At 41.3% G+C, this 212230-nt stretch overlaps 11 protein-coding genes across 33 annotated transcripts; 6 read left to right on the top strand and 5 right to left on the bottom strand.

Moving 5' to 3' along the window:
* The first annotated feature begins 8505 nt into the window (after positions 1–8505).
* LOC146499307 (SLIT-ROBO Rho GTPase-activating protein 1-like) lies at positions 8506–53631 on the top strand. Of its 5 annotated transcripts, XM_085138108.1 has the most exons (24): positions 8506–8733; positions 8977–9062; positions 24071–24266; positions 26637–26691; positions 28239–28346; positions 32395–32457; positions 34312–34509; positions 34802–34930; positions 35267–35488; positions 35623–35724; positions 37757–37954; positions 38469–38553; positions 38653–38680; positions 38787–38820; positions 39488–39548; positions 40781–40858; positions 40949–41083; positions 42213–42318; positions 44128–44352; positions 45783–45862; positions 46240–46441; positions 47999–48139; positions 48827–49160; positions 50686–53631. In XM_085138108.1, exons 2-24 carry the CDS (start codon positions 8996–8998, stop codon positions 51145–51147), a joined length of 3309 nt encoding a protein of 1102 aa, XP_084994234.1. In that variant the 5' UTR covers positions 8506–8733; positions 8977–8995; the 3' UTR covers positions 51148–53631. The 5 variants fall into 5 exon arrangements, with proteins under 5 accessions (XP_084994234.1, XP_084994238.1, XP_084994237.1 ...); XM_085138112.1 differs by having other exon boundaries at positions 8507–9062; positions 46240–46420; positions 47999–48130; XM_085138111.1 differs by having other exon boundaries at positions 8507–9062; positions 46240–46420.
* A 2983-nt stretch (positions 53632–56614) lies between these two features.
* Positions 56615–62732, bottom strand: kics2 (KICSTOR subunit 2). Its single transcript, XM_085138166.1, has 3 exons — positions 61396–62732; positions 60106–60400; positions 56615–59130 (listed from the first exon to the last, which is right to left on the bottom strand). The coding sequence occupies exons 1-3, from the start codon at positions 61622–61624 to the stop codon at positions 58311–58313; spliced, it is 1344 nt and encodes a 447-aa protein (XP_084994292.1). The 5' UTR covers positions 61625–62732; the 3' UTR covers positions 56615–58310.
* Positions 62733–65035: 2303 nt separating this feature from the next.
* On the top strand, positions 65036–77520 carry tmem19 (transmembrane protein 19). 2 transcript variants are annotated; one of them, XM_085138187.1, is made up of 8 exons: positions 65036–65144; positions 69963–70110; positions 71304–71417; positions 73629–73766; positions 75141–75217; positions 75300–75477; positions 75927–76136; positions 77240–77520. In XM_085138187.1, exons 2-8 carry the CDS (start codon positions 69981–69983, stop codon positions 77398–77400), a joined length of 1008 nt encoding a protein of 335 aa, XP_084994313.1. In that variant the 5' UTR covers positions 65036–65144; positions 69963–69980; the 3' UTR covers positions 77401–77520. The 2 variants fall into 2 exon arrangements, with proteins under 2 accessions (XP_084994313.1, XP_084994311.1); XM_085138185.1 differs by lacking the exon at positions 65036–65144 and adding an exon at positions 68955–69182.
* Positions 77521–78052: 532 nt separating this feature from the next.
* Positions 78053–94596, bottom strand: rab3ip (RAB3A interacting protein (rabin3)). 7 transcript variants are annotated; one of them, XM_085138167.1, is made up of 14 exons: positions 94477–94596; positions 87665–87785; positions 84961–85077; positions 84491–84657; positions 84250–84415; positions 83336–83431; positions 82586–82663; positions 82296–82511; positions 82074–82202; positions 81405–81517; positions 81269–81292; positions 80844–80943; positions 80105–80174; positions 78053–80025 (listed from the first exon to the last, which is right to left on the bottom strand). In XM_085138167.1, exons 3-14 carry the CDS (start codon positions 85048–85050, stop codon positions 79943–79945), a joined length of 1332 nt encoding a protein of 443 aa, XP_084994293.1. In that variant the 5' UTR covers positions 85051–85077; positions 87665–87785; positions 94477–94596; the 3' UTR covers positions 78053–79942. The 7 variants fall into 7 exon arrangements, with proteins under 7 accessions (XP_084994293.1, XP_084994295.1, XP_084994296.1 ...); XM_085138169.1 differs by having other exon boundaries at positions 78053–80022; XM_085138170.1 differs by lacking the exon at positions 81269–81292.
* proser2 (proline and serine rich 2) lies at positions 93575–108429 on the top strand. Of its 5 annotated transcripts, XM_085138144.1 has the most exons (5): positions 96362–96675; positions 98777–98890; positions 102300–102570; positions 102715–103128; positions 103345–108429. In XM_085138144.1, the coding sequence occupies exons 2-5, from the start codon at positions 98825–98827 to the stop codon at positions 104181–104183; spliced, it is 1590 nt and encodes a 529-aa protein (XP_084994270.1). In that variant the 5' UTR covers positions 96362–96675; positions 98777–98824; the 3' UTR covers positions 104184–108429. The 5 variants fall into 5 exon arrangements, with proteins under 5 accessions (XP_084994268.1, XP_084994269.1, XP_084994267.1 ...); XM_085138142.1 differs by lacking the exon at positions 96362–96675 and adding an exon at positions 93575–93706 and having other exon boundaries at positions 102715–108429; XM_085138143.1 differs by lacking the exon at positions 96362–96675 and adding an exon at positions 93802–93947 and having other exon boundaries at positions 102715–108429.
* A 454-nt stretch (positions 108430–108883) lies between these two features.
* Positions 108884–129473, bottom strand: upf2 (UPF2 regulator of nonsense mediated mRNA decay). Of its 3 annotated transcripts, none has more exons than XM_085138104.1 (21): positions 129350–129473; positions 126574–126942; positions 124715–125494; positions 124484–124644; positions 124204–124395; positions 123974–124123; positions 122887–122990; positions 122710–122795; positions 122492–122600; positions 122261–122374; positions 121843–121959; positions 121303–121692; positions 119673–119948; positions 119319–119502; positions 117313–117467; positions 116825–116929; positions 116623–116721; positions 115536–115700; positions 113441–113582; positions 112099–112219; positions 108884–109594 (listed from the first exon to the last, which is right to left on the bottom strand). In XM_085138104.1, exons 2-21 carry the CDS (start codon positions 126939–126941, stop codon positions 109585–109587), a joined length of 3828 nt encoding a protein of 1275 aa, XP_084994230.1. In that variant the 5' UTR covers position 126942; positions 129350–129473; the 3' UTR covers positions 108884–109584. The 3 variants fall into 3 exon arrangements, with proteins under 3 accessions (XP_084994230.1, XP_084994231.1, XP_084994229.1); XM_085138105.1 differs by having other exon boundaries at positions 108884–109591; XM_085138103.1 differs by lacking the exon at positions 108884–109594 and adding an exon at positions 111577–111989.
* A 3039-nt stretch (positions 129474–132512) lies between these two features.
* Positions 132513–140312, bottom strand: slc35e3 (solute carrier family 35 member E3). 3 transcript variants are annotated; one of them, XM_085138190.1, is made up of 8 exons: positions 139849–140309; positions 138126–138587; positions 137884–137994; positions 137743–137802; positions 135832–135930; positions 135418–135500; positions 134371–134455; positions 132513–134284 (listed from the first exon to the last, which is right to left on the bottom strand). In XM_085138190.1, the coding sequence occupies exons 2-8, from the start codon at positions 138516–138518 to the stop codon at positions 134183–134185; spliced, it is 933 nt and encodes a 310-aa protein (XP_084994316.1). In that variant the 5' UTR covers positions 138519–138587; positions 139849–140309; the 3' UTR covers positions 132513–134182. The 3 variants fall into 3 exon arrangements, with proteins under 3 accessions (XP_084994316.1, XP_084994315.1, XP_084994317.1); XM_085138189.1 differs by having other exon boundaries at positions 139863–140307; XM_085138191.1 differs by lacking the exons at positions 132513–134284; positions 134371–134455 and adding an exon at positions 134462–134658 and having other exon boundaries at positions 139863–140312.
* Positions 140313–140981: 669 nt separating this feature from the next.
* Positions 140982–153654, top strand: nup107 (nucleoporin 107). Its single transcript, XM_085138121.1, has 27 exons — positions 140982–141186; positions 142466–142548; positions 143266–143361; positions 143459–143553; positions 143961–144096; positions 144180–144283; positions 144365–144480; positions 144552–144600; positions 144734–144805; positions 145709–145797; positions 145882–145957; positions 146042–146155; positions 146735–146825; positions 147857–147936; positions 148041–148100; positions 148215–148360; positions 148440–148488; positions 148584–148653; positions 148740–148855; positions 149621–149810; positions 149888–149994; positions 151434–151536; positions 151638–151798; positions 151889–152014; positions 152124–152237; positions 152349–152516; positions 153440–153654. Exons 1-27 carry the CDS (start codon positions 141179–141181, stop codon positions 153545–153547), a joined length of 2727 nt encoding a protein of 908 aa, XP_084994247.1. The 5' UTR covers positions 140982–141178; the 3' UTR covers positions 153548–153654.
* Positions 153655–154224: 570 nt separating this feature from the next.
* On the top strand, positions 154225–167949 carry mdm2 (MDM2 proto-oncogene). Of its 3 annotated transcripts, XM_085138155.1 has the most exons (13): positions 154225–155432; positions 156046–157518; positions 160145–160215; positions 160305–160379; positions 162328–162461; positions 162560–162609; positions 162929–162987; positions 163879–163966; positions 164065–164258; positions 164338–164469; positions 164560–164631; positions 164717–164894; positions 165686–167949. In XM_085138155.1, exons 3-13 carry the CDS (start codon positions 160162–160164, stop codon positions 166225–166227), a joined length of 1578 nt encoding a protein of 525 aa, XP_084994281.1. In that variant the 5' UTR covers positions 154225–155432; positions 156046–157518; positions 160145–160161; the 3' UTR covers positions 166228–167949. The 3 variants fall into 3 exon arrangements, with proteins under 3 accessions (XP_084994281.1, XP_084994280.1, XP_084994282.1); XM_085138154.1 differs by lacking the exon at positions 156046–157518 and having other exon boundaries at positions 154226–154542; XM_085138156.1 differs by lacking the exons at positions 154225–155432; positions 156046–157518; positions 160145–160215; positions 160305–160379 and adding an exon at positions 160501–161084.
* A 2922-nt stretch (positions 167950–170871) lies between these two features.
* Positions 170872–182889, top strand: LOC146499298 (tetraspanin-8-like). 2 transcript variants are annotated; one of them, XM_085138200.1, is made up of 9 exons: positions 170872–171286; positions 171514–171585; positions 171671–171787; positions 171957–172031; positions 172214–172309; positions 172745–172855; positions 172937–172972; positions 173064–173147; positions 181406–182889. In XM_085138200.1, exons 1-9 carry the CDS (start codon positions 171227–171229, stop codon positions 181526–181528), a joined length of 774 nt encoding a protein of 257 aa, XP_084994326.1. In that variant the 5' UTR covers positions 170872–171226; the 3' UTR covers positions 181529–182889. The 2 variants fall into 2 exon arrangements, with proteins under 2 accessions (XP_084994326.1, XP_084994325.1); XM_085138199.1 differs by lacking the exon at positions 181406–182889 and adding an exon at positions 175796–179651 and having other exon boundaries at positions 170878–171286.
* Positions 182890–199617: 16728 nt separating this feature from the next.
* On the bottom strand, positions 199618–200414 carry LOC146499297 (histone H4). Its single transcript, XM_085138219.1, has one exon. The coding sequence runs from the start codon at positions 200358–200360 to the stop codon at positions 200049–200051; it is 312 nt and encodes a 103-aa protein (XP_084994345.1). The 5' UTR covers positions 200361–200414; the 3' UTR covers positions 199618–200048.
* Between the last annotated feature and the right edge of the window lie 11816 nt (positions 200415–212230).

Below are 212230 nucleotides of genomic sequence, written 5' to 3'. Positions count from 1 at the left end.
GTCTTTGTTGACTTTATGTCATGAGGTAAACGTGTGAAGGAGACTTCTTACATAGAGAAGTCGACTGCACTTGCATAGACTGTTTAATAATCAGATATTGTTCACATTGAAGGGGAACAACAAAAAGCTCCTCTTAGAAACTTTGTTTTCTGACTCTAACCCTACACAACACACACAAAAGCATAAATATCAAAAATATAACTTACGGGGCAGTGACTTATAAAGTAAAACAAAAATGCTCACCACACGGAGATGACTTGCGTGTCCTGTCCACTTATGTTTTCCTTTATTAAAGCTTTCCGTGACTGTGGTCAAATTAAATAATACTGATAATAATCCCAAACTAATAAACCAATGTAAACTCAGTCAAAGGAGCTTGCAAAGAAAAGCGTCTGGACTTTTTTAAGTTGCTTGAAGACGTCTTCAAACATCTTCAAGCAACTTAAAGAAGTCCAGACGCTTTTCTTTGCAAGCTCCTTTGACTACGATGACCTGGATGACTGAGAACCTTCACAGACAATGTAAACTCAGTTAGGGCCAACGTTAAATTCACTTTGATTGGTTTCATATAGCTTGCAGTGTTTATTTGTGGAGCTTTACATACGTATACAGTATAGATCTGTGTTCATAAGAGGGCGATTTGATTACAGCACTGTGACGTTCAGCAACAGGTTTAAAGTTCAGAACACATCAGCAGGTTGTGGCTTTTCATTTCCGCTCACACGATGAGTGTAGTGGTCTTTCATGTTAATTGTTGTGACCTCATTATCCACTCTCCTTTCATAAAGGATGCTTTAGTGTCTCCTCTGTTAAAGACTGTTATAAAGGAACCACCGAAGCATTTAGAGAACTGATGAGGTTGCTGCAAAGCAAAAATCTAACTAACTCACCACATGCCCTCCTTCATGTGATCACAGTTCAAGCATCACAATTACATGAGCTTGTATGTTTTTTTCTGGTGAATGTTTTACTGTTTATTTCAAAGGATAAGTGAAGATGAAGGGAGGAGTGAGGTTTAAGGAGGCCTATTGGACTTGGTTAGCCTGTGGGATTCCAGTACCAGCAGGCCCAGCAGGTATCGGAGTCATCATGAGCTCCAGGTAGGAACTGAAGGAATGAAGTTGTAGACACAGGCCGAAGAGTAGCTCCCCCCTCTCTTTGAGATAGGGTGAGGAGTTCAGTCATTTGGCAAGATCTCAGACATCCTCCTGAATGGCTGCTCCTCTACTTCAAAAACAAGCTGAGGTGGTTCAGACATCTGATTAGTATGACTACCAGGTGAAGAATTCTGTGTACATCCTACTAGGATTAGACCATAGAGCAGACCCAGGAGAGATAACATCTCTCGGCTGGCCTGGCAGGCATCGATGTTCTCTTGGATGAGGTGGAGGAGGTAGCTCAGGACAGGGAGATCTGAGCTTCTCTGCTTAGGCTGCTGCCCCCGTGACTCAGCCCCAGATAAGTGTAGAAAACTGACCCCTCTGTCTCAACTCATTCCACTGAAACTCTTTCTTCATTCAGATTTTCTCAATTTTCTGCAGGCCGTGACACAGTGAGCACGCAAGCTTTATGTTGTTTTTCTTCAGCCTTGTGTCCTGATGATAAATGACTAATTGTAGATGCCACCCACATCTTCACATCGACTGCTTGTCTTTGTGTGTGTTTGTCTGGCTCGGGATGCTCTCGCCGCCAGATGAATCCTTTCTGCCATGTTTGTTTGAGCAGAGCTGGAGCGATCTCTTAGGCTTGTTTGTGTGGGGAACACAGCAAAATTCAGATTTATATCACATACACTTGAAGAGAATTGCAGAAACTGTGAGTAACACTGAAAAGAAGTTATTTCTGCTGTGTGTGAGGGAAATAACTGCCCTCATGTTAATTTATATATTGTTTTTCCTCCAGTCACTGTGAAATTATTCAGGGTAATCCAGGTATCCCGGAGTTTTCATGTTTGCATGTAATATAGGTAGCAGGTCAGTCAGTCCATAGTGGCCTCGTAACTGTGTAATGAAGGTTGGACATCAGTGAGATGACTTAGGTCAGGGACAATTATCAGGCCTCTCGGTCATGTTATGCCCGAAACAAACCCTGTGATGAGCCTAGCTGTCTTTATGCTAAGCTAACCAGGAATCATTTTTCTCAACCTGTGAATCTTTATGATGATGACCGCCTCTGATTATTCTGTATCTGTTGGCACAGGGTGTGTAGCAGATGTAAACTGCAACGTTTCCCTGAGGCCATCGCTGTTTGATGATTGACTCTGTGCGACTGTAATAAAACACGGATCATGTCAGATCAGGTAATCTGGGCGTGCGAGTGAAGGAGTTAAAGGAATTTATTCTGATCTGTCACAGAAATCCCTGCAGCTTCTCCAAAGTGGACATTAAAGTCTTAACCAGTACCAGGGGGTTTGGACCGAGCGTGTGTGTGTGTGTGTGTCTGTGTGTGTGTGTGTGTGTGTATTTATCCACCTTAGCTGTAAACTGTCTCTGATAATGGACAAAATGAAGAACGCACAGAAAATTCAAACCACAGAAGAATAAAAATCTGATTTTTATTCCTGCATGAAAGAAGAAATTTAAGTTTTAAAAGACGAGCTGACTAGGAGGTGAGTCACAACCTTACTTAGCACAGCAGTCATCACAGCTTCACCATCACCATCAGCCCCTCTCCCTGAATAAGACCCTGAGGTACAGAAACTTCATAGAGTACCCGCCCATATGGCGCCCCAAGGAATGAATGTCCACAAAGAATGTGTAGACTAGTTGGGCAAAGACCCAAACACCCTTGAATATCCTCGAGAGGCTGCTCATAGAGGCTGAGGAGCATAATTCCCTTCCTGTACCCCCTTCTTCAACCCCCGCCTGCCACGGGGGCAGCACAGGACAGTGAAAGATTGGATACATGCTGAGAAAAAAGTTACTTAGTAACCTGAAGACATGAACATGATGCTGAGACTTGTAGAAGTAGAGATGGTGAGGGCGTCTTGACAGGAAGCAGCTTGTAAATAACATCCAGCAGCTTTAAAGCTCATTTAAGCCCATTAAGATTCTCTTTCTCTGTTACCTTCTGGTCAGCAATTTGTTTAAAAAGCAACAATTACAACCTGAAGAAAAAAGACTAAACATAATAAACAAATTCTGTATTATCCTAATTTATAGTCTTTAGATAATTTTCTAGTCTTGCTTTTACCAAACTTAATGATTTTTCTTCACGAATAATCTAAAGTAAAGGATTATAGTTCAGCGCTCTCACTGCAGAAACAGGATAATTGTGGCTGGAAAGCTTTTCTAAAGCGACTGGTGGGAGTGTGGTGTACTTGATGGCCGAGGGCGACTCAGTTTCTCAGTAACTCTCGCTCTCTCTGTCGTCTTTGGTGTCCTTGCTTCTGTTCTGAAATTAATTGTTCATTTTCCTCTTTGCACAGCTCACGTTAGGGCTTGTGTGTAGGTGGGAGTATTCATGGTAAAAAAAAAAAAAGAAGAAGAAAGGTTCAGATTTTTATCTTGTTTTCTGCACTGTCTGTAGAACACCAGAGGGAAGTGGTGTCAGCGAGTTTATCTCACAACAAAATACTTTAAAAGCTGATATGTAAGAGAAAGAACAATGAGTGGACCGAGTCAGTGAATTGTGTGTGCAGGAGTTAAGCAGCTTACAGTGGCAGGTCACATAAAACATCAGTGGCTTTGTGAAAAAGGAAATGAGCAGCCATCTCACCTGCATAAAAATGAGCTCCATTTACTCAATTCATTAACACACACACACACACACACACACACACACACACACACGCACGCACACACATACACATATATATTTCTTGATTTTCACAATGAAGGACAATTTATGAACCAGTATGATGACATATACATTTTAAGCAGCAAGGGGCAGTTGTGGATCAGGTAGTCTACCAATCAGAACCAAAGTTTGAGTGTGTGCACGAAAGTTAGACGAGGCATGTAGGTATAGAAGTGTGTGTGTGTGTGTGTGTGTGTGTGTGTGTGTGTGTGTGTGTGTGTGTGTGTGTGTGTGATTGGTTGTTAGCGTAGCAAAGCGTTATATAAGTGCCGAACCATTTACCCAGGGACCCGGTAACAGTCACAGACACATCTCAACCTCTCTAAGTGGAGTTTCTGTGCTCAGCCACAGAGACTCTGAGTCAAGCTGACATTGAAGGTTAAGGTCTTGAGATTTGATGAAATCTCAAGCATGTCTTTTCCGCAAGAATCTTTTAGGGTGACCAAAGTGAGGCAGGCGTTTCAATAACCTTTATTGCTCCACAATCAGCTTAATAATACATTTCAAATGAAACCAAAGGCAGTGAGGTCTTTGAGTGAGTGCAATTTTTTGTTGAATCTCAAGGTGAGAAAAGAAGGGAGAAAGTTTAGTTAACACTCTGTGTCCTTGTGTCCTTGTTGCATAAACATTTAGAGACCCTGAGCATCTATTTCAGGTCTGCAGACCCTGACTGGTGTTTTTCTGCCCAACACAGATAAGCTTGAGCAACAGGAAGCTATACAGCAAACACAACCATTAGGTCCCTGCTCTTAATGGATGCAAAGAGCATGCGATGCATATGTTGGTGCCACAGTGAGGCAGCTGATACAATCAACTGGGTTATTTAAAGCAGGAATCAAACAAAACGAGGAAACAGTTTAGAATCATTAAAGTAATAGTTCAAGGAAGGTATATTCTCAGGGGCATTATCAAGTCCCCCCCATGTGTGGTGTGTGTGTTTTTCTTCTTTTTTTGGTTTGATTGTTGATGTTTTTTCTGATTCAAGCGATCACAGAAAGGCAGGAACACACACCCACACAAACAAACACTACAAGATGCAAAACATCTGTCAGTAAGAGTGCAAAACAATAAAAAAAACAGACAAAATATCCACACAAAAACAAAGAAAAATGCAAAGGAAAAAAAGAGGGAAGATATGTTAAAAAACAAACAAAAAACATGTAAAAACAGTCGCAAAAGAAGCAAAAACTAAAGACGATGCACAAAATAAAAACAGAAAAGAAGAAAAACTCATGCAAAAAGATGCACAACAGCATCAACTAGAAAGGGCACAAAACAATCACAAACAGACAAAATTACCAGAGTTATGCAAAACAATGGCAAAAAGATGCTAAACTAGTAATAATGATGGAATGTCACAGCAAATAGATGGAAAACTACCAAAAAACAAAAGACACAAAATCAAAGAGAAGACATACAACAATATATTCATCTAAAAAATCCTCAAAAGAGTAGTTGTCAAACAGCTAATAGATCACCTGCAGAGGAGAGACTTCTTTGAAGAGTTTCAGTCAGGTTTCAGAGCTCATCACAGCACAGAAACAGCTTTAGTGAAGGTTACAAATGATCTTCTTATGGCCTCTGACAGTGGACTCATCTCTGTGCTTGCCCTGCTAGACCTTAGTACAGCGTTTGATACCATTGACCATAATATTCTATTAGATCGATTAGAGCACGCTATAGGTATTACAGGTACTGCGCTGCAGTGGTTTGTATCATATCTATCTAATAGACTCCAATCTGTGCATGCCAATGGTGAGTCCTCTTCACACACTAAGGTTAATTATGGAGTTCCACAGGGTTCAGTGTTAGGACCAATTCTGTTTACATTATACATGCTTCCCTTAGACAGTATCATGAGAAGGCATAGCATACATTTTCGCTGCTATGCTGATGACACCCAACTTTGTTTATCCATGAAGCCAGATAACACACACCAATTAGTTAAACTGCAGGAATGTCTTAACGACATAAAGACCTGGATAACCTCTAATTTTCTACTTCCTAACTGAGGTTATTGTACTCTGTCCTAAAAATCTAAGAAATATGCTATCTAATCAGATTCTTATTCTGGATGGCATTACCTTGGCCTCCACTAACACTGGGGAATCTTGGAGTCGTTTCTGACCAGGATGTTCTTCAATGTGCATATTAAACAAATATGTCAGACTGCTGTCTTCCATTTGCACAATATCTCTAAAATTAGAAACATTCTGTCTTAGAGTGATGATGAAAAACTAGTTCATTCACTTTTTACCTTCCTGACTTTTCTCTCCCTTCGTCTGTGTTTTGTTCTGTCTCCCTTTATTTTCTTCTCTTTCCCCTCACCCCTAACTGTTCACGGTGGATGGCTGGCCCATTCTGAGCCTGGTTATGTCAGGGGTTTCTTCCTTTTAAGGAGTTTTTCTTTCTCATCATCACAAAGTGCTTGCACATAGGGGGTCATCTGATTGTTGTGGTTTTCTCCACTAATTTAAGCTTTTTACCCTACCTTTGTAAGCATCTTGAGGTGACTCATGCTGGGATTTGGGGCTAAATAAACCTGAATTGAATTGAATAGCATAAAACGCGAACATGAAGATGAAAGAAAACAAAAGAAACACACAAAATAACAAGAGTAATGTGAAACAATAGCAAAACTACAAAAAAAAAAACAAAAACACATGTCAATCAACCACAGAGGTGTAAAAAAAAAGCCACAAAAGGAACAATAAATGAGGCATAACTACCACAGAAATTTAAAATGTTCACAAACAACCTTTAAATGGCTTTTAGTGATTAGGAGACGTAGAAGATGTAAGAACAAAACAATACTTGGAAAAACTCTTTGTTTCTTGTTTTGTTTTATGTTGTGGATCGTCCTGTGTCTCCATTTGGTCAAAAAACCCCACAGTTCTGAAATATTTCTGTTTTCACTTAAATTTTGTTTTCATTTGGAGGTTTATATCAGTTTTGTGAAAACGGTGCTGTTAGAGCTGAACCTAGAAAGAAAAAGTTTAGTTAACTGTGTTATGTGTTGCAATCTCTGCTGCTGGGGGCTGGTGTATCTGAGGCTGTCAGACCGGCTCGATTACAGCTGTTATTGTGCCAGATGTCTGACTTCTTGTTTCTTGTTCGACTGTGGAGCTGTTAGAGAGCAGATCTGAGACACTCTGCTGCCACCTAGTGCTATTTAAACAAGTATAAAAACAGCAAAACATGAAAAAGAGCCACTTTATTGTACTGTATTCAACTTTGTAGCATTTTCTATTTAATTTTGTTTCTTTCGCTTTTGTAAATTTTTCCTTATGGTGCAGTTTTATTTTGTGATTTTTTATTGTGTTTAATTGAGCTCTTTTGATTTATTTAAGCTATTTGTTGTGTTGAATAATAGAAAATTAAATATTAGTAAATCCATCATGCACATCAACATGATGAACATTAAATAAAATGAATAAGAAAACAGATGTGAAAAGGCCACGTCAATCCACACCAAACCTGATTTGTTATTCTAGTGTACCTGTACATTGTATAGAGTGTATATTCTTGCGTTTTTAATCAACGTTTATGTGGATTTCTCTCTCAAGTCAAAATGAAGGGACAACTGGCTGATTCTTGCAAGAATTATTTTTACCGTCGCTTTCTGTTGGTGCAGCTCATTATCAAATACAGCCAGCAGGTGGCGTCAAATAACCATAAACTCAGTTTTAAAAGGCTGTGCGGCTTCTGTCTGAGCTGATATCACGCTGCTCCATGCATACAGTCCAAATGCAGCAGAAAGAGTGTGAAGTCTTTTTTTTTTTTTTTACTTATGTGTAAAAACAGAAAATATAGCCCGTTGGCTACTTCCTCTGTGGATCTGCTGCAAAGAATCATACATTCATGTATTTGTCATCTTAGAAATTGTTTTGACGGTGACTGCAGACTGAACACAACCTAGATACGTAGTGTTTTAGACAGGTTTCTCTATCAATATACAACAAAGACCTCTCAGTGCCAGATGCACCTGTACAGACCGCAGAGGTCTCTTGTCTGTTCCAGGGGCCCAGTCGGAAGCTAAAGATCCTCCTGATTTTATTTGAGTTTTGACTTCCTTCAAACTGCTTTTTCTGTGTTTTTCTGTTACTTTGTCCACAGTTAACTGTCTTCCAGTGTTTGTTTTATCCTGCTGGTGAAGCTCTCTGCCGTTTACAGAGTGCTACAAGCTTATTATTATTGTTGTTGTTGTTGTTATATCAATTTAAATAGAAAGATTAAACACCCCCAAGAGGTCACGGCACATGCCTGCCCCTCCCTGAGCCTGGTTTTGCTGGAGGTTTCTTCCTGTTAAAAGGGAGTTTTTCCTTCCCTCTGTGGCCATGTGCTCGCTGATCTGATTGTTGAGGTTTTTTCTGTATTTTTGCGGGGGTTTTATCTTACAATATTAACCACCCAGAGGAAACTGCTGTTGTGATTTAGCACTACTGAATTGGAAAAATAAAACATGGAAAAATTGAATGTAATTTTCTTTAACAGATGCTTTAATTTCCTGGACACAAACTCTCTCTCTCTCTCTGGCCGCCGAAGCTGTCAATCATGCCTCCGGTTCCGCCTACCGCGCGGACACACCCATTTCCTCACCGGCATTTCATTTATTTATTTATTTATTTCCCCCCTTATTGGAATTATCTGCACGCGCGCAGGGCTGTTGCGTCTGCGCGTGCCGGGGTGAGGATAACATTTAAACAGGGACACTCGACCCTCTGTGCGCGCGCGCGTGTATGCGTGTGTGGTCTAGCGCACGTCTACCTAGTGGGCGTGTTCCCGCTCCTCCCTCCCTGCAGACCGGTGCATGCGTGTGCACGCGAGCGAGTGTGATTGCGCGCGGTGAAGTCGGGCTTCTTTTTTTTTTTTTTTCTTTTTTTCCAGGTTTAATCAGCTGGTTGTTCGTCCTCGCGGCGGCGTCTGCGGTCACGAGTGGGTAATTTCTTTCTGAGTGTGCGTGATTCCCCCCTCCTCCTCCTCCTCCTCCTGCTGCTCCTCAGCGTGGAGAGGTGCGGGGCCACTGCTGGCTGTGTTGTTGCGGCACTGGATGGATCCGAGCATGTTTGCGGGTGAAGCCTCGGGCGGTGCACGCGGAGGGAAATAATTTTCTTCTTGTTCTTCTTGTGTGTGTGTGTGGTTTTTTTTTCTTCTTCTTCCTGTCTACCTGCCGGTCAGTCACCTGCGCTGTGGCGACATGTCAAACTCAAACAAAAGCAAGAAGGACAAAGAAATCCTTGCTGAATACGAGAGCCATGTGAAAGGTAAGCTGATTTCTCGTCATGTGTGAACATCTCCACGCGCATCTGCACCTAAATCTCCCAGTCACACCCACCCTTTTTTCTCTCACCTTTGCATGCTCACGTTAAACTCTCTCTCACACACACACACACACCTGTGTGCCAGCACGTTCACCGCTCATGCATTGAGTCCCGTGCAGGGTGTGTTTGTAGGGGAGCTGACACCTCACCGTGAGACGTCAGGATTTCTGGGTTCATCCTGAGTGCTGCATGGTGCCTGAGGGGGAGAGGAGGAGGAGGAGGAGGAAGAAGAGGGGTGTATGTATTCTGCAGATCCTCTTGATCTTTTTCACCCACTGTGTGTGTGTGTGTGTGTGTGTGTGTGTGTGTGTGTGTGTGTGGTTTTACGCTCAGATCTGAGGCAAGTGGCTGTCTGGTATTTGTATTCCTCTGAGACTGTGACTGCAGCAGTGTGTGTGTGCACCTGATACCCCGGGGACACGCTCAGGTGATGATGATGATGATTGGGAAAAACTCTTAAATAGTGGTTGCCATGATTGTGGGACAACCCCCTCTCCTCCTCTTCCTCCTCTTCCTCCTTCCATCCCTGCTCCGATGGGGCGGGCGAGTCAAATGACCTTTTATGAAAAGCTCTTTACAAGCTGCTTCATTTTCATTTCATGAAGCAGGGTGGATGATGGGAGATCAGCCAAAATCCACCTGTGTCTACGTCTGTGTGTTTGTGTGTGTGTTCCTCTTTACCTCCAAATGTCTGACCTTTTAACAGCCTCATTCAAACGCCTGCAAAATGCCAGCAGCATCTCATTTTTGTGCAGCTCCACATGGCTCCTCACACTCAGGCTGCCATCTTCACTTGTCACCTACGCCCACGCTTCAAAAGGAGCCGCTCATGCTTTCTCACCTCAATCACATGCCGAATCTTTGGAAATGTTCAAAATCCAAGCACCTTCATTCAAGAATCCTGCCTCTGCCCTCTGTGTCTGTGTGTGTGTTTCATACCTTTTCCAATGAATCGACACAGACTTTGAGTGATTACATTTAATGGAGAGTGGCCATTACAGCCCCCAAGAGTGGAGTGTGTGTGACTGTGTGTGTTGTTTGTGGTTGCTTGTGTTTGTGTGCCCTCGCCTTGGCGCCTTGCCAGAACGCGCTCGGGGATGCCCTGCATCATAATGACCACTCGGATAAAGCCCCCTGCTGCTCCTCCTTCTCCGGACGGCCGACTATCTCGGCGCCCCTGTCGCCTCCTGCCGAGACCCAAACGTATAGATCCACCATTGTAACTATGTGCTTTCCAAGTCTGCCTCCCTGCTCTGCCTCCTGATTGGTGGATGCAGGAGGTGGTGTGTAATGTATACACAGGAGGTGGCTGCTGCCGCTGGGGAGGTGGGGTCTACTCACTGAGGTGAGTTGAGTCTGATGTAAAGGTAGTGGTGGAGATTATGCACAGTGCTGACAATACATATTTGGAACTGCACTGAGCACGCTCACGCCGTCACCTCATCTCCAGCGTGTCACGCTTCCTCTGGCTGAACGAGCGAGATGAGGAACGTTTTAATGAGAAAAAGGAGGGGGAAAGGGAAAAAAAGAGCTCTGCAGGAGGAGAGGAGAGGCAGATATAAAGTGTTTCCTGCTGCAACGGCTGCACGTTTGGGTTTTTTTTTTTTTGCCTGCGCCTGCACGCAGCTGATTAGTAACTTCATATCTGCATACCTGCAGGACAGACACACCAACATACAGACAGGCAGACAGGTGAATAATTACAGAAGAGGGAAGGAAGTGACTCTTCACTTTAAATGCTCGGAAGGGCCAAATGAGAGGCCCCGATCAGCGTGCACGTACGTTCATCTGTGTGTGTGTGTGTGTGTGTGTGTGTGTGTGTGTGAATTTCTTGATGATGATCAAGCACTACTCTGCCCCTGTGTCCTTGAACCTGGTTGTCGTGGTAACAACCACGGTGTGAGCTTCCTGTTCTTCTGACATCATGCTCACACATGCTGTATTTATAGGACGGCAAACGTGAGGATGGTTTGAAGGATAATGGCACAAAGTCACTTTTCAAGGTGCTCGGCAGGTCAGCACAGAGGGCTTGCAGCAGTTTTGTCTCTGCATTTTCAGGGCAGTGTGCGATAGAAGAGACGGTAGCAGAGGCAGAAAACTGTTCAGCATATTGTTAAAGAATTAGATTTCTTTGATCTGTGCAAAGATCTTAAACCTTTCAGTAAATACTCTGGCACCATCCACTTTCCTGTATCTACAGAGCTAAGTCTGGAATACAAAACTGCTGATATGAATGTATTAAAATGTCAACTTTAGCAACATGTTGTTTGCTTTATAGGGACAATATGTTGGTTAGAGATCCCCACCCAGATAGCAGTTTTAGTACAAATAGCTCCAGGGACAGGAACCATCCATTTTTCTTAACCTCTTATTCAGTTCAGGGTCCTTAAAGACCAGATCCTCTCCAATCTGTAATAAGACAAGAGGTAGGGTACACCTTGGGCCAAAGCATCTCCAGTGCTTCTGTGTTGTTTAGTTCAGGCCATGTTGGTAAAAGGCAAGAGTGGTATAGAAATAAGTTTGCCACGATCAACCATAAGTGGTGTTATTGCAATGCGAAAGTTTTTGGGAACCACAGCAGCTCAGCCAATGTTAGACCAGGTAACGTTACAGAGCGGAGTTGTGCTGACTCCATAACTACGCAGTTTTAAACCTTCTCTAACATTAACATCAGCAAAAAAAAAAAAACAAAAACGTGTGCCGGGAGCTTCATTGCATGGGTTTTCATGGCCGAGCAGTTCCTTTAAGTGTGACATGAAGGTGGCTCAACCTCACTGATACTGCACATCACAGGGTCAGATGGTGTCGTAAACCTCCTCCTGCCTCCTCCTCCCCTCTTTGAACTACACTTACTCTCTATAATCGGAAGAATATGCAGAATTTCTAGATGATACATGAAATTTCGTATTTGTAGCTGTTTGTCTTGATTTGCTTGAGCGAGATTTCAGTGCATGCAGGTAAGCTGTCCATGTGGTGACAAAAGATATCAAAAGCATTGCCAACTATCACATGAGGATTTAACCCTTTTAAAAATATTTTTCTGCATTCAGAGTTGAACTATTAACAGGCAGGAAGTTTAGGTCCAGACAGGCGATGTCCACGCTTGATGTTCCAAAAGAATAAAATTTCTACTTGTAGAGCTTACACCTTTGTGTTTTGGATCGCGATCTTTATGCCCTGGAAGTCCCGAAACACTGGCTATTAGTCCAAGATGCTCAGTAACCAGACTGAATCAATGGGTTCCCAGATTTCACCACAACAGTATAAAAGTGCAGAAGAATGTCGATGGTACTACTTCTCTTTCTAGCTCTTTTTTGTTTCTTACTGTTAGTGTCTGGATCTTTCACATGAAGAACTCACAACACTCAGCTTTTAGTCTGTTTGTGCCATTCCAGTCTTACTCCAAAGCTGTTCTTAAACAGTCCGTTTGAACATTAAACCATTTTTGACCTCCCAGCTCTCTTGCACAAAGTCCTTGTGATGTCCGGTTGCAGTAAAATAAGAATAGAGCAGGTATTTGACTGGAAAACAGCTTTGACTGGAAAACAGGAATGAAACTGCTCAGCATTTCCAGCATTGAGAACCAGCATGAAGTGAGCTCTGTCCTGTTTTGTGTACAACATTGGGCTTTATTGACCAGATTGTCCAGCCATTTTCCAGAGTTCATGTGTGAAAATGGCTCACGAGTGCCTGAAAAATCTGTAGTAGGACTCTTTGTAGCTGAAGGTAGTTCAGTTCTTTATGACTAGCTGGATGGTGAGGCTCATTATCATGCTGCAGAATGATGATCAATCAAATAGCTCCCTAAAGGCCATTTCAGGGTTTCAGTGTGCCTGTTAAAGCTGGCCTGATCTTCTCACTGCCAGGTCGCCATTACTGCACAGATGCATGAAACGAGTCTGAGTGCCTCCGATTTTAGAAGCACATAATGAAAGCTCATGCGAATGCAACTTTTGCACAGAAAAGGTTTCTCCATAAAAATTAACAAAGAAAGGGTCAAGATAGATAAAAGTCGCCATGATTAATAATTCTTGAAGAATAATTCATAAATCCTCATCAACCATCTGAAAAACGTCTTTGGCCATTTTAAGGAAGTACACAAGAAAGAGGAAGTCAGACAACTGGAAACAGAAAGAGGAGTAATTTGGTCTCTAAAATGTATAGAATGGTGAAATCGCATTGCAAATTCTCAGAGAGCAAAATAGTTCACATTTTATTGTGTTACAAAACAAATCTTCAGTGTTTGAGAAGCTGGTGGAGAGAAACCAGAAAATTAAGTCAAGACACATGCACCAATTTACTTTCACATCACTTCTCCAAAGCTTTCAGAGTAGGGTTTATTTGATTTACTTGTTAGCTTCTTTCTCCATTTTGAGCCTGGTGAGTTAAACACCCAGTTTGCCAAAGCTGAACACACTCTTCTGGATGAGAAAGGAAACCAACCGAGAAGGGCTGTTACTCTGAATAAAGCCCCTGGAGATCGTTTTAACGTACGTAAGCCATTCCCAACCTTCAGACTTCTGTGGCCCAGTTTTAAATATGAAGATCTTTTAAAGCCCCTTTTTCTAAAATTAGTCATTTTACTTGGCTGATTTATTTTTAAAATTATTATTATTGTTTATTGTACATGACCGTTTGCAGGCACATGCAGTACTTTTTCATTTTGTTCGATATAAAACTGTGACGACTGGTAGATTTAGATTTTTTCAGTGTTCAAACATAAACTTGAATTTTTAATAAAATATGTTGTATTCTGTTCTGTTTGTTGACAAAGACAGCCTTGTGGGTCAATGCAGGTCTGTTCTTTGACACAAAGTCCCAATTTTAAATAAACTAACTAAAAAGGCAGGTTTTTGTGCATAAACCTGTCTTTTTCTACTTTATTTGTTTTTCAATTCTCAGCTGTTTGGGATCTCGCCCATGCTCTAATCTCACAAACGCAGAGCAACAAAGGTGATTAAAAATTAATCTCACTTAACTTTATCCAGGACTCCATAACAGAGACGCAGGTAATCTAAATTTAGGATGACACTGATGGTGTGTAGATGCACAAACGTAAAGGTTTTCATGCGATTAAGAAGCATTTAAATTGACTTTTACTCTAATAAAGGTCGCTTTGAATATATGGATGTATCAATAATTATGCATTCACTTCATTCTTATTTTGTGGTTTTGTGCTCTGACCTCTGACTGTGCATGACCCGAGCACGCCATCCCCGGTGCAAAAGGAATAAAACGAGCTACAGGGAGCTTTCAGATTAAATCAGTCAACAGATTTGACAAGACAAATTCTTTACACTCTAGGTAACTCCTGCATGCTTTCCCCTTTGTCAGTGTTTTGCTACGTTATTCTGCGCTGACTGTAGCTCGTCTGATCAAAGAGGGTGAGTCTAGTTGTCGGGGTGCTACGAGGACACGCGAGGAGGTTTCTAAGAAGAGGCATTTCAGAGATCAAAAGGTACGCACGGCGGATATCCTCTTTCACTCTCAGTTGACTGTGATCCCAGCCAAGAAGTTTCATTTATATAATCTCGCCTCCTCGGTGGATCTGTTTGAATCCTCCTCCTCTTCTGCAAAAGCAAGCCTCATATTTTTGTATTCCTAGAAAGCAAACAGACAGAAAAACAGACATCTTCTTTAGGACATTTTTTTTAATTCATCGCGAAGTGTTTGGTTTTTAGATCTACTGATTATAGTCAAAAATGCAAATAATCCAAACAACACTTAGTTTCCTGTCATATTAGACAAAGTAAGGCTTTGTGTTCTTCTCTTTAGAATAAACCAGATTGTACCCTCCTTTTTAATCTTTGCTTGTAAAACAACTTTGTGTTCCATTGTTGAATAGACTCAGTGTTGCCTGATATAACCTGAGATGGGAATGTTTCCAATTATTATACCCCCTTCAAGCAACCTTCTTCTTTGGTATTGGCTGGTTTTAAAGATTTTTCTTTAGGGTTGTCTGGCTTTTTTAAAATTATTATTACCTTAAATTGTTCTCTGCAGTTTTTCAGAAACGTCCGTCATTTTTTTTTCCAAAATTTCCTACCATTGTCCGGCTGTTTTTGCAGCCTCACTGCCTCACAGTACTGATCAGTACCGTTCCACACAAACGTAAAAGGGGCCCACTTCCTGTTACTGCTACATATTAAAAGAAGTTGTTCTTAACTGATGTGGTTTAATGCAAAGGGTTAATGGAGTTGGTCTTATGTTGATTAATTTTGGAACAAATCTGGATTTGTTGATTTATTTATTTTTTTGCAATATCACCAAAATAATAGCCACACTTTTTTTGCTCATTGATTAACAGTGTTGGGTGTAATGCACTACAAGGTAATGCGTTACTGTAGTCATATTACATTTTCAGTAACATGGTAGTGTAACGGTACTGTTCTAAATTCAGTAATCACATTACAGTTACATTTATGCTGTTACTTATGCTGAAAAAAGAAAAGAAGGGGGGGGGGGGGGGGGTTAAAAGCAAAACGTCCTCTTTAGCCACTGTTTGAAATTTCCATGCTGTACTTTTTTATTTTTGGTGTTTATTTCCTGTGTCTCACATTCCTGGTGAACTCCACTGTCGCTCCTTTCCTTTTTCTTGTCCATTTGCCAACAACTCTACATTCATCCATGTTGAGCAATTTGCAGTTGGGATTCTGGAGGACTGGCACAGAGCGTGTTTGGGAACTTATCTCTGTTGGAAAAAACCTCCCCAGACTGAAACAACCACAGGACCATAAAATAAGCATAACAGAGGCAGTGATGAGCAGTCAGGCCTGCAGCCTCCATTTGTACCGGTCTCTGTTTCCACGGTAGAATCTCTGTGGCGATCGCTTTGAAGTGTCTTTGGGCTAGTTTTCAGCTTTGCTTTGTGTTCAAAGAAACGAAAGATCCTGTGTGTCCTCATTCGGATCCAGATTTACGTCGGTGTGTGGGAGTGTAGCTTTAGTTTAATATTCTTAACTGGTGATTATGTGACAGTGCATTTCAGGTCACATTACAGAGTACTGTGAAAGGAATATAATAAGTAGTGTAACAGATTAGTTAACAATATTCATTACTTACAAAACCAATGTTGAATTTAGATACTTTTTTAAAAAAAAATTCTGTTTGTAAGTGGCTCTTATACTCTGCGTGAGCACTTGATGCTCATTCACACACATTCATACAAGCACTTTTTTCTATGCTTGTGGACTAACAGGAATCAAACCAGCAACCTTCTGATTAGCAGATAATGTGCTCTGCCGCCATTTCAAACACATATCAGACATTTTTCAGTACAGTTATCGATTAGAAAATAAATCTTACATGGATATGATTGCAGGGTTGGAATCCTGGAATTTACTGTAAATTGCCTCAATGTTCGTTTGCAGTAGAAGAACTCTGTTAATAGATGTATAAAGCAAAAGGAGAGTTTGGAATTGAAAATGTGGAAAGTTGCCATGTTCTACATTGTAAGGTCTTCTTCCTTGAGACTGAGTGGCATTGAAGTTGCTCGTCACAGCAGGACGTCATATGACTGCAGGCAGGTGACTGGAGTAGAAAACAAGCAGAGCAGAAGTGTAACATAGAAGACTATGCAAAGATGCTAGCTGCTAAAGGTTGTGCACAGCTAAAATTTAACACCTTAGCTCCTCTTGTTTTAATTAATTCTTAACTGATCGAGTCACTTTGACATAATCTTGAAATATTCTGCAGGTGCCTCAGCTGTGCAGCAGAGGGCTTCTGTACACGTGTTGATCAAAACTGAATTTATCAAATTTGGCCGCGCCTCTAGCAAATCAGGTGACCATGAATAAATTTCATGTAAAAAGCTTGAGATGGACTGCAGAGGGGAATGTGGGATTTAGAGAAATATGAACATATAAAATTATGTATATGTTTAAAAATTATTCTTTAAATGAGCAATAAAATTCCAGGTTCGAAGTGTAGCTAAATTAGCAGGACTGTTTCTGATTCTGACTTTCAGACTCAACAAAAGGTACAACAGAAATAAAAATAATTGATAGTTCATCTTGAATGTGTCTTTATATTGTTTAATATTTGTATTAAACAATGAGGAGGACTTTAACTCAACAAAAGATCGTATCACTGCCTTTGATGCACGTTTGTGTAAAGACGCAGTCTCACATCATTTTGGAGGCAGAGTTAGCGTTTGCACTCTTTGATGTGGCATCAGAAATCCCAGTGGAAAGTGTGAAAGGGATTTTCAAGAAGAGCAAAGAAAGAGCCTCCTACAGTTTGTTTTATTCATGAAATAAAGAAAATTACTGCATCATGTTTCAGTGTTTGGTGTTGGAGTGTAGCGAGAAAGTGTGTGCATGGTTATAACATATGTGAGTGTATATAACTAAAGATAACATTTAAAAATAACAGAAAAGTTTTGATTTTTATTATTGATATTATATTTATATCTATATTATTTATGTTATAAACATTTCCTACTTTGTACTGTACCCGAACTAGTAAATAATGAAAGTTTAATATTGTTGGATAAATTGAATATTGCAGTATTTATCCAGAATCCAGTTGTTTTTCTTTCAGTCGCAATATGGTGGGATGTATGGAAGTGTAGCCCATCAAACACACTGGCGCTGTCTAGTTTCAAGTCTTACTGAACACAAAATGATGCTCCTTTTGTAAAGTGTGGTCCCATTTATAGAGTAAAGCGGTGTATGACTCATACGGTGTGACTCATATGGTAGTGACTTGTTAATCATATGGTGGGGCAGGCGTATGATTAACAAGTTGCTGCTGTGTGAACGTGCACTGGCGCTGGGTTTCTCCTTGTTTGTCACATCTGCTTTCAAAAGGATGATGAAGTTTGAGGCTTCAAAAATGGTAAATTTCAAACTGGTCAGTGTAATAGCATAATAAACAATAACTACTAACACTGCCCTTTTTTTTTCCGCATAGTTGTATATTTTCAAAGGTTTCATTTAACTGGAAATCCATTTAAAAGAATGAAAGAATATCCCTCTCATGATGTCTGTGAAAAGAAAATTTGGTCCCTGAAGCCAAGAGGTTTTTCTAAGCCTCAACCCAAGTTTCTCAGTCGCTTCCTTTGGCAGATTCAAATCTCAAACTCGAAACTCAATTGAAAGAGGACAAACTCGAAAATATCCTTCCATTAAGGTTTCAGGCTGGACAGTAGCCCAGTTACAACATGTCCTAAAAGAGAGAGGGGCAAACTTTCTCTTTCTCTGCCATCTGTCCATCATTTGCAAACTGGCACCGGGTTGCCAGTTTGTTGCTCCACTATCCCTCCTTTCCAGTAAACAGCAGCAAACTTTTCTTGGCACTGCGTTGTCAGTTTCTCTGCCATTGCTCCCTATTTTCTTGCTTTCTCACACAAATAAAAGCTGCGCTTCTTTTTTAGGAGATCCGGACTCCACAGTGCGCATTTTTCCTCAAGGCATACCTTCACTTCTCAAATGCTTTCACTAGCATCACTTAAACCCTCTCTCCTGGACACAGTCATTCAGGACAACTACTTCAAGACAAACACACTTCTTCACAAGCCGTTGGGTCATTACCTGGAGCATCAAAAATCCCAGCATGCGCCCAGCAGCAGAGTTTCTGTTAAGAGTTGAGTCGCATCGCTATTCCTCTATCAATGTCTGTCATCGTCCAGAATTTCTTCTGATCTCTTCTCCTGCAATTCCTTCCAAATTTTTCCAGCACATGCGCCACTCAATGGAATCCCTGACCACCCCATCAAGGTCACGGGTTGCTTATCATTGCAAACCTGCCTGCCAGTCATATTTTTTGGAACAGTCTTCAACCTTTGTAACATACAAGCATTACTGCTTCTAGTGCAGGGGTGTCCAACTCCAGTCCTCGAGAACTACTGTCAACAGAGCCGAGTCAAATGATTGGATCACCTCTTCAGCATGCCATCAAGTTTGGCAACAAGGCCTGGTAACAAGCCATTCATTTGATTCAGGTGTGTCGGAACAAAGATGCATTTAAAAGCTGCTGGACAGTAGCTCTCGAGGACTGGAGCTGGACACCCCTGTACTAGGGGATGCCCTCTCTGGGGATCTGTCTGGCCTGGGAGACACTGCCAGTCCCCTCTGAGGCCTCCCTCAAACCTTAGTCTCTATTCAAGCCATCTGCCATCACCTACTAGAAATGCTGTCAAACCTAAAATGAGAATGTGGTCCCAGCTAGTGAAATCTGGCCCGTGTTTAGAATTGCCACTTGTGAAAAAACGTGACATGATGGAACAAAATAGACATTATTTTTGAAACCAGGAACCAAAGATTAGCATAGATAATCTGATATGAGTCTTAGCATCATATGATCTTCCACATATCCAAAGTTACAATGGCAGCAGGCTTCCTAAAATATTCTCTTCAGCATAATCCACATCTGCTTCTTCCTGTTTCCAGTCCAGGATAGATGTGTAATCCCTCCAACACTTCCTGGGTCTCCCCTCATTGCCCAGAAATCCTGGAATTCCATTTGAAAAAACCTCCGTGAAAGTGAAATTCTGAAATCCAGTGCTGGATAAAATCATCTGGAAGCAGGAAATTGTGGCCCCCTTCTGCAGCCAGACATGAATCCACATAACAGACCAGAATCTAATATGTTGTTATTATTATGAAACCATTTATGGTTTTCAGTGGCAGCTTGTTTCCTCGTCGCCACACTTCCGATGTCTTAGACCCGGAATAGCACATTGGAGACCTTTCTTCTCCACTCGGCTGCTCATAATTAGCGTTTAAAGGATACATAGTGAACGTGGCATCGACACCAACTTCAAGAAGTAATTAAACCGCTGATCCGTCGGGCCAATCAGAACAGAGTGTTCTCCCCCCTGCCCGGGGTAAGATGTGAAGCAGCTTCGGAGCAGTGGAGCAGACATTCATTCATATGAAATTGTTGCGGCTCAACACAATGTGTGAGAGCAGCGTGAGATGGCAGCCATTTTAAATTAGTAAGCAAACAACATCAAACAATGCCAGATTCAATACACACACTCTCTCACACACACACACACACACTGCTTGCCGCACATGTTTTTATGGATTTCCACAGAAAACTGGTCAGTCTATAAAACTCTCCACCCCTGTGTGTGTGTGTGTGTCGATGCGGCAGATGCAAGCTCTTGTCTTCACCTTCCTCATCACATGGTTCACACACAGTGTGTGGTTGCCAAGACAACAGGTATTGGAGTGGATAGAGAGCCCTGGGATTGGTGTGTGTGTTTTGTGTGTGTGAGAGAGACAGGTGGAGTTACTGTGTATTCTGTGCTCGCTCTTCCTGCTGCTGCAGATTGATCGAGCTCTGAAATGGCACGAGCAGTGAAGCATGCAGCCAGGCTTTACCGCGCTGTAGGACTCAAAGTGTGTGTTTGTGTGTGTGTTTGTGTTTGTGTGTGCTTGCAATGTGGGTTTTTAGGTATAGTGATTTTAATGCGGTCACAGGATGTCGTCCAAGGTGACTCCTCAGAGGAAAAATGGTCATCATCTTCATCAGCAGTTGCATGAGGTAGAACAGACAAAGCGAGTGAAGATGAGGAAGAAGAGGAAAATTAAGCAATGTTAATTAAAAGTTAATCAATACTGCAGTTTAGCATGTTAAACCAGAACCAGACCTATCAATTAAACTCATTATCTTGACTGTAGAGGTCGCCTCGATTAGTTTAATGATTTGTTTTAAATACACTTGTGCACTAAGCGATAGACTTTGTTCTTTCACTGCAGGAGAAATCTGTATTCTCTTAATAACATTAATAACATATAAAAGGCGTTCCTCTGCAAATACAGGCCCACTTTGTGGCAAATAAACAATAAAGCAATAACGAGCTGCCTCTCCAGTGAGTCCCACTTTTAAAGAGAGCGTTCAGTAGACAGTGCTGAAAGAACTGTTGCAGAGGCAGCTGAATGATATTGAGGACAACCACAACTACAAGCAATGTCCTGGAAATCCAAGCTGAAATAAGCCAGGGATGCCTGGTTATCAGCGGCTGAGCTTACAAAAAAGGGCAAGTGCATTGTACACTTTTAAATCATTCTCTTGGATGAAAGGGATAAAAAAAATGAGTTGTCTCTCAGTGGTTGCCTCTCGGTTGACCAAATTAACTGATTAGCAGCTGCTACCCAGTGCCTGTCTATTTAAATCTGACCTGTTCACGTCTTGGTGTGCTCATGTCCTCCTGGGATCACGATTTTCTCTTTTGAAGTTGTGTTCAGACTGCTTGTATCTGTCCCAAGGTCAAAGTGGGCTCAGTAGTATATCACTTCTAGTTCAGTGACATATGTGGCTGGTAGACTGACAAATCTGTGATCAAATTTACCATCACTGAAACCATTTTAAAGCATTTACTACAGTAAGTATAGAATATAACCTGCATATTAAACTCTGAATCAGGAGTGACATGGTGCAAGATAAATTTATGTAAAATATATGATGGTTTCAGTGTGATACTCCTTTGTTTGAGTCTGCCCCATCCAGTGGCTTGAATCAGTGTGCAGAGCAGGTTAAGGCAGGTGATGCTACATGGAGGATGTGGTTGGAGCAGGATGATGCAATCTTTGATCTCACATCTAGGTCTCTGCAGACACTGCTCTGGAGTTCAGGCAATCTCCAGTTAATCGCTGCAACCCTTATTTTCAGTTTAGCTTAATTCCTGGACACTGCATGTGTTTATTATTTAAAATAAATGCTGCTTTATCTCAGCATCAACAGTTCTGGTCTTTGAATGTCTGATTATTTTAAATGTGAAGGATGTGAAGAGTCAGACCTTTGCTCACATATGTATTTATATTTATTATATTTTTATATATATAAAGTCAGTCAACAGAAACAACATGATGTAACAACTGCATCACATCAGCATCACTGATATGTTTTTAATTTTGAGAAAAAGAAGGTGGTCCTACAGATTTCTTTTTAATCTGTAAAACTCTGGAAGAGTCGCCAAGTCTCAAGCTCATTTTGGTGTGTATAGTAGGGGTGCAACGATACACAAAATTCACGGTTCGGTTCGGTTCGATACTTTGGTGTCACGGTTCTATATTTTATCGATACAAAAAAAATGTTCATGCCTTTTTATTAATTTGTCATTTATTAAATTTTCACGGCACATTCTGCACCACATCTCTGTGCGTTCATCATTTGTTTGAAGCCAGCTCACCTCCTGCAACCACTTTTCCGAGAATACGTGCTTCTTTTGTGGTTCGGACTCCTTCTGACATTTCTTTGGAGGTGGAGGAACATCACAGTAATTGCTTAAAGGAGCTTCTTCGACATCTTTAAGAGTTCTAAACAAATGTCTGTCCTCCTCCTGAAAATCTTATGTACGCAAACACGCGTTGCAACTTCTCATCTTGTGCGGGTTTTTATTTTGACAGCGAATGCGCACCTGCGGACCACTTATGTGCAGCCCTGGTTATTTAGCTCGTCATATTGCAGCCACAGAAATTCTTTTGTCCATGAAACCATAAAGCTGCACTTTCTTTTTGCCTTATAGTCTGATTTGTCATAACTTTTCCGTTTTGTCACTTCTTCACCCTGACCTGTCTTATTTGGCTCAGCAGAACTAAAATATATATCCTGCTGCTTTTACACACGCACTAACATGACGCTCAGCGATTCTCTGCGCGATCAACCTCTCACATGTTTAAGCTGCGGGAGATTTCACTTGTCATGTTTGCATAGTAAGCTAACGATTGATAAGACGATGTCAGAGGAATTGGTGCGCAAATTATCATCACTCACCAATCGGTACTGTCGCTCTCTATACACAGTTCACGCGATTGCAAAGTGAAAGCAAAAAACAAGCGCAAATTCAAACGCGATTTCAGTATGTCACATATTGACAGTGGCCGATGCCAATGACATAATTACCCAGCTACATTTCCGAAAGAATGCAAAAGCATTGACATATATTTTTCCTTCCTACGATAGGCCGACGGGCAGGGCAGAGATAGATTTTGGTAGCCCGACTGGAAAAAAGCCCCAGGACTTCGGGCTAGCGATTTTGCGAGCCCTGTATCTGATTGAGGAATCACTCATCTTTGGAAAAGAGAGTTTTTTATGGAGAAATGTCTCTTTCCAAAATAAAAGCTATACTATACGCTTCTTCTGGGCTATATTCTCAGCAGCATATTAAACATATCAGGTCCCCATAAGGAGAATCATGTGCTAACGGCTGTCTAAATGACTCGGGTAAAGCTTGTAGCATGCGTGCTTGTTTTTGTCTGCTTCCACTTGTCTTTGCACTAGGATGATGTTGGAGTAAATGTGCAGTCATATTGGTTGTGTTCCCACTAGTGCTGTCAGCGTTAATCTGAAATGACGTTAACATCACAACACGGCAAATCTCCGTTAACGAGCTACCGCGGATCGCCTCATGAGTGGGGCTGGAAGACGTCAACACATTAACGAGCTAACTGCGCTAACACACTAGTTCCCACCAATTGAGCATTGCTGGCACATCCAACATACTGTTTTACTTTTGTCCATGACACGCTTACCTTCAGGGTCATACGTCACATGAAAACCAAAATAGTTCCAAACGCCAGATCTGAATGAGGGTGGGGGAGGTTCAATTTGCCATGTTGCAACTAGCCTAGCTTCTGTCTCGCTAGCTTTGCCCTGTGCTCAGTGAATCTGTGTTCGACTACTCCGCCTAGGCTGCACTGTCGAGCGCAGATCCACTGAGCGCTCAACACAGACAGCATCGTCAGAAGGAAAGTTGATAAAATAAATTAAAAATGTTGTATTGTTCGATACATATGCGTACCGAACCGAAAGCACTGTATCGAACGGTTCGATATCGATACGAGTATCGTTGCACCCCTAGTGTATAGGTGTATGTAATATTAATATATATTTATGAATTTTCCACACAACTAGGTCTAACTTACCAGCGGACAGAAACAATTGCGAAAACAAATATTTGTTAAGTATCTTTGTTGTTTTTTTTAATTATCCATGTGCAGATGTGCGGACCCAGCTGGTGGAGCAGCAGCGCTGTCTGGAGCAGCAGACAGAGATGCGGGTCCAGCTGCTTCAGGACCTCCAGGATTTCTTCAGGAAGAAGGCCGAAATCGAAACAGAGTATTCGAGAAACCTGGAGAAGCTTGCCGAGAGGTTCATGGCCAAAACACGCAGCACGAAAGATCATCAGCAATACAAGTAGGCCTGCTGACCTGAGTACGCATGCATGTTTGCATGTTTATTTGCACATATTTGTGTATTAAATAGATTAAATTGATTCTGATTTAAAAGTGATATGTTTTTTATCTTTTAGTAAAAACAAAGATTAGATATGATTAAATTGCAGTTGCTGAAACACACAAAAATGTATTTACTGAAAGGGGACATATCAGGGATTTACTTTACCATAAATATTCATTTTTTATGACTTTTGGAGCTTTAAAACGGAGTTGGTTATCGCTAGCTGTTAGCCTAAGCTTAAGCTAATTTACTTACTTTCCCATGTTTCTTTGAACCAAAGATATTAGTCAAGTTTATTCATTTTCATTTTAATTCATTTTGATAATCCCTTATAGCACGTCACATCAATAAGAAACATTTAAAACTATGGAGAAAAGTGTTTTAAGTAGGCTTTTTAAAAAGCTTGATAGCCTCTATTAGCATTGTAGCTAAAGCTCTTGCCCCTCCAGAATAAGATTGACCACATAGTAAGTTATTATTTTGCAGATAAATTGCTTCAATATATATAAAACCTCCCAGTGATATATAAATAAGTAAAAAAATTAATGGCTACAATGATAAAATAATTGAATATACATGATTCTGAAAAGTTCCACTCAGCATAGTATGTTTACTTGAGCTACTTTAAATGTATTTTAATACAACAAATTTAATAAAACGTTTCCAATATTAAGATATTTAATATTTGTTGGTTATAGGTTTATAATTTTTTCTTTTCTTTGCCTATTTTCTTGATATTTGTTTATTTTTGGTCCTCACGTGCCCCCATTTAAAAAAGAAAAAGAAAAGGACCTTGGTATTTTTTTTAGTTACTGCTCTCTGTTCTTTAAAAAATGTTATATATCCTATAACATACATCGGCCCCTGGGTATTTGGACGTTATACATTTAGGTTGTGAATAAAGTAATGATGTAATGATATAAATAAAAATAAAATACGATTCTGAATTTTGCATTCAAATACAGGCTGAATGTTGATAGAAAATTACATAAAATGAAGCACAAAATATCTTTAAAAACTTTTATTTCACCTAAATTTTTAATTAAATTTTTATTTCACACCAGAAACAGATTGGTGTAAATAATGTAAATCATTATTTATTTAAAAGCTTTAAAAGCTTAAAGCATTTCTCAGTATTACCTAATACAGAGGTTCTCAAAGTGTGTAGGTCTCTGCGACAGAATTAGTTTCCCATGCGTCGGGACCAGCGCTGGGCTCTTCAAATCACAGACAAACAGTATCCCACATTCTTGATTTTTAGTTCACAAACACTTGTTGTAATAACAAACCACTCCTGACATTTTGGAGATGTTAGCTCTTTATACAGTAAAGTTACAGTGGGCTACAAATAATATCAGGCTGATCCTGCCACGATTTGTTTCCCTGGTTCAAATCACGGACAAACAGTATCCCACAGCTGTTTATGCTTTTGAACCCATTTTGCACAGAGAGGCATTTTTTGAGAAATGTATTGATAGCAATGTTGAATATTATTACACAGGAAAAATACATGTAAAATAATTACACTGTGACACCTCTGCCTTTGTAAATGGAGGGACAGTAACTGCGTGTGTATATGTAAGCGTGTAAAACCTGAAGATAGTCAGATTAACAGTATTTTGTCTCTATCTGCCATTGTAGAAATTCATGTAGTGTAAACAATAATGTGGCGCACAGCGTGACGTGAAAAAAGGCACATACCTTTGATGTTGCGTGATGAACTCTGTATTCCTCGTCCACACGTAAACGCAAAAAACGGCGTTTTAAAAAAAATCTCAGTTTTCAGTGATTCGAAACGCTGTTTACGTGTGGACGAAACAGCTGCGTTTTCAAAAATACCCGATTAAGTGTGGACGTAGCGTAAAAGAGTTTGGAGATTATTTTTATTACTACCTGTAATTTATTGCACTTTACTTGTATTTGCTTAATTGTTTACTAAATGTTTGAGGTGTGAAATAAACCGCAATGGAGTTTGAAAACAAAATATGGATGTGTGTGGTTGGAGGATGTGTTTGTGCGGGTGGTGGGGAGGTGCAAACATTTTTCTTGTAAAACAAAGGTGGGCCCAGCAAAAAAAGTTTGGGAACCACTGACCTAATATATGTGTTTACCAGGGAGTTTGTTCAAACCTTTACTATCTGTCAATGAAGGATAGGATAGCTACTTAAGGGAAAAGAAAAGGCCAACAGTGGATATTAAGGGCTTGAACTCAAATACATTTATCTTTTATCTAAATGATCATCTCCACACAGTTTTAATAATCCACATATAAGTTGTATAAATTAGTTTTTGCTATGTTTAAGGCATCTCTCACTTTCCCTCTTCCAGAAAGGACCAGAATCTGCTCTCACCAGTCAACTGTTGGTATTTGCTGTTAAATCAGGTTAGTTTATGGTTTTGTGAATCTCCTCAAAGTCTTTTTGAAATCTATGAGCTATGAATATACAATGAGGCATGTGCTGTTAAATGTAAGAAAAGCTGTTGCATTCGATCTTGTACTTAGCAAAGTGGCTGAAGCTTGTGCTCACCAACTATTAGAGGTTTTATTCAATCCTTTCAATCTTTCCTTGACACGTTCCCAATTCCTGTCCCAGAGAGACAAGCCATCAACAGTCTAAATGAGTACAGACCAATAGCACTTATATCAGTAGTCATGAAATGTCTGGAGAGACTTGTATCTCAATACATCAAAAACTGCCTCCCTCTTAACTTTGACCTGCACGAGTGAGCTCATACACCAAACAGCCCTCCAGATTTCATTGAGCCATTTTGAATACCCAGGAAATTATCCTGGAATGCTCTTCCACCTTCACCACAATCGTCTCGTATATACTGGTTGGTAAAATATGTGACCTAGACCCCTCGCCCCCATCTGTACTGGGATTAAAGACTTCCTTACCAACCATCCACAAACGGTGAATGCTGGCCACCATCACACTTAGCACTGGCTCTCCTCAGAGCTGTGTGCTGAGTCCTCTCCTGTACGCCTTGTACACATATTTAATTTAGTTCAATTATATTTTTATAACACCAAATCACAACAACAGTTGCCTCAAGAGACTATTGTAAAGAACTTAAATAATAGAGAGAAACCTCAACAATCAGGCAGTCCTGTTTGAGCAAGCACTTGGAAACAGTGGGGAGGAAAAACTCCTTTTTGTTTGATTCATATGTGGAGGTGAGTCAGCATACAGAGCTATCTGGGTGTTGCTAGCCCTCTTCTACGTCAGGAGGGTTTCCTCAAATTCATGGGAACCAACATCGTGGAGAATCAGCAGTAATCCCATCAGAGACCAGGTTTACTGAGAATGCTCTGAAGGAACTACACAGACGGAGAAACTGTTGGTGGCCTTCCAACGCTCCACTTTGAGAGTGTACTGCATCACAGTGTGGTAACAGCAGAGGTTTATCAGCACCACCCAGAGAAGCATCAGCTGCCCGCTGCCCTTTCTAGAGGACATCTCCAGCTCTCTGTATCTCAGCAGGGCAAAGAAAATAATGCAAAACCTTTCCCGCCCTGGACTGCACTTGTTCAACCTGCCTCCAGGAAGACCAGACAGTACAGACACATAAAGAGCCGGACCTAAAAACAGCTTCTTCCCCGCGGACCATCAGAACTCTGCTGTAAATAAAGGAGTGCAATAGCTGTTCTATAGGGAATGGCGTTCCGTTAAGTCCAGTCATGTCCTAAAGATGTGTGTCTGCCCTTAATGCTTTTATGCATTGTATAATTTTTAAAACCACATTCATTTATTTATTTTTAAATACACTTATTCTTTTTCAGTCTTTTTACCTACAGTTTTGCACTGAATAGTTCAGAATCTTGTATAATTCCCCAAGGATTATTATTATTAGTAAATTATTATTGCTACTGTTGTTATTAATTATTATTATTATCATTACTATTTCATACCAATCTCTGTTTTCCAGGTGAGGAGGGAGAGTAAGGACCATGCCACCCTCAGTGACCTCTACCTAAACAACGTCATCACCCGCCTCACACACATTAGCGAGGACTCGGCCCGCCTGCTGAAGAGGGTGAGCAAGATTATCATCACTATATACTTTGATATTTATGCAAACAAAATATCCTTCATGTGTTAGTCTATTAGTAAATGTTTCTCCACTTCTAAAAGAACAGAGGTCTTTATTTTTAATGCTTTGTATGTATTTGCTCAGGAGCATCTTTAGACTAATTTTGTTTACTTTGTCAAATAAATTAATGTAGCTGGTCTCATAATTATATTTCTGTTGATAATTCCTAAAAACCTTATTTATCTAAGAATAATGAAAATCAGTGCAGGAATATTTTTTACATACGACAGAATGAGGTTTGTTGCTGCACCAGAAAAGTCGATTTCCTGTCTTTATGACATAGCATTATTGTTACGCAACTTTTAAGTTTTCACTTGTATTCAGTATCCACAGTGGATTCTTCTAAGCTAAAGTTAAAGAAGTACCATTAGATCAATAAGCAGTTGGGTTTTTTTTGAGTTAGTATCAACAACAAAACAGAAAAGTCTACAAAAGTTAGTGTTGTGCTGACTTGTGTGGTTACATTATTCCGATGAAACCACTCAAATCTTCACATTTATTTTTGCATTCTCACTCCCATTGAAGATTTTAATGTCTTCATCATCTTCAGCCTCCTGTCTTTTTGTCAGTCCCATCGTCTTCAAACCCAACATCACAGCAGGTCTCACTGCCATCTTGTAAACCTTTCATTCTTGCTGCTTTTCCCTCTGTCGACACTTGTCTCCACCCACTCCACCCTGCCTGCACTCTCTCCTTCACCCGCCTTGTGCACTGTCAGTTACTTTGAACGTTTGACCCCGGTACTTTCACTATCTCCTTGCCTATCTACCTGTCTCCATCTCACTCAAACGTTGTCCAAAAAAAGAGGACTTTTCTGTCAAAATTTTAAGCAACTTTCAAACTGATGCACTCTAGTTGCCTTTAGGAACGTTTTTGAGACACTATCAGAATTAAAAATAGAAAACAGCAAACTCAGAGTCTGAGAGCAAAAAAACAAGCTGAAACTCAGCTCAGCTGTTCATTCTCATTAAGTTCATCACGTCAGCTCATACTTTATTGCCATCAGAATATTGATTAGCAGCTGCTTTAAGCAAAGGATCTGAGCGCCTCTCCCTCAACTGTGTGTGTGCCCCTGCACAGAAACAGTGGTTATCCATCAGGCAGGCTGAACAGCAGCAGATATATAAATGAATCTGACCACACACAAACAAATGAATTCATAAATGAGCCGCGCTCCGCTGCCTGCTCTCAGACTGGATTTCTGTCTCATGCATTAAACAGCCGAGCAGTTTGGGAAGGAGCTATGTGGCAGCATTAATATTACATTATGCTAAATGACTGAGGAATCCCAGGATGGATGAATCCCGTTCCCATAGCGCCCGCTGAGAAAAGATCAGTTGAGCTTGTCGCCATGGCCACAGGGCTGTCGGTGTTGTCATGGCCACTCAGCCGTCTGTCTCTTCCTCTTCAGAGGAGAGTTTCTGAGAGGACGCGGCGATGTGATGGAGGTCTTGCTGTTTATAGCTGCTGGCAGTAGCTGCACTTTAGTTAGCATGAATAAAAGACGAGCCGGAAGCGAGATTAATAATGAACACGGCGAGCTAAAGTTGGAGGCGGGTAAAAGTACACCAGTGTGTGTGTGTGTGTTTAATTTGCCAAACTCCAACAGAGCTCAGGGGAATACTGACTTTACTTTTCATTAAAATCAACTCTGCAACTTAAAGAAGCTGTATGAAAAAATAACAACCCCAGAGGTCTGCGCACACGGATGGTTTCCAGCACTGTAAAAATACATTAATGGTACTTTAGTGCTGTACTCGAGCACAGTACTGAGGTACTTGTGCTTAGAGCCACTTCTATAATCCGTAGTTTATATTAACAATTTATAAAATGACAATGTGATTGGGCAGCTGTTCTCTGAAAAACTATAAAAAGCAGCTGCATCACAGGAAAAGTGAATTTTTAAATGTTTTACCTTAAAAATTAAGTGATTTAAGCATTAATAATTACAGCAGTCAAAACTAGGCTATTTATAAAATATAATAATAAATTTATACAGTACTTTATTTAGCAAAATTATAAAGGAGTTCAGAGAAACTACTTATAAAATAAAACATAGATTCTGTTAAAAATTTTCCATTTTGGTGGCCTCAGGATCACCTCTCAGTTGTGACCTCCGCTTGTATTTGAGTGTGAAGTGGATGAAAGGAGAATTATCACCTCAAAGTCTGGAGGATTTGTTTTTTTCTGGGTGTAGGAGTTAAAATGCATTAAGTTTGTTTACTCTGGTCCAAATCGGTTGATGAGCTTTCTCCTTGTGGTTTGGTTTCTTTTCACACAGAGAAAAATCCAAACGACCTATAATGCGTCTGGCTTGGCACTTAGTACAGCAAAAGGGTCCCGGGTTCAAACGTAGGCAGGGCCCTTCTTATGCTTGTTAATGTTGTGATCATTCAGGTCAAAAAGATGTGAGTTGTTAGAGGATTGTTTCCTGTAAGTGTCATTGTATAAAGAGACAATTCTAAAATGGTGCATAAATCTGTCTGTGAAGGTTCTCAGTCATCCAGGTCATCGTAGTCAAAGGAGCTTGCAAAGAAAAGCGTCTGGACTTCTTTAAGTTACTTGAAGACGTTTCACCTCTCATCCGAGAGGCTTCTTCAGTTCTAAGGTCAAATGGTGGAGAGTCCCAGATATAACCCTAGTGGGAGTGTCCCCCCACAGAGGGACAAAAGGACCCCCTGATGATCCTCTAATCGCCTGAGCCAAGGTGTGGAACTGGGTGTGGGTCCCAATCAGCCAGAGTTTCGGGTGAGTTCATTGTGAAACCTGGCCCCACCTTATCATGCGAATTCCTGAGGTCAGATGGCCCAGGGTGTGAGTGGGCCTTAAGGCGTCTGGGAAGGGATCTCAAAACTGGATTATAGATGGCAGAGAGTTGGTGTCGTAAACCACCGCCTCTGTTCAAAGATGGTCGCTCACAGTGGACATAGATGGCTTCTTTCACTCCTCTTTCAAACCATCTGTCCTCTCTGTCCAAAATGTGAACATTGGCATCCTCGAAAAAGTGTCCTTTATCCTTAAGATGCAGATGGACAGCTGAATCTTGTCCTGTGGAGGTCGCTCTTCTGTGTTGTGCCATGCGCTTGTGAAGTGGCTGTTTGGTCTCTCCAATGTAGAGGTCTGGGCATTCCTCGCTGCACTGTACAGCATACACCACATTGTTAAGTCTGTGTTTTGGCGTTTTGTCTTTCGGGTGAACCAGTTTTTGTCTGAGTGTGTTGCTGGGTCTGAAGTACACCGGGATGTCATGCTTGGAGAAAACCCTCCTGAGTTTCTCTGATACACCGGCTACATAGGGGATGACAATGTTGTTGCGCAACAACATTGTCATCCCCTTTGTCATGGCACAACACAGAAGAGCGACCTCCACAGGACAAGATTCAGCTGTCCATCTGCATCTTAAGGATAAAGGACACTCTTTCGAGGATGCCAATGTTCACATTTTGGACAGAGAGGACAGATGGTTTGAAAGAGGAGTGAAAGAAGCCATCTATGTCCACTGTGAGCGACCATCTTTGAACAGAGGCGGTGGTTTACGACACCAACTCTCTGCCATCTATAATCCAGTTTTGAGATCCCTTCCCAGACGCCTTAAGGCCCACTCACACCCTGGGCCATCTGACCTCAGGAATTCGCATGATAAGGTGGGGCCAGGTTTCACAATGAAATCACCCGAAACTCTGACTGATTGGGACCCACACCCAGTTCCACACCTTGGCTCAGGCGATTAGAGGATCATCAGGGGGTCCTTTTGTCCCTCTGTGGGGGGACACTCCCACTAGGGTTATATCTGGGACTCTCCACCATTTGACCTTAGAACTGAAGAAGCCTCTCGGATGAGAGGTGAAACGTCTTCAAGTAACTTAAAGAAGTCCAGACGCTTTTCTTTGCAAGCTCCTTTGACCGGTGCATAAATCTGTTCACCCACTGTGAATGCCTTTATTTGAGAATATGCTGGTAACAGGTTTCTCTTCTCATTTGTGTGCTTTAGAGTAAGGAGATCCTCTTCCAGCTTCAGGAAGACCTCATGAAGCTTCTGAATGAGCTTTACACCGTAAGTGGAACAAAAGTTATTCTTCCAAGGCTTTAAGACACAAGTTTTTTAATGTGTTAGTGTTAAACACATTTTTATGTGGTCTACAAATGCAACAAGAAAATAATGCACTTCTAAACATTTCATTCATCTACAGTTAATCAGGTAATAAAGCAGTAAAAAACAAGACCAAAGAAGGTTTCTTGTAAAATTTCAAACAGGTTTTTAAAGCTGTTGTAGCTGGTGTTGGGGTCATTCCTCAATAATGGGTTGCACAATAATCATGCACAAAAATGGCACATTAAATACACTAACAGCAAGTGTCTGACAGTCATTTGTTGGCTCACTAACTGCCCCTCCCACCTCTGCATCTTCAGCACTGTGAAAAAGTATTTACCCCCTTCCTGATTTCCTAGTCACTCGAAATCATTTGCCATCACCCCCAACCAGTCACAGCAGATGGCTGCCCCTCTTTGAGCCTGGTTGCACTGAAGGCAACTGTTGTTGTGATTTTGCGCTATACAAATATAATTGAATTGAATTGGTTTGGTTTTTTTCCACATTTGTCACACATACATTTTCAGATGACATAAAATTAACTCAGCAAAAGAACATCGTACCAACAGTCAAACATGGCGATGGTGGTAGTATGATGGTCTGGGTTGCTTTGCTGCTTCAGGACGACTGATAGAACCATTAATTATGCTCACGGCCTCAAAATCCTGAGGCTATTATTTTGTGCACTGAAGCTCAAGAGCACTTGGGTCTTGCAGCTGGACGACCCGAAAGACAGCAGTAAGTTCACCTCTGGCTGCAAAAAAAAGCTCTTTTGAAGTGGCCTAGACATAGTCTGGAATCAGACTGAGATACTTTGGCATGACCTTAAACACGCAGTTTATGCTGGAGAACCCTCCCATGTGGCTGAATTAAAACAATTCTTTAAAGAGGAGTGGGCCACTTCAAAAGCCTCATTTGCAGTTATCAAAAATGATTCATTGCAGTTTTTCACACATTAGTAGACGCTACCTTTCAAATATTAGCCGGCATTACAGTTTTTCTACCTAAAGCTTTTTGTTTTCAATGCTTTAAACAGGTAAACAGGACCTGTTATGCTTTTGCTTTCCTGTCTTTTAAATGTTAATTTAAATCATGGCCAGAGTTTCAAATAATGAGGTCAGTGCATGTGCAGTTAATCACAGTGAGCAAAAGAATAGGTTTCAGCCAGGTTTTTTCTACTCTTGGGTTTGTGTGGTGTCATAGAGAGCAGATATTCCTAATGTGGTTGTCTCAGAAAGCCCCACCCACCTGCTGTTCCAACTGTTTTTTTAACAATGAGGAGCCAATCATGAGAAAGCTGGCTGAAAGGAGGAAAGAAGCCTATACGGCAGTTCCAGAGGATGAGGGGCTGCAGAGCAGTGATTCAGAGTTGATTCACCGCCCTGCAGAGCTATTCGAGTCCAAGAATTAAAATATGGTTCTGGAAATGAGCAGAATAGGTTCCTTTAATGGTAGTAACGGGGAACTGTCAAAGCAAAGTCAGTGGCTTCTTTTCATAGCTCAGAAAGCTTCCTTTATAAATGCAAAAATTGTCCTTTCTGCCTCACATTTCTCATCCATTCATTTTTTCTTCTGCTTTTTGTCTGACGTTATCCTTCTAGCCTGCTTTAAAGTAAAAAATCTGCCTCCTGTTGGCTGCCAATTATCAGGTTTTTCTTCAGGTCAGAGCGCTGGCCTTAAAAGCTCCTTGTCCAAACACTAGAAATCAGATTAGAGCAGCGCTTTAACCTTGGGGGATAAAAAAAGACAGTCGACCCCGGCTGCAGCGCACTGCTGTTTTCCTATTTGATTGGGCTATTATGGGCTGCTGTTGCCTAGGTGATGAAGACATATCATATGTACCACGCGGAGACGATCAGCGCAGAAACCAAGCTGCGGGAGGCGGAGCGGCAGGAGGGGCGCGTGAAGGGCGTGTCAGGGACTGGCGGAGGGGTGGAGCCTGTGTTTGGCCTGCGGATAGAAGAGCGCCACCAGAGACGCAACGCCGCCCGCAAGATGGAGAAAATGAGAGAGAAGGTAACAGTTTTATAGAGAAAGGAGACTGTGTTTCCTCTCAGGGGTCATCCAAAGCAACCAGATGGGTAACCTGTTCCTGCATGAGATATTTTAGAATGAGATACTTTCTTTATGTAATCCTAATACTTTCCACTTCTTCTTGATTTCAACATGACTTGAAAGCAGAAAGGACTAATTATGAAAGCTATTTTTTGCTTCTTGTTGATCGCATTTGCAGAACAAACGAGGGGAATCAGTACATGAGAACCAGAAACCAACCATTTAATCTTCTTTATGTCTGTTTCCTTACTAGAGGAAGGCAAAGTACTCAGAGAACAAACTGAAGACTGTGAAAGCCAGAAATGAGTATCTGCTCACTCTGGAGGCCACCAACGCCTCGGTGTTCAAATACTACATCCACGACCTGCCCGATATCATAGATGTGAGTAAATTACAGAGTGTATTTGTGGCACAAACCTTATATTCATCATTTAAAAAGGTTGTTAGGTTTGTAAGCCTAAATAGGAATTTGTATGTTTAAAGGCAGTTTTAAAATGTATGGAGAGAGCTTTTATGAGATTATTTTTAGGGCCTCTGGTAAAAGGAATAAAATTCCTTTAGATTTTTCCCATAGTGAATGTTACATCTATTACACTTGAAACTATTCTAGTACTTGAATTGCCTTGCAACTCTTATTCTCCTCATAAATGTTCACCAATTTCTACAAAATACGTGTGGTCTTTTCCCTCTCGGGAATAAATCTCCATCTTTGTTTCAGTGCTGTGACCTTGGGTACCACTCCACTTTGAGCCGGGCACTGAGGACCTACCTGTCAGCTGAACTGAGCCTTGAAGCCTCCAGGAGGGCGGGTCTGGAGGTCCTGGAGGGGGCTGTGGAGGGCCTGGACCCTGCCCGTGACAGGCAGCGTCTGCTTGATTTCTACCCCACTGCCTTCTGCCCCCCACAGAACTTCAGCTTCCAGGCCCACATGGGCGACACAGTCAGTTTGCCCCTCTTTATGTCCTTTCAAAATAAGAGTCTGACACATATTATTACATTTAAATGTTCACCACAGAGAATTTAGACCTCTGAACAGCCAGTTTCCAATTTTCTTCTTTTTTTGCTCCATATCAGGTGGCCCAGATCACCTCCCAGCCGCAGGTCCAGTCTGAGCTCAGCCTCCGCCTCACACAGCTTCAGACCCGCCTGGCGTCTCTGAAGATAGAAAATGAGGAGGTCAGACACACAAGTACACCTCATAAAACTCAGGAAAACCATTTTGACATTAACTCTATTTTGAGTTACTAACTAGGACTACACTAAGATGGTTTATAAGCCATGTTTTCTAAGCAACCTCAGTAGGCTGATCTAACGTTTAATCCCAGATGGAAGAATTTAATCTGGAATATTTTTGACCGTTATGGTGCAGTTAGAGCTGTAATGTGGCTCAAAAGTCATGATCTGTGCCTGATATGTGTTACTGCAAGTGTTAATGTTGGCTAAGATGACATAACTCACCTGAAATTTGGCCCATATAAGGTGGACCTGAGACTGAGTCAACACCATCATTCGTTGCTAAAAGAAAACTGCAGATTTGCCCAATAATACCTGGGGCACTTATTGGTATCTGGACTAAGACTTCACATTTTTGTGTTTATTTTTATGGTCTCATCTCATGTACAGGAAGTTACCTCTTTTTCTTATTTTTTTCCCCTAATCCTTCTTAAAGCGCTGATCAAGAAAGTGCCTACCAGTAAGTTCAACAACAGATTTCTTTGAGCTGCTAAAAAAATATCATCAATGTGCACACAAATTTACTTGATGTTTGCACTAATCTGTCCTGTTGTCCATCTGAGATATTTAGCTCCAGCTTTAGAAATTAAAACAACACAGAGACTCTGGTAAAAGTGGCCAAAACCCCTCATTAATTATTAATAACTTTCTAACAGTTAAAAACTTTGCACAAAGTTATGGTAATTTATACAGATTTAATGGGGTGATAATGTGGCATATGTAGCCTCTAAAAATAAAGTTGAACCATCTGATAGCTGTGTGGTGCTGCAGACTGCCGGTGTCCTCGCTGTTGTTGTGCACAGAGGGCAGCTGTTAACTCACCCCGAAGGGCATAAAAATGCTGAAGGAGTCTGGATTAATGAGCTGCATCTGCACATCTCAGCGGCTTACAACCCACACAAACACAAATTAAAAACACTCATAGACTCATTACTCTTGCTGTAAATATAAACACTCTTTGCATATGTAGCATATGTAAATACTGCACCTCCTTAGGCATTTTTGAAAACAAAGCCACGCCCATAAAAAAAATGACAATAATTCAGATGCATTGATCCATGGAGCTGTGCTGAGACTGAGTAATGTGTTCAGATCTTACAAAGTTCTTCTTCCATTTAATATCGGTAGAAAAACTCGAGTCCAGTAGACCAGCAGACAACACCAAATGCTGTGTTTGCTCCCTTGAGATGCTCTGCGTGACCTTTACTGCAGAATATCGCATTTCTTTATTTTTGCCATTTTCTTTGGTTCATTATCTCATCTGAGAAGCTCTGTCTGGTCAGTTTTGCAGCATTTAGCCAAAGCTGAGGAAAGAGTGCAGCTCTGTACACTTCACGTTTCATCCTGCTGCTTCTATCACTCTGGTTCCACTGGTAGCCATACAGGCTCATGCCATAACGATGCCGCCACCACGTCAGACAGATGATGTGGTATGCTTTGGATCACGAGCTGTTTCTCCCCTTTTCCATACTTTTCTGATACAAATTCTCCTTGGTTCAGTTTCTCCTTTTATTCCAGAATTGAGCGGGCTCTTTCAGATGTTTCCTTGAGTGTAACCAGTGGTTTGCACCTTGTCATAAATCATAAATCCTCTGTATTTATATTCATGAAGGTGTCTTTTGATTGTAGAGTTTGACAGTGATCTGCCTTCCACTTCAAAAGTGTTTTATGACTTTGTTAAATGTTGTGAAGTTTGTTTTGATTAACAATGAAAATCATTCTGTCATGATGCACTATAGTTGTCGTCTGTGGTCTTTCAGGAATTTTTTGTGATGCTGAGTTGACCAGTACATTAATTTGGTGGCTTCTAAAGTTTCACTGATAGGTTTATTCTGGGTTTTCAGCCAAATGATGGCCTCCCTTATCTTCACTGACATCTCTTTGGACCTCATATTGAGAGTAACATGTGGCCATGGATCAGTATCATGTAACGTGGATACTTACTATGCTTTTCCACTTTTCTGCCACCTTTCAGGTGAAAAAGACCTGGGGTGCAACTCTGAGCACCTTGCAGGACATGACGGTGCTGGACGACTTTGACGTCTCCCAGAGCTTCACCCACAGCCCATCTTCCGAGTCGGTGAAGTCCAGTGTGTCGGACGGCTACTTGAACAAACCCAGTCTGGCCAAGAGACGGGCGAACCAGCAGGAGACCGAGCTCTTCTACTTCTCTGTAAGCCCAGCAGATCAGAATTTTTTTTTTTTTGATTTGACACTGTTTTTCACCCCAAGTTACTTATATTAGATGAAGGTCGGTTTTGAAAGTAGCAAATATTAAATAAGTATAGAGTAAACGGTGGCATGACATCCAAAACAGACTACATTTAGTCAGATAAATCAGATTTCAAATAAGTTGTTACAGCTGCAGAATACAGTTATAATTTAGATTTCTATATTAGTGTTTTGTTAACTTAGTTTCCTTTATAACACCACAAAATGCTGTCCTGCTTTTTTTTTATTCATTTATGACATTTTTTAAATTTCAGATTCATCTATCTTCTGGTGGTGTCTCTACAAACGCTTACTAGATGTAGTGATTCAATGTGAAGTTCATTCTGCTTTTAGCTGCTTTACTTGCACTAATGTACAGTGTGTATTGTAATCACTGCATTCTGCATACTCATACTTTATTTTATTTGTATAATTTAGCCTTTGTGTTTGTCATTTATGTGATTTCCTATATTCAGAAATTCCGCGAGTACCTGGAGGGAAGTAATCTTATTTCCAAACTTCAGGCTAAACACGATATATTAAAGAAAGCGTTGGCAGAGGGTAAGAGTCTCTCTCAGTCTTCTTTAGTCTTGTACTTTGTCAGACAGACTCTGATCAGCATTTCTTCACTTTTAAATCTTCTCCCTTTTTCTCTTGCAGGATACAAAGCTGAACTGCTGACTACCAGGTAAGGTGCTTTCCTGTCACATCGATAATAAGTGTTGTATGTCTTTGCTGTGCTTTGGCTCTCTAAAAATCTTTTGCTTTCTTTCTCCTTTTTGTACGTGTTTCAGCCGTGGGCGGAAGAACTCCCACAGCAAGCACCAGGTAAAGAATTACCTCATCCAGGCTTTTGAGGATTTGGGGAGGTGGGGGGGAGGGGGGGGGGGTTGATGTTCTCCTCAACAGTAGTGAGTGCAAGATATCAGCAGCGCAATCTGCTAATTTGTCAAAGGCTACAATTTGGATTTGAAAGCCCAGAGGAGTGTAACCAATCAGCAGAAATATTAGCAATATAAATAAGGTTGTCATCTACAATGCAATGAAAGTGTATTAATGTTGCCCTCAGAACAGCAAGCTTAAGAAGCAATAATGACTCATTTTTATGATTCATTTACCCATAGTATTACCCGTCCCTGCACCTGCACCATGTCAGACATTACTCGGGGCAGAAAAGATAACTCCTTGAACTTTTATTGCATACTTTTTGATCAATTGTTGGCTTAAAAGATAGCAGGACATTGAAGCTGCACACACAATATTGATCATAAAACATTAGTAGTAATATCAGGGTATTAATGTAACTATGGTGAGCCATTAATCTCATAATCAAGGGATATACCATACAAATGTAATGTTTTTGCATGTCTGTTGATTGGTGCATGTCCACAACCTGTCTACACATAATACATTAATGTACATGAAAAAAATCTTCAAAAATCTTATAAATATAACAAAATTAAAAATACTCTGCACTCTAATTCCGTTTTTGTAGGATTCAACCAAAGCCATACCCTTGCTTGTGGAGAGCTGCATCCGCTACATCAACCTACATGGTGAGTGTCACTTGTCAGCTTTAAACAATGTGAAATAAATGCTGTAGTGGCTGATGCTGACAGATGAAGGGCTAAATTAGAGAAAGGGATGAAGCGTTTGCTAGTTACAGCAAAAAAAACGACTGGAAGGTATGAATTTAATGTACTGAAGTCCTTCTTCCTGCTTGCCATCAGCTATAATTTTGGTTCAGAAATGTTGTTGCGTGTATTTGTGGGCTGTCCAGAGGTGTTTTACACTTATAAACTAAAAGAGGGACATTGTGAACGGTGCTGCAGGAGGCAGTTAAATCCTTTTTTGTTGATCACATAAAGCCGCCTAAATCTTAACTGTCAAACTCTCGTGTTGGCATCCTTTCACTCTCTTCATTCTGCAAACAACAAAACTGCATCACAGCCAGACACTGACAGCTGAACAAGTACAAAACAGTGATTTCATTTTAATTCAATCATTCCCAAGCTGCAGCTGATAATCATTGTTTTATAATTATGCTATAAAACTGAATTTAGCCTCATACTCAACATCGTGTGTTCTACAATGTACTTTTGGTGGCATGTAAAATAAAATGTACTCAAATATTCATATCCTGATATATTTTACATTTTAAGTAATCAATAGCAAAATAACAGGTAGAGATCATGAATAAAAGCTCTTTTTGTCTGCATATGAAATGCACTAAACAGTCCAACCCAAGAGTTCCTAGACATTGTGATTGTGTTGTTTATTCGGCAGTGCTTTCTTGGCCGCCTACTGAATATGCAACTGACATAACTCATCATTAGATCCTTAGGCCTAGCACCTAGTAGCCCAAATTGGCAGCTACCACTTCTAGATTAAGAACTACAATCCTAACTAACACCATTTTTGGCAGAATGTTACTCTAGTCCCTATAGCAATCCAATACTATCAACTAGGCATTGCTTCCAAGGCATTGGTGTCACATGGCTAATAAATAGCTTTTGAAGCTAGCTACTAGCATCCCTCTGTTATCAACTACTTCTATTTCTATGTGGTCAGTGGTCAGTAGGCATATGAACTACAAGATTCATGGATTGATTAGTCCTTTATCTTGTTAAATCAGCATATAAATCAGTCTTTGGCACTTCGCCATAAAAAACTAGCAAGTGTTTATACTACAACTTATGTCAACATTTGTTTCTCAGCATTTGGGACAGATCTGCTAGGCTTAGACTGTGACTATGTGCAACCTCCATCCCTCTGCTGTTCCCAACAGGTCTTCAGCATCAAGGCATATTCCGGGTATCAGGATCACAAGTGGAGGTCAATGACATCAAGAACTCGTTTGAAAGAGGTGAGAGGTCAACAGGAAGGTAACTCGACTGTCATGTGATAAGTACGCAAACTTGTATTTGAGGATTTCTCTCTTCTGCCTCTCATGCAGGTAACGATCCGCTGATTGACGAGGAAAGCAACCATGACATTAATTCTGTGGCTGGAGTGTTGAAGCTCTACTTCAGGGGTTTGGAGAACCCTTTGTTTCCCAAGGACAGGTTCAATGACCTCATCTCCTGCGTCCGTAAGTACTGCATAGACATAGACTGAATCATTCATGATAAAAACAGAAAAATAATGTAAAAGAAACGGTTTGATCACAGAGCAACCAAAAATCCACCGAATATGTTAACGATTCAGAAAAGAATCACAAAGATCTGATATTGATATTAAGATGTTTATATTAAGTTAAGGATCAGGACTTTGTCATAGCAAATAATCCAAACCACTGACCTTGTCCTGTGGATGGGCTCATTTTGGATGTTCTCTTGACTGAACTTTGGTCAAATTTCAGTGTGTTTTTGCCACTTAATGGCGTTCAACTCTTGTCAAATATAGCTTAACCACATTATCATTCTCATTGATGAAGCAGGCAGTGTTTTTAGGAGAAAGCATGGGAAAATATAACCAACTATCACTCCTAACAGGAGGTTAATTAAAATGTAAAGGTTTAATTAAGCACTTTTTACCTATAAAAAGTGCTTAATTAAAGCACTTTTATTAAGCACTATTAAAGTGCTATTCACATGTCCCCCTTTTAGTTGAAAACCCCAAGGGAAGGAGCTTGGGATGGAATCATCAACCTTCATAACACTAGATGACACTAGATGACATGCACTAGTTGCTAGATGCTAGCAACTAGTGCATATACTTGTTGCACATAGTATAAGTATAAGTATAAGTATAACCTATACAAGCTACATAGTGGATGAAGTTATGCAGAGCTCCAACTAACTTGGGTGGTGTAGATGCAGTGAAATGTGAAAAGATCCAACAGTTGGTTATTTGTATCCCAGTGAAATGTTCAAATCAAGTGATTGTCTGTGAAGCTCGACTTTCATTGGCTTTAACACTTGAGTCTGAACCGTTTGTGCAGCTTCCATCTGCTGCGGTGAAGCTCAGTGTGAATCTCTGTCTATCTATTCAGCCCACACGCAGTCACTTTCCCTCTCGGTTTCCTCGTCTTTGTTTCTCGTTAGTGTCTCTTTGTCTCTTTGAAACCCATCCCCACCACAGCAGAGACATGGAGCCGCCCGCTTCCCTTTCTGCGGCGCCGACTGGCGTGTTTCAGGATGTGTCATCGTGTTACAGACACCTCGTGATGTCTCAGGGACTCATAATAACTTTAGATTATGTGCATTTTCCTGCTGCAGGGATAGAAAACCTGTACGAGAGAGCGCAGTGTATCCGTAAGATCCTGCTGGGTGTCCCAAGGGCGACGCTGGTGGTGATGCGCTACCTGTTCGCCTTCCTCAACCAGTGAGTATCCACTTATACAAAACCAGGCCCTCACATTTATGATAATTGCCCATTTTTGTGTTTTCCCAGCTGGGAAAACACAAAAATGGGGAGATGCCTCTCCTGTAGTGAAAAAGGTTCGAAGTGCACACTTGTATAGATGATAAAACACAGCTCATTTTGTTTCTGCAGCCTCTCAAATAAATATAGAATGAGAGAGCAGCATGGAGAGGCAGGAGGTGTGAACAGGAAGTGTGATGAGCTGGTGCGATGTACCAGGCGAGTGATGTACTGGTGTGTTTATTAGCAGGGCTCTGAAATGCATTCAGCTTCAGTGTTATTAAACCAGGAGCTTCACGGTCGAGCGCAGAGAAGATATTTCAATCACTATTTGAAATGAAAGCTGCAATAATGGAAAAATGCCAGAGTTTATTGAATACAGCCTTTTAGCTTTAGAAGTGTATTTGTATTGTATTAAGGCAAGCTTTTCTAAAATAATAAGACAAAGCAGAGCATCACATAAAGAGCTGTGGCATCGTAGTTTGCAGGAAATTTGCTGCATGGTTTCATAGCAGAAGAGAGAACGTTAAAAAACATGCAGAGAGTAACAATATTAGGGCCTTTTTGGTGATATTAGAATATTCTTTAATAAAATAATTCAGAAAATACAGGCTTTTTTTCCTTTTTTAATTAAAAATAATTATAAAAATTCATTGGATGTATTTATTTTATAGGTTTTCAAAGCTTAAAAAATTACAAAACTTTATAAATTAATGCAAAGAACATAGCAAGTAATAATAATAAAAATAAAGCACATGATCATAAATTACATATTTCTGAGGTTTTGGGGCTGCTGCTTCGAAGTTCAGAAACATTCATGTTTCATTTTAATTTATCATTTTATTATTTTTCATAAAACTTCATAGAACTGTGGTTACATCAATAACTAATCTTTAATTATTTAATTATTATTTAATCTTTTATGTAAGTAATCTACTAACTTCTTAACTCTTATGCTGTCTTCTCAAACCAGACTCCATTTAAAAAATAAATAAAAAGCATAGAGATTGTGTTCTCCATTACAGTCTTGTGTATGAATCAAAACCTAAAAATTGCTTTGTCACCTTTTGAAACCAGCAAACAACACAGAAGTGTAAAACTACAGACTTTTGCATAATTAATCTGGTGAGTCATAGTTAAGCATCAAAAATGCTTAAAATGCAATACCAAACAAAAACATTTGCGGTTTTTCTTTGTCTTATCTGAAGGTATATTCAGTATTTTAAGGTGTGAACTGTTATTCAGACAAAAAGAAGAAAACTTTTATTGATTAAAAAGTCAGAAAAAAAAGATTTTATGTTGCTATTAAGTATCAGAGAACCATGGTTATGTGAGAAACCTACTGTTGTGCCACTGTAGGTCTCAATTAGAGCGAAATGGTGATCAATCACTTAATCGACAGAAGTTTAATTGGCAATTATTTTAGTAACAGTCTCATTTTCAAACAGTTATTATTTAAGCAAGATTTGATATTTTATTTCAGGGAAAATTATAGTTCCCTTTACTTCTCAAACTAGACTCTATTAAAATAATGTCAGTTTAAGACAGATGAGGAAAATTGTTTACAGTCTTTTCTCACTTCGCTCACTTTTCTTTTTCCTCACTGCTCCTCTGAGCCATATTTCTAATATTTAGACACATATGTACAGTGAAACATTAAAAGAAGTCATACTTTTTAAATTTCTAAATTCAGTGTTTCTCTCAGTTTTGGTAATTAACAGTTTAATTGTAAACAAGTAAAGTTTGGCCACATTGCCCACGTTTCTGCAGCCTTTCCCAGTACAACGATGAGAACATGATGGATGCTGGAAACCTGGCCATTGTGTTCGGCCCCACCCTACTGCCGACACCGGAGACCCTGGACCAGGTGGCCTGCCAGGCGCACGTAAATGAGGTCATCAAAACGGTCATCCTGCACCATGACAACATCTTCCCGGACACCAAGGAGCTGCCCGGCCCAGTGTATGAGAAGTGTATGACTGGAGACCAGTACTGGTGAGCATCAGGACGTTATCCTTTATTACACTCTGTTGGAAATTAAATTAATTTATGTTATTAATAACAAAAGTAAATTACTTGATGTCCTGAACATAGAAAGAAATTTGTTTGAAATTGTTACACACATGTGCAGATGCAGATGCAGTAAAAGCCTCTGGGAAATATACCCTAAACCAAACAGGAAGTCTACCATTTGGTGTTAAATATCAAACTTTGATGCCATTTTTATAATTCCAAGGGTTACACTTAAACAAAAACCTACTAAAGATTTGACTGGACAACTTTATATTTGGTTTAGGAAAACAAAAACTTGCAACATAAGCTTTTGAGTTTTCACTGACGTGTTCTGTGACTCATTAGCACAACAGCTAATAAGAGTCCAGGATTTAAGACATCTATATGCCCATTTCTTCGCCAGCCTTGAATTTTGTTTTTATATTTTAATGTTTCCAGATTAACTGTTTCATTTCTGATATTTTGGTAAATTCTTACTTTGACAGCTTCGAGCACGTGTTCCCTGGTATTTCACCTTTAATTCAAAAATGCAGAAATAAATCACACATTGATATCACATTGATATATGCAGTATGACCTGCACATCATGGGGACATCAATAATTCTGATGTTCATCAAGAATAAACGCCACAAATCTGCTTAAAGGTACCTTCTGTAATGAACCTCTGCAGGATTTAACTAAAGCTTTCACCACAAGGGGGCAGATTTTTTTTTTCCACTGGGTGTGTAGAGATGTCTCCAGATGTGTGCAGTTGTTTAATTTCTAATATTTATTTTTACCTTTCCTTCATTTCCACAGGCTTTACCTTATGTCCCACTGCTGCTGGAAGTAAAAATGACACCAAAGTACAGTCTGGCTGTGGTTCAGCTTGCGTTGATAACTCTTATGCACAATACAATACAGGCTTTAAGCTATTTTAAACAGAGGAAAGTACCTCAGAGTTCCTTAAAAGGCCAAAGAAAGAAACACCCTGCAGAACCTGAACCAGAACATTTTTAGGTTTCCTTTACTGTCACAGTAACTCAGCAGTAGATCTATGTTTATCACTACGTGTACTGCAAAGAGGAAGTTCTTATAGGAAATTCTGCATTCTTTTAATGGTGTTTAATGTATATAAATAAAGGTTAACTGCAGGGTGGGGCCTTTGAATAAATTGAGCTGTTAGTTTGAGCAGACACCTGGCAGCCTGTCAGGAACACGAGGTGTTGGAGCAGACAGTAATCCTTCTGCTGTGGGAAACCTCCTACAGCTTCTCTTTTCCCACCATCTTCTGAATCTTGACATTCTACTGTAGCCGTAAACGTCCTCAGACTCCAATGAGCGGACTCGCCTCCTGCTGTGCGTGTTTCTCCCTTTGTTCCCACACTGAATGGACGGGTGTGTGTCAATCTGCTGCTTCTTCTTCCCACAGCGAGAGTCCGTTCAGCGAGCCGGGAGCGTTGGAGGAAGCCGAGCCCGACGCCGGCACCGAGACCCAGACCAGCGACGAGGGTACGCATGACCCCTGACCTTCACACAATCGCCCACACTCCCATACTCGTACTCCCTCGTGGTGGTGGTTGTGGTGGTGCTGGAGAGTGGTTGCTATGGCAACAGCAGCCATGGAGACACTACCACCACCACCACTCTCCTTCCCTCCTTTCATCCACACCCCACCCAGCCTCCCCTCCCTCCTCCCCATCTCTCAATCTGAATTAATAGAAAAGACTCTTTTTAAAGCTCTTTTCTGATTCGTGGAGGGGTGGGCGGAACAAAGCCTAAGGGACCGTTGATTGACAAGTTCAGGTTCACCTCCAGTTCGATGTCTGGCTCTTATCTTCACCTCCTCCTCCTCCTCCTCCTCTTTTCTCTCTCTGTCTCTTTGGCAGAGGGTGAAGCTGTGGAGGCGGTGGCGAGGTTCGACTACGTGGGCCGGTCAGGCCGCGAGCTCTCCTTCAAGAAGGGAGCCTCCCTACAGCTCTTCCAGCGCGCATCACATGACTGGTGGGAGGGCCGGCACAACGGCAACCACGGCCTGGTGCCTCATCAGTACATCGTGGTGAAGGACAGGCGAGTGCACAGCCCGAGATGGTTTGTACACATCAAAAACACAAAGTTAAAATAGCTGCAGCACAGTCTGAAAATACTCAAATCCATAAAATAATCGAAGTTCATCATTAAATGTGTTAAAATGTTTAGAAAACAATGATTTTCAGTTTGTGTTTTTTCACTTAAACAAATGTATTTGATTTTTTTTCCTGATTGCAGGCTTCTGAAATGATGCTTCTTTTTGGTTTGCGTCCTCATAAAACTGCTAAATATTGTTTATAAATTACAAAAACTGTTGTCTTTTATTGAGTTCATGCCATTATTCAGAACTGCATGTTTGTACTGTTTATCTACTTTTTAATGATTTTGCTAAATTACAGGATAATAATGCCAATGCATTCAGGGCTTTTTTGTGTGGCTACATCTTAAATGTGACCAGAATTGTTTTTATAAATAACACACGCAACTGTTCCACAGTTTGTTAATGCAGATGTCTAATCAGCCAATCACACAACAGCAGCTCAGTGCATTTAGCATGATTGTCTGTGAAGGTTCTCAGTCATCCAGGTCATCGTAGTCAAAGGAGCTTGCAAAGAAAAGCGTCTGGACTTCTTTAAGTTAAAGTTTAAGTTAAACTTAAAGAAGTCCAGACGCTTTTCTTTGCAAGCTCCTTTGACCATTTAGCATGTAGAGATTAGGCATGTAGACAGGATCAGAATGAGGAAGAAAGGGAAAGGGCATTTAATTTTTTAACACTTGATTCATTTTTGTTTCATTTTTTTATTCACATAAGAATTTATAATATTCTGATATAAAAACATTACATTGAGAATTTGGGGGTTTATATACAGCATGTACGTGAACAAGAGCATTTTAAATTCATTTGCATTTCTTTGTGCCGCATCGTCACAATGTAACATGTATATTATACCACATGAGATGATTGGAAAAAATTACAAAAAATAGTATAATTATTTTTATCTCCTACATAATTCCTAGACATAATTTAGCCTTCACTTCCGTTTCACATTTTATAAAATTACAGTGTAATGTTATCACAGCATAAACTATTTGCAAAGTTTAATTTTACTCAAGCATTTTTAAAAATATTTTTCAAAATATTTCAATTTGGTTCAAGCTTTATTTTAATGTAAGTATTTCTGTTTTCCATAGATATCAATTTATATGGACATATGTGTATAGATATACATAGACAGATGTTTAGTGTCTTATTTACATTTTTAATATTCGTATTTACCTAGTTTTTATCTTCAGTTTTCCAATACAAGAACAAGAACAAAAGGGATGCATTGTGTGTGTAAATGGTTTAGTGTAGTCGTAGTTTTGAGTTGAAATCTTTCTTTGTAGAAGTTCTTGTTAGCATAAGTGGCTCGATGGCCGCATTGAAGAGCTGCATTGATGGATTTGGGTGGATTGCTGCTCACTGGATTGTACACCTTGTTGATTAACAGACTGATTGGGCCGAGGCAGTCACTAACCACATGCTATTGATCAGTTAATTGATGATTGGTGCGCTGTGCTAGTTCAGTTCTCCAGTTTCCAGAGTGATTTGTCCTGATTGAGAGTCTGTGTCTTCAGGGCTGACGCCATGTCAGACACACTCAGTCAGAAAGCCGACAGCGACGGAGGAAGCAGCAGCACCGACGATAAGCGGTCTAGGAGCGAGCTGAGCTCCCCGACCGACATGAGACCTCCAGAGACCTACAACAGGTCTGTCATGTAAGACACCTTTCATTATCGTGAGGATTTTCTGCGGCGTGTTTTAAGCCCATTCTGTTCTCTCACCTTTAAAAATACCTGCGGATCTCATCACGCTGGTGTCACAGCTGTTCTCATGTGACCAGTTTCACCATCTGCAGACTCCAAACACCTTTTATTTTATTCGTAGTCATTCCTCACAACACGTCAAGGAAGGTGGCCCAAGTGTGGCTAAGCTAATCTGTGCAAGAGGCTTAAAAAGCATTCAGTACCAGTGTGATTATGTGGACATGCTTCTTAGAACTAAAGCTTTCTAACACTTTGCATAAAATTTTGTGGTTTTTATGTTGGAACCCCCCACGCCTAACGCCATCACCTGTCGGCTGCCAATGTTTATAATAAAAATGGGAGCATTTCCATGATTTCCTTGTTCATTCACAGTTACGTAAAGATTTATACAAACTGGACTTTTGTAAAACTCGAAAACTTGAAGCGTCACTTAAGTATTACATATAAGGAGCTGGATTTATAACATCCAAAAAGCTGTTTAATTATTTGAGTTTAAAAAAAACATGAGAGAAGCTTTGGTACAAGCAGAGACGAGCTTGCGGGTTCTCCAAAGGGAAGATAGCATGTAGTTCAGTAGTTGCTGAATATGATTTGTTTCATTCTACCTGAGCTAATGCTGTTTACACTTCCTGTTGACAGCCACAGGAGGAAGCGAACTGATGGTTTATTCCGCCGCCCTCTCTGCCGCTCTAACGACAACCACGGGAACGGAGGCGTGATGGAGCGCAGTTCTCCTCCGGTGACGGGTCACTTCAGCCCCAGGGAGCTGCTGCTAGGGCGGGGCCAGGGCTTGACCCCGCCCCTAGACAGCCCGGAGCGACGCCGCCGCTCTGCAGCCGTGACCATGACGGTGAGCCGACACGATTCTCTGCGGAGGCTGGAGGACACACCTATACGACGCTCCAACAGCGGGCAGCATGGCTTTGGAGACTCCCATCGATCCCGAGCTCTCGACCCCGACGCGCTGGCACAGGTACGCCTAGAAAACATGTAACGTGAGATGAATATTGAAAAAAATCTTTGTTTTCATTGCATGCAGGTGTCACCAGACTGGAGTGGGTTCTGAAAACAGACAGCAGAAATTCACCTACCTATCTCTGATTGAAATCCTAAATCCACGGCTGAGTAACACCTTTATATATCAGTGAGCAAGTGACACTGATGCTATCAGACTCTAAAAATTCTCAGCTACGACTCTGCCAAATCTGAACAGCAACAATGACACATCCATTTTAATCACAGTAGTACCACAACGCCTCTTGAGTGAGCTCCATGCTTCTCACAGTGTCGCCAGTGGGAGAAAATACAACCCAGTTCTGGACAGCAAAAAAATAAAAAAGCTTTAAGGGATTTTATATCGAATTGCTTCAAACTGGTCCTTCTTGTGACACGCTATAAATTCTTTAGTAGCTCTAAATATGTGGTTTCAGTTTTCTAGAAATTTTACTTGGATTTTTTTTACTCTTTCAAAAAGTTTGCTGTTTCTTAATTTCTCTAATATTTAGACAAAATTCAAATCATGAGGTCCTTGTATGCGAGGCAATCCTTGTGAATGAAACACTCTGGTTCAGGCAGTTTTTTTTTTACTCCTGCTCTGTATGACATCATTAGAGGCTGTTTTAATCTGGAGGCGAAAGTGAATGGGGGTCTTCTTTGAGGTCGAAATGCTTCCATGTTAAGTCAGAACACCGACAGGTTTCAGAAAGTGATAAATCATGCAGAAATAATATATTTGTGTTATTTTTAAAAAAGTAAAATCTTATCTGTTACGTTATTTGTCTCAAGATTCAGTCAGAGGTTTTCATGATTTACTACAGAAAGATACAGTTCGACTTAAGGCTCTACCTTCCAAATTGTGAGTGTGTGTTTGGCTTTTAATACAACACTCTCATTCAGAAAGTTTTGTCTACTCTCGGCTCTGTTTGTGAGGGGCAGCCGATAGTGAAAAAAGCACATTTAAAGGAGAGGAGGTAAAATGGTTTGTTTCAGAGAAAAAAGTCATTTTCTCTGGCCAATACTGAGATAATTACTTTTACCATGATTACTCACACTCTGGAAAAATGTGGATTTATTAAACTTTCAAATAAATTGTCTTTTTAATTAAGTTGATTTAAATGAACTGTGCTAAATTGAATGAATATGTTTTGTGGCAGATAAAGGAAACAAGAACATTACTGCAGAACAATAACAGCTGCATCTTGATTTTTCTCGTTTTAATAATCATAAGTTAAATTAGAATTAACTGATTTGTCAAAATTAAATTACTTTTACAAGCCCAAGAGAGGATAAGATAAGTAAGGATTATTTTAAGCTCTGAATATGGAAAAGCTACTTTGTAGGAATAATAGATGGAGCTGGAAAAGAACGCAATAGGTCCCCTAAAATATACATGTATTAATTTTTGAAGAATCATCCAAGGAACCAAAATCTAACTTGATGTGTGAATGGATTCATTTAAAACTGTTGACTTATTCTTCAATCATCCTCTCCTCCTGCAGGACATCGAGGAGACCGTGAGTGTGGCTTTGGGGGAGCTGAGGCAGTTGGAGCGACAGGGCTGCCGGCCGGCCCCCGACGTGGTTCTGGACACCCTGGAGCAGGTAAAGAACGGCCCCATCACCACCTGCTCCTCCGAGTCTCCCAGCCCGCACAGCACCCCAAGCACACCAGGCACACCAGGAACCCCCGGCACCCCCGGAACTCCCGGGACGCCCGGTACCCCAGGCACCCCAAGCCCCCTGAGTCCTCTGAGCCCCATCAGTCCACTCCCTGGACCTCCATCTGGACCCCCCAGACCTGCCAACCCATCCCCTGACGCTCTGGGTTCCTTCAAGCCGGTGGCAGCCGCTCGCATCGGGGCTCCGCTGCGACCACCTGCCCTGAGACCCAAACCTATGGTTCCACCTAAGAGCAGCACCCCGCCTCTACCCCCGCCACTGGACAAATCCTGCACCATGTGAGCCAAACCAGGCCAATAAGAGGCCGAATCAGGCCTACCCGGGCCAAAAATGGGCCAGAAGAGGAGATCAGGGTACTGCTTAATGTTTATAATCAACATGAGGGTAGAAATGGTAGGAAAGACGAAAAAGGCTTTTAATGTAGTAATAAAATATAATATATGACATGACTTATGATATGATATGCCATGATATTTATGTGTTGTCAGGTTGGTGTGTACTCTCTTGGTGTGTAGGGGTTTACTTTCTCCATGTATCGAAGCATTTATCAAAGGTTAGCTAAAAGAACTGCTGATGCGGAGATGCAAGTACGAGCGTGGGCGGGGCTTCCTGTGTGAGATCGTAATCAGAGAGAGAGAGAGAGAGAGAGAAGCGTGGGGGGTGTGGGGGGAGTTGGGGAGTGTAGTTCAGCTCCAGTAAAACTGTAGTTTAAGTGATGTGACTGTTGCCAGAAAAAAAAGAAAGAAAAAGAAACAAACACAATTGGCTGCTGTATCCAGGACGAGCGACTCGATTGGGAAGAGGACGCGGCAAACGATGGTTCAACAACGTCTGCGGGACTTTATAATTTATTTTTTTAATTTTTTCACTCGGTTCAGCTGCTAAGCTCACTTGCACCTCAAAACCACGAAAACGCCTCCTGAGGTCGTCAGTGAAAGAAAACTTGTTATTTAACCAACGTCCAGCTACTTAATGAATGTTTCCTGTATTTTAACGACTGTTCAGCCATCTATTGAATGTTCGGTGAGCCGCGGCGGCGGCTTGCTAAACTTTTTAACAGCCTTCTTGTGTTTTCAGACGGGGGAACCTCATGCCCAGACCGGAGCTTCATTCAAACAGGGTGGTGGAGTGAGTGGTGGAGTTTGGTTAGAGCTTTTTCTGGGACGGGTAGGGGGTGGGGTGGGTGTACGATTTTGTTGCTGTGTGTTTGTGAGTGGTTGTAAGTGTGTATCAAGGAGCATCAGTGCCAAGTTAAGAAAAAAAATTATATTTATTTTTTAAATTTTGCGAATAGAGTCGAAAGGTGATGAAGTGTTTGTGAGCTATAAGAGAAAAAACTTCAGAGTGACTGAAAATGCTTCGTAAGTGTGACGTAATCCACGTGAGGTGTTCTGTAGACCGACAGTTTTATTCTGATACTCAACTTTAAGGTTCTTAGTCAGGTCATCGTAGTCTAAGGAGCTTCTGTTTATTCTAAACAGTATTTCCCATTCATTATTTATAAACGTTTGAGTTTATTCTCAACATTTTATTCTCGATATTTCCACTTTACTCTGAAAATTAGTATTACCAGTTTATTCTCAGTTTATTTGATTATTGTGGGGTCCTTCCCTTACAATAGAAAGCTGAACTGAATTACATTAAATTTCAAACTTGAAATTTAAGCTTTATCCTGAAAATTTTAACTGAATGCTCAAAAGAGTACTTCAAATGTATTCTTGAAACATTAATTTCGTGCTGTCAGCATTAATCTCGTTAAAAAGACGTTAACGCCATAACCACATTAACACAGCAAATCTCCGTTAGCGAGTTAACGCGGATCGCTCCATGCGAGGGATTGCATGGCGTCAATGCGTTAGCACGTTTAGCTCATGCATCAACGCGTGGGGCGATCCGCGGTAACTCGCTAATGGAGATTTGTAGCGTTAATGTGAATATGTATGGGCTCAAATTGTGGCCATAAATATTTTGTACTTGTAAATCAAATGCTTATTTGTGAACTGAGTTTTGTAAACTTGTAAACCAAAATATTTGAAGATTTTATGTTTTTGCCTCTACAGATGAGAATTCGTGTGTTTGTAAAAAAAAGATTTGTTTGTAAAAAAATATTTACACGAGTTACAATTTTTTTTGTTAAGGTCTGGCTACAGATACAAAGCAAAAAGCTAGGTGTAAAACTCTGCGCTCAGGTTCCCTGGCTGTATGTGACTTTCAACTTACACATACAAATTTTGACCCAATTTTTCTTCCTTTCAGCTGATTGGTCAGTGTCATGTCAATCACACATTAGCAATCCAATCAGAGAACAGATGGGTTTGGCTGTCGGAGAGGTGCTTTACTGAGATTCAGGTCCTGGAAGGGTAATACAGTTTGAAGCTGGAGGATCTCTATATAAATATCCCATAAGGCTCATACAAGCTAGGTCCCATAACTTTCGGTAGCTGTTGAAAGGATAAAGTTTTGGTATATCAATGGTTAGAAATACCATTATTACTTTATAATTTGTTTCACAAAAATCAGGGCTAATCCGGGACCATTGCTGTGAGTTACAGTGTGCAGCATAAAGGCCCTTTCACAGCGGACGCAGCATGTGCTGCTAATGCTAACTGCTAACTAAGACCCAAGGATCCAGAATTTGTTGCGCTGGCTACTGAGCTCTCTAGGTTTTTGCCGCAGCTCTACGTGAACTAGATGCCCCTGCTCCTTGTCGTTTCTATCTCTGACTTTATGTCCTCTACAAGAGTTTGTGTTGTTTTATCTTCAAATGTTCAATAAAAACATGTATCGCTAATTCATAATGAAGAAGACTATCCCCACTAGTGAAGACTGTGTCATTTCCACAACACTGCTTTCCCCCGAGGTCTGGAGCGCTGCTGAAAGGGTTCTGGATGTCTGTATAAGCACGCAAACCTGTGAGACAAAAATCACCGAACTCTGACACGCACAGACTGTTTTTCCTTCATGGAGATGAAGGAAAACGCTGGGCTGGCATGTAAAAGAACATTTAATCTTCCAGGACCTGAATTCCGTAAAGCACCCCTCCAACAGCCAAATCCATCTGTTCTCTGACTGGGTTGTTAAATTTGTGATTGACATGACATTGACCAATCAGCTGAAAGGAAGAAAAATCGGGTCAAAATTCGTACTGGTAAGTTGAAAGCCACACGCAGCCAGGGAACCTGAACGCAGAGTTTTACATGTAGTTTTTTGCTTTGTATCTGTAACCAGACCTTAACAAAAAAATATTTACAAGTACAAAATATTTATGACCACAATTTGAGCCCATAGTTATAGTGTTAACGTCATTTTAACAAATTTAATGCTCACAGCACTAATATATTTTAGTCCCAAATTTGACTCTCACATTTTGTCTGAAAATTTATTCTCAGAATAGCATTTCAACTTTCTTCTAGAATAACCATTTCTAGTTTATTCTCAACATTTCTGGCTTGAAATTTTAACGTTACTCTGAGAACAGTGTTGCAACTCTTTATTTTCCATTAAAATTTCTTCTCAAATCTTAGTTCTGAAAATTGTGTTTATTCTCAGAATTTCAACATTATTCTCAGAACAATAACTTTATTCTGAAAGATTTTGACTATTTTCAAAATCTCAAATTCCTTCTCAGAACAGTATTTCAAATGTATTTTGGAAATAGTACGCTTACATTTTGACTTCTATAAAAAATCTATTCTCAGAATAGTGTTTCAGCTTTAATATGGACGCTTTATTTTGAGTTTGTTCTCAAAATGTAATTCTCAGAATATTGATTTTATTCTGAAATTTCTGACTTGTCCTCAAAACAGCTTTTTCAGCTTTAATTTTCAGGTTTACTCTTAAATCTTGACTTTTTCAAAATTTTGACTTTCTCAGCATAACATCTCAACTTTAGTAAGGATATTTTATTTTGAATTTATTCTCAAAATAATGTTTCAGATTTGTGCCATATCAAACGTGCAGAGCTACTCACTGTGGCGATTAAAGGAACAGCTGAAAGTAGCTTCCGTTTCAATTTTGTTCCAGAAATAGTGCTTTAGGTTTGTTCGCAAAATGTTGAGTTTATTCCCTTTTTTTTTTTTGAAAATATTTTTATTGAAAAAAGAAAACAACAGTACTTGCAGTTACCGAAATACAATCAACCTTTCTTCATTTTTCTAAGTAAATAAACTTATATATATATATGTGTGTGTGTATATATATATATATATATATATATATATATATATATATATATATGAAAAACAACAACGCATTCTAAAAGAAAGACCCCTCCCCCCCCCGTCCCACACAGATCAACACAACCATCAAACATATTAGAGGAATATAACAGTAACAGAAGTACATTTAAACAGGCAATACCTCTAGACTAGCAAAATAAGAGATAAAGGGTTGCCACTTGTGAAAGAATTTGGCTGTGCAACCTCTCAACGTATATTTAATTTTTTCAAGTTTTAAAAAAAACATGACATCTTTAAGCCACCGGGTAATAGTAGGATACTTAACAGACTTCCAGTGCAACAATATTAGACGTCTGGCTAATAGGGATGTGAAGGCTATAATATCCTTTTGTGTGGAATCAAGTGTAAGTGAGCGAACAGGAATCCCAAATACAGCAATCAGAGGACAAGGACGAAGAGTTATCCCAAGAACAGTTGACATAATAGCAAAATACCCTGTCCAGAAACCTTGTAGCTCAGGACATAGAAAAAACATGTGGCTAAGGTGACAAGGAGAACCATGGCATTTATCACATTTATTTTCCACTTCTGGATACAATTCAGAAAGTCTAGACTTAGAGAAATGCACCCTGTGTATGACCTTAAATTGAATAAGTCCAAGACGAGCACAGGAGGTGGAAGATCGTACCCTCGCTATAGCCTGTTCCCAAGACTCCTCATGTATTTGAATTCCTAGTTCTCCTTCCCACGTACACTTAAGCTTAACATTAGAGTGGTTACTAAAAGACAGAATAGCATCATAGAGTTTCGAAATGGTTCCTCTGTGATGAGGAATAAATGATAACGTAGTTTCCCACTGCTGTTCTGGAGGTAAAGAGGGGAAGTTTGGGAAACACTTGGCAATGTTGAGTTTATTCTTGACAGTATTTTTAGTTTTTAGTTTTAAAATGGGATTTTGAACCCTGTTCCCGTAATCCTTAACTTCTAACCGCACAGTTTTGATAATTTCCAGCATTTAGCAAAACTGACTAGATTTTTCCTACACAAGTAGTTTTTGATCCTTAAATTATTTCAACTCTGTTCTGATGTTACAGCTTCAATCCTCAAGTTTTGACTTTGTTCTGCAAAATTAAAAAGGAATTTCTTGTAATATTTTTTTTTCCTCAGTGTGACCCTGATACTCCTTGTAAAGTGTGTGTGTGTGTGTGTGTGTGTATGTGTGTTCTGCTCGCCTGCCCCTGTTCTGCTCCCTTGTAAGTGCAGAAGTACTAGAATAGCATTAGATAATAGATAATTCATGCCTGCCAGGAGTGCCAGAACACGCGAGTGGAAGTTGGGGAAAACTAGTGCAAAAAGCATGCCACTATCTGTGTTTGTCAGAATACTGGTTTACCTGCTCGTTACACTGAAGTCACTAGTTAACCTTAAACTCACAATAAGCTAACAGGGTGGGGCTTTGTGTGTAAACGCCCAAAAACACTTGAACAGCACACTGAATGTGGCCTCCAACTGGGCTGTGAGTGTGGTGATTAAAATGAAACATGACGTGCTGAGATAGGCTGTGGATGCACATATATGTGTGTGTGTGTCTGTGTGTGTGTATGTGAAAGTGCCTTTTTTTAAAATCCTTTTTTGGAAGTTGTGAATCCACTCACGCATGTCCTGAGCAAAGAGCAGCAGCACTCCGAATGAAATAATCATAAAGTGTTTAGTAGATTTCTGAATTATGAATTCTAGCATTAACCCATTGTGAACATTGCACTTTGATGTATAGGATTGTGTACTTGGCATGTAGCATCATAACATGTTGGTGCATTTTAACTCAAAGGGAGGTTTCTTTGAATGTGTTTGATAATAAAGGAAATGGTTTTTGTCTGTTAGTGTTGCTGTATTTGAAAACTGAGCTTCCTAAAGATGAGCTCATATAGCCAAATGGATTGTATCAATGTGTTGTATTTATATTATAAATAAACCTAAACTAGCATTCAAGCCTCTCATCAATTTGATCCTTTCCTTCGCTGTTTTCTCCCACTCAATAAACTTCCTGATGTGTTCAGTAAATTGCTGCCATTTAACCCTTTCATAGTTCTTTTTCCACTATTTCTCCAAATATCGTTAACACCAAATTGTGCGCTCACCATCTGAAAGTTGCAGCAGAAATTTAGTTTTTGGAGAGTCTGTGGCCTCAGTTTCCTCTTCTTAGTTGACGGGAGTGGTACCCGGTTTCCCCTTTAGCTGCAAGGTTCAACCGGTTTTGCTTTCAGAGAATCTCTTCTGCATACTTTGGTTGCAGTGAGTGGTTATTTCAGATACTGTTGCCTTCCATTTTCCTCTGACATCACCAAGACATTTTTGGCCAGAAACTGCCGCTCACTGGACATTTTTTAAAGACGGTTGTGCAGGAGAGCAGATGGGCAGTTTTAGGCTATGTTCAAAGTCCATTAAATCACATTTCTCCCCTATTCTGATGTTTAGCTTGAGCTTCAGGAGGATCGTTTTGACTGTGTTTGAATGCTTAAATGCACTGGGCTAATAAAAGGGCCAGTGGGTGTATGTGCATTAGCAAATGAACACTCTTTAATTTTTAATCTCAGACGATACTCACAAAAAATTTATTTTATTGTCCTTTAAAATATTTAGCTTTCTGTTCCAGTGATGGATATTCCTGTTAAACATAGCCAAAGTTTCACATAATGAGATCACTTTATGTGCAGTGAGCCAAAAGCTTCACAGGTTAAACTGTCTGGTCTTGAAATGATGTCACATATCCTTATTGTAGTGATGTCAGCACATAGCTGAGCACTGCAGTACCGTCCTGTGAGAGGCAACCAATCAGAACAAAGTTGGTTCAAACAGGGGGAGGAGCCAAAGCAGCTGCAGCAAAGCAGAGTTTAAAACAAATCAGGATATTAAAAATAAATAAATAACTAATACAAAAAAATATGTAAAAAGTAAATATTGAAACTTTACTGTTTTACATTTCAAATCTTTATTTAAACTGTATTAAGCACAACAAATGTAATGTATAACGAATTAAAACATAAACCTGATAAAACCGCATGATGCCAAATAATTAAAAGGCTCTGAGCACGAGCAGTGCTGTGGTGGTCATCCTGTCACGGTCAGGTCAAATAAATTCAGAGCACCTCGAATCTCTTTGGTCTGGAACATTTTTGGCAAACTGAGAATCAAAGCAGCAAAAAGCACCAGCTGGACCACAGAAAACGCAGGACCATGTAAAAATTTAGCATCTTGTCGATGTGCAGTTCAGCCCTTCGACCCGGGTTTGAGGGTGCTGAAAGGCTTGGAGTTCCGAAGCGAGCCCGAAATCTCCTGCAAGAAGCCAGTGAGGTGCAGGTCCTTCTCAGACTTCCTTCCGTCAAAGATGACGACAAGCGTGAAGTGCGGCTCCGGCCGCGTCAGGTAGTATGTGCTCTGGACCTTGTCATCATAGAAGTGCACCACTTTGTCCAGAGTGTTGAGTTCAGCTGCGCGGTCTCCCATCATCATGATGACGTTGGGCCAGTGTGTGAGCGGGCGCTCTCCCGATGGCAGTGACACCACAGCGGGGAACTGCTCCACGCCCTTCGGTGCTTCCCGGTACGAGTGTGGGTGGTGGTAGCCATGACCCTGGAAGCTCTCCGAGCCGCGGTTGTCAAACACAAGCGACACATTGCTGGCATCGTGTTTGCGTATGAAGGTGGAGATCTTGCCGTAGTAGTCTGGGGTGGTGCGGGCCGTCTGCGCCCTCATGTCAGCCGGTACCGTCTGCTTGCTCAGAACTTCGTGAAAGTAGAAGCTGAACTTGGCGAGCAGTGCCGCTTGGAAGCGCTGCAACCACACATACAGGTGCGGAGGCTGCACTGCCTTCTGGGACTGACCTCCGAACAGGTGCTTGCGAGTCTCCTTCTGCCGCTGGAACAGCTGACCCCAGGTGATGAGCTTGGAGTTGGCACCATGCAGGCTGAGCAGGGCGGGCAGGAAGTGCCACTCGGACAACTGGGCTTGGCAGCGCAGCAGCTGTGTCACTACGTCCACCTCCATCTGGAAGCCCTCCTCCACCCGGCCCACAATGGGATGGTGAAACCTGGAAGAGCAAAAAAGAAAGAGGAGGTGAGGAAGTAAAGAAGGAACCAATCCATCAATCAGTCATTATTCCTCTAGTTATTCCTCCATCTTTTCCAGGCCTGAAACAAACACACACTGAGGCTCCAGTGAAACAATCACTTCTGAACAGTGCTGACAGACCTGCAAAGGCAAAATGTGAAGAAGTTTTGAGGGTGCCAAAATAAAATCTCTCTGAGGAGATAGAATCCTTTATTTTCTCTTCTGGCCTAATTTGCAGAAACCTCAAAGCAGCTGAGACAAACGTCTCCCCCAGATCTGCTGACGAGGGAGAGAGAGAGCAAGCATGTTACAGTCTCTCGCTGGTTCATGGCTGGCTGACCCGTTGACGTGTGGCGTGTCACGCCGCATTCCGCTGCAGCTCCGTCAACAGCTCACTCGCTTTCTGTTCCTGCTGTGGCTGCAGCACGCCACTTTGCTGACACGTCTCTGGGGAAAACACCAGATTCCTGAGCTCAAAGTTTCCCTTCAACAACCTCAATATGTCACTCTCTCTCTTTCTCTCTCGCTCTTTGTTTTTTACACTTGGGTCCAGAAGCTTTTGAATAATGACACATATTTTGCCTCTGTGCACCACCACAGCAGGTTTTAAATTAAACTATGAAGAAATGATTTAAGTGCTGACTTCCAGCTTTAATTCTAGGACTTTAATTTAAATACTGCATTACCTGTTTAGGAATTACAGACATTTCTATGCACAGTCACCTGGTTTGTGTCAAAATTGTGTCGTTGTCCAAATACTTAACCGTACATGTTTGGGGTTTTTTTAATCTCGCTTTTTTATAATCAACATCAAAGGACCACACTACCTGGGTCTGGAAGTCTTAGTTAGTACAACTATGTTAGTTGTAGTAGTTTCGAACTGTTCCGTTTAACTCTTACATTGCAAAATTAAAATATTTTCTTCAGTAAAAGTAATCTGTAATCAGATACACACTTGGAGCTGTATTTCTGGAGGACGACCTCGAGCACTGTGACCAGCTCCTCAGAGTTGACGTTCTTCTGGCTGCCCAGTGAGTGCATTTTCTCGTACAGGTCAGCCATCTCCATGCGGGCCTGGATGAAGTGGCAGAGCTGCTCTGAAAGGTGCGATAACAGGTCCTCCAGGTAGGAGGCGGAGGAGGAGTTCAACTGGCCGTGGCGCCCCATCATCACCACCTTCCTGAGCTCGTTGTACAGCGAGGTGTAGATGGTGCGGATGGAGTCCTTCCGGCTGAAGAAGGACTGGCCACCTGCAGAGAGAGGGGTGTGTGTCAAGCTACAGAAACACTCAGGTGCTGCAGCGCCACCTGGTGGTGGAAGTTAAATTTATATCTGGAGTTTTAAATGTTTAATTGAGTACAAATAATAGACAATAAGAAATCATTGCTTACTTATAATGAAGATGAAAACATAATAAGTTTCAGCTCAGACTGGATTAAAATTCTGACTGAAGCAGCGATAAAAAAAAGTTGGAGCTGTTGTGAACATAAAAGTTCTGCAAGGTGTGATGCAGGACATCCATCGAGGACATAAAACAAATTATAAAACCTAAAACTCTGCATGCACAGCACTACATTTAAAAGCTGTTTATTAGGAGCAAAAAAGATAAATACTTAGAAATGTTTATGCTCACAGCAGGAAAAAGGAGTAAAAACCCTGAAATTACCGTTATGGACTGAACCCAGATTTCCCAAAACATTCCCATATTTGACGTTTTAAAGAAGGTGTCATTCTGAAGGAGACCACTCGCATGAAATATTTCACCACAGGTTAAAGGTGAATGCTCAGAACAGACTTGTAGTGATTGCAGTGACCCTTTTCTCTAAGGGGAACCACACAATTCCAGCATTACTTCCACAGCATGAGCGCCACAGGCCATTTTATTATCATGAACTGGCATTCATATTTGCAATTGTTCTCCTAAGTTTGCTATAATTTCTTACAAATAGATTTTTTCTCCTAGACTTTCGTTTACTTATAAACATGCTCCATTCTCCTAATTTTTTTCTTACAAATATGCCATTTTCACCTGAAACTGAAACTTTTTCCCTCATAGATTTGCGCGTTTTTTTTTTAAATTCATTTTAATTTCATTTAATATGTCAATGAAATCACATCGACGAATTATTCTACCTTTGTACATGCATAGACCCCATATATACTCCATTTTATCTGCTTTAATCCACCACACCCTCCGTGTTATGGTGGTAGTTATACAGCGGACCACAGCAGCAGAGAAAGCTACCTATTTTCTGTCCCAGGAACGTCATGTTGTGGTACACCTTCTCTGCCGCGGCCAGGTGAGCCAGAGCGGCCAGCAGCGCGCTCCAGATGCTCCCGCTGCTCCTGCTGCCGTCCTTCTCCCGCTCCACGTAGTCCTTTGCTCGGTCGAAGGAAAACATGCCGAGCTGGGCGAAGAAGCTCTCCAGGATGGCCCGCTCCCGGGGAACGGGCCGCAGCTCCTCCACCTCCATGGTTCGCAGATAGCCCCGAGAGTGGAGAAGGGGCGAGCTAACTGTTAGCCGGCCGTGTTAGCAACGGGAAGTGTGTGTAAGAAAAAACACCAACTGATAAATAGTGTGGTTAAAAAGCTAATTTTACATACTGATCCCAAGAAACCCATTAAATATAAACGTGAAACAAAGAAATTAAAACACGTCTATTTAAAGCTAACAGGCCAAGTGCAAGACGCCATATTGGCTACGCCGGATGTAAACACTACGGAAAGTTGCGGACGTCAATTCATGAAGAACCTGCCGCGAAATTGAAAGAAGAACCTCCTAAATTGGGGGCGATAGAGGAGGGGGTCTTTTATTCAGGGGCGGATCTAGAGAAATTTTCTTAGGGTGGCATGAGGGTGGCAAAGAAATCAAATGGGGTGGCAAAATCAAAGCTTTTTTTTTTCAAACACATATGTAGGTGGTTACATATGGTTAAAATGATTCAAATGCAGTAAGTATACACGTTTTTCATATAAATATAGTCTATAACTTAATTATTATCTGTAGCCCACATAATTACACACTTTAGTTACATAAAACATGTGAGTTTTGATGTTATGTACTGTATAGCCTGTATAATAAATAAATATGTAGCCCAATAAGTATAAAATCCAGAAAGCTACACAACATTGGGTGGTTCATTTACAAACACAAGTCTAACATATGTTTCACACTGTTTTTTGTTAGAAAACAATTACATTGTTACAGCTTAAATTACACAAAATGTCAGAAATCTGCACTGTCATGAACAAAAATTTAAACCTAATTTTTCATGATTTGTTGGATTAACCCACTGAGGTCTAAAATACAACTGCCCATTTTTGACTCCTTTTGAGTTTACGTTTGTATTTCACCCTCAGATTGTTTCATTTTATTTTTTTCCCCTTGCCTTGTTTGGTATCTTTTCAGCTAAACTGAATTTAGTTGTTTTTCACTGACATACTGCATTAGTACTACTATTACTATTAATAGTACTATTACTGATCTGAAATCACACAAAGAACTTAAAGTCCTAGTAGTATTTTTTACTGTAAAAACCCCCCACAGACATGTTGAGTAAATTTTTATAACTTGAAATGAAAATATAATATAATTGTACATTTTGTAAACATATACAACTATTTATCTAAAAATGCAGCCAATACACCTGCCGTTTTTTTTTTCATTTTCTACAACCGTTTAAAAATATTACTAAAACCAAAATGAGAGAACAATCAGGTGTCGCAATAAGATGCCCCACAAATGATGTATGCCAGTAAAAAATAAAGTTTGTCCACCAAAAGACAGAACAGCACAGGGATAAACCTGCAAGCCTGACTACAGGAGGTGTATCACTCCGCTGGTTTTCTACTTAGTGACAGTGTTTACATTGCAAATGTGCCTTTGTGACATTCATTAGTGCCCTCACTGACACACAAAATAAAACGACTACACAACAGAACAACTACACAACACAACACAACACAACACACTAAGAATCCACTCCACACTAAACTTCACAAATCTCCCACATCTAAGCTCTCTCTCTCACTCCCAAAACTTTTCCCTCTTCCTAAACAACCAAATCCCACATGTTGACCTTTTTTTTAATTGGTCGACATGGTGCATTTTTCCACCGATAGAAAAGAGGTGGCTTTTTTTCCCTTTCTTTACTGTTTTCACGCTGTCCTTAGAAAACGCTTATAACACACATACACACAAACGTGACGACAGTATTTAGAAAAAAGTGTGGCTTATATATATTATCACAACTCTGGATTTACTGGCCTGTAATTAAAATTTAAAAACTTTAAAGTCTGAACTTTCAATGTGGGCTGAAATAGAGACTCAGCGTGGCTGCAGCTTGTTGCTATGTCAGCTTAAATGTGATTTGGAGGTGCAGCGTGTTGGTGGACCACAGAGGGTTAATAACACTCATCTTCCTTCCATTTCCAGAGTGTAATATCCACCCACCTGTGTAAAATCCGAAATTCCCATGGTGTTGTTCAAAATGTGCTCTGGCACAATCATAAGCATCGCTTGCTACTGAAAACAAGAAAAAAGCCAGTCCTGCTATGGGCTGAACCATTTGTTAATGGTGGAGGGGGGGAACACTATCCAATATATTCAGTTTTAGCATTTATGTTCACTGTTGACTGTAACTACGCTCAAACTGTTAATGCTATCTTATTTGAATAAACAACACTGTCATATGCAAAACTGGGGTAGCACTTGGGGTGGCAAGGGATCATTTTAGGGTGGCACTTGCCACCCCATGCCACCCTTCTAGATCCACCCCTGCTTTTATTATTGTTTAATTTATTTTCACTGTGTTTAATTTGTTATAAAAATCCAGATTTTTTAAACTCAAATTTCCAAGAAAAAAAGGTCAAATTTACAAAAGTAAACTGACAAATTATTATGAGTTATTAATCCCAGGAGTTCAAATATATAAATTAATATGTAAATTAAATACAACATAACTTTAAGAAGTGAAGTTATATTGTTCTTTGACTTAAAAAAATATTTTCGCCAATATTGTTCCCAGTTTTCCTACACGTTACTATTTTTCATCATGTATCCACTCTAAGTAACAATAGGAATGAACCAAATCCCAGGTTTAGACTTATTTTTCACTTTTATTGTTGAAAGCATATTAAAGTTATCTTTTGTGGGGCTGAAACTGTGGAAAACCTCCCAATACTTTATCTACAGTTAATGTTTTTAACACAGTTATTTAACAGAACTGTTTTGTGCTTTTTTGTACTAAATAACACTCTGAATATGTTTTATATTACTTGGTTTTTGTTTTTGTTTCATATATATTGCTGTTATATGTCCTCATTCTTGTTGGCTTTTAACCGGGCCCTGAAATATGTTGCAAGGACTAAAAATAAATGTAAAATTGATGTTGCTGTCAGGGGTGTTGGTGAAGATATATAACCTTAATATCACTTAAGCCAGGGGTGTCCAACTCCAGGCCTCAAGGGCAGATGTCCTGCAGGTTTTAGGTGTGTTCTTGATCCAGCACATCACTTCCGGTACCAAAAAAGCGGCATGGCAGTGACTAATCCCATCTTTTATATACAGTCTATGGTTTAAAGTTTGGCTTGCCCATTGATTTCCCTCGGGATTCATTTGCTCCAAGAGTCTTTGGGGATTCATATGTGCTCAAATTGTGGTCATAAATATTTTGTACTTGTAAATCAAATGCATATTTGTGTACTGAGTTTTGTAACCTTGTAAACCAAAATATTTGAAAAATGTTATGTTTGAGCCCATAGGATTCACTAAACTCCAACATCATGTTATGGTGTTGAAGTCCCTTTCAACAACTACACTTCCAATGAGTCTTGGAAATACAGAATGTTATAAGGTCTTTCTCTCTAATTCTCTCTTAAGGCTCTCTCTCTCTCTCCAGGGGTGGATCTAGGCCCCCTCTTAAAAAGTTACTGCTGCTTCAGTTTCGCACAAACCACATCTCCTCTGACCCTCCTCCGCTCATCGCTGCTTGGTAGGTGGCATAATCTCTCTTTCCTTCAACAGCTCTCCCCTAGGGTGTGTGTGTTCATAGTTTGATCTCAGTTAATGTTTTTGACTGATAGACATTTATGGTGTGTATCCAAAATAAACTACTGATCTCAAATAACCACTATGACTGTGTATGGGTTTAATATTGGAGCATAAGACCAGGCTACAAGAAATTTGAGCTGTAAATTATCCGCAGGTTTGTGCACCTATGTGAATCAGTGGGAGGAAGATATAATTAAACAAATTCTTGTTTTGAGTATTTAGTCTATTGTAATTTGTTGAAAACATTAAATTATTTTGCTTTATACTTTTGGATATACACTCTACAGCCACTTTATTAGGTAGACCTTTTCAACTCCTTGGTAACAAAAACACAAACATTTATTCAGCCAATCCTGTGGCAGTAACTCGATGCATTTAGACGTGGTCAAGATGACCTGCAGACATTCAGGCTGAATATCAGAGTGAGAAAAAACATTATTTTAACTGGGTTGAACGTGGCGTGGTTGTTGGTACCAGATGGGCTGGTCTGAGTATTTCACAAACTGCTAATCTGGTGGGATTTTCTAACACAACCATGTCTGGGATTTACAGACATGAAGAGGAAAATATGAAGTAAACTGCAGCTCTGTGGGAGAAAATGCCTTGTTGATACTGACAGGAAAGCAACAGTAACTCAAATAACCACTTGTTACAACTAAGGTATGCAGAAGAGCATTGCAAACTCAAACTTTGCACACAGGCTAAAGCAGCAAGAAGACCACATTGGGTGCCACTCTTGCCATCTAAAAAAAGAAAAGAAAACAAAGGCTACAATTCACACAGCCTCACCAAAACTACGCAATACGAGACTAAAAAATGTTTTGTGGTCTGATGAGTCTCAGGCTACGTCCACACGTACACGGGTATTTTTGAAAACTGAGATTTTCCGTTTTCGTTTTAAAAAATAATCCCGTCCACACGTAAACGCAGAAATGAAGGAAAACGCTGCTAGGAACATGCCAAAGCAACAGGTGGCAATATATTCATAACCGTGTAGAAATGTTGGCCAATCAGAAGTCTAGAAGCCTCGGTGGGAAATAGTAAACAAAGATGGCGCAGAGAAGCAGAACCGAGTCGTATGTGTGGAGGGACAGTAACTGTGTGTGTATATGTAAGCATTTAAATGCTGCAGAGAGTACAATTAACAGTAACAGTATTGTAGAAATTCATTTGACTGAAACAATAACGTGGCGTGGCGCACAGTGTGACGTCAAAAAATGCGCACAGCTTTGACGCTGCGTTTTCTGCGTTTTCCTCGTCCACACGTAAATGCAAAAACTGAGTTTTCAAAAATATCCACCCTGGCCGGAGTTTTTAAAAATCTCAGTTTTCAGTGACCGAAAACGCCGTTTACGTGTGGAGGAAAGGTGCAAACGCATAGAAAAATCTGCGTTTTCAAAAATACCCGGGTACGTGTGGACGTAACCTCAATTTCTGCTGCTGGCTGAAACTTAAGTAATTATAACAACAACAAATAAAACAAAACAAAAAGAGAGTAATTATAATATACTTTTTTAAAATCCCAAGATTGGTATTTTTTGATACAGAACTTTAACATTATTTAAACGCATTTAAACACACAGGGGGAAAAAAAGCTTAAATAAGTAAAAAGATATGAAATTATGTCATATATACTGTTTGATAACAATATTGTAATTAAGTAAAATCAAAATAAATAGAATACAGTAAAAAGGCACACATTTAAATGAAAATATTAAGTAACAAAATCACACGTAATCAAGTAAAAGCAGAAACTTTTTTTTTAAAAAGTTTTTAATGCTGGAAAGAAAAAAAACTAGTTACTAGTAAAAAGAAGATGGAACAGTTATTCTACATCACTGCTGTGGTGATGCTGTCCCTCTCAGAAATGAGCATAATTGGCACATCTTTTGGTTCTTTCCAGAAAAACCAGGCTGCATCTTTTACTTAGAAAGCATACATGGATTCATAAATGGTTCATGGGGTGTTATAAAAATCGAGATGTTTTCATGATGAGACACAATCTGTTCTAACCCTGGTATTAAAAGTGTGTAATGTGTACAAACTGCTCCACATTCATTACACAGAAAAGCTTTTAAAATGCTGGCAGATACAGAATCACTTTTATTAGTCTGTACAAATGCAGTGGAACAGAAATACATCTAATCTCAACAGTGTGGTAGTTAAAGCTGAGCTGAGCTTCACAGTCAACTATCTGAATGGATTCCTATAACATTTTCAGATGAATTTTATAATTAGACTTTAATTTATGTGCAAATACCTGTGACACAGTGAATATCCCCTGAGCCTCAAACTGTCTTTCCATTTGTAGTGGTAAATAGTAAATCACCCCCACATAAACCAAAATAAGGACAGGAGAGTTGAAGGTAAACTGACCTTTCTTATCAGCTGTACCTCAGCACACTGTACACCGTGATATCTGGAAAATCATTCCATCATCGTCCATCATCTGAAAACCATGATCAAGAATGTGGAAAGATTTAGGCCTTTCAGTCAGTTTGAGTTGGGAAGATTTCAGAGAATATTAAGGGCATGTCAGAGGATTACCAGAGTGGGTAGGATTCATCCTCTGGCAACCACGAATCGTCACACAATAAAATGATAATTCACACAGTAACTACAGAGGTATTTGAAGGGAAAATGATCAAACCGGTGGATAGATATTTCTTGTTATTTGAAGCTTCTGAAATCTCCAACTGTATTCTCAATAGGACATAATTGATTTGTGTGTCAATCTTTGATTTTTCATCAGACACCCGATAAAAAAAAATTCTGCTGTGATGCAAGACAAGAATAGAGGTCTCTCTGTGCTCTGCTGTCAGGAAGAGAAGTAGGCCTATTTCCCATGGGAACATAGATTAAAGGCTGCATTTTGAGCAGAGCTTTAAAGCTCTTGAAGATCATTGGAAGCTCAGAAATTCCAAGAAGAATGGCAAGACTCATTATAGATATTATTCTGTTTCCTCAAACGGTAGGACATCGCTTTCCATGTAGTCTGTCTGTAAGGGTTATTTACCTGTTGCCTTGTGTTTTACTTGAGTCCAGCTTCTTAAAGAGTAAGATGCAAATCCAAACAAGCAACACTACAAAAACTCGATTACACCAATTTTTGCAGGGTTGCTCCACATGTTTCAAAATCGGTTTCAAGATTTTTCAAACATTCAAAAGACGAACGTCAATGTAATTTTAAGTTCCACGTATGTGTGCACAGTAAAATGCCTTTACATGCCAGGAAAATGTATGAACCTCATTGGTCAAATTCCAGAAATATTGCCAAATTATTGTAAGGAGGATCATGAGCATCTCAGCAAGATCTTTAAAAATAACGTTGTGGGTGTTTAATTATCCAAAGTCTTACTAGTCTGAACTGAGATGGATGACTCTAATGGGGTGCAGCGTTGGTATTTTCTTTTCTTTTTTAATTTTTATACGGGACTCAACTGCCTTAATTTGATTTTTTTTAAGTTTAAAACACAATGAAACCTTTGGAACGTCTTCTGAGTAGACACCAAATTATAAAAGTTTTTAAACCAGAAATATCTTCATAACAAATACAGCTATCAATTAAACACAGTTATTAATTGATGAAATATTCCGATTTCGCCTGTGCTTTTTCGTGTTTCCACCTATGCCAACCTATCTAAAAAAAAACAAAACAAAACAAAAAACAAAAACAAAACCCTAAAACAAACAAAAAACAAAAAAGAGCTGTAATTTGGGTTACTGTCCCTTTAAGAACTCAGTGGCTGGCTGCCGGAAGTGGGTCCGTCGTGTTTTCTCCCTCCGGCAGGTGTTTTAGCCTGGAAGCTTCAGCTGAGCTTCTGATTTCTGTTTGGTTTCACTGCTAAAATCTTTTTCTCTTTAATTATATTTGTAAGAAACACTACTGTTAGTTGTTCCACTTCAAAAATAGAAAGCTAACTTTATCGTTAAAGTAGAGCGTGTAACCGACAAGTCGTGATGGCTAAGGAGATAAACGGTGAGTTTATATATGTTTGTTTTTTTTTGTTTTTTTAAGTACCGCTTAAATATATTCCCATGTACCAAACTGACACTTCAGCCCGGTGTTTTATATTATTTTAGAGTGTTATTCTGCTTTGTTTAATTCGAGAACACTTAGTTCTCACATTTAGGTGTATAATTTCAATGTAAGGGAGGTCTGATGGCGCTTTGTTTTGGTTCCGCTCTCCTCATGACTCTCTTCATGGCAAATTAAGAGAGTGGTTCTCAGGCAGTTCACTTAAACAGAGCTGAGAGCAGAGGGAGGATGAGTACAGGTCAGCCAGTGCCAGGGGAGAGTCAGGAGGTTTGAAATGAGGCGGCACAAGGGGTGTTACCTGAGAGGTGTACCAAGCTGGGTCTCTGCTTCAGGCTCCAGGAGGCGAGTTTTACATGTCATGTGACTCTTTCTGCACAACATGATTCCTATAAGTGCCACCTATTCCAAGGAATGGTATTTAACTAGCATATTTTATTATATGTAACTTCAAGGTGCTTAATACAGAAAATAACAAACCTAAATGCTGTGTAGTTTTACAATGCAAGCAAAATAAAGTTAAAAAGAAGTTTAGGCTGTATTAGGTTGTATTTTCTGCTCTGAGGCACTGTTACGAAGGAGAAATGAAAGTGTAGGCAAAATGAGAGCTTTTACTTTGTTATTAAACATGTTCTGACCAACTTGAAGTTGCAGTATCGTTTTCTTACAGCAGCAGAAACTATCTAACAAACACTGACGTGACTCTGTCCTCCTGTCCTGCAGCACGGGCCGTCCCTCAGCATGGACTCTGAAAATGACATCTTGATGAAGGAGTCCATCAACATGATGATTGACATGATCGTGCTGTGTGCCACTTTGGCACTCTCTCTCTTCTTCTGGATCCTCTCCCTCACGATGAGCACGTTCTACGGTGAGCTGTCCGCCTGGGAATGTTTTCACTTTAAGGGTTTTCTTTTCCTTAAAACTGCCTTTAAACGGGAAGTTAATCCATTAAATCACGTGCCCCTCCATGTGCCCTGAATAGCTTTCACACTAACTTTGATTTTTTTTTTTCTCCTAAAGTGGGTTAAAAGCTGAACAGACCTCAGTACCATTTTTCACAGTCGTACATGGACAGAGAGAGTGTGGTAATGAGGACACGAGGCGTATGTTGAAAGACAAACTTGACAGCTGACAGGAAGAAACTCAGTTCCTTGTATGTGTGCACGTACTTGGTGAATAAAAATGAGTCAGGGTCTCTGGTCTTTCTTTTAAGCAACATGATAAGTAAAGTTTGGGTTTCGTGCTGTTACTCAAAGGTTTGAGATTGAGCATTTGTTTGTGCTTCAAACTTTAGATTTTCACAAATGACGAGACATGTTACAGCATTTCCACCAAGATTTTCCTCCCTTCTTCTGCCTTCTTCTTCTCCTTCTTATACTACTTCCTCCTCCATCTTCATCATCCTTTGTCCAATATCCTTCATCACTCCTAAGCTGTCTGTCAGATCATTTCTAATCTTCTCCTCCTGCTCACTCCCAGTGAAAATCTGAAGACCCCCACCTTGGCCTCCAGTCTTTCTCTCAGTACCACCGTCCCCACACAAAAAATGGGTCTTACTACCATCTTGTAAATCTTCTGCACTTGTCTCCACCCTGCCACATTTAAATTATTTCAACAGCTTACATTATCGAAGTACATCAGCTCATTTCTCATCTCTCCGGTTTTATTTTGAAATCATCATCATCAGATAGATTTCCCTTCTACAGCTGTCCCCACTGAAATCAGTCCCTGCATGGTTTTAAATTAAGACACAGTTACTGGATTGTTACACTTTGAGTGACCTGACACTGTTATTGGAGTTGATCACCTCTAAAGCCCACAATGAGCCAGAAAAAGCCAGAATAATACGCAGCAGCTGTAGTTTAATCAGTTATATTTAAAAAAAAAAAAAAAGTGCATCTCATTTCTTTTTAATATTTAAAATAAAATCTTTTCCACTCTGTGATCAATTTAAAAATAAAAACGGATCTTAACATGCTTCAGTAAATCCTTCAAACGATCAGTCGGGTGGAGAGGTGCTGATGGTAGTCTTGGTGTGTGTGTGTGTGTGTTTGTTTTCAGGCACGCTGCAGCCTGTGTCGCCGTGGCGTTGGTTGTTCTCCATCTTGGTACCCCTCACGGTGACGATGCGAGCGCTGAAGAGACACAGTCTGGACCGATTGGGAGCGCTGGCCGGTGAGTATTTGTCATCACCTTTACCCACCTGTGTGATGTCAGAGGAAGTCGTTTGGGCTTCCTGGCTCGCTGCTTAGCCGTTATGAAGTCATTTCGAGTGAACATTTGAAGAGTTGTGATGTTTGGTGTGTGTCTACACTGCGTTAAGTTGCTGCATTGTGATTGGTTAATAAAGTGGTGGGTGAGCGTGTTTTGGTTTGGTTCTTTTAAAGGGGGATATTCTATGACCTTTTAAAATAAAGAGGTTTCTCCAATACTTACATTTTTCCAAGAAGAGGCACATTTTAAAAAATCCAAACCATTTTTCAGTTTCAGATAACACGCCAAGCTCTTCAGGCTGCTGCTTTTGCCTGTTTTCTTGGTATTATATGACGTAAGCGATGCATTTAAAACCAAGGACTGTAACGCATTTCCAGCACTCGCACCAGAAAACAACTAGACCTCTTACTACGAGTCTGCAGATGACGCACAAATCTTGTCATGTGACCCATTAAACTGAAGTTATGTTGGTCACAGAACACCCGTTCTCATATGTTTGAATTAAAGAGCAGAAAACAGGATTTCTGGCCGCAGTCATGGACTTTTAAAGATCTAAAACTCATAATCCACATTAATGCTGTCACAAAATCGCCCCCTGAACAGACTCAATTCTCACATTAGACACCTTTTAATTCCTCAGTCGGTACTTTAAAAATGTAAACCAGAGCCTGAATTCGATAAAGTTGTGAAAATATGTGTAACAGACAAGCAGAGGGAATTTTTCCACACGTCTCATGTTGCTGTCTTTAGTTTGAAATATTCAGCTTACTGCTGATATCTTCCATTTGATGTTTATTTTGTGGAATTTGTTTACAGTTCTGTGAAAAAGCATTTGCTCCTGTCATTCATTCAGTATTTTCTGGTATAGAGCATGGCTCTATACCAGAAAATCTCTTTCATGGCTCCATTAAGTCATCCTAAAGCAACCTCAAACCATCACACCACAACCACTACGTTTGACTGTTGGTATGATATTATTTTGATGAAATCTTGCATTAGTGTCAGTCCGTCTACAGAATGCTTTCAACAAACTCTCGGGTATCATCCAGATTTTTTTTTTGCAAATATGAGCCGAGCCTTTGTGTTCTTTTAACTCAGCACTGCTTTTCTCCTCGAACTCTCCTACCTTTGCCATTTTTTGCCCAATCTCTTTCTTATTGTTGAATCACAAACTGTGACCTTGCAGTTCTTTAGATGTTGCTCTGGGTTCTTTGATGGGTCGTTGATGACCTCTTGGAGTAATTTTGGTTAGCCAATCTCTCCTGGGAAGAATCACAGAGGTTCACTAGAGTCCCAAAGCCTTAGAAATGTCTTTGTAACCCTTTCCAGACTGATTGAAATCAATGACTTTGTTTCTCAGCTGTTTCTTTAGATTCTGGCATGATGTGTTGGTTCTAAGTGAGATATTTCTTCATTCAGCAGGTCAGGCAGTGAAATTGAACTCGGTAGTTAATTACAAATAATTCATGAGTTACTTTTTGACATGGGCCAGGTACGTTTGGTTGACTGTTTCCCTTAATAAATGAAATCATAATTTAAAAAGTAGATATTGAACTTGTTCAGGTTATCTTTCTCTGATATTAAAATTTGTTTGATCCGAAACATTTAAATATAACTAATGTGCCAAAAAACTAAGAAATCAGGAAGGGGACAGTTACTTTTTCACAGCACTGTAAGTTTTCACGTGTGAAGTGACAGTCATTAAATTCTTGAAGTTTTCCTTGAGAGCTTTGCTTTTTGCTTTTTATGGATTTGACATCCACAAAAGAGTCTTCAAGCAACTTAAAGAAGTCCAGACACTTTTCTTTGCATGCTCCTTTATTCCACAAAAGACCTCACAATTCTGAAAACTGAGTCACGAGGCTGCTGACTGAAGTCGAGTCAATTATGAAAAGAACTGATACTGATCTGATTTATTACACTGCTGAATGATGCCTCTGTGACGGTCAGGCGATCTACAGTATATGAAGAAGGGATGGGATTTTTCTGCCTTCCAGGAAACGCTAAATGAAACTATCTTTATGGGGTGTTTTTTTTCTTTTTTCTTTTTTTCTTCTTTTTTTAAAGCTTGACATCTTCAGCTGGGTTTGTTCTTTTTAAACATTTGGCAACAGAACGGCATGCTCTGAATGACTGGTGAGCTTGCGCTAACATGCGTTTCTGTGCCCTCAGCCCTCCTGGTGGGGTTTGTGTTGACGATGGCAAACTATAGCTTCTTCTCCACTCTGCTGGCCTTCTTTATCACCTCCTCCAGACTGACCCGCTGGGGAGGAGCGCAGAAGAAGAAGATCGACGCTGAGTACAAAGAAGGTGAGAGACGTAAAGGCCTCACAGGTGCTGCAGAGTCTGGTGGAAGCTCTGTGACACAGTGAGGAGGCGGAGCCACAGAGAGAATGAGAGATGAAAACACTTTTGATGTCTTACTCAAACTAGCGGCACAAAGCATCCGACCATTAGCTTGTGGGTGAAGTAAAGCGTCCATCAGCAGCTCCACTGACTGAAACGGAGCTGAAGCTGTGCATGCACTTGTGTTTGTAAGAAACCTGACAAATTTAAAGCTGATAACAAACTTTGCTGCCATCCTCAACAATTCTAACAGACACACCTGTAACATGCACAGGTGTGTCTAAGCGAGGGAACAGCATTTTGTTGTTGTTTTTTTTAGTTGGTTTTTTTTTTTTTAGTTTATTTAACAAAAAATGAATATGTGCGTAATTACTGTGTTTAAAAAAAATAAAAAATAAAAAATTATAACTAAATGATGCATTCTCATAAACTTGCGTTTGATGATAAAAGCTCTGCGTTTTATCATCTGAGAAGGGATCCCCTTTCCCAAACTGAAACAAAGAGGTAACAGACATCACAGTCATCTTAATAAAATATCATCTTCTTCCTCCTCACCTTAAGCCTCGTCTCCTGAACTGAAGTCAGGGCTCTAACACACGAAAACATACGTAAAATAGCTAATTTATGTCCGATATTGTCACAATTACTTATCGTCAACAGATTAGACATGAGATGGATAAACAACAACAACAGCAGCTAGTTATAAGCTAACATAAGTTTTCCAGCCTCTCCCAGAGTAAATAAAGGCGGACGCTTCTTACCCGCTGAGGTAAACAGTGAACTGACGTATTTCACTGTCGGGGGGGGAAGGGTCACTTTGCTATCAGAGTACACTGACAGCAAATCAGGAAGTGTGTTCACAAACAACAGTAGAAACGTGCACTCCAGTCACAGCTTTTATGGAGTACAGTCTAACTTTAATACCCGGATCTCTTGTAGCTGGACAAAATGCGTTTGTCCAGCAGCCACCATAGCTAGGATCTCTATTTAATTGGGAGGGGTTAGGAAATAGACTTCTGTTGACCATAATCTGTAATCTGCTGGCATCTAGTGGTGAAAATGTAACTTTAAATTTAATTATTTTGCATATTAAGTTTATTCATATGAAATTTAAATAAACTAATAACATATTTTACATTATTATACTAAATATGTTTATTTATTGCTTTTTTTTTAATGGGCCAATGTGATGAGTTTGTTTTTTAAATGATCTGTGGCTGAGAGAAAAAAAACTAAGCATCTGATTAGTGACTCCCCTTGACCCAAAGCCTTTTACCTGGGCTGCTTAAACAGTTGTCCTGGAACAGTTTGGATTAAATGTAAATTACTTGTTTTTAGGAGGTCAGAGGAATTGGGTTCAGGTTTTCTGCAATGGAGGTGTTCCCACTGAGCTGGCACTGCTCTACATGATCGAGGTAAACTGAGAAGCACAGGAAATAAGCTGCTCTCTGTGAGTGTAATGTTAGTAAAGTTGTTCATTTCATGCTCGTGCTTCAGGTGGGTCCAGGTGAGATCCCCATCGATTTCAATAAGCAGTACTCTGCCTCCTGGATGTGCCTCTCCCTACTGGGCGCGCTCGCATGCAGCACCGGGGACACCTGGGCATCTGAGGTGGGGCCAGTCCTCAGCCTATCAAAGCCAAGACTCATAACCACTTGGAAGGAAGTCCCCACAGGTGAGGAGCCGGTAAGAGGGTGGGGTAATGATGTGAATGTTCCACTTTGTGTTAAAGAGGGGGAAAAGTCCCACAGCACAGTTCAGATCAGACTGGGGTTTTTTTTAAGTTGTGATGCTCAGGACTCCTGAGAATTGACTCTTTTCCATGAAGCCAAAAACACAGATTAGATTTTCACAACCGTTCATCAGGACGAGGAGGCGTGATTGTGAGCTTCATTAATAATGTGACTTGTCACATTGATTTATCTGAAGAGAGTCCACAGATGAACACTTCTTTTCATGCTATGTGGCATCTTATTAAATGGCTGTAGGTACAGAAGATCAGCAGTAAAAAAAAAAAAAAAAAAAATCCTTTTTTTAGATTTCAGTTGACCTAATCACGTGTCCTTTTGCACTGAAAGTCATTTTTAGATAAATTTTTTTTTTCTTTTTTTTTTTCCCCTGCAGGAACAAACGGAGGCGTTACTGCCATAGGATTGGTTGCCAGCTTCCTCGGTGGGGCAGCAGTGGGTGTGGCTTACTTTGTGACGCAGTTGCTAACAGTCAGCGACCTCCACCTGGCCGACCCCCAGTGGCCGATCGTCGTGTACGGCGGCGTGGCCGGCCTGCTCGGGTCCATGCTGGACTCTTTCCTGGGGGCGCACATGCAGTACTCAGGTGGGTTTGAGCCAGATCTCATGTGAATGTCGTTAAGTGTTTGCATACGTATAGAAACTTCCTGATCTGCCACACAGCCTCTATGATTCTGTCTCGCAAACCCAGATGTGTCAGACAGATTCAGATGTTGCGTTCAGACTTTGAACCTTTAAAATGTTGTTTGACATCATTTACTGACTGAATCTCAATATGAAATGTAATCAGATTACAACCAGCCTCTTTTAAAAATGCCCTTAAAATCCATTTATTTCCGTTTCAGTCTTAAAGTCATTTCAGCCTCATCTTCACTCAATTGTTCCAATAATCTCCAAGATCCAGCTGCAACAGATGTTTTTCATCAATGTGATCAGTTACAACATGATCAATGATTGATCAGTGTCTGAAGCTTTACACAGATCAGTTTGATTTAAACACCAATCCTCAGCAACGTACAGCAAATGTTTGCAGTCTGACTGCTGAGTTACAGAGATGAGATTAAAGTTTAGTTTGAGCTGATTATAAATCAGATGTAATGGATGTAAAGAGTTTTTCCTTTCCGCTGTTGCCAAAGTGCCTGCTCATATGGTGTCGTCTGATTGTTGGGTTTTTACCTTACAATGTGAAGCTCCTCGAGATGATTTGCTGCTGTAAAAAATAAGATTGAACTGAATCTGATGCTGAAGTTTGATGTTCATACAGAGATCAGAGGAAGCAGGAGAACAGTGAGTGGCTTCCTTTTAGAGTATTAAACATGCCCAGTTAGAGTGAAGTTCTGCAGTTTCTTTCCATATAATAGTGAAGTTGAACCATTGAACTCAGCAGCCCTCAGAGATCAAGCAGCTTTAACTCCAGTGAATGTCGTTGGTTTCAGGAGAAAATCCCAGCTCATGGAGTTCAAACTTATTTCACTAAAAATTAAACAGAATTAAAACATAGCTTCAGAGGGGCTCTCCTAAACCTCAGTCCCTGTTTAGCTTGACTGAAACAAGTATCTGCATCTGCAGACTAATAAAAAATTTTTTTTAAAAAGAGTTTAACTTTTTGGTAACGTTTTCTGCAGCTGGGATTTCCTTTCGTGCAATGACATGTAGAGATTTTCTGACTTTTCTCCTGTGTCCCCTCAGGCTTTGACGCAAGCATCGGGAAGGTGGTGAGCTACAGCTCCGCCACCACCCGGTGGATCTGCGGGAAACCCATCTTAGACAACAACGCAGTCAACCTGTTCTCCTCTGTCCTCATCGCGCTCATCCTGCCAGGGCTGGCCTGGGGTGCGTGGCCTCAATAGACTGACACTAAAAAGCACAGTTCACAGTTGTCTGCCTGTTTTATGACCTGCTGGCTGCCTGAATTAGCGTTACTCAAACATTGACTAAACATCTGAGACCAACGTCTTTTTTTTCTTCTTTTTTTTTTTTAAACAAAACAAAACAAAGACAGGTTTTAATAACTGAGCCACACCTGCACCATCAGCTCCACCTGCACCATCAGCTCCACCCACACCATCAGCTCAAAGCCACTGTGTTTTTAAACATGACATGTTCAGGAGGCCATAGATGTATTAAACTTCACTGCCAACCCCTCAGTCTGGATTTGACTGATTTGTTTTAGATGAGATGACGTTTCTGCCATTTAGTGAAAAGAAAAAAAAAAAGAAAAAAATCAGGAAATGAAACTGGTGTAATTTTGGTCTAAACAAAGAAAACTAGCAGCAAGGTGGAAGGTTGGTGACTGTGTCTGCACAGCTGTGATTAGATGAATATGAACACAGCAGCAGAGGGAATTTGGAGCATTAAGGTTAAACTGCTCTCAAAAGTTCAGGTTGAGGATCCGCGGTGGGCGGAGACATGAGGGTACATCTGAGGAGGCAAAGTCAGTCATTAATATGCAGCCGTGTAAAAGTTCAGTCGAAGAAGAGAAAATGTGGAGGAGTCCATGGATCATTTTCAGAGGTATTACTGTTTTTATTTCAGTGTCTGAGAGAGAAGGCACTAAACCAAACCGGGAGAGTGACATTGACTATGAACAGGCGAGAGAGAGAGACGTCAGGATTAAATTAATATATATAAAGTTTACAGAACAGCAGGTGCGCATGCACGCACACACACACACACACACAGCTTATTATCTACACGAGTCCTGATTGGTCACACGGAGCTCGCTGCAGAGCGCCCTGTTTCACAGCAGGATATGTTAATGTCCAGCAACAAAACAAAAACCCTCAGAAACTCAAAGAGCCGACATCAAGTCCTTCCTCCTGCAGATACATGTTCAATTATTTCTGCAGCTTTTTTCTGTAAGTAAAAAACAAAAACACTGTATCCCACTCTGCCATCATCGAGACCTCTAAATTAACTCAAAATACAAGCTTATTCAAAGTTTACTAAACAATAACAACTTGACCTTTTTTCCCCTCTGAAAATATATGACAGACTTGCCAACAGTGGAGGAAAGTGTATTGTAGCAAAGCTGTAATTACTTTAACTCAAAATTTGACATTTCTCAGACTTTTCAGACCCCAAAAACCCCAAGAAGCCCCAAATTTTGATGATTAAAGAGCTCAATAATTTGATGTAAAGTCTGGAAAACAGTTTTAAGTTGTTTGAAAATAAAATGAAATAATGAGAAAAGTAAAACATTCTGAGAGCACAATTTCAATGGAGAAAAATCAAAGTGAGTCAACTTAGTGTTTCACATGAGGAAAAAAACTCAGTATTTTTTGATATATGAATAATGAAAGATTGACAAGAATAAGTAAAAATACTCAAATTCATGTTAATTTAACATTAATTATTACATTGTCAAAATTTGGAGGTTGAAAAAATTGTTCATTTTAATTTGACTAGTAAAGCTGAAGTTGCAGGAACGTAAATACATAATTTAAAGGAGTATAATTAAGAATAAGTCATGAATTTATTTTAAATTCAACATTTACAGAAAAAAAATTCAAAATTTAGGTTGTAAAAATGAAGAATTGTAATTCTGAATTCTTCAGCTGAGACGTTGTCACATCAGCTGTCACTTGTTCCCTGCCATGAGTTTTATCATAAATATATATACCCAAATATTCTAAATTGTTTACATTTTAAACAGCTGCAGTTTTACTAAAGCTTTACTGCTGAAATAATATTTTCATGTAGTATTTAAGGTGAAAGTGAAGTCTGCTTTGAAAGCCACCACACATAAATCCATAATGACGGTTTCTGTTATGAATGGCGGTTTATTTTGAAAAATCATCCTAAATAAAAAGGAAGATGTGTCCCGTTAACTAGCAGGAAAATGAAGCGAACCTGGAAGCGCAGCACGACCTGCAGTTCCTCGAACGTCCACTTTAGGTGCCACAGACGTCTCCACAGCAGAAAACAAAAGGGGTTATTTTTCCTCAGTTTCTGTGATTCTGTTTACGACGTTCTTCCTCTTAAAACAATGACTTTATTCTACGGTTCAACTTCACCCTTGAAATATGACTTATCAGATATTTTCTCATATTTCTAACACCTATTTTTGATATTTTTCTCGCTTTGAGACTTCAAAACCCACATGCATCTCTCCAGAGATCACATGTAACTGATGACCAAACAGTCTGTAGTGTTATTTTTTAGAAACATGTCAGTTTTCTGACACACTGGATGTTTCAGAACCCAAAGAAGTCCAGATCAGTAATGACAACCGGCACCAAAATCACAGTCTTCAGTCTTTTTTTGTGATGATTGAAAACAGTTTTTCTCTCTCACACAAAAAACACTCACACAAAAGAAGGGGGAGGGGCAAGAGCCAGGGTGGGGCGGGGCTTCAGCTCAGACTCTGCTGTGATTGGAGGACGGCCCCGGTCACAGCTGGTCTTTGTAGTAGCCAAGCTTGGCGAGGGACATTTCCCTGCGGAGCTGCATCACCTCCCAGAACATCTGTTCTGCTGCAAACACAGAGGGAGGCAGGAAGTTGAATCACACTGATATCGAGCCACCACAAGAATCCACTGGCGCGTTTCTTACCGTCCTGCTGTTTGACCAGCCCTTGGTGGATGTAGCGGATATAGGTGAAGAAGTTGCACACCGCTGTGATCTGAAGGAGAGAGGACACTGCTGAAAACACCAGTCAACAGTTTCTGAGCTTCAGGTGAAGTCATGCAAAGCTACTCTGCAAAGAGTTAAGGAATAAATACGTTAAGTCCATATATTTAACGTCAGGACAGGATTACATACTGAACTATAAGCTTAGTGATTTTGCTAAAACTTAGGTTTCTGTTCATTTGGACAATTTAAAGTATTCAGATTTATGTTCTAATTTCTCATTTACATTAAAAAAAATCACAGAGGGAGGTTTCTAACTACAGCTCCTGTGACATTCACTTGAGGCTTCAAGTTAAAACTTTGAAGAATAAATAAACACATTTAGAGAAAGCAGTTTGTGTCTCTGTGGATAGTTTCATCCTTCATAACAAGTGTAAGACTTAAAGTGAGAGGCATGGCTGCTTTAATCAGTCATTCTGAAAGCTCTTTATTCTTATCCTCATGCAGAGGGACTGCTCATGTAGAAGTGCAGTAAAGTGCACTGAATCACCTCCAGAGTTGTTTTCTTACTTTTACAGCGATGGTGGAAGAAGCTGGCAGGATTGTTTTAGTGCTCACTGAGCTTTGGAGTAATTTAGAAAATGTTCTGGCTCAGGAAAGATGGACCGGACATAAAGGGGAGGTACTCAGGTGTGAGTGGGTGGCTGGGTGTTACACTCACTCTGTATCTACAGTAGGGAGACACGTAGTAATAGCTGGACGAATCTCCAAACTTGATTCTGTGCTTGCAGGTTTTGGTCTGACCGCTCAGGGCACATTTTCTACCAAATGGACATAAACAAGAACAAACAAACAAAAAAAACATGAGTTAGCTGTTATTTTAACAGGAAGAAACAAAAAAAAAACTCCTACAAAGCAGAAACTACACAGGAGCAAAACTAACACGGCTTGAGGCAGCGAAGGAGGAGAAGAGGACGACAGGATGAAGGTTTGCATCGTCAGGATGGCTTTGACATCCTGAACAGAAGTTTAGAAGGAGGGAATAAGTTAGCAGGAGGGTTTGGAAGAGCCGGATGGAGGTGGGGAGCAACTGAGGAGAGGCTAAAGAAGGGGAAAAAAGCTAATGGGGGAGAGAGTCAGACTTACGTGACGAGCTCAGACCTGCGCCCACTAGAGGAGGAAATCGGAAGATGGAGATGTGATGATGATGAAGGAGTGACAGCTCAATGCAGGGGAGAAAGTGTGTGCGTGTGTTTGAGTTCAAGTGTGTGCAAGTGCTCACTTTGGTCCTCCGCACTCCACCGCCGATGCTTTGACCACAGGCAGCGGCTGGAAGCCGACCGGCTCCACACTCAGAGTGTTCTGCTCCACGGCCTCCAAGATGGCCGAACCCAGCTGGAAGAGAGGAGAGGAGAGGAGGGCGTTAATGGACGCAGGAGGTATCAGAATCTTTCTGATTCATGTCAACATGCGTCTCCAGGGGACTCAGAGCGGCCCCGGCTTTTCCCTGGGATTTTCTAAACCCTGCACATTTGTCAACTGGACTTTTTTAAAGAATCAAACCAAACGCGTACCGAGACAAACTGGGTGAAGCCTTTTCCAGCTGGCAGAGGGCGAGCACGGGGCACGCCTTGCCAGGTCGCCACCCACTCGCGCTCAAATCTTCTTACTGTGAGGCGACAGTGTCCCCAAGAAGGCAGATGCACGCACCTTTAACAAACATTTTGCAGCTTTGTCTACAGAAACCTAACATCTTTTAATCATCTGAGCTAAACAGTGACTGAGTTTGTGAGATCAGATCAGAAGTTTTAAACCTTCTAAACATTTTGATCTTCACAACAAAAAAAAATTAAATGATAATATCAGTGCTGAAATCCCAGATGGGTGCATGTTTGCATGTCTTTCTACTCCTAATAAAGCGCTTTTAAGAGTTCGGGAGGTCGTCATGTACCTCGCTCTTGTTGAAGGTCAAGCAGGGGTAGATGTCCTCACGGTAAATTCTCTCCAGAAAGTTGCAGCTTCGGTCGAGCGTCGGCTCCTCCTTCCATGCCTTGAACTCGCTGAACAGCTGACCATCCACCTGCAAGTCAGAAACTACGTGCAGTCTCATCATCGGCTGTTAAAGAAAAAGCTCTGGGAGCGTGAGCACTCCTCCTCCTGCTGCACCTCTTACCTCCCGACACTCGCGTACAATGGGCTGCGTGGCCGACGGGTCGGGCTGCGTCCCCAGCATGGCGGAGGAGGTGCTCTTGTTCCTGCTGTGGCCCTTCCTGAAGGGAGTCTTCACGCCTCCTCCCGCTCCCACAGAGGGAAGCTCACCCACCGGGGAGGTCGGGGAGGAGAGCACGAGAGTCTTCAGAGCCTGAACCTCCGCCTGGAGGACGTCAATCTGAAGAAAGAAACAGAAATCCTCAGAGTAAGCTGGTAAACAGTCTGGTCTGGTGTGGAGTGGTGAGTGCTCACCTTGCCCAGAGCTTCTTTCAGCTGTTTTTCAGCATTTGCCTGTTTGACGTTTGCTTCTCTCACCATTTTGTGAGCCTCCTGGAAAACACACAGACGGTGAATCAGCAGCTAAACAAGCTCAGTGCAACTGAAATATCATAAATAAACTCAAAAACACAGAACAGGAACATAAAGGTAATCTGCATTTACAGACACACACAAGCACACAGAGTCCCAACACCTCCTGCAAGAGAAAGCCAAGAATGAACGAGAGCAAAGAGGAAGAGGAGTTGGAGCAGCACGTTTTCAGGGCTCGCCGGACAGATTCATTCAGCACAGACACATCGGAGGACGCCAGCTCTGGACCTCACATGTCACAGGAGACACTCGTGGAAACATTAGGTTTTTAGCATTGTGCCCTGATCTGTGGTCGAGTTTGAGCTTTTCAGCAGGGCTATCTGTTGTTAGGCAAAAAGGCTGCACTTCATTTTTAACATAATACAACACAAAAGCTAGACTGAACAAAAATAATAATTTAACTTTTTTCTCATCAAATTCAATTATCTGCCCATATTTAGAGGAAACTTGCGATGCCTGATGGGTGACAAAACTAAATGTTTAGAGTTCACCTAAAAGCTTTGTTAAACCCGTCACACCTCTTTCACACTGCCTGTGTCAATCACTCATATTCTTTCGGTCCAGTGCCTCAGGAGGAAGAGGAGGAAAGGAAACAGGAAGTAGAGGACACAGACGTAGAGTAGGTGGACCGACCTGGAAGAGACTGGCGGTGAGCTCCTCCAGCTCCTGGCCGAGCTGATCTCTGACTTTAGACAACCTCTCACACTCCTCATCCTTCAACAGCAGCTCCTTCCACACACACACGCACAGTAACACAATAGAAAGACAACCAAATGAACATGTGGAAATGAAAGCATGTCGACAAACGAACAAAGAGATGAAGAAATTAAAATAAGTGAAACATGTTTAACGCAAAAAATCATTTAAAACATGCTTTTAAATAAAACTCTGAAAATTACACAATATCGCTCTAAAGTAATGAACGCTGTGGCGAGATGTAGTGAATACACACACACAAATACACACACACACACACAAACATAAAGGAACGCAGTAACATTCGTCTTGTTGCGTGGCAGTAACGTCCCTCAGTTACTCAGAAAAACCTCAAACCTTCCTCCAGGAACTATTTTCTTTTTTATTTCCAGTCTGAAGAAGCACACAGTAAATTACAGCTCAGCTGAAGCAAGACGTGATCGTTGTTTACATCCTTTCGTCATAGTAAACGGGCACTGCCTCCTACACTGTGGCTAAGATCTGGTAGAAATAAAATAAATCCTAATGAAAGTGCCAAAGCAGACGTCTGTGGATTTTATTTTATTTTTTGAATTACGGTTTCATAATTTCTGAAGACTGCCCATCTTTAAATTATTTCTTTCATCTTTTTTCTGTGCTGTCTCATGTCTCTGCTCTTGATCTTATTTCTTTTGTCTCTCCTGACAAAAGCATCCCTGACTTTGGGGTGAACTTTCCCTTTAAAGCTTAAACACGAGAACTTGAGTTAAAGTCATGATTAGGTCACTTTCAGGTCCGATTAGTCTGGGGGAAGCTGACGTTGCAATGTCTTCTGCGTGATGAAGACATAAACCTAAGTGAGCGCACCCTACCCTCTGAGCCTTGGCGAGCTCCTCCTTCAGCCTCTCATATCCTTTCTCTCGGACCTCCATCACCGACGGGCTGCGCAGCCGTGACAGGCTGTCGCTCAGAGCACCACACTCCTCCCCATCCTCTCCGGACATGAACTCGGCCGACTCTGCCTCCAGGCCCGGCACGCTGTGCGGGGAACAGCACGGGTGAGTTACGGATTACGGTTGATCGATTGGGTGCAGGCGTCTGTGTTTTTGTTACCTTCCATTGTGGCTGTGCCGTGGTGTCGAGTACACCGGCTGAGTGGGCAGCTGATCTGCTCGCAGTGAGGTGGGGAGGCCCGGAGGAGGCGCTCCCAGAGAGTGGGTGCGATATAGAGAAGTGGGTGGGGTGGTGTGACGGACAGCCGGGCGCTGATCCGATTGGTTCTGCAGGGCAAACACAAGCAGTCAGGGTGACACAAATTCCAGAACAGTGGGTTTATGATATTTCATCTTCACGCACAAACACACAATGAACTTTTTCACACAGGACACAAAAAAATCCTCAACAGCGAAGGGTTGTTTTTTTTTTTTTTAATCATGCACAAGAGAAGACTCGGAGGCTGCGCAGATTTCTAAAAACAAACACGTTTTTATACCCCAAATTCAAGCGATGAGCTACGAGAGTGGACCTCCTGAAACGTGAAGCATGCAGGGAGCTAACGGGAACGGCTGGAGCTCCGACCTTACCTGAAGGTCAGGTGTGGTGGGCGAGGCCAGATTCACCTCGTGGAACCCCTCCAGAGTCTCTGCATTGTTCTGACCGCTGCTGCAGGCCATAGCAACTGCTCTCAGACATCATACACTCTGAACACACACACACACACACACACACAGAGCCGTGAGTCGTGTGAAAGCTGCAGCAGTCCCGCTTCAGTCCAGACTGCAGATGGAGAATTGGTGACTAACAGCGGGGGGGACCCAAAAACAGGCTTCAAAAGATGTTTGTTGGTGAATTAGCAGCCGTCAGCGCTCTACTCGCTGCAAGTTTGCAATTAAAAAGTTTCTCGTTAATGCAGACAAATACAAAAGTCTTTCAAATGGATCCTTTATGTCCAGTTTATGCGAAGCTTGTAAGAGGCAGTGGTGGTCTGAAATTCAGCTGATTCTGTATGCGCTCCTGCAAACAGGTTCACAACTACACCCCCACAAAATAAAATACCATCTACCCGCAAAAAAAAAGAAAGAAAAAAGATTAACAGTCTGGCACTCTGTTTGCTGCCCCAGCTGGACATAGAGAGTACTGCGACATGCATAATGCAAATCACCACCTCAGAATTAAAGAAAACATCAGTGTGTTTTAATCTTGTGATTATTTTTCATGTGAAGCCCTGAAACTGTCAAACTCTTGCAGGTGAGTTCAGGTGTTCAATTCAGAGGTGTTAAACTTAAGGTGAGCACAGAAAAGCCTTTTCAGCAGATTAATGAGGAAACAAAATCTGCATGGTGCTCACAGCAGAAACAGCCCTGGACCTTATTAACGGCTGTTTGATGACCCAAGGCTCGCAAAATTTCAAAATCTCTGGTAGCCCTTCGGGCAGGCATTCTTCAGTTTTTGGTAGCCCAAAATAAATTTAAGTAGCCCGAATAAAAAAAGATATTTTTTTTTACGTTTTGTTTCCTTTACAATATTATACATTAAAGTATAATATTGTAACGGAAACAAAAAATTTTTTTTAAAAATTGTTAAAATACAAATCACAACAACTGTATAAAAATTAAAACCATCAACTCAAATACTTGGTTCTAATTGAACAGAAATTTCTATGAACTTGTAAGAACTGTGTAGAACATGAATCAGTCTGTGTCAGATCCTGAATCTGAAATTTTCACTGAAGTCACGGGTAAGAAGTAAGTGGAACCAAGATCTAGGCCATTTGCTTTTTGAAGTTTGCAAAGACTGCTAAATTCTGCCAATGGTAGTTCACTCTTTGCAATATAGCACGCTGTTCTAAACAGCTTTTTCAGGAGTTCTTGTTGTGCTTGGTTTATTTGTAGTATGTTTTTTTGCAATTGGTGTTTGTTCTGGGAAAGATACTGCAGACTGGGCAATAATGCATTTCTTGGATTTCTCATGGGTTCTGATGGGGTCTTTCTTAAAATGACTGGTCCCAGTAACAAAGGCGCTTGTCGACTCAGAAATCAAATGAAACTCACAACACACCTGGCAGAACATCATGATATTTAGCTCGTCATATTCCAGCCACAGAAATTCTTTTGTCCATGAAACCAAAAAAGCTGCGCTTTCTTTTTGCCTCATAGTCTGATTTGTCCAACACGTTCTCACTCCCAAAGCGTAACATTTTAGGCTAGGTGACAAATCGTCAACATATTACGTTTTCGGCTACCCACCACATTCCTAAATGACGACCTCGGAAAAATGAGGAAATGTGAGAACCGTATGGACTCAATCTACACATGTTCGCTCTTTTCCTTCAAATAGCTTAGAAACACGTTATTTAACATCATTTAAGTCCTGTTTAAGGTGAGGAAAAAGGTTATGGTTAGGGGTAGGGATAAGGTTAGGTTTAGGGCTGGAATACAGGGCTGGAACTTGATTACCGCGGGAGCGTCATTGCACTGGATTTCAGCCATAACCCGCCGCGTACCATAAGAACGCAGGGCTCGCAAAATCGCTAGCCGAAAGTCTCCTTTCGCGTTCCTAAGGAACGCCGCGGGACGTGACAAAACGTCGCCATGTTACGCCTCGGGAGTGAGAACAGGCTCGATTTGTCATATCTTTTCCGTTTTGTTATCGGCTTTTCTTTGGCTGCCCCTTCTTCACCCTGACCTGTCTTATTTGGCTCTGCAGAACTAAAATACCAGCGTAAATCCTGCTGCTTTTACACACGTACTTACATAATGATCAGCGATTCTTTGCGCACTCAACCTCTGACATCTTTAAGCTTGCTGTGAGAGATTTCACTTGTCGCGTTTGAATAGTAAGCTAATGAGTGATAAGACGATGTCAGAGGAATTGGTGCGCAATTAATCGTCACTCACCAATCAGTGCTGCCGCTCTCTATACACCGTTCGCGCGATCGCAAAATGAAAATGAAAGCAAAGAGCAAGCGCAAATTCAAACGCGATTTCAATATGTCACATATTGACAGTGGCTCATCGATGCCAATGACATAATTACTCAGCTATATTGGCGAAAGAATGCAAAAGCACTGACATATATTTTCCTATGATAGCCCGACGGGCAGGGCTGAGTTAGATTTTGGTAGCCCAACTGGAAAAATCGCTAGCCCCGGGATGTCGGGCTAGCGATTTTGCGAGCCCTGTGACCTGAACAAATAATGAAATAAAAAAATTATTTGGGTTTTTCTAAACAGGCTAACAAGCTCAGTGAAAGTGTCTGAGATCTCAAATTGTTTTCTGTTCACTGTACCATGGTGCAGCTGTTGATGGAGAAATCTGGAGGTTCAGTGGCGGCCCAAGGACAGGCAGTCAGTAAAACTCAGGTGAAGGAGTGACTCAGCACACGCCAACAGGAAAAGACTGTCCTGTACCTGAAAAACAGGGAAAGAGGCACAGAGACAAGTTAGTTTTACTTTTCTGCTGTGAGTTTAAAATATTTGTCTTGGTAACCAATCCTAAAGGTCTTTTAATCCAATAAACGCCTTTATTTTTAATGGTATTTTTAAAATCCTTAAATGAACCCCCACTACTCCTCAAAGAAAAAAAAAACTGGAGGTAGCAAGAGCTCAGGCCCTTTTTGCAGTCCAAGACCTGACTGAGCCAGCAGCAGCTCCAGGTGAGCTAACATTAGCTGGTTTATGGATGCTGACTCGTAACATTAAGAGAGAATGAGGCAATCCCTGCTTTTACCGTTTTACTGTCCGGATTCCAAACCTTAAATGAGAGCCGAGCTGAGTGGGCGGAAATTTCAACAGTAATTAATCTCACAGGCGGAAACAGGAGATGTCTTTGCCTCAGACTTCGCCTGTCATGCTGCTGCTGCTGATTTCAAGGAGGGTTTGTGTGTTTTTCAGTTTCTTAAGAAACATTATCATCGTTGTTTTATTGATTCCAGCACAGTTTTCATTAAACTCCAGGTCTGAACACAGTGTACAGACATCGCTCATGGTTTCAGCATGACAGCACAGGAACTCAGTGGGACACTCTCTTGGATTTCGAAGCCAGTTTTTCCATCCCTAATTGAGACGTATCCACAGAATAACTCACAATAACGCCTTTTAATTTAAACTGAAGCTTTTTAAAAACTATTTCCCTTTCTCCACTGAGCATTAGTTGCAGGTTTCACACCAATAAACACACCAAGCTCACTGCGCTGGTAGAAAATAAAGCCAAACTGCCAAAAATACTGATGGCTGCCAGGGAGACATTAGGCTGAAGTACACCTGTGAAGCAAACATAATTTACTTATCCTTAATGTCTGACTGCTCTCTCAGTCCCTGCACTGTCATGACCAGACACATGACCCCACGTCACGGACTGTTATTCCTCAAACGTCTATTTAAATACAGCAATGTGTGTTCACAAGATTTTCAGTAAACTTAATCTCTGACCTTGAGGTCAATGTCCATGAGATTCAGCTCGCCTAAGATTTCTAGTAGACGCTCCTACACCAATCTTGAGTCATTGCTGCCCGCCCGGGTGATGACAGGACACCATCAGCCTTCAGGCTTAGGAGTTAAAAACTGCAGTTCCTCTGACATCCACTTGAGGCCGCCTCCAATGCTGCGTCAGTTCCCATAGACTCCGATGTTAAAGCAGGTGGTACAAATGTGCTACCACAGGCTGAAGGCTGTCTAACTGACAGTCCCTGAACTCGACCTCTGGACTGTTTGTGCTGTTGGCACTTTTCAGACTGAATTATCTGACTAGTAATGTGGCGTCCTGCATTTTGGTGAGTGAAATTTTAGTCTTCCTCATCACGAAGCATTACAATTACTTGACTGTATGTGTCAATCCTGCACCTCGTCCCTCTGAGTCTGGTCTGATGGCAGTAGCACTGCTGCTTCACTGCTATAAACAGGACATTTTAACCTTGGAGGCTATCTGCAGGCAACCTCAAGTGGCCGTTAGAGGAACTGCAGTTTTTGGCACCAACACATTGGTCTAAGAAGAGAAGTCCAAACAGGAAACTCATATTTTAAAGCTTGCTAATCTTTAAATCTCTGAGCTAGAAATGGTAGCAAGGACCAACAAGACTTCACATGCCAAGCTCAACAAGCCAAAACACCATCACCAAAGAAAAACAGCTCTGTATTTCTAGAGGTGGGAATCACCATACATCCCACGATACCATATTATCACAATACTTAATGCACGATACGATATTATTGCAATTTTTAAAAATATTTTGCGATATTCAGATTCTGTACATAAAGGTAAACTTTATCAATATTCATTTTATCTAATAACAAAGTCTCACACTCAGTCTTTCTCTCATTTCAGTCAATTTTATTGTTGACAAACTGAATGGTTTGTATTACAGTCTAGTCCAACTTAACTGAATGCATCCATCTGGTACAATTATAGCTATTCTAAACTATGCAATTTGTGAAAACTATGCAGCCCCTTCAGCAACTGAAGAATTTGAAAGTAAATTAAAACAAAATATAATTTTACATTAAATGAAAAAGTTTTAAACTTAATTACAATAAAACATGTCTTAAATTAAAATAAGTAAACTGTCATGTTTATTGCTGCCATAAAAAAAGTTAAACACATTTGGACAGTGAAGGAATGTCAGGATTCTTGCTCAGAAAAAGGAGCTGATCAACATGCTCTGAAGTCAGAGCATGTTCCAGTCCACAAAAACTTTTTTTGTAACAAAATATCGATTTCTGCTGTCCCTGTATCGATACATTATTAGCAAACAAAATATCACGATACTACACAGTATCGATTTTTCCCCCACCCCTATGTATTTCAAACATCTTCCGGTTAGACATTAACTCGTCTTCCATCTGCCAGCACTATGATACAAAGTCTTGGTGTTTTCAAGTAGGGAGCGGGCACGAGGTGGGCCTCTTGCAAGTTTAACCCATGCAGCTCCCTTACCTTCCAGTAATGTGGAGTTATGACTGCATTTCCTCCACAAACTGCCCAAAGTTAATGTGCAGCTCATGAATAGGGATGGGTACCAGTATAATGGCACCGGTTCTGACATAAACTGTAGTAACCAGACCGAAAAGCAGCGCACATTTTGGTGCTTTATTTCGGTGCTTTATTTTTTTCCCTGAGATGTCATACACTTTGGATTCTAGCCAATCATTTTACCTTTGCAAGCGTAGTAGGCGGGCCCAGGTACGTACGTGCTTTTAGAGCAGAGCTACAGATTAAAAATGCCCAAGGTGAAGCGGTCAAAAGTCTGGCTGTACTTCACAGGAAAAGATGCAAACTCAGCAGCCAGCAACAAGTGCTTTAAGGTGATACTGTGCAAAGGAGGCAACATCTCGAATCTGATGAAACACCTGGTGACGTATGGCATTTTGTTAAAAGCCGAGAAATGCACCGTATTTGTTAGCTTGCTGTGAGACCTCACACCGAGCACATCTACTGCGGGTGTGGTGCCTGTTATCGGACCCGGAGTTAGCAACATTCCCCAAGAACCCGAAGACGAGAGTCCTGGCCCCTAGCCCTGCCAGTGTAGCAGAAATGATGACGGATGATGATGGCAGCAGCAGCCGTTCTTCTCTGCGTGAGTAGCTTAATGTTGTTCGTGTGTAATTTACGTTGAGTAGGCTAACCACGTTATTACATTAATGCACGTAAGGTGAACTAGCAAACATCGTCGTAGTTACATGCGGCTGTCTTCTTGTTTGATGGCAGATACTCCCTTCACCCTGGCCAAAAAGGCTAAAATGACCAAAGAAAACGTGGGAAACAGCTAAACATGAGAGGTATTTAGACAAAATTGGTGTTTTTTCCATTGTTTAAGCACTGCTTCCAGCCAAGAGTGATACCATATATGCCCTATAGCTGCAGAAAAGGCTAACATTGTTACCTTTTTACAAAAAAAACAGCTAAACATAAGAGGTTTTCGGACAAAGTTTGTGTTCTTCATTCTTTAAGCACCGGTTCAAGCACCGTTTAAGCACCGGCACCGTTTCAAAAGTACCGGTTTGGTACTGGTATCGGATAAAACCTAAACGATACCCATCCCTACTCATGAAGGCTGGAGTCAAAGTTCAGCAGGCAGGCAAGAAGTTCCCTCTGAAGCTTTATACCCGAGTTACTATATCATTAACCAGCATCACCGTGATGTGCTCTCAAAGTAATTAATTACTTCTTTGTATCTCTCCTTTCCTTTGCATACCTCAGCAGAGTGGCTGAACAGCACACCGGTCACACCTGCTCCACCTGGTGTGTGTGTGTGTGTGTGTGTCCTCCTCTGATGAATGTAAACACAAAGAGAGACTTAAGGACAAATAAAGCTGCTGTCACTCCCTCGCTGTATTTTAAAAGCATGCTGAGTGAGTGCTTTGTTTCTCCGTCAGTATCATCATGTCATCTCTTCTTCTGCGCCCGTCATTAGACCTGATTAGGGGCTTTGTTCCCGCCGCAGTGAGGCATGCTGGGAAACGATCCTCAGCTGTGACGCCGTGTCTCGGACTCTGTTAACGTTGAGTTGTGTCATTGTTTGGTCCGAGTTTCACTGATGCTGGAATGCAGCTGACAGCAGGCATTAATGTTGCATTCAAGGCCAATCAGACATCAGACTACAAAAAACTGCTGATGATACCTGATATGAATGAATCTCCTGTTTCCTCTTGTGTGGTTTGTTGAGGAGGTTTGTGGTTTCAAACTAGGGGCATGGAAATCAGCAAGTAATGTCAGATTATGATATATCTGTCTGAGGTTAAAGAGCCAAATTCCACAAACCAATCACAACTTCCGACCAACAAAGAGAGTTAAAACAACCAAATACTGTGAAAGATGCTGATTTTAGATCATTTAAGGTATTTCGGTTTAATCCTTTATCCCATAAAATATTAATATAAAAGAAAGAAAGACAGCTCATGTCTGACAGTGTGCCGCTAGAAAAACACATCGGCAAAAACTCATCCAGGATGTATGACACATGGTGATGGACATGAACACACACAGGTGAAACCCCACCTTCATTAAAAACAACCTGACTCCTCTTCCCTGCCTGCCTGTCGCCATAGAGACCAGTCCTAGAGAGCTTGGCGTGGTAACCCGACACGTCGCGCAAGGATCTGGTTACTCGGGCCGGCCGATGAAGGCTCATCCTGTGTCTCAGCAGGCAGCGTTTACACGAATCCCAAACAGCTCGACTGACCACAACAATGAAAAGCTCACCATCAACGGTTTATGGTGACAAATGGGTCAAAATAAAGGTGTCGGGGCTCCGTGGCACTGACCAGCATTTATCATTTAACACAAAGAAGAACAGGTGACCGCTGTCCTTTAATACATCTCCAAAAAATAACAGCGTGACACAGACAGCCTTTGGAGGAATACCTGCTTCACCAAACATACGACAACCAGGCCTGACAGAAACTTCTGTGTGCTTACAGATGTGTACAGGAAATGGTTGTTCCCATAATCAGATGTATCAACTGAATTATCAGGATTTAAAGACCGAGCAGAACAAGCCAGACGTTAAAATCCTTTTGGGGTCTGTTCAATAATAGAATTAAGCCTGGAGATTTCTTATACTTACCCCTCGATATATAAAGTGCAAAGGGAGGTCAGTTTGCATTGATTTACTGGTAATTATTCACACTTTTCTACATTTTAATTTTTTAAAAATTATTTAGTAATTTAAAAAATAAATCATTTCCAGCTTTTCTTCAAGAATTTGCCTTTTTTCCTAAAATTGGAAATGTGATATTTTTATTTTCATAAATTGAACTTTTTTCTAGTGAATTTGCAGGGTTTCGCTTATAAATTTAATTAAGCTGCAAATTTAGATTTTTTTAAATAAAAAAAATCATTTCACTTTCTCTGTGTGAATCTGGCAGCTTTTCTTCATAGATTTTTTTTTTTATTGCAGATATACTTATTTGGGGGTTTTTTTGGCCAGTTTGTCTCACTTTTTTCACTTGGAAATTTGCCAGTTTATTCTCATAAAATTTCCTCCTAGATGTACCATTTTTTCTTTGAAAATTTGCCAGCTTTTCCTGATAAATTTCCTCATCTCTTGCCATAAATGTGGCAGGTGTTTTCTTCTTTATTTGTACTGTTTTTTTCTCATTAATCTGCCAGGTTTTTATTTTTTCTGAGCCCTGGGGTTTCCTCTTCTTACCTTCAGTGGTCCTGACACACTGTAGTACTTCAGAGAAACCTGATACCAAGCTCAGTGATATTTGTGCATGTGCACAAATATCACCTGAGTTTACACCTGCAACAGCCTCTGCTCATTTACCCGACCTCCAGCTCTCCCTGCACCCCGCTTACAGCGTCACCTGTACGCTGGAGGTCACTCTTCCAGGTAAGATACTCCTGCTCTCAGGTGGTGTCGTGTGGACAACTAGCACTGGATTAGCCGCGGATAGCACGTTACGTGATGTTGCCTATTATGTTAGAGAGCTAAGGGCTGTCACCTGACGCCGTCTGAAAGATGCATGACAGCGGCGTCTTTGCGCGGAGCTTCGGGATTCGCTGCTACATCGGGCTAAGGATTAGCTGAGCAGCTAACGTTAGCTGGCCAATTACTTGACATTAGTAAGAAGGTGAGTGTGGGCACCGGTGTGTTAAAAACACGGAAATAAAGCACATGACAAGAAGAGAACTACTAAAAAAACAAAACCCCAAACACATCCGTCTTTCTCATTCAGTAAACATCAGGGAATCGCTTGCAGAGGGAAACCCTGCTTCCATTATCGGCCACTGCTCTAAGCCTGCCCACGGCTGGCTAATTTCATTAATTACATAAAACAGATGAATGCACGGATTTATGAAACTGCGGATTCGCTTTAAAACACGGAAAACTGAGTGAGTGACGGAGTGATGCTGAGGGAGAAGAGAAACGCTGTCCGATAATGGGCGCATCGATGCTTTTTGTATATAGCACGTAAGCTAGCGGTGCTGAGCAAGTTCGCTTAACTCAGCGACTCACGGATTAAAATAAAAACTGTAACGAGTCCTTAAAGGTGGACTCACCGGACCCCCGCGTGCATAGCAGCCCAGTCGGTCAGTCTGCCTCACGGTAACGTGCCGAAACAGCCCGAAAAACAGACAAACAAACGGAGAGACACTCACCGGAGCGGCTGTTGACGCAGAGCGGAGCTCCAACTGACGGGAGGTACGTTCACAGTCCGCTGGGAAATCACAGAGCCACCAAGCAGTTCGTCACAGAGCAGTCCGTGCAGAGAGCAAGAATTCATTACTCGGCATTAGGCCCATGAACAAATAAAATTACATTACATTTAATTTAATTGTAAAAGAAAAGAAAGGAGAAAAGAGAGAGAGCTCGTGAAAGAGGAAACAAATAAAGACTAAGGAAAATTCATTCAAATTAATATGTAGCTCAAAAAGTCTGGACTTATGAACTAAAAGTTGTAAAATAAAATAATTATAATAATAATTAAATAAATAAAATATTGTGCTTGGACAGAGAGATAATATTCTGAGAGAATAAAAATTCAGATTTATGCAACTAAAGGTACAATATATGAAATATCTCATAAAATAAAAATATAGCTCAGTGAGGGGAATAATGCTTTACGATAGTTAAATTGTTGTTGAATTTACGATGTTAAAGTTGTGAAAACACAAAATGAATAATTAAATAAAATAAACACACACAGTAATTATTATTTTAATTAATTTAAAAATGTAGTAGGAGCGAGATAATATTCAGAGACAAAAATCCAAGTTTATAAAGTTTAAGTTGTAATAAACAAAATTGAACGTTTACTACTACTACTACTACTACTACTAATAATAATAATAATAATAATAATATGTTTGTAGCTGGGAATGGGAATAGTATTGCCTGATGGTCCCTGAGTATGAGATTAAATTTGTAAAATGAACAAATAGGTGGTATATTCCTTGAGATTAAGGTCTCCATTGGTTTTAATCTTTAAATGTTCAATTCATTCCAGTCTGAGAGGCTGTGTGTGAAGATGAAGATAGACAGTGAAGTGAACACGTGAACAGTGATAAACAGTGAAGAAGAATTAAAAGCCACCAGGGGGCAAACAAGCCCCATTTTTCCAAGTTTAAAGAAACGCTATGTTTTGTTGTGCGTGCGCACTTCCAGCACACGGAGACGCGAAGACTCTGGAGCTGTTCTCTATTAGATCCTGTTTCCTCGAGACTGCACATGTTCGCCCTCTTCTCAAACATATTGGTCCAGCTTTGTGGAAAATAACTGGTGGCACAAAGTCTGGCTTTTACCACAAAAACTCTTTCTGACCAATAAAGAACGTTTCTTTTAAAATGCTTCATAGGTTCTATCCAACTAACCACTGCCATCAGAGACTTGAAGGTGATATAAATTTAAATTGTTCTTTTTGTGAACCGATAGGAAACAGTGCTTCATAAATTCAAGTTCTCCGTTTACTTTTGTATATAAAGCAAAATATTTACTCAATAATGGACAATAAGAATTAAAAAGCCTCACCTTTTTAAACATTTTAATATACTTGTATAATTGAGTGTGTTAGAACGATTTTAAAGCTCTGGCATTTTGTGTTTGAGTTGATTTTTTTTTTTTCGTTTATTTTCTTAGTGCTCCTTTCTGTGTTGGTATCAACCAGTCTATATAAAGTTGGGGGGAAAAATCAGGGTACTCAAAACCTGAGTAATCTGCAAGTTACAGTTACTCAGTGAGCAGCACAGCGAGTCCCGTCGGTGACGTCATATTACGTTTTATGACTGTGGAGCTAAATTTAAGTATTTTACACACAATTTGGATTCTTTAGTGTAAAACGGCGGCACATTCTCCGGAGGATTCAGTTAATATGTCACTCTGTAACTGTGTAATATGGAGATATGATATAGATATATAAAGATGCAGATTCAGGGAGCTGGCTGATCTATATTTGATGTAAACTGTTTCTATTGTTCTTCTATTGTCCCAAAAGAATGACAGGAATGTGATGCGTTCAGTTACATGTCAAAACGAAACGAAACGAAACAAAGCGCACATGTCCTACTGCTTCTGAACCCATCCCTATGATACTCTGAGGTGTGTGTGTGTGTGTGTAATATATTTCCACTGTGTCACACACACCTGAATAAACGACACACACACCCTTCTGGGGGTGGAGTTTCCCCCGTGTTTTTAAGTAATGCGTAACGAGCCGAATGGTGTCATTACGCACACGGAGCTCGGACTATCGTTTCCAGCCAGATTAGAGGCTGATGTTGCTGCCTTCTTTGTGAAGGAGGAAAGTCATCTGTCCAGTTTCTGGTTTGAACTTAAGGATGATTAGTGCGAGGATTTTATGGGTAAGTTTCACTTTCCTGCATTTCACCGCATTTTTTTTGTTTTTGGGTTTTTTTGTTTTGTTTTTTGTCCAGGTGTAAAATGGAAAAGAACGTTTTCCACGGCAAATTTATTTTTCAGTGATGGTCTGATAGATGTTTAAGGTTAAAATGCAATACACTGAAAACATTTCAGAATATATGGACAGACTTTCCTATAAGAATGAGAGACACATGTAAAGCCTGATTTATCAGTTTGTGATGATCTCGTGAGAACTGAAAGGATTGACTGTTAATAATCATTTCCATGAGCAGGGATGTGTGCATAAAAGTATGTATTATTCATTATCCTTTAAAGGAGAAGTTAAGTTCATGAGTAATTAAAAATGTGCTGTATTTCAAATGTTGAAAGCAAAGATCATTTACAGCATGTCAGTGTAAAAAAACCCATTAAAAATAGAGTTGTTTACATCAATTTATCAATAATCATGAAGAAATGTAAATAAACCAAAGAAAATCTAAAGATTCTTAAATATAATGGACTCAGGAGAAATATTAATATTGATAACAGAGGAATGAGTGTGCGTAACTGCCTGGGCTTGGTTTCATTCATAACTGTGCAGTAACACTCCTCTGTTTCATCATCGACTCAGCATTTAACACCTACAGGTCCTGAGCCAGAGCAACCCAGCTGCTCCCTAACTGTGACCGTGAAATTATTCTAGATTAGAAGGAATTAGAAGGATACATATTTTATCTAATCAAAAAAAGAAGAAAATTTTATATATCTTTTATAAAATAACAATAATAGCTTAACAGTGGTGGAAAGAGAACAGTCTGGATTCAAGTAGTCAAGACTTAAACAGAAGTACCATTGCAGTGTTCAGTTTTTAATTTTTTATCTAAGGTTTTTGGCAGTTAACCCAACAATGATATTCAGAATGAGCCTGTGCCTCAAGATTGAACACTTTCAATCTGAGTTATGTTGATTTGGGGGTTTTCTTTACACAACTTGCAGATAAATTGGTTCATAATTGATCTCCACACCTGCAGATCCGGTTTAGCTGTGCGACAGGTAACAAAGTGTTGTGCTTGTTGCACTAAACCTATTGCCCTGCTGAGCTGTGACTGAGGACCCACGTGAACCTGGGCTGGTTTCAGACCCAGATTCATTCACTGTGACCGCCTCATCTATACTTAGATTTTTCTTGGCCCTCTGGCCACTTCCTCATTTCTGTCTTTTCAAACTCATCAAGCAGCATTTCTCTTTGTTCTTGTTATGAGCGCGGCATCAAGCAGGAATGTGTTGGCCGAGAAGCTCGTTGGTTTCGGCTCTGTGATCCTGTTCTGCAGCTTCCTGCTCTCGGTTAACTGGTCCATCAGGTGCTGTGGACTAAATTTACCCTTGTGCTCCGTTACGTTCCTGAAGGAAACACTGTACATTTATCCGACAGGTTTTTAACGTTGTTGAAGATTAATCCAGCTCTTTATGACCTTACAACAACAAAACTGCTGCTTTCTGCAACTGCTGCCAACTATTTGAAACATCTGTAACCTGTAAACTGAAGGCTTTACAACTAAATTTACAAACGCAAGCATAATTTATTCATCTTAATATAGTTTTGTCTCGCAGTCTGTAAATCTTACATTTTATTGCTTTTTTATTGGGCCAAATGTAAATCTACTACAAACTTGATGTAGAAATCTTGCAAATAAAGCATGTAATAACAAAACCAGGTGGCTGAAAGATATTTTTATTGATTATACAGCAGCAGTAGCACCTAAGAAGTTGCTAGTAATTTTAAAACCTCCTTTCTTGGTTTGAGGCCAAAATATGTAAACATGTCCAATATTTCACAAAAAAATCCAAACATCTACCCCCCCCCCCCCCCCAAAAAAAAGTACAACCCTTGAGATGTATCTATGTCAAGCCAACTGCACTATCAATACTCTTTCATTCTAGAGCAGCTGTTTTAGCTCCTCCCCTTTAAGCCAACTTCATTCTGATTGGCTGCAGCTCATACTCCTGATATCACATGGAGCCAGGGGCAGAAAAAACAGCTTGACACTGAGCCTTCAGTGCAGTATAAAGCCTGAGCTGACATGCTCTCCTCTGTGTCTGCAGACTCTCGTTCAGATGCAGATTAGATGATTCTACAGAGCAGAACCAGACATGGACTTCCGTCTGCAGGAAAAATCTCACCTCTACTACAAGGTCAACGGGAGCTCCAGACCAGGCGTGAGTACTCAAAAACCACTCTGGTTTACTCACAGCTGAGTTTTTTGTTGCTTCTCTGTAATTTAGCACACATTCTTATGAGTAAACCCACACAGGAAACAGGCTGAAACTAAACAGATTTGTTTTTGTTTTTTTTGTTTTTTTTTAATTAAAGCAATTGTAATAACTTTGTTACCACAAGAGAAGTCAGGGAGGAGGGGAAGTCCCTTTAGAGTTTTTAATCTGTCAAATCCACTAAAACCTGGTGACATGAAACAACAGTTTTTCTATCTTAAAGAAGAATCGGTCCATTGAGTAGTTCAGTTGTGTCCATGGGGCAATAGTCCCCTGTGCCAGCCTTCAGCATAAGGGTAACCTGCTCGACCAGAAGAGGTCTTACTGTCTGTTTTTGTTTTTGTTTTGTTTTTTAGTATTTTGCTCCTGAACAACTAACAGAGGAACAAAAGAGCATGGCTTTGCAGCCAAGTTGAATTGAAATAAAATTGGAGGTCACTCTGATCTTGGCTGTTATTTCTGCACAGGGACAGATGTAGATGTCTGATGTTCTCTTAGGGAATCAGCAATATCAGTCTTTCTGTTGGTAAAACAGTCATTTTGGAGCTATTTTTCAACTACAAAAGACCACCAGCCTTTAGAAAAAGCTGCTAATTGGCTCCTGCACGAGTATTCCCCTGTGTGGTCAATAGCGGGTCACATCATGGCAGAGAAAAAAGCAGTCCTGTTCTTTTTGTCCTATTAACCACAGCAAACAGACTCTGCGTATCAGGTGAACACCCGATTGTTCAATTTGCATTTTCACACTGGATAAGGCCTCGACGCCGTGTTTACACAACGCAGCCAGTCATCTCAGAAGCTAGGAAACTACACCTGCCTAACAACATAATCCCTTCACATGCCTCAGGGATGAGATTCATTATCAGCACATGACACAGCCGAACCGGTTAAGCTGCAGTTTTTTAGGTCCTGAGCTGCTTTGCTACAATGGACGACTTTCACGGCAGCTGAAACCGGCAGATCTGCGTCTTTGTCTCTGATTAGTTTCACGAGGGTGTTGCTGCAGGTGTCTTTGTCTTTGCAGGTGTCTCGGTAATCTGGTCGTGGCACTTTTCATTTCAGCAGCAACACCATATTGACATTTCAACTGCAGCCTGAAGGTCATTACCTTCACAGAGAACAAATATGGTGTAAAAGTCCTGCTTTCCACTTTTCAGAGCAGTGGTACTCATGTGTAAGTCCTGGGTCATGAATCCCAGTTCAGTAATTAAGATGTCTCAATTCAGATTTTTTTGTGTTTGAGTTTTCTTTGCGAAGTCAAGTTTGTAGAAACACTGAACATTTGAACCAGCGAAAGTCACAGGTGACACGCGCAAAAATCAGTTTTATTGAAGAACTTTGAAAGAAAATAGAGTTTAGACTCTTTCATAGAGTTGCCCCGGCCAGCTGTAATTTAAAATGATAACAAACCACTTTGTTCACATAACAAGGCTGTTTTCTTCTTCGTGGCCAACTCTATTTATTTTTAAGTCCATTACACATTGTGTCAGGGGATCCCCTAAAGCCATGTGGTTTCAGGACCACAGAAAGGCCTCAGCAAAATCAGCGGCCACTGAGTGCTGTCACTGGATACCCTGCTGTGGTGGTTCTGAGTATGTGGAGGTGAAGAGGAAGAGGTGTGGGAGCCATCCAGCAGGAGAGAGGGAGGGAGAAGGAGAGAGAGAGAGGGAGGGCCAGCTGAGCCAGAAACAGGGTGGGAAAAGAAGTCTGGAGGAACAAACAAGTCTGTGTTCCCTCTACACATGCCTACTGTGAGAGAGTCATACGTGGAACGTTCGCACCCATATATGTGGAGCTCAGTGATGAGGAGACATAAGCAGCACCACAGCAGGCCTTTTTTGTCTTGTTTTGCATTAAGAACAACAATCAGTCTTTTTTTCAGTATGTTTCAGTCATAAACAGGAAAATGGGCAGATGTAGCGACTGTGAGGTCACAGGCAGGTTTGAGAAATTCTGCGAAACCCTCAAGTCAAGCCTTTTTGCCATTGTTGCACACCTGGGAGCATATTTGGATAATCCACCTTTCTGACTCTTCTGATTCTTGGAAACTAGAGCGGAGTACATATAAAAGTCAGCCTGCTGGTTGCAGGAAAGAACTCAGCTTGAAGACCCTTTTTAAAAAAAAAATTGTATTTTTAGAGACACATTCAACTTTGATATCTTCAAAACTGAACACATGCCTAGATTTAAACTTACCGTAAATGGAAAAAGAGCTGCTGTGCTAGTGCCAAACTAAACAAAGTGGAGGTATTTTCTGCAGAGAAGAGGAATTAAAGCAATACTGAATATGTGTGTGTGCATGAGCGGCAGGCAGAAAGAACAAGGTGGATAAATTTAAATACCCGAGGGTCAACCATCCGCAGCAACGGACAGTGCACAGGAGAGGTGAAGAAGAGAGTGCAGGCCGAGTGGATTGGTGAAGACAAGTGTGACAGAATTATTAGCGAGAGTGAACAGGAAGGTTTAACACGTGGTAGTGAGACCTGTAATGTTTGGTTTGGAGACAGTGCACTAACAAAATGACAGGTGGTGTCTGGCAATCCCGCCTCCTCAATTTCTGCCATGAAGCCAAGATGACTGCTGAAAAAAAATCAGCAAATCTATTCTTTTCATTGGTCAGCAGGGGGCGACTTCTCTGGCAGTACAAATGTTCCAGTGTTATAGCAGTCAGTGGGAAAATGACTCTCAGCTCTCTTGCCCTTTGACAGTAAAATGATATCCTGATAGCTTTACTAGCTCAGTCACTAGTTTGAGGTAATATTAAATAAATCCTGAAATCCAGTTAGTAAATTATTATCATTATTAGAGTAACACTTCATAAATAGATCTGCAGTGAATCTATGTAAAGGCTACGGTGTAGGTCATGCACGTGGCCAACACCATTACCTGCATTTATCTATGTGTAGTCGCTTGGAAGCACATGGGGTGCAGATACATTTTTACAAAAGCACAGGTCAGGTGACGGTGAATCAGTAACATTTATCACTGAATCATGAAGAATAAAAAAGGATGATTCAGCAAATACTCGCTTGTTCTATTTCAAAATGTTTCAAAATGTCAAAATCTTTGTTCGTACTTTGTATGTACTTTCACATACAGGAAGTACACAAATATTTTTGCACACTAAAACAAACAAGAACAATAAAAATGGTGTTTAAAGTGTTTAAATCAGAAACCCAGAGTGCCTCCCTCTTAAGCGGCAACCCTCGAATCTTCCTCTCCCTTTGTAAATAGTGGAGAAACTTCTCTCTGCGTGTGCTACAATGATTCACAGTAACCTGACTCTTTAACCTTTGAGGCAAAAATGTTAAGGAACAAAGAAGACATAGCAGAAATGTTTTATATCTCTTCACAGGATGATCAAGACCTGAGTCAGGAGGAGCAGGACTGCATCCAGTTCTTTGAGAAAACCATCGATTCGCTGGAGGCGAGTTTAGAGGAGGACGACTGGAGGCTTGTGCGAGCAAGACCCTTTGAAAGCGCCACTCAAGAGGTCACTAGACCTGTGGCTATGAGCACCAACCCCTACACTACCAACCCCAAAGATCACGATATTATTGACTTGGTCCACAAGGAAGCAGATTCGGTGCACTCTAAAGAGCCGATCTTCAGTCCCAACCATCGAGGTAGCGTACAGCAGTTGGCGTTTGTGTTCGGGGTAGTCAGTTACAATATTTAAAATTGTTTATGTAGATGAAGCAGATTATTAAATTACATCTCTAAACTACTAAATCATGGTGACTGAAACTTCTTCAATTTGTTTCTACCAGGCTTTCAGACTATGGTGCCACCCCCTGAAAGCCACTTTGAGACAAAGCCAAGGCACAATCCGATGGACAGCTTGCCTTCAGAGTACAACCCTCCCCTCCCGAGTGGCATGTCCGGGCAGACGGACACCTCCTACCACCCGGCAGGCAGTGTCCCCACCCCTGTGCTGATTGCCAAGAAGATAGCTGAGAACCAGTCCGGAGGAACAGCTAACTTCCTTCCTTCACTCCACCACCTCAGCATGGATGAAAAGCCAAGCACAGATCATCCAGTGAAGCAGGGTCCTCCTACATCTGCCAAGCCTACGCACTACCCTGACAACATCAACATGATCGTTGGCAACAAGGACCGTCAAAACCAGCCACCACCTAATGTGAGCATCCAGGAGAGACAGGCGCATATGCTGGCAAACCTAGGTACGAATCAACCTCTGCTGCAGGACGATTCTCTACACATTGTAGGGAAGAAGCCTCGAAATGTTCCTACTCGCAGCATTTCCTTCAGTGACCCCACACCAGACAAATCTAGAATGGAGGCCCTGTCTAAGCTAGGGCTAACCAGAAATCGAGCTATGTCTGGGGGTATGCCTCTCCAAATCACCCCTAACATTACCCCGCTGGTTCCTCTTACAGGTGGCGGCAGCAGTCCCACACCACTGGAGGCTCATCATCCAACAACAACTGAGACTGGGCCCAAATCCCCCGAAGCCCATGTCACTACCCCACCTCAGAGCCTGATTCATGCTGACAGGAAACCCGAGGTTCGGAGGACATCTTCCTCTAGGAGCAATGACGACAGAAACCCCCAACCAAGCCTGTCGCCTCCAGCTGTTGCACAGAGCAGCTCCTATCCACCTCTTGTGGAAAACAAAGTGTCCATCCCCCAGCAGCCATCTGAGGTGACCTCGTTGGCACTTAACAGCTACGGAGGAAAATCCATCATGGTCCACCCTTCTGTTGGCTCCAAGAGTGAACCTGCACCCTCAACAACAAGCCATGAACCCAGAACCCACGCTTCTGCACTCTCCAACCCCAGTGATCCCAACACCTACGGGGGAAAGAGCAAAGTCATGACCCCTGGTTCCCTATCTGGCTCCAGGACTGAGCTTCCCGACATCCTTAGCTCACACATGGACAGGGGTCAAACCTTGCCCTACAAATCAGAGCTGCTGCAGCCCGAGCACAACAGCTACGGAGGAAAGAGCCGAAGCTTCAACCCGGTCACCAGCTTAAATCGCACTTCAGAAAACCAAGCAAGGGGTTCCAAACCTCCAGCCCCAACACCGGCCCCAAGACCTCCTCGGCACATTGTTCCCCAGAAACCTGCGACGTCTTTGTCCACAGACAACAGGCGAAGATCCAACTCGATGTTCCGTCCCCAAGGCATCACGGTGCAGTTTTCTGGTCGAGGGGAGATGAACGAATCACGCAGAGAGGCACTGAGGAAACTGGGGTTGCTGAAAAAGTCTTGATGAACTCTTGTTTGTTTTCTGGATTTATCCTCAGTTTTTACCTGCTGGTGGAGGTTGTTTTGTTATAGCTCCCTCTATTGAGTGGAGGGATAAAGACAGACTTTTACAGATTTACAGATAGACAGGGCAGCTGAGCTAAACTGCTTTAAATCTCTCCAAAAAGTTTGGAAAAAAACATTTATTGAGCTTCCTGTCTCAGCTTTGTTTGTGACACGAGTCCGATTGTGAATGAGTTTTTTAAGCCTTTTTACCAAAAGCATTAGTTTAATCTGGAGGCTCTCAAGCCTCTTTGGATTTAAGGTTGGATAGATTTTCACTGGGATTTTTTTTTCTGTTTAAATCTTGGATTCTCAGACTGTGAAGTCTTTATCACCTCTGTTACACGGGAGCCTTTCTTCTTGTTTTCACTGGTTTTCTTTACTGACTGGACATTTTTTCTAGTCAGTGGTATGTTAGTGTGTATTTGTTTTTCCAGTTAAAAGCACTTTTTCTTTTTTAAAAAAAAACTTCTAATATAATCAACACTAAAGAGCAAAAAGGGATCTTATGTATGGGACTAACAAAGGAAAGACGCTGTTTCCTTGAAGATGAGGAGCCGAGCCGAGCAGGGGGATATTTTTACTCCAATGAACAAACCTCCCACACCAAACCACAGACTGGTGGTCTGGGTTTGAGGGCAGGACTTTCACTTTTTTACTACACAGAGGGAATACTTTAAAAACTGCTCTTTAGGGATGGGTGTGCACATAGCATTGGACAAAACACAAGCACTAAAACCACACAGTCTAGAAATACATCCTCGATATGTTGTTTCTGACATTTGAAAATGTGTTATTTAACTCTGTGTGTGTATGTGTGTGTGTGTGTGTGTGTGAGTGTGTGTGTGTGTGTGCGTGCGCATGTGTTTATCAAGACTCCGGCCTCTGTAGTTTACCTACAGTAACTTTTGAAGTATATATTTTATAAACTTATGTTTACAGACTCCGGTTCTCTGTAGTTCAGCTACAGTCATGTTGAAGTATCTAATGGTGCATACCTGCAGTATGGAGCTACTTTATGAGGATATGTTCCTGTGAAGTAGTCACGTCTGCACAGATTAGGGATAAAAAGTGCCTCTTGTGTGGTTAAAGGGAAGCTGAGCGGCCGTGTGAAAGTTGTTGCTATAACTGAACAGCCTGGTGTTCTTTCTTATTGTTGAAATATCCACATTATAAACTGTACATAGTCCATCTGCTCGAATATTTGCACCCATTAAACTGAACAATCTTACATCTGTCTACATGTTTTGTCTGTTTTGTCCTGATTAACTGGGGAATGACTGGGTAGTGTCAGTTGAGAGGAGATTTGAGGGTTGTACTTTTTTTTTCTTTTTCTTTTTTTTTTATAATTTTACCCATCAAAGCTGCACAGCCTCTTTGAAACCATAGAACAAGACTCAAAGGTGCCTCATTTGCACTTGTAGCCAACATGGAAGCTATATTGGTACAGCATGTCTACTAGAGCAGGAAATCTTGAAAATTTTCCAGCTTTTAAGTTGTTAACATGAGCTTAACTCCTCGTTTTCTTTCCTTAGATGTTAATTTGCAGGACTGTGCAGCATCCATGATTCAGAGCCTTCTTTAGCAGCAATTGAAGTAAATGTGTGACTGTATGTATGACTTTATCAGCCTCTCACATGGCTGTGGAGGAATATTTGCCCTTTCTTCTTTATAGCATTGCTTCAGGTCATTGAGGTTTGCAACATTTGTTTATGCACATCTCTGAAGGTCACACCACAGCATTTAATCAGGTTCAGCTCTGGACTGACCATTGTAGCACTGTGAATCTTTTTTTCTCTCTTCTGTAGATTTCCTGCTGTTTTGGAAGTTTTTATGATGTCACAGAGATGGATATCCCTAATGTGGTCATCTTAGACACACAGGCCCCACCTCTCTGTAGTTTTAAAACTTTCTATTGTGAGGGTCAGCCAATCAGAGAGCTGGTGATGTATTACATCTAAAAACTTTGGATTGCTCCTTTTTATAGTGCAGTGCAGCAGCCCCTCCCTGTTCATGTTTTATTGTGGAAGGACTTTCTGACCCATTTTCCACGTTTCACACTGGGCTGCTTGTGTTTTAAACAGCAGCAACACTAAAGAAGCTGTCTGGACTGCGGACTCTTACATAAGCCTTTGACACAGAGGCTTTCATTCCTGAGGTGTGTGTGTGTGTGTGTGAGTGAGTGAGAGAGAGAGAGAGGGGGGGTATCTGCAGCATCAGTGGCAGCGCCCAGGATGACTGATGTTCTGCCTTTATTGCCATTGTTTCTCTTAATGAGCATGCTCGCCCATCTCTGTGGGCGCTGTGTTCATATTTAACTTTAACAGATTTATTACATTGGTGCTCACATTGTGCACGTTCTCCAGTCAGGTTGAGCTGAATGAACATTAACAAACGTGACATTTATGCCCGCCCCAGATGTGACCTCGGCACCGCATCACATAGGAAAACAACCCTAAACAACCGGTGTTTGTTCCCTCTGCAAACACCGGACCGCTGGAAGCACCGAAGAAACAGATGATCAGACTTTTTAAAAAATGGACACTTGTGTAACTGAAAAAAGTAACTAAGCCTTTAAGATGAATACTCCCCTCTTGATTCCCCCTGCTTGCAGAAGAAATCTGACAAATTTAAAGATACAGTTGTTTAATTTAATGTGAAAACTGTGAGAAAGAAAACAGTCTGCTCACTGGAAATGCCATCACCAGGTTTTCTGTTGGCCCTGGGTTAGCCAAATAGTCATACTGATTCCTGTCTGCCTCCAAACATCACATTTTCATCTCCACTCTGGAAACAGAATCAGACTGAATCCCAGTTGTGATAATCAAAATGAGGCTTTCTATGATCCATCTGTTTTCTAGTTTTATTGCACACACACCTGAAAATAAACCTGAGACAAATACAAATCACTGACAGCTAAGTGGAAAAATGTGGACCACCGTATGTCACCACATGTTTGACTCGTATCAGTTACAGAGTGGTGACCTGTTCAGAGCGTATCCTGGAATAGCTGGCTGTGGTCTCCTATTATACTCACAGAAAGCACCAAAGGTGTTACCTGGCCTCCAAACTCCAACTCACCTGACCCCCAGAGGTATAGGTTGGTGGATTACCCCATGGCCCTTTAACCGGTTAATCCGGCCATGGTTTCCAGCACTCCACATATGTAATGTTTAGAGGAGGGCGTGGGCGGGAAAAGAGGAAATACCCACTCTCGCTGCCTTGTAATTAGACCTCAACAAACAGGCGCACCCTCGCATGCCTCAAACACACGACTGACCTCATTCAGAGAGACAACTTTGTGCTTTTATTGTGGTAAATTTTATTTGTCATGAGCTGAGACAAAGCTTTAGCAGGCAGCTGTTTCTTGCTTTTTCCTTGCTGTAAAAGAATATCAGCTTGGACAGGGACAAACTTGAGTTATGGGTAATCTTTACTATAGCAAAGACACAGAGCTGCTGCAGAAAATGTTCATGTAGCAGCATACAGAGGATATATTTATATATCTAGAGGCTTAACAAGTTATATTTATCTATTATAGTCACGTCATCACTAAGGAAGACTCTCAGGCACACGGTTATCCTGGAAAAACTTTTGTCACGTTACACAAGTCACAAATCAAAGCAAGCTGGATGTTAGCAAACTTTAAAAAAACATCATCTTCAAACTGGGTAGAAGTGGAAGAACTGCTGAATATGTACACTCAGGTGTCCACCACTGAGCAGGTCACTCAATCCTGACAAGTCTGAACGCAGCAGAGATCAAAAAGTGTCCGACGGTGCGAGAGCTGGAGATTTCTCAGCAGAGCAGCAAAAGCACTGACCTGACACCGCTGTCACGTCTGCAGGGGGGGCATGAGTAAGCTGAGCATGAAGAGGACACGGGTGTCTGCCTCTACATAAATATAACTTTAAATTGTCTGTGCCCATTTCTGAGCATTAATCTTCAATTTTTGTTAGTTTCACCAAACTAGGCTGAGAGATTTTTTAAAGATTCCCACATCCCTAAAAACCCACTTTCTTCTGATTGGTTAACATCTGGAAGAAAATACTTTAACATCATGAATTCAAAATGTGGTCATTCTTCAGATGGACACTTTCTGTGATATACTCACTGAATAACTGCTCACTGAAGCATGCAGTGGATACAATGGTATCCTCTGTTAACTGTCCACACTGTCAATAAATAGCACATTTTTGAAAAAAAAATGAAGACAGTTGTGTTAAGGTATTTTGTTTAGGAATAGAGACCTTTGTAACGTCTTCTTATCCTCCATCTTAAATCTCCGGTCAAAATGTCTGGTGTTCACATTAAACTAGACAAAAAAATTCTAATAATGAGGTCAGTGTTTTGAGCCAAAAGCACAGGCTCCATCCACCGGCTTAGGAGGGGCAGCCAATCAGAAGACAGCTGGCTTAACTGTGAATCATGCAAAGCTACTCTGAGAGGATCCAAGAATAATTACATGAAGCAGGAAATGAGACTAATAGGTCGCCTTTAAAGGTCTTGCTATAATCTGTAGAGTGTATAGGAGAGTATGTACCTAATCAATAACAATTATGTGATGATTAGAAATGAACTGTAATGAACTCTAGAAAATAACTGTGACATACGTCTTTTAAAAATGTAACTGTTGATCAAAAAATACCTGTGAGACATATCCACGGTTTCATTTTTATTTAAGTAAAACTAAGAAGCGACACAAAGCTATAAATCAGCTCGTTGCACACCCTCGGTCGCTGTTTGATTAGCGCGTCTTTCTCTGCATCACTGGTCAGTTTACGAACACCCAACTCATTCGTCTTTTGCTGCTTCGCACAGAATTGGACCGAGCTGTTCATGGAGTCAAAAATCAATCAATCAAACAAACAAACAAAAAAAATCCCTTGCTAGTCTCGTGTAAAAGTTGTGCACTCGCAGATTTCAACTCCTAAAGACGAGTCACTTTTTCCTCTGCCTGGTGCAGTGGTGGCAGCAGGTGAGCCGATCTCGCCTCTCCCCGCCTGTCTTGCCATCAGTCTGCAGGTCAGCTGTTTCTAATTCGTTCTCTGGTTCAGACAGTTGTGTTTTTTTGTCATCTCAGGTAACAGACAAAAAAGAAAGAGAGCCACCTGTCTGACCCCCTGACCTCTGACCCAATTCCCTGCCCCTGTCATTTTTTCTTCTCCTTCTCCTGTGTGTGTTCATGTCAGGGGTTTGGTCTGTCCCCAGCTTCAGGGGGTGTCTGGAGAACTCGTTCCCTTGTTTTCGACCGGTTTCCCTTCCGATCTTCTCGTTTTCCTCTTGCGCTCTCTCTCTCTCTCTCTCTTTTGCTGGTTCATTCTCTCTCTGCCTCGCTCGCTCAGCCTGGGCCCAGACTCCCATCAGCGTCTCCTGGAGGACAGAGCAGGACATTTACTGCAGAGGTGCTGAAAGTAAAGCTAAAGCCTGACCCCTTCAAAATAAAACTACTGTAAAAAAACATTTCTGTTAAATAAAATTAAAATAAAAACCAACCAATTCAGACAATTTTTTGAACTTGGAAAACCTAAGACAAAATAACAGAAGAAGTTTTTGTATTTACTTGTTATTACAAATCTGAACGTTGAGGTTTCGATTATCGAGGTTTCCGATGATTTTTTTTTTTTTTTGTAACGGTATGGTGGTGGATTGGCCAGATGCTGGCCGATGTGTAAAAATAACTCAGTTGTTTGGTGGTGGCTATGGCGGCGCTTCCACAGAGGCCAGCAGGTGGATGAGGGAAGGGGGGGCAGGAGGAGGAGAGACGCGAGGCGGCCGCCGGTCCGAGTGTCAGGTGAACTGAACTTCAGGTAAGAAGTTATGACCTGCAGTCTGTCTGGGTCAGATATAAACCAAGTTTAGGTGTATTGTTGTGAGGAGACCATAAACAGCATTTGCATTTTCTGTTGTACAGTTCATTTGCTGTTATGGAGTTCTTGTTACGGACAAAAAGTGTCTTTTTTTGTTTCAAAATAGCTGATAACTATTTGCTGATAGCTGCCAACATCTGCAAACAAATATAATTCTATAAAGTTGTTCTATATAGTGTGTAACTGTTCATATAGAGTCTTATTAAATTTATTGCTAATGCAATCATATGGCACATTGACTTCTGAGGAAATTTTAGATGGCACTCATCAGAAAGGTTGCCGACCCATGATCTACAAGACTGAGCGTCAGCTACTTTCAAAAAGTTTATTTTCTATACTGATTTTACTAAAACCATCTACTAAATCTATCACTGAAAACAAAAAAACAAAAAAACGTAAACATTCACAACTAAACTGAAATGACCAAACCTGCTCCTTAAATATATGAAAAACGCTTTTCCTGCTCAAGTTTCTTTTTTAATGTCTGGATTCCTCTCTTGACTTTGGGGTTTTTCATACATCAGTTAAATGATTGAGGTAGTGGACAGACTATTTGTGTGTTATATAAAGTAAAAGTGCTGTTTTTGTACATAGAGTCTGGTGTGTCTACTGTTTGCTCTTAGCATCGGGACAGAAATATTAGAACAGGATGTATTTGTTTTTCAGACACCGAAAAAAAAATTTTTTCATTATGCTCTAAGTCCAAGATTTCTTTGTTTTTTGTTCTCCATCACCTAAAAGCTCCACCAACCGGCAGCAGCTAACCTCTAACTGTGGACTACAGAGGCTGTTTAGAGCTTTTAATGTGAAAACAGCTTCCTGCTGCAGATGGAAATTCAGTCTTGAAGTCTGACGTCATTAGCAGTTTTCAGTTCCAAACTCTGCTTCAGGTCCCAAAGTAGTCAAACAAACACTGCCACATCACTGAGTTAGAAGTTAGCAAGGAGTTAGCTCGCTAGTTTCCACCTTAACATGATATACCATTTTCTGACTGAGGAATTTCTGAAAAAAAAAACAAAAAAAAAAAACATAAAGCTCTGCTATCACTTCTGACATAAATGAAGACAGGAAACTAAACAGCAGTGACGTTTGTATGGATACTCAAGTTGGGCTAGCTGGTATATAATGATGTGGTATGTGGTGGCTAGCTACAGAGCTATGGTTAGCATAACATAAACACAGTAAAGCTGGAGGATGAACGCTAACTTTTTTCCACTGGAAAAAAAGTTCACACGAGGGTTCCTGATGGTTAGGGACAAATGCAATCGCATGGCAGGATGCTGTAAACAGACCAAACTTCAGTCAGGAGAACAACTGTTAAAATTCATTCATAATACGAGGTTAGTCATTAACATACTGCTGCATTGGCTGGTTTTAAAAGCTAAGCTTTAAAATGAACAGTGGTAATAAAAACTGAGAGAGGCCAACAATAATCAATGACTATTTGCAAAATAGAGCAAAGTTAAAGAGGAGTAGAATATAATAGTTTTTGTTTTTTAAAAGCCACTCAGATATACCGTCATAATAATAACGTCTCGTGTTGTGCTTTGGTTTTAGAGATACAACAAAGATGCAGGAAGCGGTGTTGATGTCAAAATGTAACCAGGAAGTGATCTTTATTTGCAGACTTCAATTTTTAAAGGGGAAAAAAAATAACTAAATAAGCTTACTTGAACTCTCTGCTCTAAAAAAAAAAAGAGATTCAGTGAAAATAGGAACAAGATGTCCTCGATACTGAGGTTTTTTGCTTGCTAAAGCCTCGCCTCTGGACTGCTGCAGCTCTGGCTCTTTTAGCCTACTCCAACTCATATCTTTGGTTTCTCTCCTGCTTCTCCTGCCTGTCTCGCCTCTCCTGCCTGTCTCGCTTCTCCTGACTTTCATTTCTTGCTCTTTTCTCTCTGTTCAAAGAGACACCAACGAGGCACTTTCAGTGCACAGTGAACTTAACACACACAAAACTGACACAACCTGTAGCCAGACTGTCGCCGATTGGGGACCGAGCCTCACCTTCCTCCGGTCTTGAAGATGAGGTCGGCGTTGGGAGCGCCTTTCGGGTGCTGGTAGCGGGGACGGCGCTCCCGGTTGGTGTTGGCTGGAGCCGGACGCTGGGCCAAAGACTGCATCATCTCTGTGACATGGAGAGGAAAAGGAAAGTTCAGTCAGAAAACTGATATGAAAAATATTTCACATTTCAACAGTTTATGACAAGGAGGAGACAAAAACCAAAAACAAGCAGACACAAACTGGTGACTAATAAAAAACTACGAGCATGGATGACTGATCTTGTCCTCTGTGTTAGCAGTTATTATGGCTTTTATCAGGCCGCTGCTGAATACATGTGTGTGAATGGGTGGATGACTGGATGTATAAAGCGCTTTGGGGTCCTTAGGGACTAGTAAAGCGCTATACAAATACAGGCCATTTACCATTTACATGAACAGGAAGCACGTCCAGTGGCCTTACGCTTAATTTAAGCTTCTGTGTTGAGCCTACCTGCAACCTGCGAGGGGCATTTGTTTTTGGGGTTTTTTTTGTTGCCCTGCAGCTTCACCAACAGAACACTGTCATTCAAGTTGATTTAAAACGATGTGACTACGGTGAAGATTTAACATGTATAAACTGCACCTTAGTGGAATAAAATCAGCAACGTCCAGGACTGAACTACGTGGAACCAACAACTAGCAAAACCTGCAGTTCCACTGATGGCCACTAGCCAAACCCACAGACTTTCACATTTAAATGACAAATTTACTGCATAAATAAAAAGCCTAGTTTGGTCTCCATAGCTTCTTTAGTCCTTGTTGACTTTAAATCACTACAAATGGATTTGTTGTCATTTCCCTTAGAGGTTTCACTCAGAGCCAAATTATATTTAACCACAGACTTGTTGCCTCTACTGAAAACATCCCCCTGCAAAGGCCCAGTCTGAACCCATAAACCTCCTACTACTAAAGCTCCTCTGAGGTAAGTAGAGGTAAGCAGAAAGTGAAGGTTTATCAGGACTCTTACATTTCTAGAGTAATTATTAGAAGCCAATAAAAACCTAATACCTTGAAAAAAATGAATCAAACTCATGCACTCACCTTTTAACCACACCCGCCGACAATACACAACTATAATAATCTGTGCAGATTTAAGGTGGAAATGAACCAGCTTTTTCTTGTCAGTGTGACCTTGCACAGAGAAAGAACTTCAAAGGACTCACTGGGTAAGTGAAACAACACACCCTGATTTCAGGTCAAAGGTCACCGTTTGCTTTCACAGATCAGATATGAAACAGAAGCCGATCCACTCGTGTAACCTGGGCAAATGCGGTAACAAACAATAAACAAACAGTTTCCATGGTTACCCTGGTAGTCCTCCTGCTCCTGCCGCTCATTGATGTCCAGAGTGAGCTTTTTCATTCTCATGCGCTCCTCCTGCTCGGCCTGCTGCTGGTTGAAGTGATTCGCCGCCAGGTGGGAGGAGAGCGGCACGTTCAGGATCTTATACTGTTCAGGAGAATGAAAGACAGTTTAGCTGGACAAAGGCATTTTTTTATAAGTTTACATTCCGATAATTCAACAGCATTGTTTAAAGTTATCATTTTGTTTCAAATCGTAGATTAATTATTTATGCTCGGATCAGCTCGTAAGTTGCAGAGTGCCCTCTGGTGGATAAACTACGCAACATCAACACTAATAACCTGGCTGAAGGGTGTTTCTCTGGTCTCATCTGTGCTTTTTAAATAGTATTCATCCATCAGATACCGATAGATGTCTCTCCATGTCTATCCGGTATCTGATAGAAGTTGATAGTGACATATCAGCTCAGTCTTTTTGTGTAGGCGTCGCTGCTCAGCCCCCCTCGGCTCTGTCGATGTACTGTTGGCAACTTGCAATTTATTGTCCCCAAAGAGAAAGTTTGTTTCAGGACTCAAAGTATAAAGCATAGTAGTATTTCAGTCAGGTTCTAGTAATTACAGCATAGCATTTTTAAAAACGAGGAGAGACCGGTCGACTGAAGCAGAGCTTCACCTTCAGACAGATGGAAAACGGTAGAGGGCTCGAAGAAGCGTGCAGAAAGGAAGCTTCTGACAGTCTTTCTGTAGGGTGTACTCTGCGGCTTTCTTTAGGCCAGAAAGTGATTCATCTTGTGAAGTTACAATAGTGTTTGACTGACAGCAGAATTTCTCACTCCCTGAAAACTGATATCAGCCCCTCAACTGGCTGAGCCTGAGATTTCTAGAGCTACAGATCTCTCAGACACGCCGACAAAGACGCCCTATGTGTGTTGGCGTTTCTGGCAGCTGTTTTTCAAGCAGGCTGAAGGCTGTATGAAACCTCTGTGCACAGGCGGAGTGCTGGACACACCCAGCAGCACAACAACCAGCCTCTGCCCTCAAACCACACATTCCACCACGCAGCGGCTGGCCTCAACACACACACACACACACACACACACACACACACACACACACACACACAAGGACACACACACACACAAGGACACACACACACACACAAGGATACACACACACACAAGGACACAGGTGTGTTTCTGTATGTGTGTTAGGACGCCTGCTGACATACACACAGTTTTTTCCATCTATAGTGCTGAAACTGTTTCTCTCAGGAAGCCTTACATACATAATGGGCACAGTTAGAGAACACAGAGGGGCATTTAGCAGGAAATTTTCCTCAGAGGGACATGAAGACCAGAAACGGAGCAAAAAGAGACTCATTAGTGTACCAACATCCACCTCAGGGGTGCAAACATGACACTGAATGATAAAGCTGCTGAATCAACTTCAGACAGAAGCAACATCAACGGTCCTGCAGAAATGCCCTCCCTAGAATAGATAGACACTGAAACTGGCTCAGATAAAGTACACACACACACACGCACGCACACACGCACACACCCAGAGTCAACATTATTAAGCATTCGTTTATGCACACCACCTCCTTAAAGAACAACCAGGATGAACTTTAAAATTGTTCATCCTGCAGAGAACAAATTAGCAGAGCTAGCAAACACATAGGCTGCTTTTGTGAACTACAGGAACTACAGTCCTGCACTCTGTGAGTGGCGGCTAAAGGAGATCGTTACTGTAACCTGCACCAGAACCTGCAGTTGCAGGAGCGAGAGCTGGTTCATGGTGCAGACAGTTTTCACACCTGATCGCTTCATCGCCATTACGTGTAAATTGTTAATGTGGAATATTTTAGAAACCTTAAGTGCAGGACTCAGTGTACCCTGCAGGATCATTCCACAGAAGATTGGCCAAATAACTGTAGCATACTAATCGAGTTACAAACCCATAGAAGATTATTTTGGCCGAGAAGGGTAGAAGATGAACCCGGTATCAAAATGTGGTTAAAAAAAAACAACAACAACAAACTGCTGTGACCAGCCTGATTTTTAAAGAACTGCAATAGCTTGGCACATAGATGCCACCTTACCTGCTGCTTATTGCCTTTGCGAGTCAGCATGACAAACTGCATGGTATCAGAGATGTCCGAGTCTCCCTCGCTAATGCATGGCTGTCCCTTCTTCAGCTGACTCTTCAGCTGCAGAGGAATGGCAACATCCAGCTGGTGCACCTTCACCGCCTCGCCGCTACGCTGCTGCAGGGACACAACACACAGTGAAGAGTCAGTCTGCGAGGTCTGGATCAAAGCTGAGGAGACCTGTACTACTCTATGTTTTCTTATGTTTGTAAAGTGCTTCTTTTCACTGAGCAAATTCATCATGTCCACAATATCCCATCATTATCTGGCTTACATCAGCAAGATGGCTACCAATGCCATAAGGCTACCTGGGTTTCAATCTAGCTATGAGCATGTTTACATAAAAGAGACAAAGAAAAACAGTGTAATAAAGGCCAAAAGCTACAAATCTGCTGTTAAAAGAAAAACGCTGCATGAGGCTATGAAACTGTGCACGCGTTTTTAGTCGTTATTATGAGAGACAGGACAAGTAATGAAAACACTTCAAATAATAATGTTAAGCAGATTCATCCAGACAAAGAACTTAAACTTTCATATATCTGCACAGCCAGGCTCAAGGAATCTTCCTGAATGGTGACGCTCGTTTCCAGTGAACTGATTGCGCAGAAAGCAGTGATTTTGTGCACATCCATCTCTTATCCGGGAGACAACCTGTTCTGAAGCAGGTTAGGCGAGCACTTAAGTTACCATGGTGATGTACCACAGTAATAATGAATCCTGAAAATCCAGGGTTACCCCTGCTTCATGCTACAGGCTTCACCTCTCCCTCTGTTTATAAATTTCAAGTTAATGGGAGAAAGCATACCTAATCTTTTGACACTCTTGTAAGTTAATGGAGTGGACATAAGTCTGAGCCTGTGATACACCAGCTTCTGTCTGAGGGACATCATAAAGATTCTTATCTCCTGATTACACTCATCTCTTTGATGTTTTTAGAATTCAATCAAAAATTCAGAGTGCATGCGCGCGTGTGTAAGTCAGTAAAGCCTTTTGTAGCATAAAAGTACTTCATGGCCAGTGTGGCGGCAGGACGCTATACCTGCAGGTTTTCCAGCATCATCTTGTCCAGAGCCTGAATGAAGTCCTCGTCCTCAGCGCATGCCACGTGCTTCAGCCCGCCGCCACGGATAGTCACCTCCTACACACACAGGCAGCAAATCAACATCAGCAAAAGCACAAATCTTTAAACCAACAAAATGTATTAAATCTGGATTTATACACAGACATTTCCCATTGCTTACATTGTTCTCCTCGTCAGTCTCGTTCTCCTTGTTGGAGTCGGTCAGGTAGTCCGTGTTCTCTTCTTCCTCTTCCTCCCTCTCCTCCTCTTCATTCTCTGACCCTTCCTGTTGGAGAAAAAAAAACCCAAAACAAAACAAAAAAAAACTGTCATAGCTATATTTCTGTTTTTGCTGGCCATGCAGCTCTCAGGCTTTTTGATCTGCAGCCGGGTGTGCATGAGTGTGCGGCCGTGTTGGATGTGGGGGTATTATCCGAGTTCACCTGATGTCCAGGAGAATACTGCGGTGGGTACCTGACCACCATCTTGGAGTTTTGAAACCAGATGTTTCACTTCTGGGCACTGGGCTCCACCGCCCTATGCTAGACGCCACTGTTAACTTTAGACTTTAGACTAGGGTTGAATATTTAGCATTTCCTGTAAGTTTGTTCTGTTGCAAGATGGATTTTGTTTGAGGAAGAACGCCAGAATGGGGGCGTCAACACTCACATCCTCTTCCTGTTCGTTCATTTCGCTTTCATTGCCTGACTGCTCTTCGGTCTCGGCGCCTCCCTCTTCATCATCGTCCCCGTCATCATCTTCCTCGTCAAGACCCTCCCCTTCGCTCATGGCACTGGAGCGGCCGTCCTTCTCCATGGCCAGACCTGCACAAGAAAACGTGGAAAGATTCCTCTTTAGGACACGTAAGACTAAAACAATCAGGAGAAATTATATCATAAATGCCTCCGAGCCCAGCCCAGCCTGGGAGAGCAGCTTTACTCAAACAAAACCCTCAGTTATATATAGAACAAATATTCCAGACGAAAATTGTTGTTTCTATGCAGCTCGTCACAGAGCATAATTATGCAAGAAAAGGTAACGGCGAAGAAATGAAGTCTGGCAGTGGCGTGGAGTGGAAGATCAGGTCTTGTGTGACTCAAGGACTGAGGAATGTCCGATCCTGGTTGAAGTATGAAAGGTAACAATAGCTCCACTGTTTAGCTTCAGGGGCCTTCATCAATCACTCTCCTCTCCTACATTCCCACACACAAACACGCGCTTACTGCTTATCTACCTGCATAAAGGTTTACACACATAAACACAACAGTGATGGAAAGCTGCTGATTACATGTACTTTTATACAGTTTTGAGGTATTTCTGGCTTGTGCTGCTAATCACACCGATGGGGATGTATTAGCAAAGCAGCTGTTAACCTTATCTCTCTCCCATTAATGCCTCTTTGGAGGAATCCAACTCCACGGAACTACTCCCCCCCCCCCCCCCACTTTTACTCTAAATAACTGAGTACTTTACAGCTCATGTATCTGTACTTTTACTTGAGTACAGGATCTGCGAGGGTGTCCTGCTCTCAGAGGGCGCAGCTGTGGTTTACATTTTTTCTCAGCACATTCCAGGTCAACACCTTGAAACTGTTAAACAAAGCTCACGTTGCTGCGCTGTTATCAGGCCGCAGAATCAGATACACCTGCTGCGCAAACACTTCCTTCTTCCTCCTCTCCAGATATCATCGTCCTGATTGTGTTTTGGTTTTTACATACCTGAATATTCATATTGTCTCTGAGCTCAGATTCTGTGTCGTAAAGATTGTAGTTTCGGGGTTCGAGAAAGAGGTGTTAGGGGTTGCAGCTTATTTACACCTCAGTGGTGAATCTTAACCTCCTAAGACCCGAACTCTTTCATGGCATACATTTTTAATTTCTCTTTGCTATTTGGGCTGATTGGGACCTGATGAATGTAAAAACAAAGAATTACCTGATTTTTTTTAACCTGATTTTTGTTTCTGAGAAAAATGAGATCCACATATGAGGACATCCGTTTTAAATTTTGATAGAACAGTGGCGTATAATGTCCTCGTAAGTGGATATCAGGCTGTTTTTAATTATTTTCAGTGGGCAGATTTATAAAAAGATGTTCATCATTATTAAAAAGAGTGCTAGAAGAGGTGTACAGACAGCACTTGAAAGAAAATCTCTAAATCGTCACATTTCAGACACTCAACAGACAAAATGAACAAAACATTATTTTTCTGTCTGATTAACTGCTTTTTTGAAGTAGTGCAAGATTATTTAGACTCCTGTCGGTTGAATAGGTTTAGTCAGCAAAACAAATGAGTGCATGTCACATGTTTTATCACCAGCACACAAATGCATCTTTGGTGAGATCAGATCTCTCGAGGTTATCAGGCTAGATTAAACTGAGGTCCAGAGGAAGTCTGAAACAGTCGTCATTGATTTTAAAAGATCCTTCCTGAAGTCTCTGTAATGAGTGGGAGTGCATGTATTCGGCATTTTAAACAATGAGTTCAAACCTGTTCGACAGACAAAGCAGAGGGAGAGAGAGGAGTGACACAGCATGCTCGCTTGCCCTCCCACACACTGGGGAATGCTGCTCTGCCAGGACAACGGAGAGGAACCAAACTGGCAACACCAGCTGCTACACCAACGGCGTCATGCTTCACGCACATTAAAGATGATTACTTAGCGTCACCCTCCTACCTAGTTTGACGAGCACTTCTCTCTCCAGGTCGCTGACTTGCTTGATGGCCTCCTCCAGGGAACTGCTGAGCCTCATCTTAGGCCTGAGCAGCTCCAGCGTGTCGCTGATCATGTAGTCGATGTCGATGGGGAACGGGTGGTCCTTGGTCCACACGTCCAGGCTCTTTTTCCACCATATGTACCGCTGCAGACACACAACAACATCACACTTTACCCCTGACCAGAATGCCTCCTGGGCAGACCTCACAGGTCTGCCAAACTCAAAACAGTGACAAGGTGATTATACCCAGTAGATTTACAGAAAATATCAGGGTTCCCAAACATAAAGTATAGGCACTTTAGGAGGTTACGTGCCTGGAAGTAGATGAGGAAACAGTCTAGCTTCCTCTTGCTGGAGCCTCGATCGAAGTATTGGCCGCAGGTATCAAGCAGGGTGCAGACCAGGCGGATGCGGAACAAATGCTCTGGGGGGTCCAGAGGGCTGGGACTGCCGTCCTGATTCACGCCGAAGGAGATGAAGGAGAAGAGGGTGCGGAAAATGACGGCCGACTCCACCATGCGGTAGTTGTAGAGCTCGCCCAGGAACTTGGCGCTGCTGATCCGCCGCTGGTTGAACTTGGGCTGGTTGACCTAGGAAGGAAACAGCGAGGGAAGAAGAGGAGATCCTAAATTGAGATGTCCAACAATATAATATAGGATGCTGCAGGGGAGAAGAAAAAGAAAATGGAGGAAAATTCTTAAAGCTTTTTGCTGCAGGGCTCAAGACCGCCAACGTCCTGGTTGCTAGGAAAAATGCTTGAATTTCGACTGGCTGGACTGTTTTGAGGTCAGATGGAGGCCAGATCAGGGTCAAAGGGTAAGCATGGCTTCTAAAATATGCAAGTAAGCATTTGCAGCTGTGACACAGGCACAACTGTTTGTGTTCAATTATTTTTTTGTAAAATCACAACCTCAGCTGAGCAAATGGAGTCCGACAACATTCCAACGTGTCCTGCAACACGTAGCAGACACAAATGACACAGCAACACAGGTGTCCGCTTCAATCAGCTGCCAGTCAAGCAGATAGCATCGGGGTTTCTTGATCGTCCTGTCCATTCAATGCTCCTGATCTCACCTCTCCTGCACTAAACGTCCCAAATATGTGACACACGAAGCATCTGCAGCTTCAAGTTACAGCGAGTTTAAAGACGTCCAGAACAGTTATTACAACTTAAAAAAAAAACAAAACAAAAAAAACCTCCTCAGGTTTTCATTTTTAATTTCCGCTTTTTAGTTTTGCAAGTAAAAACAACATCTTTAATTTAGTTTTTAGTATTTCTTTTTAAGATAACTGCAATTAGTTTGTAGCCTTACATGAACATGAATAATTTCTATCACTCGACTGGAGATCCTTTTTATTTTTTGTGTGTAAGCAAACATCAGGCCCAACTGAAACAGTTTTCCCAACATGTAAAAAAAAGAAAAAAAAGAAAAGAAAATGTAGGAAATAAATACATTCAAGAATATAAAGAACACCCACTCTTTGGCACTTATTAGTGAAGCATGAATAAAAAAAAAGGACTAGATTTCTCAGGAGAAAGCTGAAGAGAAATAATATCAACAGCAAGAAGGAGCAACGTCCTTCTAGCTTCTTCGATATGATCTCTGACTGAATGTGACCGGAGTGAAAGTAAACTAGCGAGCTCGAGAGAGAAAAAGAAAGCAAGCTTCGCCATGGTCTGATCTTTCCACAGTCTGCAGTTAAATAAAACCTTTTGCACACATTCAGTCTGCTCATTGTCATGGATACCAGAACGAACATTTTGGGTCAGCATCAGACTGATAATACATTCCAAATATTGGGCCAGTGCATCCCTAATGGCAATAAATATAGAAATTACTGATCAGAGAATCAAATTACGGTCCTATAAACTACTAAGGGCTCAGTTAAGGATGAAACACAAAAGCATATCTTGTTTTCAGACTTGATTTTGCTTCTCCTTACCTCCATTCCAAGCCGGATGTCCTCCAGGACACCATCCACCACGTGGATCCCCACGTCCTCCTGGTAGGCCACCAGGCCAGCCAGCAGGTTGGCCACACAGTGGATGCTGTTGTACTTCACGTTCCAGATGTTGACCATGCAGCAGATCAGGTAGCTCTTCACCTCGGGGTCCTGCCATGGCAGCTTGCGCATCTGCCTCAACACCTTCTCTGTGGTGACCTTGGATAGGTCCTTGTAGAGCAGTTTGCAGATGTACTCCTGCAGCGGCGGCCTCTTCTTCTTCACCGTCTTCTCCATGGGCGGTGGGTTGCAGTAGTAGTAGGCGTTCTCCACCATGGTCACGTAGCGGGCATCAAGGTGCTGGGCCTGCTTTTTGCGCATCATTTGTTCCTGGAGCACACATGGGACAAAAGTCAGGCTAAAAACCACTCATTTATCTTTATATTCAAATATTTTCTCTGTTTTTGTCCTTTTCTATATCACATTCTAGTTATCTGCTTCAAAATGAACAGAAGCCCAGCGAAGAGGACCAGTACTGACCAGCAGGACACTGGTGCGCAGGTGAGAGTCGGGGGATCTGAAGAGGAAGCGGCCGCAGGTCTCCAGCAGTGTGCAGGCCATCTCTATGTGATGGTGCGTAAAATCAGACAGCAGCATCTGGAGGAGAAGGAGACATGGACAGAAATCTATAACAGCTAAGCTGGAGGTCGTCTCGCCGGCTGTGTTGTTATTCTGATGCATGCACACATGCACAGAGCCCTGGAAGCATTTCCTGCTTATTATCACAGTGAGGATGAAGGTAAGTAAGTTTAGTTTTTCACATCTTCATCTTAATGTGGCATTTTGTTTGTGATCTGATTGGATGAGCAGAGATGTTGCTAAAAGTGTTTGTTTTTTTGTACAGGGATTTAAAGACAAACAGCCTGATGTGACTCAGACAGTGGCTTCTTTCACCCACCTTGAGACACTGAAGTGTGTCTGTCTTCGAGAACATCTTGAACTTGGCCAACTCGCCGATAAATCTGACGGTTTTATTCTTGGTCTCGATGTTGATCTGATCCTTCTTCCGAATCTAGAAACACAGATTCGATTCATAATGTTGGCAAGTGTTTTTAATGCAAACATGATGGAAAAAAGCAAAGTATGACAAATCTATTTAAAACCTGATGTAAGTGAGCAGAGGACCTACATGAAACCTGAAGTCTCCCTTCAGCATGGAGCACAGGTCCTCCGCCACGTCTGACATGCATGGATGCAGCGTCGCCACCAGACGAGAGTAGAAGGGCAGGAGATCCAACCTGCAAGAGGAGAATGACTCAGTGCACCTCTCATAATCACACAATCAGTCATGATGATAGCACCCCCTTGTGGTGATTAAAGGTAAATGCTAAAACAGATGAAACCTACCTCTGTCTGGGGACAGTGAAGAGAGCACGGACAAGCTTCCTCCTGTTAGACTTGGTGTTCATGTTCATGCAGAAGTCCATGGCAGCCTGTAGGAATCACCAGAGCTCATAAACCTTTACAAACTATCCAACATCTGGAAGCTCATTGTTTTCCTTTGATCAGTGTGTCTGTCCTCACCTTGTCTATGAGGTCTCTGTTGACACAGTTGGGAAGCTGCTGGATGAAAGCATCCACGATTAGCTTCAGGTGAGACCCCGTGTTAGCTTCCTCGTCCTCTTGTTCTGCACAGACACAAACAAATGTTCACTTTGTATGCAGTTCAAATTAAACCAATGCAATGTGTATGTTCCACTTATTGTTCATAGTTTTGTCTATACAAGGATTTCTGCACCATTTTAAAAACTCAAAGTATTAGGCCACATCTCTTAATCTCTGAATTCAGGTATTTTTAGTCCTATATCCAGGCAGTCTTCCTTTTTGTAAAACAAAAAAAGAGGATGCCACTACTGCAACTAGTCAGTTCATAAGATTTCTTACCTCCTAGATATTACAAAATCAACTGTGAGCACTGCTTCTGTGAATCAACTGCCCCCATCTCATCCTGTTCCCGTCATCCTCCTCTGTCACACCAACCCTTGTACGTCCTCCTTCACTACATCCATCCTTCCTCTCTAATTTTCTTTTCCTTCTGCAGCTTCTTTTCCTTATTGTCCTCTGCAGCTCCATCTTCATCATCCTTTATCTGCTATATCCACCAACCCTCCTCTGCACATGTCCAAACCACCTTTCTGTCCACTGTTACACTTCTGACCCAAGCATTAGGTAAATTCATAAATTCCAAGCTGTAGAACCTACTCGCAGAAGACCCAGTAAATCTCACAGACTGCCTAAAAGATGGAGTAGGTGCCATCTAGTGGTCTACAAAAAAACAAAGCCAATACTTGAGTGACTTAAGCCTGCATTTCTTCTAAAGGCCAGCAGAGAGTGCTTCTGCGAGCTGTTAAAGAAGCTGTATAGACGTTTATGATGAAGCAGCCTTTGGCTCCTCTGATCTTTGACCTCAGTAATCATTTTCCTGATGAGTTTATGGGCTAGTTTTAAGTCCTATTGTTTATTTAGTAAATTATAGTCTAATCAGATTAAAGGACAAACTGGTGTATTTTCATTGGCTAACTTGTGATTAAACACTGTCAGCCAATGAGCATGAAGTAACACATCATCATAGAAGTAGTGCAGTAGCTGTTTTCTGAAAAATCCTGTTTACCTTGCTCATCGAGCAGTTTTTTGGCCAGCTCTTCATTTTCCACCTCGTCTGGTCCCTCTAGTTCAAGAGGTTCATCTGTGATGTCCAGAGCCTCGAGCTCCAGCTCCAGCTCCTCTGTTGTGCTGCCCGCATCCTTCCCCTCTCTGCCATCTGAACCCAACAGCAGTACGGTCAAAACAAAGTACACAAATCTCTTCCTTTTTTGTAAGCATGGGTGTTTTATAACATACCTTTGGCATCCTCTTTCTCTTTGCCCTGACTGCTCTTCTCATTGTCCTTAAAGAGGATGGCGGGCACAAATGCCTTCAGGTCCACCAAGTTCTCATAGAAGTTACGAGCGTCTTCGTCTTCCCAGATTCCTCCCTCCAGGTCGTACTCTCCAGGCTTCCCGGGGGTGAAGATGTCGATCCCGGGGCCGTGCTCTGTGACAGCAGAGCCGTGATAATATCAGATATTAACAAAAAATTGACAGGGTATAATATGAAGAAAAAAAAATGTGAGGCCACACACCCTCCTGCACAGTCTTGTCCTGAGGCAGCTCGGGCATGTTTTCGTCCAGCAGATCAGCCAGAGACTGAGTGTTGGCCAGCAGCTTCTGGTAGGAAGTGGCAAATTCCTCGTACTGCTTGTGTCGGTCCTCGCTCAACTCTCCTTTGGAATGCAGGATCCGCCTGAAGAGGACAAAAAGTTAGGTACGCTCAAACAATCACGCAGTGGTTTCCCATAACAGCTGAACCTCACCTGTTCTGTCTCTCAATGTTCTGCAGCTCCCGGTGGTCCTTCTTCAGGTGTTTGGTGAGAGATGTAAAGTATTCCCGCAGAAGATTCTGGAAGGGCTGCTGCTTCTCACTGCTGATGATCTCACTGGGAGGGAAAGCCAAGCCAAACTTCTCGGCCGCCAGTTTCACCTTGCGGGGCACCAGCCCAGCAATGTCGTCCCCGCAGTGCTTACAGAAGCTGATCACAACGGAAACATGGGTGTGCGTCTCGCGGTCAGCCCCAATTATGTTTTTTAGCTGCTCGTAAATGAGCGAGAGACCCTCTTTGTCCGTGAAGAGACCGACAATGGTGAGCTCGGCGATGAAGCGGAGGTCTGTGCGCAGCTTGCTTACGTTGGGTGCCTTTTCCTCCTTCCTGGCTTCAAAGTGCTTCTTCCAGGCCTGCAAGAGCAACGGGGCAAACTCGGCGTACCTCTGGTGGAAGAGCGAGCACAGATGGACCGCGCAGCCGACATCTGAGATCTTCAGCTTTGCTTCCACAACGGAGCTCACGGCCTCACCAATGTACTTGCTGAGGTTGAGTGAGGCAAAGTCGTTGGAGAGTGAGTCTCGCTGCTGCTCGGTCAGCGTGCGCAGCTTCTTCACGAAGGCGGTGTTCTTTTTAAGGCTCGAGTCCAGGCGGCTAAAGAAGGCCTCTTCAGGACGACCCTCCTGGGCATTCTGGTTCTTGCTGCGCAGTTCCTTCCTACACTGATGGCGCTCCCATGCCTCCTGGTACAGCTGATGCCCCTCCTCCTTCTCCCTGCAGAGATGGGGTGACCCGCAGAAAGAGATGTGATTAAAGCAAGATAGTGAAACCAGCGCAGTTGTTTCGGGTGCTACGGTGGCCCTAAGACTAACATCAGGGGTTGAGATGGATGGTGGTGATCAACTCACCAAAGGTCAAGTCAAACATATACACGCTTGACCAGCAGACACATCACTTCCTCTTATGTTTATTTCTTAAATGAAGGTCATGCTGATATCAACATGCTTTTAAAACATAAAAAAACATGTTCTTGTATCAGATTTTTAAAAGTAGGAGACACAAAAGAAAACTTTCATCTGCACACAGTGTATGACAAACTTTTAACTTAAGGTTTAAGTGGCTGAGCTTTATCACTACATTTTTTTACATGTTACTGTATTAAGTATTTTACACAAAGGCCACATGGAGATATTCAAATAAACTCACCTGATCAGCTTGCATTTGAACTGAACTACGGCCATTTTAAGGAATCTAGACATTTTGTGTAGTTCATTTATTACATGCAAATTTACAGCTTTTAAACTGTGCACAAGCAGATGAAGCACTGATGTGGAGAGGTTTTGTATTTCTAGTACATTAGGACCCCATTAAAGATCATCTTTGAATTCAAAATGTTCTTAATTGACATTTATCTTCAAATTTATTAATGCTAAATTAGAAAAACTACAGAGATTCATCTTGGGATAAAGATGTAGGTCAAATCGCCATTTTATCAGCTCTTATGTAGCCAAATCTCCATTTTATTGTGAATTTTAGTGCAGTGTATTATTCTACAGACTTTAAAACAAGTCTTTGTATGCCTTCCACACTCTTATTATGCTTATATACTAATGAGCCTCAGTATAACCACTGACCAAAATTTGTGCTGGATTTTGACGATAATGTTGTTCTTCTATATGATGTGGAGCAAGATCACAGCCCTGCGCTTGGCAGATTTGTTAACATTGGTGTGTCCACACCTTCCTCCAATAAGTGTGGCTAAGATTAAGTAAGCGGTAGCATTGATCTAAATGGCATTTTAAACATTGCTAAAATCGCCATTAACTCAGAATTTAACAATCAAGATGACTTACTTGAGGAGGGCAGCCTCCTCCTCACGTTGTCTTTTGGCTTCCTCCTCTTTAAGCTTCCTCTCCTGCTCCTCCTGCTGCCTTTTCTCCTCCTCTTCCTTCTTCTTCTGTTCCTCTTCTGCCTTCAGTTTTTCCTCCTCTTTCTTCTTCCGCTCCTTCTCCTCCTTCTTTTTCTTTTCTTCCTCCAGCCGCTTCCTCTTCTCCTCCTTGCCGCCGTCTTTTTTGCCGCTCATTTTGGCCTCGTCTTTGGCCTTGTCCCGAGCAGATGCCGGCCTCCTCTCAGCCTCCCTGTCCTTCTCCTTTTCCTTGTTGCTGAAGGTGCAAACATCTTTCTCATCCATGTTTACTGAGCGCTTGCGTTCAGCAGGCATACTGAGGAAGGACAACGAGAAAAGCTTAATGGCAATAGATGCTGCTGTATAAGTTAAAGAATCATACAACCATCTGTACTTTTTTGAAAATATTTCCATCAGCCTCTTATTAAAATTGAAATATTAATTATCAGCTTTATTATTAAATATTCTGATTTCCTTTGATTCTATTCAACCATCCAATTTAAGAAAAAACCCTCAGGAGGGTACGGAACTTGTTGTCCAGAATCCTCAAATCAACAAACCAACCATTTACGATCAAACAAACTCAGCTTATATGGGTCCAAGTTACATTTACACCGAATAACACAGTCAAGTATAAAAACATTTATACTTTTAATTTATTTTTTTACATGCACATTCCACTGACAATGTGACATACAGTGCTGTACTTTGCAGCTGAGTTTCATTCCTGATGTTACTGAGCTAAGCTGCACATATAACATCTATCTGCAGATAATAGTGCACTTACAACATACTGTAAATAAGAGAATACATGAAAATATGGCACTTGCATTTTAAATTGAAACTCTGATAATAACCTGCTCCCAACACAGTGATGTGTTCAGCATCAGTTACCATGGTGATTTAGCCAGCTAAAAAGAGAGACACTGAAACCTCTGATTTGAATCTCAAGACAGCTCACTAAACCATTCATCTCACTTCAGAGTACACCCCTCTGGACTCCCACTGTGGGTGGGGCTGCAGGTACACTCAGTAGCAGTGAACTAAGTGAGGAAACGATGTACAGTATCTCACAAGTACACCCCTCACATTTTTGTAAAGATTTTATTATATTTTTTCATGGGACAACATGAAAAGTCATGTCTGTTCTGTTTGTAAAAACTTAAAAGTTAAATTTATTTTTTTAAATAAAATAAATAAATAATAATCAAGTGGACCACTTGGAAAAATAAATCCTTTGGGCATTTCTCTTGGCCTTCAGACAATAATTCTGATTGTTACAGTGCTCAACGGAACATTAAAAATAAATAAATAAATCAATTGGGCCATTTTCATTTAGGCATTTACTCACTTTTGTTGGCAGCGGTTTAGGCAATAATGGGTGTGGGTTGAGTTATTTAGAGATGACAGCAAATTTACACTGTTGTACAAGCTGTACACTCACTACTTTACATTGTATCAAAGTGTCATTTCTTCAACGTTGGCCCATGAAAAGACATAACAACATATTTACAAAAATTTAAGGGGCAGACAGATCTATATCAATTCATTTTGAAGATGATTTGACTATCGTTAACACAGACTATCGTTGTACTGCTGTGTGTGAACCGCACAGATAAGCCCAACGATTTCCTGTTTACCTGACACATTAAAACAAATTCAGGATTGATATAAACTAAAAGTCACGTCTAAAAGTCACGTGGGTTACAAGACAAACTGCCAAAGAGTTGGCAGTTTGTCTTGTAACCGGAAGGTTGCCGGTTCGAGCCCCGCCTCGGACAGTCTCGGTCGTTGTGTCCTTGGGCAAGACACTTCACCTACCACCTACTGGTGTTGGCCGGAGGGGCCGATGGCGCGATATGGCAGCCTCGCTTCTGTCAGTCTGCCCCAGGGCAGCTATGGCTACAACTGTAGCTTGCCTCCACCAGTGTGTGAATGTGAGAGTGAATGAATAGTGGAATTGTAAAGCGCTTTGAGGGCCCCGAAAAGCGCTATATAAATGCAATCCATCATTATTATTATTATTATAAAGTCTCCAGACACAAAATGGAGGAAGGGTCATCGTGATGAGATGTCATAAGGGCCTAAAATTAAAAATAATTCAGTTTAATCAAACATTCAGACAGAAACTCCACGTAAACACGGCTGAACGGGCCCTGCAGGTGAGCAGGTAAATCAGGCGAGAAGCTCCTTAAAGCTGACACCTGTCCGCGCGTGTAAACGCCGTTTGGTTCGTGCACGTTTTTAAAAAGAAGAGATTAACGTTAAACGTGTAACGTTGTTCCACTGTAAACGCTACGTTCAACAGAATCAACCTTTTGGGGTTGAACTTGTAATGTTAAAGTCAGCGTGACAGCCGCCCACGCAGACTCCGCCTGTTATCCGCCAAACCTCCGCTACACCTGCGTCAGCCTCCTCCGTGTGAACAGCTTAGCAGAAGCTTCACTTTAAAAGACAAGGAGAAAGCCGCGTTCACAGCGCCCAGCAGACGCTGCGACGTTTTTAAACGAACAAACAAATTTATAACAAAAAAGAGCTAGCGTTAGCACGGCTAGCGAGTTTAGCTCAAATGGACTTAGCGAAAACAGCCACAAACAAACGCTTAGACAGCGCAAAACTGACAGACAGTAATTACAACGCAACTTTACAAACATACAGCAAGCACTCCCTGTTTAGAGAAGCCCAGTTTCTTCTAAATAATATGTAAAGATGAGCGGGGTTACCTGTTAGCCGTAGCAAAACAAACATCGGTTCATCCGTGCTGGTTTCCGGGTGAACAGCATCAGGACCCTCTCATTTTGGAGTTCCAAATTATGCCTGATTAAAAATATATAAGTTACCTTACATTTTCTCCGATACATGAGAGCATTTTTATTCTGGGCCTTCTAAACGATTACCTTAACAATTTAATCTTCACATATATATGTATGTATGTATGTATGTATGTATGTATATATATATATATATATATATATATATATATATATATATATATATGTATGTATGTGTATATATATATATGTATGTATATATATATATATATATATATATATATATATGTATGTATGTGTATATATATATATGTATGTATATATATATATATATATATATATATATATATATATATATATATATATATATATATATATATATATATATATAAACCTTGCCAGGTTTATATACTGACAGATACTGTGAAGGACAAAAGAGTCCTACTGAGGAAAAATTATATTCTGTCTGCAATTTTAACTGTTATTTCTATTTATAATTTTTCACCACTAGTTAACAGGAGCTTTAGGTTACCTGTGGGTGATTATTCCTCAGTCTTCTTTTAGTTAATCACTAATCAGCACACATCTGGGCTGTGAGCAGGTATTAGTTATATCTGTTAAAAGGTTACAGTTGATAATGGCTGTTTAATGCCCTGATATGACTCAACATGGGTACTGCAGGTTTTCAACAAGCAAGTAGAGGTGTTATTATGGACTTTCTTCTTTACCGGTGTCAGTTATTTGCCTTTCAGTTACTTCTTAAATCTCTTAAATGGTTTTTTACTTCATGCCTTTGTTCTTTTCCCTATATTCGGTCTATCCAGGTTTAGCTGTTCACATCTGTGTCTTCTTTACCAATCGGCTCTCTGCATATATTTTGACCTACTACCTCCTTTTCCTAATCAGTTTATCTTGATCGTAATGGAAGAAATTATGAATTCAAGGAAAGATGCAAAGGGAAATTCATAAGGACTTCAGAGGACCCACTTCCACCTTCAGAGGAGCTCCACTTACAAAAGTGGGGCGACCGTGGCTCAGGGGGTTGGGAAGCGTATCTGTAACCGGAAGGTCGTCGGTTTGATCCCTGGGCTCTCTGTCCTGGTCGTTGTGTCCTTGGGCAAGACACTTCACCTACCGCCTACTGGTGTTGGCCGGAGGGGCCGATGGCGCGATATGGCAGCCTCGCTTCTGTCAGTCTGCCCCAGGGCAGCTGTGGCTACAACTGTAGCTTACCTTCACCAGTGTATGAATGTGAGAGTGAATGAATAGTGGCATTGTAAAGCGCTTTGGGTGCCTTGAAAAGCGCTATATAAATCCAATCCATCATCATTATTATTATTATTATTAAAAGCCTCCTTATTAATGTGACATTGCATGTTGTTGATGCAGGTGTGTAGACAGACTACCAAAACATGAAGGTGTGTGTGTGTGCATGTGTGTGAATGAGAGGAAGACAGGTGGAAAGGGGAACATGCAAGAAGTAGAGGCAGCGAAGGTGGATGAGTTTAAATACTTGAGGTCAACCATCCAAAGCAACCGACAGTGCACGAAAGTGGGAAGAAGACAGGGTGGAGTGGTTAGCACTGAGACAGACTGACTCCCGTCCTATGGTAGCAACCCTCAACTGGATAAGCAGAAGAGAATGGATGTATGGTTTAGAAGACGGTGGCAGATACAACAAGACAGAAAGGCTAGTAATAGAGCTGAAGATGTTGAGATTTTCATTTGGAGTGACCAGTGGGGACATTTCAGGTTGACTGGTTGACAGCAGACAAAGGCTGAGATTGTTTGGATATGTGCTGAGGTGGGAAGTAGATTAAGAAGATGGAGAATAAGCAGCCTAAAGTTTAGAGATTAAAAACATATCACTGGGTTTTGGCATGAAAAACTCAATATTTCTGGATATTTGTAGATTCTATCACCTGTCAGTTATGCTGATTGTCTTTAATGACATTTGAATGGTGGTTTGCTGTGAATTGTGGGACCACATGATCTCCTTTGTTTTTAGAAAATATTAAACGAGGTCGTAAAGGAAGCACTGAAGTACTTTTCCCAAGTATTCACAGAATTCAGACAGCTCTTATTGTGGCTGCGCTTCAGGGACACTTCACTCAGTTAGAAACTTTCCCAAGAGAAATGAACTATTCAGCTGTGGCTCTAATTCTGTCTTTCCCTCTTTTCCACTTTCTCTCATTGTGCTTTTCACAAGTCTCTGATTCCTCTTGTGATTTTAGCACTATGTATTTCATCAGCTTTTAAAGCTAACTTTTCCTTTTATTTTTATTCAGCCTCCCAGAGCCTGCATTTTAGTCCTCTCTCCCCCAAAATAACACTTCTGAATGCCATCTATACATACTCACAGTGGTAGCAGCAGGATGCCCGCAGTATGCAGTTTAATAACAGCTCTCGGGTTTTGCTCCTCAGAGAGTAGAGATTTATTTAAACAAACTGTTTCCACTTGTTCATTCATCTGAAATTCCCTCCTGGCACAGCCTTGTGTGTGTGTGTGTATGTTACAATTGCAGCTTTATTGGCACGGTATGAATGAGGCACACATGCATGTAAGGGGAAACCCAGGGACGCTCCACAGCGAGGCCATTCACTGGAGAACTCCACTTAGGTGTGGTTATATTATAACATGCTTATTACAGATGACAACAGTGTGCTTTTTTTATGATGTCATGTCTGGACGATTAATGATGAAAATGCTGCCCTTCCTAAAGAGGGTGTTTAAACCATTCTGCTAACTTCCAACTCCATATTTTACAGTCATGCAAAGCTACTGCTGTAAAGCTCAAACTCAGTTCATCCGCACCCTTTAAACCAACTCTCTTCTCATTGGCTGCCTCCAATACACAGGTTTGAACAGCAGGTGCGTAGAGCTTCTGTGCACAAGATGTCAGTTTTTGCAACATTCCTTCTTGCTTAATACAAAGTGAAGAGTAGATAAGACTGCATGTCAGAAATTTTGGACTTTGGCCACGTTTAATAAAAGAAGTCATTTTAATAGCATATTTATGATAGCAAGTAAACAAGATCATAAAGTCTAACGGATGGTGTTTTTTTTTCAGGAGCACCACATCTAGATACTTGTGTACCCTCAAACAATGCAAACTGCCACTAAATTTGTTTTTATTCAGCAGGCTGAATTTGCTAAATATAATGAAATATAAACAAGAAAGCTCTACTGAGCATGCTCAGCACGAGGATGTCAGATTGAGGACTACATGTTCAGAAGCTGCTGTACATCACAAAGTGTCATGAAGAAGAAATCACTGTAGATGCAGAAGATTAAAGTTTTATTTCAACAGTTCTTTGAGCAACTGAATATTTCTCCAGATATGTAATCCACAATAGCAGATCGTCATGCTTCGCTGAGCCACGTCCCCAAAATCCCACCTGTACCATCAACAGGGTCAAGACAAAGGATCAGGAAAAAACAAACAAACAATGCAATGTCTCTAAACAACAGCTACACAAGCTAAGAAAATTTTATCAAAAAAAAAAAAATACTAATTTTAAAAAGTTACATCAGCAATGAATGTGGCTAAATCTGAAATAAAACTAGACCTATCGCAGACTCTAAACAACAACAAAACCCCCCAACAGATTAATCAATCATTCAGGGCAGTGTCTGATTTGAAGGGCCAAACAAATAACGTTTGCAAAATCCACAAAAATGTTACACAGCAAACTCAGTCCTGCAGAACTGCATCGAGTCACTTTTCAGCTCAGTAATAGGAGCCAGAGACTCAGAAATGGAAGAAACCATCATTTTATAAACCAGTTCACTTTGACCCATTTCTGCCTGATAATAAAGTCTTCCACAAATTTTAGAACAGTTTATGGATAAGTTATTTAGTAACTGATTATTGAATATTGAACCTCATTTATCACTTCATACCACCTGAAAGTTACTGGTATTTGACTGGCAATCAAATTAATTTTCATCAGTCTATGGAAATCACTTATACAGAGAGGCTGATAACAGAAAAGCTTCTGCCACTTACTTCTTCTTTGGAAAACTGCTGTAGCCCCAACAGTGTCTGAGTTTCTGTGTTCATGATCTGTAAGTCACTGAGATGATTTAATAAGTAAAATCCTTCAAATTTCACTTCAAAGCAAATTGGTTTCTTCCAGTGGTTGATGGATAACAGGTGGGACCTGACAGAAGTCTTCACTATGTAAACTTGTTTAAACATGTCCATGCAGATTGCTGATGGATTCCCGTCAATGTCTTCTGCCTTCATGTCTGGACTATCATAAATGTCAAAGTCCTTCAACTCTACAGCTGATGTGAGTACCAAAAATCAGAAAAACAGCAGATGATGATGCAATTTTTCTAATATTACTGTAATTGCAATTTTTTTTTCAGCCTCCAGCAGCAGATGAAGGTTTGGTGTCCTGAAGGATCTTTCACAGAGCTCAACTGCAGCCTTCTTTTGATTGGTTGGTTGGTTGGTTTAAACCACACCTCCATCCATCTGTGTTAAAGCTGCGTGATGAGAGGGATTTAACACTTGAGGAGCTGCCTTTGTGATGAGTTTCAGGTTTCTTTAAGACTTTGGATCAGTGCTGCTGAAGCTCAGTGGAAGTAGTACAAACAGCAGTGTTAACATGCCATATACGTTTAAATCTGACACGATCCACGATGAAATCCCTTCTCTTCTAAAAAAATACCTGTAATAAAAATGGTAAAAATATCTAAAGAGGTATCTCCAGCCGGTCTTACTGTGGATGGCCAATAGCAGGAGTCTGTGCAGCAGACCAAAATGTAAAGATGGCCTAGGGTCTTTGAGCCAGCCGGCTCTTCCCTTCTTCCTGCTCCATCAGCTTGAAGTGAGTGTAGGACAGGATACCTGCCAGAGTACAGAGGATCCCCAACGCCTGAGTGAGAGACGGGAAGAGAGTAGAAGGTTTGGAAACTGGAAACTGCCTGGTTTGATTCATCAGAGCAGCACAGGAAGACTCACCTGGTTGAGTGACAGTGGGTCATGGAAGAGCAGGTATCCACCAACCAGTGTGATGCAAAATTTAAAATGACCAAACATGTTATAGCTGTGAACTAGAATCAGGATAACAACATTTATGAATGTCATCTGAAATATTTGTACCAGGAAGACCTTGAGGCAAACCCCTCAGCACTATTCTGAAAAGACCACAACTCTTCCAGAAGTCTCTGAAGACCTCTTCAAGATGTTTAATTGCATTTTTGTAAGATTACAGATTCATCCATCCACCATTTTTTTTTTACCACTTATCTGGGTCAGAGGCATAAGGAAAGCAATCAAGGGAGAAATGTACAGGCCTTTCTCTCTTTTGTGACTTTCTGGAAGGATAACATGTTCAACATGCCTTAAAAACACTAGTTAGATGCCTTAACTACATCAACTGGCTACGTTTGATTTAGATGAGCATTAGGTTAGACAGCTCCTCACAAAATACCAATAAAACCAGAAACCTAAACCCGCCTTAAAAAATTCTTAAAAAAAAAAAAAAGTTCCAAAAACCTGGGTGAGTCCTCAAAACTTTCTAAGAAAACCAGCGAAATGATCAAGACATGAAACCTTTAATAAAAGTTCTCAACCCTTAAAGAGCTGTTTTATTTGGAGTTCTTGAATCCCTAAAAAGCTCCTCACAAAGACTTCAAGACGCTGAAACACAAAAACTGACTCAAGGAGGTTTTAAATCTTTCCAAGACATAAACAGGTTCACTGTAAAGAACTTCTTAAACACCCTTTTAAGAAGTTCTGCAACCCTTTCAACAAGACTAGAAAGTTTGACACATATGTAGCTCCCAAAGCTGCCAGAGAAAACCAATGACTCCCCTGAAGGAGATCAGGAACACAAGAAGTCCAAAGAAAGCCTCATATTTGCACAAATTACTTCAGTTTACTTGTTAAAGTAAACTGAAGAGCAGGTATCTACTTGTTAAAGTAAACTCCAACAAGATCCACGACAAACTGAAGCTAACACTGACACTGCAAGACCTCTTCTGGCCCACAAGTGTTTGAGGATACGTAACAGGTGAGGTGTTTCCAATGATCCAGTAGATGGATAGGTTGACAAGGAAAGCCACCACGCCTGAGAACAGCACAGTCATCTAGAAGGAAGAAGAAAGCAGCCAGAAGAAAAGGAAAACACTGTTACCAGCTGCTCCAAATCTCAAACTAAGACTTGGAACATGAGTCAAAATGTATTAAATTAAACACTTCTATCTATTAATACATATAGCAGTATTTAATAACCAACTGACCAATGTGACTATCAGCAGAACAGACAGGCAGAATAAATGCCCCGCTTTTAATGTCTTTGATCAAATGTGGCAGACTATTACTTGGAAAGTCCCAGACATTAGATCCAATTGCAGATCATGCAGCTGCAGTTGTGTGCGTCTTTTTGTGTGTGTGTGTGTGTGTCATGTTGAGTCTGACCAGAGCAGGCAAAGACCAGGGTCCAAATATTCCTCCGGATCCAGTCAGCGGCTCAAACAGTGGAACGATGCAGAGCAGGAAGGCTGACGATAGAGGAGCCTAAAAGGACAGTCTGTGCAGTAAAAATCTACAGCCATTGACTTATATCAAGTATAAAATATAAATAACATCCTACTATTACTCCAAAGCTCTCAGCTAATCTGTCTCTGACCTGTAATGTGTCTTTAAGACACATTGCTTAATAGACACTGAAGATGATTAACATTTGATTTTACTGCTCTAGTCTACACTGTGTTGGTGAGGTGACAATCGTCAATCATTTTTAATTAATACATTTTAAATAATTAATTTTAAAGTTTTTTTTTTAACAAAAACCTTGAAAACTATGTTAAATACGTGGTACTAAAGATCTAGTGGACAAAGTACTTTTTAATTGCAAGTCCAAGTCCAATTCCAATACCATCATTTGGAACGATCGCAACTCTTGAGCGATCGTGGCTCAAGAGTTGGGAGTTCGCCTTGTAATTGGAAGGTTGCCAGTTCGAGCCCCGGCTTGGACAGTCTCGGTCGTTGTGTCCTTGGGCAAGACACTTCACCTGTTGCCTACTAGTGGTGGTCAGAGGGCCCGGTGGCGCCAGTGTCCGGCAGCCTCGCCTCTGTCAGTGCGCCCCAGGGTGGCTGTGGTTACATTGTAGCTTACCATCACCAGTGTGTGAATGTGTGTGTGAATGGGTGGATGACTGGATATGTAAAGCGCTTTGGGGTCCTTAGGGACTAGTAAAGCGCTATATAAAATACAGGCCAACTGAATGGTACAAACAAGCTCCAAACCAAAAATCAGCAGATCTCAAGGCAATTTGCAAGTCATTATGAAGAAGCCCTACATGACGGTAACAGGTCCTGAATAATTTATATCAGCAAGTTACAGGACAAGCCATAGGCCAACGTCAACAAGCCCCAAATCATCTGAAAGTATCAAAAAGTACCAACATAACTCTAGATGACAACTCGTAACAAGTCCCACATAATTCTGTACCAGCGGGTCCAAGAAAACATTACGAATCCAAATCAAAACACAATTCAGCAACCTGCAAATCAAAAATGAAAATTTTAAGTCGCTAAGAATCCCAAGACAAGAATAACAAGTCCCCATTCCAGTTTTAATGTAAGGCCAAACATTCCTAGAAATATACTTATTAGTCCTAGGAAATAATCCAAATGAAATGAATAATAGTACAAAAATTAAGCCCAGGGTCTAAAGTCACTATCCAGTTTGCTGTCCAAAATCAAAAGCCCAGTTGTTCATCAACAAGTCCAGTTGTTCATCAACAAGTCCTGTAATAAATCATTAGCATTACAAGTTTCAAGCAAAGGGAAACAAGTCCAAAATAAAATATTAGCAAATAAACAAATATTAAAAGGCTAATTTCCAACTCCAGTTCCAAAAAAAATGCAAAGAAGTCCTGGGACTAGATCTGAAAGTCTTAGGCCAAATCCCAAATGAAAGGGAACAAAGTCCAAAGCCTTGCATCCTCAGTCTGGTTCCAAGTCGAGACAAGCCAGCGAGTCTCCAATTATGTCCCTAAACTAAAGCTCCAAACCTCAGGCCCCAATAAAAGGAAATAAATCCAAAATCAAGTCTCTGGTCAAAATAAATAAATAAAATCAACAAGTACAAAAGTCTTGTTGCAAATTCCAAAATAGAGTTCATAATAAATTCTAACATCTTATAAAATCCACAGACAAAATAATAATAAATAATGACCAACAACTCAAGGTAAGCAAAGTAAGCAGTCCAGTTCTAAACCCATCGCATAATAAGCAGCATTACATAGGAAAACTGATTAGATTATCTAACTCTAGATACTGAGTATTCAGTGATCTTCTACTTGGTTTGTTGCTGGGTCTCACCTGATAGTATAAAAGCTGCATGGAGTTCACCTGGAGCTCATGTTGCTTTGCCCCCACCCACTGAGAGAGAAATGTGGAGAACAGTTAATTACTTTACTTCAGTCTCTGTGGAGTGTTTTGTCAGCATATACATTTACTCACCACTTGGTAAAGTGACGTCACCAGAACTCCAAGAGACGCGAACACAATCCCCAGCAAGTTGAACCGCACATCATAGTACGAGTTCAGTATCACTCCTAATGTTATGGGTACCTGAGGAGAGGGGAACAGATTGTGCTGACATTGTCTCTCACTTACCCCAAAATGACCCAAACCCCAGTATCCTGTATCATTCAGATTGGCATGTTTCTACAGCTCTAACAAGCAGATGGGACTTTGCTAACCAGTGTAAGTTTAATCTTGGTGGAGAAGGTCTTCTTGTAGTAGGTGGTCTGGATGAGGATGATGACGGGAGTGGTCATTGCTTTAGCCAACTGGTACGTTCCTATCGAGTTGTTCTGTAGGGAAAGGTTGGTAAAGACCACGAACCCGCAGAAGCTCAGAGCCAGCCACACAATCCTGCGAATCGGAAGGCTTTTTGGAGCAAAAACATCCATTTTCTGGCAGAAGTAGAGTCCCAGCCAGGTGACCACAAAGTGAACGAGGGTCAGGGTCATGTTGGGGAAGCCATAGTGTACGTAGATCCATTTGTTGATGAAGACGATACAGATGGAGGAGAACAGGTTGACCAGCAGGCCAGCAACAATGCGCTTGTTGGCTAAAAAGCTGGCAGCCATGATCTGGGAGGCCTCAGAGTTAATAGTTACTCAGACGGAGCTTTGTTGAACTTAGCTGAGCTGCTCACACTGGCCAAAGAGAGATACGAGTGTTAGAAAGTCTAAAACTAAAAAAAAGTCAAGACACTCATGGTACAATACAAGCTACAAGCAAGATAAGTGTTTTTCTATTTTGAGAATCCAACAACTACAATAAAAAAAAATCATTAAAAGGTTTAACAAAAGCAATGAGTTAACTATATGAAGGTAAGTATATTATCATATTTATACATAGACCTCACTTTTTGAGTCTCAGACGTAATTGGGCAAACTAATTTAAATATAGGGATTATTTTTGGTACTTGGATGAAAGTCAGTGATCACCAAATGCTGCTCTACTACTTTGAGATGCTCTGCCATGCCTTTACTTCAGCTCCTGTCAGCTGCTGCTTGTTTTATTCTTCAATCACAGAAAGGCTGTTTTATTGGTTTGAGATCAGGTGACTGACTTGTCCAATGAAGAATATCACATTATTATTATTTTAGTTTACTTTTGCAGCCATTATGAATTTTCACTTTGAAGCTATCTGATCGGTTTTGTGCCATTTGTCTGATTGTGAGCAGCGAGTACAACCCTTTACACTTTGCAATCCATCCTCATGTTTCTGTCAGCAATCACTTCAATAATAAGCATTAATAGTAACCAGTATTTGCACCTTGTTGTAAATCATCTCCATTTCCACTCATGAAGTCATCCCTTAGTTATAGACTTTGACTGTGATACACTTGCCCAAGTCTTTTACTTGGTTAGATGTCATAAAGTTGTTTTCATTATCCACTTTTATTGTCTGTAGTGGCCTTTTGGTGCTGCTGGGCTGAGCAGTGTGTTTACTTGGTGACTTATGAAGTTTCTGCTCTCTATCATAGATTTCTTTGTGTTTTTAGGGTAATAATGGCTAAGCCACGTTAGGCGTCCCAGTGAACAAATAGTTATGGACCTAACTGAATATTAGAGATTAATATTGGTGTTTTTACTCCAATACACTGAAAGCACACAAAAGAAAGTTCCTTAAATTGTAATCCAGTGTCGTAAATAGCATAATAATCGTTAAGTCCTCTCCAAGCTTTCAGACTACCGGAGGGAACAGTTTGCCGTTTGTAATGGTTAACGGTTAAAATAACGGAGTTCTGCCTGATGCTCGGTCTTACTTTATGTCTTACTTAAACCGGTAGAGCTACTCAAGTTCACAGCTCCACTCACATCTAAAACGATATATATATATATATATATATATATATATATATATAAAAATAAAAGACTTATCCGCTTCTCTGTCTGTCTGCCACGCACTGAATAAAGTTTACCTCGGGTCATCTTTCCATTTGCCTCCCTGCTTCTCCTCCGTCTCGCCTCGCTGCCGCCAAACAAACCCCGGAGAAGTACCGGTCTTCCCCGGCGTTCGAAGCTCCTCTCCCGGCCTCTGCAGTGCCCAAACCCCCGCTGCTGTGCCGGAGGAATGTCTTCCCTGCTCTTCCGCAGATCGTAACACGGCCGTGACTTCCAGCAGGAGGAGAAGGAAAGAAACACCCAGTGAGTGAATGTGTTCCTGCTTCCTCCCAGTTTAACACCGTTTACCGTTTGTGTCTATCAAGCAACAGCGGCTGCTAACGGACCGGAGGGAAGAGGAGCGCAGAGGTGGTCTATGTGGCAGATGTCTTCCTCCGTAGAGAAACTAAGCCGGGTGCAGAATTGCAGAATTGCTGAAGGGTTTTCCAGCCTGTTTAAGTCCGTGCCAAAGCATCTCAGTCTGATTTAAGTCCAAACTGACTGGGCCACACAAAGAACCTAAAGGGCAGCAGCCCCAGACATTCACACTACCACCATGTTTGACTGTTAGTATGATGGTCTTTTTATGAAATGTGGTGTTAGTTTTATGTGAGGTGTAACAGGACTTAAACTTTCCAAAAGTATATTTTTTCCCAGAATATTCTGTGGACTTTGGGATCATCAAGATGTTTTTTTTTTTTTGGCTAATATGAGACTAGCCTTTGGCCTGTCTTTGGTCAGTGGTTTTCTCCTTGGAACTCGCCATTTTTGCCCAGCTGTTTTCTTATTGTTGAATCATAAACTCTCACCTTAACTGGGGAAGGTGAGGCCTGCAGTTCTTTAGATGTTGTTCAGGGGCTTTTGTGACATCCTGGATGAGTCATTGATGGGCTCTTTTGTCTGGCAACTCCTGGGAATTTTCACTACTGTTGCAAGTTCTGTGGATAATAGATGTCACCGTGGTTACCTGGAGTCCCAAAGACTTGGAAATATCTTTGTAACCCCTTCTACAGTGATAGATGTCAGTGACTTTGGTTCTTATTCATTTCTTTATATCGTGGCGTTATGTGTTGCTTTGAGATCTTTTAGCTTACATCAGACAGGTTCTCTTTTAGTGATTCAATAGATCTGGACGTAATCAAATTTTGATTTTTTCTATGATTAATAAAATACTTAAGTTTACAAAAAAACAAACAAACAAACAGTGGAAACATTAACAAGGCTGGATGCAATCTAATTACAACTCGTGGGGGCAGCAGTGTGAATTAAGAGACGCAGTCTGCTGAGAATTGAAAAGAAGTAGAAGAAGCAGCCCTGTTAAACCTCGTGAAGCGGGAACTGACAACTCACCGCTATGGACTGGTAAAAACATTATTTTTAAGCGTTATTCAGCAGTTATACACATTTTACTCTTATGTATGGTTAGTTGGGCATATGTCTGGTGATTACAGACCGTTGGCCTTTTATTTAGTCCGCGAGTGTGCTAAATTAAGGGACTTCAACTTTGCTAGCTAACGTTAACAATGCTAACAGCGCTAATGCTGCCGTTCACAGTGAGTGGCGATGCTAACCGGCTAAATGCTCTGGTTTGGGTACAGTTGACAGTCGGTAACAAGAGCTGCTTTCTAGGGTGAATAAAATAAGAACTAGTGGTTTAGTAGAGCTGTTAGCAGCCAGTATTTTGGAAGAACTACCGCAATTAGGGAAGTATTACGTAAAGTTAGATTTACGAGGTTATAACTGAACTACGTTAAGTGTTATAAAGATTGCAGTATGTTGTTGTTTTATGAGTACTAACTTTTGATATGCTCTCAGCTATATATATCGTGGCAAAATTGTTTGCTGTAGTTGTTTTATTTACAATGCATGGGTTCACACAGAACTGTGACGCTTCTTGTTAGTTTAGGCACAGTTAAAGCCAGTGACTAAAATTGTTTTTTAAAGAGAACCGTCGGGAAGTGCCACGGCTTTTTGTGTTGAACCTAACTGTAACCTTTGACAAGTGATTAGAAAATGAAATTGTCTTTTGTCTTCTTTTGACTTCTTCTAGTAATTTAAAGATTTACATATAATCGAATGTGTCAAGAACAAGGTTGATGTCCAGAGCTGTGGCAGCTACAGAGAGATAAAGATGATGAGCCATACCATAAAGCTCTGGGGAAAGAGATGCTGAAGCTAAGGAGTGAGGTGATTAAAAAGCAAGAAGCAATATGGCTTCACGAAAGGGCGGGTTTACAGGATCTTAGTGAGACCTGCCAAAATGTATGGTTTGGAGATGGTGGCAATGAAAAAATAGGTTGTCAAGCTGAACTGACCAGGATGGACAGGATTAGATACAAGGACAGCTCGGGCTGAGATGGTTTGAACATGTGCAGAGGAGGGATGGTGCATATATTCGACAAAGGATGTTGAAGATGGTCTCTGGAGATTCACGGATGGTGTAAAGGTGGACTTGGAGAGGAGAATTTTTGGGAAAGGATGACGGGTAGGGAGATGATCTAATGTCGCAACCCCTAAAGAGAGCAGAGAAAGAAAAGAAGATGTAAATTCAGTGGTGTAAAAGCCTCTGAACTGCACATACATTAATATGTTTATAATTCTCTAGGTAAAGTGCTTTCTTGTGCTTCATCTTGTCCTTCAGGGCTCAGAGCGAGCTGCCGTCTCCGGTGGTTCGAGACGACGAGGTAACGGTTGCTGCCCGCAGGAGGAGGAAGAAAGTGGCCTGTATCCTGCTGCAGAAAGACTTTAACTTGATTCCTGTTCAGCCCCTACACCAACCCACTCAACCCAGCAGCTGCTGATGGGTCTCTTAATAAAGGGGAAAGGTGGAAATGTAGCTGCAAGCTTTATGGTACATTCACCTTTCTAAAATGGGAACAGGAACCTGTAACCCTACGGTTTAAACTGTGATTTGTCCCCTCTTGTCCATTTTAGATGGTGGAGTCTCAGAATTGGAGGGCTTTATAACCTAGTTCAATTAATGTTGGTTGGTTTGGAGTGCTTCATTTGGTGGAGCTTCCACACAAATGCATAAACACAGTCCAGGTGGGACATGGTGTATGGGTTGGATTATAAATGAGCTCCCGTTGGTGTGTTATTGTATGGTGCAGAAATTGCTGTGATTATTGAGTCATGGTTAAGTTCTGTAGTATGAAGCAAGTGCAACAAATCCTAAAATCCCAGCAAGAGATTCTGGGTATCATGATGATGATTATCAGCAATCTTTCTTGATCGTTTTTCTTATTTAAAAAAAAGTGGATTTTTTATTTCACTTTTCTAATGCAATAAACTGACTGATTGCCGCCTGCGTCTGTGTTTAGTATGGTGGCATAAGTAGACTGGAAGTGCTTAATTTATCTGGGGTTTTGTTGTGTGGAGCTGTTTGCTACAGTGTTCATTGATAAAGTAGAAGCTGCTTGTTTTCCTGACTGTTGCTGTCAGTCCCATCACCCGGTAGCGGCAGCCCTGTCATTTCCACAGTGACACCAGCCCGGCCCCCGCTCAGGAACACACCTGCTTCACTCTTCAGACAGACGGGTAAGACACACACACACACACACACACACTACAGGTATCAGAGGCATTTATATTTGACTAAATCTCCACTCTCTTCTCATTCATCTGTTTGTCTCAGTTACTCCCAGAGTTCCAGATGTTTCATCCATTTTGGCCCCAGGAGGCCGAACGCCTCGATACACTCACACGCCCAGAAACGCACTCAGCAGTCTGGTAAGATACACACACTTTTCTATTGATGTGTATATATATTTTGTTAAATAAATGAAAACGTGAGTTCTGTGCACTTCCACTGTTTTCCATGACACAAAGAATGGTGTCTTTGTGTCAGTGATGTCGCAAACTTTCTTTAATGTGAAAATACAGACAGCAGAAAAAAACACATTGATTAGTGTGGGTTTTGTTTAGGTAGTTGAGTTGTGATTGGTGGAAATGCTGTCACTAACCCAAACAGGCCAGCTGCTGACCAGTTAGCTTGCTCAGATACTCCAGACCTTCAGTGTATCAGTTTTGTCAAACCCTGCTTGAACTTATTTATGTTGAACTCATTGCCAACTCCATAATGATGCTCTGTGTGTGTGTGTGTGTGTGTGTGTGTGTGTGTGTGTGTGTGTGTGTAGAATCTGGACGACAGTGATTGGACTAACGGCATGTACACGTCGCCTGTTTCGGGTCTGGAGAACACAAGTTTCTTCAGAGAAGATATCGGGAACCTCAGCTCAGCTCTCCTAAAGGAGGATGACCCAGGAGAGGCTGGTGAGCAAATCACCTGAGCATGCCCAGTTACTCTGCAGGTGTCTTGTTGTTCCCGCTAACGCTCCGGTTTTTGTTCCTTTAAGCCGCTGCCAGTCTTTTCCCAGAGTTCCTTGGGGCTTTTCTGAAACACTCTTCCTCGGCCGTGTTTGAGCTACTGGATGATTATCAGGCGCTCTGCCAGGATAAGGTGGGCGAGTTTGCTTGATGTGGTGTGAAAGCTGTGCTGTGCTCATTTTAAATGCTCTTGTCCTCTGTCACATGCCTTAAGGTGGATGTGCTGCAGTCTGTGGTGCTCAGAGCGGGTCAGAATAGTAAAACAGCTGGCGTCCGTTGGCTGCTGCAGCAGGAGAACTGCACCTGGAGGCTCATTACCTCGCTCTACAGGTACCTAATTCACTGATTCACTTTCTGTAACTAATTAGCTGTCTGCTCAACTTTCAAATGTGTTCATGTAGAGATCGGGTCCAGTTGGCGCTGGAGGATGACCTCATGACAGACATGGTTGTGAGTAACGTATACTGGATTGTTTTTGTCCTCTTTTAAAACGACTCAGAGCTCTAGCTTCAGTAAACAACACAATCACAGCAGGAATCTGAGTCTTCTGGAAGCTGTAATGATTACCTGTTTGTGTTTGTAGGTGCCCAGCGAGAGCGAGAAGGTTGTAGTGGAGCAGCTTTTCCAGAGAGATGCCGTCATACGACAGAGCCAGGTAGCTAACACTCACACAAAAGAAAGAGTTACAGTGATGAGGGTTTGCAGGTTGTCTAGAATTGAGTAATCCTTTAATTGTCCCACAAGGGGAAATTTGGGTGTAACAGCAGCAAGAAAGACACATATACAAACAAGACACAGAACAAAAACATACACAATTTATACAAATTTACATCAAGGACAATGGTTACCAAAAACAGAGTACTGTACCGTTATTAAATTAAATAACATTAAATGAAGTTAAGAGGCAAACCCTGGTCATAGTGTGAATCGGTTGATAAAATAGTGCAAGTTACAGCGCTGATGTAAACCTCTATGTTTGTTGGGAGCAGTTTTGATGGTACAGTCTGACAGCTGTAGGGAGGAAGGACCTGCGGAAACGCTCCTACGTGCATTGAGCATGCAGCAGTCTGTCACTGAAGGAGCTCTGCAGCTCAGCAACATTTACATGCATGGGGTGGGAGACTCTGTCCATCAGAGAAGTTATTTTGGCCAGAGTCCTTCTGTCTCCCACCACCTGCACTGGGTCCAGGGTGCATCCCAGAACAGAGCTGGCCTTCTTAATACGTTTATCCAACCTCTTCCTCTCAGCTGCTGATAAACTGCTGCTCCAATATACAACACTGTAAAAAATGACAGATGCCACCACAGAGTGATAGGTCTTTAAAAGCACTCCCTGGACTCCAACTGACCTCAGCCGACTCAGCAGGTAGAGTCTGCTCTGACCCTTCATGTAAAGAGCATCAGTGTTGTGGCTCCAGTCTAGTTTATTATTCAAATGAACACCCAGGTACATATACGAGTCCACTATCTCAATGTCCACTCCCTGGATGTTCACCGGTGTTAGTGTGGTGGGTCGATTGTAAGGCTAATTGTTTCCCTGGTGGTTGCTGTGTTGCAGCTGGTCGTTGATTGGCTGGAGAGCATTGCCAAGGACCAGATTGGAGATTTCTCTGATAACATCGAATACTACGCCAAAAATGTGTGCTGGTGAGCCCCTTTGTTTATTTATGTAAGCATAAAGCCCACATTGTTATGTGCATTAAAGTCATTGGTGGGGTATTTGTGTTTTAGGGAGAATACTCTCCACGCACTGAAGATGAGGAGGAAGAGCGGCACCACCTTCACAGTCCCTCTGGTCACTGAGCTGGTGAGGCCTGTTACTGCAAACATAATCACATAATTTCTTTGTCCCCTATGTTTCTGAATGTGTCCATAATGTTTGTGTGTTTAGGACCCAGATGCCCCCCTCCGGCAGCAGCGCCCTCTGGCTGACCTGGACAGAGAGGACGACGCCCGGCTGCTGAAGAACCTGTTCACACTGATTAGAGCGGGGATGACCGAGGAGGTGAAGAGACATTGAGACGCACAGCAGGGGATAGAGGGGCATCAATAAACTAATGTTTTTATTAAAGTTCACCTTCCAGACAAATTCAACTTAGTGCTATATAAGACTGAAACCAGTCTTGAAACTCATTGCTACCCGGAGTGGGAACCATAGTCTCAGGTTCACGCTCTAATTCTCATCCCAGCCTCTTCAGTCAGGGTAACAAAAAATCCAAAAACACTCAGTGTTTTGTTTAAAAACTGAAACAAGTCAAGCTTTTAGTTGTTTCTCTCTGCTGTGATCCAGAAAATGTATAAGCTCTGAAGGATTTCCACCAGGAAAGCTGTAAAGCCCGGTGGCTTCAGGATAATCAGAGGCAGATAATTTAATAGTGCACTTTATTGGTGTCGTGCTGGTGCTTAGGGTGATATTACCTGAGACATCATGGAGGATCTTCCAATCTCTTAGGTGCATCATAAGGACAGGAAAGCTGAGAGGAGCTTGGAGCACATAATGAAAAGTTTTGATGGTCTCTGGTGGATGCTGTGAAGTTTCATTTCCTGTTCATGTCTTCAGCGGTTTGTCTTTGTGTTTTTTCAGGCTCAGCGGTTGTGCAAACGCTGTGGTCAGGCCTGGAGAGCAGCAACTCTGGAAGGCTGGAAACTCTACCATGACCCCAACATGACCTCAGGTACTGTCTGACCCCAAAGTAACGAGCACAAGGAGTGATGTTACTTAAGTTTAAATATCTGTGCTCAGCCATCCAAGGCAACGACAGAAATTCTGTAAGAAATCTGAGCCTTTCTGTTTTTCAACATAATGACACAGAAATGCTGCTGTATGAAAGAGTGGAATCTGTCAGCATGACAGAGATTAATTGGGAATAATCTGTAAGGAAAAACAATGTAAAATTACTATTTGAAGTTCAGGAAGCTTATTCCCCAGACTGACCTGTATTCATAAAGCAGAAATTCACAGAAATAGCTATTCACAGAAATAGCCCTTTTTGCCCTTCGGCTCTGAAAGGCTGATGGGGTGGTGACATCACCCCGCCGAGTGAGTGCAACAACTCGAGAACGAAGTGATATAGAGCTCAAATTAATAGGGGCTTCTACCAAAAATCTCAGACTGGTTTGAATCTCAGTGACCTTGACCTCAAGGTCAAAGGTCCAGTTTTTTAAAAATCTTCTAAATGCGATAACTGAGGAACAAGTGACCTAGGAGTTTAAAATTGATGATAACAGGGGTGTCTACTAGGAGGCTGACAGGTACTACTGGGGTGTGTGTGTGTGAGTTGTTAAAAAAACAAACAAAAAAAACCCCCCAATATCTGTGGTAGATGGTGAAATAACATCTTTCTGTCTTTATGCCATTTAATTATTTACCTGTTGCTTAATAACTTTGGTGTAGTGTGAATGGCCATTGGGGAGGTCTGAAGAAACTTAAATTTGACACACCTGCTTTAATTGGAGAAAGGAAGAGGAACCATCATGATAATTACAATTTCTGAAGCCTGGGCTTGCTGCTCACAGTGATCATTAACTGTATCCATGTTTAATATGTACATCCACCATTGTAACAGCATTTATGACAAGAAATAAGGAAACGCAACAGGACCCTAAGTAAAGGAATTTCTGGGACTTTTCCCACCTTTTTATATACAAAGTATACCTGTACGATCCTCCTCTGCATGACTGTCTATCTGTCCTCTTCTCTCTGCAGGTGGTATCGAGTTGCAGCCAGTTGAAGGAAACCCACAAAGAGGCATATGGAAGGCCTGCTGCTGGAGAATGGCCGAGGAGGTACGTCATGCATTACCAAATGTGTGAGAAATAAGAAGACTGAGCTTGTGTTCAGTCAAGCTTGAAAATGAGAAGAATAAAGCAAAATAAAATGTGTGTTTTAGGAGCAGTTAAACAGATATGAGAGGGCGATCTACGCCAGCCTGAGTGGGAACCTCAAACCGGTAATATAAACAGTTTCTGTGTTAATCAGAAATCAGCAGCTCAGAGTCACCTCTGTGTTTACAGTCAGTCGAATCCTAGATAATGGCAGACCTGACTCTGTGTTTGTGTGTTAGCTGCTGGCAGTGTGCGAATCGTGGGAGGACTGCGTGTGGGCGTATTTCCGAGTGATGGTAGACTCACTGGTTGAGAAGGATCTCATGTCTTCGGGTATGGCTCATCATGAGGTGGAGACGTTACCACGGGAGTACCTGGAGGCCAAGTACGACACACACAGAATAAAGTAAATAAATTAAAAAAACAAAACTGCTTCGTCTCTGATCTACTGCCTCCTCTTGCAGCTGGACCATGGAGAAAGTGTTTGAGGAGCTTCAAGCATCTGAGTCGAAGGTAAAACCGGTTCTAACTGAATGTGATTGGTGGGACATATTGAAGTTGCACAGCACAGTAAACCGGTGTTTGTTTGTTTATTTGTCTGTGCGCAGAGGGTGCTGGAGGAGACGAGAGAGCATTATCATGTCATCCAGAAGTTTGTCATCCTGGGGGACCTGGATGGTAAGACCAGCTCTGACCCGACGGGTCGCATCAAACATGTAAGCTCCAGTTTCTCATGAACCCCTTTATGTTTGTGTCTCACTCAGGCCTGTTGGAGGAGTTTTCCGATTGGCTAACTGCATCTAAACCCCTCCCCTCGCACCTGCTGCGCTTCATGACTCACCTTGTGCTGTTCTTCCGCTCCCTGGGTTTGGCACTAAAGGTAAAATTCAGGTTAAAGGTTCTTACAGGTCATTTTATGAGAAATTTTTGCTTTAGCCTGTATTTAATTTATAGATACTGAGAGCTGATTAGATCTGATGTAATGTAACTTTCACCTCACTTTTAAATGTATCTTTCAGCTTCTTCCCTAAAGTAAAGAAGACAGGACTGAAAAACTCTCAAAGAATAAATAATTAATGAACAAAACTGCAAACAGTGAATCACTTTTTCATTTTTGGTCATGTTTCCAGCCTTTTTTTTTTTTTTTTTTCTTTCCCCATACAAATTTTGAGTGTAAAGAATTGAGCTGGTTAGGTGTGAGATATAGATATATAGATATATATATATATATATATATATATATATATATATATATATATATATATAAAATAACCCCCCCCCCCCCCCCCCCCAAAGTTCCCCAAATCCTAAAAAAATCTGGAGACACAGCAGAACTTCAATACCAGCTCATCAGACGGAAGGCACAAACACTATTATGTAGCTATCATAACAACAATGCGCTTTATATTGTAAGGTAAAGACCCCACAGTATTCAGTCAGAAAACCCTCTATGAGCAAGCACTGGGCAACAAATAGAAGGGAAAAACTCCCTTTTAACAGGAAGAAACCTCAGCAGAACCAGGCTCTGAGAGGAATTTAAGTGGCTCAGTTATATTTTCAGTGAATGAGGCGTTCACATCGAGGATAATCAGTTTGTTTATGGGTTCACATTTTTAAATGTCGTGTTCCCTCCTCTCGCCTCTAGGAGGAAGTGTGCATTGATGTGGTGAAGGCGTACGTCTCCCTTCTGATCCAAGATCAGCAGACAGACCTTGTGGCAAGCTACGTCGGCCAGCTTCCCGCCGACCTTGCAATCTCTCAATATGCTGCGTTCCTGGAGACCGTCACCCAGCCGGAACTCCGCCCCCGCTGCCTGCAGCTCGCCACTGAAGCTGGTGAGACTGTTACACGCTGAGGTCAGTAAGAGCAGACCCTTTATCACTGAAAGAAAACTGACCATGTGTGTGCATAGGTCTGGATGTTTCTGCCATAACCAAGCTGGTGGTGGAGACTGTGAGAGAGACAGACGACACAGAGTTCACGCACCACAGCCAGACGCTGGAGACGGGAACTACAAAGGTAACGACCAAAGTGTTCACTTTGGATTTAGTTTCTCTTATGAGGTCATTCAAGTAATTTGTCTAAATTATAACAAATGTAACTTTGCACACGTGTGGGAATATATTAGGGCAGTGTTTCCTAAAGTAGGGGGAGCGCAGAGCCATTGCGGGGGGAGGGGGCAGTATAAATTTAAAAAAAAAAAGAATGCTTGGACACTGCTAGCATAATGGAGAGGGTTTTGATGGGGCTTCCACACAAATGCAAAGCAGAAGATGAACGAACCTTCGCCACATATGTTTCCAAACCAACTTCCTTTCAAGCCAAAGACTAGAAAATATGGTGATGCATATCTTGGCTTTGGCTTCACCTGCACCTGCATTTGTTTCCCCTGCTTTGGGAGCATGCGCTGGGCTGTCCAAATCACGGACAAACAGTATCCCACATTCTGGATTTTTAGTTCACAAACACTTCTTACAATGAAATTTTGGTGATGTTACCTCTTTATACAGGAAAGTTACAGTGGGATACAAATAATATCATGCTGCCACAATTTGTTCTCCCAGTTAAAATAACAAACAGTATCCCACAGCTGTTTGTTTTTAAACCCATTTTGCACAGAGACATTTTTTGAAAAATGTATTGATAGTAGTGTTGAATAGTATTACACAGTAATATTACACAGGGGCTAGCAAAAAGTTTGAGAACCACCGTATTAGGCCATGTGTCACACCTTTGGTTTAAACCTTTAAAAATTCTACATAAAAAACTGCCTTATTTAGCAGAGGTATGCAGAGTGTTCCAGTGTTGGTGAACTGTGTGGAAACCGGAAAAGATATTTAAGGCCACTTGCACAGTTAAATTCAGCAGCCATCACGCACAATGTCTGGAGAGTGTGTGGTTTGAGTGCTATGAGAGCTTCACACTCTTGCAGGTAATTCTGCTCTTGGATCTGAATCCTTCCCGCTCGACTCGACTGACTTTTCACAGGACGTTACCTGCGAGAGAGTGACTCTGCAATGAATACCTGCACCCTTGAAATTAATTAATTTGCTAAGGATTTATTTTTCTTGCACCGAACTTCTGACATAAATATTATTCCATATACGCAAGTCTGCTGAGTCATTGATGCGCCGTATCTCCACTTTTCAGAATTAGAATACTTACATAATCCCTAAGGGAATTATGTATTTTATGGCAGTTTGTTTGGAGCTGGCCTATATCAAACACAAGCAGAAACAATAGTATGAAGTTCAGAGAGATAACAGATAATTCACACAGCTCCAACAACGTCTGTTTCCGTTTGACGAGTCTGAATGATGTTTTCTGTTCAAGCACGTCTTGATCAGACCAGCTAATTTAGGGTCCATATGAACAGTGATCTTCTAATCCAAGTGTTCATCAGGCTGAAGATATTTTGTTCATGTAAACATGGCTACAGTGATGTTGTGCTCTGATAGGAGGACCAAAGGAAGATTGATGTCATTGATTGGCTCCTGTATGACCCTGCCCACCGAGCGGAGTCCCTGAAGCAGTCAAATGCCATCATGAGGAATTTTTTGGGTACTTTTTTCTTTTAGCTGTTTATTTATTGATGGTTTTGTTTGTTCCAATTAAATTGCGATTTAGTGGTCAGCTGACTTCCTTCATCTGTCGTGCCTTAGCTCTGCAGAAACATGACGCAGCCAAGGTGGTGTTCTCTAAAGTCCCGGAAGACTCGATGAGGGAGATCTGCTCCCAGTGGTCAGGAATCAGTCAGACCACGCCGCTTCCTGCTGAGGACGAGAATGCCATCAGAGAACACCTGTGCATCAGAGCCTACCTGGTCTGTTAGCAACACCTCTCTTCATGTTGTTTTTATAACCCAGTTCACTGAGATGTATTGGACTGAACGTGTGCTTTGATGGTCCTGCAGGAGGCCCACGAGGCGTTCACTGACTGGTTCACACACAGCAGTTCAGCCCCACAGAAGCCAGCACCGGCACCCGAGGCCAAATTCACTGAGAGGGTAGCCAATGAGATGAGGGAAAAGGAGTACCAGGTATTTTTTTTTTAATTTATTTATTTTTTATTTAGTTAAGGCATCAGTATTTAAAAATAAAAACTTTACCACTGCAGATGTTCCACATGTGCATTGTCTGGTTTTTCAGGCCTCGCTGTCCGCCTGGTCCTGCCGTTTGGATGCTTTGACGGAAGATGTGAAAGAGAGGATCTACAATGTTCTGCTGTTCGTGGATGGAGGCTGGATGGTCGACAACAGACAGGTTACTGCTTAAATCACAACACACAAACTCTAAAAGATTAATTGAGGAGCATCAGCTACATTCATAACGTGACCATGTGGTAATTTAATATTTGGTTGGTTGGGTTTTCAGGATTCGGAGCCAGACTCAGAGCGCAGCCACCAAATGGCAGCTTTGCGCTCTCTGTGTCTTCCACGCCTTAGCTTCCTGCTGCTCAGCGTGCTGCAGAGCTCGTCGAGACACCAGGAGGCGCTGCGGCTCGCTGACATCATCTCGTCTGACCAGCACCGCCTCTACCAGGTAACCGAAGCCTGCATGAACTTCCGGCTGTCAACTTATGTTTTCTTTGTCAGGGTATTACTCCCGGAAGCAGGTTTAGCTATCAACTGAGTTTGTTAATCCTGAGTTGAAGGGAAACTTTTTTTTGTTCCAGAAAGAGAGTTGACTTCAACTCTGAGTCTATTACCATGAGAGCAGACAGGTTTTCTTCAGCAGGCTCTTTTTCTCTGACTCCACCCCTCCTGCTACACCTGAACCGCCTGACTGACACTCAGTTTTATTTTCTCATTCATGAAGTCGCTGTCCAAGCTCAGAGCAAGGCCATCAGATGATTTTACAAGCACTGGAATCCCAGTGAGATGTGTTTAACATGCACACTTTTATAATCATTCATCAGTTTATGTGGACAGAGACATTATTGGACAGTGATGCCGCTTTCAGATTGTCTGTGCCTCTGAAACATTTACATTACTGAGAAACAAACAGATCTGTGCAAAGCTACAGGCACAGATCACACTGATCAGTGATCTCAATGATCAGTCATTGATCGTGTTGTACTTAGTCACTGATGGAAAAAATGTCTCACAGCTGACTAAGTGGAAAACGAGGCAATGTGGGATTTACAAATTTATGCCTAAGGTGCATTTACCTGAATCTGCCAGTATTCTTACTTTTATTTATTTAGTTTTGTCCCTCTCAGGTTACAGCTGATTATTTACATTTAAAGTCAAATATAAAATTAGGATTCCATCTTCAGCTGATGGAAATTAAAGTGGGGTAAATACTTTCCCTACTTAAGGACAGACTTAACTTGGGGTGAACATACTCTGAGTTGATAGATCATATTCACATCAGCTGTACTGGAACGTGAAACTCAAGTTTGTAGAAATTCCTGGTTTCTGTTTCTTTGTTTTAACTCTTTGTTCCTCTTCGCTTGCTCTCAGGTGTTCTCTAAGGAGGAGCTGAGGAGGTTTCTGCAGAAACTGAGGGAGTCGTCTCTCGCTCTGTTGGACCGAGGAGTCGACCCGCTGGGCTACGAACTGCAGCCATGAACAAAGAAACACACACACATAGCAGTGTTTGAAGCGCTGCTGATTTTTGTTTTGTTTTTCGATTGTCTGTTTTTTGCAAAATAAAAAAATAAAAGCCTGTTTCCTGTGGTGCCTTGTGTATTTTAATTAGAAGCAGGTCCCAGTACACAAGCTGCAACAGGTGCCAGTTTGGGTTTTAAAATTAATATATGTACATATAAACAAATTATTTATTTAAAAACTATACAGTTATTTATGTTAGAAATATTTCCAAACCATGTGCTACTGGGGTAAAATATACATCAACCTCAAAAATATGACTTGATTGTAACATGAATACTTTTACAGCCTCCACTTCACCCCACACTTCCCACAGCTCTGGGTCATGTCAAAGAAATTTCTTTAAAAATGGAAAGCATGATCATATGTATAATTTTGAGGTAAAATAATTTCATATGAACAAATTAGCAATTTACTGATCATATTTTAACATGTCCTGCTAATGTCGACTGGCCTTTATTTCGAAATTAATAATTTTTTCTTGTATTTTTTTTAATATTTTAACAGAAACCGGAATTTTTATGGCCCAAACTGCTCAGATTGGATGTGTTTAATGGTTTTATTGTCGTATCATTGTGTTTGGGGATTTGAATTGAGAAAGTGTCGGCTTCCTAGCCACTAGGGGCGCCATCTGACTAAGTCACAGCCTTTAAGTGGCGAGCGTTGTAAACACTAAGTAGAAGTGACTCAACTGTCCGGGAAACTGTTGGATTAACGTCGTTGTTGGATATTATTTCATCACAAGTGAATTAGAAATGTGCGTAAATAACAGCTAAACTTTTCTGCGCCAGATTTTAGCGCTCTAACTGCAGCAGAAGTTCGCGTTAGCAAGTTGTTAGCATATTGTAGCTAGCAGGCCGCGGAGCCTCGGGGTTTCCTGATCAAGTTGACACGCGTTGAGAAGTAGCGCCGTGGACGCTGGTTTCTAGCAACTCAAGTCCGTCTGCTCAATCCTGGTAAGATAAAAAGATCACTCTAAAATGACCCTTTGTGCTTTAACACTAATGCTTTTGGTGGGTTTCTAGTCTCTGCGTTTTTTTTTTTTTAATTACTGTTTAAAGGATATGTAAAAAGTATATTTAAAGCTTCAGCGTTAGCCGTCAATACCGCAGGGAAAATTTGATTTAACTGTTCAGATAAAGACGCTTTTACATCTGATTTATGGTAATGTATTACTAAATTTTGTTTTTGCTTCATGCATAAAGTTTTAAGTAGATGTGTGTTTATATCCACTGTTAACAGCCAGCAACTGAGCTCTTTAGTACCTCGTTCTGCAGACAAAACAATCGGCCTTTAATTTTAGCTCCTGAAGTCTGCGGTCAGTTTGAAGTATCTGCTCATTAATTTTCCTCCGATGAGTGTGAGATAATACAGTTAGAGGTGATGAAAGGCTCCGGCCGGGCTCTCTCAGATCTGTGTAAGACACAAACTCAGACAGAGGAGAGTGAGCGGGACATGTCCGGGCAAACCTTCCTGCCTTTCTGAGTTGTCACGGTTTAGCAGCTGACTCACACAGCCGGTCAGCTGTTAGCGGGGAAAAATTACACACTCGAGGGCAAAAGCAAAGCCAAACAAGTACAAAGTGTACTGGCTTCACCTTGGCAGCTCTTTTAGGATCCTTAAAAAACAAGAAGTTTATTTGTATGCAATATCAGTTTTGGAAACTAGTGATGTGCTCATAAAAACAGAAGACATGGGGAAGTGGTGCACACAGCAATAAGATTACTCAGGCTGAAGTAGTAAAAGTAGCACTGTAAGATAATTAGTTTAAGCATTTTGTGTATGTTCACAGTTCAATGCAGATAAAGTTAATAATAATAATCCTTCATAATATAAGGTTAAACATGTTTATTTGCCTCACATTGTTGCATTAATTAGATTATCATAGTTGTGTTAACAATTTGTTAACTTGTGGGGATAGGTTAATTGGATAATCCAAATTGTCACTAGGTGTGAATGTGCGAATGAATGTGAGTGCGAATGGTTGTCTGTCCCTGTGTGTTGGCCCTGCGACAGACTGGCGACCTGTCCAGGGTGTACCCCGCCTCTCGCCCTATGACAGCTGGGATAGGCTCCAGTGCCCCCCGCGACCCTGAAAAGGATAAGCAGAAGCGGATGGATGGATGGATGGTGTTAACAATTTGTGTTAAATTTTATTACATGCAGTTTAATTTCTGGGTCTGAAACGGCAAGCAAAGCTTTCTTCATAATGTGGTTTTATTCCAGGTGGAAGACTGTGAGGTACAGAGGTTACAGCCACAGCAATGTGTAGACAATGTGAAACAAAATCAATAGATTAGTAATTTAATAGGGAAACGGTGACCACATGCTGTTAGTAAAACAAAAACACCTCAGAAGTTAAATCATTACAAGAAATAAGAGGGTTAATAAAAGCTACATAGTTCAGTAAAAAAGCATAAAACAGCATCTTTATTTATCTCTGGATTTATTCAACTTAGAAAAAAAGAAAAAACCTGAACAACCAAAGCTAAAAACAATACAATTGTTTTCATTTTTCATCTGATGGATTTTGTGTTTTTAATGAAATTATGTTGATTTGCTTTAAGATGGCTGAGAATACCTCGTGTTCTCAGCAGTTTCTGGTCTGTTTGCTGCTTTAAATCAGAATATACTCTAAGCTGCAGAGAAGCAAAACAAAAGCAACAAAGTTGTTTTTTTTACTATTAAAATATATGTTATAATCTGTTGTTTATTTTTAATAGTTGTCAGTGTTTTCTGAAGTTAAACATCAGTGAGGGTTTTTCCAACACAGAGGAAACACTGTTTTTTGTTGAGCGTGACTTTGAGTGCTGGTGTCATGTCAGGCGACCCCGGTGTACTGTGGTCAGGTTGGTCTTCTCCATCTCTGAGCTGCTGCCATTTGTAGTTTACACCTCTGAATTGTGTGGGTGCACTTTAAAATACAGTCCTCCACCTCTGTGGAAACAGGGCTGTCTGTTTTTGCTTTGTTTTTTTATTTTTACAGTTTCCAGCAAAGTCTCACAGGCGGTGCTTTCCAGTGTTGTTGGGAAATTTAAAATCCAATCAATAAGTGTCTTTTTACAGTAACCGAAAGAAAGACATCATAGTTAACCAGATTTAAACTAAAAAGTGTGAAACCACATTTTTGTTAATCAAAATAAAAACTAGACTTTACAGTGTTTGATTTAAAAGAAAATCTGAATGGGCCTTTAAGCCAACCTGTCTATGTTACATTATTTAAAAGTATGTGCATTTCAAGCTACATTTAGTAAAAAACAGAAGTGTGAAACTAACACTGAAACAAAGAAAAAATATTTTAAAAATATATTTTTTAATGTATAATAAAAAAATAAACAAGGCAAAAAATAACTGAAAACAGAAAATTAAACAAAAAAAGAAATAGAATAGAAGAACTCTTATTTATGACTTATTTTAATATATGGTCTTTTAGGTCTAATTTTGTGTTTTTGACTTGAGAACAGAAAGAAAAGGTATATGTAAAAACACTTTTGGTTGGAATAAATAATAAATTGGAGAATTAAGTATTGAGCTGATCTTCCCGGTTTCCTGTGCTCAGATCAAGCAGGTGTTGTGCCCCTGATTTGGCCCTGGTTATCTAGCTAAGACTAGTCCTGGTTAGTGAGATAACCAGCACTCTGATTAGTGTGGTTATGTAACTTTGATAGGATGAGTCAATGCAGACTAGCCCTGGCTTGTCTACAGAAGCTCTATGATTGAATCAGCTGTTCCAGTCCTAGAGTGCAGCTGAGTCAGGGATGATAGGCCCCAGTCAGACTAGGCCAGGCCTTTAAACTGGTCTAGTCCTGACATGTCTGAGCAGGTTTATAAGAGGCTGCAGCTCTGCCCTGCTCCACTCTCTCTGCACTTTATCTGCCTTTATTTGCACAAGATGAGCTGCTAAAACGGATTTATTTCCCCTGCATATACTGGTAAGGACTTAATTTTGTTCCTTGAATACTGGGAAACATTTTAGACTTTTAACAGCTGATTAATTAAGCATTAACCTGGTGCTAATGCAAGAAGACCGGATGGTAATTGAGTTGATCTGTCTGTCAGGTGTCGTAACAGTAACTTTTTAAGCAAAACTGACACAAAAAGTTAGTACAAGTTTCTTTGAATGTTTTCTGTAAATATGTGTTTTATATCTGTAAGTAACTTCTGTTAAAGTCTGACAGTGTGATGGTTTTTACATTTTCTTGCTTTATTTGCCTGTTGAAAAATGTTGAAAAGTGACATTCTGCTCTGAATGAAAATTTGTGATGCACCGGTTATGAAATCCTGGCTCGGTAGCAGTGTGGCTGGGAGCCTGTGCACATATTTGTGGTTATTTATATTCCGGTTGTACATCACAGAAACAAAGAGATCTTCCAGAAGTTTGATTTTAGAGATTTTCATCTTAACACCATGTCAGGTCACAACTGATCAGATACTTTAAATATGAGCCACAGTAAAGCCTCAGTAAATGTCCTGTTTATTACAGTCACAGGTAATATCTGCACTGATACCTGTGCTCCTGAGTTTACAGTTGAACTCAGTATTTAGATCAGTTTATTGCTCAAAAAGGTTTCTGCCCTCCACAAAAATAAAAATCACCAGGCTTTAGGGCTATTCAATATAACGATATGAAAACATCTATCGTTTCATGGGGTTAGGGTTAGGAACGATTATTTTGATAGTCGACTAGTCACCGATTATTTTTGCGATTAGTCGACTAATCAGATCATGCATCCGTTGGACGTACAGCGTACAGCTTATTGCACCAGCATGCATCTGCTCTTATATAACTATCATTAGCTTACAGCTTTAAGTGTTTAAGGTATGTGCTAACTAAAAATAGAGACAAGATGATAGTTTATTAAAATTTTAATGAAATTTGCAGATTGTTTCAGTGAAGTTTAATAAACTCCTTGCTATCTAAAATATAACGGGACAGCGGAGTATATTCTCGAGCATCTCACACTTCTGATAATCAGTTGTCTGCTTGACGTTTATTCAGCTGTGTAAAAACTATAACTTTAATCTCAGCCAAACCGATTTACTCAGGAAAAAATAAAACACTAAAAATAAGCCAAACAATAACATTTTTAAGTTATCTAAGTGACTTATATATGTTTAACCTGAGTAGCGAAAGACGGCGGTGGGTTTGAAAATGATTTGCCGGGAGTCCGGTGTTCTCACGGGCTCTAGAGAGCCTTGAACCCCGGCTAGCTATCGCGCTAGTGGGTAACAGACGTCTCCGAAAACGTCGGAGCGCTTTTGAAAATATGTGGTTTCTTGATAAACTGAGCAGATATTTGAGGTTTACACAGCTACATTCTCGCCTGAAAATATGTTAAACGTTTATTTTGTGACCCAGAAAGAATAATAACAGTAATATTAAAACTAACTAGCTGCCGCCATTGTTGTAAGCTGAGCTGGGCTGCGCTATGAATTCTGGGACAGAGCTACCTCTTCTTCGGGGTTTAACGGCAGCTGGCATTTTTTGTTTATCAAATAGGGAAATACACAAACTTTGGTCAGGTAGGGTGCCTCAGACTTTCAGGTGAAGATGCACTGATCCATTCCTAGTGTACAAGTACCTTGACTGCAGGTGTTTTCAGTACAGAATGCAAATCCCGTACCAGTCTTGAATGAATAAGCTGAATTTTGTAAATGCACAAATGATTATTTTTTGCTTTGCTGCATCACAGAGTAATAAATCTAATAATCAGAGAGGACAGATTTCAATAGATTGGCCACATTGATCTGCTTTTTTCATTACCGATATCTGATTCAAGTATCAGCTTGACACGTGAGTGGTTTCTTCAGTTAAATGATCCACAGTTGGAGGCTCAGCAGCCCTCATCCAGGGCCAGATGTGTTTTTGTGTAAGCAAAATAAAAACACAGAAAAGGAACCGGCTGCTCTCAGTCAACACCAGGCGGTTGGCATGCTCTGTATATTTTATTTTATTTTATTGTTTACTCTATTTAATTTGTAAAAAATGTATACACACACACACACGTAGACATACATATTTAGTATACACATTCAATAATATGCATACACTCTTATATTGTACAGATATTTATTCATATAATTCTCAGATTTAGCCATTCTTGTATTTTGCTTGTTCTTATGTTATTGTACTTTTGCACACCTCTGTTGCTTGTGAAGCTCGCACACAAGAATTTCACTCACATGTACTGTACCAGTGTACTTGCACATGTGATGTGACAATAAAAGTGATTTGATTTGCTATAAATAAACCTGCATCATCTTAAAAGGTTAAATTAACATTTTAAACCAGGCAGATTAAACGCAGACGAAGAAGATGATAATATTTACACAGTAAACCCGGGATTATACTTTCTGTATCCGGGTTTATATTGCAGTGCCGCAGATGGAGGGGGAGGACTTCGAAGAAATATAACTAATGCTAATGATGAATGCCTAATCTGTCTTATGCTGTGAAAAAGATTAACTTTAGGAGCGCTTTTTCCAAATCTATCCTGTTTTAAAAATCCTGTACTGGTTTATGTAATCTGTTATAATCTGCTGTGTGTTGGCGTGCAGGGACAATCAGCTTCACCATGTCAGCCGACAGTGATACCAACACCTGGACCACAGAGGACGACAACAAACTGGTGAGGGCGGCAAGTTCCTGACTTCTCCATGTGCTCGTAACTCTTCACTGACTGTGTGACTTAACGTTTTCCTCCCTGTGTGCGTTCAGGTGAGACCAAAGGTAGAGTTCTGCTCTTTGCTGCAGCAAGCTGGAGCCACTAAAGATGTTTTCACCATGAAGGAGGTACACCATTTCCATTTACTGCTCCACTTTCTGTCGGCTTTGATGTGTGAGGGGTGTCGTCAGGTGGTGTTAGGACTGTTACCGGACCCAGAACTTCCTTTACTACCACTGCCCCCTCCTGCCTAAAACACCTGCCTCATACTGCATTTGCACACTTTATGATGAAACATTGCCACCTTGTGGTGAAGTTTGTAGTCATACGTTGCAGATACTGATGCAGTGCATGATTAAATATGCTTTTTCTGTCCAAAAATCTGCTATCACAGCAGCCAAAACATTAGAAACAGCTGTAATAAAATCGACTGAATAAAGTAGAATGTAGGATGAGCTCAGCAAAGTAAAAATGATAAAATGTGATATATATTGTCTCTGGTGGTGTTACGATTACATATTTAAAAATCGTTATCAGAAACGCGCATATCATCTCTATTCGGCCACGTTTTTGCACACTTAAAAGATATTTGAGTCCAGTTCACTTTGCTCTTTGGCATGCAAAAAAAGAAAAATGTTTTTAAAAAAAAAGGCAGGATGTAACAAAAGACAGAATAAAAAAGCAAGTTGCAGAAAGTCTTAAGAAACTTTACAAACTATAAGTGCAAAACTATTTTAAGTGTTTGATTGTTCTTTTTGCTTTCGTACAGCTAAACAGGAAGCAATTTGCTCATCGCGCGTCAATAGCGGATGTTCCAGGCTCTGGTTGCCTAGGTAACCCCTTTATTGTATTTACTACACTGAACTGCGCTCTTATTCGCTTCAGTTGCTTCTCTGAAAGTTTAGAAAAGTCCGAAGGCTAGCGTGGGACCCGCCCACCCCGAGTTGCCGGAGGTGATTTCGCACGCTGTCGTTGCTGTCATTGACATTTGTGGTACTCGGTTGACACGTCACTGCTGGTTGCCCCTGAAAGTTTCAGACTCTCTGCCGTTATTGCTGATATCGTGATTGTGACCAAGCTGCTCTTTTCCATGGGTACACTGGTGTGATCGAGCTGCGTGGTAATTACTGGTCACTGCGAGGATCTATTACCAATGCAGAAAAATGGTGTTTTGGCCTTTTAATGAAGACGGCGTGAAAAAAGGAGAACTTTGAGACTCACCTCAGCTCTCCTTTAGTTCATCCTCATGATTTTTCCAGGATTCCCTATTCGACTCCTTCTCCCCCTCAGTCTCATGTCTGCAGTGTTTCCCACATATAGACACTTTTTAATTTCTGGACAGTCCCCCTGACCGTGGTCTTTTATTTTGAAGGTTAAATTCTTGTCATTTGCATCTCACTCTTATGCCAGTCTTCAGTGTCATTTTGACTTTCTCTTTTGCAGTTCACAAACCTTAGCTCCAACATCGTGGAATCCAAATGGGGGCAGTGGTCTTTGTTGTGTTAAGCTCTATAAACAGACCCTGCGGTTGTATTATTTGTTTGCACCGTTATTTATTTATACATTGTTTTGTTTTCTTTGTGAGCTCATCATCTGTGACTTGGATTTCTTTTTTCTCATTTGTTGCTGCAGCTTAGATGTTGAGAAGAAAACGCCCACTAACAAAAGCTACAAGCAGCCCATATTATTAGGATTTTTCCTGCATATTAACGATTTTTGGTGCGTTTAAAAAGGAAATAAAATTTGTTTTGGAAAATACTTTACTAATAAATTCCATGTTTGCTCATCAAAACCCCCAAAACTAACAGGAACATGCAGAGTTTCCAGTTTTGAGGCAAGATAAATGCTGTAATTATATGTGTGATCAACAAAGAACACCTGAACAGTGTTTTCTGGATGTAGAGAAAAGAGAAGAAACTCAGCTTATCCTTTTTCAGAGTGCATAACTTCAGTTAATCTGACTGCAGTCTTGTAATGGTGGTAAAATTGCTGATGTTTAAAAACCACAATAACAAAAGTAATAATTAGCCTGTGCATCCTACAATCATCCCACGATGTATCTCTATGTTTTTGCAGGTAATGTTCTACCTGGGTCAGTACATCATCCAGAAGCAGCTGTACGACCAGAAGCAGCAACACATCGTCCACTGCGCCCAGGATGCTCTGGGCCGTGTGCTGGGAGTCGACAGCTTCTCCGTGAAAGAGCCGCGGTGAGTGAGTGGTAGAGGATGAAGCTTTTGGTCCTTCAGACTCTCTAAAAGGAAAAAAAACCCCTCTAAATAAAATATGTGATGTTTTCCTGTTTCAGGGTTCTGTTTGCAATGATCACCAAGAACCTGGTGGCTGTCAGGAGTCCAGGTAGGAATCACATTTTGCACACGAGGCACATTATTAAATACAGCTACACCTTTGTGGTCCGAAAATATCCAGTCTTACATCCCCTGAAGTACCCACGGATGGAAAGCCAAGGGCTAAAATTGAGCTGTTTTGGTTCTGTATAAACACCAATTGACTCCAAATGAACTTGTTTTTCTGACTTTTGGGGAAGAAATGTCAGACCTCCACCTGCTTTTTCCTTCTGGAGGATAAAGGCATACTTTCTAAATATTGAGGGTGTGTGTGTTTGTGTATATAGATGATATCCTGCTGGTCTGACTCTGACAAACACTCTGTTTAGAATCAACAACAAGTCTGAGTGAGCCGCACAGCAGCAGCCAGACAGACAGAAGGACGGAGGTAAGACGCACACCATGTTTGGATTCTCCACATCTATTGTGTTTTTGCCAGATAAACCTTCGATATTTCTAGCCCGGGTTTGTTCCTTCACATTTACGTACCTTCAGCTTCCTTTCCCTCGCTGCTGATCGCTTTTTAAGTGCTGACCATTTTACAAGCTCCAACCTCTGAACCATTCCAGCTTACGAGAGAATTACTTCCAGGTGCACTCAACTCCAGTTATGAGTCCACCTAAGAAGCAAAAACACTGCTGCAGTCTTCACTGAGGAATATATTTACCGACACTTTCACTGACTTCCTTCTGAATTACAGACAGAAACATTCTACTCTTACTGAGCACTCAAACCGCTATTATAGCGAATTCCTTATTGAGTTGGAAACTCAGATTTCTCAGCAAAGCAGTCCCAGTAACCCCAGCTTAACAATCCAAGATGGCGGCGGTGAACGTAAAGAGCAGGCAAACTGTAAAACTTTGAATTTGTGCTGCTGCTGTTTGTGGCTAAATAATCCAAACGTACACTTTAACCACGAACGAGCTGCAGCCGAATTTTTAAAGACAAAAAAACACCAAAAACCAACAAACAAAGTGTTTTGCTGTATTCCTAGTTAACTCAATTGTGGCATTAGAACACAAGCCACATTATCCTATTAACACACATACTCAGACACATCTGGCTGCACACCAGGAGGCTCCAGTCTTTCCTTCTTGCCTTTGTGTGACTTTTTTGTTTTGTGTTTGGGAGAAATTGAACCTTTTGGGGATGATGATCATAAACAAATCTAATGTGTATGATCTAATTTAAAAGTCACATGGAGTTTGGTGATAAATCTGTGGCCCAACAAGAGTTTAAAAGTTTGAAAATCAGCTCAAAAACGTGTTTGTGCTTTCAGGCAGCAGAAACAGAAGGTCGCTCTTCATCGCCTGACAGGAGGAGGAGAAGGAGGAGGAGAAGGTGGAGCTGCAGGAGCAATGAGCCAGGTGAGTTTCTCCTCAAGATGTACCAGCACTAACTCCACCACCATTTCATTCAAGGTGTTTAACTGTTTAACCAAACTCCGCCCACTTTTTGTCTGCAGGTCCCTCACACAGTGTAGACGACGGGGATGTTGAAGAAGACTCAGAGGAGGAGGAGGAAGAGGGAGGCACGAAAAGGAGACGGTCTGACAGCTACTCGCTGACGTTCGACGACAGCCTGTCCTGGTGTGTGATTGGAGGACTTGGGAGTGGGCGAGAAAGACACAGCAGCCAATCATCTGACTCGCACAGCACAGTGAGCATGACGCACAATCAGTGGTTTATTGAGCCTGTGTTGATGTATCATGTGTAATGTGGACTCTGTGCGTGTTTAGTCTGGGAGGTCAGAGGTCACGGACGCAGCGTCAGACTCTGACAGCGACAACTTCAGTGTTGAATTTGAAGTCGAGTCGATAGATTCAGATGATTACAATGAAGATGATGCTTCTCTCTCTGCTGATGATCAGGTAAGAACCACTTAATAGACCGAGCTGGCCATTAAGCATCTACCTTAGCTCGACACTGTTACTAATAGCCATCTTGTCTGTGTGCTGCAGGTATATGAGGTCACAATCTTCGAAGCAGATGACGACGACTCCTTTGATGAAGACACAGAGATTACTGAAGCTGTGAGTTGCTGCACAAACACACAGATGACACAAAGCCACACACTTACGCAAGTTGTTCAGGTGTAATGGAGTGTTTTCCTCTCAGGATTACTGGCGCTGTGCGAAATGCGATGAGTTGAACCCTCCTCTGCCCAGAAACTGCCTCCGCTGCTGGGATCTGCGCCAGGATTGGCTACCTGATGTGTCCGTCAACTGTGCCTCCTCCAGCCCTAAAGCCCTGCCCACAAAGCCGACCAACCTATCAGCTGCCAAAGAACCTCCAGGTAAATCTTATCATGACTACAGAGACCAAAGTAGTTTGTTTTCAGGGTAATGCTGTCAAAGAGGTGCAAACGAAAGAAGGGGGACACAGACGTTTCAAAAGTCAATCAAGTTTGGACTTCTTCATTTAATATACTCCCCCAAAAAAACAAAAACAAAAAAAAGCACAGAGCCGGTGTTTTCAAATAACAAAGGGAAATCTCCAGTGAATCAAAGACGAGTGTAAAGGTTAGAAAACCCTCAGAATATCTTCAGTCTATAAAACCAGGTCAGATGTCCCTGTGTGCCAATGTCAACACACCTGTGCAGAATTACACATCACTCAGATTATTTCATATTAGTCAGACACAGCCTACCTAAAACCACTGGTGATGATTGTCTACATCAGAATACCGAAGCGACAATTTAGAAAACCAATCATTAGGCAGAGAGGAAAAAGAGACAAGCTGCTGCTGTACACCTCATCTCAGATCTATGTAGCTGATACTCGATTTTTGGTGCACATCCCTATCTGCAGACACTTTCTAATGATTAGCCAGTCACAAAATGAATGTAGAAATCATTTTCAAGTCTCTTATTATTATTATTACAATTAGTAGTAGTAATATTAGTAATCGAATAATTTAATTAAAAACGCTCCAGTAGAGCACAGAGATGTTCAGTTCAGGTGAGAATCTGCAGGTGCTGACCGGCTCACTTTTTCCTCAAGTGGCCACTTAAGGAACTGCAGCTTGCTGTCAGTTTTATCTTCGGTGACAGATAATCTGCTAATCTATTGATTTGTGTCCTGCAGGTTCTGACATGGAGGAGAACGGAGTCGACGTTCCAGATGGGAAAAGATTAAAAACTCCTCCTCCTCTGCACTCGCAGTGTGTGTCTGACTCCACCTGCTCCTCCGCCGCTGCTGACTCCGCCTCCTCCGCACCAAACTCCCAGGATATCCTCTCATGCTCCCAGCCTTCCTCCTCCTCCTATTCACAGGAGAAGCTCTGGACTCCCGAATCCCAGCCCCCCTCTTCCTCACACTCATCCTGCATTGATTCTCAGGAGCTTCTCCCACCTTCCCCAGCTCCAGCTGCAGCTCCAGCTGCTCCTCCTACCATGCAAGTCCCCGATATGGAGCGCAGCGTTTCGGCAGAGTGGCGTCTGCCGGACTCGTGCCTGGACCCCTGCCTCATCTGTCAGTCGCGACCAAAGAATGGCTGCATCGTGCACGGACGGACCGGACACCTTATGTCCTGCTACGTCTGCGCCAGGAAGCTGAAGAAGAGGAACAAACTGTGCCCAGTCTGCAGGCTGCCCATCCAGTCTGTCATCCTCACCTACCTCAGCTGAGACCACGCCCTTGCCCCCCACACACTGCCCATTCATGTGAGCATTCACAGCTGGTGTTCTCACATGTGGACTTCCACAAACTTCAGAATAACTTCACATTTACTTACTTTGACTAAATCCCAAATAAAATAAACTTTCAGTTCTCGGGCACATGTGGGCACTTTCTTCAAAACTGAGAAGATTTTCTTGAAAAAGTTAATAATTCTGCTATTTGAACTGTTTCTCTGTCCTTGAACTTTTGGAATGTGCCCGTCACGGGTCTGTCGGGTAACGCCAAGCTTCCCATTGCCTCGTGTTTCTTTTTTCTTTTCTTCTTCTTTCTTTTTAAATGGTTGGTGTTGTTTCTTCTGTTTTGCTTTCTGTATTTTGGTGCAGCTTAACATAAACACTCATCTTCACTGGCCAATCTCAGGTCCACGCCCTCTAAAGCTCCACCATCATTATGAAAGTCCTACAAGCAGAAGCCCCCAGAATTTCATATGAAGAGCAGTGGAAAAAGACCAGAATATTAGATCTGAGATTTTTCTTTTTCCTGCTGCATTTTAAAGACTTTTTATTTAAAAATATTTTAGAACCTCACAAAATTAACTAAATCTATAAATATCGGTGAATATTAAGACACACAGCTATGACTTTATTCTCAAAACACCTGTGTGTGGTGTTAAAGAGATACCACCTTAAACCAAGGCTGAGTTCTACCTTAATGTAATACCATTTCGCACCACAAGATGGTGCATGAGTAAATGTAAACTTTATTGGCAGCATATATTGAAAAATGGAAGTAATGCTAAAATGAACGAAGAAACTGCTGGTGGTGAAAACTAAATTCAGCTGAGGCTATTTCTGAAAAGTTTTAGAAATTTTCTTCACTAAATCATTAATCAGAAAACAGATGGAGGTGGAGCTCAAATGTGAGAAGTTGTAACTTGTTGAATGTTTTTGTGTCACCTTGAAATTTGATGGAAACATCTCCACAGCTAGCTTTCAGACATTTTGTAGATCTTTGAGGTTTTTTAAGCCGACATTTTAAAAAACGGGAGATTTTTGTTATCAGTTATTTTGAGGCTTAAACCACATTTAGTGTTCTGGTGGGGACAGGTGTGGCGCTCTGTGGCAAAGAGAGATATTTTTAGAATGTGTTAATTATATTTTGTATGATGCAAACTTTAGAAGCATCGGCCACGTCTTGTAAACGGCACTCGACCCTGAATCATTTCTGCGCCAGCTCTCCGTTGCCTCCGCCAAGCTCGCTTGCTCCTGGATCGCCTTGTTCTGCATCTCAGCTTCTCCCTTGAGATGAGTTCACCTTAACCAGATTAAAAACCAAAAGGGCTCTGACGCTGCATGGTGCACAATGCTGCCGACACCTGAAAGTGTCCGGGGGTGCTAACATCGAGCAGTGCTTTATTTTAGCGGCATTTAATTTCTGACCCTTTTTTGGGAAGTGTCATTGAAAGGAACCCAAATTCATTTTCATGCATATATGTAACTACTGGAAATTTCTTTGACATGTTTTCAGGTTTTTCTGGAAATTTCTTTGAAAGTTGTTTAATTATTGAGAAATTATTGCCGTTAAAATGGATGGAGTGTTGAACATCTTTGATATTTATTTATTTAAAATACTCAAGTTTATTTAAGAAATGTTTCTGAAAGCTTTTTTTGGATAATAAGATAAATTTAATGTTTCCTGTGAAACTAAATAAAGTTTAACTTCTCTAACCACAGGTCTGTCATTTATTTTAAGTTTGGAAATACAATTCCCATAATGCTTCTGGAAACAATCTTCACACCTTTTGTATCGGGTGAGAAATATAACAGTGTCCTAAGTATTGGTAATTACCACAAGGTAAAGCACGTGAATTTTTGTTATTAAAGCTACGTCCACCCTAATGCTTTTTCGTTTGAAAACGCATTGTTTCTCTCCGTTTTGGCCTACCGTCCACACTGTAGTGATGTGTCGGTCGCGAACGAAACGGCTCTTAGAACCGGGTGTTTGACGTGAACGATGCAAGCCGGCTCCTCATCGCGAGCCGTGGTTTTGGGTTTTTTTTTCTTTCTCTCACCCTCTTTCTCGCACTTTTTTTCCCGCTTCACTCCGCATGCGAGCCTTGTGCTTTGTGCTGGGATGAGGGGAAAGGGGCAGTAGTTACACTGGCAGTAGCACAGGAACAGAGCAGGAGGGAGAGAGAGAGAAAGAGAGTCAGGGACAACAACGTCACATTAGAAAGGTATAGTAATCATCCACAACTATTTTCAGTTGCGGATGATGAAGGATTCAGAAAGTTTATTCGTGCAGGTCCATATGACAGAGAATGTGCATCTTCTTTTTGTTTTCATATTTTAATTTATATTTAATTGTATTGTGGTTTGCAGTGTTTTGTGTTGTTTCACGTTAAAATTGTTTAAAAGGAAAAAAGCTGAAAATTTAAATAGTTAAAAGTTGAAATGGGTTTGAATGAAATAGGTTTTTGTATTATATGATTTATTTATTACATTTTATGTGGAGTGAATAAATAAATGTCTATTTATGGTGGCCCCTAGAGACAAAGCACATAAAAACTCCAAAACACGTACAAAAGACAACAGAAGTGCTCCAGGATGCTAGGCGCAGTTTTGAGCTTTTGTTACCTAGTGGCTACAGAAGCCAGCAAGTACCAACGACCGGATTTGGTGTGTGGTAGTAACAGGTAAATGAACATTTTTTTAAAATTATTTGAATATATATGAGTGCTTGTGTATAAATACACAAACAATACACATATGCTTTCAATTGTGTAATTTAAGTGATTTAGGTATCTCTGTTTTGGAAGTTCAGTTCATGCTAGAAATGAGTTTTGGAGTTTGTACATGCTTTGTCTCAAGCGGCCACCGCATATATTTATATATAAATATATAAATAAACCACTTTTTATTACATTAGTAATTCCTTTTGTGCATAATTTTATATTATTGTTAATAATAAATTAATTAAAGCAACAAAACAATCTGAAGAGCCGGTTCGGACCCGAAAGAGCTCTTTTTAATGAGTCGAGCCGAAAGAGCCGGTTCTCTAAAAAGAGCCGGAAATCCCATCAATACCACACCGGGACGGCATTTTCAAAACGCTCTCTAAAGCGCATACATATGAAGACTTAAGCGCAGTGTGGGCAGCGAAAACAGACTTTTGAAAACGATGATGCATGTTAGTCATGTGATGCAGTCATGTGACCAATTAAACAAAGAGAACGGAGGGCATTATACAGCAGTTGTTTTTTTTGCTCTTAATTTTGACAGCCCTATTAAAAGTTAATATCAGTCTGTACATGCTCCAGATAGCTTTTCTTCAAATTCTTTAATTCTCACTCGCTTTGCTAACTTTGTAGTTTTGTGTTACAGCAACAACTCCACTTCACTGTTAGTCCATTTAAAACACTCAGTGATTTTCCTCGACATTTTGCTGCAACGTTTCAAAGAGCCGCAAAGTAAATAAACGGCATACAGAAATGAGGCAGGCCGAATCATCTTGCGTTTCACGCATGCGCAGTACTGGAACGTAAGAGTTTTCGGTCGTTTCAACGTGGACGCACAACTCTGTGAAAACGACTGAAAACGCCAGTGTGGACGCGGAGCATTTTCAGACGAAAAATCTATCAGGGCTAGTGTGGACGTAGCAGTTTACAGTTATTTTCTAACGTCTTTACAGTTACACAACTGCGTGTTGTACGAATTCTCCCCCATCTTCTCTTCATAATATTTCATGTCGCAAATGCTGTGTATTTGCCTTACCTCAGACTATTTGTTGTTTTCTTGTTGAATATCATTGTCTGTGTGTTACTGACTGTCACTGTAAAGAATGAGGAGAAGGACAGCACGTCCACTGTCCCACCGAAGTTGGGACCTCTTAAACAGAATGCAACGAAGCTACTTTAGTCTGTATCAACCTGTATCCACGCTTCAGGAAGCAGACGGAAGGATGAATATGTAGAAGAAGCGTCAGACCTCCAGACATTAGAAGGTGAGGTGGAAGAAGGCCAAAGCTTCATACTAGCTTTTGATGAGCCTGAGCAGGGACAGTGTGATCTGCTGTCACACCATCCCTGCTCAGAGGATAAACCTCTGGAACGTGAGACCACACAGGCTAGCAGATCCCTAGCTGATCCATAATGATATTTGGGTGTTGCCACTTTAACTCTGCTCAGGGTCCTCATCTATGTCCTCCTTTGAGCTTCCATGTTCTTGCTTCCAATATCTGACCTTCTTCCACCTCATCCCCTGACAGCAGAGTATGACTCCATTTCCAAATGCTGTAAAATGCTATCTGCCTCACTCAGCCCTCTGTCTTGTTAGTGCCACGGATGACCCAGGTTTAGGTGAGTGTCAGGTGTTGCGAAAAGCTCGACTGTGAGATGTTAAAAATTATGATTTAATGTTCAGACGTGTCTTTGTTTCATTCCGTTGTTTCAGGTTGTGAAACTCCTGAAGTTAAAAGACATTTGAACCAGAAAATAGTGTAATAAAAGCCCTGATGTCTGTTTTTTAATCATTATACTAACCTAAAAAAATTCAATCCCAAAACATTTTTATTTTGGGATTACAGGAGAATGTACTTACAACCTATGAAACGTACATTTCTTATAACCCCCCCCCCCCCCCCCCCCCCGAAAAAAAACAGAATACATTTTGTTCAGGTGCTGTGTCAATAAGCTGGCTTACAGTAAGCAGCCTCTCCTGTTGAATGACTAATTTTTCCACCGCCCTTTATTCCGAACCCAGTGATCTACACTAGGTTTCCTGGAAAAACAAAGAGGAAGTTCTTAAATATGATTCCTTTATTCTCTATCCATTCCTTGGAAGTTTCCGTATCCAACATATCCATGACGCCTCTCTGTGTGAGGCGCCCTGAAACCCTTAAAAGCAGCTCACTCTGCTGCTCTCCTCTCACTTCACTTTGTTGCATTCGGAGCTCGTCTGGACTTTGGGAACAGTACTGTTATTCTGACTGCATTTTTCAGCTGCAAAAATGGCTCAGATCAACATCTGCCTCAAACGCATCTTCACCATCTTCAACATATTCTTCATGGTGAGTAAAACAGAAATAACCACATTTGCCTCCTTTTTTTTTTTTTACATGTAAATGAAACCGAAGCTTAGAAGAGTAAAATAAACCGACATAAACTCAACATGTTTGTTCTTACTTTCAAAGTTTGTTGTTGTGCTCGTGCACATGTGTGGCTGTGCAGTCATTTCATGTCCTTGTTGTGTTTAAAGGATCCAGCAGCTCTAACCAGACTGTTTCTTTTTGTTCAGGTTGTTGGTGGAGTGGCCATCGTCCTCGCTCTGTGGTGCCAGTTCTTCATGAACATTCGAGGAGGATACAACGTGAGGACACATTCAAACATAAATGCAACACGTGGGGACAAACAAACAAAGCCCACTAACCTTTTCGTGACACTTCTGTCCACAGCTGGAGGGTCGTGCCACCAAACTCTTCATCCTCTTCATCGTGGGCTGCATCACCATAATGATCACCATGCTGGGAGCCTATGCAGCCCACAAGGAGAACAAAGTGGCCCTGATCACGGTGATTACATTTTCCACTCATTAAATTAAAGAAAAGAAATGATTCAATAAATCTTATGAAGCCATTTAGTTCAGAATGCTGTAAAAGTTATAATTCCATCACTCTGATTTCTACTAAGCCCCACAGATTAAAGATATTAGATTAAAAGTATCCCTGCATGTCTCTACAGTCCCTGGTGTACACCGTCATTGGATGTTGGCTGATGTTAATAACTGGAATCCAAGCTGCCGTCACACGTCCTCAGGTAAAGGCCAGGATGTGCTGCTGTGGAGTCGAATCATTTGACATGAAGACAGACTTATAAACATGCCTTTTTTACTCTTTTTTTTTTTCTTTTTTTTTACCATTACCTGAACCCTTAAGATGCTTTTTACAAGTTTTACTATGTAAATCTAATCGATGTAAACATAATGTCTATGTTTGCAGCTCAGAGGCATCGGAGTGGAGACATTCAGCGAGTTTGTGCCTCTGGACAAATCCTCGACATACGTGAGGAACATGACCGAGGACATTCAGAAACAGGTAAGATATTGCCACCTGTTTTATTTTCCTGCATTTACATTTAATGTTTAACCAAAAGCTACAGTCATGGAAAAATAAAGTATCCACTGTTTAAGAAATGCAATGTGGTCCTTGGCGGGTTTTATAATCACTTAAAAATAACCTCAGATGAGATGTCAAACGAGACATATTACACCGTATGGTGCCTTTATTTATATAAAAAGAACTAAGTTAAATTGTATAAAAGTAAACTTACTTAGTCCTTATTGTTTCAAATGCACTTGATTAGGTAATCATTAATAAGTGTGAGCACCTCTATAAAAGCAGAAGCTTTGGCAGTTTGTTGGTTAGGTGTGAGTTAACACAATACCACAGTCACTGAGTGGACCATGATCTCCTCTGTCTTATCCTCCTGAAGATGAGTAACCCTCCTCTTTCTTCTCCTGCTGTTTGTAGTTTCACTGCTGTGGTCTGTTCAGCTACAAAGACTGGGAGAACATCCCCGACTCCTGTGTGTGCAGCCAGGAGGAGGAGAAGGAGGGCAAGTGTCAGACTGTTGAAAACAACGTGAGTATCGATGCACCCGCTCGCTTCACTGGTCACGGTGTGTCAAAGTTTCTAACGTCTTTATTTCTGTGACTTTTCCAGACTTTCATGCTGCAGAGAAAGTCCGTCTACACTAAGGTGAGCGACCCAGCCCCACTTTGTAAAAGCTTAAATCATTTCTCAGTTTATATCAGAACCTGACATTTTTCATTTTTCCTTCTATTTTCAGACCTGCTTTCCCACCATCATGGACCACATCCAGTTTCATTACAACATCATACTTGTGGTCAGCTTCACTCTAGCTATTCTAGCTGTGAGTATTAATCAAGGATTCAATAGTGTAAATGTCCACTCCATAATTTACAATCTGCATTCTCTGCCAGGGCAGGTAGCAGCATCTGCTGCCAATCAAATGCAGGGCTGATCATCAGAAAGTGTGAGCACCTCTATAAAAGCAGTTTATTGTTTTGGGACAATCAGGTGTGTTTAAACACAAGGAAACGATTTTACTAGGAGTGGATGGAAGTTAAAAAATCCCACAAACTACAGTCAAATTCTACAGACGCCTGTTAACAACTTAAATAATAAAGTTCATGACTTTACAATTTGAGAAAGACGATACTTTGGGACTAAAATGGAAATTTCTGGTCATAATGGAAAGCGTCACATTGGAAAAAAACCCACCTTATATTAACCATCAGCATGGTGGTGAAGGGGGTGGTGATTCAGGCACCTAACATTCAAAAAGTCCATATATAGTTCAGTTAAAAGGACTAGATGTTACAGTCCCTAATAATGCATTGCTTTAGATGGAGAGACTCTTGAGAGATGGCTGTTATGAGGAAAGGCAGCCCAGAAACTTTGCCAGCAGCACACGTCGTTGTGTGCCTCAACTTTCGGTCTTTTACCGAGGCTAATCTGCCATTTTCCTTCCTTGGTTAGGTTTAGGGGTTAGAGATTGATCTAGATTATCATTTTAAATTTGGGACACATCATCAGTAGTGGACCTTGCATTCATCAGGTGTTTCGGCCATTATCACTAGACACCCTCATCCAAGGAGGCCCTGCCAGGGTTGATCAGGCCCTGGAGTGTGTCACTGGTTTATGTTAAATTGTTTTTTCTCTTCTTCTTTCTTCTGTTTAGTTTCCTACATTTTCTTTTTATCAATTCACTGCAACTGAGAAACAATACTTACCTCTTCAGCATTTATGGAGCCTAACTTCTTCAAAGGGATAGAAAAGGTGATAGAGAGAAGTAAGACAAAAGGGACAAGATAGGAGAGAGCAGAGAGAAGAGCCGGAAGGGAGGTGCCCAATCTGGCTTCCCACACCTCCCTGCCGGATCGGGCTGTACGCTCTACCTCCCCACTGCCTCCCAGAAAAGGGAAGAAGAGCAGAGAGGAGAAGAGCAGAATATTTCTTTTCTCTCCTGGTTAGCTGACTGCCATAGCTGCCCAAGTGATGTCAGCCCTTTTTAAACATAGCCAGTGACTGGTCCTCTCAGCAGTGTTAGCTAGATCTCTTATAGCCTGCCATTGCGCCTGTCCTCTGATCCCAGTTTCTCTAAGCAGTTTTGCTGTTGTACTGGTAACAAAGCCCCTGCACCTCACTTCCACCAGGCGCACCTGGATCTTCCAGCCTCTGTGCTCTGCCTCAGGTGCCAAGTTGGCATAGCACAGCTTCTTACGGTCAAATGCTTCCTCAATTGTTTCCTCCCATCGTACCGTCAGCTCAATGACATACGCAAGTTTTCGGGAGTTAGACCAAAGGACGAGGTCTGGTCGCAAAGTAGTTGTTACGATCTCTGTGGGAAAAATTAGCCTCTGATCCAAGTCCACTTGCATCTGCCAATCCCTGGCGGCCTTCAGCGGGCCCAGGTCTGAGTTTGAGGGGCTTGACCTTGGCTTGTCTCCTTCCCGGACAAATGTTGATGAAAACTGACGCTCCTCTTGGTTCGTGAAAGGTTAAGCGTTAATGGATTTTCTTTTGCACTCAACTTTCTCGGCTAGACACCTGAGAACCTGGTTGTGTCTCCATGTGCATCTGCCCTGAGTAAGGCTAGTCCTACAACCAACCAAGATGTGCTTTAGTGTGGCTAGGACTATACACAGGGGGCAGGATGGGTCCTTTCCAAACCACAGCTGCAGATTTATTGGGGAAGGTAGCACATCGTATGCCGCTCGGATGATGAAACTTAGTCTATTAGACTCCATGCCTCAGATTTCACTCCATGAGAGTTTCCTCTTTTCCACACTCTCCCAATTCATCCAGCGACCCTGTTTGGCCAGTGCCACGGCTCTGGCATGTCTGGCTGTTTCCTCCTGTCGTCGCACCTCCTCCACTACCATTTTCCGACGTTCGGTTACAGATGCCTGTTCCCACCGAGGTGTTACTGTGCCAAGACCAAATCCTCCTCTACCCTGTTGGACATGACCCACCACGTCACGATGCTGAAGAGCGGATTTTGCCTGTAGCACAGATGTGGCTGGGGTCCACTTACTCCCAGTTGTTAGGGTGGGAGCACTGCCTCTCACTATGGGGTCCCGGGAGTCCATCAGTGACATCTAGGCTAAGGATAGGCAATGACAGTATCCTGTCGCTGTAGAGTCCAATGCTGCTGAGGCACTTGGGAAGTCCGAGCCACTTCTTAAAGTAGGATCTCACTAGCCTCTAGTCGATTGGCATGATTGAGTGAGACCTCGTACATTGTCAACGGCCACAGTAGTCTGGGTAATAACCAAAACTGGAAGCACCAGAGCTTCAGTTTTCCTGGGAGTGCAGTGTTGTTAATCTGCTGGAGAAAATTAAAAATTAAATTATTACTCAAATCTCCTTCAGTCAAAAAAAAAAAAATCTTCTGGGTAAACATGTAGCAGCTTAGTCACTAATATTGGTTCACTTTAAAAACAAAAACTTGAAGACAACCAGATGTTTAACTAAACTTCCTGTGTTCCCCTACAGCTACTTGGCATGATTCTGTCCTCCATTATGATCCACCAGCTGTATTACCCCAACAGACCCACCATCATGATCTCCATGATGCCACCAAAATACAAGGAGCTGCAAAATGCCCCAGCATGTTAGTCAAAATACAATGGACTTCTTTTCTTTAGCTACCTTGGTGCACTGCATGTTGTTAGCCCTCAGTCATAAAAGGCTGATCGGGTATTATCCTAATGCTGCTGGGCGGACAGACGGTGTGGACACTCAAGTTTGTGAATGCCATAACTCGAGAACGATAGTGGCGCAGGAATTTCTAAGTGATACCACAGGTGTATCTACCAAAAGTCCGTAAAATTATTCAAAAAGCAACTCCAAAAGTGACAGTGATGACATCACTACAATGTGATTGGTTACTTGGAATGTTAAACCAGGACTCAAATTAGTATTGCTGATCCAGGAACAATGTCAACATGACAATATCAGACCGTGCATTAATGTAACTGATTCTGTTGTCATGGTAACACTGGATAAAAGAACAGCCACATTCCCTTGTTACGTCACGTGGCGCTTGCTAGTAGCTCAGAGAATTTGAGGATTGTAGTTTGAAAACTGAGGTCTGTGCTAATTAGAGATGGACCGATCCGATATTACGTATCGGTATCGGTCTGATACTGACCCAAATTACTGGATCGGATATCGGCGAGAAATAAAAAATGTAATCCGATCCATTAAATATCAAAAAAGCACCTCACAAAACTTGCTACACAGCGTAACTCGTCTCATAACCGTAGCACGTTGCAGCAGTGTGCATCACGTGATAGAGCGGCTGTGTTTATTTGTAGCCTAGCTAGCAAACCAGCATTTCATCTCTGAGGAAGTTTTCCCAGAGAGAAGTAAAGCAAGTGTGTAAGTTCATCTCTGAATGTTTGTAAAGCTTATGGAGCGAATAATTTATTTCTGGGCATTTTCCTCCTGCATCAAATTAAATTTGATTACATCGATTAAGCATCATGAGGTGGAGGGTGGTTCCCTTTTTTTTTTTTTGCTGGGAGTTTGCAACCCTATTAGTTAGGTTGCTTAATATTTCTGCTAAGTACTCTTTAAAATACCAGAATAGGGAGGATGGAGCAGGTTTAAGGTTATTAGTTTGATCAGTATTGCTGAACTATGAAAGATTTTGGGCGCAGTGTATTTTTTACATACAGGTATAACAGAATGGCTTTAGTGTTGTTATTTATTTAAACTTGAGTATGAACTTATACAAAATGCAGCAAGATATTAAAAAAAATGTTTTATTGATTAAAAAACACACTATATCGGATTCATATCGGTATCGGCAGATATCCAAATTTATGATATCGGTATCGGTATAGGACATAAAAAAGTGGTATCGTGCCATCTCTAGTGCTAATGCAGCTGCTTGTAAAAATGTTTATAAAGGAAAATATTTCTGTATTTTTTTTAAATTATTTTTGGAGTCTTCTTTGTGTCATATTTAATCCTTATGGTGTAAACTGTAAATGTAAATGTCTTACAGGATTAAAAGATAAGAAAAGAAAATCTGTGTTGGATTAAAATCTTGTTCTGTTTCACTGACGTTTGTTTAAAAAAGGAAGTTATTGTATTCTTAGTAATTGGTTAGTAGAGAAAGGTCACGGGCCACAGCAGCACTCAGTGAGAGAGAGGCATCCTCAATCTGTCTTGTTTTAATGGAAAAATTGGAGTGTAACAATCTAAACCACTAACCATGTAAAAATGCTAACTTGTCTTGTGTGCAGCTCTCCTGGCAACTTTTGTGTTTACGGGGCACAAAGTGCTGGTCAGGGCATCCTAGTTGTGTGTATAGATAGTGCAGGTGGGCGGAAGTAATAACAGAAATTCAGTGTGAAATTACAAGTATGTATAGTAATTTATCTATATAAAATACAAATAAATATTTACTCACTTTATATCAAAGCTAAATTAAAACTGGTAAAAGACGTGATATTACTCTGACCTAAATTTACTACTCTTCTATAGAAGTTTGGGTTCCCATGACAGGTGGTTGGCACACGCCTTAAAACTTTGCATGTGACTGCTAGGATTATGGGTTTATGCCCTGCCCCTGCATAAACACAAACCTCACCTACTTTTTTAAAACGGTTTTATTACATAACAGTTTTTGATGCACAGTATAAAGTGTTTGTCTTGATAGGCAAAAATAAATTAGGCTACCTCCAGATATACTCTGAATGTCTTGATGTGATTTAGACTCTATCACATCTCCTCTCTGTCTTCTCTGCGTGTTTATATTTTACACTACACAAATTATTTAAATGGCCCAAGTCTGAAGAATATTTTCTACCTGTTCCCAAAGTCACGGTGTCTTCATACTTATCGGGGTCAGCACTGTCAGATGAAGGTACCTTCTGCTCTAATGCTACAGTTATTCCAGCTATCCATATTACACAGAGCATACAGGATCCTTAAAATTATGTTTATTATCCTCTTAAAATGGTAGATATCTGTGATTCATCGGGCACCTACTGCACAAAATAAACTATGCTAATGTTATGTATGGCCCCAAATGGCTGCTGTACAAGAAGGTGTTAAGCTCCAATAATGACCAGTAAGAAACCACCACACTCACACTGCAATGGTGTACACAAGATTTATTCCCCCCCCCCCCGAGTCAAACTACAGGCTGAAGACACAACTCTGGTCTGGCCCAAAGCCACTGTGGTCAGGGTTGTCAGCCTGGTTACAGACAGGGAAAAGGTGGTCACTCGGAAGAACAAGCAGCTAAAAACATATCTGGGGAAGATCCTTTGCTTTAAAATGTGCACTCTTCATCCTGGAGTCTCCAAGGCTTCCCTACTGCAACAGTATATTACTAACAAAACAACAACCCTTATAGAGAAGGGCTCCAATCCTACCCAGTCAGCTGCTCCCTGTACTCAACTCCAAATAGCTGGCAGCTGGACTAGAGTAGAATATGGGAGTGGAGACACAGAAAGACACACAAAACACCAAAGCATGCAATTAATACTACAAAGAAACAAAACAAAAAACAAATCAAAAGTAATGCCAACCCAAAAGTTTAGTGGAGGATTCTCTCCATTATTTTCCATCATGCTATACTCTGCAACACTAATATCCTCAGTTAGATGAATTGGTTTTACATCAAACATTGTGCTAGTCTGAGAGCAGGGATGTGAAACATAAGACCGAGGGCCAAAATTGGGTCAGGTTACCAACTGTGTCGTATGTACACAGGAACGTTAGTTTGCAAAACTGCTCAGATGAAATGGTCTTTGATTAGACAATTGTCAAGGATGGTTGAAGGAGGACCCAAATGCATAACTTTTTGAATGGAAAAAGTGTGTTTATTTACAATGAAAAGAAACTATGAAACAGTGCCAACAATCCGCAGTGCATGTGTTCCCAGTCCACATGCCGTGATTCTTCTCCTTGATACGTGGTGATGTTTTGTCCTCCTCGATGCATGTGTACAACAGTGTGCTGCTCCCTCCACATGTTTCCGCAATTCACCTGGAAACAAGAGATGCCACAGTGAGTACAGCCCCATCCACCGGCCAACAAAAACACTTTAAGCATTCCAACAAGAAACAACTGTGAACTAACTAACTGTGTTAGTGTAATGATCCCACGCCAACTACCTCTCCACTGTTCTCTTAAGTAGGATTATCCTCAGGTGTGTCTGACTCAGAGGTGGGACTCGCGGGAGACTCTCCAGGCCTGGTGTGGCAGCAAAACTCTCTCTCTCTCTCTCTCTCTCTCTCACACACACACACACACAAACACACGTGTACACACGTGTACACAGGGAGATGCGGGACCAATAGCAGATCACACCAACAAACAGCCACAAGCGATCCAGAAAGACCAGTAAATTAATAATTTTCCTTAAACCCAAAAATGACGCATGAGCTCTGGGTCCTCAGATCCAGGACCCTGAAGATAATCTACTAATAATTACATTTTTTGTGGCACAACTTGTTATATTTGTTCAATCCAACATAACTGAAAACAGTATTTTCTTTATTTTTGTGAAAGAGAATTTCATGTTAAAAAGTACTCTATATGTTCTTTTAACATAGTGAAATTCAGCTCTACATCATTCAGAAATTATCACTAGTTGTCTTGTGCAATGTAAAATTTTGCATTTGTACGAGTTTAAACACGGGACATTACAAGAACACTTGAATTTTTTTCCATGGTTTAACGAGGCAATAATGACACATTTTTTCATGTATTTTTCCCAAATTACAGATTTCTGCAAAACAGTGACGTGGGACTCATTGGAGGGTAGTGTTTGCATTGCTTTGCTCTGTTTGACAGTTCATTCACACTCGGAGGATTAAAAGTGCTCTGTGGACGCTCAAAGTCCTTGTGGGTCGAATTATTCCACAATGAAAAATGATTAGGATTCATAAAATAATCAAGTGTGATATGCACAAAAAACTACAGACACAAAAAAGTATGAAACTTACTTCAAACAAAAAATAAATAAAACAAAAAGTATTATTTAATAAGATGCAACTATAAAAGTAATAAGGGGGGAAGTTAAAGACGATGTAATCTGTATTTGAGTGCAGTACTCATACTGCTTTACATTTTAAATCACTGCAGAAATGTGATGATATAACATACAAACGATGTAACATCGCTGTGTGTTAGTGTAATACTCCTATAAATATATCTCACTATTTAAAAAACTCTGAGTGCATTGTGTGCAGATGCAGTAAAATCTACTTTAAACTGTAGAGCAATAAACTGACTTTCAGTAAGTCGGCTCCTCCTGCTGATGACAGATTCTCATGAAACTAAAAGGAATCATGTCTCCACATCTGGATTGTTTTAAACGGGGCATAACACCGCCCTCTCCTCCACTCCAGCCAGCCTGAGAACAGCTTCCCTCCCTGTTCACAGCAACAACTCTTTCCACTGGATTTAACTGGAAGGAAGAAGACCCTGCGTTCAACCTCCCCTTCCTATTCAAGCATTCCACAGAAATTCCCACCTCTAACATACCAGACGTCCCACCCAGCAAAGCCCTAAAACCCTTAAAAGCAGCTCACTCAGCTGCTCTCTGCTCACTTCACTTCACTTCACTGCAGTCGGAGCTCGTCTGGACTTTGGGAACAGTACTGTTATTTTGACTCCATTTTCCAGCTGCAAACATGGCTCAGATCAACTACTGAATCCTTATTTAAGGATTCAGCAGCATAAATGCCTGATCTATAACTTAAAATCTGCATTCTCTCCTTTTAGTCACTGTTAGTCACTATTTATTATTCACATCTAAAATTAGGGTTATAACTTTTTGTTGACTGTGAGGTCCTTAGATCCTGTGCCACAGTGGGGAGAAATTCAGCTTTTTTACCATCAGGCAGATATGTTTTTGTGGTCAGATATTGGGAGTCAAATCTGTTGTAAAATTGTTTTCAGCAAAGTTTGATACCCCCACCTTTGACATGCTGAAAAATTACAGCATCTGTTTCTGAACAAAAAGGAAACAAGTACAAAATCTAATTCCAAAAATTAAAAAAAGAATTTAATAACATTAAAATGTGTTAACTTGCAGAAAACCTGATGCCTAACTCATCTTCCTGTGTTCCCCAATAGCTCCTTGGTGTGATTCTTTCCTCCATCATGGTGTGCCACCTGTATCGCTCCAACAGCCACACCATGATGATCCTCACAAGACCACCAAAATACAACGAGATGTGCAAACCTCCACCATACTAGTCAAAGTATGATAGAGTTTTTTTTCTTTTGCTAGCTTGGTGCACAGATTTCTGGAGCCCTGTCGAGTCTGTTTTCTTGAATTTGAAAATGACATACTTGGTTGAGGTTCTTATCATTGTGCCTTATGTCTTCATGATGAAGTTGTCTAAATTGAGATCATCAGTTTCAAGTGACTTGAAAAACGATACTTAATAATCTTAAATTGAAATGTAAATGTCTAAAATTTGACTGGACTCTTTTATTTCAACCTTTATCGGAAATCCTTATTTTCATCACATTAACAATGAGAAAATGTCTATAAAGGAAAAATAACTGAATCTAGCGATTTCCAAAGCTGAACAGAGGTGATGGCTTACAATACCAGCTATTAGCCACTGTCTTGAGACCATTCCCAGCCAAATTATTGCTCACTGACACCTTTGACTCATGTGACCTGTTATGTTTCTAGAATGCAATGTTACTGTTACTAATTCTGTTTGCCATGGTAACATTTAATGAAATTAAAAGCCACATTCCTTTGCTACCTCATGTGAAGTTTCTTAGTAATACAAAGACAGTTAAGTTATATTTTGAAAACTGAGAACTGTGTTGATGCAGCTACTTGTAAAAATGTTTATAAAGGGAAATTTATTTATTTATTTTTTTTGTATTTTAGTGTCTTCTTTGTGTCATGTTTGAGTCTTCTGATGCAAACTGTAAATCTAAAGGTTTTACAGGATTAAATGGTGACAAAAGAAAGTCTGTCTGTGTGAAATCTTCTTCTGTTGCACAAAAAAGGAACTTATTCTCAATGCATTTTTGTTGACTGTTACTAGACAAAGGTTATAGTAGAACTTAATGAGCTGAGAAGCCTGCAGTCTGAGAGGCTTCTCAGACTGCAGAAGCTAACTGCTTTGTTAGCTCTGTTAGCATAATATGTTATGTGAAGTCTTTAAGATATGATCCTTCTCATATTTGCGTATAAACTTTGAATTTAATTGAACCATTGGAGAGACGCAAATATGAGAGAAATAATAAAAAACAAACAAGTCTATGAACTCATTCTTCAACATCACCCCGAGACACGATGCTTCAAATTTTAGCAATATTATGCAAATTAATGTGTTTAATAAGTGCGCTGAACAACATATGCTAGCAAACAAGAGATCTACAATTTCTCACAGTGTTATTGGACCCATCTAATTGCCATCTAAAGTAAATATCTGGTTAGAGATCCTGTTTCCAAGATTTTTATTACTGAGTGCAATAAACCTCAATTTATGTCTGAATTTAAAAGTAGGCAATTAAAAGTGAACCAGGTTTTTTGTGATAAGCTTTTAGTTTAATCTGCAGAATTCTATATTTGGCTTCATAGATAAATACAGCACGGTGTCATCTGCATAGCAATCAAAATTTATGCAGTTTTTTTCTAATTATATTGCAAAAGTGATGCACGTATGCTATAAAATGTATTGATCCTAGCACCGAACGCTGTGGAACTTGTAACAACCCTTTTGGGTTATAGCACCACTAGGGGGGGTTGCCCAACTATTGTAGTAGCTATGGGGGTCTCCTAGTGGGTGTGTGTTGTTAGCGGCAGCCATTCCATGCTGCTCATGTTCCATTCTCCAAGAAAACACCTTACTGTTGTAACAAGCTGCCGCTGGTGATACCAATCCCCGCGCATGTAGGCTCGGACGAGTACAGCCAAGGAGACCTGGCTTATAAAGTGTAATGTTGCTGACGGCGAATAAAGGTCTGTTATTGGATTTAACCGACTGGCTTCGGGTTATTCAGCTAACCCCCACACCACACGCTCGCTGGACCTGCTAGCCGCTCCTTCCTTGCCAGACTGCTGTTACAAACTCCAATACTGAGTTGATGAGCCTGCTGTCAGAGGCCATAAGAACATTAATATTAACCTTCACTAATAATGTTTCTGTGGTGTGAGGAACTCTGTAAGTAAAAGTAAACTTAGAAATTGGTCTATAATTAGCTAAGATAACAAGGTCAATTAATGAATTAATTACGGCACTTTAAAGCTTGTGATGCGTAGCCTGTTCCTAAAGAGAGATTAATCAGATTTTAAATTGAAGTCTTGTGGCAAAATTTATTTGAACAGTCCTGTAGGAATGTGGTCTAAAAGGCACATTGATGGTTTAAAGGAAGAAATGAGCGAAGGTAACGTAGAAAGATTTATAGAGGTGAAAAAGGGATGCTTCTGATGCTTCTGATGAGGAATACTTGACTCAGAACAGATCTCCTCAGCCTCCCTAAAAAGAAACCTGGGGTTCTTCCTTTTTTCCTCAAACAGTGACAAATAATAAGATGTAGAGTAGCAAATTATTTTTCCAGACCAAACAAAGATCTAAATGAGTACAATCCCATAATCCTCTAAAGATACAACCCACTAGCAACGCTAGTTAGGTTCAGTGAGCCGTGACTCCCGCAGCTGTAGCTGTCCTCTTGTGATTCTTCCTCTTGATAAAATTGTTAGGTTTTATGGGGGACTAAAAGAGCCACGTGCATTTTAAATGTTGGAAATAAATCTTTATTGTTTGAATCCATTTACTTATTTTTCTTTTTTCTATTTTAAAAAAGATTTAATTTTGAATTTGAAATGTGACTCAACACATTGAGAAATCATTTCATATGTAATTTATTATTCATTTAATTGATAATGAAAACTGTATTTATAAATCGATATTTCAAAATGTATTATTAATCCATGAATACATACTGTTGAGTTGAAAATGAATTTTTGAAAATGAAAAGAAAAAGTATTCAACTTTCAATAAAAACCTTATTTTTAAAAAAGAAAACAAAAACAAACAAAAAAAACCCTCCTCTTTTTTCTCCTGCTGCTGTTTGTAGTTTCACTGCTGTGGTCTGTTCAGCTACAAAGACTGGGAGAACATCCCCGACTCCTGTGTGTGCAGCCAGGAGGAGGAGAAGGAGGGCAAGTGTCAGACTGTCAGAAACAACGTAGAAACCACTATCTAAAAAATATTTTGTTGGCTCAACTTAAAAAATTGAGGCAACAGTTTCCACTTAGCTTTTTAAGTTACAAATTTTGCATATTATTAAGTAAATCCAGCAAGTAATTTTTAGGTTTGGCTAACTCAACTGGTTTAACACACCAACATGATTTACTTTGACCTCCAAAAGCATAATTAAGTTTATGCGACCTAATACTAATTTCAAATTTCTGGTAATATTAAGTTGAGAAATTACATTAGTTGAGTTACACTAACTAACGTTTTTACATATATCCTACTCACAATTATCCATGCCAATTAGTTTAGGTTTCTATAGTAACTTTTCTTTAAAAAAAAGAAAAAAATCACACATAGCCATTTCACTTATTCCAATTGATTATTCTATTACAAAACATTTACAAAGTAATACACTTCTGTGTCAATACAACATAAATGAAACATTACAGCAACCCTTTAATTATAAATGACTGGGCAAAAAAAATGTACTTCATGTACATTAACATTAACTTAAATTGGTATCAATTTGGTCAACTTGTCGCAGAATCAAGGAAATGACAAATGATTTTGATGTTCAACAACGGAACAGTCCAAAGCTAAGGTTATATGGATTACGAACCTCTCTCAAAACTACACTCATCTAGGACTGCATACAAAAACATAAGAGACACATCAGAATACTACAGTCCAATTCACATTTATTTCACGACAGAAGTGTGCACTTAAGAGACATTACCCGTGGACTGGCTTTAAGCCGATCAAGTTCCAGAAATACCTCTGGAATACCTCTAGAGCAGGGGTGGGCAATCTCAGTCCACGAGGGCCGGTGTCCCTGCAGGTTTTAGATGTGTCCTCGAACCAACACAGCTGATTTAAATGGCTAAATTAGCTCCTCAACATGTCCTGAAGTTCTCCAGAGGCCTAGTAACGAACTAATCATGTGATTCAGGTGTGTTGACCCAAGGTGAGATCTAAAACTTGCAGGGACACCGGCCCTCGTGGACTGAGATTGCCTGATTGAGTAGCTCAGATTGAGAGCGTATATAAGCCCCATCATTAAGGCACACGCTCTGGGCACATCACATCAAGGTCTTCCAGGCTGCTGCACGTCTTGTGACTACAATCTTTACCACTTCTTCTGGGAACTGTTCTTCACCATCCTGGCAAGTAGGTTAAATGGAAACATGTCAGTATTTTATGTGCCATTTAAAAATATAACACAAAAGAATGTGAGATTCACCTACCAACTGTTCTCTGAAGAGATCCTCTTCTTTTTCTTTCAGATACACCATCAGGCAACGGATTGCGACCTCTCTTCTTGTTTTCACCAAACTCTGGAGAATAAAAAAAGCAAAACAAAACTTAAACTTACAGTTTATTAGGTGAATAGTCAAAACAACTTGTGTTGTGCCAAATACTGATTTTAAATATGTTTTTAAAAGAATTAAAGATTTAATCTTTGTAACTTCAATTTAAACTGTTACATACTAGCCTGCTTTAAATGCACCCTTTGCTAGCAGTAGGATATCCACCCTGTTGTAGGTCTGCCTATGCCACAGGCAGGCTCTGCTGTGTACTTCGCACCCAGCTTTCCTAGCTATGACCAAAGAGGAATTTCCATGAAAGCCATCTTCAATCTAACTCCTAATTCGATGGCTCCATAGCCACCTTTCTATCTCCCTTTATATAATGCAACTATTGTAGTAAGTGCTATGCATAAGATGGAGTTGTACAGGGAATGATTTCCTGTGGTGTTAAGAGGTGAATTTTGGTAATCTCAGTCTCTCACTAAACCCACTCCTGTGACTGGTCAGCACATGATGAAGTGGGTCAGAGGTATTGTTCAGCATTTTACTTATCTTGGACAAAAATTTGTGGTTACATATTTTTCAGTAGGTGGAAGAATAACAGAATCCTCCAGAAAGAGGAGCAGAGACATACTGGGCATAATTAAAAATACTATATTAGATTAAACTGGGGTCGCTATCCAGGACACGAGATAAGCTTTATTAGTCCCAGAGCTGGGAAATTCACCGACATGGGCAGAGCAGGATAAAATAAATAACAATAATAACAACATTACTATGATTAAATAAATAAAATAGACACAATGATAAAATATGTTTGACTAGTAGTGACAAAAAGAAGGTTTAACAGTGAGATTCTGAGGTCTCAAGGTTGGCAAGTATGGCCACAACACCTTACTTTTTTGCCACATGTATCGCAAACCACGTCTCAGCTGTTTGTGGAGGTAAAATACGTCCGCACATGACTCCAACTACGCTCAGCCATTGTTGTGAGTGCGCGCTAGCGGCTGCGAGACATTTATACAGCCGTATTTCGCACATGACTATGAAAGGCGGAAGAGGAAGTAGTTCCTTTGAATGTAGACAATCCGAATGATAGTTTCTTTCCACTGTGTTCCTATGAATGATAAACTACAAATTTACCCTAAATTACTAAAATATCAATATTTTAATGTGAGAATTGATTCTAGAACATAAGTGATTGGTATCGGAGGAATCAATATTTCAGGATCGATCCGCACATCACTAGTGGCCGCTTCCAGGGAGCGCAGCGGCATGTCCGCAGCCGCTCTCAAGAAGGCTCTGGCTGCCGGAGGCTACGATGTGGACAAAAACAAGGCCCGCGTCAAGACCGTCATCAAGAGCCTGGTGGCGAAGGGCACTCTGGTGCAGACCAATGGCACCGGGGCCTCCGGATCCTTCAAGATGAACAAGAAGGCTACTGAGAGCAAAGCCAAGAAGCCTGTAAAGAAAACCGCTCCCAAAGCCAAGAAGCCCGCCAAAGCCAAGAAACCGGCAGCAGCTGCCAAAAAGCCCAAGAAGGCAGTAGCAGCCAAGAACGCGCCCAAAAGCCCCAAGAAGGTGCTCAAGAAGGCTCCCGCTCAAAGAAGTCCCCCGCCAAGAAGGCCGCCAAGCCCAAAGTCAAGAAAGCGGTCACAGCAGCCAAGAAGAAGTGAGCTGCCACCACTCTCACACTCAACAACGCTCTTCTCAGAGCCACCACAGCAACACACAAGAGCCCCTTCCTTACACTCAATCACCACTCTATCATTCAGAATAATGTCCTTATTATTAAAGCACACGCCACCCATTTTTCTCATTACATTTACAATTTGTATTAGTATCATGGTGCACATTAGTTCTGTCTTCACAAGTCTACAACTCCAGAAAAAGACAACAACACAAATATTAACTCAATATTTACAATCATACCTTCATAGTACAAGACATCACACCACTTCTTGTTTTACTATGTGACCCTATCATACAAGAAATACACCTTTAAAAGTTATCACCTACATTTTAAATAATTATCTGTTAAAAAAACAACAAATGTGATGGAAAATATTACATTTATAGATGCATGTTATTATCTATATATGAGATATGTTTCACTTATATATATATATTTTTTGAAAGCCTACACTGGCTGTTTTAGTGGAAGTACAATGTAACCTTACCTGACTAAATCTAGGCCAGCTGAATTGATATTCGGTGATTTTAAGGACACACATTTTACTCCAAGCTGAACCCACACAGCGATTTATTTTACCATGTATTTATTTCATTACTAATTTCATAACCAATTTGATTCATGCACATTTGAACAAATTGAGTTCTGTAGGGTTAAGGATGCAGGGAAATCCATTATTTCAAAATACAGTGTTGAGGTTTACTTCTTCTTGACCTCACCGATCCTTTTAATATGCCAGCTGAAGAAGATTCCGGGGCTGCCCTGTGTCCCCCTCCTCAGTAGTTTTCCACTAATTCTATTGTTCAGTCTGGGAGGGGGGGGGGGGCTGTCCTCTCCCCAGGCTAGTAACTGTAACTCTCATTTTATGACAGGCAGACCCCCACTGTCAATAAATTCACGCCAAAGTTTATAGATAAACTCACTGATTTGGCACGTTAGAGGTCAGGGTTCAGCAACTTAATGCCATTCTTGAGAGCTTTAAGGTCGCATGAAATGCTTTGAGCACACAAATCCACTCTTGTCCTTAAAACAGAGGTTGACAAAGTCATCAAAGTTGACAAAGTCATTCTAACAAAACCAACACTTACGATTTGAGTTCCCTCCCCAGACGCCGTAACGTCCACTCACATCCTGGGCCATCTGACCTCAGGAATTCTCATGATAAGGTGGGGCCAGGTTTCACAAAGAGCTCACCCGAAACCCTGGCTGATTGGGACCCACGCCCAGTTTCACACCTTGGCTCAGGCGATTAGAGGATCATCAGGGGGTCCTTTTGTCCCTCTGTGGGGGGATACTCCCATTAGGTTTATATCTGGGACTCCCCACCATTTGACCTGAGAACTGAAGAAACTTCTCAGATGAGAGGTGAAACGTCTTCAAGCAACTTAAAGAAGTCCAGACGCTTTTCTTTGCAAGCTCCTTTGACAACACTTACGAATCATTTCCTGTTGTTCTGATCTCCAGCTGCCCCCTATTATCCAAGCAAACCTAAGTACATTGTATTGTAATCAGTTTTATTGTACTCACAATAGACACAAAAACCTAAGCGTAGACGTAAGTGACTTTGTCCCAAATTCAGCAGCAGTGCCGAACATGTTGCAAACAGCTCCACATTTTCCTCCCTCTGTACCTGGATAGTTCCTGCAGCACCAAAGAACTCCACCTGTCCCTCTCCTCCTCATGTTCTGTGTTATGATTTACTATTGCATTTGTGTTTCCATGAGCTTAGGATCTGCTTTAATTATCAAGCGAGTGAACCATAATGCATGTTTAGTCAGGATATCACTAATGATAAGCTTCAAATTGACCCCAAATTATTAAGCTATAGGAGCACATTGAGGTTGAACAAGGTGCAGGCCTTAATCACAAACACTGCAAACTTTTCTTTCAGTTTTATTTTTGATTGCAATGTTAAAATTTGAACTTTAATGTCTATTCTTGCCTGATGACAATAAAGCAAACTGACAGTTTGAGTTAAAAATTACAATTTTTTTTTAAGGTGCACTTGAGTCCCTTACTGTGACAGATGGCATGAATTAATATACATTTCAGAATAAATGAAGATGCATCTCTGCTAAATTTCACAAGTTGTTAATGACGCATCAAGAAGGAGGTTTGCTCAGAGAGAAGTGTGTGGCTCTTAAAAGAGCCTTTGTTTTTGTTGAAGCAGGGCGCTTTGCGTTTACTTGGCCTTGACGGGCTTCTCGGTCTTCTTGGGCAACAGCACGGCCTGGATGTTGGGCAGCACACCACCCTGGGCGATGGTGACTCCCCCCAGGAGCTTGTTGAGCTCCTCGTCGTTGCGCACAGCCAGCTGCAGGTGACGTGGGATGATGCGAGTCTTCTTGTTGTCGCGGGCTGCGTTGCCAGCCAGCTCCAGGATTTCAGCGGTCAGATACTCGAGCACAGCTGCCAGGTAAACGGGGGCACCGGCTCCCACACGCTCCGCATAGTTGCCTTTGCGCAGCAGTCTGTGGACACGACCCACAGGGAACTGAAGCCCGGCACGGGATGAGCGGGTCTTGGCCTTAGCTCTGGCTTTGCCTCCGGTTTTTCTTTCTTTTTTTTTTTTTTTAAAACACTTTAAAGTATACAAAATTACATATATAATTTACATACAATTACATATACAAAACCATGATCACATACTACGCATTAAGGAAAAAGGAAAACAAGGAGGAAAGTCGAGCATCTGAGTTCACAAAACACTTTTAAAACTTACAGTTTCAATACATTCCAGGGGAAAACACTTCCAAGTTTCAGGTCCATTGTTCTTCTTCTCCGCAGATCTGTAATGATATGTTTACTCACCACATCACTACTTATCATCCTTTGTTCTATCACTCCCTTGGTACGAAACAAACACACGGAGCCAGTGACAAAAAATACAGGGAGCAAAAGCCCAAAACAACAGCACCACGGCCCAGCAACAGCCCAAAAGAAAACAGACAAAAAGCCCATGAAAGGCGCAGCGGCCCAGGCAACAGTCACGAAAAAGTTCAGGAGGCCGGCCCGGAGGCTGACGGCACAACAGTCCAAACCCGGGTAGTTCAGGGGGGCGGCCCGGAGGCAGGCGGCCCAAAAGCCAAGAGGACAGTTCAGGGGGCCGGCCGGGCGGGAGGCACCGGCGGCGACGTAGTTCAGGGGGCCGTCCAATGATGGCAATGATGTCCAGTCATCGGCCCGGAAAGCGGCCAAACAGGACGAGCAGGCCGGACAGGACGTGCAGGACGAGCAGGCCGTGCACGCCGAGCAGGCCGGACAGGCCCAGACGGCATGGGGACCTCAGGCGCAGACGAAGCTAGACAGAGCGAGGCAGGACCAGGCGACGCCGAAGGCGAAGACTCGGAGGCTGGACCAGACGAGGGCGGCGCTGCAGGGAACGGCGTGGGAGCCGCAGGTGGTGGCGCTGCAGGCGACGCAGGTCGCTGGACGGGCCCCTCGGACCCTCCAGCGGGAACAGGCGGCTGAAGCGGTCCCTCCAGCGGGAACAGGCGGCTGAAGCGGTCCCTCCAGCGGGAACAGGTGGCTGGACGGGCCCCTCGGACCATCCAGCGGAGGCAGGCGGCTGGACGGGCCCCTCGGACCCTCCAGCGGAGGCAGGCGGCTGAAGCGGTCCCTCGGACCCTCCAGCGGGAACAGGCGGCTGAAGCGGTCCCTCGGACCCTCCAGCGGGAACAGGCGGCTGAAGCGGTCCCTCGGACCCTCCAGCGGAGGCAGGCGGCTGGACGGGCCCCTCGGACCCTCCAGCGGGAACAGGCGGCTGAAGCGGTCCCTCGGACCCTCCAGCGGAGACAGAAAGCTGAACGGGCCACTCAGCCCCTCCAGTGGAGACTGAAGACGGCTGGAGCGGTTCTCCAGAACCCCCAGCGGGACCAACAGATGAAGGCCAGATGGGCCCCTCGGACCCTCCAGCAGGACCAGGTTGCAGAACAGATGAAGTGGGTGTAATGTCAGAATGTCCAGAGTCAAAATGCTCAAATGGAGCATACAATAAACAGTCACCGTCTCCCCCGAGAGGAGTTTGCTCAACCGTCCTGGAGTGGCGGCGGCCTGAACGCCGTTTCCTTCGGGATGAGGAAACAGGAACCGGTGGAGAAAAGGAGACCACCTCCTCATCCTCTGACCACATAGCCGCCAGGAAAAAGGCAGGCGAACGAGGCCCCGGCTGGTGTGGGGAGGGAGAGGAAGTCCGTGGCAGTGTTGAGACAGGTGGAGTGTGTGTGTTGTCCTGGGGCAGCGGTGGGGAAGATGTAGTGAGTGAGAGAGCAAGCTCACCAGCCTTGACTTGCTCTCTCCAGGCAGTAATGGTGCCATCCAACTTAGTGTCCTTAGCAAACTGAGAGAGCTGAGGGTTATGACGAATGATGGCATCTACTGCACTTAGCCCAACTGCCATAGTCCGTAAATCCTGTGACTGGGCAATGCGGTCGAGCAGACTCACCATCCGCATCATCTCGCCGTTGAACTCCGAGGAAAAAGAGTCTGCGGGGTCCATGTTCTGGTCGCGATCTTCTGTTATGTAATGGCTGCGTGCAGGCAGGAGAAGGACCCAAAGTGCAGACTCCGGAGACAAAACTTAAACTCAAAACCACTTTAATCTTAAACTCAAATATAACATAACTGGAAATATCAAAATAAACTTACACCGGCGGACTGGAAAAAACCACACAGCTATATAAACGGTAGATCGCGACAATGACAAACTGAAACACAGGGCTTAAATACATAGAGGGAGCAATCAGGGAATGGACAACAGGAGGGAAACACAGCTGGGGCAAATCAGAACTGACGAGACAAGGAAGCGTAAACTGAACACACTGAGATAAGACAGAGACCTTCAAAGTAAAACAGGAAACACATAACACAGACTGAACAAAAGACACAGACTCACATGCAGGCACTACAACAGAGGGAACAGAAATGTGGGACCAGGACAGACACAGACACCGACTGGACACGGGGATATAGCAGACAGGGGAGACAGCAACTAAGGATTACACAGAGACAAACCGTAAGACAGGACTCTAATGAAAACCCAAAGACTAGAAATTATAAATGATATAATAAACTCAAAAACCCTGGTTCAACGACCCAGGCATCCTAACACCCATTGGTTTGATAAGTCTCCATACATAAGTCTGTGGTATGGTACGCCCGCTCTGGCCCTGCCTCTTTTTTTTTGCCACAATTCCTCCCTCCCTCGAACCCACGGGGCACCCCGAGAAATTGCACCGTGGGTATTTTTTAATAAAAGGGATTCGCAAAACAATCTCCAAGTCTGGGGCTCCCAAACCTCCGTGCTTCTTACTCTTGTACATGAATTTTCTCTTAGTCACTTCGCGATTGGATCCCTAGATAAATTTAATGCACATTTTACTTATTTTCATTACGGTTTTCCTCGGAGGAGGAAGTATTGTGGCAAGAAAAAGAAGTTTTGAAATTATGTGTAATTTTACAATATTAATACGTGTTTTATAATTTGTATCTTTATTTTCCCATTTCATAATTTCTATTCTGATTTCATTTTCTTTCTTATTCCAATTTAGTAAACTAGAGTCAGTATTGTCAATCCATATTCCCAAAATTTTAATCTCCCTACATAGGGAGATTGTCATTTTAGGTTGTCTGGTCTGATGTCCAAGCCACACCCCTTCAGTTTTATTTTGATTTAGCTTGGCACCTGATGCCTGTTCGTAGTGGTGTAATATCTCCATAACTGAAGACAGTTCACTTTGATTCCTAATTAACACCGTCACATCATCTGCATATGCCAAAGCTGCGATTTTATGGGATTTATCAAGGATGTATCCCTTAATCCGTTTATCATTATTGATCCTTTTCAATAAGGGGTTAATTGCAAGGACATATAACGCGGCACTCAAAGGACATCCTTGTTTAACCCCGCACTCAGCACTAAAAGGGGATGAGAGCTTTCCATTTACCTTAACTCGCACTAGGGACTTTTTATAAATTAATTGAATAATGGAAATAAATTGATCCGGGAAATTATAAGCTTTCATTACTTGCCATAAATAGGAATGGGAAACAGAATCAAAAGCCCTCCTTTGATCTAAGCCTAGGAAGCAGAGCTCTGAATCCTTTCCATTATAGATAATTTCTCTTAACATACATAAATTATCCCACATCAGTCGTCCCTTAATTGCGCATGTTTGTTCTTTTTCAGTGATAATATCTAATACATCCTCTAGTCTAGTCATAATTATTTTGGCAAAAATTTTATAGTCTACATTCATTATTGTCAATTGCCTATAATTATTAATGTTTTCTCTATCGCCTTTCTTATATAGTAAACATATAACTCCTTCATAAAACGATTTACCCATTGTTCCTCTTTCTATTCCTTCATTAAAATACTGAGTTAATAATTCAGACAGTTCTTTGCTCACAAGTTTGTAAAATTCAGAGGGGAGTCCATCTAGACCAGGTGTTTTATCGGTACTAAGTTGGTTAACTACTGACTCTACTTCCTCTCTTTTAATTTTTCCAAGCAAAGTTTCATAAATGACAGAATCTAATGGTTCGACCTCACTCAAAAAATTGTTAATAGCATCACTGTTTGTATCTATGGATGAAAACATCTCTGAACAATAGTCCCTAATAACTTGTCTTTTTCCTTCTTCTTTAAAAACTGACTTTCCATGTTTATCTTCAATTGAGACAATAAAATCATTCCGACGTTTCTTTTGATTATTTAGAATCATAAAATCGCTGTTCCCGTGAAAGTCAGTACGTCTCAACATATTAAATAAAACTTCTCTATTAACTCGATCAATATTCTCTTTAAGAGACGTCATTTGATTTTCCTCCTCCTCTTCTTTCTCCTTCTTATTTCTTAAGTATATATATTTACTCACATCTTCGTTATATTTTATATTCTTTGCATGATTTAATTCTCTCGCTTTAAATTTGAAAAAATGACACATACGTCGTTTAAGGAGCTCCCAAAGTTCCGAGAAAGAAGTAGTAAAAATCTTAAGATGCAATATTTTCTTAATTTCAGATTTAACTTCAGGCACAATCAACCCGTCTGTTAGCAAGGATGTATTCAATTTCCAATAGTTCAGAAATTCGTGGGTGCAACACGATACTGTCGCCATAACCACCATATGATCAGAAAAATCCGTTAATAGTGTATCATATTTCCGACCTTGAACATTGGAAGATAAGTAAATTCTATCAATCCTTGTTTTAGTTAATGAATCAAATCTAGTATAATGTATAGTATGGGGATGCAACAGCCTGTATAAATCATGAAGTGCTGCTTCCTTACAAATTTTAACCAACAATTTACTTTCTCGCAGCTCTCTAAATTCAACATTGGATATTCTGTCAGTCGCTTCAGTAACAATATTAAAATCTCCACACAAAATTATATTAAAACCAGTCTCTAACAAATGTTTGAGTTTTTTCAATAATTGGATCTTTTTCGCTCGATCAGGTGCATTATATACATTAATAATTCGTAACCTTTGCCCGTAATAACAGCAATCAACGAGAAGGAGTCGTCCTGGTATTATGTCTCTTCTTTTGATTATATTCACAGTATCTTTTTTAAAGAAAATGCCCACTCCGTCAGCGCTGTCTTCCCCTATCGATATTATTGAATGACCAGTAGTCCACATCTTATTTAATTCATCTATATCTGCGCATGTTTTTAATCTCATCTCTTGAAGGCACAAAATATCATAATCGAGTCTTTTTAAGAAATCAACCTTCCTTTTCCTGCTCTTTTCTGATTGAAGACCTCTAACATTAAATGTTATTATTTTAATGTAACTCATAGATTCGCGAAAGGAAAGTCCATTTCAAAATTATTACCTCACGGAGGACTTGGTCTATTATCCTTCCGCTTATCTTTTCCACAGCTAGAGGCAGAAACGCTCCTTTTTCTGCCTCCTCTCATGTCTTCGTTGACGAGCTCATCAAGGGCGGGGTGACTTCCACTGAAGAAGGTCTTCCTTTTTTTTTTCGTTTCATCAGGTAGAGCAGCAAAAGCCAGAGACGCCGCCTCTGTAAGAGGGAAGGATGGTGATTCTTCACTATCACTTGCACTTAGGTAGCTTTCTGATGAATTGTCTTCCTCGCTTTCTCTTCGCTCGTCGTCACTCTCACATTCCACATCAGAGGTTGGTGAGAAGGATTGGTCTTCCGGTTCTTCTCCACTTTTTACTGTTCTTTCTTCAAGTTGTCCTGAGAGCATCAAATCCTCCCCTATGTTGTTGTTGTCTGTCTGCGGCTCTGTTACTCCTGGAAGATTTGTTGTGGTACAATTACCGGGTTCTTGTCCTGAAACATCTTCAGGGACAGCCAATGGATTTATTAAGGACACATTTTCATATGTGAGCCTTTTTTGTAGCGGGGTTGGATTTGAGGCTACTGGCAGCGCTGAGGTGGATGAAAGGTTTGTGCGAGAAGCACTCGTGGAGGGCTGCTGGGATGCTTTAGTTATATTTGCAAAAGATTTGGGACATTTAAAGGTGTGTCCCTTCAATCCGCAAAGGGAACACTCGCTGTCATTTTGGCATTCTTTTGCTTTATGACCCAACTCCCCGCATTTCCAGCACTTAAAGGTAGGACAGTCTCTTACTTGATGGTCTAGAGCTTGGCAGACGAAACATCTGTTTGCCTGTCCAGGATATATGATACGTCCATTAAAAGGGCCCAGAGAGATGGAGTTAGGGATGGAAACGATATGACCTGCTTCATCTCTCCGCATTCGTACCTTGAATTTTCTTACTCCGTACCATAGGCCGAATTTGTCAACCGGCTTAACAGGAGGTTGTAAGACTTCACAGTACCTTTGTAGATAGAGCTCAATATCCTGGTCTGGAACTCTTCCTGTCCAAAATTTCACCACAATTGTTGTGACTTCTAGCTGGACTGGAGATTCTACAGACCATTCCTTCCACTTAGGGTGATTTAAGTTGGTATGGTGGATTTCCAAAAATCGTCGTAAGGGGGCTTCTTGAAGGAAGCACAACTCAAACTCTCTTCTATTGGGTAGCGAAATGAAAGAATAGATGTCCTGCGGGTTTACCCAAGAAGATTGGAAAAGGAGTTCCTCCGCCACATAGTCGCGAGAAGGTGGATCGTTACTTCCACCATATTTCAACCTTACCCATAGGTTGCCAAATTTAGAGGCATAGGGTAAAGGTACATAAGGGGGCATGTTTAAACACACAAGGGCTACAAGCAGAAGGGAAGGGATAAACTCAGGCAACGTTGCCTCCCTTTCTTTTTTTTTTTTAAACACTTTATTTAAAGTATACAAAATTACATATATAAATTACATACAATTACATATACAAAACCATAATCACATACTACGCATTAAGGAAAAAGGAAAACAAGGAGGAAAGTCGAGCATCTGAGTTCACAAAACACTTTTAAAACTTACAGTTTCAATACATTCCAGGGGAAAACACTTCCAAGTTTCAGGTCCATTGTTCTTCTTCTCCGCAGATCTGTAATGATATGTTTACTCACCACATCACTACTTATCATCCTTTGTTCTATCACTCCTTTGGTACGGGTTTTCCAAATATGGGTGTTTATTACACACATTATTAACCAAAAGAGCTTCCTTTTGTCATCACCCATTTTTTCTTTAAACAAACCATATTTAACTGCTTTAATGTTAGCATCAGCATCATAACCAATTTCTGTCATCTTCTGCCTTATCTCAGTTGTCCTATAACAGTCCAATAGAAGATGTTCCAAAGTCTCATCTTCATCACAGTCTACCATAGGGCATTTCATGGTGGTGACAAAACAACTCCACTGAACCACTGCCCTCACAGGGAGGCGCCCGAGCGAGATGAGCCATACCACATCTCTCATGCTTTCGGACAATAATTTGTCTTGTATATTTTTAACTATCGAAGGATTCTCATCTTTATCTACATACTTATATTGAATCATACCTTCATTTTTAATTTCATTAATTTGTTTATAAATATTTTTCGTATTATCTTGAAGGATATTTAGACTATAATGTTCCCATTGGTTTGATAAGTCTCCATACATAAGTCTGTGGTATGGTACGCCCGCTCTGGCCCTGCCTCTTTTTTTTTGCCACAATTCCTCCCTCCCTCGAACCCACGGGGCACCCCGAGAAATTGCACCGTGGGTATTTTTAATAAAAGGGATTTGCAAAACAATCTCCAAGTCTGGGGCTCCCAATCCTCCGTGCTTCTTACTCTTGTACATAAATTTTCTCTTAGTCACTTCGCGATTGGATCCCTAGATAAATTTAATGCACATTTTACTTATTTTCATTACGGTTTTCCTCGGAGGAGGAAGTATTGTGGCAAGAAAAAGAAGTTTTGAAATTATGTGTGATTTTACAATATTAATATGTGTTTTATAATTTGTAACTTTATTTTCCCATTTCATAATTTCTATTCTGATTTCATTTTCTTTCTTATTCCAATTTAGTAAACTAGAGTCAGAATTGTCAATCCATAGTCCCAAAATTTTAATCTCCCTACATAGGGAGATTGTCATTTTAGGTTGTCTGGTCTGATGTCCAAGCCACACCCCTTCAGTTTTATTTTGATTTAGCTTGGCACCTGATGCCTGTTCGTAGTGGTGTAATATCTCCATAACTGAAGACAGTTCACTTTGATTCCTAATTAACACCGTCACATCATCTGCATATGCCAAAGCTGCGATTTTATGGGATTTATCAAGGATGTATCCCTTAATCCGTTTATCATTATTGATCCTTTTCAATAAGGGGTTAATTGCAAGGACATATAACGCGGCACTCAAAGGACATCCTTGTTTAACCCCGCACTCAGCACTAAAAGGGGATGAGAGCTTTCCATTTACCTTAACTCGCACTAGGGACTTTTTATAAATTAATTGAATAATGGAAATAAATTGATCCGGGAAATTATAAGCTTTCATTACTTGCCATAAATAGGAATGGGAAACAGAATCAAAAGCCCTCCTTTGATCTAAGCCTAGGAAGCAGAGCTCTGAATCCTTTCCATTATAGATAATTTCTCTTAACATACATAAATTATCCCACATCAGTCGTCCCTTAATTGCGCATGTTTGTTCTTTTTCAATGATAATATCTAATACATCCTCTAGTCTAGTCATAATTATTTTGGCAAAAATAATTAGTCTACATTCATTATTGTCAATTGCCAATAATTATTAATGTTTTCTCTATCGCCTTTCTTATATAGTAAACACATAACTCCTTCATAAAACGATTTACCCATTGTTCCTCTTTCTATTCCTTCATTAAAATACTGAGTTAATAATTCAGATAGTTCTTTGCTCACAAGTTTGTAAAATTCAGAGGGGAGTCCATCTAGACCAGGTGTTTTATCGGTACTAAGTTGGTTAATTACTGACTCTACTTCCTCTCTTTTAATTTGACAAAATGAGGTCGTCATGCTTTTGCAAATATTCCACCTTGTAGTGCAGTTTGCACAAATTGTTTTAAAAATGCACTCACCCTACAAACATTACTGATGAGTCAAGATCTGCACAAATCGACAGAAACACTGAAGCAGCTACACATTTTATTCTTATTGTCATGTATGTCCTATTTGTCAGGTGATAGAGAGTAATGGTGATGCAAGATCACAGGTGAAATTGGATGATGATCTGGTGGTTCATTACTGTATGAAGCACATGTGTGACTGCATGTATTTGGAATGTCTCACTGTTATTTATCAGGTGACAGAGGCAGCTCTGCCATGTTGTAGCTCGGACAGAGGTGAAGAGACAAGGTCACAGTTGACTGATTAGATTAACTAGTATTTATTATCATGACAATTGTCAGGCTGTTTTTAGTCATTCCAGTATCCTCGGTTGAGGCTGAAAGAAGCTTCAGTGCTCTCACAAGACTAAAAAAACAAGATCAACAATGACTCAAATGAGATTAAACAATGCTACTGTATACCATGTTCACCAGGAGACACTGAACAGTATAGATATAAAACAAATATCACAGTTAACGAGAGGAGCAGGCATGTGTTTTACTCCTTCACATAGTGGACATTGAGTTGTTTTGTGAGGCACCAGTAGTCCATGTCTGTTGCTGTAACAGTAGGTCATGTTTAGAATAATAATAATAATAAATAAATAATAAAAAAAAATCCCAGCTCACTTATTTGATAGGGGCAATAGTGTGCATAAAATGTTTTAGAGACCTTTTACTTTGTGGTAATCTTAGATGAGTAGTTTTATGGATAAAAACCAGCAGGTCATTCAGTGTTCCCTTAGTGCTAATGTATAAGAGATGTTGGTGTACTATAACTGAATTTGTCATATTGTGCATCTCCCTCAGGTGCACCAGTGGAACCATCGTGCAGTACAATATTTCCTACCTGACAATTCTCATGACCTAATGGCGTATGAGATATTCAGAGTGCAAAACAAAATACATTGACTGAAAGTAAGGCAGTAAAAAGTAACAAAAAACAACAAGATTGCAGAACAAAGCTCTTAAAGAGGTGTGTGGCTCTTAAAAGAGCCGTTTGATGGATTAGGATTAGAGTTTAACCGCCGAAGCCGTACAGAGTGCGGCCCTGCCTCTTCAGAGCATACACCACATCCATGGCGGTCACAGTCTTCCTCTTAGCGTGCTCCGTGTAGGTGACGGCATCACGGATCACGTTCTCCAAGAACACCTTCAGCACTCCCCGGGTCTCCTCGTAGATCAGACCGGAGATACGCTTCACTCCGCCACGGCGAGCCAGACGGCGGATCGCGGGTTTGGTAATACCCTGGATGTTATCACGGAGCACTTTACGGTGACGCTTGGCGCCTCCTTTTCCGAGTCCTTTGCCACCCTTGCCTCTTCCACTCATGGTTACAGTTACTTCTTTGAACGAGTAAAGTCGAATGAATGATGAAACTCCACAGAGCCGTGTTATTATGTGTACTCGGCGGACGTAAGAGAAAACAGACGGTGCGACGACGACTCGAAGCTCAATGGCTCCGCCCACTCTTCTTTTTTCTAAATGTGGTCTTTTGTTAAATGACAAATTAAGTCTAACCGATGAGACCTACACCAAATCACACCCACAATGTCTGAGTGGAATTCACATTTTTATTTCACAAACTAAACCCAAGTGTCCGCATTTGTAACAAAAACCACACACCCTCTTAACGTTTTACCCAGAGTCTAGCATAAGTGTTGAACTACATTAAAACTTATTGACATAACGATTAACACATGTATAGATCACACACAGGGAGGATGTCACTGTAGTTTGAAATGTGAAACTGAAACAAATCGCGTTTATTTATTGTATTTGTAATCCTGTCCAGATTTTACGATCAGAATTATGATTTGAAGCCAAACATTTGCCTCACCAGGATGAGCTCAATAAGCATTTGTTCACATATTATTTCTGAGAAACCCACAAGTGTATTTATTACAGTCACATTATTTACATATGAATTAGAGAACATCACTTTCGTTTTTACTATTTTATGGCATTTTACAGATGCAATGTTTCCCCTCATAACATCAAAGTTACAGGATATATTGTCCTGAAATTCCCAGGGCTTAAAAACCTTCAGGGTTCATTTTTACAAGTATCCTGTACTTGAGCTTTGTAAGAGGAAGTGAGTGTGTTAAAGGGCCCCTTATAATCCTAACGCTGATAAAAATCGGGGTGCTTTGTGATGAGATGCTGCTTTAGCTTTGCTGGCTTCATTGATTTTTTTTACTTCTTGAAGACACAAACACACTTTGGTCTGCCATTGTCATTCTTGATAAAGCCAAACTCAAATGAATTGTTGTCATACTCTATAATTTTAGCTAGTTTGGCTTTTGCATTACTTGATGAAGTAGATGGACTTAAATATTTGTCCATTGCGCTAATTAACTCAACCCCGGATGATGCACATGTATCTAGGTGCCACCATAGGTTTTTTGCTTATACCCAATCTGCGGATTGGGAACACCAATTTGAGAGCCTCTGCTACAATGAGAGGAAGATAACGCCAGACATTCATTACAGGTTAAAAAAACACAACGTCGCCTAGCCTTACAAAACAACCACTTTAGTGGACCAAAATTAAACATGCAAAAATGACTTATATAAGATGTCTCTCTGACATCACTTTGTGCAGTGAGTAAATAATACTCACTACCTAATAATCAGAAACACATCTAACATAAGATAACCTTTATTAGTCCCACACATGGGAAATCTGCAGGAATATTCCCTCATATCCACCCCTATGTTTTCTTTTCTTTAATAAAGGAACAGCTATGAAGAAGTAACTATACAGTCAAATTCAGCTTTAAGCTTCGTTCCCAGTAAATTTAAAAACCAACAACTCCAGCTGCAGCTGCCCCTTCCGGGAACCTGGATCTACCAGAGGTTTCTGACTGAAGGAAAAATGAGTTTTTCCTTTCCACTTTTGCCAAGGGCTTGAATCAAATCAAAGGAGAGCACACCTGTATACCCTATGCTGTACTCAGCATAAGGTATACATTTCAGATATCAGTCTGTCTTTTCCAGCAGGATTTTATAGATCAGACCCAGTGTGATGGCATGCCACACATGGTAAGCTCCACACCTCACCACCCGTTGATTCACTTTAGTTTAATTTACAGTCACTACTTTAAAATAGTCTAATCTATTGTTCAATATTGTTTCTTTATTAAATGTATTTATTTTTCCATCACACCTTCCAATGTTTATATGGGTGCACACATATTAACCTTGCAAGGTCAAAGTTCTGTTTTATGTTATATTAATACATCTTTCTTTGTTTGAGTTACCTGGGAGTTGGCTTCTCCGTCTGGCAAAAGGTGTGGCAAAGGGCTGGTAGACCTGAAGTACTAATGACGGCCTAATTGGATTGCACCACATGCTTCATTGTCTGGGGGGTGTTTCATGTTTGTTTAATTGTTTTGTATTAGTTGCTTATATGGCAGCCATTTTGTTTTCCCCCGTGTGTGTCATTTGGTTTAGCTAAACCGGTATTTAAGTTCCCCCGTGTGTCATTTCAGCAGGTCAGTTTATCTTATGTTTGTTTGAGGTTTTGTTAATTATTATCTTCAGTTTAGTCTATTGAGTTGACCTCTTTTATTGGTCTGCCTATTTAAGTTTTGGCTTTGTTAAATATATTTTCATATTTTTTGGGTCAATAAAACCCCCTTTTTTGAATTAAACACCTGTGTCCTTTATGCTTTACTGCTTGGTCCCTGACAATTGGTGGCAGCAGTGGGATCATCCAGTATTGGACACAGGTCCTTTTTCTTTTTTTCCCCCTTTCTTCTGTTTTTCCCCATGAGGAAGAAAAATGCATCGTGGTGGCAAGAATGAAAAGAAAAAGGGATCTGCTCAGCAAACCTGCGAAGAGGAGGAAAATGGAGCCTCAGAAGTCACTGAAGTTGTGGAGAGGGTGGAAAAGGAGCCTACTTTGTCTGATCTAGTCAATATGCTACATGCTCACATGGGACAACAGGACGTCCGGGATGCAAAACAGAGTGAGTTAAATGCACGACAAGAACAGCGATTTAAAGCCCTTCAACATCAGTTTAGACTTCTGCAGTCAGAAATCCAAGTCAGAACATCACCATCAGATTCTGCAGAGGCTCGCTCTGAACCATTAGAGTCTGATATTCATCCTTCTTCCTCTGCTCAGCAGGCCCAGGCTGAACCAGTTATGACTAATTCCAATCCAGCCATTTCACCAGCATTTCAGTTTCCCCTACAAATAGAGGGCAGATTGGAAAGATTAACTGAAGCTGATGATATAGAACATTTCCTGATCACATTTGAACGTATGGCTACAGCTTATCGATGGCAGAAATCAGATTGGGTTTTTCGTTTGATACCCTTGCTCACTGGCAAAGCTAGAGGTGCCTATGTTCACATGGACATTGATGATTCATTAGACTATGATAAAGTGAAATCAGCTATTCTGTCAAAATATGACATTAACCCTGAAACATATAGGCAAAGATTCAGATCCCTGGACGTTCAACCAGATGAAAGCCCTCGTGAGCTATATGCGAGACTGAAGGAGCTTTATGGGAAATGGATCCAGCCAAAGGGTAAAACTATTCATGACATTGGTGAAACTATAATCTTGGAGCAGTTTCTCAGAATGTTATCTCCTGAGCTTCAGGTTTGGATCAGAGAACATAACCCTGGCTCAGCAATGGAAGCGGCTCGGTTAGCTGATGTTTTTGTTGCTGCCAGAAAGAAGGGGCAAGCATGGAGCCATAATGCATGGAAGGCATCGAGGGACACTCGGAAGATACCTCAGCAAAACCATCTGGATTCAGCAAATACAAGCACCAGTAAGACCCCTCAGTCTACCACTAGACCACCGAAGGCCTCCGGTAAGAAGCTCATTTGTGAAGCAGATGAGCAATATCTACCACCTGCTGGCTCTCTGGATTATGATCTCAGCCATCTCCCAGAGGACAAGCAGCAGCAGGTGAGAGAAATGTGTAAATCAGCAGTCTTTCAAGAGAATCCAGGGAGAACTGACATTGTCGAACATGATATTGTGGTACGAGAAGGTGCCTCTGAGACGATTGAGTTACAGGATCCCAGAACGTCTTCTGCCTTCATTGAAGAAGGAAATTGACTTGATGCTATCCCTAGGGATCATTGAAAGATCTAAAAGCGAATGGTGCAACCCTGTGGTCTTGGTACCCAAAAGGGATGAGAGTATGAGGTTCTGCATTGATTTCAGGTACCTGAACTCCGTATCCATGTTTGACTCCTACCCAACACCAAGAATTGATGATCTACTTGAACGTCTGGGAAAAGCAAGGTACCTGACCACAATAGATTTGTGTAAGGGTTACTGGCAGGTCCCACTCACTCAACGGTCCAGAGAGTTCACAGCATTTAGAACACCATGGGGGCTTTTCCAATTTACAGTCTTGCCATTTGGATTACATGGAGCTCCAGCAACTTTCCAACGGCTAATGGATCAGGTATTACATGACTGCTCTGACTTTGCTGCTGCTTACTTGGATGATATTGTTATCCACAGCAACACCTGGGAGGAGCATGTGGAACACCTGCGAACTGTTCTGGACCACTTGCACTCAGCTGGGTTGACGGTGAATACGTCAAAGTGTGTTTTCGCCGCTGCTGAGACAGAATACCTGGGCCATGTCATCGGCAAGGGGGTTATCAGGCCACAGGTCAGCAAAATCGAGGCCATGGAATCATCCCCCCTGCCCCAAACAAGGAAGCAGCTGAGATCCTTTTTGGGCATGGCAGGTTTCTACCGTCGTTTCATCCCTCAGTTCTCCAACAGGGCAGCTCTGCTCACAGACCTGACGGGATCATGTTCCCCCAATCACATCCAGTGGACAGAGGAGGCAGTGGCAGCATTTCATGACATCCAACAGTCACTAAGTAAGCAACCGGTTTTGTACAGTCCCAACTTTGATGAACCGTTCATATTACAGACTGATGCTTCAGATCGGGGCCTGGGAGCTGTCCTCCTTCAGGAAACCAGGGAAGGCCGCCATCCAGTGGCTTACATCAGCCGGAAACTGTTTCCACGTGAAGTTCGGTATTCCACAGTAGAGAAAGAGACCTTAGCGATCAAGTGGGCCCTGGACTCCTTCCGCTACTATCTACTGGGAAGAGACTTCACCTTGGAAACTGATCACAAAGCACTCCAGTGGCTTGAGCAGATGAAGGACACAAATGGGCGAATTACCCGCTGGTACCTGGCCTTACAGCCATTCCGATTCACTGTCCACCATGTACCAGGCAAGGAGAACCTTACTGCTGACTATCTCTCTCGCTGTTCCAGCGAGAGCTCTGAAGAGGGGAGGTGTGTGATGGCATGCCACACATGGTAAGCTCCACACCTCACCACCCGTTGATTCACTTTAGTTTAATTTACAGTCACTACTTTAAAATAGTCTAATCTATTGTTCAATATTGTTTCTTTATTAAATGTATTTATTTTTCCATCACACCTTCCAATGTTTATATGGGTGCACACATATTAACCTTGCAAGGTCAAAGTTCTGTTTTATGTTATATTAATACATCTTTCTTTGTTTGAGTTACCTGGGAGTTGGCTTCTCCGTCTGGCAAAAGGTGTGGCAAAGGGCTGGTAGACCTGAAGTACTAATGACGGCCTAATTGGATTGCACCACATGCTTCATTGTCTGGGGGGTGTTTCATGTTTGTTTAATTGTTTTGTATTAGTTGCTTATATGGCAGCCATTTTGTTTTCCCCCGTGTGTGTCATTTGGTTTAGCTAAACCGGTATTTAAGTTCCCCCGTGTGTCATTTCAGCAGGTCAGTTTATCTTATGTTTGTTTGAGGTTTTGTTAATTATTATCTTCAGTTTAGTCTATTGAGTTGACCTCTTTTATTGGTCTGCCTATTTAAGTTTTGGCTTTGTTAAATATATTTTCATATTTTTTGGGTCAATAAAACCCCCTTTTTTGAATTAAACACCTGTGTCCTTTATGCTTTACTGCTTGGTCCCTGACACCCAGAATAGGAATTGTAGAAATCCAGTCAAGCTGCAGAGTGGACACTCTGTGCTAACTTGGAATGCTGCTCCTAGTAATGCATCAGAAGTCAGCTCCTATTAATAACTAAACCTATCACATGATTGCTGGTATGTATTCAGCAAACAATAATCTTCAGCAGGCTCTTGAATTGCTGCAATTAGAAGATTTCTTAGTGTGTCTTGACGACACGAAGGGTAAGAGAGAAAGTCGTCCTCTGAGATCAAAGCAGTGAACACTAGCCCTCTCACCTCAGCGATCAGAGACAGCTGGGGTTCTACCGAGAGGGTAGTCAACCAAGTGTCAAGTTACACATGAAGAGAAGAAGTTCATCTTTGAGTGAACAAATTTGTCAGTGACCTTCATGGTTGAATCACTGACATTCACTTGTTGTTCCCCTTGTACCTTATAAAAGTCATTAAGATTACATTACTTATTTAGTCATTTTGAGTACTTCTCTCAGTTATTATAGGATTTCCATTATCAAAGATAAAATCTTCCTCAGAGGCAAAAACTTCCAGATACCGTATTTTCACAACCATAAGACGCACCGTACTAAAAGGCGCAGACTCAGTTATTTAACACACACATAAGGTGCACCTGATTATAGGGCGCGGGTTTTATATACAATCTACGCCCACACTTCTCCCTTTAACGTTCTCATGGTGTCCTCTACTATGTCCGCCTTACAACAACAACAGACACAAGCATACAAGTGTGCGTATTTAAAAATGGAGCAGGAGCAAAACTGAGTTTGATATTCACATTTATTTTACCAGTAATCGTCATCTATCAAACCCATCGAAGTCCTCATCCTCTGTTTCTGAATTGAACAACTGCGCTAAATCTCCATCAAACATGCCAGGTTCACTTTCTTCACTGTCAGAGTCACTTTCCGTGCTGTGCGGCTCCTTGGAAATGATGCCGGCTTTTGCGAAAGCTCGAACAACAGTGCCAGCAGACATGTTAGCCCAAGCAGCTACAATCTTTTCGCAAATTGTGGCGTAACTCGCCCGGCGCTGCCTTCCACTCTTAGTGAAACTGTGGTCTCCATCGGTCATCCATCACTCCCACACCACTCGCAGCCGTACTTTGAACAGCCGGTTCACACCGATGTCCAGCGGTTGGAGTTCCTTTGTCAGGCCTCCCGGAATGACAGCAAGCTCAGAGTTCATTTGCTTCACTTGTTTTTTTCACATTGGCTGTGAGATGGGCACGCATAGAGTCACAGATCAACAGCGATGGTGATGCGTGGAAAGAACCACCTGGTCTCCTTACATACACCTCCCTCAGCCACTCTTTAATCATTTCCTCATCCATCCAGCCCTTTTCATTTGCCTTAATGATGACTCCTGCTGGAAACCTCTCTTTAGGCAAAGTCTTTCTCTTAAAAATCACCATAGGCGGCAGTTTCTGTCCATTAACATGACAGCCAAGCATAACAGTAAAAGAAGACTTTTCGTACCCCGTTGTGCGTATCGCTACCGTGCTGGTCCCCTTCTTCTCCACAGTGTGACTCACCGGGATGTAGAAAGTGAGCGGCACCTCGTCCATGTGTTTGCTGCAGTAGGAGCGGAAGATGGCCAGCTTTTCATTATAATCCGCTGGAAGTTGCTGCGCTACCGTAGTCCTGGTCCGGATGGAAAAATGGCATCGTTTCATGAAACGAAAGCACCAAGACAGACCTCCTTGGAAATGTTCAATTTTCATTTTTTTCTGCTAGCGTTACTGCTTTTAGTAGAATGGTGACCATCGAAACGCTTCTCCCACTCGTTCTTTGCTCGATGATCCACTGCTTTCCTCCAACTCGGGCCACCTCGCCTTATGTCCGCGGAAACTCAGCTGCGTCTTCTTGACCTGTCGGAGCTCGTTTTCCAGCTTCCTCCACTTGCGAACCATCGATTCATTAATCTTAAATTCTCTCGCGGCTGCTTGATTTCCATGTTCGTCCGCGTAGCTGATGGCCTTCAGTTTAAACTGTGCTTCATAAGCGTGTCTCTTTGCCATTTTCAGGGTTGTTAAAACAACGATGTTATGCATAACGCACATACCCGTTCTTTTATATACAATCAACGCCCACACTTCCCCCTTTAGCATTCTCATGGTGTTCTCTACTACGTCCCCCTTACAACAACAACACACACAGGGCGCACTGCACTATAGGGCGCGCCGCACATTTTGAAGAAAATCTAAGACTTTTATGTTTAATCGTAGTTAACTGACAAATGTAGATACAGAAGTGTATAAAAAGCAAAAAAATTAAATAAAATAAACAAAACCTTTTTTTCTTACATTATGTTAATTTTAAATTCAAGCCAACTGCACAAGTCTCCACCAAGTGCAGGACAAAACAAGGAGATTCTCTGTCCCCACTGCTGTTCTGTGTAGTAGTGGTGGGCGGATCATCCAAATATTGATTGTATCCATACCAAGTAAGCATCGGATCAATACTAGCCTGGTGAGATTGATTCTTTACTTTAAGTTCTGCTCTTGTTTGCAATGCTGTGCTTTCGGCAAAGACGAAACAGCCAGGACTCGCCGCTCCGGTGTAAGCAAAGAGCAGGCACACGTTGCTCCCCCTCCCCCAATCTTGTGTCTCTAATTTTTGTATTATAGTTTCTCTCGTTTGTTTTTATTTGTTTACTGGTTTGCGTGCACTTTAAGATTTTTCTAGAAAAAAACAAAAAACAGCTTGATAAGCAGTGTTGGGACTAATGCGTTATTAAGTAACGCGTTACAGTAACTACGTTATTATTGTGGTAACGAGCACGGTAACTAGTTATTATGCCAAAATCAGGAACGCGTTAGTCGTTACTGGGATTTAGATAGGGTCGTTACTAGGGATGGGTATCGAAAACCGGTTCTTGTTGAGAACCGGTTCCCACTGTTTCAATTCCTTGGAATCGTTTGCCATTTTTGCAAACGATTCCCTTATCGATTCCAGTCGCCCCGAATGACGTCACCACGTTGCGGAGCGTCATTTACCTGGCAGGAAACATGGCGGTTCAAACGCTAAAAAGTTTGGTTATACTTTACGAGAACGGATGACAACAGGGCAACTTGCAATACTTGCAAAGTAGATATTTCATTTAAGGGAGGAAACACTACGAATATGCAAAAGCATTTGCTCACAAAACACGCGATAACCTTAAATGAATGTCGTGTTTTTAATTCCGCTCCGGACTCGTGAATCTCAACCCAGCAGCAGCGGTAACGTTTGCACGTCCTCTCCCGTTAATACGGCAGGTAAATAATCAACTAACAGTGCATATTATGTTAGCGCGATCTGCCTTATTACAAAACCTGCCATTACTGTGCATTTAGGCGACCATGATGAGAGAGACAGACAGAGTCTGGCTCAGATGCTGGCAGTTCTCGCTGCAGTCTACCGGTAGCGTCTCCTTTCAGGCCAGGATAGACGAATGTCACCGAGCAGTGACTAAGTTTGTGGTAAAAGGCTTGCACCCATTTGCCACAGCAGATGCCCCCGATTTTCGGTAAGTGAATGTGTTTAATTGTAGGCAGGGACATTATTGGATATTCTTGTGTAATTGCTACAGAAGAATATTTATTTTATTATTTTACATTCACAATTTTTTTCCTGGGGACCCTGTGACACCCCATTGAAGAGCCGTAGGTTGGATCTGTTAAGATCTCACTGTTGGGTTTGTAAGGCCATGTTACTCCTAAATTTCTATCTTGTTCAAAGAGAAGATATAAAACAAAGATCTAAGCTAATTGACCTTAGTGTTCTCCTTTTTTAAAAAAAAAAAAAATCGATAAGAGAATCGATAAAGAATCGAATCGTTAAACAGAATCGAAAATGGAATCGGAATCGTGAAAATCTTATCAATACCCATCCCTAGTCGTTACTCGTTACTTCGTGTGGTGGCTATCGCGGAGCTTCTACAGATTCTGTAACATTAGCAAGTGGTGGAGGCAGCAGGTGGATGAGGGGATGGGGACGCAGAAGGAAAAGAGACCCGAGGCGGCCGCCGGTTCAAGTGTGAACTGGACTTCAGGTAAGAAGTTATGACCTGCAGGCTATCCGAGTCAGATATAAACCAAGTTTAGGTGGAGTTTATTTTCGTTATTCTGACTTTTTCCGTACTGCATACTAGCTAGCATGACGGAGTTTCTATACAGCTGGGTGGGTGCTATGAAGTTAATGATGTTGAACTTTATTTTGTTCATAAGTTACTAGAGTTGCCAACTGTCCCGTCTGGTATTCAGATAAAATATTACGCGTTTCTTATTGAGGTGAAAAGGAACAGTTTGTCCCGTAATTCAGCTACAATGAAAAAGGCACAAAGCTGGAGTTATTCTGTGTCTTTGCTGCACAGCTGCCTCTTCTTCTTTCATTCTCTCCCCTCTCTCTCCTGTTTCTACTTCAATCATGAAAACTGATCAATGATCAGCTGATTGGCTCTCTTGTTTGTTTATCGCCCACTTTGCGCCAGAAAGAGGAAACCAGCCAATGTCACGTTAAACAACAGCAGCACGTTTAAGCTTGATCAGCAGTTGTTAAAATGTATTTAATATTAATTTCTAGTATCAGCTGATGTTTGCTGGAGCCACAGCTGCAAAAAAGCTGCTGGTCATGATGTCGGTTTGGTTATCTGGTGAGAGGGAAACATGAAGATGAAACCAGGAGATGTCCTTACTGAATCATCAGAGCTGAGCAGGTGATGGAGAAACAGGTTTACCTTTTAGGTGACATGAATGAGTTGAAGGGAAGTTATGAACTGTTTCTGAGAGACAGATAACCCCAGGATCCTTTTTTAGGTAGCTGACAGCTGGTAACTGTGCAGGTGCGGATCTAGCAAAGTTTTGCCAGGGGGGCCAGGTAGGGCATTAACAGGGAGAGGTGGGCACAAAGAAATACTTTTCTTTCTTATTCTCATTTAAAATGTCTAGCTTTTAAAAAATAATTATCTGAATCTTACAACAAACGATTGATAGATTGATGCATATATACCATCAAAACAGTGTACATCACTGTCACAACAGTGTTTGTTTTCATTCAAAGGCTTTATGATTTTTCCTATAATGGTGGGCCAGTCTCTAGTCCAAATGCCCAGGCCGATTTTTTGTCCCAGTCCAGCCCTGTATGCAGCTCATCTGCAGTGTGGTGTTACCTACATCTTCCTATTTAGAAGGCAGAATTTCCGAGTTCTGAGTACAATCAAAGCACCACGACTGCAGTTTTTGTGTTGGATGTAAAAGGCGCACATGACGCTGTGACGTAGGCTAGAATCATGGCAGCGGTCAATGATGGTCCAGGCGTGGGATTTCTCTCGTGGAAATATGCACATTATCTTTTCCTTTCTATTGGTAGGTGGCACAGTGCACTTGTGGCAAGTAAGCAAGCTAGAAGACTGGCAAAGTTATGGAAGCAACACATTAATAAGAGAATTCTGAGTAAAACCAAAGTTACTTTCCCTAGTAACTAGTTACTTTGAAAGTAACGAGTAACTTGAAGTAACTGAGTTACTTTTGATAGAAGTAACTAGTAATGTAACTAAGTTACTATTTTAAAGTAACTTACCCAACACTGTTGATAAGTAAACCACCACGGCAGACCTGATGGCATTTTCATGTTTCGCAGCATCATTTATTCTTACAATAATAGCACAGTTGCTGTAGCAGTATATTCAATGGCTCCAGCTCACCCACTGCCAGCTGTACACATCACCATCACCAACAACAACACAAGCAGAGCACAGGTTTTAAGCTGGCAAGGCATGATTGTAGATGCCGTGCAAGTCAGTCCATCTCACTTGCAGCGGCATCGCAGACCACGCCCCACCACAAAATAAAGCATTTTCTATTATTTTATTATTTTCTATTATTTCTATTATCTTAATTATAAACTTTGTCCTAACTATGTCCTGGACTTTAACCATTTAATAATAAAAAAGGAAACATCACAAAAAACACTTAAGTTCCTGAAAATGAATTGGGATTTAGCAATTCTATGACGCATCCAACTTATTTAATGAAAAGTATCTGTATTAAGCCTGTATTTACTTGGTATTGGATCAATACCAAAATATGGACTTGTGGTGGGGGCGTGGTCTTTTGGCCTGCTGCAGAGGAGGGGTGACAGAGTGAGCTCTCAGGGCGGCACGGTGGCGGGGAGGGAACAGGTGTACAGGACTGTTTTAATGAGGGAGACCTGTCTTATGTTTCCGCAGTGAGAAGGAGCAG

Source organism: Neolamprologus multifasciatus, chromosome 17 (genome assembly GCF_963576455.1).
Source record: "Neolamprologus multifasciatus chromosome 17, fNeoMul1.2, whole genome shotgun sequence".
Lineage (NCBI taxonomy): Eukaryota > Metazoa > Chordata > Actinopteri > Cichliformes > Cichlidae > Neolamprologus > Neolamprologus multifasciatus.
The sequence above is the reverse complement of the archived record's forward strand: the minus strand, read 5'-3'. Positions and strand labels throughout refer to the sequence as shown.

Coding starts and splice junctions, on each gene's coding strand:
- LOC146499307 (XM_085138108.1), top strand. CDS start 8,996: ATGTCAAACTCAAACAAAAGCAAGAAGGACAAAGAAATCCTTGCTGAA. Junction 34,510..34,801: donor TGGAGAAAATGAGAGAGAAG/GTAACAGTTTTA, acceptor TTTCCTTACTAG/AGGAAGGCAAAGTACTCAGA. Junction 45,863..46,239: donor GACCCAGACCAGCGACGAGG/GTACGCATGACC, acceptor TCTCTTTGGCAG/AGGGTGAAGCTGTGGAGGCG.
- kics2 (XM_085138166.1), bottom strand. CDS start 61,624: ATGGAGGTGGAGGAGCTGCGGCCCGTTCCCCGGGAGCGGGCCATCCTG. Junction 60,401..61,395: donor GTTCCTGGGACAGAAAATAG/GTAGCTTTCTCT, acceptor CTCTCTCTGCAG/GTGGCCAGTCCTTCTTCAGC. Junction 59,131..60,105: donor CTCCAGAAATACAGCTCCAA/GTGTGTATCTGA, acceptor TTGCTCTTCCAG/GTTTCACCATCCCATTGTGG.
- tmem19 (XM_085138187.1), top strand. CDS start 69,981: ATGGACTCTGAAAATGACATCTTGATGAAGGAGTCCATCAACATGATG. Junction 71,418..73,628: donor CCGATTGGGAGCGCTGGCCG/GTGAGTATTTGT, acceptor CTGTGCCCTCAG/CCCTCCTGGTGGGGTTTGTG. Junction 73,767..75,140: donor CGACGCTGAGTACAAAGAAG/GTGAGAGACGTA, acceptor ACTTGTTTTTAG/GAGGTCAGAGGAATTGGGTT.
- rab3ip (XM_085138167.1), bottom strand. CDS start 85,050: ATGGCCTGCAGCAGCGGTCAGAACAATGCAGAGACTCTGGAGGGGTTC. Junction 82,203..82,295: donor TTGTACGCGAGTGTCGGGAG/GTAAGAGGTGCA, acceptor TCTGACTTGCAG/GTGGATGGTCAGCTGTTCAG. Junction 80,944..81,268: donor CGCAGGTCTGAGCTCGTCAC/GTAAGTCTGACT, acceptor TCCATTTGGTAG/AAAATGTGCCCTGAGCGGTC.
- proser2 (XM_085138142.1), top strand. CDS start 98,825: ATGGACTTCCGTCTGCAGGAAAAATCTCACCTCTACTACAAGGTCAAC. Junction 98,891..102,299: donor ACGGGAGCTCCAGACCAGGC/GTGAGTACTCAA, acceptor ATCTCTTCACAG/GATGATCAAGACCTGAGTCA. Junction 102,571..102,714: donor CTTCAGTCCCAACCATCGAG/GTAGCGTACAGC, acceptor TGTTTCTACCAG/GCTTTCAGACTATGGTGCCA.
- upf2 (XM_085138103.1), bottom strand. CDS start 126,941: ATGCCTGCTGAACGCAAGCGCTCAGTAAACATGGATGAGAAAGATGTT. Junction 125,495..126,573: donor GAGGAGGCTGCCCTCCTCAA/GTAAGTCATCTT, acceptor CCATCTCTGCAG/GGAGAAGGAGGAGGGGCATC. Junction 115,701..116,622: donor TGATGCTGGAAAACCTGCAG/GTATAGCGTCCT, acceptor GTGTCCCTGCAG/CAGCGTAGCGGCGAGGCGGT.
- slc35e3 (XM_085138190.1), bottom strand. CDS start 138,518: ATGGCTGCCAGCTTTTTAGCCAACAAGCGCATTGTTGCTGGCCTGCTG. Junction 137,995..138,125: donor CCAAGATTAAACTTACACTG/GTTAGCAAAGTC, acceptor CCCTCTCCTCAG/GTACCCATAACATTAGGAGT. Junction 137,803..137,883: donor TGACGTCACTTTACCAAGTG/GTGAGTAAATGT, acceptor TTTCTCTCTCAG/TGGGTGGGGGCAAAGCAACA.
- nup107 (XM_085138121.1), top strand. Junction 143,362..143,458: donor TTCACTCTTCAGACAGACGG/GTAAGACACACA, acceptor TGTTTGTCTCAG/TTACTCCCAGAGTTCCAGAT. Junction 148,489..148,583: donor TTCAAGCATCTGAGTCGAAG/GTAAAACCGGTT, acceptor GTCTGTGCGCAG/AGGGTGCTGGAGGAGACGAG.
- mdm2 (XM_085138155.1), top strand. CDS start 160,162: ATGTCAGCCGACAGTGATACCAACACCTGGACCACAGAGGACGACAAC. Junction 162,988..163,878: donor AGACAGACAGAAGGACGGAG/GTAAGACGCACA, acceptor TTGTGCTTTCAG/GCAGCAGAAACAGAAGGTCG. Junction 164,470..164,559: donor CTCTCTCTGCTGATGATCAG/GTAAGAACCACT, acceptor TGTGTGCTGCAG/GTATATGAGGTCACAATCTT.
- LOC146499298 (XM_085138200.1), top strand. CDS start 171,227: ATGGCTCAGATCAACATCTGCCTCAAACGCATCTTCACCATCTTCAAC. Junction 171,788..171,956: donor ACAAAGTGGCCCTGATCACG/GTGATTACATTT, acceptor ATGTCTCTACAG/TCCCTGGTGTACACCGTCAT. Junction 172,973..173,063: donor GAAAGTCCGTCTACACTAAG/GTGAGCGACCCA, acceptor TTCTATTTTCAG/ACCTGCTTTCCCACCATCAT.
- LOC146499297 (XM_085138219.1), bottom strand. CDS start 200,360: ATGAGTGGAAGAGGCAAGGGTGGCAAAGGACTCGGAAAAGGAGGCGCC.